The sequence below is a fragment of the Populus alba genome, chromosome 16 (genome assembly GCF_005239225.2).
Source record: "Populus alba chromosome 16, ASM523922v2, whole genome shotgun sequence".
Classification (NCBI taxonomy): domain Eukaryota; kingdom Viridiplantae; phylum Streptophyta; class Magnoliopsida; order Malpighiales; family Salicaceae; genus Populus; species Populus alba.
This window is the reverse complement of record NC_133299.1, coordinates 14,508,766-14,739,777: the sequence shown is the minus strand read 5'-3', so window position 1 is coordinate 14,739,777 and position 231,012 is coordinate 14,508,766. Positions and strand designations below refer to the sequence as shown.

General features: G+C 31.8%; 22 protein-coding genes and 2 non-coding genes across 37 annotated transcripts; 15 read left to right on the top strand and 9 right to left on the bottom strand.

Annotated features, from left to right (window-relative positions):
• Positions 1-1,651: 1,651 nt before the first annotated feature.
• On the bottom strand, positions 1,652-9,911 carry LOC118056112 (phosphatidylinositol N-acetylglucosaminyltransferase subunit A). 3 transcript variants are annotated; one of them, XM_073405278.1, is made up of 10 exons: positions 9,761-9,888; positions 9,606-9,675; positions 5,338-5,464; positions 4,623-5,195; positions 3,511-3,665; positions 2,665-2,755; positions 2,392-2,508; positions 2,195-2,298; positions 1,955-2,045; positions 1,652-1,844 (listed from the first exon to the last, which is right to left on the bottom strand). In XM_073405278.1, the coding sequence occupies exons 3-10, from the start codon at positions 5,452-5,454 to the stop codon at positions 1,746-1,748; spliced, it is 1,347 nt and encodes a 448-aa protein (XP_073261379.1). In that variant the 5' UTR covers positions 5,455-5,464; positions 9,606-9,675; positions 9,761-9,888; the 3' UTR covers positions 1,652-1,745. The 3 variants fall into 3 exon arrangements, with proteins under 3 accessions (XP_073261379.1, XP_034924122.1, XP_034924123.1); XM_035068231.2 differs by lacking the exon at positions 9,606-9,675 and having other exon boundaries at positions 9,761-9,911; XM_035068232.2 differs by lacking the exon at positions 9,606-9,675 and having other exon boundaries at positions 5,338-5,461; positions 9,761-9,907.
• A 163-nt stretch (positions 9,912-10,074) lies between these two features.
• On the top strand, positions 10,075-12,596 carry LOC118056113 (alpha-soluble NSF attachment protein). The gene is made up of 9 exons (XM_035068233.2): positions 10,075-10,447; positions 10,531-10,580; positions 10,666-10,738; positions 10,839-10,918; positions 11,159-11,310; positions 11,500-11,659; positions 11,760-11,807; positions 12,066-12,146; positions 12,317-12,596. Exons 1-9 carry the CDS (start codon positions 10,303-10,305, stop codon positions 12,392-12,394), a joined length of 867 nt encoding a protein of 288 aa, XP_034924124.1. The 5' UTR covers positions 10,075-10,302; the 3' UTR covers positions 12,395-12,596.
• Positions 12,597-16,670: 4,074 nt separating this feature from the next.
• On the top strand, positions 16,671-19,841 carry LOC118056123 (uncharacterized). The gene is made up of 2 exons (XM_035068242.2): positions 16,671-16,972; positions 17,690-19,841. The coding sequence occupies exon 2, from the start codon at positions 17,898-17,900 to the stop codon at positions 19,644-19,646; it is 1,749 nt and encodes a 582-aa protein (XP_034924133.1). The 5' UTR covers positions 16,671-16,972; positions 17,690-17,897; the 3' UTR covers positions 19,647-19,841.
• Positions 19,842-19,958: 117 nt separating this feature from the next.
• Positions 19,959-22,008, bottom strand: LOC118056119 (wound-induced protein 1). The gene has a single exon (XM_035068238.2). The coding sequence runs from the start codon at positions 21,771-21,773 to the stop codon at positions 21,288-21,290; it is 486 nt and encodes a 161-aa protein (XP_034924129.1). The 5' UTR covers positions 21,774-22,008; the 3' UTR covers positions 19,959-21,287.
• A 7,168-nt stretch (positions 22,009-29,176) lies between these two features.
• LOC118056118 (wound-induced protein 1) lies at positions 29,177-29,902 on the bottom strand. The gene has a single exon (XM_035068236.2). It carries the CDS (start codon positions 29,834-29,836, stop codon positions 29,348-29,350), a length of 489 nt encoding a protein of 162 aa, XP_034924127.1. The 5' UTR covers positions 29,837-29,902; the 3' UTR covers positions 29,177-29,347.
• A 4,994-nt stretch (positions 29,903-34,896) lies between these two features.
• On the bottom strand, positions 34,897-34,980 carry TRNAY-GUA (transfer RNA tyrosine (anticodon GUA)). The gene is given in 2 exon segments: positions 34,897-34,932; positions 34,944-34,980. It is a non-coding gene; the product is annotated as a tRNA-Tyr (tRNA).
• A 13,708-nt stretch (positions 34,981-48,688) lies between these two features.
• LOC118056132 (short-chain dehydrogenase reductase 2a) lies at positions 48,689-50,099 on the bottom strand. The gene is made up of 2 exons (XM_035068254.1): positions 49,760-50,099; positions 48,689-49,594 (listed from the first exon to the last, which is right to left on the bottom strand). Exons 1-2 carry the CDS (start codon positions 49,852-49,854, stop codon positions 48,772-48,774), a joined length of 918 nt encoding a protein of 305 aa, XP_034924145.1. The 5' UTR covers positions 49,855-50,099; the 3' UTR covers positions 48,689-48,771.
• A 20,050-nt stretch (positions 50,100-70,149) lies between these two features.
• On the top strand, positions 70,150-78,995 carry LOC118056147 (protein SCAR2). Its single transcript, XM_035068270.2, has 9 exons — positions 70,150-70,544; positions 71,550-71,713; positions 72,193-72,316; positions 72,400-72,526; positions 73,425-73,486; positions 73,593-77,883; positions 77,979-78,065; positions 78,170-78,283; positions 78,366-78,995. The coding sequence occupies exons 1-9, from the start codon at positions 70,390-70,392 to the stop codon at positions 78,417-78,419; spliced, it is 5,178 nt and encodes a 1,725-aa protein (XP_034924161.1). The 5' UTR covers positions 70,150-70,389; the 3' UTR covers positions 78,420-78,995.
• A 3,092-nt stretch (positions 78,996-82,087) lies between these two features.
• LOC118056146 (putative pentatricopeptide repeat-containing protein At3g08820) lies at positions 82,088-85,977 on the top strand. Of its 2 annotated transcripts, XM_035068269.1 has the most exons (3): positions 82,088-84,309; positions 85,242-85,338; positions 85,424-85,977. In XM_035068269.1, exon 1 carries the CDS (start codon positions 82,122-82,124, stop codon positions 84,168-84,170), a length of 2,049 nt encoding a protein of 682 aa, XP_034924160.1. In that variant the 5' UTR covers positions 82,088-82,121; the 3' UTR covers positions 84,171-84,309; positions 85,242-85,338; positions 85,424-85,977. The 2 variants fall into 2 exon arrangements, with proteins under 2 accessions (XP_034924160.1, XP_034924159.1); XM_035068268.2 differs by having other exon boundaries at positions 85,242-85,977.
• Positions 85,978-88,078: 2,101 nt separating this feature from the next.
• Positions 88,079-88,969, top strand: LOC118056145 (uncharacterized). The gene has a single exon (XM_035068267.2). It carries the CDS (start codon positions 88,222-88,224, stop codon positions 88,732-88,734), a length of 513 nt encoding a protein of 170 aa, XP_034924158.1. The 5' UTR covers positions 88,079-88,221; the 3' UTR covers positions 88,735-88,969.
• A 5,089-nt stretch (positions 88,970-94,058) lies between these two features.
• LOC118056144 (uncharacterized) lies at positions 94,059-97,166 on the top strand. 3 transcript variants are annotated; one of them, XR_012168107.1, is made up of 5 exons: positions 94,059-94,671; positions 94,823-94,892; positions 94,995-95,085; positions 95,402-95,466; positions 96,899-97,166. XR_012168107.1 is itself a non-coding variant. In XM_035068266.2 (4 exons), exons 1-3 carry the CDS (start codon positions 94,360-94,362, stop codon positions 95,048-95,050), a joined length of 438 nt encoding a protein of 145 aa, XP_034924157.1. In that variant the 5' UTR covers positions 94,059-94,359; the 3' UTR covers positions 95,051-95,085; positions 95,402-95,906. The 3 variants fall into 3 exon arrangements, 2 of the variants coding, with proteins under 2 accessions (XP_034924157.1, XP_034924155.1); XM_035068266.2 differs by lacking the exon at positions 96,899-97,166 and having other exon boundaries at positions 95,402-95,906; XM_035068264.2 differs by lacking the exon at positions 95,402-95,466 and having other exon boundaries at positions 94,060-94,671.
• Positions 97,167-104,340: 7,174 nt separating this feature from the next.
• Positions 104,341-109,508, top strand: LOC118056141 (solute carrier family 40 member 2-like). 2 transcript variants are annotated; one of them, XM_035068260.2, is made up of 9 exons: positions 104,341-104,494; positions 104,604-104,815; positions 105,302-105,452; positions 107,331-107,527; positions 107,636-108,118; positions 108,268-108,439; positions 108,529-108,666; positions 108,807-108,917; positions 109,052-109,508. In XM_035068260.2, exons 2-9 carry the CDS (start codon positions 104,691-104,693, stop codon positions 109,232-109,234), a joined length of 1,560 nt encoding a protein of 519 aa, XP_034924151.1. In that variant the 5' UTR covers positions 104,341-104,494; positions 104,604-104,690; the 3' UTR covers positions 109,235-109,508. The 2 variants fall into 2 exon arrangements, with proteins under 2 accessions (XP_034924151.1, XP_034924150.1); XM_035068259.2 differs by having other exon boundaries at positions 104,353-104,815.
• Positions 109,509-110,373: 865 nt separating this feature from the next.
• LOC118056143 (solute carrier family 40 member 2-like) lies at positions 110,374-115,077 on the top strand. Of its 3 annotated transcripts, XM_035068261.2 has the most exons (8): positions 110,374-110,705; positions 111,061-111,211; positions 111,640-111,836; positions 111,979-112,461; positions 113,616-113,787; positions 113,888-114,025; positions 114,172-114,282; positions 114,537-115,077. In XM_035068261.2, the coding sequence occupies exons 1-8, from the start codon at positions 110,578-110,580 to the stop codon at positions 114,696-114,698; spliced, it is 1,542 nt and encodes a 513-aa protein (XP_034924152.1). In that variant the 5' UTR covers positions 110,374-110,577; the 3' UTR covers positions 114,699-115,077. The 3 variants fall into 3 exon arrangements, with proteins under 3 accessions (XP_034924152.1, XP_034924153.1, XP_073261410.1); XM_035068262.2 differs by lacking the exon at positions 111,640-111,836; XM_073405309.1 differs by lacking the exons at positions 111,061-111,211; positions 111,640-111,836.
• Positions 115,078-122,544: 7,467 nt separating this feature from the next.
• On the top strand, positions 122,545-126,706 carry LOC118056140 (F-box/LRR-repeat protein 3). Its single transcript, XM_035068258.2, has 8 exons — positions 122,545-123,412; positions 123,802-123,927; positions 124,280-124,384; positions 124,483-124,876; positions 124,954-125,083; positions 125,190-125,484; positions 125,590-125,841; positions 126,314-126,706. Exons 1-8 carry the CDS (start codon positions 122,762-122,764, stop codon positions 126,365-126,367), a joined length of 2,007 nt encoding a protein of 668 aa, XP_034924149.1. The 5' UTR covers positions 122,545-122,761; the 3' UTR covers positions 126,368-126,706.
• A 7,108-nt stretch (positions 126,707-133,814) lies between these two features.
• Positions 133,815-136,421, top strand: LOC118056116 (probable WRKY transcription factor 33). Its single transcript, XM_035068234.2, has 5 exons — positions 133,815-134,164; positions 134,276-134,464; positions 134,742-135,355; positions 135,452-135,613; positions 135,723-136,421. Exons 1-5 carry the CDS (start codon positions 133,841-133,843, stop codon positions 136,171-136,173), a joined length of 1,740 nt encoding a protein of 579 aa, XP_034924125.1. The 5' UTR covers positions 133,815-133,840; the 3' UTR covers positions 136,174-136,421.
• A 170-nt stretch (positions 136,422-136,591) lies between these two features.
• On the bottom strand, positions 136,592-138,933 carry LOC118056117 (CASP-like protein 4B1). The gene is made up of 3 exons (XM_035068235.2): positions 138,561-138,933; positions 138,341-138,476; positions 136,592-137,210 (listed from the first exon to the last, which is right to left on the bottom strand). The coding sequence occupies exons 1-3, from the start codon at positions 138,815-138,817 to the stop codon at positions 137,019-137,021; spliced, it is 585 nt and encodes a 194-aa protein (XP_034924126.1). The 5' UTR covers positions 138,818-138,933; the 3' UTR covers positions 136,592-137,018.
• Positions 138,934-153,930: 14,997 nt separating this feature from the next.
• Positions 153,931-155,943, top strand: LOC118056122 (uncharacterized). The gene has a single exon (XM_035068241.2). The coding sequence runs from the start codon at positions 154,248-154,250 to the stop codon at positions 155,790-155,792; it is 1,545 nt and encodes a 514-aa protein (XP_034924132.1). The 5' UTR covers positions 153,931-154,247; the 3' UTR covers positions 155,793-155,943.
• A 6,221-nt stretch (positions 155,944-162,164) lies between these two features.
• Positions 162,165-165,010, top strand: LOC118056121 (probable protein phosphatase 2C 65). Its single transcript, XM_035068240.2, has 5 exons — positions 162,165-162,651; positions 163,155-163,520; positions 163,610-163,727; positions 163,809-164,032; positions 164,157-165,010. Exons 1-5 carry the CDS (start codon positions 162,439-162,441, stop codon positions 164,673-164,675), a joined length of 1,440 nt encoding a protein of 479 aa, XP_034924131.1. The 5' UTR covers positions 162,165-162,438; the 3' UTR covers positions 164,676-165,010.
• Positions 165,011-165,843: 833 nt separating this feature from the next.
• Positions 165,844-168,467, top strand: LOC118056157 (cation/H(+) antiporter 26). Its single transcript, XM_035068281.1, has 3 exons — positions 165,844-166,041; positions 166,187-167,185; positions 167,298-168,467. Exons 1-3 carry the CDS (start codon positions 165,844-165,846, stop codon positions 168,423-168,425), a joined length of 2,325 nt encoding a protein of 774 aa, XP_034924172.1. The 3' UTR covers positions 168,426-168,467.
• Positions 168,468-170,991: 2,524 nt separating this feature from the next.
• LOC118056156 (patellin-6) lies at positions 170,992-173,185 on the bottom strand. Its single transcript, XM_035068280.2, has 4 exons — positions 172,149-173,185; positions 171,914-172,038; positions 171,562-171,700; positions 170,992-171,433 (listed from the first exon to the last, which is right to left on the bottom strand). Exons 1-4 carry the CDS (start codon positions 172,893-172,895, stop codon positions 171,173-171,175), a joined length of 1,272 nt encoding a protein of 423 aa, XP_034924171.1. The 5' UTR covers positions 172,896-173,185; the 3' UTR covers positions 170,992-171,172.
• A 13,648-nt stretch (positions 173,186-186,833) lies between these two features.
• On the top strand, positions 186,834-192,411 carry LOC118056155 (uncharacterized). Of its 2 annotated transcripts, XM_035068278.2 has the most exons (11): positions 186,834-186,967; positions 187,470-187,635; positions 187,942-188,123; positions 188,244-188,816; positions 188,927-189,004; positions 189,852-190,176; positions 190,263-190,462; positions 190,765-190,841; positions 191,273-191,374; positions 191,718-191,904; positions 191,992-192,411. In XM_035068278.2, the coding sequence occupies exons 2-11, from the start codon at positions 187,494-187,496 to the stop codon at positions 192,079-192,081; spliced, it is 1,956 nt and encodes a 651-aa protein (XP_034924169.1). In that variant the 5' UTR covers positions 186,834-186,967; positions 187,470-187,493; the 3' UTR covers positions 192,082-192,411. The 2 variants fall into 2 exon arrangements, with proteins under 2 accessions (XP_034924169.1, XP_034924170.1); XM_035068279.2 differs by lacking the exons at positions 186,834-186,967; positions 187,470-187,635 and having other exon boundaries at positions 187,999-188,136.
• Positions 192,412-193,480: 1,069 nt separating this feature from the next.
• Positions 193,481-203,070, bottom strand: LOC118056154 (protein SIEL). Of its 4 annotated transcripts, none has more exons than XR_004688765.2 (9): positions 198,857-200,037; positions 198,631-198,711; positions 197,947-198,180; positions 197,402-197,593; positions 196,781-196,921; positions 196,480-196,569; positions 195,559-196,091; positions 193,951-195,476; positions 193,481-193,760 (listed from the first exon to the last, which is right to left on the bottom strand). XR_004688765.2 is itself a non-coding variant. In XM_035068277.2 (9 exons), the coding sequence occupies exons 2-9, from the start codon at positions 199,511-199,513 to the stop codon at positions 194,558-194,560; spliced, it is 2,847 nt and encodes a 948-aa protein (XP_034924168.1). In that variant the 5' UTR covers positions 199,514-199,654; positions 202,843-203,070; the 3' UTR covers positions 193,481-194,557. The 4 variants fall into 4 exon arrangements, 2 of the variants coding, with proteins under 2 accessions (XP_034924168.1, XP_073261383.1); XR_012168180.1 differs by having other exon boundaries at positions 193,995-195,476; XM_035068277.2 differs by adding an exon at positions 202,843-203,070 and having other exon boundaries at positions 193,481-195,476; positions 198,857-199,654.
• Positions 203,071-212,482: 9,412 nt separating this feature from the next.
• On the top strand, positions 212,483-215,996 carry LOC118056153 (uncharacterized). The gene is made up of 2 exons (XR_012168225.1): positions 212,483-213,191; positions 215,540-215,996. It is a non-coding gene; the product is annotated as an uncharacterized protein (transcript).
• Positions 215,997-216,676: 680 nt separating this feature from the next.
• On the bottom strand, positions 216,677-221,785 carry LOC118056152 (protein EIN6 ENHANCER-like). 2 transcript variants are annotated; one of them, XM_073405361.1, is made up of 4 exons: positions 221,654-221,785; positions 219,290-219,479; positions 218,747-218,814; positions 216,677-217,125 (listed from the first exon to the last, which is right to left on the bottom strand). In XM_073405361.1, the coding sequence occupies exons 2-4, from the start codon at positions 219,459-219,461 to the stop codon at positions 216,994-216,996; spliced, it is 372 nt and encodes a 123-aa protein (XP_073261462.1). In that variant the 5' UTR covers positions 219,462-219,479; positions 221,654-221,785; the 3' UTR covers positions 216,677-216,993. The 2 variants fall into 2 exon arrangements, with proteins under 2 accessions (XP_073261462.1, XP_034924165.1); XM_035068274.2 differs by lacking the exon at positions 221,654-221,785 and adding an exon at positions 219,692-219,933.
• Between the last annotated feature and the right edge of the window lie 9,227 nt (positions 221,786-231,012).

Genomic DNA, 231,012 nt, shown 5'->3' with positions numbered 1-231,012 from the left:
AATTGATGAGATTTTTCGACAGAAACTTGTGATAGAATATTTTTGTCAGTTCATCCATCAGCAAAAACTAACGTGTAATTTTCATGATGGACTCACTGATATATATTTCTTGATTTTTTAATTATCTTATTATGTCGGCAATTCCAATTAGTGATGAGAGTGTTTTCATCAGTAATTTCATTGGGATCTGCCGACTAATATTTTTCCAGTGATTAAAAGTTTTCATGAAGGATTTTAGAATCTGGATCAAGTGGGAACTAAAGATTGTAACATCCAGTCTATTTTGACCCGGGAGTTACAAAAGATTCAGCTAACTTTTAGTATAGTTCGTTTGACTTGGACTCACAAAATTAGAAAATCTGTATTCTTGAAACTGGATTCACGTGATGATCCAATATCCTGTATAAAAAGTTGAAATCCATGTAGCATGCTTGAACATATGTACAGCAATACAGTGCAGAATGTCGTGGTTCCATAGGAAAGTTGCAGCCTGCGCTTTGCTTATAGCCTATGTGATCTTATCAAGTTCTGTGTTAACAGAAGCAAGATTTTCTAAGTTCGAAGCCATTCAAGGTGCAAGTCTTTTAAAGTCTGGATTTCCTGCTCGTTCATATTGTTTTACTCCAATTGTTGATAAATTATTGCATGATGTTTTTATAAAAAATTTTTTTAATTGGAAATATATTAAAATAATATTTTTAAATTTTTTACATTAACATGTAAAAACATTAGAAAAAAAAAAATAATATTAATTTCATATTTTTTCAAATAAAAAAATTAAAAATATATTTTGAAAAGCCATTTATTTTCTTTTTCTATCATGTTATATGAATATCCATACACGAACCATGATATACACTTTTGTTTGAGTTTTAAAAATTTTTTTTTTATTTCATGTTTTATTTTATTTTATTTTATTCAAATTATTTTAATATACTAATATTAAAAATAAATTTTAAAAAATAGAAATATATTTTAAAATACAATCATTACTACTACACTATACAATATGACCATGCTCCTACTCCATCTACAAAGCATCCATTCCATGATGAACAGAAGTCTCGAGAGCTAGCTGAAGGTTACAAATACATTTGCATCATACGCAAGTTGATAACGCAGAAGTTGAGTGGTTGCAGCCAAAATGTATTTATTACGTATCTTTTTGTTTTGATTTTCCATTTTCTTTTCTTCCTTTTAATCATTCAGCATCCCAAGCAATCAGTGCAGTGGAGTGATGCATTCTTGCTTGTAACCTGTAAGTTGCAAGTATTCTTGGAGCTTACTAAAGAAAAAAAATTAAAATTTTTAAAAAATTTTTATATTTTTATATCATTTTAATATGTTAACAATATTAAAATAAATTTTTAAAAATAATAAAAAATATATAAATATTTCAAATAAAAAACAGCTTGCACTATAAAACAGGATAAAAGCCTACCTCTATATTTTTTCATCATTCCTGCAAATTTTGGCCTCTCTTGATGCCGAGTTCAAAGAAAAATTAATAGTTACCTCCATTTTTTTCAGCATACATTACAATTAATTGGAAATAGAACAACATACATGCAAACAAATTTTATAAGATTTAATTAATAACTAGCTAAATCAATATATGAAACAAAATGATCTGATATCAAAATTCATCTCAGGGATGAAATTATGGAAGGAAGAGGAATCCTCTGCTATGGAACCCAAAACCAATGGCCATCTCAATGAACCAAGAGGACTTTAAACCTACAATGTCACCCCAAATTTTGTTCCTGGTTGAAATTTGAGATTATTTCCTCATCTTGATGACGGGGTAAAGTAAATTCAGGCACCTCCTCAATCTCCTCTGTTGGCTGAAGAAAAATTCAAAACGTTGAAAAAAAAAAGAGGGGTGAATTAAAGAATAAAAGGTCAAATATTATGTGGAGAATTGAATTAGTCTATATGTAGGAACAGGTAGTACCTGCCATAGTTGCAGCAGACGCCATAGCAAGAAATCAATTATCATAACGAAGCAGAAAATCTTGCCTGCCCAACTACCACAAGAGAGGTACCTAATAAACAAGTAGTGTAGCCACCAAAGTTAAGAAAACACCAATCAACTCTATTTAGTATTTAGCGGGTTAAGAGCCACTACAACTTCACATTAAATTGATTTACAAACAGTTATTTAATCTCATTAGACAAAATCTCAGTTGCATACCGTGAGAGTCGTTCTAACAAATTTTGGTCGGGACATTTCAAAGCACGGTCATAAACAATCTCTGTTCGTTTTGCAACATCATGCCAATCATAGAGTTTCTTCATCTAGCATCAATTGCAGCACAGAGATTCAGCCATTGTGAATGGTTATTATGAAATTCTCAGGAAGACCAACGTTATCATGAATGGCTCACTCACACGATTATGCATCTGTTGCGGGTCAATATTTGGAAGTAGAGATATCGCCTTTCCGGTTGCTCTTACCATATCACTAGGATCAGGTTCTGCAAGTACAATCATGTCCTCTGGTAGAACCTAAACATCAAAATAAGTATCAAATTAGCTGTCTGTATGATTTGGGATTTCTAGAATTTCAATTCTGCAACATGTCTCTAGCAAGGTTCACATAAGACACAGAAGAATATGATATCATTTTAACTAGACAGAGAAGAAACCTCTCATGATACATGCCTCAGGTACACCTCCTACGCGTGTGCTGACTGTTAATAACCCACAACTAGCAGCCTCTAATATGGCTATGCAGAACGCCTCTGTCAAAGAACTGCCCAAAGAGTTAAAAAAAAATGAGACAATATTCAACAAAAACATAAATTTATCCTGAAGCAATGTCCAAAATACAATCTGATCTTTTTGGGTGTTCAGGAGCTCATTTTTTGTCTGCCAACCTTCAGTCTTTCTTAAACTTTATGATAGTTTTTAGATCCTTTTGCCAGGTTTTGTGTCATATTATTTATAATTGATTTTTGTGAAAGCAAAGTTTCTTGACAAAGTATGGAGCCACTTGCAGCATATATAAGAGAATCATCACCAAAAACTAGGCATGCACCTCTTGCTCATAAAACATATCAAATTGAAATGTTCCAGTTCATCAAATTTACAGAAGTGGTAACTCTGACTCTTGTTGAATAAGCCTTTGATTAATTGATGAAAATCAATTTAACGTAAAGGCCAGGAGGAAATGGTAAAAACAGGCACAGGGAAAAATTTTGCAAAAGAAGGGCTCCTGTCCAGGTAGAAGATCAGTCTTAAGTCAACATCTCTAACAATCCATCTAAAACAGCTAAAAATATAAGGCTTTTCACCTCTTTCCAAGCAAACAGTGATAAATCTACTTGTAATGATTAATTGCAATAATGTTACTAATAGATATATATAGCAGATCTCCACCAAATGCTCTGTTACTATTTGTATTTCCACTTCAGGGTTAATACATCCATGCCAAAGGAAGATTGTCGAGCTGCTATATTAAAATAATGACAAGAATGGTCTAACATTAGAATCCAGAGAACCTCTGACCTGTTTAGAAATATATGGCCAGAAATCAAGACAGAGCGTACATGAGCATGTGGTACAGAACCCAGCATTTCAACTCGATCTTGAAGAGAGTGTTTTTCCCTCATCTCTTCCAGCCTTACCCGTTTAGGTCCATCTCCTCCAACAATGAACCTGACCTTAATACATGCATATTCCAAATGACTTGACTAGAAGCAATTGAGATAAGTAAAATTCTGATTGCCTAAATACAGATCCTATTACCCACTGATGCTGTGTGTATATGAAGATTCCAAGATTATTTCCCAAAAAATAAAAGTTGGCCCAAGATTTAGTTGAATACAAGCTTCACGGGGGCCCATCCTAGTAATGCAGTCCCATAATGAATATCAACCGGCCAAAAGAAGGATAGGATAGAAATTTGTGCTGTGAAGCCTAATACCACGTGCAAGTTTGACATATTAATGGAAAGGAAAAGCAAGATGCCAAAATTAGGACGTGGTAATGCACTCATTGATGATTCTATCAAATTGAAACAAAGGGTCAAAAGTATAAGAAATGAAATAAAAAATTTCATGATCCTAGTATTCATGTTCGAATTTCAAGAAATGGCAGGAGAGCATTTTCAAGTAAATACATTCATTCTCAAAATTTCATGAAAGAAGATAAAAACTTTCATGATCATAATCTTCATGCTGGAATTTCAAGAAATGGCAGGAGAGCATTTGCATGTAAATGTGTTCATTCAAGAGGTCATGTACCTATATACTTAAGGGGAACTTGAAAAGGCTGCAAAAGAGTTATCTCAACCTTTCAAATTCAATATAATGAAAGGGCACATATATAATACCTGGTAAAAGAATTTCATAAAGAAAACTCATTCACCGGTATCACTTTCATGTTCTTACTTCTCTTTGGCCCATACATAAAAAGCCACTCTGACACAAGAGTAATCACATTTGGAGGAGTGGATGATGGAAAAAGAATTTAAACAGTGGAGGAAATCCCATAAAACGATGCCTACTTATGGTGGTTTGCAACATCTGTATATGACTCCATCTGATAATGTAATTCAAGTGCTGCATATGCATGGAGCATAAAAACAAGTAAATCTATGAATTATGGGTTCAGCTCACATTGGGATACAAACGGCAAATTTCTGGAATGACTTCAACAAGCAAGTCTGCGCCCTTTCGATAAACCAATCTACTTATCACAACAATAATAATTTCATCATTGCCAAGTCGCTCTGGGGCTGGCTTGAACATAGCAGTGTCCACAGCATTTGGTATCATGAAAACCTTTTCTGGTGGTAGACCTGACCGTAACACTGTGTTTTCCTTGCTTGTATGAGAAACACAAATGGCCTGGCTCACGTCTGCTAAAGTGAATTGCAACACCTTGTTCATGTGAATGCTTCCGATATCAGCAAAACCATAGAGTGAATGATCAGTAAATACAACTTTGTAACCCATGGTGCGTGCATGCATCAAAGCTTCATGACAAAGAGTTGAGAAGGCTTGATGTCCATGCACCAATGATATTTTTTCTCGAACAAGGATAGTCCTTACAATTGGAAGCGTCCCGTAAACAGTTGGCAAGGTGTTCTGCATAAGAAATGGTCTCCATGGTACATAGTAAACTTTAAGGCCACCAGTCATGTATCTCACCCCAGAGCGATTACCATAAGCATGAGTCATAACAACCACCTGAAAAATCATGTAATATAAATAAATAGCTTACGCAATCAACCACATCAACCACCAATCAGATGACATTCTCAAGTGGGCAACCACATTTTCAAGAAAAACACAAGTGATGATGATTTTAACAGCTTACAAGTAAACCTACCTTGTGACCAAGCTTTAGCAGGCATTGAGATAGATAATAAATATGGCTCTCAACACCACCAAAATTGGGAAAGAAAAAATCTGAAACCATCAGGATTCTGTGCTTCTGATCAGCCATCAATCACCTGCTGTAAAATATAAAATTCTATTTATCAGAATTACAATATTTATTCATGAGAAAAGCATTCAGAACTAACAATAGCAAAAAAGAAAATCATCACCAGCTAATACAGAGAAAGAGAGAGAGTTTGCTTTGGAGGAATGGGTGTGGATGGAGAGCTTCTCAGATGGTGTTGTTGGTCTTCAAGTGGGATCAAGGAAGATTGATGAGCTTGTGTATTGTATTGGGACAGAATAGTGGTCTGGTAGCAATGGTGACAAACAGATGTAGTAGTGGTTGAGAAATGGCATAAGGACGAGGTGGTATTAAGCAAAAAAGTGAAAAATTGATGTCCTCATGGCCATTTTGTGGGTTGTTGATGAGAGGAGATTTGTGGGTTTTAGAGTGAAGAGATTTTTATTACAAGGGAAGAGAGGAGAGTTGCAGAAATAGTGAGGGTGCAAGTAATAATAGGCTTTGTTTAGGGTTATATTTGTTAGTACATACCAATATCAGGTTTAGTGTCATCCAAGACCTTCCGGGTTATAGAAAAATAAATTTGGACTATAAATTTGATATATTGTAGGGGTGATCATTTTCATTTCAATTCAGTTTTGGACTAAGAAAACAACCAAACCAAAATTGTTCAAGGTTTGGAATCTAACCAAAAACTAGTTCAAACCAACCTGTTTCAATTTAGTTTGGTTTTTTTGTTTCAATCTGGTAAAACCTATTACACTTTAATTGGCTGGCTTTTGGGCAGATTTTTTACAATGGGCCTAAGTTATTTATACAATTTTTTGGGTTTTTCAAAGTTTCTTTTGGACTTTTTTTACAATGGCCCTGAGTTGTTTTTACCAAGGGCTTTTCAAGCCCGTAAATAATTCTACGGATTTTTACTTCAGTATATCTTCCATTCCCTTTTTCTATGAGCTTCCCAAATAGACTATAAAGCTGACTTGGCAGCTTAGGCAAAACCCTGAGATATACACAAGTGATCCAATTCATCCAAATTGATAACAGGATGTAGGAAAAATAAATGAAATCTGGAAAATTCCTCTGCCTAAAAGGATGGCAACAAAAGCTTCCATCCAACTCTATTGTCTAGTTTGATGAAAGAATAATCTAGAACCAACTACCACAATAAAAAACAGAATGGAGTTCTGACTGGCACCATCAAGTCATTTGCATATATAATTATCCAAAGAAAAAGGATGCACATTTCAGATATTCAAATTCCAATATGTCAATGATTTATGATCAATTCAATCAAACCTTGCTTGTATAAATCAGCATAGAAGCATATGAAATGTGCACTACTTTTTTTCAGACTTTTCTTACAAACTATGAAACTACAGCATAACAGCATATCCTAGCTCAAAAGCTTTCTTGTAAAGTATATATGAGTATAACAGTTCCCTGGACTGCATGCTATCATCAATTACTTTCCACACAAGTTTGTGCATCCAACTCTATAATTAATCCATTAAATTTTCCTTTTTTTTCTTAAAAAAAAAAAAAAACAGCTACCTAGCTCGGATGGAATTTCCTTGCCTAAGAATGTGAAAATTCCCATAATTGATAATTCACACACACCGACACACAAAAAAAATGCCCAAGAGAACAACATAGATCTTCACATACTCAAATGACCAGTGAAGCTCAGCAGCACAAAAGATTGAAAGGCAATGATCTTTTTCATAAACATCTTATAGAAAAATCGCATGGCAAAAACAACAACATTTTGCTGGCTACTGAAAACATAATAAAGAAATCAGATTCAATGTAAGACCAGAACCATTCATCAAGATGAGCTATTAGTTTAGCTATTACAATGATTTGAGGGCAAGTCAGCATCAACATCATAATATCAACTAGTTAGCTGTGCTAAATAACCTACTCCAGCTGCTAAATTTCTTATGCAAAAATGTTTTGTTTAACATGGCAGATTCAATGATTCTTGAGCAATGCAAGTATACGCAATTGTGAATTGATTATATATATTTATCTTTTTAAGGGTTTTGATTAGTCATCTAAATGGATTATGAATCTAATTAAAAGCTAAAAATAGATGCATGACATACCACGAGTTAATGAAACTAACCAACCTTACAGAAGAAACATACAGATAAGAGAGAGGCTGCACTGCTGTTGAGGGTTAGGGACGGTGGCTGCACACAAGAGAAGCAAGAGGCTGCAAGCCTGCAACTGCAATTGGGGAGGTGCTGGAGACCGAAGAGAGGGGCAATGAGAAGAGAGAAGAGAGAAGAGAGGTCACTGTTTTAAGGTTATTGCGTCTGTTAAGGGAGGGAGGGTGGCTGCGTTTAGGGTTTCAGTGGACTGCGTTTACGGTTGCTGGCTAGCTGCACGCGAGACTGCGAGAACAGAGAACAGAGACGGAGAGTGACGGTGGGCTGTGGGAGAGTTTGGCTTTTATAATTTATACTGGGTTTGTTTTTCTGTTCAATCAGTCCGGTTCACTTGGTTTCAGATCCCTGGAACCGAAATCCAACCAAAATTCTTATTCATTTTTTTAATCAGTTTTTTTTTTATCCTTGGTTGATTTCCTGGTTTTCTCATTTATCACCCATAATATATTATATTATAATTTTATTTTTTTTGTCAAATTCGAGTACTTGGTTAAGACTATGATTAAATTTTGAATTAATAGATAGGTTGAACATTCATGATTAATGATCAAATTTTGAATTAATTATCGTCGTATATTCAGGCTTTGCAAAACAATATCACCAAAAGCATTTTAATTAATGACATTATTCGTCTTGAAAATTTAATTAATCTAACAACGTTACTTAATTTATTTAGAAAACTACCCTAATTAGTCTAACTTGATAAGTTGACCCAAAAACTTGGATATAAAGATTAACTTAAAACGAGTTCCTAACTAAATTAAATAAGATATGTAGTTTTTAAATCCAACTCGAAAGCTGATCAAGGACAAGTCTCTAGGTCATATGGGTTATGGGTTAACCAAGGTTTTTTCACTAATTTGACTAATAAAAAAATATTATTTTGAAGATAAAATGATAAAAAAAAAATCAACTAATTTTGACCAGGTTTTTTTCTAGGTGATGATGGGTAATAAGTTAACCTGAGTTTTTTATGTATCACTAACTCAATTCTATTTTATTTTTATTGAAATCTAGCTTAATTTAAACTTGTATCGTAAATCAACTAGTCAAGATAAATTTTAAAATCAAGATAGAATATTAATTCAGCCTAATATATTTAGTATTTTCATTAACCTCATTAAACTTATTCAAATTTAAAAAAAAAATTATTTTAATAAAAATAATTGATAACACATTGATAAGATAATTCAATAATTCAATTTTTTTTTCCGAATTGATCTCAAATTAAATATAAAAACTATAAAAAATAATAGCTTAAACTGGCCAGTAGTTGACCCAGTAAAATAACCGGGTCACGGGTCTTGTGGGTCAACCCAAGTCAACCCAACTAAAAAACCATTTGTACTTCAAGGAGCTTTGGTTGTATTCTCTGAAGACAGCTACTAATGTAATGATTTAAGAATTAAAGTCCTTAATACTATTTAATTCACAAATCAATTCTTATAATCTACGGCAATAACAGACATAACAAAATTTGAGTATATATACACAGAACTGTTGGTTCATCATAACCAAAACACAAATAACTATCAATCATTTTATTCCCAGAACATTGAATTACTGTAATTTTCTAGAATCAATCAGAACATTAAAACTTCACAAAAATCGGTGTTTCACGCGCTAAGTTTGGAGATTAACAGACCAATTTAAATTGACTTCACAAATGGCAATGAAAATTAAGGATAGTTTGATCAAGTTCATCTTTTTCCATGCCTTTGCAGCAGAAGACAAATGCATGCCTTTGCAACTAAAGCGACAGGTATAGGAACTTGAACACAGTCTGATTATTGATTCTCAAGGTATATTGCTTTGCATGAGTAGACGCACAACAAACTAAGTTGTTCCATTAATTCACAATTTTCCTATCTAGTGGGAAGAGTCAAAGTTTATTATTTAGCTTTCAATTAAGTGAGTGTTAGTGAGCGTTTGTTCACTGAGACTCTGACTTAAACGCGAGTCTGTGACTGTCCTTTTTCTAATAAAGTATTGTCTCTTCAACGGCTAACCATGCCTTACCTTAAGGTGAGGGTGTGTGTGTTCGACCATGACGCTCAACTTGTTATGGCGAGCGAAACGAGAGCTAAAGCTTCAAAGCGATCAGAAAAGGCAAGAAAGATTTAAATGACCTGAACCAGACAGCATTTAAAATTAAAAGAATACATGGTTCTTACCTTGGCTTGAAAATTTCGTTAATTCTCCGCTTGTAGAAGATCTCTGATCTACCGAATCACCATTGAACGGCTTTGGCTTTCTTCTTCTACTCGACTGAAATTAGGGCTGAATACATTGTTCTTTCCTTTTGCAGTTAGTAAAGTTTATATATATATATGCCGGGTTTCACCCGGGCAACCGGGTCTTTCCAGTTTTTTCATTTTCAGGTCTTTCGTCTAACCCGGACCGGTCCAGCAAAACGAGTCCACCCGCCGGGCCAATCCGGGTTTAATGGCTTAAAGATACAGTCAAGAAATTGATACTGCGGAACTTATTTTAACAGGACCACGATACTTGAGGGGTAAGTCATACCTCGAAACAGAATTCCGTGGCATCGCCTTCATTGTTAAGTTTTAAAGCAAGATTGACTAATCCTTCACGCGCTATTTCGCCAACCAAACCATCTATCATCCTCTCGCTGTTTTCCTTTCTCAACACAAATAGAAGGGAAAAGGAGAAAATCAAAAGCAGAGATAGAAAACTGATAAAGAAGATCAAGGAAATGGGGGATCATATTAGAAGAGGAGAAGAATTCGAGAAAAAAGCAGATAAGAAAATCAACGGCTGGGCCTTACTGGGCTCTAAATACGAAGATGCTGCTGATTTGCTTACCCAATCCGCCAATCAATTTAAACTCGCCAAATCTTGTATAAATCCCACTTCCTTCCTCTTCTTTTTATTTCCTTTTTAATCCATTTTATAATAATAGTTTTTATTTTATTTTTTACAGGGGATAAAGCTGGGTCTGTTTTCATCAAGTTGTCTAATTGTCATTTAAAGGTATGATTATGATGTAATTTAATCACTGTTCCTTAATTGTAATTAGTGTTTGTGATGATAATCAGGTTAGTAATTGTTTTTACAGTTGGATAGCAGACATGAAGCTGCAACTGCTTATGTAGATGCTGCAAGCTGCTACAAGAAAACATCAACTAAAGGTGTTTGTTAAGATTTGATTTTTTAATTGATTATGACATTAAAATCCCATTATTTTGTAATTTAACAAGTCAATAATTTATGCGGTTGTTGTTCTTATAGGGGCTATCTCGTGCTATTTGCAAGCAGTGGATATTTATGTTGATATGGGAAGGTATAGCAATGCTGCAAAGTATTGCAAGGTACTATGATTTGTAGAAATGAATAATTTTTAGGAGTCATTTTCCTTGTTTATTTAGTGATTATGGGCTAATTTATTTTGATAATATAGGGATTTCGGTATTAATCTTGATGATTAAAAAATTATTGTTGCCCATATGCATCTGACATGTATTTGTAGTGTCTAGATAGCATTGAAGTGTAAGTTATGCAGTTGATATGGATAACTAATATCTTCAGACTTTTTTTTTTTCCTGATTCAGGAAATTGGTGAGTTGTATGAGCTCGAGCAAAACAGTGACAAGGCTATTCTGTACTTTGAAAAAGCTGCTGATTATTATGAATTTCAAGAATCAAACTCCCTTGCTAACAAGTGCAAGCTGAAAGTTGCAGAAATTTCTGCTCAACTTGAACAGTAAGTGAATTCAGTTAAATAATAAAGCTATTAAATTTTCTTGATAATATACCATTACACTCATGCAGTTGGGAGTCTTTAGTTGGTTTTACTTTGTTTTCTTTTCTCTAATCACAATCTTGTGGCTAGTGGGGACGGCATGATTTCTATCTTGTGGATGAATTAATTCTGTTTCACTTCGTTCTTCAGATATCAGAAAGCAATTCAGATATATGAAGATGTAGCACGACAGTCGCTCAACAATAACTTGTTAAAATATGGAGTACGAGGATATCTTCTGAATGCTGGGATTTGCCAACTCCGCAGAGGCGATGTTGTTGCCATAACCAATGCATTGGAGCAATATGAGGTTCAGTTGCTATAGACAATGGATATCTATTTTGCATGTGTATCTGTATCAACATGTCGTTTACTTTTCTGAATAAATAAAATATCAATTGGCTGTGCAGAATTTGGATCCAACATTTTCTAGAACTCGAGAATACAGATTTTTATCAGTAAGTGGATGCTTCTCAATTATCAGGCTTGCTATTTGTCATGCATTATATGTAATTGAGTTACCTTGTGCGGTATTAAGTTTATTTTTTCAGCATTTTGAGTTCATAGACATAATAGCGCACTGCTAATATGGTAAAGAAATTGGTTGAATGGAATGAAGATTATTAGGCAATAGGTTGCTGGTGAAATGGTGACCTTGATGTGTCATTTTGCAAGTGCTTTCTTCATGCTCATTGGTTTTTATTATAACTTTTCAGGATTTAGCTACTGCAATTGATGAGGAGGATGTTCCGAAGCTCACTTCCATTATCAAGGAATTTGATAGCATTTCCAAGCTGGTACATCTTTTTTTGGCGTTGAAGTTTAATTCTTGCAGTTTCTTTCTTTTGGAATCTGAAGTTTACTGAATCAGTTGCAACCGTAATTTGGCAAAGACTGCACTGATCTCAACATTACGTTTTGTAAACATTACGGAGTTAGCACTGACCTGGAATGTTATGTTATGTAGGATTCTTGGAAGGTCACACTACTGTTGAAAGTCAAGAATGCCCTGAAGTCCAGAGAACTAGAGGATGATTTGACCTGAAAATTCCAGTGATTTTCAATAATTCAAAATATTGCTCTCAGAGCTGTATATATTAAGAGCATAGCACTAGCTATAGCGTACATATTTATATGTATCTTTTTTCAGGTCCATTGCTTTGCACTTATACTGGAATAAATAAGCTTGCATTTTGTGTGAAAAATTGATAGGTATTAATGAAGGTTTGTCTTGATACCTTATTCAATTCATGTGTAAATTGCCTAATTCTTTAATCCTCATCAAGTAGAAGGGCATAAGCATCGGTCGAGTATATGTTTGGTTAATTATCACGTTATAATTTTTCATGAATTTTACTTAAAAATCTCTCTTAAAATCTTGATTAGAATCTGAATTATCAAGTGGTTCACGAGCAGTGAATTGGACCCTAACTCTGGGAAAGTTGTGGTAAGATTCTCTTCCTTGTGTTAGTTGAAGCAGTATGATAAGCACCCGTTGTTAGATGGTCCGGTCTGGGGATCTCAAACGTGTCCTCGTATGTTTGCATGAAAAACCAGCTCGAGCAAGATCAATTATTGGAGTTACAGTTGCTTATGATGTTCCCGGTTCTCGTAAGAAAGGCAAATTGTCACTAGATTATTTACCCTTGTTATGTTTCGTGGTGTCAGCTCGTGAGTTCTTTCTTTTGTTCTATTTTGCTTGCAATAATGGTTTATTCCAAACTGCTTCAAGGTTTTGTGACTTTCATCACACTTTTATGAGATTATTGTGAATTGTGGCGAGTTTTTTTTTTATTTTTATGGCCTATACTCTCTAGTAGTCAAGTGTTTGTGCTTAAAATTGAAGATTGCTTTCCGGGCCTGCCCCACGGATGTATTAGAAATGATTCCTTGGGATTGGTGTCAAGCTAAGCAAATTGCTTCTCTCCAAGAACAGAAGACTCTGTTGGCTGTAAGAGATACGGATCCGCCTGTCCAATAGATTTCTTTAGTGTTCGACTTTATCATGAAACAACTCGAAACATGGGTTTAGTTTGTTAATATTTTCAAAAAAAACTACTTGAATACATTTGATCTTGTTTACCGACAAATAATAGATTGATACCATCTTAAATTCTTCCAAAAATGCTCCTGTGTAGGAGTGTTTTACAAGATTTAGAAAACTAAGCTATAAATTAGAGTAACCTAACGAAGGACTGTGTTCTTGTAACATGTCACTGTTGGTGCAGGTGGAGTTTCAATTTCAAGGCAGCGTTGATGCGAGGCGAGAAGATGCTTCTTCCTACACAAAAGGTACAGCAGAAGTGTATGCATAACTATTAAACCCGGACAAATAGGCAGAATGAATAGGCAAATCCGTGATTTGAAACTTGACCTTAACCGATTTTAATTTGAACTGATATTAATTTGAGTTGATTTTAAAATTGACTTAACAACCCTAGATCACTCGGTTGATTTGTCAAACTAAGCTAGGTCAAAATCAAGAAATATTTTTTTATAAAAAAAACTGAAACAACTTTGTTTTGAAATGGAAAATGATAAATCATGTTGACCCGATGATTTGATAATTTGCAGGTTGAACCTTAATCTAGTAATTTAAATCCGGTCTGAGAATTATATTGATATACAATTTGTGGTGGTGTTTTATAACTTTACAATTAAGAAATTAATTTTATTCTCCCTTCCACCATCTTTTTGTTAAATGCATCCCAAAATATTATCGTAAACAAAAAAGAAAAAAAGAAAAAACAGGTGGGCTATTACATATATCATTATTCCCTTTAAATTGTCACCCATGTTTCTTGCCTAAAAAACACATGTAACTTGTATTTCCTGTATCCAGGAAGAAAAGATTCACTCGCATTTCATCCTCTCGAATTACTGAAATATAGCAATAAGCATCTTTATCTTTAAGCTGTGGCATTGGCAAGTAACTGGATAGATAAAGCTTACAACTGTGGCATTTCTATCTTGAAAAACATCTCTGGACATTTTCCTCATCATCTCTGTAAATCTCCTCTTGTGAGTATAGCTGTTAGGTTTGTGGCTGCTCACAGTTGTTTTCTCAAAGACAGGCAACATCATCGATCAGATCACCTAGCTCCTGCTCACATGTCATTACATGCAGCTCCAAGTTCAGGATTTGATGACGACTGGTGCACTCTAAACTCTAGACAAAGGTTAATTCAAGCAATTGTGCTTTTGTTGGTTTGGGAAAACTGTTCTTTTGAGGGGCCTGAGGCACTCTAATGCAAGTATTTGACTTTCTCCAAAGACAGCTCTTGTCTTAACGTAGAGAATGACGATCCTCACTCAGCCACCGCCAGCAGAACCAAAATTGGAGAGTTGTGCACTGAGGGATGTGGTCCAGCGGTGGAAGTCCCTTACACTCCATAAGTTCAAATTTTATTGTGTATGTTTGTTATTTTCGTGTTGCTTTATATGTTTATTAGCTTGCAGGATATTAAATAAGTTCTAGGAATTAGTTGTGGTGCGTGTAAACTAGATGGGACATTTTGATTTATAAAAAAAACAAAATTGAAGAGTTGCTACTGTCAATGGCAGCAACCTTCTAACGACAGATGGATCGACTTTCTAACGATAGCTCTTGTCTTACCAGTGAGGCTTGAGAACCTTAGCCTAAGCTGGGTTCCACAGACATGAGCCCATAAGCAACCATGAGTTCAACTTGAAAAATTTTCTCAGCCCGAAAAAAGGAACCTTGTCTGGAAGTTCCTGTAAGAAATTTCAGCATCATATCGGTCTAAAGTGCCTTCATGATAATTCCACGGTCTAATTTTGAATGGAGCACGAATTTTTTGCTGAAAAAATATGTAGATTTTTCTTGGTCTAATGATTCACGTAACATAATAAGTTTTCTTATTTAATTTTATTTTAATTTGACTGGATCAAGACATTTTTTTTTTTGCACCAAACCTATAATGGTTATGTGCTCCAAATTTTTTAACCCATTTCCAAGTAATTTTTAAGAGCTCTGGTAAAACACTCGATCCTGAGAAGAGAGCTAGGTTTAGGTTGCAACCCGATTCTGGGTGTCGGGCAACCCCAACATCTTTTTGTAGGTTTAGACATGCAACCCAAGCCCAACCACCAAATAATGTGTCTTAACCTATTTTTTAATTTTGAAAACATGTGTTTAGTTCTTTTTTCTTCCTTTTTTATTAATACTTGTATAAGAGATATCATTTCTCATTATTATTCATTAATGCTTATGTAAGAAATATTCTTCTTTATTAATACTTGTGTAAAAGATATGTTATCATTCATAAATATTTTCACGGTGAAATTAATCCCCAACCCTTTCATCCAAGAAAAAAATAAAATTCAAAAGTTATAAATATTCTTTAAACTACTAGGTAAAGAGCAAGTTTTTCTTCCATTAAAAAAATACAAATTCAACACAATAACAACCTAAATAGTAGTATTTAAAGCTCTTTCAATGTATTTATTTATTTTTCTATATAAAATTGCTGATTTTATCAACGGATGATCCTCAAACATCCTAAAAGAATACTTTTTGCATGTATCTATAGATATTTATTAAGAAAGTTTACCTTCACATTGGAGAAATGAACTATTTAAAAAGATATTTAACCAACTTATGATTCAATCACTAAAAAAACATTATTTATAAATACTTTTGATTTTAACACTTCATCAATAGTATAAAATAATTTTTTTTTATCAAATTACATGTTAATTAAAATTAAACCTTCTTATGGAATGATTTTAGAAATGCATCGATGTGGTGCATACAAGATATTTAAATTTTTTACAATACCAAGTTTAAATATGAACATAAAATTTAAAAATTAAATATATCTTATTATTAATTAATATTAAATCCCAATCAATTTTTAATTTTTTTATTTGGGTTTGACCAAGAGAGAGAGGAATTCTTTTTAAAAATGAATTTGTTAAAAGTTATGGAAAAATAACATAAGTTAAAAAAATATTTAAAAAACAATACCGTTTAAACAAAACCATATTTTTGAAAATTTATTTTGTATATAAGTGTTATTCCCAATTAACTCAACTCTTCTCTTAACAAAAATTCCTTTACAATCATAAACAAGAGGGACCTATTTAACTTAAAAATTATACTTTTGTCATCATATACCTGAATAATGTGGGTTAACTGATAATGTAGGATGGGAGACAAAAAGTTTGTTTTGTTAATGACCTAGTTGTGAATCAAAGAATAGTTTGGGGACTAAAGAATATTTACTTTTCCCAAAAAGCACACATACAAAATCAGAAAAGTATTTGAGGGCAACAACCTTTATGTCACCTCCAACCTTTTGACCACTTTCAAAAGGAAAAGTAATAGGGAATTGGGCTGTAAATTTTTGAATCTTCATGAGTTGCTGACAGCCTAAATTTTGAAAGAGAAGAAAAAGAACAAAGACAGCAAAAGAATACTGTGACTTATATTCTGACATCTGCTAGACCCTTGTACTGTTGTGTTCTTGGGATTGTTGTCAGGCCAGACTTGGTAAAGCTTTGGTCGTTTTCTTTTTTCTTTCTTTGGCCCTTCTTTTTCGTTAATGTTCAGGCAGCAAGGAAACACTTGGGAGGATCACCTTCCATGGGCAACCTTCAGGTACTGTTTAGCTTTAGCATTGCTATTTTTTTTTTTTTTCTATAAAATCATTTCATTCTTTAGTTTCCTTTCTGGGTTCGTCCTTAAACCTTTCTTATCACACTGAATTGTCTTTAAAGTTTTTTGGACTTCAATTTTTGTGTTTGTCAGGGAATTGTTTTAATGTGTTTGATGATTAGTCGCTAATTTTAGTGTTCGTGTGTTGTTTTCTTTCACATTATTAGTTGTCATGAGAAAGCTTATGGGTTCTAGCTTTTTGGTGGGATTTGAAAGAAATTCATAATATGATGATTGTTCAAGTTTATGGCTTTTAGGGTGTTTTGAAACTAACATAGAAACTGATTGCTGATGTGCTAAATCAGTTAACTCTCTCTCCATGGGTTTTGATAATGATTACGGGTATTGGATTAGAGAAGTCTTGTTTTGTAATCACTGATGTTAAAAATAAGCTCCCTGTGTTTATTTTTTCAGTGAGTTCTTTATTGGTAAGCAATTCAACTCAATGTGTCATTGTAGTGATTTTAGAAACTGAAATTTTTGGACAAGCTCGGCTTTTCGATTTCTATAGTCTCTTAAGGCTTTCATTTTCTTTAGATTTGATTAGAAGGCTCTAATTCTGCTTGTTGAGTAGAGGTGATATAGTTTTACTGTGATATTAGACAAGATATTTATTGTTATTGGCCTGGTTTGGAATCTGATTGGTCCTTTATTTTGTAGTTTGAATAGGTTTTGATGGTACTCTTGCAGCGCCAACATGATATGGGTTTTGAATTTTTTTTGTGATGAAAATTGCGAAGATGATGAGGTTTAGCATTCTGGTCTGTGGCATTTGGCATAGTGGTGTAGACAACATCCATTTGTAGGCTTGTGGATTCAAAGATATCAGATCCTGAGAAATTCAAGAAGAGTCTAGCTTTCTGGTAAAATGGTTTTAAATAGTAGTGGAGGGGGCGTGGCAGAATTTAAGGAAGAGCTGCCGACAAATCAGACTGAAAATGATCCTAGGGCTAGTAATGATAAGTACGCTGCTCTTGATGTTTCAACTTCGCGCAAGGGACTTCTGAGTGATGACAAACTGAGCGTGGGGAAACAAAATGCATTAAAAGCTATTCCGGGGAGGCTAAACATACTGAAATTTAGTTCCAATGGTGGTTTATCTTCTCCATCGACTAAATTCAAGCAGATGGCAGAGGAAAGAGATGAAATTTCACGTTCTGTACCTTCTTCCACTAGACAAGGTTATCGAGAACATTTTAACAGATTCACAACGCAGAAAATTGACTGGGAATCTTTATGGAGCATCTGCAGAAATTGGATCAAGAATCCCTTTAACATGGTGCTTTTTTTATGGATAAGTTGTGTCGCAGTCTCGGGAGCGATCCTTTTTCTTGTAATGACAGGAATGTTGGACGCTGCCCTACCAAAGAAATCACAGAGAGATGCATGGTTTGAAGTCAATAATCAAATCCTCAATGCTCTGTTTACTCTTATGTGTTTGTACCAACACCCAAAGCGATTCTACCACCTTGTACTTCTATGTAGGTGGAGGTCGAAGGACATAACCAAACTCAGAAAAATATACTGCAAAAATGGCACATATAAACCTCATGAATGGGCTCACATGATGGTAGTGGTTATGTTACTCCATTTGAATTGCTTTGCTCAGTATGCTTTATGTAGTCTTAATTTGGAATATAATAGATCTGAACGACCTGCTATAGGTGTTGGTATCTGCCTTTCTGTTGCCATTGCTGCTCCAGCAATGGCAGGTTTGTACACCATCATCAGCCCCCTTGGTAAGGAGTATGACTCTGAATTTGATGAGGAAGCCCAGAATCAAACTCTCACAAATAGTGCTAGCCATCTTAACCACCGCATGTCAATGGAGAAGAGATTCTCATTTGTATCAAGAGATGAACAGAGAATAGTTGAGTATGCACCCGAGTGGAGAGGGGGATTGTTTGACTTTCGGGACAACATCCGTACAGCTTACCTTTCTCTTTTCTGCAGTTTTTGTGTTTTTGGGTGGAATATGGAAAGACTTGGATTTGGAAACATGTATGTTCACATTGCCACTTTTCTCCTCTTCTGCACAGCTCCATTTTGGATTTTCAACTTGGCTGCCATCAACATTGACAATGAGACTGTCAGGGTGGCTCTTGGATTAACTGGTATCGTGCTCTGCTTGTTTGGTCTACTCTATGGTGGCTTCTGGAGGATCCAAATGAGAAAGAGATTCAATTTGCCAGAAAGTAACATATTTATTGGAAAACCAGACATTGCAGACTGCGCACAGTGGCTTTTTTGTTGTTGGTGCTCCCTTGCCCAAGAAGTTCGCACAGCTGACTTCTATGATATTGTCGAGGATAAGTTTTGCAGGAAACAAACAAATGAGAGTAACCACCCCACTCTCCCCTCCTTGCCCCGTGAAGATGGAATAGTTCAGTTCATGTCTAGCCCAACTTCATTTCATAACAGTCATAGACTGTTGGGGCTTGGGGCTAAGCGCTCTCCGAGTCCAAGCAGACTGTCAAGAGATCATTATAGTCCAGGCAGGCAGTTATCCAAGGTGGAGGAGGATTTTTCCATGAAAGATATGAACCCGCCAGCTTTGGCCTTGATACAAAAGGAAGTTACTGTTCAAAATATATTGAGGGAAAATAATCACCTTTAGCACTTCTGCAGAGAACAACCATGTGCTTTCGCTTTTGATTTAGAGATTTATGCGCAACATTGTGCCTAAGTTCCAAAGATTCATTTTTAAAGCATACTAATGCTACCTGATATGTTGTATTGTGTCTACCTCTATGAATCCGTTGTATTTTTTCTTAGCTAGCAACCGAAATCCATCACTTCAAGTATTAGATCTTGCATGCAGTTTGATTGCTCTCTTTGCTAACTTTTGGGCATTGTCTTCAGGTGCTTGACGATCGAAACCTACTGCTGAAAGCTCAATGAACTGCAGTAAGTGTGCTGGTTCATTGGTTTTCAAAACATATAGGATGTCATTATTTCTTTTGCTTCCATTTGAGTCCCCTCTCTCTCGCAAAAAAATTATATATCCTGGCTAAATGATCAAGAGATTTATTTTCGAATAATCCTCTATTCAGGGGTGGAAAAACTAATCACGACCCTCAAAGGCTGCTTACATTTTAAGATCGCAATCTGTTGCATAAATCCTGCAGTCATGAATCTTGGGATTGCTTATATACAGTTGCTTCAGCTGTTATTTTCTGCTTAACTTATTTTTAAAGCATGATTTGTGTTGTTCTATTGGAAGGCTGCTTCATGTATGGCTTGCGCTAAAGCCACCTAACTTGTAGCTTATTTCGTGAGTTCTTCGGATGTAGCATCAACTAAAACTCTACATTACAACAGACCAGTAGCTGGCATGGCAGCATTCCTAAAATTTTGATTGTTTTCCTTGAAATCTTTTTACGTCAACAAAATTCGAGTAGTTTTTTATTCTTCTTTAATTTCTCGTACGTTCCCGATTCCATCTTGAACTAGGCATTAGATTCTTATATGATTGTGCAAGACGTTTTACGAGCTGCACAAAACATTAACTGGATTCAGTGCTCCTCATGACAAGAAGGACCTTCTGCAACTCATATACCCTTGACCTTGAGCATAAATGCCACTACTCTCTACCATTCACATGCTTTTAGAGGTTACCTTCTACAGTAAGGAATAGGGATCGATACATCAACACAGAAATGAATTTTTACCATGCATGCAGGTAAATTGACTTGTTAATATCTTCTGATCTTTGATTGGATTCAATTATGGATAACAAAGGGTCCACTTTATAAGCAGGAATGACAAGGATTGAGCTTGAATATGTTAATTAATGCTGAAAATCTGTGCCTAAGAAGGTAGGGTGTCATTGTAGTATGACTGGACAGAAAAGGACGAGCAAATAGAATGGCCTATATATCGCAAATCATTGCATGTCTAATGCCTGAAATTAACTCCTTTGCATGGTGTTGGACCACTCCAGATACTACTGTACCAGGTCATATCTTATGTAATTTCTACATTATGATCAGACAACTTTTGAAGAGCTCAACAACCCGGTTTACCGGAAAATTCTTCCAGTAAGAAACTAGGTACCATGCTTGATTCCATATTATATATATATGGTACGAGTTCAGATATTTTTCAGAGGAGAATTTAAATTAAGACGAAAAAACTGATCAGCTAGCTTAAGCTAATTGGTACACTACACATGATTTTCAGTTTTCTTGTATTATTACTTGTAGGTCTATTTCCCTTTCAAGCAATAATGTCACAGTTGCTACAGAAGTACTATCCCCTAAATACCGAGAATAAGACCAGGCAATGAGCGGCTGAAAAGGTCTCTTGGGTGGCTCTGCCACAAGGTGTGGTTCTCATGTCTAATTTCCCAACCATGTGGGCTTATATCCTTCACGGTGAGCCATGTATTGAAGTACTCTCTGAATTGTGTGATCACACCATCTTTCAAGGTCCATACATGCACCCAGTAAACCTGTGCACCTTCCCAGCCCTCTGCAATCACACAATCACCGACGACCTCAATGCTTCTTGGCTCGAACTTGAACTTGGTGTGGCTGGACTCCCCGGTGAGTATTCTCATCATGTGTTGGCATTGTGGAGGTCCATGGAACCACCATTCTAGATCACTTGCTATGAGTTTGGCCACGGTCCCCATGTGACCATTTGATAATCCCTTATACAGTGCATCAACAATGCCCTTGTTTAGCATTTCTACTTCCGAAAAGGATTCCGGCATTGGGGATTCAGTGGCATTGGCAGACATGGTGTTGTATCCTGGATTTGAATTTAGTAAACTAAGAAGCAAGGCAGGTAATTAAAGAACTTAGAACTGAACCTGAGTGTTTTGGTGCATGGTATGTGGCTAAGTGGAACCTATTTATAGAAAAATTCTGGAGAGTGATGCACTGTGGGAGGGACCATGATTTCTGAGAACTAGTGGTGGACAATGGCTTCTTTTTATGACATGAGAGATCCATTGTTGAATGTTAGCTCAAAAGAATTAGATGTATTTAATGCCAATGAATTTTATGATCGCTAATTTTCAATAATTACAATTTAATGCCGTTCCGTGGACAAACGATGAGTTGTCTGCTAGTCATTGCCAGTACTACTGGCCTTGTGGCCACTTTGGCACCATATGCCTTCGTGTTGTAATCAGCTTTGCGCCATTTTCTTTCTTTATCAATCCTTTTCTCAGTATTAGAGAGCTCCAGATTCCTGATCAAGGTTTTTCTGGGAATGACTAATCTACGTAGGAAAGTTTTGTCACCTCATTTGCAGTTCCATGCAGAAAATTAGGGTAGATTATTTCTTGTTTGTTTCCTTGTTTTCTTGGATTAATCTTGAGCTAAGAAATGACTCTTCGAGTTTGGAATTTGGTTATTTTTCATGTATTTTGCGAAAAACATCTTTGATATTCAAGTTGTGATTTTCAATAATAGTTAAAGTTTGAACATCATAGATTTTTTTCGTAAAATACACATAAAAAAACAGCCAAATATCAAACTCAAATGACAAGATTAATCCAAGAAAACAAGGGCACAAATAAGAAATATTATACCCTAATTTTCTGCATGGAACTGCAAATTAATGAGATGACAAAACTTTTCTATGTAGATTAGTCTTAATTCCCAGAAAAACCTTGATCAGGAATTTGTCGTATTTTGCAAGTAGCATTTCTTGTTTCTATGTCCAGTATCATATATTACTTACAAAACTAAAACAAAAATAGTTTCGAAGAGAACAAATTGGACATGTTCGCATACGATCCCTTTTATATGCCTTTTTTTTTCTTCGAAATTAGACAAATAATTCCATCAAGTGATGAAATGGAGCTCTAGCAGTGGCAATATTGTTGCTGCAGAGTGCAGCCATTCAATACATAGAGTTCCATGAATACATGGAATTCTCCGAGGATCAAAGAAAAGAAAGTCTACACAACAAAACCTTAAGAATCACAAAAACAAATCTCTAATCATTGATTAGAAATGGGATTAAGAGAAGTGATGTCAATCGGAGAGATGTTGATGGTGGCTCCTCAAAAGTTGCTAGGCTGGAAGCATTCTTTGACTGTCTGACTCCTCCTCGCATCCTTTTCTGGAGGAACTGGCTCAAGGTAGCTAGCAAGTCGCTTTCCACGTGTGAGTAGTTTGAGATTAAATTATCCTTCAATTTAGCTCCTACTAGCTACTTGGCTAGTGATCCTTCGAGTAGTTTGAGATGTTGATTGCGGGCTAGCTATATATATATATATATATATATATATATATATATATATAGCCTTTTTGTGATGTATTTTCGTATATAAAAAATTTATAAGTATAAATTAAAATAAAATCAAATAAATTAAAAAATGTATATGTTAATAAAAAAATTATTACTAATAATTAAAAATAACAAGAATGCTAGGTTGAAATTAGCCATATAGGGACTCTTATTATTATTAGCAGCGACAACAACAACATTTTTTTACTAGAAAATTAAATCGAGCCCTCATTTATTGAAATTGGAGAAAAAAATCGTAGTGGAGCCTTAGCTAGCCACGCGAATCTCTAGCTCAAACCTAACAAGAAACCACACCAATTTTCTTCCTATTTATTAGTTTATAAAATAAAGAATTTAAAACTAAATAATCAATTAAGACAATGATCTACGTACCATGGCATTTAAGGATACCAGTTGGATCCAGCCAAGACCACCTCGTGTGCCTTCCTTCATGTGTGGCTTTGGACATTCTCCTACTTCAACTGCACACACACGTCCAAGATTGTTTCGAGTGTTCAATGAACTTAAACCCTACATGGATTCTCTCCCATCTTCGTTTGGTTTTTGAGTCAATGCATGTCAGATCCCTCGAGTCGTAGGGATGCATTTATGAGTCTAATCCTTTTGCTTCACCCTCCATTTCTCAGCCACTGAATCCATCGGAAGGTCCACATCACTCCATCACATGTCTTGTTATATATAATCTTGATTGGTTTCATGGTTCAATATGTATCTCATTGATCGAAAATGCCAAATTACAGTTCAAGGTTGATGAAAAGTCTGTCTACATTTTGGATCATTGGCATTAATTAAGCTGTAAATCTGTTAAAAAAAACACCCATTTACTATACATTTTAATGGTTCAATATCTTACGTGTCTTTTTTTTATATATAGTTTCCATGCAGTAATCAGCTGGGTTCATGTGGACCAAACTCTTTTAATTGGTTGGTATAATAGATCTTAAAATTATTGAGGTAGGTGGAGTGATTCGTATATTTAATGTGACTGGTTTGATCTATATGGAAATAATAATTCCCAAGTTTTATATTATTTTTACGGATAGCGTGCAACATGCTTAGAAATCTATTCTTAGTGCATATAAAATTTAAGTTATTTCATTATTGACACTATAACAAGGTAGATGTGAAATTTGCATGATTTATTGATAATGTAAATAATTATGGGCTCGAACATGAAATTATAAGAAAAACAAATCCTTGCATCCACCTCAACTAATCACACGAATCCTGAAGTTAACGACTATGTAAGTTTCTAGTGATGATCATATTAGCAACCACGGAGCTTGAATCTAAAACTACAGGAAAAGCAAATCTCTTAATCTCATGCTCTTATTATTAAACCACCTACTAGATGGTTCGCTAATACTTACTTTAATTTGACCAGTGATAGCCTTGGCTTATTGTTACCTTAATATTTTTTTTTTACACAGTTCGATGCTAAATTTTGGTTACACAGGTCTCCATCTATATCAAAAACCGATGGCCTTGGCGAATTAAGATATGGGCCAGAGGGTAATGGGTGCCAATTAATCCGATAGCAATTCCTCAGAAAAAGAATGGTAGAGGTCCCCTCGTTTCCTCTGGTGACTAGTCAAATTGGCTCCCCACACTCATATATGATCTTGAACCCACCATCATTAAATATGTAATGTTGATTGGTGATGATGGGACAAATCAACGAGTTTACAAAGAGAATTGTGCACCATTAGTCCGAATTTGATTTGATTTCTTGTAAGGTTTGGAGTTTAAAATAGTCACAAATTTATAAAATTTATTTTACACGTTTAATTTGGATTTAGAACATAAGAATACATTTTAATTGCATCATGTTAAATTAGAAACCTAGAAAGAGTTATATAAATCAGCTCTTACAAAAATAATAATGCACCTTTCAATATTCAGTAGAGTTATTTAAAGTTATTTGAATAAATATTTAATTAACCTATAATCCAACATCCAAAAAATTAAATACCTCCTGCTTTGACAACTTTGATGAATGAACTTTTTATTTCTTATCGATGGAAATTATTTAACAAGACAAGGAGAAAGGCATACTAAGGTAGCTTAGAAGTTACTCTTGTAGGACCATGTCTTCAGTTGTCTGAATTGGTCTTGAGACAGTGCTCCTGGGACACTTGCCTCTGTACATTAACCTCGGATTAGAACCAAGTTTTGCAGAGGAACAAGAACATTGTGCTCACTTTACGAAGCATACTGTAGCTTTGGGCTTTTAGACGCCATGGAAAAACCCCCTTAAGCTCTCATCGTGGCCAGGGAAGAACAAGGCAATCCATTCAAACAAGTTCAGAGTTTTAATACTTTTATTAATTCTCAAATTTACCGCTTTATATTTATATATATATCAAGTTCACTTATTTACTGCTGCTGTGTTTAACGCATTATTGTTGAAGAAATATTTTATTTATTTATTTGGTGTTGTTTTCATCAACAACAATGATTGACGCTGACCGTAACTCTCATGAGAGATTGCGTGCGCAGGAGAATGAACAAGTGATGAATCCATGGTGAAAGTGAGGGCAGCTACAATAATCATAGATATAAAATCAGCAGGGTGACCTTAGATCCAAAACCTTATTCAAGTTGAGTTATTATTTAAGCTGGCAACTGGTAAGATTTTGACTTGACAAAATCCATTTAACTCAGCCTATTTTTTAGAGATTTAGGTAATTTAATCAAACTTGGTTCAATCTCAATTGTATAAACTATAAGCCAAAAAATAAGTTCCGCTTTGGATGTATAAAAACTCAATATTCTCATTTAACTAGATCTACTATCTAGAAGTGAAGGAACTTGTATTTTTTTTAATTGTGGGTTGTGATTATTGTCATTTGGATTTTTAATACTTTAAGTTTTCTTTGTATTTTGTATATTTGAATTATATTTGTTAATTTAAACTTTTAAACTTTATAATTGTTGTTTTATTTTGAATTAATTAAAAATTATATTCAAATTAAGGTTAAAAGTGTTGGGTTTTCATAAACATATGCACATAGTGGAAACAATAAGTTAAAAAAATTTCAGGAGTTTTAAGAATCTTATTATACAAATCTAAAGTTGTTTAGGGTTTATACAAAAATTATCTGAATATCATATGTTCTTTTAAGTTTGAAATAATTTCTTTAAGCCTAAGTTATTGCAAACCATAAGTCATTCAAGTCATCAATATGACATTGATATTCAATATTAACTTCGTTATCAATGTCCTCATCTAGGACACAAGGATTCAAATTTTCAAAAACATATAACCTTTTTTTTCTTGTTTGGAAAAAAGAATTCATACTTTGATACCAGTTCAAAAAGTTTGATTCAATAAATTTGTTGGTATCATGTATGCTATATAGAGATATTTATTTTTACTCATGGTAATCTATCAACCTATTCATGTAAAGATAACAAGTATTTGTTTTGTACATAAATATTTAAAACCAAATTTATATAAGGTATTAATTATAATTTTATCTCATGTTGTTTTCCTCCAAATTAATAGCCCCAAGTATTAATTCATAAAATCTTGCTTTGATCTCCTAGTGTGATAGAATCTCATTTAATTTATATGATCTTAAGTAACTCAATAAATCAAAATAAATTAAATTAGATAGATAACATCTTTAAGTGACGACTCTCTCTAAAAATATCATATATGTTTCGCCTAACTATTACCTCTAATTTTATATGATCATAAGTAACTCATCTAAATCATATAAGTTAGTTAGTAATAATCAATTTTATAGCATTAAACATATTTGATTAATGGTAACCTTATGTAGCTCAACAAGTTATCCATGAATGAAACTCTAATTTTATCCATATAAAATCAGAAGGCAATAATAAATGCTCTCAACATATAAATAATATATTAATGAGGGCTTTGTAATCAATTTTAATTATGTCTCATTTCATGGCACAATTGATATATCATACATAATAATTACATCTTAACATACACTCATAGCATGACATTCTAATTAGATGATTATGGTTATATCTAAATTGACTTTCTCGAGTCATCAAAGAGAATTGGGTGGTCAAATTCTAAGTAGCTACTGTAAATATTCATAAATCATTTGCAAGTATCATGGTTGTATCATTCACCCTATAACACCCCATCCCATTAGCAAAATTTTGTCCTCTTTGACCCATGGACCTTATGGATTTGTTCTTGGCAACCACACATGTCTTCAAAACATGTCTTACTAGTCAAGGTGAGCATACTCATACAAGGCCCTTTCCCATGTCCTTACCCGCCGATATGAAATATTACAATCCACCCTTTTAAGAAGTCGGACGACCCCGTCAACACTACCAGACAACCAGTGAGTCCAGCTTTGATACCAATGTAACACCCCACCCCATTAGCAAGATATTGTCCGTTTTGGCCCATGAGTCTCACGGATTTGTTCTTGGCAGCCATATATGGTCCCAAAACACATCTTACTAGTCAAAGTGAGCATGCTTATATAAAATCTTCCCTCAAGTCTTCACCCGCTAATGTGAGATATTACACACCCTCATTCTTTATTCGTCTTGGATTATAAAATAATTTTCCTATCTAAATTCTTACATTTCTAAATTATATAATATTTACATAACTGAATAAGAAACCTCAAGTTACATTTGAGAGGAATTATATGAGAAAATAATTTTGTAGTTTTAGAAGAAAAATAGATAAAAGACATGACACAAAAGTCCTTTTTTAATATTTCACCCATTCAACCATAAAAATACAATTACATTGGTTTTTAATATACATAATCATTCATCATGAATAATAACATGTTAATATGCATAAAAACAATTGCATGCTTTAATTATAATTAATGGCTTTATGTGCAATTTAAGATAATATTTCTAACAATTAAAAATATTAAAATCAAATCCAATTTGATAATTTCTTTAACTTAATAAATTTTATTTAATATATATTTATTAAGAAAATTAATCATATTATAATTATTATTAATATCCTTAAATATTTTAGGATCATTTAATTAAAAATATATTTAGTTTAGAAAATAATTAAAACTTTCTGACTTAAAAACTATCTTTACTTTAGAAAAACTATTTTCTAAATATTATTTAATTAAATACTTTAATTAAATCATAATCCTATTAGGATATTACCAAATTAAAAAAAATTGAATTAAGCATTTTAATTCAATCTTAATCCAATTAAAAAAATTAACTTTTGGAATTCACCTTCGTTAAATTTTATTTTTTTAGCAAACATTCTTTTTAAGCAAGTCATCATTATCATCAATTCATTTTAAATTCAGCTCATTTACTCTCCTTATTTATTTTTTATTATAAAATTAAATGAAATTATTTTATTGAATTTAATAACATATGTGCCTCGAGTTAGAAATTTCTTTTATTCTTTAAAACACGTTAACAAAGTTTGAACATTATTTTTTAAAGTTACAAAAAAAATTAATATGGTCTGCGGTAAATCACGAGTCACCGATCTAAGTTAAGTGATAAAACAAAATATTATAAAAAGCTCAATTAACTGCAATATGGGTGTTGGTTCATCGGTTTTCAAAATATATAGACATCCAAATTCTTTAATTAACTGGGGTATCAACAATCAATGATTGTAGGTCTTAAGAGAAATCCATTAACTAGGATAAAGCTATTGTTTTTTTTTTAAAAAAAAAAAAAAAAAACTCTCCCCTTTCTCTCTAGCCACTCTCAATTAGATACTTTGGTGGAGTAGTGTCATGAATATCAATGGACCCAAATATCTCCAGCCACTTTATGGTCTACTGCCAGAAATGAAGTCTTGGACGACTCCAAGTATATCATCGACAACAACCCGGTTAACCGGATTACGGGCGTCTAGTTAGTTTTTTGGGTCCAAGCTTAAGAGTTCAACATCATGTAATTTCTTCAAAAGTTACACAGCAGAAAAACACAGTAGCATGACTAAACTAGTTGATACACTACAGGATTTCCATTTTTTACTTAGATTCTTAACTAGGTCCGTTTCTCTTTTAAGGCAATGTCCCATATGATACAGAAGCACACAAGCCCCTAAATTCCCAGAACAAGACCAGGCAATGAGCGGTTAAAGAGGTCTCTAGGGTGGCTCTGCCACAAGGTGTGGTTCTCAAGCCTAATTTTCCAACCATGTGAGCTAATATCTGTCACTGTGAGCCATGTATTGAAGTACTCTCTGAATTGTGTGATCACACCATCTTTCAAGGTCCATACATGGACCCAGTAAACTTGTGCACCCTCCCAGCCCTCCATGATCACACAATCACCAATGGCCTCTATGTTTCTAGGCTCGAACCTGAACTTGGTCTGGCTCGACTCCCCTGTGAGCATTCTCATCATGTGTTGGCATTTTGGAGGTCCATGGAACCACCATTCTAGGTCACTTGCAATGAATCTGGCCACCGTCTCCATCTCACCATTTGATAATCCCTTGTATAGTGCATCAACAATAGCCTTGTTCTGCATTTCTGCATTCAAATCGGATACCGGCTTGGCCAATACGACGGCGTCATTGGCAGACATTCTGATGTTTTTTTAAGGGAATATATTAGTAAACTAGAACTTGAATGTTTTGCTGCGTGATATGGCTATGGCACTTATTTATAACAAAATTTTGGAGACTGGCTATTTTTTATGACATGAGAGATCCAACGGTCAGTGTTAGCTCCAAAGAATAACTTGTATTGATTGCCGAAATGATATTTTGATCCAAACATATGAAGCTATCAATAATTACAAACTCAGTGCTTTTCTGGGGACAAACTATGTGTTTGGTGTATCATTAGAATCTTCACCAGATAAACACAAATTCCTAATCCTTAATCTTCTCAGAATGACTAATCTACCCTAGAAAAGCTTTGTCATGTCATTTCAAGTTACGTGCTAAAATCAGCATAGAACATATATTTTCTTGTTTGTTCCATTGTTTTTATATGAATCTTGTTCTAAGAAGTGACTCGCCCTAGTATGATATATTTGGTTATTTATGTGATTCTTTTTAATTTTATGCAGCGTCAAATGTAGTAGTGCATTTGAAAATATGGTGAGGTGTAGTTTAAACAATGTTTTATCATAAGTATAATTTTAAAATATTTATTTAATTAATATATATTATAGTTTTACATGAATTTCATGAAAATTCTATTTTAAAACCTTCATTAAAAAAATATAATTTGTAATTTTTTATAATTTATAATTTATAATTTTTTTAATATATATTTTTAAATTAAAATTGCATCACGACAAACAAAGAAAAGAGAAGGGTTATCTTAGATTTCGAAAAAATGAATATGAATTTTAATATCATCCCCTTGTCCCTTTTCATGCCATGCGGCTTTCTTCCCAATTGCATGGAAAAGACAGAGAGGTTAATTTCTGCTAATATTTCCCATGACTTGTGGAATTCTCTGTTAAAATAAATATTTAAAGAGTGTGATTATAGTTATTTTTTAAAAAAATATTTTATATTAAAATATATTAAAATAATATTTTTTTTATTTTTAAAAAATTATTTTTAAAATTAGTATATCAAAACAATTTAAAATACATAAAAAAATAATTTTTAATAAAAAAATTAAAATTTTAAAAAAACAAGAATGGTGCCAAAAAGTAAGGTAAAGAAGCAAAGATAGTGGCCCTCTCACCGTCTGAAAAGATAAAAGAAAGCACACGTTATATAATTATATAAAATAAAAGTACTCTTTTACAGTTGACAAATTTCTCATGAATTTATAATTTTAATGTTAATGCTCGATCCAAACCTCAAAGAAAAGAAAAGAGGGAGGGAGAAGCGTATTTCAATGTACATTTGTCGAAGAAGGCCTCGAGTAAACTTTAAAAATAAATTAATTTATTAGAATAATTTTTAAGTTAAAAAAAAAAAAAAAAACCGAAATGTAATGAAGACGGAAGCACAAATAAAAAAACAAGAGGAAATAAAAATAGAGCATTTAGTTTGGTTATCACACCAAGAATCTAAGTTGTAGTTTTATTTATGAAAATAAGTCAAATAAGTTATGTCTCCCTATAATGTTTACAAGTCATTAAATAGACTTTAGACGAACTTAACATGGAAACAAAATTATAATCCCTTAATAAAAAAAAACAAATAGAAAATCCAAAAATAACATAAAATCCAAAAAAATCAACAAAAATAATAAAATTAATTCAAACAATACAACAATATTTTCAGGATCTAATTTTAAGATCTTTCGTAACTTGGCCTTTTATAAAACTAACCTCGAGAATCTCATAAAAAAATTTGAGTTTAATTTAAAAATAAATAAAAAATTATTACTTTATAAAGCTATTTTATTGGTTTAGTATGAATATATCTCCTATTAAACTTAGCTTTGTTTCATTGATCCATGAATAATTTTTTAGATTATTTATATTATTCATTAATGAAAAATCTCTATCTAATCAAGTTAGATTCTCACATGAGTGCTTAGAACTTTTTTTTTTTACTGGTCGGACTCTATTAATAAGTTTTTACAAAATTTAATGGAGTAAGTTGCCATTTTAATTATAAAAACAATTCCACAATAAATAGTTGTGATTTTGGTGAAAAGCATGAGGTAACTAGCTTTATGTGTGTTTGGCTACCTAGTTTTGTTTTATCAATAATCCAAGGATTTTGCACAGAAAATTGTCTGATCCTAGTAAAAAAGAAGAAACCCACAACCAATAACATTAGTTAGGATTGGCAATTTAGATGGATATGGAGTCGAACATGACTTGAATGGATAGTTTTTTTTAATATAAATAATTACTTTATTCGATATAATAAATAAATAATCAGAATAAAACAATATTAAGTGGGTTGAAAAATAAAAAAAATGAGATATGAAACTTTAGTGATGATCCCATATACAACTTTGTGTTGTTTTGAGGCTCCGAATCCATAAACAACAGAATTATTTTTGCAGCAGCAACAGTAAACTTTATCAAGGTATAAATATTTGCTCTCTTTGGAATAAATATTTTGGTTCACGTCCCTTCTTCTTTCATTTTAGTCATTTTGAGTTACTTTGCTCCATGTTATAACATAGATTTTGATGTGAATTTAAATAATATAAGTTTTGGTCAAACCTAATATATATTATTTTTTGAACACCCAAACTCAATGTATAATTTTTTAATTGATAAATAATAAATAAAATAAAATAATTTATAAGTACTCTTTGACATTCCCAAATAACATTTATATAGCTATTCATTTTCTTTCTTGGAATCCCTGTCATCATTGCCGGACATCAAGATAAGATTATTTATTTTTATGTTTTAAAAATATTTTAAAATTTTAATTTAAAAATAAAAAAATATTAATTTAAAATAAAAAAAAATATTAAAAAATTATATTTTTTTTTACTTCAAATTAATATTTTTTTATGTTTTTTCAGATCATTTTAATGTGTTGATGTCAAAAATAATTTTTAAAAAATTATATATATATATATATATATTAATATATTTTTAAATAAAAAACATTTTAAAAAGTAATTATTACCGTACTTCTAAACACCTCTAATGAAAAAATCATGAATTAGACCTTGTATTTTTGAGCAACTAATAAGTTAATCTCTCTTGTTGAAAGACCTCAAATCTCATGAATTGTTGGTATACAACTTAGCTAAATCCTTAAAATCTCATAAAAAAATATATAATTTTGATTAACGTATAAATTAATTTGAATCTACTTTAATTTTTTAACTTGAAAAAAATAGTCGAAGATTTTCAAATAATTGAATTATGATCTCTGAAATTAAAGAGAATAACTTGTGAATTTTTAAGCAATATAGGGATGAAGCACAATATACAAACATGATAAATCACAAAGAGCAATGAGTTGTAGGGATATTTTTGTCAATTGCAGTGATGTTGATGGTGGCTGCTCAAAAGATGCCAGGCTGGACACATTTCTTGTCTGTTTTCTTGTCGTCCTTCTCTGGTGGAAGCGGCTCAAGGTAGCTTCCCAGTCGCTTTCCGGGGGCGCGTGATTTAAAATTCCTAAACTGCCCTCCTGCCACCCAATTATCCTACCTGAATTGCTCGAGACAGTCAATTGGAGGAGGAGAAGAAATTTCTGAAGAAAAAAAAATCGAAACCAAGAATAAAATAAAATAAAATTCTATAAATATTTTTCTATATCACCCAAGCATCCACGAATATTTAATTGAGGTGTTGGTCCACAATGGAAGCATAATTAAATTTGAAAATTATCATGGATTCCACCAAGGTAAAGCATGAATTCTAGGATTCATGACGTGCTTATTAAAAATAAATTTCATTCTATTACATGCTTATTTTCAGGCTGAGTGAAACTCTATAAATAATAAAAATATATTTCTAAGCCTATGCCTTTTTTTTTATTATTAAAAATCACAAACTGGTTAAAACATGCTAATAAAAATATATAAACTTAATTCAATAAAATATCCCAACTAATTGATAATTAAAGAGTAAAGACTTTTATATACAGGCGATCTAGTGCTATTTTCTTCACTTAAAAGATTAATTTATCTACAACTTAAAATTTAGATGATATATATTGATTAATTGTAATTATCTACTTTACAAGCAGCCCAAAATTCCATCAAAAAAGAATTTAATATAAAAAGCTTTTAGAGTCTATCTAACATTAGCTAATTTGGTGAAACATCAATATCAATCCACGGCTCCACGCTCAGATTATTGATGATCATGAAAATAAAATAGTATGATCTTGGAAAAAGAAAGGACTGCAATCAAAGTGGAACCCTCTCCTGCTACCTATGCAAGTCTCTAAGTGCTTCAAGCCTAACCACGCCGATTTCTTTTTATTAAATTTAGAAATTAAATAAAGAAGAGATCGACTAAATAAGTAAGAGACAATATATATATATATATAAATGCAGATCAGTTGGATCCAGTCAAAGATATATCCACTCGTGTGCATGGGATTTGGAAACTCTCCTAATGCAGTGTTCAATGAATTGAAACCCCACATGGATTCTAATATCCAATCGATCATCGTTAGATTTTGAGTCTTGCTGCTATCAGATTGAAAGATTTTTTTTTTATTTGAGGAAACTTTATTTTTAAAAAAATATATTTTGTAGGTTCAGGTAAACGAGTAAAATCCCGACTGTTTTAAATTTTTATAAAAAATACATGTTTTAACTCGAACTGGAGATCTACATAGATTGAAAGATGCATGACACTATTGACAGATTCCTTATGTTAGATTTGCACGTTCATGGCGATAATCCATTGTTATCTGACTGGACTTTAGAGGATCCTTGCTGTTCATGTCATGTGTTGTCTTGATTGGCTTCAAATTTCAATGTCCCATTCCTGGAAAATGACAAGCTACAACTCAGAATTTATTGCAAGTTCTCTGCATTTTGGATCCTTAATGTTAGGTTGTAAATTTGTGTCATTTTTTTCACATTTAATCAAAACCCATTTGGAAATTTAACAAAAAAAAATAAACAATGTGTGTGTTAATGGGGAATCATAAGATAAAATGAAGAGAAATCAAATCTGCGAAGATAATTGTGTTTTTTATGGGTGGAAAAGAACTTAAAAATAAAAATAAAAAATCCGACCTGCCGGATTCGAACCAGCGACCTAAGGATCACAGCAACAACTACAGTCCTCCGCTCTACCAACTGAGCTAAGGTCGGTTTGTTTAAATTATTCCGTAAAAACCTAATTTGTAGAGAAGTTTACAAGTGAGAGACCATAATATTACCCATCGGTTTGCCCGGGATACCAGGGACCAATAGCCAATGATGATATCTCTGTGAGTCGAAACTTATCCTTTGAGAATTAATTTTATTTGGGTAAGAACATCTTTAATTTTATCTGTAAGAAATCCTAGTATTATTCAAAGCCGCCATGCTACCATCTAAATTTAGATTCAGACAAAGCTTACTTTTTAACTAGTATACCAATTTGAATTGCCTACATAGTGTTATTAGAGCTTTATTTTTTTTGTATTTCAAAATTGTTTTTGAAAATATTTGAAATTTTTTATTTTTTTTGTTTTAAATTAATTTTTTTGTATTTTTAGATTTTTTTTCAAATATTATTTTAATATATTTCTAAATAAAAAATAAAATAAAGCAGTTACCACTAAAAATAAATAAATATGTAATGTGATAGTTATCTGGAACTTTGTACCATATACTGAATCGAGGAGCACAAATAGCCATGTTGCTCAAAACCAGGCTTTGGCCCAACATTCCTGTCCTAAACCCATGAAGAATAATCAGCCCATACAAGTTAACAGCATTAGGACCCCTGTAATTTTGATAATTTTAATATATTGATATTAAAAGTTTAAAAATATATAAAAAAATATTTTTATAAAAATTATATTCACCAAACATGTACTTAACCACGCTTTGGTTAAATGACGTCTCTTAACCAAAAAAGAAAAATATACGTTAAGGATTCTCTTAACCAATAAAAACAATGTACATAATCACTATTATACCTAAGGATTGAGGACAGATATCTAAAATTTACTCATTTCTTACTATTTTTGTAGCGACATTATACAAATTTAGTCACTAATCACTATTTATTTTTTTATTTTCTTAGTTGCTATAAACCCACCCGACTATTTATTTATGCGTTTTAAAAGCGATTTTAAAAAAAATTTAAAATTTTTTTATTTTTTTATTAACTTTAAATTAATGTGTTTTTAGTGTTTTCAAATCATTTTGATATGCTGATGTCAAAAAACAATTTTTTAAAAAATAAAAAAAATTATTGACATACATTTTAATACGAAAAATTATTTGAAAAGTAACCGTAATTATACTGTCAAACAAGTTCAGCCCAACTTTTTATCTAGTACAAGTACTTTATGTAAATTGATTGATTTTATGAATTTAAAAATAACCTGAATAACCCGTAAAATAGCCAAAATATTTTTATAAAAACACTATTCACCAAACATATACTTAACCATGCTTTAATTAAATGACGTCAATTAACCAATAAAAAACTATACGCTAAGGATTGAAGAAAGATATATAAAAGTAACTCATTTCTTGCAATTTTTAAAGCGACATTATACGAATTTAGTCATTAATCACTATTTTGTTAGTTGCTATAATGATTTGTTCGCAGCTTATTACATTATTGGATTTTGAAACATACAAGTTTTTTCAATCAATGGTATTATACCAAACATCGTTGAAGGACATCGGGCATTCTCTGACCTCACCAATGTTTTCATGTGGAGACACATTCACATGCATAGTGCAAATGTGTCAATTTATTCCACATAAAGACGCACTTAGAATTCTATCTTTGGTGTAGCAACGCATTCGCGTGGGCACGGCATGGTGCAAATGTGTCTAATTCCATAAAAAGACCCACTCAGGCATCAAGATTATAGCACCAGGCATGCTTTGATTTAGAAATTTTTACACTTAAGGACTTCTTTCAAGGTTTAACAGCCCAAGAAACGACTCTAGCTATAAACATCCTTATTCCAGAACTCGCAGATTAGAGCATGCCTCTACTTGATAACATATATAGGTTTAGTATAATCAGCTTAAACTTGCTAGCTAGCCAAAGTTCATCTCTCCCAAAAAACTTACTTAAGGGACTTGCCTCTCATCTTGATCTTCATTGTTTGGAAACGTCAACCATTCATCTGTAGATATTGAGGTAAGCTGGCCATGACTTGGTTCTTCAAACACTCGAGGATTACTGATCATTTCTGCTTCATCTTTAAGACATGGGGTATTTCTGTTACCATCCAAGGTCTTTAAGAACCCTAGCCACCAACTATACGAAGCAGCTTGATTTTCTCCCCACTCAAATTCTGTAATTTCCATTGGGGGTGGTGTTGTCAGAACTGTTGTTGTAGTGGTGGTAGACCAGACAGGCTCAGGAGTTGGCAAGGTATCCGTCAATGAATAGCAAAGGTGCTGAGAATTTCTAGCAAAACAAGACTTGTTATTAATGCCATAGCTACTGTAATTATTACCTAAGAAAATGGAAGGATCCCTTCTTGAAGCACCAGACGAGGATGAGGACGGGGATGAGGCTGATGATGATCTATGAAGGTGCAAAGCATGAGCAATCTCTCTTCTCGCTTCAGCCATGTTGATGACACGATCTTGGGTGCTAGTCTTTCTACCATGAGACCTCCTCCTCATGGGCCTTCTTGAAGGATCACTCTCTAGTGATGAACCCATATTGTCCATTGCTGTCTTCTAGCTAGCAAGATTGATCTCTCTTTCCCCTTCGCGCTTGGACAAAGTTAAAATTCCCTCGACTACTACTAGAGGAATGTGCTCCATGGGCCGGGGATATGACTGACAAATGTTCGGAGACTAAGATAAAAGCAGGTAGCTAGCTAGTAGATGTGCAAGTGGCAAGAGTTGGCAAAAAGTTGACCAAAAAAAAAGAAATTAAAAGGGATAAACTGAGCAAGATAGTAGAAGCATATGAGTTGACACGTATGGTGGAATCAATGGACACATCAAATCCTCTTTATGGAATTTAACTGCAAAGTCCTTGTCAATATAAATATGTGCTTACCCACCTTGTACTTTCTGCAGTAATTCTTTAAAGCTAGGGTTAAAGAGGTGAGCAAGGAAAGTCGAAGACGACGAAGGCAAAATGATCACAGCAGGACGCCACTACCAGGCGAGAGAGGGCGGTGGAGGAAGATGAAAATGCATGGCGTTTTTGCTTGGTTCATATAATTGATAGACGCACGTTGGATTTTGCAAGCTATATTTAATGGAAGAAGTCGCAGGACTTCCCTGAGATCCATTCCATTGGCTTTGAAAAATAAAATTGTATTCTATTCTTTTTAATTTGTTTTTCTGTAGTTTTTGAGATGGACTGTGGCAGTTTTAATGGAGGAATAATAGTAAAATCATTATTTTAAAAGTTTAAAAACTAACTAAAATATTATAATTATAAGACTCTCGACTCTATTTAAAATTTAACTTCCTGGGTTGACTCGCAGGTCAGCTAATCAACCAAAACTTTGATTTAAAAAAAAAAAACTTTGAAACAGCCATGTAAATCCAGTAATCTATGAGCTATAATATTTCCCTGGTTGATTATGGAGAAAACCAACTTTTTTATTAAATTAAATTAAATTAAATCTGTTCAAATAAAATAAAATATTATATTTTTTTATATGAATTAAAGTTATTAAAATAAATTAATAACTTACCAGGATAATCAGTCGGACTAAACTGGGTATTGTAGCAACAAAATATATTTCTAGTGTCGGTAATTCCACCATCCACGATTAAGATTACGCCCACTGTATGTGTACGTGGACGACAAAGAGCAGCCTCAGCTATACCATGGGCCTAAGAGTTGGGCCTTTTGGTTTGTTAGCCCACCAATAAAGTCCTCCATGTTTCTCGCAAGGGAAGTCCAAAGTTCATGAATCATTACGATTTACTTATCTATTAAAAGTACATTACCTGTGTTTTTGAAAAAACTTTAAAAAATAATCGTTGTTATTTACCACCGTCACACCTGGATCAAAATTTTTAAAATATTATAAAGAGTATAAAAATTATTTTGCAATGTTATCGGATACAAATGTAAGTTTTCAATTAAACGATATCAAAGCTAATTTGATGTTAATAATAATAGATTAATTTTATAAGTTTATGATTAACAATAAAAAATTTTTAAAATATTAAGTAAATTTCGCCAAATGTGTGTTTTTATTTAATTATATAATTAAAAATTTATTGGAAAACATGGTGAAGGCAAAAAATTTTAAAAAACTTCCCTAACAAGAACGGATTCACCATCAATTCCTTCTCATAATATCTCTCTCTCGAGAAACTAATTTTTTTGATTCCCCTCATAGGTTTCATGGATTAACTTTAAAAGAAAATGTAAAAAAGGATTAAAAAGAAAATAAATGAAAATAAGAGATCTTATTTACTGTTGAAGTTACAGCAAATGTGATATAATCCACAGTAACATCTACAGTATTTTCGCTAATTTTTAGAATTTAACTTGATTTTTATGTTTATTGAGCTAATCTAATTAAGAACTCATAATGATTTACTTGGTATAATGGATATTATTTATTTTTGTTTTGATGAAACAAATTTTTATGCTATAATAAATAATAATATTTAATAGTTTGTAACCTAAATATACTATAATTAATTATATCTTCAAGTAACCATAAAAATTGTCTATATAGGATGGCTAAAAGCTTCATTGCCCCAAACTATATCATGCTAGGCCTTGTTTGGGAAACAAAACCCTGCCCATGATCATGATCCTGAACTGTTGCCGCCCGTTTCTGTAATTTAAACATCAAATTATGCACCGTGCTTAATCGTCTGGCTTTGGCAAACATAGGCAAAGAAAAATTTTAAAAACAAAATTCAGAGATATATATATCTCACTTTATTATTCCATGCGCATGCAATGGATCATAATCCAATCCCATTTCCAGGTAATTGTAACTTTTTTTATTATTTTGCAAAATTACTGGTGCATCGACAAGAACTACGGCCAAAAAGGAGCCTCCAATTCCCAAGTAAATCAATGCTTATTATGAACCGAATCACTTCTATCTCCACCTTCAAAGATCTTGAGTTTTATTGCAGTTTTCTTCGTTTTCCTTCTTTCTTTTTTTGCCAGGCAGAAGCGAGTGTTGGGTACCATTCGAAGCACAAACATTCATGTCAAAACAGCTAGCAACTGAAAATCCAATTACCAAACAATCCAAATCTATAACAAGAAGAGGAAATCCTAGCATAAATGTCACAACCGATCAAGTTGCCAAGAAACCAGAAAGATTCAAGAAGAAAAGTACAGAAACCCGAGAAAAGGTTCGACCGAGTCTTTTGGAGCCTAGGACTCCGGTGGCTTCTTATTGGCTTGGTCAGATCAAATTGGCTGAATCAGTCGGCAAACATTTCGTTTCTGTTGCCTTTCTTTCGTCTTGCCTTCGATTCCAATGCTGAGGTTCGCAGTTATCCCCCATCATTTTCTTCTTCGAACTTCATTAATTTCTACTGCCTTGCTTGATTTTATTGTACTAAAATTTGAATAATGTTTATCTGTTAGCCCATAAGGAACCTTCGTGTTGAGCTGAAACGATACATGGGACGACATGGGTACTTGTCTTACGAGGCAGAGTGGAAAGAAGTCAGTCGCAGCTATGGAATTTTGAAGGAAGAAAGCAATGTAGGAGGTGAAAGTTTAGAACTTGGAAAAGGGAAGACAACTTGCTGATAAAGGGAGTGATCGAGGAACAAGAAGCTGTTTAAATTTGCAGGGACATCAACCTTAGCAATGCTTTGTTACATGACAAAAATTAATGCAGTCATAGTGTCCAGCTATATACTTCATGCATGTAGATGGCTGGATATAATTTTACACCTATTCTATGTTTTTTTTATTCAGTAATTTTCTTGTAATATATTTATTTTATTTTAATTTAATTTAATGGAGTGATTAATTCTTCAAAATGCTAGACCAAGAGCAAGAAGATGGGGACCTCACTGGCTCTTGAAGTGCCGTCCATTCGAGCCCCAGCAGCAGAGGTTTTGATGGTATCAAGGGAGGAAAAAACTGCAAGCCAAGAACCAACAGGTCAAGAGCTAAAAACGTTCAGCCCTGGCCTTATAAAAGAAAAGAAAAGAAAAAAAGAAACAGGGAGGATATGCAGTTTACATATATTTTTTTATTAAAAAAAAAATCCGATACTTATCCTTCTTTTTGGCATTCGTTAGCTTTTCCTGCAAGTAAGCACTTTCCAAGAAAACAAAGTTTTCACAAAACATACTCACCTTCATTTAGGAAACTTTCTTCAGCGTTGATCCTGATGTAGCCAATAAAACATTGCATATACATAGGTGCCACAAAAGTTATGTAATTTTTTAAATGTAGGTTGTGGTTGTTTTTTAAAGTATTTTTTTATTTAAAAATATATTAAAATAATATTTTTTTATTTTTTTTAAATTAGTATTTATACCAATGCATTAAAATAATCTAAAAATATCAAAAAATACTAATTTAAATAAAAAAATCAATTTTTTTCTAAAACACGTTTTTAAAATGCAAAAAACTTCTCACATAATTTGGGCTTTCCATGGTTTGTGGAAATGGGTATGGACTTAAAAATGCATGTGGGCTTTGTTGTTGCTTGGATGATGCTTAATTAAATCAATAAATGTATGCAAGAAAAAATATGTAGGGTAAATAGTTGTAGGAAAAATACTGAGTCTGTAAACATGTTTGTTTATCTGATGATCCAAAATATTTATAGATCTTAGTTATGTCAGCTCATCTCAAACATGAAGAATAATGTTACGTTTGATTAGTGAAAATATCGATACTCATTGTTGTAGTGTCTACCATTATTATTGGTTGAGTCATGGTGAATACTAGTGATATATTGGCAATAAATTGTCATTGGTCTTGAAAGAAATGTCTAAGTTTAATAAAAAAATGATTTATGTTTGCAATGTTAACCATTGGCTAAAATATCACGTTGCATAAACTTTGCACTTGCCAAGAAATTCGTAGAATATGTTAGTCATGAAAAACACTGTGTGCATCAGTGGTGCATGGTACCGTATTTTAATTTCTCAAAACTAATATTTAAAAGTATAGCAGTGAATTTTTTTCAAAGTATTTTTTTTATAGAAATTATTAAAATAATATTTTTTATTTTTAAAAAATATTTTTGATATTAATATATCAAAAAAAATTAATATAAAAAATAATTTTAAATAAAAAAATTAATTTGATGAAACAATTTTTGGAACCCCTTTAAACAAAAAGTATATTGAAACGTGCTTACGAAAAAAAAAAAAAAAAGTGTAAGGTGCATTTAGGCCGGACCGAGAATTCCTTGTGTACTGTCTGGGCATGTAGCCCAAACGGCAACAACAAATCTTGACATCTGGGCCATATGGCCTGAAAGGTTTTTTTATTAAAAAAAAAAAAAAAGTCATTTTAAGTGCACAGTCAACAAGAATGCTATGTTACATGTACATGTTTTTTATGCATAAAATTGTGTGATTTATAGTAATATTTGGTTCAAAGTATAATTGAGAAATTTTGAAATTTGTATCAACTCTTTTTGTCTCTAAGGGGTATAGCATGGTAGCAAAGGGCTTGAGATCTGCACAGTAGGTCTCGAGTTCGAGTCAAGACATGTATTTCTTGTAAGAGTCTGGAACAGCCAGGGTTTTACTCACTCATCTAGGCCCATAAAATACGCTTTTTGAAGAGTGGGGTTTCCTTGAATCCAAACAAAAAAAAAGTTTTCAAGGCCATCCAAAATTCAAATATTCAAGTAAATATGTGCATAAATTACTATTATAAAACAATCATCAACTAAAATATTCATTAGCTAAAAAATTGACTTCAAGTCTGAATAATTGGGTTTCATATAAAAAATTAAATAAATAGAATTTTGAATGATTCAATTAAAAACTCTAATTGATTTATGACCTATATTGACCCGATAAAAATTAATTAAAAAAATCCATCAATTTTTATAAAAATGATAATATTTTGATTTTAAAAAAAAAAGTAAAATTAAGGGATTAACTTTTTCAATCTTTGTCATGAATCAACTTCAATACCTGTTGTTAAAAATGCAATATTCAGTGGATCATTGCCTAAGATTTTATGAGACAATAAATAATTGGCTTATTTACTTCAATTTTTCAAAGGTAGTTGGTTGGCCTCGAATAGTTTGGTACGTTGGAATGCCTTTGGAGCCATACATAATTGACCAGTATTTCAGAATATATTCTTAGATCTCCGGGCCCCACACCCTGTCTCAAAACTTAATTATTCCAGGCCAGACTCGCCAGAGCTAGGCGCGTGGCCTAACAATTTAAAACCCATACGCTTCGGTAATGTTTAACTTTGACTACTTTTTTAAAAAAATTAGAGATGTTAGGAACCGACTTAAAAAAGGTGATTTGCATAATCCATTGAATTAACTTGTAGATTAATCACCTAAATCACTAAAAATGCTAGAACAGGCTACCAAAAAGGAAGCCGAAATCTTTAAGTACTTTTTAAAGTCTAAAGCCTCTTTCTATTAGGGATTTTGAGATTGTGACTATAATTAATTTTTAAAGTAATTTACATTTAAAAATATATTAAAATAATATTTTTTAAGTTTTAAAAAATTATTTTTAATTTTAAAATATTAAAATGATATGAAAACACCAAAAAAAATTAATTTCAAATAAAAAAAATTCATTTTTTTTAAAAATACTTTTAAAACATAAAAACAAATAGGGTATAAAAAAGGCTAAAGGTGATCTTTGTGTTAGAGCTATTTAAAAAATAAATTATTAAATTATTTTTTAAAAAAAAATTAATATGAAAATATAAAAATAAATTTTAAAAAATATTATTTTAATATATATTTTTTTAAAAAAACACCACTGCAAATTAAAAAAGCATAGGAGTAAAGGGAACTTGAGCTGTCTTTGACCGCCTATTCAAAGTCTCAAACTTGAGCTGATATTATATTAATTATAAATACTAACTAAAAAACCTTATTCACTGACAAATTTCATATACATCATGTAAATTATAATAAAGATTTTGGATTAACGTAAAGAACTTTATTTGTTATTATTATTAGCAATAATGAGGGTATGAAATTGAAAGATAAAATATATTAATTTTTTATTTATTATTTTGCAATCAACCTTATTTTTTTATATATGATAAAGGACCAATCAGGGTATCTTTCATTGAACAAGTAAATGATAATATGACCAAACCCCTCGCAGAAAGTCGGAGTATTATAACATAACGATAATGCTTGGTCTCCTCTTTCTTAAACTTGCTACTACATCCACCAAACAACTCTAGTTTTCATGCTACCCTCTTCAGAAAAATATTGACTTGAAGCTCTCTTCTTAATTTTTTTTCCAAGAAAAATCCAGTAAAATATTTTTATATTATATTAATTGCGTGTTTGATGTTATGTTGGAAGGTGGTTTTTAATTGTGTTTTTTTATTTAAAAACATATTAACATAAATTTTTTTATATTTTTTATTTTAAATATCAGCACATCAAAATCATTAAAAAAATAAATAATTTGATGTTTTTAGAGACAAGTACATTTTTAAAAGCACTCAAAAGCAAAAGTTAGCACCCCAACTCCCAGACATTCAAAATAAATTGAGATTCAATCAAAGAAAACAAACAATAAATGGTATGATATGATAGTAACCCTTTGACTCTTTTTTTCTCTTTAGAAATGATGTTATTTCATATCAATATTTTACTTCAACAAAGAATATTGTATTTAAATCAACAAAGAATATTGTATTTAGATTTTGTTTTAATCAATAATAGTTCATTCATCTGCACTCCTACACGGATTAAAAGATTGTGAAATCAAACATTAATTCAATACTGAAATGTTTTTTTAGACTACGATAACCTCATAAAAAATAAAACAAAACCAGTTATGAACCTTAATTCTCAATTAACATAATATCTAAGGATGAAAAAAATAATTAAATAAAATATCACACCAAACCTGTAAATCAGGACAACTTGGGTATACTCTAACAAACCCACGAATCATGATAACCTTATAAAAAGATAAAATAAACATAAATAAATTATGAAGCTAAATTCCCAACAATCTCAATATTAAAAGATAAAATCAACAAAAACAGATTAAAAATCATAACAAAAAATCATAAAGAAAAGGGGAAAAAAAAAACAAAACACTTGTAATTCATAGTGCAATGGGTGTGAGTAAACATTGGTTTCCTTACACCATTTAACTGTTGTTACTTTATAAAAGTTAATAACATGATTTTTCTCTAAAATATTTTTTTTAATAATATGAGAAAAAATAAACTATAAAAAAATACCCCGCCAGACTCATAAACTATAGTAACTTGGGTTACCTTGACAAACCTGCAAATCATATTAACCTCATAGAAAGACAAAATAAAAAGAAACAAATTGCAAAGCTGAATATTTAGCCATCACAGTATTAAAAAATAAAATTGACAAAAATAATTTTAAAAATTTATAACAAAAAAAAAGAAAAAGAAAAAAAACCATGTGTTCAAGCAATACAAAAGAGGGGGAAAAAGCCAACGCGGGGAAACATTGTAATAATTCATAGTGCTTTGCAAGGAAGTTTAATAAGATGATTTTTCTCTAAAATTATTTTTTAACTATATGAGAAAAAAAAATAGACTCTAAAAAAGCCAAGTTTAATTTAGAAGAAGAGGAAGAGGAAGAAGAAAGGCAGCCCATCAAACCCATATACCAAGGTAACATGTATTATCTTGACAAACTTGTAAACTATGATAATCTCATATAAAGAAAAAATAAAATGAAACAAATTACAAAGTTAGATTTTCAATTATCCCAATTTTAAAATATATATAAAAAAAAAAAGCAAAACATTGTTGATTACTATTCTAATCCACATTGCCGATAGGTGTGGGTGAACAATGGTTTCTCTACACCATTTAATTGTTTTTTATTTTATAAAGTTTAATAATATGGTTTTTCTCTAAAACTATATTTTTTTTAACTATATAAGAAAAAATAGACTATAAAAGCGTTAAGTTCAATAAAAAAAATTAGAAGAAAAAATCCAACCAAACTCATAAAACCAATACAACCTAGTTATTTTAACAAACCTACAAATCACACTAACTTTTTAGAAAGATAAAATAACAAGAAATAAATCACAAAGTTAAATTATGAGTCATTCTAATATTAAAAAATAAAATCAATAAAAATAATTTTAAAAAAACTATATAAAAAATCATCTTCAAGCCAAAAAAAAAAAAAAAAAAAAAAGAATTTTTTGCAATTTACAGTGCTTTCCCTGTATTAATTCCAAAAGAACATTTCATTGTCAAGCAAAGCATTTTTCATGCTATAAAATCATCGACGTATCTTGAGGCTTTAAAGTTAGTTGCTTTTCGTTGGCTTGAGCAGCCCTCGTTTTAGGTGACCTCGGCGAAACGCACTAGAAAAACGAGGAAGGTGGGAAATGTATCCTACTGGTTATTATTCAACGGTGCAATATTGCACATCACATCTCCAATTAGCTTGCTAGCAGTTTTGACCAAGCAAACATCTTTTGTAAAACCAAAGTTTATAAATATATTAGATTAGCATGTAAATATATTTAGTTATTTAATCTGGTCTGAGAGTTGATCTAGCTAAGAAGCCGAGTTTCAAGAAAATTTTAAAAACAGTATTTGAGGTTATAATATTAATTTTATATGGAAAAGTTTTAAAAAAAAATTATGGAAAAATAAGTTATTTATAGACATCCTACATGAAAAAGTTAAGAAATAATATGAATATGGACTGTCTATATAATTATCTCATATCAAAAAATTTTAAAGTATTTCATGTATATGTGAGTTGTATATAATTATCTCACATCAAAGGCTAAGAAACATTTTATGTGAATGAAGTCTATATATATAGTTATTCCATTTCAAAAAGTATATTGTGAATAATACTTTCACTGAGTAAGTTTCAGTAAAAATTTTGAGAGATCACAAACACTTCTATTTAAAACTTAATTTTCTTAGACATGACTTCTTAGAGAATATCTATTCACCGCACTAACTTTCTTTCTATATATGTAATCAGTAATGTAAACGTGAACAAAACCGACCAAATAACTTCTGATGTCAATTTTATAGAGTATAAGCAAGATAGCATAGATTATCATAAACAAATCAATGATTCACTTATTAAAAAATATAAATCAATAAGATATATGACTTGTATCAAATCGTCCAAATAGCATGAAAAGTAATTTTAGAAGATAAACTATAATTTTAAAACAAAGATATATGGCAAACTTTTAAAAATTAAACGAAAAGAAAAAAAAATCATAACATCCCAAAAGGTTATAGATTAAAGAATATAAAATTAAAATTAAATCTATATGTGAGAATATATCAAATTAACATAAAGATAAATAATAACTTAAATTTTAAAGATGCTAAAATCTCTTTCACAGTTAATCTATAAAATTATTTTTAAAATTATTATTTTTTCTTATAGGATTAATTAAACAAAATCTAATATATATATATATATATATATATAAAGAAAAAAGAGTAAAGCCTTGAGATTGTAAGACCAAAGTTTGTAAATATATTAGATTAGTGTGCAAATATGTTTAGTTTATCATAATAAGATTATAGTTCAAATATAATTAGTATGGATTGGTAGTTTATTATCACAAAGGCATGTTAAACAAAAGATGTTCTAGAAAAGACTAATATTTATACATGTTTAAATCTCTAAAGTCAAGACAAATAAGCTTAAATCAATTATGCTTATTGAAACAAGAATGGTACTTATTTGTTGATACATTTTAAAGTAATGAATCTTATTTTTGTTATTATCGATGATGAATTATTTATCCTTAAGGCTTTATTACTCATACCTTGTGTAACTTTGATGTATGCAATATGTTTTTCAAATTCCAACAACACTACCTTGATTTAAATGTACTTTTAAATCAAGATCTTTGAACTGAAGAATATAAAATTTAAATATCTCTCAACCAGTGGTGGAGGTAGGGCGCTGGTAGGGGCCTCGGCCCCTGCAAGGAAATTTTTCCCAGCTCCTCTCTTGTATAAAATAATTAAAATTTCAATCTTTTTAAAATAATTATTTTAATTTAGCCCTCATTAATTTTTTTTTCTTGCTCCGTCTCTACTCTCAACAATATAAATCTAAGCTCTAGATCTGGAATGAAAATTAAAGAATAAAAAAATGAAAATAATAATAATAAGGTGAGAAAGAGTAAAAAAAAATTTAAAAATAAAGTTTGAAGCTCTTATTTCACCATCTTCTTATAATGAATTTTAAAAAATAAAATATTAAAGAATGAATTTCTACTACTATCATAACTATTATAAACCAAAAATTAAATATAGAAAACCTGAGAATTCTTTGAGCTATAAAACAAAATTTCTTCCCAAATTTATTTATTTTAAAACAATCATATGGGATTTGATGATATCAATAAATATATATATTAATCATTGTCACGTAACAATCACATCACATCACCACAGTAGTTTCGAGTAGAAATCCCATATTTTTGTGTGAATGACGTTCAAGAAAAGAAGTCTTGAGATGAATTTGCTATGTTAGATGCTAGAGGTATATTCCATGCGAGGATGAAGGTAGGATGTAGCATTTGGGACAAAATACCTTTTATCAAATGTCGGAAAAAATATTATCGAAATTACAACAAAATTAAAAAAAAAAAATCAGTAAACATATATAATAATGATTAAAGTTGAAGTTGAAAAACTTGTAGCAATTACTCACTACATGTGTCGTTTTGAGTTAAAGTATCCAAATTTTTGAAAACTAATTAATTGATTGGATAGAAATTATACAACAAGGCTCTGTCAACCGATGAAGCTACAAGAGACAGAAAGAGTTACAAGCCAACACAATTTCTTGAAGTGGTAATTCCACCATCCACGACAAGATTATGACCACTGACATACTTGGATTCATCACTGGCTAGATAAAGTGCAGCCTCGGCTATATCTCTAGCCCTTAGAGTCGGACCTTTTAGGTTAGCCAGCCCTCTAACAAAGTCTTCCATCTTCTCCACCTCCCTCTCACCAGGCAATCCAAAGTTCAAGCAATCTTCCTCTTCATCGCCACTTCTCCACGCATTAACAAGCATAGATGTAGCCACCCCGAATGGAGAGATGCAATTGACTCGAATCCCATACCTGCCAAGCTCACATGCTGTGTTCTTTGTGAGCCCAACAATGGCATGCTTCGAAGCTGTATAGGCATGAGGACCAAGCCCTCCCATGACGCCAGCAACGCTGGCTGTGGAAATAATACACCCAACTCCTCTAGGAATCATCACTCTCGCCGCGTGCTTAATTCCTAGTGCCACACCTCTAACATTCACATGCATGACACGATCGAATTCTTCAACATCAAAATTGACAATGCTCTTGTTCTTCGATTGATTTCCAAGCACGCCAGCATTGTTGAAAAGAACATCCACCTTACCATGGTGAGAAACTGTGGACTTTATCAGGTTCTCCATGTCTTCTTCTAAGCTAACATCACAGTGAACAAAGGAAACTGAAGGGGCTAGTGAGTTTGCTAGCAAGGTTCCGAGAGTATCCTCAACATCAGCAATCACAACTTTGGCACCGTGTCTTGCAAAAAGCTTTACTGTTGCCTCTCCAATTCCTCGAGCACCACCTGTGACCACCGCTACTCTTCCCTCCAACCTGCATAAAAACAGCAAACAATTCAAGTAAGTTTCCTGTGTTTGCTCCCAATTCTCTTCTTCCTAGCTAGCTAGCCTTGAACAAATGCCTTGAATGGTTTTAGACATTCAACCTATAGAACATACAGGGACACAAATTAAGAACTTTGGGTAAAAGGGGAAATACCTTCCAGGAGAGCAAGGACTGTTTTCCGTCGACTTTTCCCTTCCCGCGGCATAAAAGCTTTGAAGGGTTTTCTCTTGCATCACTTGACAAGACATGATTTATCACGGTAGACAAACAGTATGCAAGAGGGAGAAAGGCAGAGGGAGAAAGACAGAGGCGGAGGCAGAGGCGGAGGGGGGAATAGATTAGTGTTGGTGAGAGTAAGAGGACGGACGGAGGTTTATATAAGAGGACGGATGCAATAAGGTTTTCGGGGTTTTAAGGCTTTCCCCATTTTAAGATGGATCTTGGAATTGGTGCTAGATTTTCATGCTTGTACTTCGTCTGAATGGATGGAAAATAGTTTTTTTTTTTTTTTTGAAAGACTCAATTATTTCATGTAAGTATTTTTCTAGAGTGTGATTGTTGTCGTTGTTTTAAAAATATTTAAAATATATTAATTTTAAATAAAAAAAATATTTTTTAAAAAAATGACCAATCTCATCTTAGTGGAAAATGTCTTTTTGAAAAGACTCAATTATTTTATGTAAGATTTTTCTTAGATTTTTTTTCAAGGAGCCATTTTCTACATATTATAGTTAGAAAATTTCTTCCTGTTTTTGACCACGCTCCATTATTTTAGACGTTGAAAAAAAAAATCAAGGTTGTATTCCGGATAATTATTTGAATATTCCAACATAATTATGTTAGTATCTGAAAAAAAAAAGACATGAAATTTAATATTATTCCAAATTCCCAATGTATTGGAAATTTGGAACATTATGATGAACAAACGGGGAACAAAAAAAAAAGAGATAATGATTGTTTTAATAAAATATCATTTTCCGCAATACTATTACTCATAAAGTGCCCTATTTTAGTAATTAAGATAAAAAAAAAAATACGCTGCCGTGAATATACCTTAGTCAAGCTACGGTTTGTTTTTGTAATTAATATTTTTTATGATTTTAATATATTAATATTAAAAATAAAAAATAATTATAATATATTTTCAAATAAAAAACATTATATATCAAATTATCACAAACATTTATTTAAAAAAAAAAAAAAAAACGTCTCGCTTTCCCGTATGATCCCACAGGATAAACTGCTTTAGAAAATGTTTTCAGAACACGTAATTGACCAGACTCTTCCAAAAAGTCTCGAGGATTCATGCTAGCTATAATTATGCTAAAATAGTCAATACCGGTTTGTTAAATTTTGGCATCCATGTGAGAGTGACATGTTTCCCGTTTTCATTATTTTAAAATTATAAAAAAATTATTTTATAAATAGAATTTTTTATATTTTTTTCTTTAATTAAACATTTTTTTTATCTCTTTTATATTTATTTATTTATCTTGAAATACTAACCAAATAAAAATACACTCATGGGTGGTGGCCGTATTTTCAATTACCATCTAAAATAAGCACTTGTTCTTTTGAGTTATTTTTTCTTTCTTAATTTATTAAAAAGGAAGACTCAAATCTCAAATCTTTTTAAAAAACAGAGACATGATGCCATTTAATTAATTTATTTATTTTAAAGTGACAAAAATAAAAAACTTTATTTATAAAAAGTGTTATTACAATCAACCAATTAAAAGGTATACATAAGACTACAATCAAACAATGATAAAAATAAATTATAATTTTCAATTATTCAAAATTATTTATTTTATCTTTTGATTTGATACTTGATTTCTTATATAATTAATGATTAGATTGATTGGATTTCAATCCAAAATATAAGATAATAAGGTATTGATTTGTTTCCTCAACATGCCTCTCAAACTTATAGAAATTTTAAATAAAAATTCTTATGAGTTTGATATCTATATTTAAAAATAATATTGAAATCTTGATAATTAGTTTGAAAAATGATATCAATAGACCAAGGCTATTCAAGCCAATAACAACCAAAGAAAAACAAATGTAATCCTTTATAGATCATAAAAAAATCCGAGTCAATACTCAAGTTTGTTCCTTGAAAAATATGGCATGAAGTTAATGCTTCATAAACAAGAGAAATGCCATAAAAAACATTAAAAAAATGGTCCTCAATTTGTGCATGATTCCAAGGGCAACAAAAAAACAAGCTAGTAAATTATTCGATTAGAGTTTAAATCACTTGATCAAATATAAGTTAATTGCAACACGATTTTCTTGTAAGGAATGTTTGGTGATGATGGAAAGAAAAAGAAAAAAAAACAAGGAATAAACAAAAAAAAAAAGAAGGAAATAAAGATTAAAAGAAACTAATGGCTAGTGGACACTAAAGGGAAATAATGTCGACAGTCTACAAGGCAAAAATTTAAAAAAAAACTTAATAAAGGAAGATCACTTACTCTGATACCATAAAAAAATAAAAATTGTATTGATAGGATACTAATTAAAAGATATTCATACGAAATATAACTAAATAATTATAGAAGTAAATTACAATTTTTAATTATTCAGAATCCTTGATTTCATCACTTGATTTTTATATATATAATTGGTGATTATATTGATTAGATTTAAATCCAAAATACATTGACTTGATTACTTTCTCAACTTAAAATTAATTCATGTATTATATTATATCTATGTAAATTACCCTTTCGATTTGTCATTCCAATTTTTTTATTTAAAGAAAACGCCCCTCATAATTAGCTTTGAGAAGCATGGTGGGCTAATAGAAGAGAATCTTGTGTGTTGAATTTTTGGTGTGGATCGACTAAAAAACTATATAAAATAAAATAAAAACAATAAAATTAGCTTTTATAGTTAGTTTTTATGCATAATTGAATTTTACCCAACCACAAAAGCTAAAAAAAACTCCCAAGGTGCTGGTGGTGTGGGTTAGATGAGCCTATCATTATTGGTAATTACATAACCAATCAAGCTTAAAAATAAAAGTCGTCCATAATCAAACTAAAATTTCATTTAAAAAAAAAATAATTATCAGATTTTTTATTTAAAATTTGAATTTTAGAAACTAAAATCTGAATCCAATCTTTAACATCATAATAACCTCTTTTTTATGCAAATAGGTTTAATATTATGGTGCACAGTGTTCTTCATTTTTAAAATTAATTAAAATAGTGATTTTTTCAGATTTTTTTTTATTTGTAATACTAACATATTAAAACCATAAAAAAAATATTAATTTAATTTTTTTTTCCAGCTAAACACATCCAAACAAAATCTTAAACACAAAAAACAAAAATAAAAGGTGTCTTAATAGCTGTGAATTTATACCTGGATGTCAAGTGCACATGAACCACAATCTCTTGCTTTGTTATTTTTCTAGAGATACTGTACAGTCTGGACTCTGGGGGCTTTAATAAATGTTCTATAGATTTGGTTCAAGTGGATTGGAAATCTCGTCCCACATGGACTAGCCAGGTGGATCCTTTTTCAACTACATTTAGATCCACGTCCAGATCCTGTTTCGATTTTTGACTTTCATAGCGTTTGGGATGAGTTTGAAATCAAGTTTTTTTTAATTTTAATTTTTTTATGTTTTGAATTTTTTTGATATAATGATATTAAAAATAATTTTAAAAAAATAAAAAAAAATATTATTTTAATATATTTTCAAATAAAAATTATTTTAAACTATACATACTAGTATATTTTTAAATATATTGTTAGTGAAAGGCAAGAGCATTAAGCTTTTTTGTTTGATTTTGTCATTATTTCAAGACAAAAGAGGCAAAGACAAGTGAAGCATAAAGAAGATGTTTTTCTGTACCTTCTATTTTGAGAATATAAAAGGTCTTTTTAAGATAGATGAAAACATAAAGAACATATCTCCTTTATCTTTTATTTTAAGAATATAAAAAGTTATTTTAAAACAGAAGAAACATATTATACTTTTTATTTTGAAAAAATAAAAAGTCATTCTAAGACTATCTCAAAAATAAATTTATTTATATTTTTATCTTATTCTCTCCTACAAGATATATTCCTTCTTCTTCTTCTTTTTTTATCATAAACACTAACAAAAAAATAAATATAACTTAAATATTCACATTGCTGTTTGTATTCACACAACAACATTATAGTTTTTAAAAATATAAAATAATATATTTTTTAAAAAAATTATATTTGATATCAGTATATCAAAATAATTTAAAAATAAAAAAAAAATATATTAAAATAAAAAAATTTAATTTTTTTTAAAACACTTTTAAAATACTAAAACAAACAAAATCAAGATGTCTCAAGAAGCAGCACTTGAGGTCTTGACCCAGCGGTTGAAGGGACTTGTTTCCTTCCTCTGCATCCTGGGTTCAAACCTCACCGTGCACGCATGTCACTTCCGCGGTGCCTTACATGCTCACTGGGTTTGCAGGATGCTCAGTGAGTCGTGGGATTAGTCGTGGTGCGCGCAAGCTAGCCCGGACACCTACGTAAATAAAATAATAATAAAAAAAAAGATGTCTCAAGAAGCATGCACAACATTTTATTTTACATATTTAATTTCCCTTGATTTCATGGCGAGAAAGATTTATTATTTCATATGTCAGAGCTGACCAAACAATTGGAAAGCTTAGGATCAATCTCCATGGAAGTGGATTTCTTGAGAGAAACAAGGCCGTGTAGTCTGTGTCCACTTGAGCATGAAAAATCTTCATCAACAGAGCTACACACACTCCTCCATCGCTCTCCGATACGGCGATACCTACCTTCTATATTTTTTACAGTTTCGTACGCTTCGTTTATTCAAACGAGAATCACATCAGATCCTCATGGAGATTGCATCTTGAGCAGGCCAATCTGGCAACAGGGAAGAGTAGACTTCACATCTGCTAGCCACGTGTGCCGCAGCAACTGGTCAAAATCAAGCAGCTGTGGTGCAAATCATTGGCTCTCGTCAAGACATGCAGGCTCCTCTGCATGTCTCCCCGCTAGCTTGCTGTCAAACATGGCGTCAAGAAACCTGTTCTAATTACATGTTGCAATAAAGAATACAGGTAGCTACACGTGAAGCCAGATTAATTGTATGTTAGACAGTACGGTAATACTTGTTTTTTAAATAATTTTTTAGTGTTGAAATATATATGAATAATATTTTTTATTTTTTTAAAAATATTTTTAATATTAGCACATTAAAACAATTCAAAACATATAAATCGTATTAAATTTGAGTAAAAATATAATTAATTAATTAAGCAGAGTGTGGAAGCAATCCTTGAGAGTGGAGCTTCCGCGGATAATTAATGGTAATTTGTAATCGCTTCTCCTGGATTGATGATCCTTGCTTGATTATGCTGTGAAGTAGATACTCAGAAGATCTTGAGCAACATCTAGAACAAGATACCCTTGTCTTGTTCTAGTGGCAACAACTAATTGACCTTAAAATACGTGATATTCTTGTGTTTTTAATTTAAATATGGTAGATTTAACTATTCCATTACATCATAAAATAAATAGCATTTATATAAAATATTTTTTATTATTCAATTAAACTATCTACAATTCCATCACATACGAAATCTATCCAACAAGGACTATAATTTTCTTGGTTTTTTAAGTGCGCAACAACATCAGATAAAATATTATCATAAATAAAATTAGGATTGCAATAAAATTCTGCTTACACTATCAAACGATCTCCTTCTAATTTTTGAAATAAAACACAATTAAAAATAAAAATAAAATTGAATTTTTTTTTAACTGGATTGAACCCGATTCAAAGCATTTAGCTTTGGACCAGACTCGATTTGGCTGGAACAATGGAGAGTGACTCCACTATTCAAACCCATTTTATATGGATCCCACACTAACAGTAAAGTTTGTTTTAGCATTATCAAATATGTTAAAATATACGGTTTGCTTAAAAATACAAGCTACCGCATAAACAAACGAGCACTAAACTAACGGGCCTCCATCGTTAATTTTATGGGAAAAAAATTATTAGATGAAATTTTAATATATAATTTATATTATTTTTTAATTTATTTTTTAAAATAAAAATATTTTAGATATTTTAGATTTAAAACAAGTGGAAATTCATATTAATTTGTGTTTAATTTTTATCAAATAAATAAAAATTATAATATTTAAACTCGTGATTATATAGTTATTAAGATTATGATATCAAGTTAAAAAATTATACCAATAATATATATTTATATTATTTTTCTAAATAATCTATGGATAAGGTGGAAATAAAGGATGTAGCTGGCCTAACTATTGGATTTTTTGGTACGTTAACTGCACATGGCATTGACAAAGTGGCTTTTGTTTCTGTTTTTAAAGGTATTTTTAACTTTAAAAAATATTTTAAATAATTTTTATGATTTTGATGTTTTTATATAAAAATAAAAATAAATTATTTTAATATATTTTTAAATAAAATATTATTTAAAAAAATCTTACACCACCCTTTTAAAATTCCTCAAAATAAATTTTAACTGCACATGGCATTGACAAAGTCTAAATGGTGGCTTTTGTTTCTGTTTTTTAAAGGTATTTTCAACTTTAAAAAATATTTTAATAATTTTTATGATTTTGATGTTTTTATATAAAAATAAAAAATATATTTTTAAATATATTTTTAAATAAAATATCATTTTAAAAAAATATCTTACACCAACCTCTTAAAATTCATCCAAGTAAATTTAAAATGTCTTCACAGCGGATCATTTGGATTTGAATACTGTAGACGGAAAGCTTGGGTGGTAGCCCATGACTTTCGACGAAACAATTTCTTTATATAATATTGGGGATTCCGTTGATGTTTAAATTAGGAAAAACATGGGAGAGATATAACTTTAAAAGCTTTGTGTTATATATTATAGAAATAGTAAATAAAGATGATAAATATGAAAAACATGAAAAGGGTTTTCTTTTTATGTTTTTTTCATATTTGTTTTTAAACCTATTTTTTAATTAAAAATATATTAAAATTTATTTTTAATATCAACAAATTAAATTTTAAAAATATTAAAAAATTAAATTTGTAAAAAACACAACTAATCGTAATCAAGGGTAAATAATGATAAACATGTGATGTAATAGTATATAGTTTTAGACCCGGCTTGGTTCAAGGTCTGAAATTCTAGGTTTTGACTGGGTTGTTTGAGTTAATTTTTTTAAAAAAAAATTAAAATGATATTATTTTAATAAAAATTTAAAAAATAAAAAAATTACAACTAAATTTTTAATCGAAATTTATCAAGTCATCAAAAGCAGGTGACACCAAATTTTTTTTTTTAATTTTTTGTTTTAATCAAGCCCCACTGCAGCCTTGGTTTTAAATAGCCCCTTGAGATAAATACCTTGTCATTTCAATCATCCCCAGAAGTCTAACGTAGCAACCAGCATTCACAGGCCCCACCCATAGCAAGATAGACACCCATCCAACCCAAGTGGCCTGCCTCGGAATCAGGTCAGGGTTGCCAAGGCGCGAGTCTTCATGGGAGAAACAGCCCCTGGTCCATTACGAAGCTACCAGATCGTTTGGATGGCGAGATTGCGCATGTTGGGTCTCTTAGATTTCCTTGAAAGTTGAGCCTCTCTCTCTGGGTTCAGGTATGGGATCACCTTGAAAGTTGAGCCTCTCTTTCTAGGTTCAGGAATGGGATTGCCTTATCCGAGCATGGGATACTTCGATTGGACTTGGATACCCGCGCGTCGGTGCGATTTTTTTTTATGTAAACAAAGCGATAGAATAAAAAAAAATGGCCAAAATTTATCCTCTGTCTGTAAAACATTATTGGGTAGGACTAAATTCGATTATATTGTAAGATGAATGCCAATTAAAATATTCAAAAATATTTAAAACATAAAAAAATAATAACCTCGGCAAATTGAGGATGGAACATGGCAGTGGATAAGTTGGCCCAAATTGGAAGGGTGATCTAAAACCATACATGTAAATTTAATTGGGCTCCAATTGGGCTCGTATCTACAATTGACCCATCAACTAATGAAAACCCAACTTTGATTGGGTTGGACCTATAGGTCTGAGCTTTGTACAATGTAACCTGAAAATTTTAGCGCAATGAGAGGATGCTTAGACCCGTTTATTTTTTTTATTTTAAAAATATTTTTTTGAGAAATTTTTTGTTTTTTATATTTTTATTTTAAATTAATTTGATGTATTGATATTAAAATTATTTTTAAAAAATATATATATTATTTTGATATATTTTTTTTAAAAAAATATTTTAAAAAAACAATCATTACTATAATTTTAAATACCTCCTTGTATGCAGAGTTGCAAATCCCTTTTTGAAATCCAGTCTTGTCTGGGTTTTACTTTGTATCATACTCTTTTTTACTAATATGAAATTGTTTTGAATTTTTCTAAGAAAAAACAATAAAACAGACGGCTTAACTTGTGACCGGAGTCTGAGTAAAAGATTAGTCTCGTGACTAGATATTATAACCACGTACACGAGAAGCCAACAGCACAATGCTCTAGATTTTTATTTACACGGTCTGACAGGTATTCTATTTGGATAGAGACTAGCATTGTTCCTTTTTTCTTTTTTCTTTTTTTCTTTTTCCTTTTTGTTTTTTTTCCATCATGTACCGTCACCATCACCTTCTCTGCCTGTTCCTTCAATGCCAACGTTGTTATGTATTTCCTAAATCATACATGTATATCCTCGTAAATATTCTTTCTTTATTTGTTGGAGCATGAAAGAAACTAATTTAGATTGACTGTGTTTATGAAATTATTGGAGTTTTTTTTTTAAAATATAGTTGTTGCTGTTTTAAAATATTTTTATTTAAATATATTTTAAAATAATATTTTTTTATTTCTTTTTATTGGAGCATGAAAGAAACTAATTTAGATTGATTGTGGATCTGAAATTATTAGGGGGTGCTTGGGAGTGCAACACTGTTTTTCAAAATATTTTTTATTTATTTATAGGAGTATGAAATATATGAAGATAATTTTGTACATCATTATATTAAAATAATTTGAAAATATAAAAAAAATATTAATTAAAAATAAATTAAAATTTTTTTAAAAAAAAATTAAACACACAAAAACAATAAAAAAAATATTTTACTGTGATCTCTTACCGTAATTTGAAATGTCTATTAATGCATTATGACTTGCTCGATGCCCTTGAAGTTCTTAGATTTTAGACCATTTACTTCGCTTTCATATCACCTGTCGTGTTGTTTGGTGTCGTCCTAGATGACCTATCGCTTACAAAAATCAAGTACTTTATGATATAATTAGATCGATTATATTTATTAGAATCGATCGATTACTTGTAAAATTCATTCATAATTCGGTGTCGTTTCCGTCAAATATTATGATATTTAATTGAATTATTTTTTAGAAAACATATATATCATAAATTTGAGTTTTTTCCAAAATTCTATTGTCATTGTAGAAAAGAGCATGGGTTTTGGATTTTTCCAAAGATGCTTGTATTAATTTGTACATGCTTTGTAGCCACAAACAGATAGCCTATAATATTTTTATTTTAATGCTTGTGCTTTTTTTTCACTTGTTTATTATTGTATTTTAAAAGTATTTTTAAAAAAATTAATTTTTTTACTTTAAAATATTTTTTTATTTTTTAAAATCATTTTAATATGCTAATATTAAAAATAGTTTTTTTAAAATAAAAATTATATTATTTTAATATATTTACAAATAAAAAATATTTTAAAAAAATAACTGCTATTATATTCTTAAACACTCTTTCCATCTATGCCCAACTTAAATTGGATCATTACACACGACTTGTCAATACAACTTATTATCCAAAAAAATTAATTCCTGATATTATGTCCCAAGATATAAATTACTATTCACTACAAAGGCATCGTTACAATTTTTATTCTGTGGTCATTTTATCTTGTCTTTGCTTTGTGAGTAAGTAATATTTTTATTATGATATAAATATCTTTTGAAGACTATATAAAATTATTTTGATAAAATTATTTTTTAATACATAATAAAATTACTAATATGATCATTGAATGAATAATCAAGTGGTAATTATATCTTTGCAGTGAATAGAAATCTATATCCTTGGACACAATATCGCTGGAGAATTAGTTTTATAGAACAATATAATTATTGTGTTGCCTTTATTATTTGAATTTTTTATCCTTTGTTCTAGGGGCTTAGTTGTAAATTTATCACGATTTGTTTGTTGTTATTATCTAGTTTTAAGGGCATTCTTGGTTTTGTATAAATAAAAAAAATTAAAAAAATTGTTAACACGTGCTTTTTTTTTTTCTTGGAGTGCGTGCTAGCCATGCAAAAGATTATATTAACCCTAAAATTTATTTATTTTATTCAACCTGTTTTTTTATTTGTAATTATTTTATTTTCACTAATTATTTATAATTAAATTTTATTTCTAATATCACCCATAGTAATTTTATTTTTTAATTTATTTTGAAATCTAGTTATCATTCTTTTAATTCTTATTTGTTTTGTTTTGAATCATATTATTGATTGTTTTTTTTTATTCCACCCATGGGCATTTATTTTTATATAATTTTCATGTCAAATTTGATCATAATTATTTTAATTGTAATTTTTTAATCATTTTAATAATGAATTTATTTTTTATAATTTTATCCATAAACATCTTATTTCATTTTATTTTTATGTTGAATTTAATTCCATTCTTTTTAATTGCTTTTTCTTTCATTGTTATTCATTAATTTATTTTTCTTAATTTCATCCCTTGAATTTTTTTGATTGAGAATCTTACTTCTTCTTTTTTTCCTGGGCCTGCCTTTAATATTGTCACTCCGGTCTCATGACTCGGGTAATAGATCTAAAGAATTATCCCGCATCCACTTTCATTTTTTAAGTATTTCGGAATATATTTTTTGTGGGTGCTTTTTTTAAATTTCTTATTTATAGGGTTGTTCTAATTTCATGTGCAAAATTATGTGTTTAATTTATTGAACCGGATTGATTATCGGGTTTGTTCAAGGTTTTTTTTGCTATCTCTGTTTTTTTTACAAGTTTTAAAAAATTTTATTTTTAAATTGGCTTGTAATAAACTTCTTAACATGACTCAAATCCAAAATCTCGCATGTTATAAGCTTTTAAGATTTAACCATATTTAGAATATCTATCTAGGTTTGCTTGGTTTTTTACATATGTTTTTAATTTCACCATTTGTAATTTTTTTAATATTTAATTTTTTTTATTCTTTTAATTGATATTTATTTTATCTGAGATTATGTTTTTCATTAGTTTGCATCCCCATATTTTTTAATCAAATTTTATCTTTTCTTTATTGCTTTTGTAAGTTTTTTTATTAATATATTTTCTATCAATCTCATTATTTAAAATTAAATTGGTTGAGAGATATGCTTTTTGATTGAATATCAATGAAAAATCTCACAAGATGCAACTTTTAGATGTTAGATCATGTTAACGAGGTTTGTCCTGTTTTTTTTTTTATATATATAAAATTGATATTTTCTTATTTTATTCCTTTTTTTTAAACCTTTGTTTTGTTTAATTCTCTTTTTTAAAAACTTTTCTTATTTTTCTTCATTTTCATTCTATTGGGTTAGCTCTCAATATTTTTTTATACTTCACACCTGTTATTTTTTAATCTATAAATAATCTATCATATTATAAATAATTTTTAATTTCATATATTATGATTTTTTTTAATCTTTTAGTCCTGATTCTTTTAATTGAATGCTTTTTTTTGATAATATTTTATTTCAAATTTCATTCTCGTTAGGTTTTTTCTTGTTTGATTTTAGCTCCATTTTTTTTTACTTTTTTTTGGTAATTTTTTTATTAAAAAAATTTTCACAAAATTTATTCTTAAAAATTAAATTAAATGATATTCACGTTTCTTAATTAAATTCTTGAGTTTATAATTTAACAAGTTGCAAGGATTTTAAATTATATTAGATTTAGAAGGTTGACTTCCTTAGTTTTTTGTTTTAAGCTCTTAATAATTTTTAAGGGAAATGCATTTTTAAAGGTCATTTAAAAGTAGAAGCTCCCACTTCTAGAAATTCACTAACTTGAACAAAATGTAAAGGCATAATTAGTAGTGTAGTCAGGTAGGAATTAGGGTAAACAGTTACTATCATTGATTGGATTGGATTGTACGATTAAATTATTCCACTGATTAAAAAAAAAAGATCTGATTTTGATATATTGCCTATCTCAAAATTACATGTTCCTTGCATGTTCAAAATGGATTGGAATGGATTGAACTGTACTCTAGTAGAATTAAAACCTTGGCAACATAAATTTATTTATGATACAGAAGCTTAGACATGTATAGACAAGTATAGACAAGTATAGGTAACTTATTGGTTGGAGTTATGAATTTTCCTGTCTTTTTTATTAACTATAAAATAAAAGATCCAGAATAAAAATTATAATTCTCATTTTAATTCATGGTATTGTGGAATTTATTTAAAATTTATTTAATTTATATTGGTAGATTCATTTGAAATCTAGTTCAAATAATGATTTATTTTGACACTAACTCAGTTAAATTATAATAATATAATAGTTTAACCCGTGATTTGATTAATCGAAATCAAACTTGACATGGTCAAAACTATAAAAACTAAAAATTGAAAACCTAAAATAATCATGGATAATATGACTAAAATTGATGATAATGAAAATTACTCTTCATCAAAAAAAGAAATAAATAATAAGAAGCAGAGGTTCATGATTTATAATGGAAATCATTTGGAAACATGGTTATACATGTATTTTTTAAAATTTTAATTTTTTTTTTAATAAAAATTAATATTTTATATATTTTTTGGATTATTTTGATGCATTAATTTTAAAAATAATTTTTTTAAAAATAAAAAAAAAACATATTAATGTATTTTAATATAAAAAAATATTTTTTAAAAACAACTATATCTACTCTCAAGAACAAGCCTTCAACTTCTACGTATTTTCAACCATGCCCCAGATAAACTCTTCATTAATGGATCGTTCGTTAAGCTAAGAAATGCAGACAATCTTGGCTTGCAGACGATCTTCTTTTTTTTCCTCCCTGCATTAATGAACACGCTGCTGCCCTCACGTACAGTTGTTGCAGTTGAGAGATCATTGGGAAATGGAAAAGGCATTGATTGCTACCGCCTCGAAAAGCATCCCACTGCCTCAGCCAAAGCTTTAAAGCAAAGATTACATGATTATATCCAATTCTAAGTACATGTAGGGCTTTCCATCCCCATTATTTTCGATTTTTCTTTTATGTAATAAGCATGGTATGGTTTGAAGCATTTAGGAGATGATGAATGGATTTTTTTTTTATATTAACATGATTTTATATTATTATGTTCTCACATATAAAAAGAGATATCTTGATCTGGAATGAAAAATAGAAGAACGTGAGAAAAACAATTCTCATTATATTGTAACTATAAAAAGAGATATTCTAGTGTATCTAGTGGCTTGTTAGAACTTACACTAAATAAACAATTAAAATTAGCTATTTTTCATTACATTGTAACCATAAAATAAATTAAAAAATTTTAGGACTCAAACCGCTTTGTTAATATGATGTTTAGAAACATAGTAATTATTGTTTTTTAATGTAATTTACGCTTGAAAATACATTAAAATAAAATTTTTTTATTTTTTAAAAATTATTAAAAATTATTTTTAATATCTGCATATCAAAGCAATCATAAAATATTAAAAAATTAATTTTAAATTAAAAAATTTAAATTTTTGATAAACACGATTTCAACCATATTCTCGAATGTTAAATGAAAGAAGCCATTGTGTGTGTGTATATAATTATTAGTGTGTTTGTTAATGCGATACATGATTTTAAAAAAAAAATAATTAAAATAATATTTTTTTTATAATTCTTTAATTTATGACATTAACACATTAAAATCATTGAAAAACAATTAAAAAAGTATCAGTTCACTTCCTCTTTAGTTGAAAAATAATTTTAAAAACACTTTAAAAATCAGCTCTCGCATTAGTAAATACAACTTAATAAAAATGAAATATAGCTTTAATTTTGATATTAAAAACTAGTTAAAAACGATATGAATATTAAAGGGGTTGCTATAATATTAGCATCAACAAATGTCAAAGCATGCCATGTAAATGTATATGAATTTAATAATCTGGTTCTCCAACTATATTTAAAAAAAAAGAAAAAAGATTTGAGGAAATTTAATCAATTTTTTTCTTCTAAATGTTAGTCCCGTAAATTAAATCTACAAAAATTAAGAAAGAGACAGTGCATCTTCAACCACATGCCAAGTCTTTAAGATCACTAAAATCAAGTCCAATAATAAGCTAACGAGCGTAGACGGTGTGCTGGCATGCTACTAACAGTTCTGTTAAATCCGAGACAACATGTCTCTATCTGGGAGGATAATTTATAGGATTATGTCGTAACAGATTACCTAACACTACATCATCTTGTACCTAGTTTTCATAGGTAGTTGGTGGTTGCCATGGGCCCAGCCCTTTCAGTTAGCCTAACCCTTTAATAAATAACGGTCCAAGATTTTCAACCTGGTGGGTAAATGGAGCCTTGATTTTCATGTGAATATGGCGTATTGTCAATGCCACGATGAAATAGTTGATTAACTGGGAAAGTAGTTTGGGAATTGCGTTTTAGATGATGTTTTTTTTTAATTATTTTAACATGCTAATGTGAAGAATATTTTTTTAAAATTAAAAATATATTTTATTTTAATGTATTTCTAAAAAAATAATTATTATTATCACATTTTTTAATATTTTCTATATGCAATTAGACCATTGAAAACAAATGTATTACAATGGAGGTCAAAGATTTGGTTACTGTCTCCATGGATAAGTGTCTATATCTCGAGTGATAACTTTTTTTTTTATTCAATTAAAAACGAAATCGATTTAATTTTGATGTGTAAAAATTGGGTAAAAAAGTGTAAAAACCCCACAAATCTAAGTTTGTGTATATACTTAAGTCAATTTATACCACTTATGAATGAATTCAGGACTGTAAGCATCTTTTACGAAGAAAGAAACGAAGGAAGGAAGGAAAACTAATCTTATGGTATGTGTCGGAAAGTTTAGAGTAATTAATAATTTTTTTATTTGTTTTTTTATATGATTTATTTTAAAAAAAGAAATATACAAAGTTGAAAAAAAAAACAAAATTCATAACCTACCAAAAATAATAAAAATATAAGGATTTCATATTTCATCCTCTGATATCTATTTATTTTACTTGTATCTATTTATATTTTAAAAAATAAATTGGAGAGTAACTGATAAATGAAGATACCATAGAATTTCTAGATATTTATCTAGTTTTCTCAATAATTTGAACCCCTTGACCTTTTTGATTATTTATTTTTAATTCCTCGTAGCTGGTTTCTTCAAGCATGAAAATAATTTAGAACTGAAAAGGATACTTAAGGAAAATAATTATATATAAAACTATAGATATCAAATACAAATAAATATAGAAGGATTGAATTAAACAGTAGAAGAAAAAACTTAATTTTGATTTGTAAACGTTGCTCAGATATACTTTAACCATTAAAAAAGACAATAATAAGAAGAGTTATTACCGGGCAAATAGCTTATGTTTTGGCTGTTCGGGAGTATATGTGTTATTATATTTTAAAGTATTTTTTATTTGAAAATGTATTAAAATAATTTTTTTTTATTTTTAAAGATTATTTTTTATATTTGTATATTAAAATGATTTGAAAATATAAAAAATATTAATTTATAACAAAAAAATTAAAAAAAAATAATGTTTTTTTTTAAATATTTTTAAAATAAAAAAAACAAACATGGCATCACGTGAGAACATGAGAAGAGAGGGTACGGAAATCAAAATCAAAATCAAAATAAAATACTTTAGAAGGGAAAAAGCTAGCTAGCTAGCTAGCTAGCAATCAATCAACCATGAAGAGAACATGGAGCATAAAAAGTGATTGACAAAACCGTCCCAAGTTCTTTCCTGTGTTAGGTTAGAAAAACCTATAAAGACAAAATTCCCGTGAAGCTTCCTTGTTATTTCTATTGTCTTTGCTTCGAAAAATAGCAATAGCCCCCAGTTTAATCTTTTGATCCAGTTTTTATAAAAATTATTTTTATATTATTTGAGGTTGTGATTATAATTTTTCAAAGTATTTTTTATATTGAAATATATTAAAATAATATATTTTTTAAAAAAATTAATTTTAACACTAACATATCAAAATAACTAAAAATTATAAAAAAAATAACAAAAAAATAAATTTAAACACAAGAAGTGTGTTTGTTTTTACTTCTGTTTTTGCGTATCCTATAAGTTACAATACTCCACAATAAAAAAACACATGAGCAAAAACAACAAATTAGGGGCCGTTTGGGATTGAGGTGTGACCTGCTTTTCGAAAAAATTCAAACTTTTTTTTTTTTTTTTTTTTTGCTAAAATTGAGTTCGGTTTGTACTTTCTGGATCGTTTTGATGTGCTGATATCAAAAATAATTTTTAAAAAATAAAAAAATATTATTGACATGCTTTTCGGCACGAAAAACATTAATGTCTTTGCTTTTGTATTTTGTATTTAGTGGTGGGCCCCACTAAAACAAACATACTTATCTTCTTTTCTTTGATTTTTTTTTTATTTTAAAAAAACATGCTTATTTGACATTGAATGCAAAATAGGAGAAATTTATGTTATTCCAAGAATAACTAATGACAATTACTCCAAAATAGGATATAGACATGGAGAAAAAAAAGAGAGTATAAAAAATCATTTTTTAATCTAAATGAAGATATTTTTATAATTTTTGGTGTATATATTTGTGTTGGTATTTCTTTTTTAAAATAGATCTATAAAATAACCAATGATATTTATTTAAAGAATAATATATATAATTTCTTATCAAAATAGCTAATTTTAGAAAAATCTCTATTATTTACAATCCATATTCCATTATCCCTTTTATCCGTAGCTGCAAACACAAGTACAGTTACAACTTTTTTTCTTTCAATGCAGCCCGAAAAAGCTTTTCATATTTTGTTTACCTCCCTATTCTTGCTATTTAATATGTATTTAGCTTCTATGACTCTATTTCATTTGCCAAAAATACAAATAAATAAATAAACAATAATTTCACTAGTTGTTTGTTAAAATTCAATAAAAAAATTTTCATATAAAAATTAATTCAACAGTACTCAAGCGTTATAAAAATATGTTTGGTGTTGTTATAGTGATTAATTTTTAAAATATTTTTTATTTTTTTTAAAATTTATTTTTAGTATTAGCACAATAAAACGATTTGAAAATATAAAAATATAATTTAAAATATAAAATTTTAAATTTATTCATATTAAAATTAAAAAACAAACTAACTCTAAAAAAAAAAAAACCTATACCCAAGCAGTAAGTAAAAACACATCTCGTATACTTTTCTATTTCAAAAACACAAAATCTTAATCTTAAATTATTCTAAAAAATAATTATATTTATATCTTCATTTCCCATCTTATAATTAAATATATTTAATATTTCTACCATCGTACTATGAAACACAAAACTCAAAGCAAAAGCAAACTCATACTCGGTAACTAGAATCGAAATCAAGTTTCAACGTCATCAACAGCGATTAGTAGATTACCAGACAACAAATCTTCTGGCTCTCGTGATGCTTTGGTGGGGCCCTTGCATCACCATTAATCCCCGCGGATTATCCCTCCATCGGGTTTCAAAATATTAATCATAAAATGCTATAAGCCTAGAATGACGCGGTTGCGTATAAGCAGTTTGGATTATTTTTTAAAATATTTTTTATTTAAAAATATATTAAATTAATATTATTTTATATTTTAAAAATTATTTTTTGATATATAAAAATAATTTATAAATATTAAAAAATATTAATTTAAAACATAAAAAATTTCAAAAATTTGAAAAAAATTTTAAAAACACTTAAATCTTGAAAAAAACAGGTTGCATTCTTCCGTGATGGCCGTTTCAGGCCATTTATAGGCTCCACTTGAAAGCTTAATTTAATACTGCCTTCTCTCTCTTCTCTCTCTCTTCTTTTAAAAAAATAATTGTTTATTTATTGATTAAATGTTTGTCACTAGACAAGCGTGTAATTACAGGGGTACCATGACAGTATGAGATCAAAATGCATTAATTTTTAAAACTTTTTACTGGGCCCAGGACAGAAGTCCTGATGAACAGTTTACGTTGTAAAATTGTATAATCCACGGTTGTTGTTTGAGAGATATAATTAATTAATTGCATGGTGCGTAAGGATTCACTTATTTTGCTTGAGAGATATAATCTACCGTGCTTTATAAAACAATAATTATTTTTAGTTTTATTTTTTTTTATTTTTAGATTATTTGAGTGTATTAATATCAAAAATAAATTTTAAAAAAATAAAAAAAATATTATTTTAATATATTTTAAAAAAACAATGAAAAACAACAGGTATCAAAATACTATATACCACAATCTTTTCTTTATATTTTAAGCTGATTTTGCTTAAAAATATTTTTATACTCCTTTTATATTAGTCATGATTTAAAAAAATATCATTTTTTTTTATTTTTTAAACCTGTTTTTTTATACATTAAATTATAATAAAATTTTATTTTAAAAAAGCTACAGTTTATAATTTTTTTAAATACTTAATTTTTTAAAATCATAAATGTAAAATAAATCATTAAGAAGTTGGAAATCATGTGTTAAAAAAAGGAGAAATTTTACTCTTTCAAGCTTTTCAATGCCGTGGTAATTTATTAATCAACTAGGTTGGCAGTTGACTGCCAATACTAAATTCACTTCTATTTAAATCTTAAATTAAATTATTTATATTTGAATCGATGCATTTTAATATGAAGAACAAACCTACGAGAGGCTTTTAAAAATAAAATTGTCAATTTGTATAAACAAACATTTGATATATTCAAGATTTAATAGCCACGCAGTACTAATTTAAAAGTCACTTGCGAGAGGCTTTTAAATTGTCAATTTGTATAAACAAACATGAATTGAATTTACATCCTCTTTTTTTTCTCTTTAAGAAGAAAATATTTATATCAAAAGGAAAAAAAATTATCCACTCTAACTACTTGAAGATAACAAGCAGTCATTCTCAAATTATTTGTAGAAAAACAAGAAATGGATTTAACTAAAATGTTATAACAAGAAAATATATTTTTTAAAAAAACGATGAATAAATCATGAGGATACAAGATATTATACATTTATTATACCATACAATATATAAAAAAACTATTAATAAAATTAATGAAAGGTAACAATATTCTTTTCATCAACTCAATAAAAACAAGTGATCAGAGTACAAATTATTTATGTCAAGGCCTGTTTGGAAGTGTGGTTGCGGTTATTTTTCAAAGTGTTTTTCATATCGAAATGTATCAAAATAATATTTTTTTTATTTTTTAAAAATTATTTTTTGAGATCAGTGCATTAAAACGCTCTAAAATATAAAAAAATTAATTAATTTTTAATAAAAAAAATTGAATTTTTAACACGTCCAAGGATGCCTTAATACTTTTGCCATGTCCCATGTTTACTTCTTTATTTTTCCAATTCCTCCCTTAAACTTTAATCCAAAAAACGTTATCATAATTAAACGAAAAGTCCTTCCATTTCTTTTTTTTTTTAATCATATCCATTGCTTGAATTTAAAGGCAATCAAGCCGATAATTTATGATTCCACTAAAAAAGGCGGATAATTTATGACTCATAGCTACACACCACATGATGATGATGATTAAATATTAGACGAGCCGAGATCACCACATGCACGTATAATCCGTGGAGTGAGAACCACTCGATCCCAACCGACCAAAGACAAATTAAATAATAAATTAATAAATACGGCTTCAAAATATCAAAACATGGCATGATCCAATACATCCCTCACACGATGCACGCCCTGTCTTAAGCTAAACGACACCACACACGAGGCGTCATTCAACCTCTTTTAGATCATTTTGTTTGATACATCGTGTATTATTTACTTTTATTTCATTTTTAAACTAAAAAATACTCTATATTTGATAATCATATTATTTTTATATTAGCATAAGCACATTCACTATTGTTTTTTTTTTAAATTATTTATGATTTTTTTAAATAGTATGTTAAGCTAATATTTTTTTTGTTTTTTTAGCCATATTCTTTGTATTAAACAAGTATTACTATGAAAACAAAATTTTTAAGCAAAATCTTTATATCAAAACAAGGCACAAGCAACAATTTTATTTTATCATTGAAGGGTAAAAGAATACCTTTTCTTAATTCGTAGTTTGTATTTGTATTTCAATGAGAAGGGAGGTGAAATTATATTTTATACACGGAAGAACCTGAAAAATATTATATTATACAGTATTAAAATGGAAATATATAAAAATATAAAACAAAAAAATTAAATAGAGAAAGATAGAACGTAATAAATATTACAAGGCGTTGATTTACACACTCACTCGGAAGTCTCTCCACGTCTTTTTCTACAGAGTTCAGAGTCTTCAGACGCATTCATTTTCTCTAACAAAAAAAATAAAAAATAAAAAATAAAATCCCTCTCCTCTCCCTCGTCCTCTTCCTCCTCTTCCTCGAGAAATGTAAGAGAGCGGAAAATCAAGCAACAGAGGCAGATACAGAGTGCAAAATCAGGGTTTATTTTGAGCAACTGGTAGCTCGAGATTATAGTCAAAATGCCGTTGACGAGATACCAGATAAGGAACGAGTATAGTTTAGCCGATCCAGAGCTGTACAAGGCTGCTGATAAAGATGATCCAGAAGCGCTTTTGGAAGGTGTCGCCATGGCTGGCCTCGTCGGCGTCTTGCGCCAGCTCGGTGACCTCGCCGAGTCAGTCTCTTTCTCTCGTTTTCTTTTGGCTTGAGCTTGACCTGTGTTTGTTTGTTGCGTGAAATGCTAGTTTGCTCGGGCATGAGTTTGAGTTGGAAAGCGTGTTTTTGGATTTTTGATTTTTTAGATTGGATTTATTTTTATATTTTTTTAACCTTTAGTTATGGAAATGCTGAATAAATCTCTCTTTTTCTAAATTTAGTAATTTGAGTTTTGTGCTGAATTGGAAATTTTAGTTAAGATTTTGAGCAAATTTGAAGAATTCTGCTGTTCGTTCTCATGGACTTATTTGTTAAAATTTAAAGCATTTTTTAACTGATAAAAACAATGAATTGTAGTTCAAAATGGTGGGGAAATAAATAGAGAAGAACAATGTCATTTCTAAAGAGCAGGTTATCCCAATGGAATAAATATGTATATATAGCTGAAACAATGGCATAGGCTGTAAGTTGATTAGCAATAATGCGCTGTTTGATCATGTGTTCGCATGAAAGTCTATTCTTAGAGGAAAATAGCGTTCTTTTCATTTCATAATCTAGAAAGCATGTTATAGCAGTTTTGGAAATTGTTTAATGTGTTAAATTTCACATTCGTTCGATTTTATGATTGGAGTTTATGGTGTTATGTTGTTACCTTTATGTTTCTTGAGACAGATAGTCGGTTTCTGTTACTCATGGTGTAATATGTTTGTGTTTGGTAATTGTTTAATTAAAGATGTTGTGATGTGGTGATCTTGGAACCATTAAAAGAATAAGCGCTTAAAGGAATTGACAAAATTAATCGTTCACATAATGGGGCACAATTTTGACCTGTCTAATCTTGAGATTTTTCTGGAGTGTTGTAGTTCATGCCATGCCCAGTAGTGTCAAAAGTAGTATCTGTTTATTTGGTCTCTATGGCTTAACTTTTGTCCATGTTGTTATAGTAATTTGCGACGTTTCCGCTCTCCATTGTAATTCCAACATGAGAAATGGTTTTGACGCCTTTTTTTCCTGGTTTTAAAAGGTTCGCTGCTGAGATATTTCATGGACTGCATGAAGAAGTAATGACAACTGCAGCAAGAGGCCATGGGCTGATGGCTCGTGTACAACAGCTCGAGGCAGAATTTCCTTCAATTGAGAAGGCATTTCTCTCCCAAACTAATCATTCACCATTCTTTTCCAGCTCAGGTTTGAAAACCATATGTTTTTTTAATTGTTTTATGATCTGTTGTGTCTGGTATTGGTCTTTTCACTAGTAGGATGGAAACATAACCCAGCTGTGTCTTTTCTTTCATTTAGTTTCGATGTTCTAAACCTTGCTAGGTAGCCTGCCTTATATAAAAAAAAAGGTTACTTGGTTTTCTTGTGAAATTTGTGAGAGTGATTTAGAAAGTAGGCAGAATGAGATAGAGTGCATTTATTGAAGAAACTTGGTGTGGTATTCTAAAAAGTAGGAACTAGGAAATATTTAATATCAGCAACATGTCGTTTCTGAGAAATCAAATACAGGTGCAATTATCCCTAGAAGGTTCTTTTATTTATTTTAGGAAACTGAGTGTGCCAATAAGTTTAGTAGTTCTCATTAAAGCATCTGTGTACTGTATGGATGATATTCTGATACGAGAACATCAGAGTTTTGGTTGTTTAAATGCTAAATTTTATTGCAGGTGTTGACTGGCATCCTAATTTGCAAATGGAGCAGAATCTAATTGCTCGTGGAGACTTACCTCGCTTTGTAATGGACTCTTATGAAGAATGCCGTGCTCCACCACAGTTATTCCTCTTGGACAAGTATGATTATCAGTATGCTTTGACTTTCTAATTACAATACCAAGGAAAAAAGGCAAATTTTATAATTGTGTCAATTCTGACAGGTTTGATGTTGCTGGGGCTGGGGCATGTTTGAAGCGTTATACTGATCCATCAGTCTTTAAAGTTGAAACAGCATCTTCTGGAATAGCAACTGTAGAGGTTCAGAGGGAGAAGAAAATTCGAAAAAAGGTAGGTAGTGAAACGATCATCACTATATAGGATCACAATATTGTTGGTGTCAAATGAAGGGATATTCTTGTGAATGTTCCCCAACATAGGATTCAACCAAAGTTTTTATTTGACCAAACAAACTAGTCTACCTGCTGCCTATCTTTCAAATAGTTTTCTTTGGCCTGCAGGGTGGCCTTGTTGTATAGAAGTGGTTGCAATCCTTCACAATTTTTGCATGTTTGCAGTTTAATTGGACTAGTGGAACTTAAATGCTGACCTTAGCTCACCGCATCATGTAGTTTTCTCGTAGCTTGATTGTCATGGAAAAGCTTTAGCTGTGATAAAATAATGAGCAGTCATCATTATAATACGGCACATAGAATATATCTGCTGTGTGGTGATTAACCCTTACAATCTTCTCATTCTTCATTTTCTTTTCCATTTGTTTAATTAAGAATAGGTTTCATTGAATCTTACTATTAACCCTGAATGCATGAGGTGTTAGAGAATGGTTCTTCTCAAACTGTGAATCTTAAAATGGTCATGTGTGAGCACAATGTCTTGAAAAACTTTATGAGTTCTTGAAGCCACATTCATATGAATAGTAGTTAGTGAATAATATGCATATATGGATTTGGATAACACTCAGTTCTTTGAATGTGTTTATCAGTAGAGTTGAGCACCAGGTGCTTCGCTTTTTTTAATCAATTTGTTTCAGTCTTAGAAAACAGTATTTCATATCTCAAGCCTGAAGGCTGAATGTTCTAGAAGCTTATTTTACTTTTCTAGCCTAGTTATTTTCTTTTTTCCAATCAGCACAGTAACTTGAATTTGCTCCCACTTTTTAGCATTGCATGATATGATCTTCATATGTGTTAATGCTTGGGATATAATTTGCCTCGTTATCTTTTTTCAGAAGAAAGGATCACGGTATAGAAATGGAGAAACTCCTGAAGTTGTACAAGCATCACACACCAAGTGAGGCCTTTGTGTTTTTTCCCCCCCATTAGATCCATGCTTTAGTTGCAAAAATCCCAAGCAAACATGGATGATTAATGAAGTAATCTGCTTTACTATTATGCAGATTGCATGACTTGTTGTTACAGGAACATTTTGAGAATGGTCATTCTGACCCTGCACGGCTAGTGAAATTGAAGAGAAGGCAGATAAATGAATCTCCATTTGATGTGAAACCTGGGAAAAGTTACATGGAGAAATTTGTGCTCACTCCTTCACCTGAGCGTAAACAAGTTTGTGAAGATTCTGTCACTCGATCACCTTTGAAATTTACATTGGATAATTCTAGTGAATCAGGCTATGAAATACATGAGGTCAGTGTGGTAAGTCCTGCAAAAAAGTCATTATATGGAGGGGAAAGCACATCTTCATCACCCAGTGAACAAGAGGCCATGCTTAAACCTGTTAAGGATGAGTTGGATGGGGAGGGTGTTGATGGTGGAATTATTAAGGTACTTGACCCAATTGTTGATCGTGGGATGGATGAATTGCCTCCAACTGTCTACAAGATGGCTATTGAAGAGGAATTATTAGTCGATGCTGATATAAAAAGAGAGGGCACTGTAGATGGGGATCATTCTGATGATATGGGAAGTGAAGTGGAAAACTACATGGATGCCCTTGCTACCATGGATTCTGAAATGGAAACAGACAATGAGTATAAAACTAAAAATGCTCTGGACTTCATCGATCTGAGGACACAAGGTGCAGATTCTGATGCAAATGAGGAGCAGCTGGATATTCAAGCCAATTCTTCAGATTCTCAATCTATTGGAAACTCTTCTCTGTCTGAGGGTGGGAACAGTTTGTTTAAGAAAGGAACTTCTAGCTTTTCTTACTCTGACACTCTCTGCAATTTGGTTGAGAATACAGCATCTGATGGTGAAGGAGCAGGTAAATGGTTCCCTTCTGCCACTTCTACTGAAAACCATGCAACAAATGTTACTGATCTGCCATCAGATCATCCATCTGTATATGCAGAGACTGGCATAACCGAATCCCATCACCTTGTAACATTCAATGATACAAGGGAAGACAAAATCCCTGATCCTGTTGAAGCTTCTTGTAGTTCTTGTCTTACAGATTCGAATCCTGTCTTCCTGCATTCAGTTCCTGTTGCACGTTCCATGGTAAGCCCCTTGTCAGGACCTGAATTAGACGAGGCATCCTCTGGCAGTACTGAACTTGGCTCCAAATCACTGCACTGTGAAAGAAATGGGTTATACCCGACTGATTCTTTCGTTGCTTTAACTGATATCCCTTCACAGATGGGGCATGATACTTCACTTCCAGATTCTTCTAAAAGTCATTCTATGGATGTGTTTGATCATGAAGATCCAGACATGTTAACTGATGCTGTTGTGCATGTGTCAAACATGTCAGATCTGGCTTCTGAAAAGAAAGTCAGTGATGATTCTGTGAATGAAGTGCTTCAAACAGATTGTGCAGCTGAACATTCAACTTTGACACCAGCAGAGGAGCAATTTCCTCACTCAGCTTTGCCTGTAGTGGAGTTGGATGCTGGTGTTCCATCTCTGCCTGATAACTCAAATGTTGTGAAGCCTGATGGTTTGGTTTCTAAAGCGGATGATGAAATTTTAACGAGGGAAGGTAGCGCAGAAATTTCAACACCAGTGGTGGATACTTTAGAGTCTGAGTGCATTAACGAACATCAATTCTCTGATGTAACAGTAGATGCTTCACAAGAGGAACTTGACTCAACAAAATTAAGACTCCCATGTTCTGAAGAGAATGTGAAACTTGAAGAACTTTCTGAGGGTCCAGATGCTGAGGAAAAGAATGCTTCCACGAAGAAAGTGGATATTACAAGAGGAGATGCTACTTATTTCAAACATGAATCATGTAGTTCAGATAAACCAACTCCTGAAGATCATGTAAATTTGGCTGATGATGTAACTGAAACTGTTCAAGCAGAAGACATGGCTTTATCAACTACTGCTACAAGTGGTTTAGATGCTGAGGGAAAGAATGCATTCACGAAGAAAGTGGATATTACAAGAGGAGATGGTACTTCTTTCGAACATGAATCATGTAGTTCAGATAAACCAACTCCTGAAGATCATGTAAATTTGGCTGATGATGTAACGGAAACTGTTAAAGCAGAAGACATGGCTGTATCAACTGCTGCTACAAGTGGTGTAGATGCTGAGGAAAAGAATGCATTCACGAAGAAGGTGGATATTACAAGAGGAGATGCGACTTCTTTCGAAGATGAATCATGTTCAGATAAACCAACTCCTGAAGATCATGTAAATTTGGCTGATGATGTAACTGAAACTGTTCAAGCAGAAGACATGGCTGTATCAACTGCTGCTACAAGTGGTGTAGATGCTGAGGACAAGAATGCATTCACGAAGAAGGTGGATATTACAAGAGGAGATGCTACTTCTTTCGAAGATGAATCATGTTCAGATAAACCAACTCCTGAAGATCATGTAAATTTGGCTGATGATGTAACTGAAACTGTTCAAGCAGAAGACATGGCTTTATCAACTGCTGCTACAAGTGGTGTAGATGCTGAGGACAAGAATGCATTCACGAAGAAGGTGGATATTACAAGAGGAGATGCTACTTCTTTCGAAGATGAATCATGTTCAGATAAACCAACTCCTGAAGATCATGTAAATTTGGCTGATGATGTAACTGAAACTGTTAAACCAGAAGATATGGCTGTATCAACTGCCGCTACAAGTGGTGTGAACAATGAAGATGTCAGCAATGTGATCTGTCCATCTTCAGAGTTAGTTTGTTCCCCACCTAGGAATTCTACGGAGATGGTAGAATCTCTTTCAATCTCCGAGGATCCAAATCAGACTACTTTGAACCTTGATGAGGTAACTTCTGCCAAATGTCTGTCAGAATCACAGGTAAAGATGGAAGTGACTTCTACAGATTGGGATTCTAATTCATACAAACCAGTTTCTGAAGACTATCAAAATCAAGAGGTAATTGAAGTTCATAACCCTTCTTCGGAAGTGAGCAACCAGGAGTCTGAATCTAAAGATAACCATCAGAGTCATTGTGGGGAGGTTGGTGACAATACTGTTTGTTCGCCTGTCAGTTATCCACCAGAGTCAGGAAATGGTTTAGAACAGTCAATTGAGGTGCAAGCTGATCAAATTAGTGCAGAGTCCATGCATGCAGACGATGCAAGTTCTTTGTTGAGTAGTCAAACTTCATCTGCTGGCTACCTTTTAGGGCCAGGAATTCCTCTGGATCACACATCAGAATTGCAATCTGATCAACTAGACAGGAGATGCTTGAAGTCAGGCGAAGCAAGTTCTAGATCAGCAGATGTTCAGTCAGAACAGATACAGAATCTGCATAACATAACCGAGGAAAGATGCCCTGACCCTTCCAGTTTGAAAGATCTCTCCAGTCAAGAGTTTCTACTGCAATCAGCCTGTCAGGGACGTAATGTTACTGATCAAGCAACAAATCCATTTGATTCTGCTTTTCCTAGCTTTGGTGTACTTCCTGTTCCTGAGACAAGGCAGGTCAATCCAGAGGCAATGCCACCATTGCCACCTCTACCTCCTATGCAGTGGAGGTTGGGGAAAATTCAACCTGGTCCGCTTGATGCAGACAGAGACATGATGGATCATAGTCAACGCACTTCTCAACCAATTGAAACATTTATTGTTGATCAGAAGGTCCAGTTTGATTTCCCAGCATTAGATAGAGAGATTGTGCATCCTTCAAACCCATTTTTGTCTCTCCCTGTTGAAGACAGTCAGAGGTCTCAACACTTGACAACAGAGTTAATGGGAAATTCCTTGCTGCCAACTCCACTCTTGTCAGAAATGCCAACCATTGACAATGATGCACAATATCAACAGGATGACCTCCTGTCAGACAGAACACAGTCTGTGAACTCATCTTTGGCTTTATCAGAAATGCCTGATGAGAGGCATGAGCATGGTTTCCTTCAACTAGGAGGAGAATCCAGGCAATTTAGTTCCAATCCATTCTCACTAGAGCCGGGCATAAACGATACAGCTGCTGTAAATGATCCAATGCCTACACAGGGACTCCCAATCCGTCTATTTAACCAATCAGCACCCGAAACAGGATTGGAGGTGAAATTTCCCGGACAGAGTTCACAAAATGCAGAAGGGGAACAAGGGAATTCTTCTGGTAAATCTGCAGTACCACTAAATACAGAAGAAGAGCAGCATCACCATGATTTTGTAGCTTCACATGGACTGCCAATATGGCCGCCAACTACATTAGGGATGACACCACCAACCTATGAAGTTGGAAAGACAAATGGAAAGAAGATTCCTCGCCCTCGAAATCCTCTCATTGATGCTGTTGCTGCTCTTGATAAAAGCAAGGTAATGGTTATCTGTGGTTTCTTCTTTGCATTCAGTTTTTATGATGTCTTATGCTGTCTAGTCCCTTCTTTGTGATGATTTGAACCCTTTTGCAGTTGAGAAAGGTGGCTGAACGAGTTCGACCACAGCTGGGACCCAAGCTAGAAGAAAGAGATTCACTGCTGGAACAGATACGAACCAAGGTTCCATCCTGCATTTTCTTTTTATTTATTTTTTCCTCTCTTGGTGGCATTACCCCCTTCGTGTTGAGGACTGATGTTTGTTTTCTCTCCCCTTTTCACTCTAGTCCTTTAACTTGAAGCCCGCAACCGTGACAAGGCCTAGCATGCAGGGTGTTCAGGGTCCAAAAACCAACTTGAAGGTTGCTGCCATCTTAGAAAAAGCAAATGCAATTCGCCAGGTCTGTCTGTCTCTGTCTCTCTCACTATTGTGTGTGATTGTGTACATGAATATAATAATTATGATGTCTACTTTTGAAATAGGCATTGACTGGAAGCGATGACGATGATGATTCAGACAGCTGGAGTGATTCTTAATCAAAACTCTTGCCTACATCATGTAAAGGTTGCAGGAGATATTGCCTCGAGATTCTTCAGAGATGTTATTTCCTCTCCCTTAAAGTAAATATCAAACATCTAAAATTTTTGGTATTCTTTTGCTCTCTGCACTACATCTTGTATAAATACTCTTTTTTCCCCCTCCCGCTCATGTCTTCATCCCCTACATATATTCAACAAAGATGCACTTGCCAGTATGCTGCTCTCTGCATCCTTAGAATTCCAGTGTCGAGGTGAAATGATTCAAATTGACTGTGCGGGTCAGCGTGTAAGCGCCCTACCCAAAGAATTGTATTGTTCTTTCTCAAAGTATATTAGCAGGTGTAAATTGTTGGAGTCGCATAATTTGTGATGTGCAAGGAACATCATGAAATTTTGCAACCTTGTATGTGTTGTCATGATACGTAGTTTCTGCCATACATTGCTGTTTGTTTCTGGCTTAGGAACGATTCCTTGATGGTTTGGGTGATTCTTTATTGTAATTATCTCTGAATTGGCACGATTATTTTGTCTACTTACGATTGAATATATTATATTGCAGCCAAAAGTTGGATATGCCTGATCGCATGTATGAGCGCATTAGATTTATCTTGACACTTGATCTGGCCTTGATTTTTGTATGCGTGCTGGTGACTGCTACTAGCATACCTAGAACTATTGAAGCTTGTATGCCAGACGATTTATTTTTTGGCCAATCCATTTTCAACAATTGCATTTCACAACATAAGATTACAAGCTTCCACTTCTTAGCAGAATGCGTTTCTGATAAATTCACACCATGGTAAGGTTCAAAATATGTGATGAAAGAAAGACTAATAGTTCTCATCTAAATTTTAATTAGTGACAGAACCACATCTAACTAGTGTACCGTGTTTATTTTGTGCATTGCAAAGCTTTTCATACTTATCACAGAAAATTATGATTCAAATGGTAAAACTCAACATTGATGTGTTCAAAGTAGTTCTTAGTATAATTATTAAACCTAATTGTACCTGCCTGGTCGACCTAGTTACTTGCCTATCTGAAGCTTGTTCTTGCCTGAAACAAGTTTTCCTTCCAACCAGGATGGATGTTGATCTGATCGGTTAAAATCAGATAACAGATTAACTTAAATTAACTAAATTTGGATGAGATTTAATCAGGTCTAATTTGTTTTTGTTCAAAACAACTATGATTTAAAAAATCATTGAAACCATGTTTTTTTTAGTTGACTCGGGTCTTAGATCAGGTATTTTACCTGACCAATTTTAATAGACTTAATAAAACTCGAGATACTTGTAATTACAAGCTCAAACTCCTTATTAATCAAACAAGCTTCTCCTTATTAATAAAAACGAACCGATGATTGAGCTTTGTTTAAACTGATGAGGTTAATGATGCAAATATTATCTGACCATCTGTGTAGAACAAGTTTAATACGGGTGCATCATGGGACCTAGCCACTGATATCTTGGCTCCAAAAGAAAGTCAGAAAGAAACTCAAATGCAAGGTCCTTTATAGAGAAAAATGAAAGGATCCATTTTAAAACTAGTATGAAACACTGTGATAAGAAGAAGATGAAAGGAACCATTTTACATAATCACTAGTATGAAACACAGTTCGATCGATTTATAGAGAAAATGCATGAATAATATGTTGTGGTAACAGAGAATAGTGTTAATTTAGCACCAAAAAAAGAGACGGTTGATTGCAAATTGGTGGGCTTAGGCACAAATGGAGAGGCTGTTATGTCTCCTTGTTGTTTCGGCCTGACCCAAAGTTTTTTAGGGCCCATCAGTATCATATCTTAATATGTCCGTTTTGAATTCGCGGGGAGATTGATGAATCTTTTTGTTTATATATATATAGAATAATAATAATAATAATAATAATTTGATCTATTTAAAATACAATTAAGGATTTTTTTTGTTTTGTGAAAAATACTTTTTATAATTTTGAATAATTACTTTGCTTGATGAATAATGAATAGAGTTTAAATATTATCAAATTTGACACAAACCTAACTTGAAATATATTTTTGTATTATATATATATATATATATATTTTAATACAATATAATATATGTATCTTAATATTGACACAACACACATATGTATATTATTTTATTTTTTATTAAATAATAAATAATAGTCATATAATGGATGTTCATATGAATACTTAAAACTCTATGGACAAGGTGAGGATATTTAAACCTCTTACTTAATAATGAATAGGGTATAAATATAAAAAAAATTCAACTTCTAAATGCCCATTACCATCATTTAGCCTTATATTTTAAATTTGATAACCACTAAATCCAATCTTAATACAACATTTTTTATTCGATATCAATGCTAACATATCAAGTTTAGATTCAAAAAGAAATTCATAAAAAAAATAAAAAATACTAGATTTTAATATATATGATTTATTTAAAATCCAAGATTTGTAAAGATCATTCCCAAAATATTTCAAGTTAAAATTGTGTTTGTTAAACTAATTGACTTTGAAAAATATTTGAGTTACTAGATCATCCTGCAAATTACCAAGTTAACATGATTTAATAATTTTAGTTAAAATAATATTGTTTAATTTTTTTAAAATTTTTTTTGGAGTTAACTCAATCATGTTTGAATAAGGTCAATCAAGTCATTATAACCCATTTGAGTCAATCAAGTTTCATAAGATCAATGTATTTTTTTTCAACTTGAAAACCGACCCGAGTAATATCTTAGGGTAAGGGATTTCTTTGTTAACCTATCAACCAACTGAGCTGGATTTAATAACTATGGTTAGAATCCAAGAATAAATCCATGTAATAGTCATTTTTATTTTTTTATCAAAGCATATTTCGAACAAAAGCCTATAAAGTAAAAAAACTAACACTTAGGAAGTCAATTTTAGAAACTTCATGACCCAAGTAACAAACATGGATAACTTTGAAAGGTTCATTCATTTTCTTTTATGCTTGGGTTGCTTTTATGGATGAGAGAATCACAAAAAATGAATTTTTTTGATCTTTTTCTTTTTTCTTTTCTTCTTCTTCTTTTGTTTTTTTTTTCTCTGAATCACAACATTGATTTCTTCGATTATTTAACATTTGTTCTTCAATTTTTTTGTTGTGTTCCTCCAAAACCTTTACCATATTGTTTTAATTGTTTCTTGAACACAAGTTATCTTTTTTTACCCTTGAAAATGACTCTATACCAATTATTAAGGATATTTCTTTAATAACAAAGAAACTTTAAGAAGTATAGAAAGTAGGATAGAAATAAAAGTGAATGAGAAGAAAAAGAACCAGATGGAAAAGAGAAGAATGGAGAAAGAAGAGAATATGCATTCCTTAACTTTTAAGCTTTATTTTTTTAGTACAAAAGTTTTTTTCTTGTGTGACTACTTAGTAAAATCTTATTTACCTACCAAGGTAATGTTTAAAATTGTGTGGTATATATTATTTTTTAAAATATTATTTATTTAAAAATATATTAAAATAATTTAATTTATTTTATTTTTAAAATTTATTTTTGATATTATATCTAAAATTATTTTAAAAATAGTATTTTAAAATATAGTTTTTTCAAAAACACTGTTTAACTGGAAAAATAAACACAGTATAACTAAATAACACCTGCTTTATCGATTACCAACACATGTTTTATACTTTTATTAACTAATTCATTCATGTGTATAACAACGAAGTATGTCTTCCTTAATCGTCACAAAATCAGCAGGCATCAGGAACCGCCTCATTCAAGGATTCAGCTCTCTCAAACACCTAAAACACATCCACGCAGCACTTCTCCGTCTCGGCCTCGATGAAGACACTTACCTCCTTAACAAGGTCTTACGTTTCAGCTTCAACTTTGGCAACACGAACTATTCCTTTCGCATATTAGATCAAACGAAAGAACCCAACATTTTCCTTTTCAATACAATGATTCGTGGCTTAGTTTTGAACGATTGTTTTCAAGAATCCATTGAGATTTACCACTCTATGAGGAAAGAAGGGCTTTCTCCTGATAGTTTTACTTTCCCTTTTGTCTTGAAAGCGTGCGCGAGGGTTTTGGATTCTGAGTCGGGTGTCAAGATGCATAGCCTTGTGGTGAAAGCGGGTTGTGAAGCGGATACGTTCGTTAAGATAAGTTTGATTAATTTGTATATGAAATGTGGGTTTATAGATAATGCATTTAAGGTGTTTGATGATATTCCTGAGAAGAATTTTGCGTCGTGGACGGCGACAATAAGTGGGTATGTTGGTGTTGGGAAATGTAAGGAGGCGATTGATATGTTTCGTAGGTTGTTGAAGATGGATTTGAGGCCGGATAGTTTTAGTCTTGTTGAAGTTTTGTCTGCTTGCAAGCGAACTGGGGATTTGAGAAGTGGGGAGTGGATTGATGAGTATATAACGGAGAATGGCATGGTGAGGAATGTGTTTGTGGCTACTGCTTTGGTGGATTTTTATGGCAAATGTGGAAACATGGAGAGAGCGCGTAGCGTCTTTGATGGGATGCTGGAGAAGAATATTGTTTCTTGGAGTTCTATGATTCAGGGTTATGCTTCTAATGGGTTGCCTAAAGAAGCTTTAGACCTCTTTTTTAAAATGTTGAATGAGGGTTTGAAACCTGATTGTTATGCTATGGTGGGAGTTCTTTGTTCTTGTGCGAGGTTAGGGGCGCTAGAATTAGGGGACTGGGCTAGCAATTTGATCAATGGAAATGAGTTTTTGGATAATTCTGTCTTGGGTACGGCATTGATTGACATGTATGCAAAATGTGGGAGAATGGATAGAGCCTGGGAAGTTTTTAGGGGGATGAGGAAGAAAGATAGAGTAGTTTGGAATGCAGCTATATCAGGTCTTGCCATGAGCGGACATGTGAAAGATGCATTAGGGCTTTTTGGCCAAATGGAGAAGTCTGGGATCAAGCCAGACAGGAACACTTTTGTCGGCTTACTTTGTGCTTGTACTCATGCTGGTCTAGTTGAAGAGGGTCGTCGATATTTCAATAGTATGGAGTGTGTTTTTACCTTGACTCCAGAAATTGAACACTATGGATGCATGGTGGATCTTCTTGGTCGTGCAGGTTGCTTAGATGAAGCTCATCAGCTTATCAAAAGTATGCCAATGGAAGCCAATGCTATTGTTTGGGGAGCATTGCTGGGTGGATGCAGGCTGCATAGAGACACCCAATTGGTGGAACTCGTGCTGAAAAAACTCATAGCATTAGAACCGTGGCACTCAGGTAATTATGTTCTTTTGTCAAATATATATGCAGCAAGTCACAAATGGGAAGATGCAGCAAAGATTAGGTCAATCATGAGTGAGAGGGGGGTTAAGAAAATACCAGGGTATAGTTGGATTGAAGTGGATGGAGTTTTTCATCAATTCCTTGTGGGGGATACGTCCCATCCCTTATCAGAGAAGATATATGCAAAACTTGGTGAATTGGCCAAGGACTTAAAAGCAGCAGGTTATGTTCCCACGACAGATCATGTGCTGTTTGACATAGAAGAAGAAGAGAAGGAGCATTTCATTGGTTGTCACAGCGAGAAGCTGGCTGTTGCCTTTGGTTTGATAAGCACAGCTCCAAATGACAAAATTCTTGTTGTGAAAAACCTTCGTGTTTGTGGTGATTGTCATGAGGCAATAAAGCACATTTCTAGAATTGCAGGTAGAGAGATAATTGTGAGAGATAACAATCGATTCCATTGCTTTACTGATGGTTTGTGTTCGTGTAAAGATTATTGGTGAAAACTGTTTGAGGTAATGTTTTCACTGGGGCATGTTTGACGTGTTATACTGATCCACCATTCTTCAGAGATAAAACAACATCTGCTGGAATAGAAATCAGTACAAGCTCAGAGGGAGAAGAAACTTCCGAAAAGCAAAGGTATGTATAGGATCAAAATTCTTGAGTGTATCATATAAAAAGAGAGTTTTATGAATCTCACCAATGTAGGATTCATCCAAGGATTTTATTTGAGCAAAACACCAGTCTGGCTGCTGTCTATCTCTCAATTTTTTTAGGTTTGGCCTGCAAGGAATCCTCTTGGTGGCAAGTTAGGCCACTTTTAAAGCTTTCTGTATGCATGCATGCAAATGTAAAAAATATCATAAATTCATATGAATTAAGAGCATAGAACTTTATTTATTAAACAATTAAATTTAAAATTATTGAGTTCAAAAAATTAAGAATAAAAACTTGAAATCATATAGATATATGAAAATATCAGGGGAATATTCTCAGATTTTGCTAATAAAAATAAGAAATGCCTAATAGTGAAAAGGAATGTAGTAATGAAAAAAAAACCTTAAAACAAGGAAATAAAAATAATAATAACAGAAAGATGGTGAATGGGTGGGTTGTTTTTATTAAATAATGGCACTTTTGAAGTTTTAAGAGTTTCTAATGGTGAAAAAAGGATGCAAGCAAGAACTTCTTTTCATTTTTGGGACATCCTCTTGGTACGTGACATTCTTCTTTGAAAGAGAACCTCACCGAAGCTTGCTAACGAGTTGCATTTTATGAGGCAATGCCTGTACTCGAGCATTTACTGGTAGTCTGGTACAGGCATTACCTCATAAACTAGAGATGAAAAGTTATGAATCATGTCCGCAATATTATGTCAATTGAGTGAATTATTTTTGCTGCATTTTCTGTCATTTTACATCTGGGAAATGTGTTCTTATATCAAGTTTGTTACCTCTGTGATGCTTAATTTGATGCACAATGTTAGAGGTTTATAAGCAGTTAATCGGTGATGATAGTGAAACTGTGTCTTGATGAGTAGCTCAACAGTTTTTGACATTTTTTTATGGCAGGACCAAAGCAGCAAGGCAATCATGCCAATTACATGCAATTGGTTTGGATTTTTGCTTCAAAATCCCCAGTTTGATGCCACACATGATTGAAAGCCAGGTAATGGTGTTTTGCAGGGTCCTGTTCTTCGGCTGGTTTTTCTGATGTCTTAGGCTGCAAAATCCTTTCTTTGCAACATTTTTAGTCCCTTTGCAAGTGAGAAAGGTAATTGAATCCTGAATGAGTTCGACCCCAGACCGGACCAAATTTAGCAGCAAGAAATTCACTGCCAGAATAGATATCAACTGAGATTGGATCTCCTCCTGCTTTTCCTCTATGTGCTTTATTTGCCACTCCATTTCTTGATTCGTTTCTGTTCTCTCATTTTGGCATTGCATATCTATTGTTCCGGGGACTTTTTTTCTTATTTATCCGTATAGCTCGTTTACTTGAAGCCTGCAGCAGCAACAAGGCCAAGCATTTGGGGTTTTCAGGACCCAAAAATCAACCTGAAGATTGCTGCCATCTTGGGAAAAGCAAATGCAGTTCACCTGGTCTCTCTATTTATGTGTGGGCAAGCACTAGTATGATTTTCAATTTTGAAATAGCCCTTGGCTGGAAGTGACAAAGATGACAGGGTAGGGTGATTGTTGAGGAAAACTTGTTCAAGTTGGTGTTCATTTCAGTGAAAATGCTTCAAAGATGCTATGTTCTCCCTTGAACAGCTTAATAACTACAAATCTTGGCGTTCTTTTGCTCTCCACTGTCTAGACTTGAATCTCTTTCTTCTGGTTTTGTCATTGATGAGTGCAGAAATTTTATTGATTAAAAAACGAAGAAAAATACCTGCTACAGCTGACACAAACAACCGACATAATTCTAATTGGAGCAAAAATCGTTAAATAAATGAGTCAGAAATAGGATAAAGATGAAGAGTCTCGATGTTACTTTATCAGGGTCCATGCTTCCTACTATTAGATGGCTACTCTCTCAAGCTTTCTGCAAAACTTATGTTCTGAGGATTCTATAATTCACTGAGTCAATCTTTGTCACAGTGGCTGATTTGCTACAGTCCCATCATTGGTTCCTTCCCTTCATGATACAGACATAAGCACAATTAGCAACAAGCCAACAAGCATAAAAAGACAGAATTCGACGAAATAGGTTATCACACAAAAAACAAAGTTGCAGAAAGTCTGATTTTTACAATCTATTTAACTTTAAATAGGATAGAAAATCAACCTTACATGCTAATAAAATAAGAATCCTAAATTCAAAAGGAAGAAAAACACACAAAAAAAAGAGAGAATTATATAAAATCCAGAAAAATCAAGAAAAAATAACAAGAGTGACTCAAATAATATCTTTGAGGTCAAATTTGATGGTGTTTTGGAGTTTGTTTGATTATAGCCAACTATGTTTTTCAAAGAATTGAGTTCCATGAATCTTTTGAAAAACTTCGAATCTGATTTAAAGCTCTTTAAGCGTGAAGTTAAAAAAGAGAGGCAAAAAACAAGAGAGGATTGAAAATTATGGCTTTTTAATGCTATTTTATTAGTCTGGTGTGATTTAGCCTCCTACTGAACTTAGTTCTATTCATCTAGTCTTTAAATATATCTATCAGTTCATCTGCATGATCCATTGCGTTTTAGTGACCCCATCTAAAACCAAGTTAAATCCCTTCCCAGACTGTCCAGAACTTTTATTTTCTACTAGTCTAGCTACATGACTTCATTTATAATAACATAGTTTTAAAACACAATTTAGACTTTATTTATAATAGCATAGTTTTAAAACTCAATTTAAAAAATTAAAAAATCAAATGGTGTTATTTTGAAAATAAAAATAAAAGTAAAAAGTCAAAAAAATTAATAATTGAGTCAAGTCCGAGTCGGTGGAATGGAATAAAGTTGGGTTTTGATTGGGTCAGGTGAATTATTTTTGTCAATTTGAATATTTCTAAACAGTCAATCAATAATTAAAATTGATAAATTTTTATTTTAAATTAATACTTTTTTATTAAAATAATATTATTTTAATCTAGACACGTAAGGGATATAGCTCAAAGTTAAATCTTAAAACTATGCTTCCTTCGCCTAATAATACAAGACACTCTCTCGCATCCGCCCACCGATTGCCTTCACCTCTCATCCACATCCACTTATGACGTATCCAATGACGAGGTGAAATAGAAATACTTCAACACTCTGGCTCAGTCAACCCTCCCCACCAGGTCCTACCATTCATCGAGTTTATGGCCACCTTTCACTCTCATTTTCAACAATTTCTTTTATAATTTAAAAAAATTATTTTTAAAATTAACCTATAAAATAATTTAAAAATATTAAAATTATATTAATTTAAATAGCAGAAAAAACATAAAAAATATTTTAAAAATTTTTTTAAAATATAAAAATATGATGGAAAGTACAGGTAGGATTATTCTTTCTTCCGTAATGGAAACAATTCTAGCTCTGGCCAAAATAGAGACAAAATCAGCATTCTAGAAAATGGCCAAAATAGAGAACAAATGCATGTTTTTATTTATTTATTTATTTAAATAGATGTCCGAATCAATTTACACATACCATAATTAATTCTACATCCTACTGAATATCCTGCAAACCACACATGTACTAGAACAAAAAGGAAATAAGTTCTTTTTACCTAGGTCTTCCAATGTAAAATAGAGACAAAATCAGCATTCTAGAAAATGGCCAAAATAGAGAACAAATGCGTGTTTTTGTTCTTACTCGCTGCTGACCGACCTCTCTCTCACGTCACAACTCCCGTCAACAAACACCATATTACTCTTCTTTTACACTCTTTTGACCGTCCACTCTGCTACATTACTCCCACCCCTCCTTCCACTCTTCTTCTCTCTATATATATACCCTCCGCTGTTCTCCAATGTCCTAAAACATCAACCAGATCAAAGAAACAGTGTTGAAGACAATCCTGCTAGCTGATATTCAATTCAAACTTGAAACCCTACAGAAAAACATGGGAAACTACACTTCTTGTTGTGTTGTTTTTACCTGCTCAAGAAAAGTACCCAAGACTGCAAAACTTATGGATTCTCAGGGGAACTTGAGGCAGGTAAGTCTCCCAGTGAAAGCTGCAGAGCTTATGCTTGAAGAACCTGGCCATGCAATTTGTCCATTGCATGAGCTCAAGCAAAGGAGTCGTGTAGTAGCCATGCGAGCTGATGATGAGCTTTTGCCGGGAAAGGTATACTTGTTAGTTACTTTAAGTAAGGTAAACTGTAAGATTTCTGCGTCGGAGGTGGCAATCATGGAGTCTAGTATTGCTGCTTGTGCGAAAAGGTCGAGCAAGAAGAGAAATGGTGCCAAGGTTTTGCCTGCTATGGCTGTGGAGATGAGGGAGTTGGAGGAGGGATCAGAGGGCGAGGTTAACGTTTTAGAAGGAAATGATCTTACGACCTCTACCAGTTGCCGGTTAGTGAATTATAGGCCGTGGACTCCGGCGTTGGAACCGATATCGGAGGATTTTTGATCGGAGAAGGATATTTTTTTTCTCTTAAATTGTCCAGATCACTGTTTTTAACCGGGCAGGTTAATTCATGACCTTCTCGTTCTGGGCTTTGTTTTTTTATATATATAAAAAAAAAATAGACATCAAGATAAACCTAAATCAAATTGAGATGTAATGATAGGGCTACTCAATGAGAAATTAGGTGTGCATATGGTTAACTAACAAGTAGGATTAAAGAATTCAATTGATTTGTTAATTTATTACTCCTGTGTAAATTTTTTTTTTCTGGTGTCAATTGTGAGATGATTGATTGTCATTATGCTAAATAGATGGCCTTCATTATGCCATATGCTAGTCTAACTTCTTCTTTTTTTTTTATCACATAAAAAGAGTATTAAAGTGATGCAAACATTTCCATACAAGTAAAAATAATCAAGAATTCGGGGTGATTGAATTAATTAAGTTTAATAAACTTTTATAATTTTAATAGTATAAAAAAAAAGAGCAATTATAATAAAGAAACTAACAAAAAACTAGCAAAGAAAAAAAGGTAAAAAAAAAAATGATTTGAACCCATCCATGTTAATATGTCAAATTTAAAATTTGGTCGTAATATCGAGGTAATCCTATTAAAATCAAATTAAAATAAATTAATAAAACTCAATTATCAAACAACACATTGTTGAAGGTTAAAATAAAAAATTTAAATAAAAGCAATGAAAAAAAAGATTTGAGTTAACATGTTAATCTCACGACTATGTGCATTGGATTGGAATAACCAAGAAAAAAGAAAAAAAAAAAAAAAAAAAAAATAATTCATAATAAATTAAACATTGAAGGATGAGATTAAAAAAAAATCAAATTTAACAAAAAAATTTTAAAAAAAAAACTGAAGTCAACTCATATTAATATACCAAACTTATGACCCTAGTCATGAACTAGATATTAACACCATAGAAGGCAAAACCCCAAAAATTAACAAAGTAAATATTCAATCACAAAAATACTAGGGTATGAAATTGGCAAAAAAAGACAATAAAAAAAGATTCTAAAACAAAAGAAATAGAAAAAAAAAGGATCAAATTTGATATAAATATAAATCAAAATCAAATATTAATGGATGAAATTTAAGGAAAAAACAATTATGAAAAGAATAAATAATAAATAAATATCAATTAAAAAAACAAGGACCGAATTTGATTTAAGAATTAAATAAAACCAAATGACAATAGATGAAATTTAAAAAAGAATAATTTAAAAAGATAAAAAAAAAAAAAGTAATAACTTGTGTTAATACTCGAAACCTGTAACACCGATTATGAGCTCAGGGTTGACCCTATAGAAGACAAACCCTAAAGAAATAACAAAGTGAAACTCTCAACTACAAACTACAAGGGATGAAATTGAAAAGAAAAATACAATAAAAAAGAATCTAAAACAAAATAAATAGCAATAAAAAGAAAAGAAACCAAATTTGATATAAAAAATCAAAATCAAATATTGAGAGATGAAATTAAAAACCAAAGTCAATTATAAAAAATGATAAAAAAATAGCAATTAAAAAAATAAAGATTAAATTTGATATAAAAATTAATGAAAGCAAATTATAAGGGATCAAATTGAACAAAAAAAATAAAAAAAAAAAAAAAAATAACAATCAAAATAATAAGAATCAAATTATATACATTAAATAAATGAAAGGGAAATTATGTATCTTGTCAAGGAGAAGAGAGAGAAAATGGGAGGAAGAAAAAAAATATCTACTAAAGCCACATTACTAGCCTGTTGATTACATACACCCTGCCACTAGTAAGATCTTGGTATGTCGTTTTTAAACCTACCCTAAAAGGTGGTGTTTAATTGCTGAATAAGCTTGCACTCGTCACCTGAAGGGCATGATCTCTTTCTTGTTGTTGTATATGCCAGGCACTTGTTCTTTTAAATTATATTTTATATATGTTGAAAGAACTATATGCTTCTTAGCCTATTTGATAATTAAAGAAAAACTATAATGAAATGATGAAAACATCTCTGGATAGAAGTTTAAGAAAATAAAATTTTAAGGATAGTTAAATAATTATACTGTGCAAAAAAAATGAAAAGTAAAAATAAAAAACATGCCTTGCCTAAGTTACATTTTATTTATTTATTTTAAGGGTAGATTAATAACTTCATTGTACAACAAATCTATAAAATGACTGATTTAAAATATAAATATTCTAAAATTAAGTTTAACTAACATTTAGTTAACGTGCCAAAATCTAGGTAAATTTTATTAATTAAATCAAATGTCAATTTATAATCACATAAATGGAGATCTTTTTCATTCACACACAAATAAAAGAAAATAATATATTCTATAAATAGATGGTGAGTAAAACAAATCATATCTCTTTCTCTCGTAACAAAACGAAAATGATTGAGAGATGGTGATTAAAATCTAAATTTAAAATAAGATATTGGAGAAAATTATTAAAGATGATATTTGCTGAATTGCCAAAAATTAATATTAATAGATAAATTTGTAAAAATGGGTGATTTTTAGGTGGCATAAAGAAATTAAAAATCTAATTTAATTTATAAAGAAGATGTATAACATAAAAGAATTCTGAATTTGTAATTTGAATTTTTTTATTAATATGTAATTATAAATTAGAATATAAATGATGTTATTCATTTAGTATTACTTTTCAAAAATTAGCTTCAATAATAACTTTTGAACAAATAGTAAAAAACTCGCATCTCAAGTGTCAACATACATGTAACTAGTTAAAAAAAAAATAGCACATTTATCATGCTATTATATAGTTTTGGAATATAAAAAATAGATTATAATAAAATAATTAAAAAAAACTTTCTCATAATTATACAACTGATTTTCATTGTTTTACTGTTTAGGATAAGGACAACAATCACTAATACTCATAGAATAAATTAATAAAAGATAATGGCTCGCATGCGTATCCTAACCAGCTGGTTTGGATAAACAAATTATGTCATAGTATTATCAAATCTTAAGAGAGTGCGCAACTGTAAGCAACAATCACTTCTTTTCTAATATTAAAATCCAAAAATCGGCATAAATATATTGTTATTAAATTAAGCCTCGATTTGTGGGTTCAACACAATTATAAATATAATTTTTAAACTTGGTCTGATCCCATATTTGAATTCCAAATTTTAATCGGGGTGCCTGTAATTTTTTTTTAAAAATTAAAATGATGTTTAGTAAAAAAAATAAAAATTAACGAGTTGCAACCGGGTTTTTGATAAAATAACCCTAATTTTTTTTTCTTTATTTTTTTTTAAACTCGGCTTGGTTTTAGCCCCAGGTCGGTGGGGTTCCAAGTTGGCCAAATCCCAAGTCAGACCAAAATTTCAAAATTATAAATGGTAAGCAATAATCACTCTCTCCTTTTTTTTATTCTTTTCTTTTTAATTCAAACCCTTTATTTTATAACATTTGAAGTCCAAAAATATTCGTGCAAGTCTTGAATTAAAAAAAAAAAAGGGTAAGTAGTTGTTGCACAACACTTGATTTATAATTAAATTTTGAATTTTTAAATTATTGTTGTAAAATATTTATGTTAGATAGGTTGAGAACTTGATTTAATAATTTATCAGATATTAAACTTAAATATCTATAACTTGTTAAATCCTTATCTTATCTTATATTATGAATTATATTGAGTTTTTATCCGTACATAGTTGAGTTAATCTTATCTTATTTACTAAGTTCATTGAATATGATTTGTTGAGTTGAATTTTTGTTTTGCATGTGACACATGTAATTTTATAGTTGCATATGAGCTATGTAACTTTTTAAATTAAGCTATTTTTTAATATAAGTTTTTAACTCTGATATTTTTCTAATTTTGACATTTTTTCTACTTTCTATAAAAAACCTCTAACGATTTACTTTAAATTAAATTAAATTAAATAAGAGTCAAAACCTATTTTATTTTTTTTTTAAAAAAATCTTGAAATAATATTATTTTAAATTAATCTAAGTCAATATTCCTAGCATGTAACTCAAATAATGACATTATATTTAATAATTTTGTTTAAAAATCAAAACAAGAAAACTAAAATTTATTTTTCTAGAGTGTAACATCAATTAATTCAACACATTTTCTCTTCTTTTCTTGGCTTCTCATACAAACTCACAACCAGAAAGATTGCATTTAATTTATTGGGCAGCCACAAATATTATCTTAGCCATTAGCTCAGCTGATTTGGACAGCAATTTTTACAGCCACGACCACAAGTGGTGCCAGAAAAAAAAGGTTGTCCTCTCCTCGGTACAAGCACCTTCTCCATGCTGGGTAAGAGCTTGGGTTCAAATCGGGTCACTGCAATTTTATATTGGTGACTCACACTTGTGTTACTTCATTTACAACTTTAATATGTAGTATTTTAAATTAGTATATTAAAACAATGTAAAAATAAAAAATAAATAATTTGAAGATAAAAAAACAATTTTTTTTAAAGTACAATCCACTCACAAGCATATCTATTTAAGTATAAAAATAATTATTTGAGTATTTTCAGAGCTATTGAAGATTTATATGATCGTTAATTTTAGGATCCGTGAAATTAGTCTGAGTGCGTGTAAATTTACCCGAATATCTATTTTAATAAAAAAAATAAAAAAATAATTATTAATTGAGCTTGTCTTGTTTAGAGTTTAGAATAATTTGTCATGGTTAATTAAATCTAGTTTTGATACTTGGGTTGATTCATTAACCAAGTAATTTGGAGCTTGATAGGAGTTGGACTGTATTTTGAATTATTTGTTTGTTGACCAAACTAAATATTAATGATTCGACGAGTTAATGTATAATTTAGTTGACTTATGCTCTAACATGAATAAAAATAAAAAATTAAAAAAATCAATATAATTTTAAATAAAATTAATCAAATCAAAATAATGGGTAAATTATTGATTAACTCAATGTCCACCAGTCTAATAGTGATATATCCATATAATTTAGATCTTGTTTGTTTTTGTGTTTTAAAAATATTTTTTAAAAGATTTAATTTAATTTTTTTTATTTTAAATTAATATTTTTTAATATTTTCAGATTATTTTGATGTGCTGATATTAAAAATAATTTTTAATATATAAAATAAATATTATTTTAATATATTTTTAAATAAAACACATTTTAAAAAATAATCAAAATAACCTTTTATCTATATATTTTTTTTGGAGAAAAAAAAAAAAAAAAGGAAGAAGAAGGAAACAAACAAGGTACAAGTGGCCCTTGAATTAACGTGTCTTGAGTTTTTAACAAAACTAAAATCAGACACAAACCACTAGAGGACATCCTTCTAGCCCACAAATTCTTTAAATAACACAAAGCTTTGAAACCTAAACGCCACCGTTTTTCTCTTTCTTGTCTCCTTTACTCCTCTCCTCTCTGTATGTAGCCAGCTTTTGCCGTCTCACTCTCCTTTGTTTATGCTCCCTCCCTCATTCTCAACCCTCTTTTAAAAGCACACAAAAATGGCCTAAAAGCAAAACCCAAATAGAAAAGATTAGTGTTTTAGGCCTAGAAAGGCACAAAGTTTCCATCTTTCATGTTTTGCTTTGGTGTGTGTGTGTAGATATCTATAAAGATTCTTGGGGTCTTCAATTCTTTTATGGGAAAAGCGCTTTCTAATATATCCAAGCAGCTGGTTCATCATCACTCAAAAAAACAAGCAAAAACCACATCGATAATTAAACAGTTCGAGAAGATGGAAAACAGTTCTGGTTTAGACAAGAGCAGCAGCAACAACGGTACTGGTAACAGCAACAACACACGTGTGCCTTTGTCAGATGTTGTGTCTGATTGTATTAAGAGGTGGTTTAAAGACACACTCAAGGAAGCCAAAGCAGGAGATATCAATATGCAAGTCTTGGTTAGTCAAATGTATTATAGTGGTTATGGAGTCCCTAAAGATGAACAAAAGGTATGCTCTTTTTTTTTTAAAAAAAATCTTTTTATGGTTTGGTGTTGCTTTTGTTTATGATTTGATGAATTGGAGTTGTTGGGGTTTTGTGTTGGGTTATTGATGATGAATTTGAGAGTGTTTATTTTGTGTTTGTTTGTTGGGATTGTAGGGAAGAATTTGGATGACAAGAGCATCAAGGACTAGGTCTTGGGTTTGGAAGGTTTCTAATAAGCAACCAGGTTTGGTTATGATCTGTGTTGTCATTTATTTTTCATCAAATATTAGTATGGCTATCAGGGTCATTACTGATATTGCTTCCTTGGTTTATCGTTCTTTGTTAGGGTATAATGCAAGTGATTCGGATTCGGATTCGGATGAATTGAAGGGTGATTCTTAATTAGACCAAGAATTGGGTTTCAAAACAATTGAAAGGTGAGCTTGTGTCCTGGTTGTTCTTGACCATTTTGTCTGTTTAAGTTGTATTTGTTATATTTTCTGTGCTCTATTTTGTGTAGAAATAGATTCCAAGAGTGTCTTGAGTACTTCACATGTTTTCTTGAGTCTGGTTTTATGGAAATTCATCACTAGTCATGCAAGTGGCTTTATTTGGGGCAGCAAGGGATTCTGACTGTATTTTGAAGTCATTTGCTTGTTAAGTTAATGATAATGAATTTGATTGTGATTACATGATAACAAGTCTGTCATCTGCCTTGACTTTTGAGACAAATTTGGTGTATTTCTTTATCAGATTCTCAGGACTAAGAAGAATTCACCTCTCCTTCTTTGGGTCATCTGAATACTAGACAAGCTGAAGTATATATAATAGTTCATCTCTCTCTTTTGTGCTCAAATATTCCCAGGCTGGATGACCAGCCTATCCAGCCTTAGATGCTAATGGATGGGGTATGAAATCTGACAGATGCCTGATAGGAGAGTGTCACTACAAATATTCCCCTAGAACTTGTTTAGCGTTTGAGTTGGGGAGCATCTTTGAACATGGAATATTAGGCTGAGTATCCAGCCTATCAGGGAAATAAACAACAGCTCCCCCCCCTTTCTTCCTTGGCTCTGGATTCCTGTTTTGTTTCAAAGTGTTTGCGCAGTCAATTTTCAATTATACTACATTGTGTGATCCAGACTAATTTATTTCCTTGTCCATCTAAACAAAAGTATTATTTGTATTATATGTTTTCCACATTCTTATACAATACTTTTAATAGCGGTAATGTGAATTCCATTTACAATTTATTTCATTAGTATCTCTAGTTCCCTTTCTGCTAGTTATTTTGTTGCATAAATTCGCTTTTCTTTATTCTGGAGCTCTTGCATTGTTTTTTCCACTATTTTCATCCTGCTGTTTTGTTCACTCAACCCCTCTTCCCTGCATAATTTAGCAAATTTCTGATCTCTGTCGGGTATTTTTATCTCAGAGCTCTGTAGCTGTAGAGTAGTAAATTAGGATTTGTGAGGATGTTGTTTCTTATAACTGTCCTGGTTTAAAAATTAAAAAATGAACTTCGTAGCATTTGTCTTTTTACCTGATCATTGCTCTTCTATTTCCATGCTCTAAGGTTTTTCATAAACTTTTTTTACCCTAAAACCACTGTCAAGAGCATTCTATTTGGCAAGACTATCCCTCTTCCCTTCTACATCAGAAAATACACAGGGAAATCGCTTCCATTGTGACTGAATTTAGATGTCATACAGACTCTATAGGTTGTAGGATTTTGTACATCCATAGATCTCCAATAGCATTGTGGATTAGCTAGCAAAAGGACACAATGTTTTTCTTGTGCACTATGAATTTGGTTTTCAGGTTATCCTCAAAAATTCGAGGAACTTTTGTATGTTGATGCTTGTTCTCATGAATGAAATATTCTCTCATTTTTTTTTTTTTTTTAAAATGCAACACAGAAAGACAGAAAAATTGAACGAATGCATTTGTGTAAAGTCACAAGATACCGACACTGCGAGGACTGTCTTCTAGAAACCTTTCTCGGGGGAGAAAATGGGTAGATGTAATAAAGCAATTCCATGATTATATCTGGATGTTGCCTTTGTCAATTTTAAAGCATCAATCTTTGCTGGAATTATGATCTATCTGATTTTTGTGCGGCTAAGCCAGTCCTTCTGACATAATTGCATCACCTTTGTGCCAGTTTTCATGCCCATTTATCTGAACCATCTCGTATGATTGGAAGCACTTCTTTATTGGCTTTAATCTCTTCCTTTACTGTATTTGTAGGGATGTTGTTCCCGATCTTCACCAGCTTTCATGTGCTTGTAACAACTCTATCCTCTTTTACCCCTTCCCCTCGTTTGGTTTTCTGTCCCCCCTGGATGTATTTTTGCATTTATACTGTTTGTTACCATAAAAAACTTGGTAATTGTAATTTCGCTACTTCACAGGCAAGAGGCCTTTGCCAGTTGAGTTCATGTAAACGCAAAAATGCTGACCTTTTGGTTTCACAATTTCTTAAAACCAGTGAAATATGATTTTGCTTTTCTTATAATTCATTGGGAAGCTCACTGGGTCTTGAACTAGACAGCAGCAGCTCAGCAAGGGGAACCCTTTCTTTTTCTCATCTCGTTCTAGGTGTCAGCTGAATTTGATCTCAGGTCGTTTTGGATACTGCTAACTTGTAATTCTTCTACCATGGGATGATCACTTTCATACTGAATAATATTGGAAGTTCTAAATGGACCAGAAAAGTAACAGTCATGTTCTATTCTTGAGTTGAATTTCTTGCCTCCAATTTTCTGCTTACTCCAAAGTTCAAAATCCACACTTTGTAGCACCTGTCAACCCTACAACCTTTCAGAATAGAAAATGCAGACAGACTGATTGGCACCCAGAAAGAATTAAAAGGACTGTGAATATGGAGAAGCACGATGCTCTAATGATCATCCTTCAATCCGAAGCAAGATACTCTAATGATCATCCTTTCATTCCAAACCTTGCCTATGCTTCTCCTTTTGCAGCAGCAAGCCAGCAATAGCCTTTCTTCCAGGAATGGGCTGGGTATCTTTGACTGTCACAACTTATCTTGGTTAAGACATTGTAATAGGTGCCTTCATGTTCGTTGATGGGATATCAGGTGGAAGCTCAGAGGTCCTTTCGCTTTTGAAGGGAAGGAAAAGAAGGTGCAATATCAAAGCAAAGTGACCGAATCCAAGAAATTCACAGTTTTCTGACAATCGGCCTCAAATGGTTGTTTGATGGTCACGTACTATTTGGTTTATCATTCCAAAATGCTCAGCAAGGATGGTGTGAGTATATTTGTCAGTGTGTGGTAATGATTGATTTTTAAATAATCTTTCAAAATGTATATTAATGATGTTTTTTTATTTTTTAAAAATTATTTTTAACATTAACATATTAAAATGATCCAAAACATATAAATTGTATTAAATTTTAGAAAAATAAAAAAAAATGAATTTTTATGGGAATATAATTTGTATCATGTGCTTCCTAACGCTTTCAAAATAGTTTGATACAATATCTAATGACAGGAAAGAAAAAAACATAATTAGTTATGCAAATAAAATGTAAACTCAATTTAGATTGAGTTTTGTCTTTTTCTTTTTTTCTTTTATTTTATTTTAGGTAACAACTATTGTTATAAGACTAGATTTGTATCGGCATGATTCAAATCTCGGGTTATGGATATATCGAGTTGATTTATTAGTTAGGGGATCAATCCAAGCTATGATTTTTTTTTTTTAAAAAAAAGACCTTAAAACGACTTTGTTCAAGCTTTTGCCATGTCCTTGAAACAATGTGGCCTAATAGTTCTTGAGTCTATGAGTTAGCCCAGAAATTTGGTCGAGTTTTATAACAAAAGTAACAACTACCAAAAACATCATGGATCAAAATTAGACTCATGAATCCCAAATCCAAAGCGAGCCTTTCTAATTCGCAACTAGATTTAAGAAAAAAAGGGGGCAAATTATAATCCTAAGATTAATTTTCACAATGATGGAAAATTGGGATGCGTAAGATAATCATGAGCCATATAGGCTTGAGAGAAAATATATTCTAATTTTATAGTTTATTATTGACATATACTAAAAAGTTGTAGTATTTTACTGTTGCAGTGAACAGTAAAATATCAAGGTTTTTTTTTCATTTTAGTTCTCAAAACTTTTGAAGTTTTTTTTTTTAATTTTAATTTTATCTTTGAACATTGAGTTTATTGAGTATTGGAATTCATAATTTATTTTTATTTGTTTTCTATGAAGTTATCTCATTCTCATAACTTAAGTTGCGAGTTTTGCGGGTTCAGCTATATTGACGTAAATCATTTTTGTTATTCTTTTTTTTTTATCTCAACTTTATCCTTCAACATTGAATTTAGTGAGAATTGGATTTCATAATTATTATTTGATTTACTTTCTACGAGGTTATCATATTCTCATAACTCGAGTCGTGAGTTTTGCGGGTTAGCTAGGTTGATTCAAGTTTTTTTTTTTTTATAATTGCATTTTTTTTTTCAATCTCATCCTTCAACATTGGGTTGATTGAGAATTATATATAATTTTGCTTTATTTTATTTCTTTGGAGTTATTCTGGTCTCCTAACTCAAACTTGACAAGTTAACCCAAGTTGACTTGGGTCATATTTTTTTTGTTTTTTTTTCAATTTAATTATTTAAAATTGGGTTGATTGGAAATTGAGTTTCATATTTTTTTTTTGGTTTTTTATAGGGTTATCATGGTTTTATGACCTAGATCGCGGGTTAGGTTGGGTGACTCGAGTTTTTTTTTCCCCGCTGTTTTTTAGTTGATTTGTTTTCAATCTAATCCTTCAATATTGAGTTGATTGAGAATTAAACTTTACAATTTATTTTGGTTTATGTTTTATGAGGTTATCTCAATATCATGATTAGAGTTAGGTGTTTGATCGGTTGACTCAAGTGTTTCTTATGTTACTTTTTAATTGATTTTTTTTTTTAATTTCATTCTTTAATATTGTATTGATTGAGAATTGATATTTCTAATTTGTTTCAATTTGATTTCTATAAGATTATTCTAGTTTTAAGAACCAGATTTAACAGGTTTATTCGAGTTAACTTAATTTATTTTTTTAAATAATTTTAGTGGTTAGAAACCTTCGGCTAGATTTTTTAGCAATCAAAGTTTGCCAAAACATTATTACAGTAGACTACGCATGCGTCGTCTATTATGTGTCATTCATTATGAATTTTCTTACATCATTGCCCACTCAATGCTAAGGGTGCAAACGTGTGGGTTTGGGCTAGGCCCAAACATGCCTAGTATAGGTCAACTCACGCCTGCCTTTTTCTTTTTTGAAGTCATGAGTATGAAACCTTCCTTTTACATTATGGTAAATTTTTGCTTAAAAAACATATGCTAGCAATAAAATAAAGTTTTATAAAAAAACAAGTTAATAAGGATATGAGAGTTTTGCATAAATAAATTTTTTTACTCCTTGACTTAAATTATTGAGATTCTTGAGAATTTATATTTAAATTATCTTATAGTTCAATTAAAGAAATGTTTTTAATAAAAAGGTTTTTTTTTTGTTAAAACCAAAAAGAGTATAAATAAGGAATGAGTAATTTACTTAAGAAATGCATTTTCTCTTCTAAGATCTGAATCAATTAAATTTCTATAAATATTTATTTTAATTATAATATAATTAAATAAAATTAACTTTCACACGTCATCGCGTGGACCTAAAAACTAATGGCTACTAGACAAAACACAATATGAAGTTAATGACATACACAATATGATAATCAACCTGTTTTGATTCAATCCAAATTTAAGCTATTGTATACAAGTAATCTAGGTAGGTTATTGGCGGGGGATTTTTTTATTTTTTATTTTTTTTTCTCTTATCCCCTTAAAATTATATTTAACTATCTTTATTGACAGAATTTCAATTTTATTTTTTATTCTTTTGATTTTTCATTTTTTTTGATTTTACCCATTTTATAAATTATTTTTTCAATTTCATTCTTCAATTTTAATTTACCATATATTATTTTTTCTAGTTTGGTTTTCATTTTTTTGATTATTTTTTGGGCGTTTTGTTTTTTAATTTCACCCTTCAATAATTTTTTTTAATTTTTATATATCAAACTTGATCCTCATTCTTTTGATTGATTTTTAGTTTTTTTGTTCAATTTATTTTGCTTTTCAATTTCACCTTTCACTCAAAAATAAAATTTATTTTGTATTTTAGTTTTAATCCTTATTTTTTTCAATTGTTTTTTTTTTTTGGATCATTTTATGTAATATATATATTGTTTTTCAAATTAACCTTTAACATTTAATTGGTTAAGAATTGAGTTTTGTGGTTTTTTAAGATAGGATACATCCAGTCTAATACTCCAGATTATGAGTTTGAAAAGTTAACACGAGCTGACATTGTTTTTTTTTTTTTTACTTATTTTTTTTTAGCTTTTTTTTATGTTTTCCTTTTTACTGGTTTATCTTACTCTTATAACATGGAGTGTGATTTTGTAGTTAACTAGGTTTGGCTTACCTCTTATTCTCCAAGTTATATTCTTGTCATGATAATTTGGATTGACTCAAGCTATTATTTTTGTTTTTTTAACCTAATTTTATCCTCATGTAGTTAATGAGTTGAGAATTGAGTTACATTATTTGTTGTCATTTACAAAAATATTTATTTCTCATGTCATTTTTATCATCTTATTTTTTAATCTGGTCCATTTGCTATCCTTATCTATTTTCTTTATTATCTGATTAAAATAAAACTAATTTATTTGATATAGTTCAGCCTATAACTAAAATTACAATTATTTTTTTCTTTAAAAAATGTATTTGCAGTACCTAAATATTATTTTTCATGAAAAAAAGTCTAAGTTGCGTAACATGGGTACAAATTTAGTTACAAAACAACTAAAAGGGCTCAAGTATTTATTGTGCATTGTTTTCAAATTATATTTATTTTGTATTGTTTGGGTTTTAAATTATTTCACGATTGAATAATTTACTTTGTTATTTTTCTGTGATTGCCCTCCAATAGGGTATTTTTTTATTGATTTTTTTTAAAATTTATTATTTGATATTTGGTTATTAAGCCCCTAGTTTCATTGTTTGTTATAATTTTTTTTTTTGTTGATTTATCCCGGTCTCGTATCCCGGGTTAATAGGTTAGTTAAGTTAACCATGATTGCCTCAAATTTGTTTTCCTTATTTTTTTTTATGAAATTGATTGTTTTTATAATTTCATACTTTGACGTTAAATTATTGGTCTTTAAGCTATGTGATTTTTTCACATTTTTTTTTATGTTGAGTTATCTCGAGTACGTGTTAGTCAAGTTAACCCGAGTTAGCTTATATTTTCTAATTCAATGTTTTTCTTATTTAACTTTAGTCTCTTTTTAGGTTATTTTTTTTTAAAGTCTTTTTTTTTTTTATCTCAATCTCATGTCACGAGTAGCAAGTGAGTCGAATTAACCCAGGCTGACTCGATTTTTTCCCTCAATTTGTTTATGATTTTTTTTTTAATTTCATCGTTTTGCATTAAATTATTTGCCCTTGAACTTTGTTATTTTTTTGCTTCTCTTTTTTTTTTTTTATTTATTTATTTCAAGAGCGGGTTAGTCAAGCTAACTTGGGTCAACTTGCATTTTTTTTTCGCATTGTTTTTTATTTAACTCGAGTCTTTTTTTTTAGGTCCTTCTTTTAGAATTATTTTTTTTTTATCCTAATCTCATGTCGTGGGTGGCGGGTTAGCCGAGTTAACTTAGGTTGACTCAGATTATTTTTCCTCAATTTTTTATGATCTTTTTTTGTTTCAATTTCATTATTTTACATTAAATTATTTTCTTTTTTTTTGAGCTTTGTCATTTTTTCAATATCCTTTCTATTTGGTTATTTAGAAAGTAGGTTGTGAGTTCATCAAGTTACCCTGAGTTAGGTTAGGATTTTTTTCTTTAGCGTTATATTTTTTGATTTTTTTTTCACCTTTAATATTAATTAGGTTGTTAGGCCTTGAACTTTATAATTTTTTATTTTTATTTTTTTATATACAGGTTTTTTTAGTTTCATATCCTGAGTTCTATTTTAATTAATTTAACTTAAGTTATCTCAAATTATAATATATTTTTTTACATTGAAAAATAAGCTTAGCCGGAACTGCGATGAATCGCTTGCCCACTATCTAGTTTTATAACTATTTAGAAAAGGATCTTTCAGTAGACTTGTGACCAAGCTGCAAGACACCCAGCTTAATATTTAAAAGAGTTAGTTTTTCAAAGTCAAAGACCAATTTATTATTATTATTTCTAGCATCCATATTATAAATTTTAAAAAAATACTAACAACCCCTTATATTATCCCAAGAAAAAGAGTGACAAAAGACCCTTTCTTTTTATACTGATATCAACCGCCTACTTATTTTGTTGTATTAGCACCTGCTACACGAAACTACAATTTTAATCAGATCTAAGATTAGCTCCCTTAGATCTGAGATTAGCTTCCTTAATAATCATAATAAAAAAAAGAAAAAAAGTCTGCCTCAAAAGGGCATGTTTCTACGCTATGATTGTCATATTATCTTGAAAGTCAAATAACGTGGCGTTTTCACTTTAATTCTAGATATAAATTACTGTGTGAATTATGATAATAAAATTTTCTAGTGTGTAATTAAAAGAATTATGAGGGGTATTTTAGTATTGTCACATTGTATTGTCTATTTTTTATTTAAAAAGCTATCGGTGTGTGTTTTACACGTCTTAGCGAGCGAGCGGCGCCTTCACCATTAAGGAGGCGCGTGAGACGTCTCTTGGTGGTCAAATCTGGTCATTCCTCGTCTAGATAGATACGCGAACATGTCCTCTTTCACATGGTGCGGCGTATGTAGATATATTATAGTTGGATTGCTTTCAGTGATTGATTGTTTGTGGTTTTTCTTTCTTTTCTATTCTCCTACAACTAAAGTGGACAATTATTATCTGTTTGTTTGTTGTTTTTTTTTTTTTTTTGATTAACGTGGGTGTCCGGGCCAGCTTACGCGCACCTCGACTAATCCCACGGGCCCTGGAGTTAACGACCATGTAAGCCTCCAGTGGCCATCATATGAGCAACCTAGGGTTTGAACCTGAGACCACAGAGGGAGCAAACCTCTTGATCCCAAGCTTTCGCCACCAGGCCACCACCTAGATGGTTCTGTTTGTTTGTTGTTTGCTTGGGTATGACAATGGTTGTTAGACCCAAGCATCTTGGGTATGGCAAGCACACCAGACCCAAGCTACTTGAGTCTGGACACCACGCAAGACTTAGTCTTTGGGTCTGACAACCATGTTTGGTGTTAGACTCGGGTAGAGGCTGACAAAAATGTATGATGGCAAACCAAGGTGTATGGGTCTGGTATGGTTGCCAGAAAAAGACGCCGGTTTGACATGGTTGCCAGAACTAGACGCGGGTCTGTTAACGTTTTCAAATTCAGGTGCGGGTCTGCCAAGGTTATTAGATTTGACATGACTACCAAATCCAATTGATTTAGATCTGAAATGGCAACTAGGTTCAAAAAATTTAAAATAATTTTTATATTTTTAATATTTATTTATATTCATAAAAAAATAATATTGATTCATTGTAGAGCACGGTCAGTATAATAATTTGATCCTGATGGCCCATTTGGTTGGTTCTACAAATTACTGGTCCTACACAGGACAGTCACCTAAACTATTATTTTTCAACAGCAAGTCAGCCATATCCTAGTGCAGGTGTCTAGTGACCTGGGACTGCATCTCTAACCATTTTTCACCACATCACCCTCGTTGATATTATCATATTTGTGACATCCAAACCAATACTTTCGAATTCGAACTAAGATTGAGTAAGATTTGGGCTAATAGTTTTTAATGTCTAGAACTAGTCATCATATCATGAATCATGCAAGCCATCATTAGTTTATTACCTTAATCCACTCCTTGATGGTCAACCAGGTTAATTAGCACTGTCAGGGTTTAAGGGATTCAGAACTTAGGAGGCGGTTTGATTTGAAGAAGCTGAAGTAAACGTAAGGAGAAAAGATGGTGGGAGAGTCAGTTCTTGATCAACAACAGCAAGAACCATCTTCTTCCGAAGATTCTTCTTTGCCCACATCTCTTATCAGAAAATTGTACGTTGGCCACTTCTTAGCACGATGGGATGCCAGGTTCTCTCTCTACCCCCGCAGTTTATATTGCAGATCTCTTTCTCTAGTTGCTGGTTTTTTTGTGCGTGTAAATTTGGCAGATTTTTCTATTTTTATCTTTTGTATATTCTGAGATTGGTTTTGAGGTTGAAGAGTTGTTGCTCATCAGTGAAAGTTGTGTTATTTCCTCCATGAAGTCAAAAGATGACCAGATTATGTTTCTATTATATATCTAATTTCTTTCTTCTTCTTCTTCTTTCTTTTCCTGAAGATTCAATAATCTGTTCTAGTGACTTGTTTAGAGGCCATTTTCCCCAAAGACTGGATGATAGATTAGACAATTAACTGAGTCAAACTCGTGCCTAGGAAAGAACTGTGAGAAAAGAAATTGCAGTCTCTTTAGCAGGATTGAGATATAACTCTCTCTTCATCTTCCTTCTCTGAATTTTTCCAATTTTCAGGATATAACGGGGTTTCATTTTTTGAATTGTTTGTTTGTATCTGCAGAATGTGGGAATTCTCTGTGGGTTTATACATGATCACTCTTTGGCCAGACTCCTTAATCCTTCCTGCTATTTATGGTGCAATTGAATCTGCTTCTACTGCATTTTTCGGTCCCCTCATTGGACAATGGGTGGAGAAGTTGACTTACCTTAAGGTTTGCTCAAGAATTGCTACTTTGAAGCTATGCTTTATTGAAATCACAAAAGTCAATTCTACAAGAAAAAAAGAAAAGATGAAGTTTTAGAAAGCGTATAAATTCCCTTTCTTTTTTGTTTGCAATATCATATTGAAGAAATTTCAAAAGATCCTTTACAAAATGATCACGTTTCTAGACATTTTGTACTAAAACTGCAAATATTCTTCGAAGTTCATCATGGTTTGTGACTCAGTTGTAAAAACTTCAAATTAAACTTAGGCTTTTTCACGGTTGGTGCAATAGGCCTTGGAGATATATATTTTTTTTGAAGTTAGGCTAGGCCAATTACTCACGATCTCCTACAAAACAACTATTTTAGATCCAAGAAACCCTTTAATGCGCAAGTTAGCAAACATGTACGAAAAAACAACATATAATAATATTAAAAAATGAGAAAGTAACCCTTTAATGCACTTGAGGTCTTAACTCAGCGGTTGAAGGGACTTGTTCCCTTCCTCTGCATCCTGGGTTCAAATCTCACCGTGCATACCTGTCACCCCCGCGGTACCTTACATGCTCACTGGGTTTGCAGGATGTTCAGTGAGCCGTGGGATTAGTCGTGATGCGCGCAAGCTGGCCTGGACACCCATATAAATAAAAAAAAATAAAAATGAGAGAGTAGACGAATATACAATGTGATTATTGTGTGTGGTTCTGTATTGTTATGCACCTAGTGAACTTAGATATCTATATATCTTAGATCATGTGAAATTGCCTCTTGAAAAGTGAAGTCACATAGAGTAATGGAGAATAATTACATTCACCACGTAGATATCCTGTAAAACAAGTTATTCGTATAAATATTATAATGTCAATTTGTGTAACAAGGCTTTCAAGTAGGCGATGTACTTATAAAATAAAAAATCAAGTGAGTGCTGTGTAAAATGGAGAATACTAGTAAATGGTTACAACAATATAAGTATGCGTAAATATTGTTTGGACTTTGGAGTGCCAATATTTTTTTCTATTTTTTTTCCTTCACTTATCTCTCCCCGAGTGTGGCCTTCTTTGAGCTTCGTTGGTCTAAATTAAAGAGTTGTTAAAAGAATCAAGAACTGAAATAGAAAAAAAAAAGAAAAAAAAAAGTATGTAATACATGCGTTAGTGCATGGATGAAGCCGTTGTCTTGAGGCGGCATTGTGCAATCTCTGATGACGGCTTTCCTTGGTGTCTTTAGCTTCATCTCCTTAAAGGGAATCTAATTGGTCTAGAGTGTGCATCTTTCGAAGATTCGGTGGAGCTCCTGTGTCGTGTTTTGCTTTTGTTTCTTCTTCTTTTTGAACTCCTTTCTCCTTGGTTTTAACTAGTTTTTTCTTCTCTTTTTTTCCACACAACACTCGAGAGAGATAGGCTTGTTGGGTCAATTAAGCTTTTGATTTTTTTCCAGCTAGTTGTGCCGAATCCCAACCAGTGCCCTTTCTCTTTCCTCCTTCTCTTTCTTTTCCTTGTTTTTCCCACTTGTTCAGCTAAGCTTTTGGCCCTATAAGACCTCCGGTTGGTCTTTGCAACTCAGTTCGAAATGCACAGAACATTACAAGAATCCAGTGAAAAGTTGTAAAATGTTTAAAATTGTGGTGTTTTTTTATTTAAAAATTTATTAAAATAATTTTTTCAAAAAAAATTATTTTTGATATCAACATATTATAACAATCTAAAAATATAAAAAAAATTACACCAGTATAATCACAGGTGCCTTTCACCATCTTCTGAAATGCCTCAAGAATTTATGCTGTGTTCATCTCGAGAAGCAAAAATACGATGAATAAGCTTTGATGGATGTTTTTATGTGGCTGGCTTTCAAGCATGTGCATTTGCTCAGTGGACATTTACTGGCAGGTTCTTCGAATTTGGTTGGTGACCCAGAATCTCTCCTTTATAATAGCTGGATGCACAGTAATTGCGTTACTGTTCTATCCAGACTTGAAGTCGACAAATTTCACAGCATTCATCTTACTTGTGATGTTAACCAACCTCTCTGGAGCTGTTGGGGTGCTTTCCACTCTTGCCGGCACCATCTTAATAGAAAGAGAATGGTAATTAGAGGATCACGTTTGTACTTTGAAGAGAGAGTAATATTATTTCCAGTGGAGCAGTAGTTTTACATTTTCTAATGTGATGATAGTTTTTTTTTCAAAATGCAGGGTGGTGGTGATATCAGAAGGCCATCCACCTGGTGTTCTAACGAGGATTAATTCGATTATTAGACGAATTGATTTAACCTGCAAGCTTCTTGCTCCTGTTGTTAGTGGCTTCATCATGAGCTTTGTATCAGTTAAAGCCTCTGCTATAACTCTAGCAATCTGGAACACTATAGCAGTGTGGCTAGAATACTGGCTTTTCACATCTGTACATACTGGCATTCCAGCTTTAGCTGAAAGCAGCCAAAGGAGGATTTCACGACTTTCAAGAAGTGATATGGAAGAGATCACGTCTATTTCTCCAGAAAGAGAGGGCTTGATTTCTCCAGGAGGCGAAAACTCGGTTTCGGTGGATCTGGGACGGAGAAGGAGATTAACTCAGAGCTTTTCAAAGGTTCCTTTTGTCGGTGCTTGGCTTGTGTATTTACAGCAAGATGTTCTGCTCCCTGGTGTAGCTCTGGCCTTGTTATATTTCACAGTGCTTAGGTAATGCCCCGCTTATGATTTTGTGTTTATGACTAATAACTGAACAGCATCAGAGACTGTGGCTACTGCCATGAGATACTGACCCGAGACAGTTTTTTCCTGTTTGCTCCATTATCTCATATGATTTGGGTTTTGCTACATTCTTCCAGCTTTGGCACCTTGATGACAGCTGCCTTGGAATGGGAAGGTATACCTGCATATGTGATCGGAATAGCCCGTGGAATAAGCGCTCTGATCGGAATAGCCGCGACGGTTGTGTACCCGATCTTACAATCTCGTATTTCAACTCTCAGAACAGGACTCTGGTCAATCTGGTCTCAGGTACATTTCTTAGTAATTAAGATCATCTGAAAGTAATTCTGTCTACTAATCACTGCCCCCCCCCTCCTTATTCTGTGCATTGCAACCAGTGGGCCTGCCTTCTAGTGTGCATTGCTTCAATATGGGTCCAAAATCATCTTTTATCAGCATACATGCTGATGGCCGGAGTAGCTATCTCTAGGCTTGGCTTATGGATGTTTGACCTGTCTGTAATCCAACAAATGCAGGTGAGAAAACCTATCATGCTAAAAGAACAATGAATTCTATTGGTGTTTTCCCAGATCACCTCTTTTTATGCCTGCTGATCAAGTTCATCGTGCCTTAAAGAAGGCATACTAATCAACTCTTTTCTTTTTCGCCGGCACAGGATCAAGTTCCTGAGCCCGATCGTCTGGTTGTGGGAGGTGTTCAGAATTCTCTTCAGTCTTTTTTGGACTTGTTGGGTTATGTTATGGGCATAATCATCTCCAACCCTCCGGTAATCATCCTTGGATCATACATCTTTCAAGCATTAAACTTTCCCGTTTCACCGGATATTTGAATCAGATTTCTCATCTTCCTTCCTGATTTCATACTTTGATGTATATTAACCTAACCTCCATTGTTGTTCAGGATTTCTGGGAGTTGATCATATTGTCCTTTTCAGCAGCAACAGTTGCTGCATTGCTTTACAGCATACATCTATATCGAGTTAGAAAGCACCTTTTTCACTTTGAGAAGCTGTTCATGTTGATGAAATGGGAGATCATGTCACCTTCGCATCAAAATTTACTGGAACCAAATATTCCCAGGTAGGGTTCATCCCTACAGCCTGCCGCTCCGACGCCAAGTTGCTGAGATTCCTCAGAGATTAGGCCCCGTATTAACTATCATATACGATGGTGTTCAGGGCGGGGAAATTATCCTCCTTTTGTTGCCAGGAACAGCAGGGCAATTTATTAAATTTTGAGCAGTGGAAAATGAATAAATAATAGGAGGACACCAGAGAATATTGTGGTTCGACCATGGTGATCTACTGTCATAAATCTATAATAATGATTAATAAATAAAGAAAAATTCAATTTATATATATTAGGACCTCACCGATCCTTTTTTATTGTTTATCTGTGAAGAATTTTCACGGGATAGCTTACATGTCAAACGAGACTAAGTTTTTATTTTAGCAATTGCCAATTATGCGGAGTTCTTATAATTTTATCAGTAATTATCCTTTTCTTTCTAAAAATTTTGTGATTTTTTTTTTATTTTTGAGAAAAAATTTAATTTATATTCTTTTAATCATATATAAAAAAATAAAAAAATCAAATTTAAATATTTTAAATTTTAAATTGAAGAAAATAATTTTATTTGACTTTTATATAATTACATTAATGAACCAAACACGTTAAAATTATATTAATATTATTTCTTTAAATAATCATATTTATTGAGCTTAGGATAAAAATCTACAAGGAGCATCTAAAATTCATCTTACCAAACATTCTTTAAAGTGATTTTTTAGACATAATTAATAAAATTGGGCTAGTTGAATAGAGTAATCCTGAAAAGTCAGGATTTAAAGCTAACTATGATTGAATTTCTAATTAAAATAAAATAAAATGAAATATTAATTTTTTAAATAAAAACTATTAATTCAATTTTCTAATAACTTATGTGTTTTTTCATAAAATATTTTAAAATATAGTAGCATTACTTTTTAAAATATTTTTCGTTTAAAAATATATTAAAATAATATATTTTTATTTTTTTAAAATTATTTTTAACCTAATACATTAAAATAACATAAAAATATTAAAATAAAAAATTAAAGCAAAAAAATAATTTTTTTAAAGTAATACTTTTAAAACATAAAAAAAGTAATTACTCGTTGAAAAAAAGGAAAAAGTTCTATATGGTTCCACGGCATCTGTCCTTGTCTGCACTGCCAATCCACTAACCATCGTTAAATGGTTAACAACAATCTAAAAATCTTCTCCATGCATGGCCCGCAAAGCATCGCACTGTCCACGCCTTTGCCATTAACACAGTTAGTTAGCACCATAATCATGGCTAAAAGATTCAATGCTAGCCCTAGGAGGTTTGAAGGCGAGTGGATTTAGTGAAAAAAAGAAGAAAAGAAACTGAAATAAAAGAAGAGGATGGTGATAGAGCCACGTCTTGATCAACCGCAACAACAAGAATCTTCTTCTTCCAAGGACTCTCCTTTGCCTACATCCCTTATCAGAATTTTGTATATTGGCCACTTTTTAGCAAGATGGGATGCCAGGTTTTATCGCAATTCCCTCGGAATATTTATCTTTTATCCCGTAGTTGCTCGCTATAGCTCTCTATTGTGTGTATTGGTCTGTGGTTGTGTGTAAAATTGTGACTTTTCCCTTGTATTTTCTCAACTAAGATTTTCTTGATGAGGGAAAAGGATGACAGAATTAAGATTCTTTCATTTGTTTGTCTGTTTTTTCCCTTGAAGACCAAATTGGTGACCTAATTCAGTGATCTGCCATCTTTCGCATGGACTGGATGATTAGAGAATTAATTGATTGACACTTGTGACTTGGCATGTATAACTGTGAGAAACGAATGAGGGTTTCTTTTCATTTGAATTGCTTGTTTGTTATCTGCAGAATGTGGGAATTCTCTGTTGGTTTATACATGATCACTCTTTGGCCGGATTCTTTAATCCTTCCCGCTATTTATGGTGCCATTGAATGTGCTTCTACTGCATTGTTTGGTCCCATCATCGGACAATGGGTGCAGAGGTCGACATATTTCAAGGTTTGGTCATGCCTTGTTAATAATGCCCATCCTAATGGAGAAAAGACAAATTGTGCTCTATAAAATGTTCACATTTCTAGATATCCGGTTCTGAAATTGCGAATTTACTCAAAGTTTCTGGTAGTCTTAACCTCATACAATAGTACCAGGATTCGAATCATGGTTGCTTCATCACGACCCTTGGACAGGTTGGATGAACCATGTTCTTTTTATCGAATTTAATTGCTTTCAACATCAGTTCCTGTCTCCTCTGATGGTAAAATCGGGGATGCCTTTCAAGTAATCACCTTCTGAAATGCCCTCAATCAACTCATGCTGTGTTCTTCTGTATGACAAAACAAGAAAATATAACAAATAAACATTACAAAGCGCCTGATGTTGTTGCCTTTTCATACATGTATATTCTCTCAGAGAACATTTATTGGCAGGTTCTCCGAATTTGGTTGGTGACCCAGAATTTTTCCTTTATAATAGCTGGATGCACGGTAATTACATTACTGTTCTCTCCGGCATTGAAGTCGACAAATTTCACAGCATTTTTTTTGCTTGTGATATTAACCAACGTCTTTGGAGCTATTGGTGTGCTTTCCACTCTTGCCGGTACCATCTTAATAGAAAGAGAATGGTAATTTGGTGAATTGCATTTATACTATGAAGAGAGAGTAATATTAGTGAATGGACTGCCGTTAGTCTATTGAAGTTGCGATCAAAATTTGTCTTGTGAGTTTACGTTTTCTAATTTGATGATACTTCTTTTCAAAATGCAGGGTTGTGTTGATATCAGAAGGCCAAACGCCTGATGTACTACCAAAGATCAACTCAACTATTAGACGAATTGATTTAACCTGCAAGCTTCTTGCTCCTGTTATCAGTGGCTTCATAATGAGCTTCATATCAGTTAAAGCCTCTGCTATGACTTTAGCAACCTGGAATACTGTCGCAGTGTGGCTGGAATATTGGCTTTTCACATCTGTATATACTGGCATTCCAGCTTTAGCTGAAAGCAGCCAAAGGAGGATTTCGCGACTTTCACCAAGTGATACGGTAGAGATGGCATCTACTTCTGCAGAAAGAGTAGGCTTGATTTCTCAAAGCGATGAAATTTCAGTTTCAGTGGAAATTGGATGGAGAAGGAGATTAACTGATTGGTTTTCAAAAAACCCTTTTGTTGGTGCTTGGAGTGTGTATTCTCAGCAAGATGTTGTGCTCCCTGGAGTAGCTCTGGCTTTGTTATACTTCACAGTCCTCAGGTGATAGTCTGCTTGTGGTTTTGTTTATGATTCATAAGTGAACAGCATCTCAACCTACTTCCATAATTTGTTTGGATGGTCTTCTTTCCTTTATTTCTTGGCAATTCACTAGTCCTCTATGATGAAAATAATAATAATAATAATAATAATTACATTGAGTCTCCTCAAGTTTGATAAAAAAAATTCTGTCTCTGTATTTTAAAAATTGACTTTGTTATTATTTTCCATTTCATAATTAAAAAGCCCTCGTAGATTGAATATTATAACTTTGTTATCATAGTAAAAACCCAGAAAACTTTGATGAACAATGAACCAGCAAAAAGAAGCTTCATGCAAAGAAGAGGAAACCCCAGTTCAAGAAAGGTGTCCAGACTTGAGTCTTGAACTCATAATTAGCCTTCCTAAACCCAGCCTGATCATCACCAGCCATTCAAAACTGAAGGAAGTACAAGTCTTTGTTTTGCTTGCAGTTTAGGGCTACAAAACAGCAAGGATTGCAGTTGCAATGCCATTGTGGGTACTATTGGAAGCAGTAGTAGTTCTAGCACCAAAACTGTTTATGATTTCTTAGGGATGAAAAGTGGTGTTTTGGATTATAGAAGTTTGGAGATGAAATAATCAAAGATATCTGGAGCTAATTAATGTTGATGCTGTAGTGATTTTTGCAGGGAAACGAAGGAGGATTCCACTCTCCAGAGAGAGCAAAGAAACTGAAATAGTAGATCAGGTTGAGAAATCTAAAACCGTTGGGTTCGTTTTTAAAGTTTCAAAACATCACGAGGATGAGAGTTGGGGAAAGGAGGCATTTCTGTTAATGGGTTTTGGATGCATAATAATAGGTTCTGTCATGATTTTGGTTTTTGAACAGAAGAACATGTCATGAGAAAATAAAAAATGGATATCAAAAGTGGATCTTGTATCATATCTTTTGCTTATCACTTGAAACCAGACATTTTCTCATCAAATGCTTTTTGATTTGGGTTTTTTTTTTCAAATCATTTTATATAGTTTGAAATTTTAGTTTGATTTATAATATAAAGTGTAATTTATCTTTATCTTTTGCTTATCATATCTTTTGCTTTCCACTTTATCTCATTATGGATCTGGCTTTGGTTCCTAACTGGTAAAAGTTCTTAATGGCTATACTGTTCCAGCTTTGGCACCTTGATGACAGCTACTTTGGAATGGAAAGGTATACCTGCATTTGTGATTGGAATAGCTCGTGGAATAAGTGCAATAATTGGCATAGCTGCAACAGTTTTGTACCCAATTTTACAATCTCATGCCTCAACTCTCAGACCAGGATTGTGGGCAATCTGGTCTCAGGTGATACTTAGCTGTCATTTTCTCCATTAACACATTTCTTGGTGGAATCCATCCTGATTTCCACCTTTAAAAATATCCCCATTATGTGCATTTCAAGCAGTGGACCTGCCTTCTTGTATGTGTTGCTTCAATATTGGTCCAAAATCATCTCTTATCGGCATCCATGCTGATGGCTGGAGTAGCAACATCTCGGCTGGGTTTATGGATGTTTGACTTATCTGTAAGTCAACAAATGCAGGTTAGAAAAACCATCATGCTAAAATAATGCTTGGTTCTGTTTCAATGTTCTTCACCTTTTCTGTTTCAACTCTTTTTTTGTGCCTTGCTCAAGTTACTAATTTCATGAAAAATAATCGTTCTGTTAACCTTATTCTGGTGGCACAGGATCAAGTTCCTGAATCTGATCGGTGTGTTGTTGGAGGTGTTCAAAACTCTCTCCAATCTACTATGGACATGTTGGGTTATATCATGGGCATGATCATCTCCAACCCTCAGGTAAAATCATCCTTGGACCATGTCTTGAGCCAACACTTTAACATGACTCAGCGCTTTTTATAGGATAGGTACTTGTACATGTAATTAATAACACAGACTCATAATATACATGTAACTAGTCACACACTCTCATAAACTTATCCTTTTGCAATTATCTGTTTCACCGGACATTTGAACTAGAATTACATTTTCCTTCCAGGTTTCCATGATTTACAGCTTTACTCACACAGTTTACCACTTGCTTTGTCATCCAGGATTTCTGGGAGTTGATTCTGTTGTCCTTTTCGGCAGTAACATTTGCTGCATTGCTCTATAGCATACATCTTTATCGAGTTCGGAAACACCTCTTTCACTTTGAGAAATTGTTCGTGTTGCTAGAATGGGCAATCAGATCATCACCTGAAGATTTACTGTGATCAGATCTTCCTAGGTAGGGTTTAATGATTGATACCTACAGCCAGTCAATTACCAGCCTGCTGCTCCGCCACTAAGCTGCTAAAGATCAACAGAAGATTAGGCCTCATAGATTTCAATTCTCACTCTCACTTTATGACCACTCAAAACGCTTTAACTCGGGGAACTGGGGCACTTTTTTGTTGCCTAGAACAGCAGGGCAATTTTGTTGCTAGCATCTTTCTGCTATTAGACTATCAATAAATGAGGCATTCCAATCAAGCTCTATGTGGCCCGTGTTATGTAAGCCAAAGTTAGGTCATGTACAGTCCCAATCCTTCAAGAATTTCTATAACATGATGGAACTTATTCTTTGAAAAGAACATCAGCACTTTTCCTGTATTTGTAAAGCAATTTTCAACTTGAACTTTAGGAAAACATCATATCCTGTCATGTACTCCTGTTGGAAAAACGGAAAGTAATCATTCTCTCAGCCAAATTCTTTTCATTGAGGATACTCCCAGGGAATATCTACGTATTTTCTTGATTCCATTAAACTTTTAAAGTGATTTCTTGAAAGCATTTTGACTTCTTGCTCTTGGACATCAAACGAATGTTAGGTCATGAGCTATATAGAAAGTTAGAAACCACGATGGTAACTTTGCCTTAGTGCTTGATTGTGTAATAAGTGATTCAAGCTCATCCACCTTTAATTGGAGAGGCATCAAAAGTGATTGACCGCAGTGGAGGGGCACTGGCCTGATTCTTCCTGGTTAGGTCAAGCTGACTTAAATGTCACCTGCACCGAATGGAAAGCCGGCAACGATGCCGACAGGTTTATTAAACTATCTTATATATATGAGGCTGAGCCTGTTTTGAACTATAAAGATATAAATAAATGAAGATCCATTTGCTTTCCCTTTCCATTTACTGATTTACCTGGGATGCTTTTAGAGGCGTGCCTGCCAATAAACCTCCTTGTCAACTCAATATCCATGTAGGGATTCTAGGGAAGGTTGCTTCAGCTTGATGCAAAATTAATTCCAAGGATGGAGGTTGTACCACACCCGTGCTCAAACAGTTCTAACTCGAACCTTCACTGAAAAAACCTACACTGGCCTTACGTGAAGGGTCGTGTTTTTTAAGGTTTAGTTTTTAACTGAACTTAATGCTTAACTAGGAAACAAATGTTTGTTCATCTGTTTTTCTTACAGCTACTGGCCCGTATCTTACAGCTTGATTTAATTAGTTGCTGCACACAAACTAAGGGAGGTGACAGAGGAAAGAGATAAGAGAAGAATGGTTGTCGAAGTCTCGTCGTAATTTTGTCGTCTACAAACGTTGCCCTATGGTAGAACCCTTCACGAGATGATTCCAACAACACTAAAAAACATCAGTGCTCGGATGAAGCGCATGCACCATCTTAACATGGCAGTTTACTAACTTGCTAGTGTGTGTTGCATATGCAAGATAATTTATTTTACCCTCATTCTTTTGTGCCTTTTAAATCTAGTCCTAGACTTCAGACAATTATTTTTATTTGGTCACCAAATCTTTGATACCTCTTTAATTTTGTTTTGAACTTGAGCATACTCGAGGTTAATTAAGGTCCAATTAAGCGTCAGTTAGGGAGTAATTAAGGGATGAGAGAAAAAAAAAAGATGTATTGCCCAACCACGCTATCTTATTGTGGTTGTGTGCGTAACTTTGGTTGTGAATTTCATGAGTTAATTCAAGTTGATTGGAGTCGATGCAATATGATATATGCCTTTTAATTTCATCCTTAATTATTTTATAATTTTTCAGTTTGATCATATATTTCATCCAATTCGAAGTCAATTATAGCCCAACGAAGAAGAAAAAAAAGGGAAGGAAAAAAAAAAGAAAAATTGTTTAACTGAGTTAACTCATTGTGGTAATGTCCCTTACTCAGCTTATAAATTTTACGGATTAACCCTTATTAATATGTTATATCGTTATCTTTTCATTTCCCTCCCTAAACATTTTTTATTTATGTAATCCTTGGACAATTTGTTGTCTTGCATTTAAGTCTGATAGGGTTAGGCAAAGGTTAAAAAAAAATAACAAATAGAAATAAAAAAATTTAAAGCTAAATTATCATTTGAATAAGGAGACAGGTTCGCCTCAGCCCGGCAGGTTAAACAAGGCACACCAACTCTATTTTGCATTTATTGATACATGTAATGATCTATTAATTTTACTTGGCACACCTTTGCATTTTAGATTTTTTATTGTACAAAAAAGAAGAAGAAGAAGACGACTAGTAGACTAGCCTTCATATTGGACATTGATGTGTGATGGGTATGTCTATGTGTCCATTTTAATTATTATATATATATAAAAAAAAAAAAAAAACAACAACAACAGACAGAAGAATAAGGGGTAGCTTCATGCAAATTGAACTTTTGAAGAAACACAGAGAGCTGCTAATAAGAAATTAAGAGCTCCGTAGTTCCCGATTGCCGTACTCTTTTGGAGGCCTGTGAATATGATTGTTCGGAGGTGGATGACCGGAAAGATTGACCATTTCCATCCGTACATTTTTCTCCCCGTGATTTGGTCATAGGCTACGTGATTTTTGACTTTTAGAAATCACAGAGACCGAGGTCGTGGAAGGGCTGAGAGCACCACCGCAAATAGCTTGCAACGATTCCGCACCATGTATTGTCAGTGGAAAGAATTGTTAAACAAATAAAAAGAAGAAGAGGAAGAGAAATGGAGAATTAATTAAAATAATTGTCAATGTGAAGAATCATTCATCTAAGAACAAAGAAATGTAAATAGATCGCATTTGGAGCAGCCTTCATTGACTCTCTCCTGTTCTAGTGTTTTTCAAGTCCAATGGCACATGGTTTGCCACCCAAATCATCATGTCTCGAGATGGTATTTGGAAATGTATTAATAATTAATTTTTAAAATATTTTTTTATTAAAATAGTTGAGATTTATGGGATCGAGCATAATTTTCTCTCTTTATTGATATTTATTTCTTTTATGCCATGCAAGTATTGGTCATCTATTTATTCTTTTTTCAAAATACATTCGTATACCAATAGCTGTATTACTCTACTCTAGGGATGGATTTTGGAAAGCTAATCGCAATTATTTTATGCACTTAAATACTAACCTTATGTGTTAATTATGCTTGGTAAACTTAATTCAATTTAACAAGTTAATTTAAAAATATTCATGATCGAGAAAACATACTGATCCATTTAAATTTAATTGTTTTGACAAGCCAATTTAGTTAAACAAAGTTGGGTCAATACTAATGAATTTTTTTAGAAAAAGAAACATTATTATAATAAAAAAATAATTCATCTATTAAATCAAAAATTAATTTAACAACTCAATATTTCAATTTTCTTCCGGATCTAACAATATTATTAATAGATGACATCACAAATGATTTGTACAATCAATGAGCATCTATAGCATCTAAGCCAATGATAAGTTCATGGAGGCAATTGCAAGTTGCAAGGCATGAAATATTTCTGAAAGTAGGTTAGTGGGCGGGGCAAATAGCGTGATAAAGTTATTTTTTAAGATATTTTTTAATTTAAAATATATTAATATGATATTTTTTATTTTTTAAAAATTATTTTTAATATAAAAAATTCAAAATCTTAAAAAAAATAATCTTAAAAAAAAAAGCTTTGGAAATACCGCTTGGAGTGCAGTATAAAACGGCATCGTAATAAAAAGAAGAAACAATGGAAAGAAAGGTCAACAGATATGCTCCAGTACAAAACACGGACTACAAGACATAATTAATACTCCCCGCGTAGGAACCGTGTGCACTCGGAGGCCCTCTTGCATTAATTCTTTAATTCTTATACAAATCTATCTAATAATCTTACAATAAAAAAAAAAATATGCTCTAAGATAGATAGAACCCACGTACAAAAAGGTTGTTCAACTTTACCTTTGGTAAGCATATTCCCTTAATTAATTTTTTAGACCATGATGGCTCAACAACTCTTCTAATTTCATCTATTTGCGGAATTTAATTCACAAATTAATAATAATAAAACTATGGTTTACATTTTGATTAACATGCTTGCAAGTAACTTATTATTTCTTAAATAAATATATTGAAGAGGTTGATTCTAAAATCTTGTAGTAACTGGGTTAATCATTTTGTAAGTGAAGTATACGGCAAGAACATTGTTTTATTAATAAGAAGTATGCAACAAGATACGAGGGTGTTTGGGAGTGTGGTAGCGGTTATTTTTCAAATAGTTTTTTATGCTGAAAAGCATGCCAATAATATTTTTTTTATTTTTTTAAAAATCATTTTTGATATCAGCACATCAAAACGATTCAAAAAGTACAAACCGCACTCAATTTTAGTAAAAAATAAAAAAATTTAAAATTTTCCAAAAAACAGGTTCAACCTCAATGCCAAACAAACATATAATATATCTTAGAAACAATCAATTATATATGCTCCCCAATTACCAGATAAGTAGCCCCTTTAAAAAAATGACAGATATTTTATTTTATTTTTTTAAAATTCAAAAAATAAAACTTGTATCCAACTTAAGATTTTTTTTTTTTGGGGGGGTTCATTTTCATACTAGTAGAACATAAAATTTGATTTCAATTAAAAAAATGTATATACTTTTTAATATCTCACCGATTCTTTTAACTAGAAATCTTTATTATTGAGGTCGTCGTCCAACGTAAAATCTTTACTTTTAAAAGTAATTTTTCTTTGTTTTTTCTTAACAAAAGAAGCATGTAATTTGATATATATTAAACTTGCACGGACAAATATTAATTTATATTTGATAATAAAATTAATAATATTTTGATATTATATTAAAAAATCATTTTAACTTGAAAAAATCATATTACTCTATAATAATCACTAAAACAGCAAGAAAAACACCTTCACCAGCTAAATGAAAAGCAGGAAAAAAGAAAACAGAATAAAATCTCATAGATTGAAGAACACATGCATGATAGCTCTACCAGCTAAATAAAAACAGGGAAAAAGAAAACAGAATAAAATCTCATGGATTGAAGAACACATGATAGCTCTAAGCTAGGGTTTCAATCTCTCCCTTTCCCTTTTCTCTTGGGTCTTTGGATACCATTCTTCTCCATATATCACGCGTTGAAATCAAATCATGCTAGTACACGACTCCGTTTTGAAGGACACATTCAGTACCCTTGTCTTCTCTATTGTCCAAGGGTGTGGGGACATATGCCTTGTCTTTATAAAAAAATGGGACCCACTATAGCAAGATCAAGAGTTTTGGAGGGCAAAAATGGCACAAATTTGAGGCAATTTCATGGGAGATAGGACCCTCCATGAGGCAAAACCTCCCTGATGCGATATTTGGAATTTTTTTCTCAACTCTACCTTGCTAGCTATTATCATGCAGTTCGTATCTGAGTGAGGTGGGAACTATATATGGAAGAAGTCCATTTTATAAGTACGGCAATCTCTTTGCCTTGTTGTTAGTGTATAAAATAGCATCTTCTACTTTTGCTTTTAATTTTTTAAATTAGCTTTTTTTTTTAATATAAAGTATAAAACATTCCCGTATTTATGTGTCAATAACATGTCAGAGTATTCTACGTGATTTTTTTTTTATTAATACTTTTTTTTATATAATCATATGATATGATGAGTCTTATATATATATATATTGTTTTACTTGGAATTCAAATTTTTGGGAAGATGCAAATAGACACAAGGACCCTCCACGAGTTATAGCCTTCCTAGCTAAATACTTGAACATTTTCTTGAGCCTATCTTCCTCGAGGTACAAACCGTTCTTATCTAAGGCAGGTACTATCTAACTCAATTCTATAAGTACGGGATTTTATTTTCATGTTGTTGTTGCATAGAATTATCTTTTTTTTTTTAATAAATAATTTAACAAAAAAAAACCCGGATGATTGATGCTTTTCTATGACACCATGGAATGAAATAAACCATAAATATCTTACATTGTGTGCAAATAAATCACAAATTGATGTTCAAGTCCTATATATATATATATCTTTTATCCTTGGATTAGACCAAATAAATAAAGAAGAAAGCATAAAATATGATGATATCCGATAAGACTATTTGAATTTGAAAATTCAAAGTTTTTTTTTTTATTTTAGTAATTTGAGCTTCTGGCAACAGCAGGGATATATATTTGCACAAGTTAATATGATATTTTTTTTGTTCAAAAAATATTTTTGAAATTTTGAAAAATTTTATTTTAAATTATTTTTTTATAATTTTAGATTATTAATAATAAATTTTTAAAAATAAAAAAATATTATTTTAATAATTTTCAAATTTAAATAACTTTTAAAACACCGACTAAACAAAACACTCAACACTTAAAATAATATTAGTATGAATAAATAAATGATGAGAAAATAAAGAAGGTACAAGGCTGCACTTGAATCTGTCCTTCCTCACATAGTTCTCCACCGAATGAGATGGTCTTCCTTCGCGATAAGACAACGACATCTATATTGACAAAGATGCCCTCGTCCTTCTCGTCCTTCGCCGTACGGTTCCTTCCTTTCTCTTTTTAAAATACATAAATACCCCTACTTTAGAAATACGCTATCTCCTTTCTTTTTCCTCTCAATTGAGCTTTATTTTAAACATTAAAAGTAGAATTAAAATTTGATTTGATGAAAAAAATATTTTCTATAAAAGTGAGACGGATTGTGGGATCTAAATCATTTATTATCTTGTTTTTATTAAATTCAATTTGATTTAATAAATTAATCTGACGACTTGTTAACTTAACACTCGATTCAAACTAGATTTTAAATTAAATCAAATAAAACCTGACTTAATCAAACTTGGTTGTTTTGCGACTTAATCATCCTGATTAAAAATTAATTTTATTTTAAAAAAATTCAAAATAATTTTTTTTTTTTTTTTAAAAAGAATATTAAAATGATATCATTTAGATTGATCCATATTAAAGAGGAGATAAACATTCAATTCATGACCTAGTCTTTGATCAAGTTACAGGTCAAACCAAGTTTAATGACTTTTTTAAAAATTTATCACACATGATATTGATTTGTCTCATACAGGTTCTTGATTAAAAATTAATTTGTTACTATTTTAAATTTTAAAAATTTAAATATTTTACTAGAGTATTTTGTTAAAAAAATATAAATCAGGTTAAGAGATTTAAAATAAAATAAAATTAGGCAAACTATAAAATATGTAATTATTAAGGATTTTCAAAACTTTTCACCAACCAATACTCTCAAATGAAGATTTAATTCTTTTATTTCATGTTCAAGTTTATTAAGCTCACATCACATGGTTTATTTAGTTTTTTCTTCTTTTTTTTACTCCTTTAAATCTATGTGATTATTATAGAATTTAATTATGAGTATCTAGTTTTTCCTATCTCAATTACCATACACTCACAATTTAATTTAAGCAAAATTATTATTTTATTCGTAACAAATACTATCCCAAAAATTTTTAAATAAAAAGAAATTAATATAATAATGATTAGTTTATTAAAACAATTTTAGCATTGGAAATTCAAAAATGCAAAAAAAAAATAAAAATTGAGAGAGAATTATAAGATATCATTTTGAGGTTGGATTGAATTGGTTTTTTATTAAATTTTAATTTTTTTATTAAAATTTTTTATATTTTTTAATCATTTTGAAGTGATAATATTAAATATAAATTTTAAAAATATTATTTTAATATATTTTCTAATATAAAATATTAAAAAAAAAACTTCAGCGAGACAAAGAATGAATAAGGATAAATTGGTCCTTTGAGATGAGAGCAAACAGAATAAAGTTCTTCTTTAAGAAAGCCCCACAAGGGCAATACCGTAATCAGAACATATCCATCTTCCTCATTTGACACTCCCTCTTCAACTACCTAAAGCAGACCACCATTTCTTTTTTATCCTTCTGTAACGGTTACTTCTCAGCCTCCAAAAACCTCCCTCACCTGTATAAAACACCACTACTTCTCCTCCCTCTCCTCTAAGAATCCCACAACCAAACCAAACCCGAAGACCCCACCTTTTTTCTTTACCTTCTGAATCTCTCTAACCATGAAGAGACAGAAGACCTTAGAAACCAACGCCAACAACAGCAACCTGTTTGATCTCTTGTCTGAAGAGATAGTTTTTTCAATCTTAGACTTCATTGACACAAACCCTTTAGACAGAAAGTCTTTTTCTTTAGTTTGCAAGTCATTTTACATTACAGAATCAAAACACCGCAAAAATCTTAAGCCTTTAAGACAAGAACTCCTTCCAAGAGTCCTTAACAGATACCCACTTGTAAACCATCTTGATCTTTCTTTATGTCCACGTATAAATGACAATTCTTTGAATGTAATATCAAACACCTGCAAAGATTCACTGAATTCTATTGATCTCTCAAGGTCAAGGTTCTTTTCTTATAATGGGTTGATGAGTTTGGCTTTGAATTGTAAGAATTTGGTGAGTATTGACTTGTCTAATGCCACTGAGTTGAGAGATGCTGCGGCGGCTGCGGTGGCGGAAGCTAAGAATTTGGAGAGGTTGTGGTTGGGGAGGTGTAAGTTGATTACTGATATGGGAATTGGATGCATTGCTGTTGGTTGCAAGAAGTTGAGGTTGATTAGCTTGAAGTGGTGTATAGGTGTTAGTGATTTAGGTGTTGGTTTAATTGCTGTTAAGTGCAAGGAGATTAGAAGTTTGGATCTTTCTTTCTTGCCAGTAAGTTAATTACTCTTGGTTTAATGTTAATTAGTTTCTTTGTGTTTTTGTTTCATTTTTCTAATTGTTTTACATGTGAATGGATTTATTTTGTTGCTGTAGTAAGTCATGAATTAAGTTAGTTTAAGTTAATTTGTTTGTTGGATCCATCAAGTTAGGATCTTTCTCTTTTTCTTTCATATTTTTTTTTATCACTTTTGTGTTGTGTTTTAAGATGTTGATCATAGTTATGGTGTGAATAAATTCTGGAAATATTATTCCTACATGTTTATGTTTCCATTTAAGAAACGTTGGGTTCTAATGAATTAGATTAGCTGACATGAAGGTTTGCGAAGTCTGCGATTTCATCTATTTGATCATACTCACGTTATTGTTTTCCTGCTGTGCAGATTACAAATAAATGCTTACCGTCCATTTTGAAACTACAACATCTTGAAGATATAGTTCTAGAAGGATGTTTTGGTATAGATGATGATAGCCTTGCTGCTCTCAAACATGGCTGCAAGTCCATGAAGGTATATTGATTAGCGAAGCATTAATCTTATAATACGACCAGACTTCTGATATATCGTACCTAATATAATACAATATGTCTGCTAAACCTCTGTAATCAAAATATTTGTAAGGATTGGGTTATGACAGATGAGAAGGATACTTAATCAAGTTCTTCTTGCATATTTTGTTTGTGGCTATTTTTATGGCATGGAATGTCATCAAGCATGTTCTGTTTAATTAAGTTAACAATATGTTCTTTATATATAACCGTAAAATATACACTACGATTGGTTTTCAACTGAATGAAAGTCCACTTCAGTTGCATGCCGAAGTAATCTGTTTGACAAATTACCTTAACTCTTCCTTTCGCAGGCACTCGATATATCAAGTTGTCAGCACATCAGTCATGTTGGCCTTTCTTCCTTAATAAGTGGCGCTGGAAGCCTACAGCAACTCACCCTGTCATATGGCTGTCCTGTAATTTTTTTTTACTCTGTTCTTTTTGTAATATGTGAGTCTTTTTTTTTTATTTCTCTGATCTCTGTGCTTACAATTTCTTGATGGCATTGATTCAGGTCACCCTAGCTCTGGCTGATAGTTTGAAAAGGCTTTCCATGTTGCAATCTGTCAAGTTAGATGGTTGTGCAGTTACCTCTGCTGGACTGACAGCCATTGGCAACTGGTGCATATCACTAAGTGAGCTGAGCCTGAGTAAATGTTTAGGAGTGACAGATGAAGGTCTCTCTTCTCTTGTAACAAAGCACAAAGACTTGAAGAAGCTAGATATAACATGCTGTCGGAAGATAACTGATGTTTCTATCGCCTACATCACAAATTCATGCACCAATCTCACTTCCCTGAGAATGGAGTCGTGTACCTTAGTTCCAAGTGAAGCATTTGTCTTGATTGGACAGCAGTGTCAGTTTCTAGAAGAGCTTGATTTAACAGATAATGAGATTGATGATGAAGGTTTCTCCTTTCACCTACACTCTGCAGTGAAGAAATGCTTGTATAGATTAGCATACTTACGCTCATTTTATTTGCAGGTCTGAAGTCCATTTCTAGATGTTCTAAACTCTCCAGCTTAAAATTAGGAATTTGCCTAAACATAAGTGACAAGGGGCTTTCACATGTTGGCATGAAGTGCTCAAAACTTACTGAGCTTGATTTGTACAGGTATTTAGTTGCAATCCCTGAATTGGTTCTAGTCAATGGAATTTAAGTAATTGAAATAACAATAATCAGTAATTTATGATGAACTGATTGGAGTTGCTTTATTCAGGTCTGCTGGAATAACAGATTTGGGCATTCTAGCAATTTCTCGAGGTTGCCCTGGGCTTGAGATGATCAATATGTCATATTGTATTGACATTACTGATAGTTCCTTAATATCACTTTCAAAATGCTCAAGGTTAAACACATTCGAAAGTCGAGGGTGCCCTCTTATCACATCTCTAGGTCTTGCAGCCATTGCTGTGGGGTGCAAGCAGCTCATTAAGCTAGACATAAAGAAGTGTCACAACATTGGTGATGCTGCAATGCTTCCACTTGCACACTTCTCTCAGAACCTCAGACAGGTATTCTCCCTCTGGCAGTCTGGCCTATATTATCTCCCTTGTTTGCCAAAACAACACCTTGAGAACAGTACTGATAGTGGTGGTTGTGGTATGGTCTTTTTGCAGATTACTTTATCATATAGCTCAGTTTCTGATGTGGGGCTCTTGGCCCTTGCCAGCATCAGCTGCCTGCAAAGCATGACGGTCCTGCACTTGAAGGGCTTGACTCCAAGTGGATTGGCAGCTGCCTTGTTGGCATGTGGAGGCTTAACAAAAGTGAAGCTCCATTTGTCTTTTAAATCATTGCTTCCACTGCCTCTTTTTGAACATTTGGAAGCACGTGGTTGTGTGTTTGAGTGGAGAGATAAAGAGTTTCAGGTATGTCCTTGATTTATGATGAGCTGGCGCAATATTTCCTAAAACTATCTGATTAGCTTAATATAAAGATATTATCTGCCATGGCCACAAAATTATGGATATGTACCTTGATGGTATTATTATAGTATGACTGTTGGTACATCTGTGTGCGTTCTATCGTGTGTGTGCGTTCTGTCTGGAGACAGAATATTTGTGCACATCCATGCTTTCTTCTGAAGCATCAAAAGAAATAGCAGTCGGACCACAATATACTTTTTAAAGATTTTTGATTCCCAAAGCTGTAAAGTTCTGATATTCATTTGTTTCCATCAACAGCAGTTTTTAAAATTAGATGGATTTAGCTCAATTAACATATAGATTTGTCCCTTTGTGGTAAATTACACAGAATATATCGATAATTGGGTCTTCCTCTGAACACTTATCCAGCTACTGAAAATTTTGATGATTAATGTTATGTTTTTATGATTGACAGGCTGAATTAGATCCGAAGTGTTACAAGTTACAGTGGGAAGATATAGCTCAATAGAGATTGAGAGTTGTGTTCTCTGGGGAGGATAAGTTCTCTTGCCAGCAAATGTAGAATCTCAGCTGAGAAGGCGTAGTTCATACTTCGTAAAGAAAGTAGGAATCAAGTTGAGAAGGCGGCAATGTGTCATACTTCATGTAGCAAATAGGAATTCTGCGCTCATGTTCAAGTTTTGATGCAGCTAGTAATCATGTTTAGCCTTCCTTCCTTAATTGTATTATACAAGACAAGGTATAATCATGATGGCCTAATGGTCTGTTAGCTGGATAGCTTGGAAGCAAGCAGTGACTTTGTAGCGTGTAGACATGGAACCAAAAAAATAAAAGCAATGTTCCTCAATTCTTCTGTTACTTTAATTTTTGTATGGAAGCTCACATGACAGGTTCATTTTGTGATCTTCGTCATCGACAAGAGAACAATCTCCTCTTGTATATCAAAATATATGAAGACCACATGTTCATAGACCATAGTTTGGACATCCAGAAGAGGTGACGATTCTTGGCCCATCTATACTTCGCAATCTCCAATTAGGCTTCAGCATGGCTCATATAGGTATGCATGGACCTTGGACCTAGGTTGTCTAGTTTGGTATTGTGATAATATTTGTGGTTGTGATTTGAAAAAAAAATTGTTTGATAAAAAACACTTTTAATTGAGGTTGGTTGTTTGGTTTAGTGGTTGTTTGGTTAAAACTATGGTTGAAATTAAAATTGAGATTAAAAAAAAACAGTTTCGTGTGTTTAGTAATTGTTTAGGAATTCCAAAAAATTATGAAATTTGTTTTTTTTTCTATTTTTCGTTCAATAATTTCTTTAAATGTTTTTAGATTTTTTTCTTGTGTTAATGTCAATCATAATTTTTTAAAAAAAAAAAATCTTAGAAGATATATCTCAAAGCGAAAAAACACTTTGATCTGCCATTGCTATCATAATCCCAAACAATTCAAGTTTGTCAAATTGATATTATAAAATAACTAAAATAGACATATTAATATTGATGATTTTTAATTGAAATATTGCAAATTTAACTATATTAATTACATTTCAAATAAAAACACTTTATATAAAGTATTTTTTTTTATTGTCAATAGCCTCAAGAAAAATACGTGTATTGTGGGCATTGTCTTTCCATCCTGCCCACACAAACGTGAACTACATGTCAAAACTACAAGTAGTCATTATATTTTGAGTCGGTGCACCTTTTCTTCCGATAAATTAGTTGATTTGCAAGCTCACACATGTGTTCCATCAATTGCACCAACATAATTCTACATGAAAACCATTGACATTATAAACTCATTAATTATGAACATGCAAAAAATTTATCCAAATTTCACATTGCCAACATTAACAAACATTTGTCTGACCTTGAAATGAGGCATATATCTTGGATTCGTTGTAATTTCTCAAGGAGTGCTTGTAAAATTCGGGTCATATGGTTTTATGACATCTAATACAAACAAACATACTACTGCTAAGACTTCTTTTATACATCTACTTATAGTTTCACCCGAATATTGAAATCGCTCTTGAACCTCTCTATTCGATACTCCGAGTGCTATTATATATAGAAATATAGCCACTTTTTCAATTACACTCATCATTCTCGAAGGTTTTAACCCATACCTTATTTCTAAATCACTGCACAGGCTCAACAAAGTTGATGTGTCCTGATTAGTACTTAAAATGTATTTTTATCAAGGTTTTATATTATTATTTTGCACTTGATGTATTAATAACTCCTTAACTAAAGTATGTTTTATAATAACATACCTAATAATATAAGATACATTTAATTTATGGTAAATATTCATCTTAAATACAGGCCTATCACATAAATGAAAGGATTCATTGATGAGTTTAAGTATTGAAATTGAAAGGACAAAGAGATGGCCAAACTTAGAAAATAGATGTTGGTGCAGTCCAAACTAGAACACTGTTTGGTAATTGGGTCATATCTCGAATTTTAGATGTTCAAATGACCTCAATTTTTTGGAAAAATTCGGTAAGACATAGGCCTACAACTTTCATGCGGAGTCCAAGATTTAAAAAGGTCGTTTTCAAGTCCAAAATATAGCAACAACGGAAAAGTTCAAATCTGTCCTGCAGCCCAGACACTATTCAATGTTGAACCCATATCTCGAGTTCTAGACGTTTAAATTACCTTAATTTTTTTTCCTAAAAAGATAAGACAATTTCCTATAACTTTCATGAGTACATGTGGTTCCAGTTCTGATGTTAGCAATGACGTTTTATTTAGACAAGAAGATAAGGATTTTCACCAAGTCAAGAGTTGGCCACCCACTCAACAATTAGTCATTAAATCAATAGTTCTAAATTTTGGCCTATAAAAGGAGGCATTTGCCATGTATTTAGGAGCTTGGTTGTTCAGATCAAAAACTTGCTCTTGCTCTCTCTCTTTATATTTTTTTGTAATTCTTAAGTTTTGCTTTCATTAATATTTTGTTTATGCTTTTCATTTCATTTCCTTTACTTAGTTAACTTGTATCTTATTTATGTTTTTATTTTGTTTATTTATGTTTCTCTTCTTCATTATGTTTAGCTAAGTTTATTATGTCAAGGTGAAATGGTTACACTAATGATGTAAGGATAAGTATGGTGTAAACTCAACATAGACCTTAATGTTTAATATTAACATGTCTTATCTTTTTATTTTACTTTAATACCTTGCTTGTTAAATGGTTAGTATAGACTTGTGTTGTATACTTGGTATAACAAATGCTTGGCACAACAAATGCTTGGCACTCTCATAGCTCAATCGTTTGGTATTACCTACACATATGCTATGAAAGGAACTTGATTTGTTGTTAATATAAGTTAGCATCATGAATTCCTGACAATATTTAAAATTTTAGTGTTACTTAAATACGATAATTAATATAATCATGTTAACAATTTATAATGAGCTATTAATGACAAATCATCCGATTGGAATCTCCTTTGTGTATGATTTCCAGTTGAATAATAAAAAGTTTATACTATACTTGTTTGAAATACCATTAGTAGATCCACTAACCTTGACATTTGTTTTTATAATTGTTTAATCCTTGCGTTAATCTTTCATCTCAAAGTTCTCATCAACTTCTTCTTTATTATTATTATTATTATTATTATTATTATTATTATTATTATTGTTATTGTTATTACTATTATTGTTATTACTATTGTTGTTGTTGTTGTCGTCGTCTATAATTTATACAATTAACTTCCCTATAGTTCGACCTCGGTCTTGCCGAGTTATATATTGTTTCGACACTCCTGCACTTGGAATAAGATATCAATCTTTTGATCGTGTCATGTCTATTCTAAACATGTTCACACATCATTTTCGATGTCTTTGTAAAACTTCAATTAACTAACACATGCCCGTGTTGTACGAAATCATACACGATTTTTTATACATATAATTAATATAATACATGTGTATTGCCCTAGCTATGCGCACAACTAACTTTTTTCATATCAAATTCTCGCCTCCAAAATGATTCATCATCCTCATCACTATCATTGTCGTTATCTGTTGTCGTCGTCGTCGTCGTCATCATTTGCCCTATCATCAGCATCCCCGCCTGAGCCACCATTGTCATAATTACCACGACAGTTAATGTGATCAACAACATGCTCCATTATGTTTTCATAGTCATCATCCAGATCTTCATTGAATATTGCATTAAAAGGCGCATTGTTCATATGTATACTGCTAAATAGATAAACAAATGAATACTGTTAAACACTATCTTTTAAAAATATATTTTTTGGATAGTATTTTTAATGATAATTTTTTTTTATTCGTTTAAAGCAATTGCAAAAATGAGAAAAATACCTTTTCAACAGATCTACATGATCAACAACATGGAATCGCATCTCGAGTAGAAAAAATAAAGGAAAATTAGTTCCACAGCAGAGGAGAGAAGATGATCGGAGGAGACAGATCTTCAATTTTCTTCAAATAGGGTCTTGAGTAAATTATTCATATTATTGTAAAATTTACTTTACAATTAATTAAATGATTTTCTGAATTTATTGGATAATTCCGGTTAAAAGAATTTTTAAAAAAAAAAGCTGGATAGGATTATTTGGTCTAAATTAAACATTTTTGAAAGCTTATCCTTCTCAGTAACTGATTTTTTTTTATGTTTATATGCATGATTTCTTCATGTTATAAAATTTTTTTTGTAAAACATTATATTCTTTATATTCATATGGATATGAAGAAATGCAATGCACTTATGTCATGAAGTTTAAAGTATTTTTACAAATAAGATACATTCAATAATATAAATATGTTTCTTTTTGAGAAATCGATGATGAGACTCAGAATCTAAGATTTCAAACCAAGAGTGCGTTTGTAATATATTATACAAAAATATTTTTATTTATTTATTCTTTATAATTCTAAAAAACATCTAATAATTTTAATCATTATCATTATTACTACCTCCATGACCTCTTTAATCCACTTATCATTATATAATATATATATATATATATATATATATATATATATAATATATATATATATATATATATTTTTTTTTTTTTATTTACGTGGATGTCCGGGCCAGTTTGCGTGTACCACGACTAATCTCAAGGCTCACTGAACATCCTGCAAACCCAGCGAGCATGTAAGGCACCGCAGGGGTGACAGGCGTGCACGGTGAGGTTTGAATCCAGGATGCAGAGGAAGGAAACAAATCCCTTCAACCGCTGGGACAAAACCTCAAGTGCCACTTATCATTACATTTTTCACATCACATGTAAATGCCTGAAAACTAAATCTTCGTTTATATCGTTTTGAACCACTTAGATAAGGTTGTTTTGCGACAAAATATATCATATGGCCATCGAAGGGTCAATTTCTATGATGACGAAAGGGCTCGGTGCTAGCTAAGATTTAGCGTGCAATTTGCGTCTTAGATATGAACACAGATTGGTATTATTTTTTTTTTGTTTGTTTGATAAATATTACTGTGTTGTCACAGGAAACATGACCAGGTCCCCCCACTCAACGAGTCAGAGCTTCACTCCGAGGAACAATACTGCTTGAAAAGTCAACAAAACTGCCATGCATGGTAACCTTCCCATATGAGAGGTCACTGTGCATGGCCATTGTTGTCGCCTCTCCATTCTCTGGCTGGCTGGCTGTTCCATGCTGTAATCGGTGGATGGGTGGTTGGCAAACGGAGGAAAAAAGGGTTCCAAACATGTCAATCAAGTCCACCGGGAGACGAACCCAGGTGCTGGCCACCACCGCATCATGGAACCTTCCTGCTTTGGTGCTGGTGGATTTATTTAGAAATGTAGTTGTATTTGTTTTTTAAAATATTTTTTATTTAGAAAAATATTAAAATAATATTTTTTTTATTTTTAAAAAATTATTTTTGATATCAATATATCAAAATAAACTAAAAATACTAAAAAAATTATTAATTTGAAATAAAAAATTAAAAATATTTTTAAAATGTAAAAATAATCAGAAAAAATTTATAATAAATTTATAGAGGCTCAAATTTTCTATAAATTTATAGGGAACATTATCTACTTTTAAGTCAGTTAATTAAAGCTTAGTTTCTCAAAAATAATTAATTGGCCTTACAGTGTCAGAAATAATTAGATAGTCTCTTGACTAATATTGATCGTCTTTAACTTAGTTTTTTTCTCTCTCTCAAAAATCCCTCCTTTTGTAGACAAGTCTCCTCATTTTACCTTATTCTTTTTTATTTACTCTGTTTTTCAAGATGCAAAAAGAAAAAGGAGCACTAAAGGACTCAATTATAAACAAATATAAAAATATCGAGATTAAATATATATATAGTTTCTAAGTACAAGGACTAAATTATAATGTATTATATTATACCATTCCATGCACGCAGCAGGTCAAAGGAGAAATGGTCAGACTTGATGCCTCAACAGTGAATATCGGCCAGCTCACAGCTTCACTGGCTTTGGAGAGTAAATTATTATTTGAAGGTTCTTTTCTTCGTGGGGAAAAAGTTTTGAAGTTCTTTAGTCCATACTATTAATTTATTCGTGACATGCATGAAGAAAATTAAGCTTCAAATAAATTATTATTGTTAGGGGAAAAAATTAAATATAAAAAATTAATTTAATCACAATAACTAGCTAGATCAATAAAATTTATTAATTACTAAAAAACTATCATTAAATATTATAATTTTAAAATCAAGATTGAGTTTTTAGACTTGAGAATTGAGTGTGTTGAGTGAAATTAGTTCTAGTTTTTGAGATAATGAGAAATTAAGTCGTGATTCCAAGTCTTAACATAATTTTTAAACAAATTTAAAGTAAATTTTAGCATGATTTTATGTTTTTTTATATATCATTTTACGAGATTATAACTAACAATTAAGATAATTAAATCATTAATGTTTGTAATAATTGAAATTTACGTGATTTATTAATTGAAATTATACTGAATAATGACAGTTTACTTGTTTTTCTCTAATTGTCTATATATTAACTCATAGTAATTTAAAAGAAAATATGGCAATGCCATGTTTACTTAAGAGGGTTAGTTTTGTTCTAAATAAACTTGGTGGATTTTCACGATATATATATATATATATATATATATATATATATATATATATATATATAATATATATATATATATATATATATATGATACTAAGGATAAGTAAACATGGAAGCATGATCCATATGTTCCTAATATTTGACAACTCATCCTAATATTTAGGTTTTAAATCTCTTTCCCAAATCAATACTCAACACCATTTCATCTTATTTATTTACATATACAGTAAGCTCTATAAATTAATACTATTAAAATCATGAAAATTAATTAATTAGTTATTTAAAATTTAAAAATTAAATCAATACCGAATAAAAATATTATTTAATTAAGGTTATTAATGTTTCAATGTTAGAATACAAAAATAAAAATAAAAATAAAAAGAAAGAGAATTACTTTGCTAGATTTATTTTTTTGACAAATCATACCTTGCAATTCCCACATACCCTGATCATACCCACTCCTTAGATTTGTAGCTTGCTGAAATATCATAAAATAAAATTCAGGAGATTTATGTTAATTCCAAATTGGAATAGCACCAAGAAAAAAACATTTCCTGCAAAAGGTTCCCTTCTAAACCATCCAAAGCATGGATCATAGAGCTATAGATTGAGCAAATCAGAGGCAAGACAGATGGCTAACCATGGAGCCTCCCCTCGGCTAGTGATTGATCACTGATGAAGCTGAGTTGTTAAGCCGCCATTTTCGAAATGGGACAAGTCCAGTCAAAGCTTGTGGCTTTGACCAAAAAACATTTTCCACAGTCAAACTTTGCTTAGCTTCTCAGAAGAAGCATAGAGAGAGACCTCCGTGCTTCAAACCTCACGAAAAACATAAGCATCCAACCCTTTATATATTCTCTTGCAAAACTCATTAACCTCTCTAAGACTTTCAAACTTCATGGCATCCTCGGCTTCTGCGAGCATATCAAATTCTATGAATTCTCCATCTAACTTTTCTTTCTCGACCCAGTTCATGACTTCTTCTTCCTCTCCTTCTTCTTTTACTAATCTTCTTTCTGGTAATAACAAAGACATGGACAACCTTAGCTGGGGACTTTATGACCATGGAACGAGTGACAGATTTGGTATTGAAATCCCAAACTATAAGTCATTTCAACCCTTGTCTCCTCCCCCGGTTTCTCCTTCTTCTTACTTTGCCATTCCTCCTGGTTTAAGCCCAACTGAGCTCTTGGACTCGCCTGTGCTTTTCCCTACTTCTAATGTAAGTTCATGGACTGAGTCGTGCTTGTATGGACATGGTTTTTTATGGTGATAAATGGGTTTGCTTTCTTTGTTTTTTTTTTAGTTTCTTATTTGTGTCATGTTTTTTCAGGGGCTTGCATCTCCTACAACTGGGGCTTTTGCTGGTCAAACCTTCAACTGGAGGGGTAATTCTAATGACAATCAGCAAGGTGTTAGTGGAGAAGAGAAAAACTACAGTGATTTCTCTTTCCCAACCCAGACAAGGCCTCCTGCAATTTCATCGTCCTTCTTTCAATCTTCTTCAAACAGTGTTACAGTGGTACTTTTCTTTCCATAACATTTTACTACAGTTTTATATTGTCAAGAGCTTGGAGCTTTTGAAAAGTCACTGTTCACCATTTGACCCTTTTAATTTTCGTTGATAATTTATGATGCAATTGTAAAATTCGAGATAACTATACTGATTTTGTAACAAATAAATGGAAAAACTGGACTGGTTTTTGTAAAATTCACATCGCTTTTTAGGATCCTGGGAAATTGTAGTCTAGTTCAAGTCTAGAATTGTTTCCATAACCTGCTGTGGTTCCACTTGACAGGAGAAATCCCTGAAAAGGAAACAAGAAGAATGGAACTTTGACCAATTAAAGCAAACTGACTTTTCATCAGATCAGAAAACAGGAGTAAAATCAGAATTTGCACCAGAGCAGAGTTTCTCCTCGGAGTTGGTGCCACTCCAAGCTAACATGAAAAGTGTTAACACTGCTGCTCAACCAAGTTTCAACCAATTCAATCAATCAGCTCATTATATGAGAGAGAATAAAAAGTCTGATGATGGATACAACTGGAGAAAATATGGACAAAAGCAAGTGAAAGGGAGTGAGAATCCTAGGAGTTATTACAAGTGCACATATCCGAATTGCCCGACAAAGAAAAAGGTGGAGAGATCTTTGGATGGACAGATTACTGAAATAGTTTATAAAGGAAGTCACAACCATCCCAAGCTTCAATCCAGCAGAAGATCATCCTCTCAATTAGTTCAGCCTTCTGGAGGTGCCAGCTCAGAAATCTCTGATCAATCAGTAGCACCAGTAGAGTCTAGCATGATGCAGGAGGACTCTTCGATTTCGCTTGGGGAGGATGAATTTGACCAAAGTTCATCAATGAATTCAGGAGAAGAGGACAATGCAAATGAACCCGATGCCAAAAGATGGTAAGCCAAGACAAGATCGTCTCTCATGGCCTTACCCATGTTTTTGTACTGAAATTGCATGAGCTTAATTAAACATGTTCTTTTGTGATTTTGCAGGCAAGGACAGAACGAAAACGAGAGTATTTTAGGTGCTGGGAGCAGGACTGTTAGAGAACCTAGAATTGTGGTTCAAACAACAAGTGACATTGACATACTTGATGATGGCTATAGGTGGCGAAAATATGGGCAGAAAGTCGTCAAGGGAAATCCGAATCCAAGGTAATTAGCGATTTCCCTTCATCATAATTCTGGCCTAAAAGGATCATTGTTGTCATTGAAGGTGGTTATCCGCTTGGTTTCTTAATAGTCACAATCTTGTGATTTGCAGGAGCTACTACAAATGCACATCTGTTGGTTGTCCTGTGAGGAAACATGTAGAGCGAGCATCACAGGATTTGAGAGCTGTGATTACAACTTATGAAGGAAAACACAACCATGATGTTCCAGCCGCCCGCGGCAGCGGCTACATGAACAAAGCTCCATCCATTACTAACATTACTGCCAATGCACCGATCCCTATAAGGCCTTCCGTCATGGCCAATCATTCTAACCAGACAAGTTATCCAAACTCCCTTCACGGCACAAGATCATTACCAGCATCAGGAATTCAAGCACCATTTACCCTCGAAATGTTACAGAGTCAAGGGAGTTTTGAATACTCAAGTTTTGGAAAGCAGAATGGCACCTACATGAACCAAACACAATACTCCGAGGGTGTCTTCCCTAGAGCCAAGGAAGAGCCAAAGAATGACTCATTTTTTGATCCCTTCCTTAACTAAAAATCACTTAACACTTGGAAAAGATAGGATCAGAAAAAACATTTTCAATTAGATATGTCTGTGTTGTTGTATATTGTTATACATCTGGTGCAATTTTTTAATTTGTTTTTGGGGCCATTTGAAACTCAAGAGACAAGGCCTCCATGAATCAATGTTTAAGGTTACTTAGAAGAAAGCGAAATGTTAATTTTTTGTATGCAGTCATATTTGACCATGGACTGAATAAGACTTTGGAAGTTTCTTTGCTACTGCATTATCCTCTCCCCCCTTTTCTTCTCCGAAGCCCTGTAAATCTTTGGTCCAATTCTTTCTTCACTTGCTATAATTGTGGAATTGTTCCCGTGATAATTAATATTGTGGAATTGTTCCTGTGATAATTAATCAGTAATTTTTCATTTGGTAATGATGGGAGAAGGACTTGAAAACAAGAAATGCCATTTTCTTTATACATCTATGCCAGAACAGAACCATGAACGCTGATCCAAAAATAATACGTACTAAGGAAAATTTGACAGATTCCTCTCTCGTTTTGAATACAATTCAATGCCAAATTACAGTCAAAGCAAGGGCTTTCTATTCAACACGGAAATTTGTTTACAGTAAATTAAGTAGATGACAGATGAAACAATCAACAGATACAAAGAATCACACACCAGAAGTAGAGTCACTGTTGTGCTGCTCATAACCCGAGAGCAAGGGCGTCGTGCTAGGAGAGTTGCTCCACGCAGTTGTTGATGAACCAGAGTCACCCCAATTGTCGTGTAGGTCCATATCCTAACCAACCATTTTAATGTCCCGTTTGGTTACAAGACAGCAACTACTTAGACTCACCGAAAGACAGGAATTTAAATGTAAGATTGAGTTGATAGTTTATATCCTGAAATAAGAGCTGATAATGCCAATGATATGAACGCGAAGAACCCCATGCTAATGGCTGCTGCTGAGGAATCAGTAAATATGTTATCCGCTCCTTCTCTCATCCTGTTTGTCAAGGGAACTGCTGTAGAAGCTGAAGATACCAACAGGTAGGCCACAATCTGCAAATTCAGGAACAAGGAAAGGAAAGTTGTAACAATCTAAAACCTTCACACAAAATGCACCAACAAATCAAAGCCAGTTGCCAAAAGAAAAGGTCTACACCAAACCTACTAGCTAGGTTATGCTCTCAGATTCACCGACTTGTTGGGTCAAAGGAATCAAGTTCCCCTTATTGGTGGCAGTAGAGTGATGTTTTATCACCTAGCTTAATTGACAGGATACAAAGTAGGTTAAACTACATGGAGTTGCAGTTTCCAGTTCAGGATACAACAGATTGAGAAGTTTCTCCCCTGTCAGATGAAATAGAGCCTCCTCTACACAACCAATAATTAGATCTTACCGGGTCGAATGTTGGTCCCTCCATCCATGCGCACACCAATGAATATCTTTGAAGGAGGTGCAAAAGGCTTAAAAAAGGGCAGGGATCGATCTATAACAGATGAATAACTGGAGGGTTTGATACAATTCAGATTGGAAACTTCTCCAAAGTTATAATCAAATAATTTGATAGTGTAATGAAAATCAATGAAAAGTGACACTATTTTCCTCTCAACAAAATCATCCCTGTCCATCAGGTGTTACCACTTGCTGCAGAAAGAGTTGAGGACTTGCAAATGCATCTATAATTTCAAAGTTGGATATAAGAAACAAATTAATCCATACATTACAAATAATGTTCTAGATGTAGAAAAATCTAGGTAATAAGACAACTGCGATAAACTAAACGTCGACAACATATGGAAAATCCTTCCTTGGTTTGACTGCAGAGCTTGTTAGAAAATAGTAGTTAATGACAAATTTCCTCTAATTTCCTCGAGTTTGGTTAAACATTGTTGTCAGCTTCAAAGAAAAAAAAATGTATTCTTAATAATTGAATATTTATGAATACATGCAAAACACCCCCGGTCACAAGGCCTAGATACAGAAACATTGGCTGTCAAGGATACTGGTAGAATGGAACTTGGGGTATGTCTGCCCCTACTTCAGAAAATTCAACAAATCTTAACCATCAATCAAATTAAACCCATTAAAGTCCAAATCAAAGATCAAATTCCAATACTTAACCATTTCTTAGAAACTAAAAAATCACAGAAATGTATTGCAACAAAAAGGACTTAGAGAGTCAAACCTGATCCCCAAAGAAATCAACCATGGCAGAAGTCCTCTTTTCTAACATTTGTTTCCCCGTCGAAAGCTCTTGAACATGTCTTAACACTTGCCCGGCCGTATAAAAAGTCGAAAGTATTGCTATTGCCAGTAAATACCTATAATTCATCACAATAAAATCAATAAAAAATATTAAATGACTCCCAAATTAAAACCCCAATTCCAGTTCCATTGTTAATTACCTGTACTCTTCATATTTATCAAAATCTTTCCAATCTCCATGTTTGTTACTGGCCATGATGATAAAAGCAAGCAAAGAAAATAAAAAAGCCAATCCTCTCAATGCTAATGACCCTCTCTTTAACATGTCCTCTCTTCTCCATCTCCTTGTAATCGGCGCCACACCAAGCCCAGTTCCTGTCTCCGCCGCCGGTGTTGTATTGTCAGTCGCCGGCGATTCTAAGTCCTTCTTCGGTGGTGTATGCTCTGAATTTGACATCTTCAGCTTAATGTCTTAAATTTCAAGAAAACAGAACAACGTGAAAATAAGAACCAATATTTTATTAAGACAAGCAGGGAAGGAGTTCATCTCGGGGGGTTTTTGCACAGTACGCGTTTAGTGTAGTGCCGATGCTTGTTTACTAGTTAGTTAGCAAATAGAAGCTGGACACGTGTTACATGAATATGATTTTGATGGCGTGGCGGGGAAGCTATTGGATGAAAGAGAACAGGAGATTCACGTGGAATGTAGTGGGAACTTGGAGATGGTAACTAACAACGGTAGATACGGTCCAGCGAAGCAAAAGGCTGTCCAAGCCAAAAGTGGGAGAAAAAACTATGGATGCGGCAGAAAGGATGTTCTTTTCTTAGCTTGACTTTTTTTTTTCCCGGTAAATATCAAAATAAATTATGCGTTTTTATTGATAGGATGCTTCATTTGAAATGCAAATTAGAAAAAAAAAATTAAGAAATTGAATACTATATTGATGAAATCAATATCTTTATAATATATTAAAATTATAGTTGTTAAATTCAATTATACCGGTTAATTTTTAATGTAAAAAACTTGTGTTAAACATCTAATTCATACTGAATTTAAAATTGAATTGAAAAAATATATTTATTCAATAAAACTCTGATAATTTAATTAGTTTTTTAATAATTTGGTTGATCTAGTTAAATCCAATCTAAATTTAACCAAATTATTACCAAGAATTTTAAAAAATAAAATAATATCTTTTAATAAAAATAATTGACCTGATGATTTCAATAATTTAATAACTTAGGCTTTTTTTAAGTTAGTCCCGAGCCAGATCTCATAACTAAAACTTAGAATGACACTTTGTGTTTGCCTTTGTGTACCCTCCTGGGTTGGTGAAATGAACTTATAAAGTTAAAAAAAAAAATTAATGTAGGTGTCCGGACCAGCTTGCGTGTATCTTGACTAATCCCACGAGTTCTAAAATTAACAACCATATAAGTCTCTAGTATCCCTGAGGTTTGTGGGACTCAAACTGAAAATCTCTAGGGAGCAAACATAAAACCTAATCAGTTAAGCTATACCTCTCATGATTAAACTTACAAAGTTATTTGTATGGCTTTGGTTAGACCATAGTCCGGACAAAACAAGGGTGGTTATATATTAGTTCTTGGAGAAACTATAAATTAGTCCCCCATCTATACAAGGGATTTAAATTAATGTTGTTCTTCATCCAAAGCAATTAATAAAAAGTTGTGAAATCAACTGAAGAAGTTTTGTTAATTGCCTACGAGGAAGAACAATGATTATTGTTAGTGATGAGGTTGATGGAGAATCCTAGGAAATCAATATCTTTTCAAGGTTCATCGATGGAATATTGGGATTTTAAGGAAGAGGGCTATGAAATTGAGATTGTTGAAATTGGACTCCATGGTTTTCTTTTGTAGGATCTTCAATACTTAAATTGGTGAATATTTGAGAACGCGGTTAAAATTGTGTTTTTTAAAATTTTAAATTTTTTTATTAAAAATAAATTTTTTATATTTTTAGATTTGATATATTGATTTCAAAAAATAATTTTAAAGAACTAAAAAATATCATTTTGATATATTTGTAAACAAAAAAACACTTTAAATTATTATCATTACTATAATCCCAAACAGATTTAGGTGTAGGAGGAAAGAAATCTTTGAGATTGTGTAGTGTATGATTGGATATAAGATATAAAAGATTATAAAAAGTAAAAATATATATATATATATATATATATATATATGTTGGCTTTTTGATGATTTATGAGAGTTTATATATTCATGATTCACTTCTATTTGCACGGAGCATAAATGGCAAATATTAGAATAGATTATGCAGTCTATTAAATAGTAATTATATGAGATAATAATTCTTGATAGTGCATGATTATACTATTGAGTATGAAAATAGATTTCTTAGTGGATTAGATTCTAGTATGATATTTGGTTTTATGAGTTTATGGATAGTAATTATGATAACATTAATTATTATCAGCATGTTAGGTATTATAGTAATGATTATTTTTTAAAAAATAATTATTTAAAAATAAATCAAAATAATTTTTTATTTTTGATACCAATACATTAACATAATTTTAAAAAAAAATGATGAAATATCTAAAATAAACCTAAAATAAGCAGATCCATGTTGGATTTGGGCATGGTTTGCTCAAACCCAACTAGAAGGAAAAGGTCAACTAGAACCATGTCCCATGCAATGCGACCTATAATGGTGGGATACCTAAACCCAATCCTTGATCCAATTCTTATTTCGGGATACCTGTAAAATGATAAATTTAGGCAACTGCTTCTTGTAAACTTCGGAAAGTCAACTAAATCGATGTGGCTTTTTTTTTAATGAATTCATAAAATAAAATAAAATAAAAACACGGTATTTATAATGGAAATAAAGTGAGTTTATACAGAAGATCTACGTAATCTTTTCTTAATCAATTTTCATTAAGTACATGGATATTAAAAAAAAAAAAAAAAAACTATGTAAATTATTTATGTTATATTAGACTAAAAAAGGTCATCTTCCTGGAATCCTTACGTAGTTTAACTGATAATCCTTATCATAAGCTTTTTGTTTGTCTGATATTAACATTTCTTAGCACGTGACTGGCATCGATTAATTGACTAGTATAAGAATGTCTAAAGCCCCGCCCTGCCCTGCTGCCCCCTCCTTCCACTCCATCTCAAACGCCACGATAACATAGGATGTCGTTTTCGGCGGTGTTTTTTAAAGTTTTTTTATTTAATAATATGTTAAATTTTATTTTTAACATTATACAATAAAAAAATTAAGAATAATTCATAATTAATTTTTTTAAAAAATAACTTTTTTATATAAAAAAAAAAAAAACAGGTTATCATCAAAATTCCTCCGAGCCTCGAAGATGCAACACCCTACTCTTGTAGCGTCCGCCACAAGGAAAAAGGAAGGCTTGGCCTTTGGCGGAGAAGTAGAGAGCTTTTCGACTTATTAAAGAAAAGTCTCCTGGTTACTTCCCGCGTCAGCAAAGATATCTTAACAATTTTGTGCCTACCCCCCTTGGCGCGTGCTAGATACTAACTAACTATAAACACTAGTTGATGAAGGGATTTTACTATAACTTTTTTTATAAAAATATTATTTATTAAAATATTGCTTCTTCTTTTTTCTATTAACTTTTTTTTAATATTTTTTTTGTGAGTTATCATATGGATCGTGACCTTGTGGGTTTGAAGAGTTAACCCGATTAATTAAAGTTTTTTTAATTAATTTTTTTTTCAATTACATCCTTTAATACTGGGTTGAATGAAAATTAAACTTCATGATTTATTTTATTTATTTTATATTATGTTATTTTGACATCATTACCCGGGAATAATGTTTAATAGGTTAATCCGAGTTCACTCATATTGTTTTTTGTGTCCTTTTTTAATTATTATTTTTTTTAATTTCATCATTTAACACTGAGTCAGTTGATAATTGAGTTTCATAATCTATTTTGATTTTTTTTTATATGGTGATATCTTGATCCCACAATTAAGGTCACATGTTTAGGTATAATTAACTCTGGTTAAATTAAATTATTTTTTTATTATATTTTTAAGAGAGTATCTCTTTCTATTGACTTGGGTCACGAGTCCTTTAATATTGGCTTTTTTTTTCCGTTAAACTTCATGATTTGTTTTGATTTGCTCTCTATAAAGTTATCTTAGTCTCATGATCAAAGTCGTGGATTCGGTAAGTTAACATAAGTTAAATCAAGTCTTTTTTTTATTTTTTTTCTATTAGGTTATCTCGGTCCAATAAATCAGGTCATGAGTTTGACAGATTGACTCGATTTGTTTTTTATATTGTTCTAATTGATTTTGTTTTCAATCTCATCCTTCAATATTAGACTGATTAAGGATTGAAATCCATAATTTGTTTCAATCTATTTCCCATAAGATTATCTCGGTCATGTAACCTGGATCATAAGTTTAGCAGGTTAACTCAGATCGACTTTTTAAGTCTTTTTTTTAATTAATTTTTTTTCATTTTCATATTTGAACATTGGGTTGATTAAAAATTAGATTTCATAATTTATTTTAATTTATTTTCTATAGAGTTATCTTGAAATTATTTTAGTTAAATTATGTTTTTAATGTTATATGGGTTGTTTTTGGACTCGCAAAGTTAACCAGATTATATTAGATCAGTTCTCATATAATTAAAATTATTTTTCCTTATTAGAAAAAAAAAATTAACAATATCTAAATTTTTCTTACATTCAAAAAAAATTTAATTCGATCCAAGCATAGGTAATCAACTTCATTTCTGTAAAAAGCAAAGGAGAAATACCTCTTGATATATAGAAACCCATCATTCGCATGTCAAAAAAGGCCCATGGGGCTGAGATTATGTACCGAGCTATTCACTAGCCCAAAAGCCTTTGTAACCATCCAAGTTTTAATGTATATCTTTCTAATGTGTTTGCTCCCTCAGCACTATAAATAGGATGGATGAGTAGTTATCATATTCGATTTATTTTATATATTTTTATTTCATTGCGAGAGCAACAGGACGAGGTTGTTTTTGGGTTGTCTTTTATCACTTATATGATAACAATTTTCTTTTAATCATTAGGTTAAAAAAAAAAACATTTATCTGATCCAAAATTTCAAAGCCCATCTAATTCTCATACTAACTTAATCATTAGGGTTGTTCACGTTCCTGGTGGCCCTAAGTTTAAATTAGATGGGCTGCAAGGCCCGGCCCCTAAAAAAAAATCTCCAGTCTCTTCGAACAATCTATAGTTTTGGCCCTAAGACTAGAAAAGTTATATTTTATCCCTCTTGGAAAGATTTTCTTAATTTGCCCCCCTAACTAAATTTACTGGCTATGCTCCAAAAGAGTATATTTATTTATTTATTATAAGAATTATTGGTTATATATTTAGCATCGTAAAAAAAAAAACTCGGAGAATAAATATAAATATAGTGAAAACCTCTCTTATTAATAAGACATGTGGAAATGAAAACTATAGTTTTTTTAATACAAGATGAGTGAGTCCATTTGTACATTATTATATGGTTAGAGAATTAAATATGATGGCGTGAAAGGCTGGACATCTCATTCAAATTTCCCCATAAAGAAACTACAAAAATTAATTTTTTTTGTCCCAAATTCAAAAAAAAAAAAAAACTCTATTTATATTTAAGAGGGCAAGTGTAGGCAAGTCCTGGCCAGATACGACTAGCCATCTCAAGAAGACCCACTTGAGGGCCATGCTGGGCTGATTGGGCCAACTTTGCCATTTATGGTTCCCATTTTTCATTTCACCATTTTGAATTGCCGGTCAAAATTTATTTATTTTTTTAAAATTATTTTTTATATATAATTTTTAAAATCATTTTAATATATTAGTGTAAAAAATAAATATTAAAAAATATAAAAAATATTATTTTAATATATTTTTAAATCATCTTTCAAAACATTCCCGGCCGGTTCGACACATCCGTCTCTCTCAGGTGACAAACATCCCACTACTCTATCATGGAGACACTTCACTAAAGGCGACGGCCACATGCATATGCTTCTTTGCTATCCTGTCGAGGGCTGCTGGCTCATCATTGCCTTGACGAGGGTCCCTTCTTTTTTGTTTGTTCTGATATTTGGCCATTCAAGCCATCTCATCCGATCTTGAAAAAGGAATGGTGGTTATATACAGGCGAAATAACAGCGACAGCAGCAGGTGCTCATCTGAGGACGGTGCCAACGGAGCCTCCACTCCTCCGTGGCTTGGCGGCACTCGTCGAGCTTTAAACCTTCTCTATTCCTTGACATGCCATTTTATAGATAAGGTTAAATCCTTCAACCACTTCAAGAAATCTCTCATTGTCATATACGATTGAATCTGGAGGATTGGTTTTGGATGGTAGTCCTGTTTGGGATAATAATAACTGTTTTATTTAAAGTTATTTTTATTTAAAAATATATTAAAATAATATATTTTTTATTTTTAAAATTATTTTTAAGATTAATATATTACAACAATTTAAAAAATATAAAAATATTAGTAATTTTTTTAAAAAAAATTCGAGGGAACACGATTTGCACCGTGTTTCCTGTCAAAGAACCATCTCAATTTCAATAGCAGATAAGATCTTAGGATTTGATTTATATTATTTCTCTAACACATCCCCTTAAAGTGAAAGTTCTTTGCGCTTGAAATTTGCACAGGCCCACATTACATTGTGTTTAATTTTTATCAAATAAATGAGAATGATAAATTCAAACTCATGACCGTTTAGTTATCAAAACTCTAATACCATATCATAAAAATCATCTCAACCCAATAACTTAAATTATTAAATAAAATTTTAAAATATAATTTATATTATTCTTTAATATTTCCCAAACAAACCAATATCATGCTAGAAGTGGAATCTAGCATTGTGTTTTGATAACGTCCTTAAACTTTTTGGTTGGAGAGATGAGTACGGAAAAAAAATAAATCTAAATGAATCATTATGAAGATGACAAATCCCTTATATATCAATTATTATTAATTTTTTTATTTGAAACAGTAGCGTAAAGGCTTTACTTCATTTACACGGCGAAGATAATGGTTAAAATTAGACTTTTGTGAAAGGAGGATGGCACTTTAGATTATTGTAATTGTGCAATATTATGAGCATTTATAATTGCATGGGTCCATGTCCAATAATTTAAATATCTTTAAGAAAAGATTATTTCCCTGGCCAGTATTCTCAAAACTCTTTTATTCTGATTCTTGATACTTTGTTATCATGGCCAACCACTGTTTTGGTGTTATCCAAAATGCCCCACCATCCCATCGGAATATAATGAATGATATGTTTATTTGCTATTTGGATTTTCCTGTTTGTTTTTGTGTAAGTATTTTTTAAAAAAATTAAAATTTTTTATTATTTAAATTAATTTTTTTTGTTTTTTTAAATTATTTTGATGTACTAATGTCAAAAATATTTTTTTAAAAATAAATAAAAAATATTATCACACTCCCAAACATTATGACATATAAAAAAATGTGTGTGTATATGTTATTTATTTTTTGTGCAATGTTGATAAAACTATTAGTTTTTACATAAACTATAATAGTGTTTGGTAATTTTAGTAGCAATTTTTTTTAAAACTGTTTTTTGTTTAGAAATGCATTAAAATAATTTTTTTTATTTTTTTAAATTTATTTTTAACATCAGCACATTAAAAAAATTTAAAAATACCAAAAAAATTAATTTAAAACCAAAAAAATTCAAAAACATAATTTGAACATAAAAACAACCACCACTTATTATTATGCTGAATACACTGCTAATGATTTTGTAAAACACTTTTAAATGTTTTAAAGTATTTAGCTTTTGAACCTTAATATGAGATTTGTTAGTTTAATTTAGAAAAAAAAATTTGTACAACATTTGTTTTCTTCCCAAATTTTTTCTTAGTTCATATTTCATATAAAAAATATTAAATTTTAATTTTCATGATTAAATAATAATATTTTTGAAAAATAAACTATATAATGTATGGACAATCTGTTAGGTTTTTAGAAAAATATAAAAAGAAAACTATAAAAATAACCGATGTAAAAATAAGGAAAATTGAAATAATAAGATGAATACAATTTAATATACTCTATATGTTTGAAAGTGTGGTTGTGATTATGCTTTTCAAATTATTTTTTGTATCGAAAATACATTAAAATGATGTTTTTTTTTGTTTTTTTTAAAAATTATTTTTAAGATCAGTGCATCAAAATAATCCAAAACATATAAAAATTAATTTTTCACAAAAAAAATTAAATTTAATAAGAACATGGGTTGACCTATATTTTGTAACTTTAAAGAGATAAAATAGAAATATCATTTTTTTTCTCTTTCTATTTCTTCCTCTTTATTCATCGAGCTTTTTCATCCTTTCTATTTTTGCTATTTTCTTTTTCAACTTCTTCAATGTGAATTATCTTTTTGCTTCCTTGTAAAAAATATTTCAATATGTTTCTTTATGTGGTCTTCCTTGTAAATTTCTGTGGATTTTTTCTTTAAAAAAAAAAAATGTTTACATTTTCACGCTTTATTGTTGGTGAATGAATTTTTCGAATATACTTTTAATTTTTTAGGATATATTTTTCAGATAGATGTAATTTAGTTTTATATTTTTATAAAAATACATTAAAGAAATCTCTTCCCGGTGCTGTATATAACTCGGTAATTAAATAACATCACGACAAATGTTTTCACTTTTTCATCTAACTCTCACAAAATTTATATTTAGTTTTAAATTTTAAATTGGCAAAAATCTTTAATTTCCAAGACACTGGCACATTAATCATGCAGGTACAGTTTATTTACCCATTTTAAAAGTGTATTTGTTTTAAAAATTTATTAAATTAATAATTTTTTGATTTTAATATACTAATATTAAAAAAATATATATACATCAAAAAACAATTTTAGTACATTTTCAATCCAAAAAACTATTTTTAAAAAATATTATGTACCACAATATCAAATATATACTAAATTACTTTAGAATATTAAATGCAACAATTTAACCGACAATAATTATAAGTGTGATCATGAAACCGAGTAAGAAATGCCTCCCCTGAGATAATTAGCAAGCACCATTTCAGCATGTAAAAATTTATTAAACCTAGTTTATTTTAATATTTAAGTTATTGGTTGAGTGGGTTAACCTAAGTTAAATTAAAATTAATCTAAAATGGTATGATTTTAAGATATTTAAAAAAATAAAAATATATTTTTTAAAAAAAAAAAAATAAATTTTGATGAAATCTAGATCATAGATTAGTCAATTCAATAACTCAAATTGAATTTAATTTAAAACCTAAAATGGATTAGGTTCTGAATTAGAGTCACCGGAAGACTAGCTATGACTGACGGGTTTTATAGTTGTGGACAAAAAAAAAGGGTCGTTGGGCTGTGTGTAAAAACGAAAAAACCACAGCCAATAAGGCCGTTGAATCCGGCAGCAGTTATTGCGCAATCTCACCGAATGACCTTTTGCTTTTCGTTTCCTTGATTTTGGAACTTTCTCGCGTGCCTCTGCCACGTCTCTCCACACTTCTGTAGCCATTTTATTATTTATATTTGTATTATCCACGTGGCACACAAAATATATACATTACGAATCATCACTATTTCCTCTAAAAAATGTCACTCAAAATATAGTAACATTTTTGTAGAGATAAACTCATATTAGATTTTAGAATCATAGTTATCATATCCGATTCAGGGTTGACTTAATTAAAAAATTGGGTTTTAAGTTACATGGATTGACTCAAATCAATCCGGAAAAAATTTTTAAAAAAAAATATTTGAAATTTTAATATTTCATATGAAAAAATTAAAAAATAATACATGTGAATATAGGCTATAAATGTTATAAATAATAAAATTTTAAAAAAAAAAATTTTTTTATCTATATTGAAAAGATACTATGTTAGTATATTATTCTTTTTAAGTTGAAGTATTCAAACAAAAAAAATTTTTTATCCCACATTGAAAAAAATATAATTTTTTTGTGAATATAAAATATATATACTAAAAGGGTTTTAAATTTCACATTGAAAAAATAATTTTTTTCTTGTGAACATAAAGTATATATACTAAAGGGTTTTAAATCTTATATTGAAAAAATAAAATATTTTTTTAGTATTTATATAGTAAACTTTGAAAAGGGTTAGTAACCGACTATAAATATATTCTATAAAAATGGTTTTTGGCTAGGAGAAAAAAACACATTGAAAAAAAAAAGGTCTCAATTAGGTTTTATTGAGTCGCCTGAATCAAGGGATCAACCAAGTTTTACCAGTTTTTGCTTATACCGGTCTTTTGCCTTATTCAGACTAGTTCAGCTATCAAGTCGACCAGGTCCCAAGTCGATCAACCTCGTTGGTTTGGGTTTAATAACTATGATTAGAAAGTGGTAAATAGGGTTGTTTAAAAACATCAGCTCGTATGTAATATTTATGTTATTTGACTCGATCCAATTCATCAAAGTCAAATAACATAGATATTATAAACAATAATGAGTTAAAAAACATAATAAATAAATATCATAGGTCAAGTAGTGGGTCATGATTTTTAAAACTTAATCAACCCAACTCGACCTGAATACCTTATACTTTTTTTTTTCTTTATATTTGATAATTCATGGATTCAACATTTATTTTTATTTTATTTATAAATATTTCAACCCCAAAGTTCTTGTTAGTGGGCTTCTTATATATTTCTTTAACATAACAAAAAATATCTTGTATTTTTAGGGGGAGTGGGTAATTAAAATTTAATGGTAAGTGTAAAGTATAAAAATTAGACCTAACATTAAGGGATGACAAAGATATTTATAGTCCATTTTGTACGTTTGTCTCTAAACACAAACCATTAAAATTAGCAGTATAAGCTTAATCCATAGATATATATAATATCCACAAAAAAATTATCAAATTTAATATATTATATCTACTTCGGGTTCAAAAAAAATTAAATAAGTCATATTTATAATTTATAAAATATCATAAATTTAATTGAATATAATTATAAGATCAAACTCAACAAAACTCACGAACATTCCTAGTGATAATAGGTGACTTAAGCTTTAGAGCCTTTTCTTTTTTACATTCCATTTTTTTATTGGTGTTATAAAAGTGTTCGAAGACATCAAAAGGTGTTAACAATTAGATTAACTAGCACCCGCACATTCAAAAAGTTTATGTTGCTATTTGAGTAATTAGTGATAGTTAAAGATAATGTAAAGAAAAAAGGAGAGAAAATTAAAAAAATATATATTTAATTTAATTACTAACATGATACAAACTCTTAATATATAAAAAATAGATCTAACATTGAGAGTGTTCCTGAACTTATATACCTAATAATATAATTTTATTTCTAAACATGTGCCTATGAAAACTAGCAATATATGCTTAACCTATAGGTATATATAATATTCATAAAAAATTTAATTTAATACGACATGTTCGGCTGTTAAAAAATATTAAATGAAATAAATTTATAATTTATGAAATATTATAAATTTAAATTAAATATAATTATAAATCTAAAAGATACCTTTATTTTTGACAGCGACAGCCGATGCCAATATTTTCCGTCACGAGAAGTCACCTAATAACGGTACTTCTTTGACATTTTATTTCGCTGTGTTATTTTGTCCAAAAGGGGAAAGGACAATAACGGCTAGTGCAGCTTTTGGTCGCCCAGCAAATGAAGCAGACGTTTCTTTATTGGCTGAGGATGATGAGCTCGTGGGTTTACAGCCTGATCCGGTAAAACTTGCCGTCGTTACCGATGGTGCTACCGGTATTTCTCGGAACGGCTAATTATATTATATTATATTACATTATAGTGGCCCCACTTTATATTAATGCAACCTATTATTATTATTATTATTATTTTTTTCTTTGAGAGATTTAATGCACCTTAATTTAATTATTGGCTAGTAATAACTATAATACTAATTTGTGAATGTAAAGTACTAGTTTTATGTAACTTTTGATTATTGTTTCATAACAGAATAGAAAAGACACGGTTGTTAAGACAAAGTACATGCCGTTTAAGAAAAAAAAATCTTTTCAAAATTATCTCTATTATTATTATTATATATATTAATCAAATATCTTTTTATATTTTTTGTGTATATCTTTTTTTATCAAAAAATATTAATTAAACACAACTTTTATGTTCAACTTATGTAATAATTGATGAATTTATCTATTATTTACAACGTTATTATATATTTTGATATAACATGTTAACTTATTACTTATTACAAGGATGTTTGATATTGAATATTTTTCATTTAAAAGATATTAAACTATTTTTTTATTAATACATTAAAATAATCAAAAAAACTTTAAAAAATTAATTTAATGTTTTTTCAAGCAAAACATGACTTAATTAATTATTAAAATAAGATATGTCACATGACTTAATTGATTATTAATTGCTTGTGGTGTTACATTTTAAAAAAATCGTAGAGCTTTGGCTTTAAGAGGTCGAGAGTATTCACTAAGGATAGAAAAATAAAAATAAAAAGAAAAGAAAATCCTCAACCCTTTATCAGTGAGCCAACCAAATACAAAGAATCCCTTGTATTATATTTGGTTACTATCGCGAATAGAAATAACAATTATAGAATGAAAGATATTAAAATATATTTAGTTGAGAATATAAAAATAAAGATATAAAATAAATCTGTTTCCATAATTATTTTAGAATAAATTCTTTATTTTATTTTAAAATTAAAAATATAAAAAAATATATTTCTCTCTATCTTTTCTATCTTGAAATAAAGAGGGTCATTTAATGTCACAACTATATACCTTTCATCCATATTAATATAAAAACATTAAGAAAGTAAAATAAAATAAAATAAAAATTATAAAATTGTACATAAATTAAGGGATTAGTACTCTACAAGTAGATCTCATTTTAAAATAATGGTCTGTGTATTTGACATTTGTGCAAAAACAAAAATGCATCAGCAAGATATTGTAACCCGATGAGATATAACATCGTTTCATTAGACATTAGACCAATAAAATGATTTTTTTTATTTTTTTTTTAAAAAATAAATTAATAAAGCTTGTAATTGGGTGTAAAATTATCTCTTTTAGGGGTTCATTGGATAATACAAATATAATTGGGGATAAATTGATTCATACATGTTTTTTAGCATATAAAAATAACTCTATTGCTTTTAAAAATAAAAAAAATATATAACTTTTGTCTAGCATTATTTTGTCTTTTCAATATTATTTGTATAGTAAAATTACAATGATATCCTTAAAAGAAAAAAATTGCACATGTGGGTTTTTTGTCTTTTTATTTTTTAAATACTGAAGTGATAGAATTGCCTTTAAGATAATAATAATAATAAAGAAAAATATAAGGTTGGTTTCCGGGGCATTTTAATCTTTTCATTATTTTTTTTTTTTTGAACTTTTAGGCTGACTTATGGGCTCTTCGATAATTAAAAAAAATATTATATAAAAAAAATGTTCACATATATACAACTTGTGCTTTTTGGACAATGCATGTAAAGCGATTAGATTGCTAAAATCAGTTATCCACAACAATGTTGGGAGCAGCACATTGTTTCTTTTTGTATTGGCGGGGCACATACTTACGAAAAAGATGTTGGTGAGCTCAAGTAAAAATCTTTCTCTCTCTTTCTTTTTTTTCTTTTTTCTAATCTAGAAATTCACATTAGTCCTTCCAAAAATCTATTGTGTCCTCTAGTTGTGTTTCTATCAATTTAACTCTCATTATTTTGTTTACTATATTATTTTGCTTTTAATGTTATCTAAAGTTTAAATTTGTTTTTAATTTTATACATGGACATTTTATTTCATTTAATTTTGATCAAATTTAGTTTTTATTCTTTTGATTGCTCTTTTTTTGTGTTTTATCATTTTTCTTGATTTATTTGTTTTTCAATTTTATCCCTCGTCATTTTATTTCATTTAATTTTTATACAAATTTTGTCATCATTCTTTTGATTGTTATTTTCTTGATTTTCTTACTTTTATCCCTTAACATCTTATTTCGTTTAGTTTTTTATTCAATTTTAGTTTTCATTGTTTTGATTGCTATTTTTTTAAAATTTCAATTTAGACTATAATTATTTTCTTTCATTTACTTTTTATACCAAATTTGATTTTTATTGTTTTGATTACTATTTATTTTGTTTTATGTTTTTATTCTAGCATTTTTTATTTTACTTTGGTCTTCTTTTCCAGGTCATTTTACTAACAATCTAATATTTATATCTTAATCTCACATCATAGATGGACAAATTATTCAAATGGACTCTTGTTAACTTGGGTTTTTTCTTTGATATTATTTTTTTAATTGTTTTTTTGTTTCATATATTAGATTTTTGAGATTTGAACTTTGTAATTTTTTTCACTTTCTTACTGTAGATTATCTCAATCTCATATCACATATCAAATGTTAGTCAAGTTAACCCAAATTTACTCTAGTTATCATCATTTGGACATTATTTTTTTACGAGTTAAAAATTGACGCGACCTAAGATGTAGTGCGAACCACCTATTTAGTTTAGGGCTTGTTTAATATTGTGATTTAACTGTGTTTTTAAAAAATCTTGAATTCTTCTTAGCTTCAAATTAATTGTTTTCTGTATTTTTTATACTATTTTGATATAAAAAAATTTAAAATAAAAAATATTATTTTAAAAATTTAAAAATAAAAAATATTTTAAAAATCAATCTCTAATTTATCTGACAGCCGATAGCAAAGGGTGCTGAACATCTTCCCAATTGAATACCTCAGCTATAGTAGTTGGAAAATAATTGGCGAGAGAAAATGAAAATAGGAAAGGATTAGAAACAGAGTGGTGTTAGGTTAGCCTGACCAAAAAGAGATTCTTTTTAAAATTAACACATTTTTAAAAAAATAGCAAATAAATCCTTTTTTGAAAAATAACATAATTCGGTGAAAATTATAAGTGAAAAAGGCAACATTTTTAAAAATACAATGAAAATGAAGTGGCATAAATTTCAAAGAAAAAACAGAAAAAAGAGAAAGAAAAGAAAAGAATAAATGAGACCTGAAGGCTCACCAAGACCGGGTAACGACATTCGACTTTAAATAATTAAGTAAGTGATTAACTTCCGTTTGTAATAATTAGATTAATTAAATCACAACTAACTCAGCATAAACACAGGAAGAAAAGAAGTCGTTGTTCATCAATCATCACAGTTTTTAGGGTTCTGTTTAGAGTTTGTGAGCTGTTTTTTAAAATATATTAAAATAATATTTTTTAAAAAATTTTTAAAAATTATTTTTAATACTATATATTAAAAAAATTAAAAAAAATTAATTTAAAATAAAAAATTTAATAAAAAACCGATTTAACCGCAGTTCATGGTACTAATCCAAACAGACATGTGACCATCAAGCATTTAGGCTCCACGCAGTGGCAATATCGATATTGCAGCAAAATCCAATGTCAAATGAAATCCAATCACCACCTTACTTTCCACGGAACTCTAACCGCTTACAGTGCGCGTATTATTTATTTTTACCGGCTATGCCGGTCACCACACCGCGTCCCTCCGCTTCCATCTCCTTCCCCAAAATCCAAACCCTCTCTCCAAGCTCCATGGCTTAACAGAATCAAATCCTCTCAGAAATCTGAAAATGTCTTCCCGTTTTACACCTCATTTTTCACCTTATTTCCTAATCTCTACCTCTATCTCTCCAAGAAAAACCCTAATTGGCGCCAACCACACCTCCGCTCGCTTCTGCTCTCGCTAAAAACAGAAAAGAAAAACCACTCACTCCCTTTCAGATTTTTTTTTTCTTTTATTTTTTTCCTTAAGTTTTTAGTAATCATCATGGAGCCAACCGGAGGGAAGCCAACCTTCTTGAGAAACATTCTAGTGAAGGTGTTGTTATTCGGCGTCTTAATCATAATCGTCCGATTCGCTTACATTGTTACAACTACCGGAGAATCATGCAATCTCGGAGACTTCTGTTTCTTACCTGATAATTTCAATTTTGTCATCGCCGGCACCGGAACCGGTGTCTCCACCTCGAACAAGGCGGTGGAATCCACCTCAGCGGGCACCTCACAGTCGGATCTTTACAGGAGTAAAGACTGGATCAAGGCCGTCCATTTCTACTCTGATGTCTTTCATGATCTAGTCTCCGACGGTTATATGTCGGCGATCTCGAAGACTTTGTGCGTGGAAACGCCGAGAGGAGATGATGTTCTAGCTTTGAAAGAAATCGGTATTTTGGACTCGATTGGAATTTACAAAAAAGCATCAAAGCCCTTGGTGATTTCGTCGAAGGAGAATAGGTTACCGTTCGATGAGAATACTTTTGACTTTATATTCTCCGGTGGGGACCGGTTGGATAAGACTGCACAGCGACCGTTGGATTTAACGGTGTCGGAAATCCAACGGACATTGAAACCCGAAGGTTTTTTTGTGGCTCACGTGAGTGCTAAAGATACGTATAGTTTTAATTCGTTTCTAGATTTATTTAATTCTTGCAAATTAATAAAGTCACGTGAAATTGAAGGTTATGATTCATTGATGCCTCTTATTAGAGAAATTGTGTTGCAAAAGAAAGTAGGAAGTGAAATTGTTAGCAAAGATTCTGATGGCAATTCACGGAATTCGTGCTCTGTTCCTGGGTATAAAAGGGATTTGGTACGCAATGCGGAGGCGTTGATAATGGAGGAGCCATTGAAGCCGTGGATTACCTTGAAAAGGAATATAATGAATATTAAGTATTTGACGGCGATGGCGGATATTAGTTTTAAGAGTAGGTATGTGTATGTTGATGTTGGAGCCAGGAGTTATGGGTCTAGTATAGGGAGCTGGTTTAAGAAGCAGTATCCGAAACAGAACAGGACGTTTGATGTGTATGCGATTGAGGCGGATAAGGCATTTTATGAGGAGTATAGAGTGAAAAAAGGGATTACATTGTTGCCGTATGCGGCATGGGTGAGGAATGAGACGTTGAGGTTTGAGATTAATCATGATCCGGGCAAGGAAGTTAAGGAGAAAGCGCGAGGGATGGGGAGAATTCAGCCAGTGAAATCATCGTTGTCGTCTAGTAGTTTTAATGGAGAAGTGAATGAGATTGAAGGGTTTGATTTTGCAGAGTGGCTGAAGAGTACGGTGACGGAGAAGGATTTTGTGGTGATGAAGATGGATGTTGAAGGGACTGAGTTTGATTTGATACCAAGGTTGTTTGAGACGGGAGCCATTTGTTTGATTGATGAAATCTTTCTTGAATGTCATTATAATAGGTGGCAAAGATGTTGTCCTGGACAGAGGAGTTCCAAGTATGAGAAAACATATGGGCAGTGCTTGGACCTGTTTACATCTCTTAGAGATAGAGGAGTTCTTGTTCATCAGTGGTGGTGATTGGGAACAATCATACTCATCTTGTTGTAACGTCTAGGGAAAGTGCTCTAGGAGTTTAATCTTTTTTATATTTCCAGTGGTTCCTTTGTATGCAAATTTTCTTTTCTTGTAAGAATTGCAGATGCAAATGAAAGTCTCACTACTTTTTTCACTCCATTTTTAAAATTTTAATGAGGTTTTGATTTCTGTCCACCTTTGAGATTCAATCTCTTGTCCAAAATCGCAGTATTTTTATTTACTGATTTCATTTTTGTGTCATTGAGAGCTTTTGACGTGTCAATAAAAATGGTAAGCCTCGGATATTAGAATGCTTATCTTCAATCTATAAGTGTGTTATTAACAAATCCAAGCTTGTTTTTCTATGGACTAGAGTTTACCATGGCCCTGATAAAGAAAAGGGCAGCTTCTCTTGGTGATTCAGTGCTGTGCCATTTTGATAAATTCAAACCTTGGGAAGTCGCAATGTGCTCTAGGACCTTCCACTTTTGGAATCTTTTCCCCCGGTTGGTCTGTATGATTGCATTCTAGTTTGCTTGCCATCTGGGGGACATAACCGCATTGCTGCCTGTTGAGCACTGTTGTAAGATTCTAAAGCTAAGAACTGATTATTTTAGTGCCATTGTGCCAATTTACTTTTATGCAAGTGTGTTTCCCCCTTTGAAGTGTCAAAACCATGGTCTAGTCAATTATTCAATGTAGTAGATATTGAATTGATCCCAGTAAAATTATAATGAGATTTTTGTTTCTGTTTACTCTTGATCGAGACCATTTTGAAAGCTTGGGTCTATCACGTAATACATTGCTGTCGATGGTTTGATATGTTCACAGAATCACGGTATAGGAATCAGAGATTGATTTCAAATTTGAGGCATGGTTGTGCTTATCTTTGACCCTGTTAATATAAGTTTTTAGAAGCCTTTGCTATTAACTATATGGTATTATACAAATCCAATCTACATATTCTATGGAGTAGAGCGTGCATTCTTCTCTGTAAAGAATTAGGATTTGATCTCATTGTGCTCCTGCTGAGTTCCATGTTAATCACTAGACTTTCTAGATCACCTTGAATCTTTCTTGCTGTGGTTCTGCCTCTTGTATTTTCTTTTTATCAACACAAGTAACTGCATTCCACCATCGAAGTAGAGGTTTGGGACATGCATTTTTTAGCACCCTAACAAAAATTTACCTTTTAGCACCAATTAGTCTTTTGTGATTAGAAATAGATCACATGTGTATAAGCAGAATCACTTGATTAGAAATTATCCTTTCTTCGTACTTCATTTATATTGTCTTGAGTGTGGTTCTTTTTGTGCGTTGAGGACATTGGTCAAAATGAGCTTGCAGTCTAAACTCTAACTAGATATGATTGAAGCTATTTTGATTCCCATTCACTGTCTGTGTCAAATATCGTGCTTTCAGTTTTCTTTAATGCATTGCACGATGCAATTCTAGGAGAAGTTAATTGATCCTCTACCATGCACTGTGCAACGCAATCCAATATATTTCAATTAAAATACATGTTCTTATGATTGGTTTCTTCAATATATTTAATTTTATTCATTCTTACCATTACAATCTTTCATGCAGAAAGAAAATTCTAACAATTCTGAATAAATAAAATAAAATAAAAAACTACTTTCTTCAAATTTCTCAAAACAGCTCGTGCAGGAAGGAATTTCTTCTTGAGTATAGATCTCAGTAAAAAATTGTTCTTCATCATGAATGTCTTTTTGTGCGAGCCTTCTTGTAACAAACTTGATAAATTAAGTTGATAATAACAATTTTATTGAATTAAAAGAAATTGACATCAAAGACATAATTGAACAAAAAAAAATAAAAAATAATTTTTAAGCATATTCAAGATTGCTCGGGTGTTCATAAGAGCATATTTGAGATTGTTCAATTCTCCCATGACTTATTAGAAAGTCCTTTTAAGTTTTTCCATGATTTCTCCATGACCTAGAATTCTACTTAAATAGAAGAGAAAACAAGACTATTACAATTCTCAGTATTGGTCTTTAACACAATGTTTTGTATGGGTCAGTTTTATATGGGTCATACCATCATAAATACCTAACACTATATTTTTATGTGAGTCATTTCATTATTGATCTCACCACCAAGATTTCCAACATCAACTAATTCAGACGAAAACAATACATTGGTTTTAGTTCCAGGACATCTTTTTCTCAAGGAGAAACCTTCTTATCCATTTATACACAAATATATTTTTTTTTGCGATATCTTTCAGCTATAATTATTCAATAATGCACAATAACTAACCATTAAAAATCATTCGGCTTTAATATATATTCCTAACGACCTCCAACCAAAATCACAAGGAATCTTTGGGCTCATGTAAATAAGAGCAAAGAATAATAATGTTTGTTACAAGTCAAAATCATCAAAGATCAAGAACATCATAACTATGAGGAGACTTTTAAAATATTTAATTTTATTAATCCATGTTTCACTTGCTAAAATGTTATTACAATCTTCTATATAGAATTTTTTTTTTTTTAAAAAAAACCATAGTAATTCTGAATAAAAAAAAATAAAATAAGAAAACTACTCTCTTTAAATATATATATATAAAAAGAACTAGAAAAACATGGTGATGCAAAATAGAAAGACAAAAACAACAAAACATAAGATTAACTAAAAATATTTATTTTTCTAAAATGTTGATGCATTAGGATCATATACTTATAATTGATTACATACTCCATCTTGAACTTGCAAAGATAAGAGCTAGAATACACTAGGTAATATTTATATATTAAACTTGATTTGACCCAACAAGTTGATCTAGAAATCGTGATTTAGAGTTGACTCAAATTGTAAATTTGAATTAAAAAAAATAATAGCAATATTCAAACTTGATAAACTAATAATTTAATTGACCTGATTAAATTTAACTCAGTTATCATGATAAATTATTTTTAAAAAAATGAAACCAAATAATTTTGATGGGAAAAAAAAATTAACCTAAATTAACTTCGCAACCCTATAATTTGGATTCTTTTTTAGCCAATTTGGTTTCCTTTTTAGGTTAGATCTGAGCTAGCTTTGATATCCCTTCATAGAAAGGAAATTTTACCTCCTTTCACGTAAATAATGAGGATTCTAAAAAATAAACACAAATGAAGATTTCATATAGTGTACAAAGTTAATTTGATTCACTTGGAAAATCAAGATGAACAGGATAACAAGGTTCTTAAAATAACAATCTGTCCTAGAGATTAATTATGCAAGATGGCAACAACAAGTTACAAAGTTCAGTTCAGTTCACTCTCCATGGGAGCCCATCTATCGATCATATGGAACCTGAGCGGCTTCTTGTGTCTCAACTGCATAAAGAAAACACAAGTTTTTCTCAGAACAAATTGAACAACAACACTAGTTGAAAACAAAACAGAAACAGTAAAAATTAAACAAAAAATACTACTAGGAAGGAGATTGCCTGGTTACTATATGGCCACCTTTCTTCTTCCTGCAGTTAACAGCCTTAGCAGGCAGACGAGCAAAACATCTAGCAACCAAAAATGAAAGGACAGACGAACCAGGATTTAACATAAAGTAAAGAGAGATCAAGGAAAATAGGGCATACTCGCCGCAGATCATCTTGTATGCAACATATTTACGGGCCAGCTATGTTCTTGATGCATGCTCCTTTACCTCCTCCTCTCAGCCTCATCACCAAATGAATTGTAGATTCTAAACAAAATAATGAAACAAATCCCAACAAGTCAATCATCTTTTCATTTGATACCAAAACCCAGAAGCCAAGCTTAACAATCAAAGCAAAAACTATACCCCAGCAGACATAAGGCAAAACATTATTCATATTTCATGTATAAAAGCATATTCAATATTTCAAGCTCGGGATTACAATCAAGCAAGTGATCACCTGGTTTTTTTAGATTTGGGGGAATGATTATAAATCCTAAGCCTTAATTATTTCCCATTCTAGCTAATTTAGCAGCACCCCAATTCTAAACTAAAACTGATAACTAATATGAAATACTATGTAAACAATGGAAAAACACTGAACAGAAAGATTAAAGAACAAAATGCAAATGGAGAAGAAGACATACCTTTCTGGATGCTGTAATCAGCCAAGTTCCTTCCATCTCCAGTTGCTTGCCAGCAAAAATGAACCTCTGCTGGTCTGGTGGAATGCCTAGTACCCAGCACAAATCGCCATGTTTGATCACATATAAAGTATTTGATTTTTTTTTTTTGAGCTGAAACTTGAAACTTTCAAGCACAGACTATCAAAAGAAAGAGATCAGAAAAGGGTTTCACCTTCCCTGTCTTGATTCTTGGCCTTGACATCAGAAAAAACCCTAACGCTCGATGTGTTGCCTTCGGACACCATCAGCATCGTCAAAACTAAGATTGAAACGAAAGGAGGAGTCCCATTAGACCGGCAACGCCTAATCTTCGCAGGCAAGCTTCTTGAAGACAACGAAACCCTAGCCGACTACAAAATACAGAAGGAGTGCAGTACACTCCATCTCATGCTTAGGCTTCGAGGGGGTGCTAAGAAGAAGACATACAACACACCAAAGAAGGTCAAGCACGAGAAAGAGAAGGAGAATCTTGCTGTCTTGAAATTTTATAAGGTGAGTGATGAGAGTGGCAACGTGCATGGAGAGGCTGAGGAAGGAGTGCATGAACGTTTATGGCCAACCACTTAGATAGGCGTTCTTGTGGTAATTTGGGGTTTAGTTTTGTTTATGATCAAGAGAGTGGAGGTGTTGTTTGTAGAAGATGGTGGAGGAACTGAAATCATACGAAAGAAGAAGAAAAATATTCTTGCACAGGATAAATTCGTGGCTTAATTTGGTTTTCCATAAATAATAATTCGAGTTTTTTATCCGAAATCTTAACTTCTATACATTGCTTGTGAATTTTGTTTCTTAATGCAATTATATGATTTCTGAAATATATCTCAGGATCATCAGTTGATAAAGATCATAATATTTTGTAAGAATTGTGGCTTATGGCATCACATGGTAAAGAATTTGGTTGATTTCTTGGTAAGAGAGAAAGATTATACAGCAACTTACCAAGTTTAACATTGATAGTTTTAACACTTTAAACACAGAAAAGAGAGAAGAGATCAGGAGCAACTCTGCTGTAGAATACCATAAAACACAGAGAGAGAGATAGAACTAACAGCACCATGCATCAAAATGGAATTAGGCAGCCAAGCTGATAAACCTGGCACGCCTTCTTTATCCAGTAAAAGCAGCAGCATAGAGTCTAACTCCAACATCTGTCAAGAGTCCTGCTTCCTTACTAAGGGCTCATACTAGACAAACCCTATCTGTCTGATATCTCAGCTGATTAGTAGATATAACTAAGCAATCGTATAGAGAAACCTCATCATTCTGTTGCACCATACATATATATAGATTTAATCTTCTTCCCTGGCTGTTGCAGACGCTTAAGTCCATGTTTAAAAAAAAAATACAAGTCAAAATGAAATAAATATAAGGAAGGACATCTCAAACCTAATTTTTCTTAGTCTTTTTCTTTTCTTTTTGGTAACTAAGGGGAGGTGGTGTTTTTGTTGAATGAAAAATGAAATAATAAATATTTATCCATTTAATCTCATTTTAGTCAATATGTCAGCGGAAAAAAAAATCTCTTGAATTTTAAATATTTTGGAAAAATAAATAAAAAGAAAAAAAACCATAAAAAATAAACAAAGTGTCAGCGGTATTTTAACCCCACTATTTTATAAAATTTCCACTTAAGTTTCTCACAGTTTAGAATTCTCAATATTAGTCCTGTGTAGTTTCCAAAAAAGAAAAAAGAAAATCAATGCAGCGCTTGACCATTATATAGCTAATAGCCAACAAAACCTAACGACAAAAATGTGATAATTAATATCATTAAAATTATTAAAAAAATAAAAAAAAAAACCCGAAATTCAGTCAGTCATCAGCTTCTATTAACTACAATCAAGAGACATATTGTAACATTATTTTTTAAAGCGCTTATGAGATCAAACGTAGAAATTTAGTGTGTGTTTTGTAATTGTAATATACTTAAAAATATATTAAAATAATTTTATTTTTATTAAAAAATTATTTTTTATATTGTTCTATCAAAATCATTAAAAAACACCTAAAAAATTTAATTTAATATGTTTTTAGAAAAATACTTTGAAAAGTAGAAGTTCGTTGTAGCAGTGTCAAACAAGCACTTAACTATAGAGATCAAAGTGAAATTTCTGTAAATCTGTAAGGACTAAAAAAGTTAACTTTAGAAGCAACAAACGAGGAAAAAGCCGCATTCTATTCTTAATAAGTCCAGACTAAAATGTGGTTTGTCTTCTGAGGCGTCTCCTACAAAAGACAATGTCCCATGATTGGCTCTGCAGGCATTTTTAATTACTGTTTCTGTCTAAAATCCAAATAAAAATGTTGTGTTGTAGATGAATATCACCTTCAGTACTTTTTCTCCCTTGTCCCTTCCTAATTCTAGCCTCCGGGGTCCATGAAAAATCTCATCTTCGTTCGTTTTCCTTCTTGTTTTTCAAGAAAAAACTGTGGTTATTGATTGGGTTAATTTGGTGGTTATGCTTTGGCGTTTTTCATTCTTTTGCTAGACATTTCTAGTTCCTCAAAGAATGGGAGCCTGTTGCAGTAAGGAACCATATTCTGACGGGGTGGTAGAGGATGCTATGAAAGAGAAAGAACTAGAGGAGGAGGAGGAGGAGGGTGATGTAATTGTTGGAGATTATGGAGCCCGCATGAGGTTCTATGGAGCTTCAAAATATACATCAATGTACACCCAACAAGGAAGGAAAGGGATCAATCAGGATGCCATGACTGTTTGGGAGGTGATAGAAAATGATATGCACATCATTCATTGTTTTTTTTTTTTTCCCTTATCAACTTATCATCTTTTCTCTTATGATCTATCCATAACCTCTCATTATGTTTTGGTAGTTACCATATTTCTTGGCTTTTGATTTATTTTCCCTTTTGTGATTGTAGTTTTAATTAATTTTCCTATATATTGAAAATTTTCGATTAATTGCTGCATTCATTGCTAGCTATTTGGTGATCTGAAATGAATTGCTCTGACTTGAGTAAAATTCGTGAAAAATTTATAGGTTTATAATTAGCATCATTCTCAGCATTGCAGGGCTATGAACAGAAGAAGTTTTTATATCAGTTAAGCTAATTTGAGGTTTAAAACTGAGAAAGAGATACCATGCCTCATCTTCATTTATGCTCCAATTAGATGCAGTATGTTTGCGCTATATACCTACATCGTTCTTTTGAATGGTAGAACGTGAACAATCTTGTGTATTCGACTAAACTTTGAAGCTTGATTCAGGAATTTACAGGTGATAAAGATATGCTTTTCTGTGGAGTGTTTGATGGTCATGGTCCCTATGGTCACAAAGTTGCACGCCATATACGTGACATTTTACCCTCAAGGCTCTCCAGAGAAATCAAAACATCACAGAATAATAGCTTCAAAAGTAGAGATGCTGATGGAAAAGGAGATAATAGGGATGAGTTCAATAAAAACAAAGGTGGCAAGGATGGTCTTGACGATGATGATAGCAGCAGTCTGCTGTTATCTTCATGGGAGGCTACCTTCACCAAGTCCTTTAAGGAAATGGATGAAGAACTTAGCCTTGATGCCAGCATTGATAGCTTCTGCAGTGGTACTACTGCTGTAACTATAGTTAAGGAGGTATTATTACACTCCATTAAGTAAATACATTGTCAATGGATAGACATTTTTATGTTGTGTGTTTCTGACATCGTCTTTCTAATCTTCAGGGAAACAAGCTGATAATTGCCAACCTGGGAGATTCTCGTGCTGTTCTTTGTTCTAAGGGCCCAAAAAATCAACTCATTCCCATCCAATTGACTGTTGATCTGAAACCGAATATTGCAGGTGGGTGTTTTCTTAGTATCGTTTCAATTCATGGCAAGAATCATGAAGTCTAACAAATCTTCTTTTGATTCATACTCTCAGGTGAAGCTGAAAGAATCAAGAACTCTAAAGGCAGAGTTTTTGCATTGGAAAAAGAACCAGAATTGTTCAGAATATGGATGCCTGATGAAGATTGTCCTGGTCTAGCCATGGCAAGGGCCTTCGGAGATTTCTGCTTGAAAGATTATGGCCTCATTTCAACTCCGGAAGTTTCTTATAGAAGGGTTACTGATAAGGACGAGTTTGTGGTTCTGGCAACTGATGGGGTAAGAGCAACAAACAAACAAATATTTTTAAATGTAATCGAAGTGTCTTATAAAACTTATCGATTAATCTGCTAGTGTCAAGAATGGGCCTTCTGGACTTTGAGGATTTTTGTTGTATTTACAGGTGTGGGATGTGTTAACAAACTATGAGGTCATAAAGATTGTTGCTTCTGCAAGGAAGCGATCCATGGCTGCTAAATTGGTAGTAAAGCATGCTGCTCGTGCATGGAGAAGTAAATTTCCTGGCGGCAAGGTTGATGACAGTGCGGTTATATGCTTGTTTCTGAAGAATCGGACTTTGTTAACCAGATCCTTCTCTGAAGTGACCCAACTCAGTGTAAATCATTCCGAGCTTGAAGGCTACTCTGACGTGAGTCTGGCCAAATTCGAAACCTATTCTGAGGTGAGCCGGGCTAGTCACAATCACTCAGAGATTGCAGCAGTTCCTGACAGGTTTAGATCCAAGAAACAAGAGGGAAGCTCTGAAAATGCCAACACTGATCTTAACTTAGAGGAGTATGTGTTTCCTCATTTCAGATTACAAAAAGTTAATTCATCCGGAAAGTTCCCTCGACTTCGCAAAGTTTTGAGTCGACGAAAATCAACCAGAGCTTACAAAGGTGTTGAAACTGTTGAAGTTTGATGACAATCTTCTCTGTCCGAGACCTTGTAATGAGGTTCTACTGAAGTGGTCTGCACCTCAGGGAATTTTTATGCCTCATTTGTACAAATATAGGAAGCTAAGGACCATGTTGGGTGCTCCCCTTTTCGCATGAAATTATCCCTTGATGTAATTGTTAACTAGAAATATTGATAGATAAATGGTCATTGGAAGCACACTTCATTATTTGGGGACTGATTATAATTTTTTTTGGATGTAAGAAGAACAAGAAGAAAACTGATGATCTGATTTTGGCAAACTCCATCTGTTGGTATATTATTTGAGCTAATCTCTTCTTCCTTGATGAGGGATGGGGAGAAGGCAAGTGTATCTGTCTCCGTACTCTTCTGACAAGTTCCTTCAATATCAGTTACCAATCAATTCAGATCCTATAAGAGTCTTGATTCCTTCCATACATCTTTCATTTTAATAATCAATCTTATATAAAGACCACTGTATGAGGCATGCATCAAACAGTTGAATGCTTTAAGATTCTTGAGACAGGATTCGCTCTGCGACTCGGATCCATCACCTTTATACATATGGATCTCCTCTTGTTTGCATTTTCTCCGAGCATGAAAACCATAACCAATCAATCACATATGTTTTTTTTTCGAGCCAGAGCCACACGTATTGCCAGAGAGCCAGAGCAGGATAACCTTTACCGTCAAACAAAAAAGAAATATTCTCTCAATGTCGAGACCACATAAATCTGAAAAGACCATTCTGTTAAAGTGAGGAAATTTTACTAACGTGCTTCCTGTCCAAGTTCTTGAGCATTGATCTCGGCTTCATTTTTGGTTAGGGTATGCACATTGCAGGCCACACATTACCAGTCAAAGATCTAGTGAGCTCAAATAGTGCACATATATTTGACAGCATTCCACGTTTCTCTCCCATTCTTGTTCAAGAACAATATCCACCCCCCCCCCCTATATTGACCTGCTAATATGCTATCCACTCTCCATTAAAAAAAAAAAAAAAAACTTCTCTCTCACTAAATATTTTTGTTCTTGTATATTTCCTGTTTCCTGCTCGCACTAGCACATATCCTTGATTTTATATTAATTTTATATATGACCTCTTGCTTTAGCTGCGATTTCAGAGTCTTTTGGTTCCCTCTTGATCTAAAAAGTACTGAAAACAAAGGATGAGTCAAAATTCTACCACAGAATTAGTTTGCGAGGCATTTGAGGCGCATAAGAAGATACGTTTTAAGCATGAAGATGAAAATCACTTCAGTTTCTCACCTGTGCTTGTGCAGATTGGTTTAGTTACTCTTTTAAAAACATTTTTTCAGTTCCTTCTCGTGCCTTTCGGACAGCAGCGTTTTGTTTCGGAAATCCTGGTAATTAAATCCTCACCTTGTTACTCATTGACGTACTATTGATTGAGTTTATGACAAATAATTTAACTTGATGCCATGATGTTTCGATCAATGTTTTTGTTCTTCCTGTTCAGCTGAGATGATAATGGTTTTTTCATGCTTCCAGGGTGGAATTGCCATAAGCCCTTCATTTCTTGGACATATAGAACGAATTAATAGATATTTGTTTGCACCAAAGAGTATGATGATTCTTGATACCTTTGAAGTGTTTGGTCTCGTATTCATTCTTTTCCTGCTTAGCTTACGGCTGGATATAACCGTCGTGAAGAAATGTGGGAAACTTGCAGTTGTTATAGGCCTTGCTTCTTTTGTGGTTCCGACGGTGATAACAACACTAATGGCTTCGTATCTAAGAGGATTTTTTAAACTGGAGCTTCACGAGGAGGTCCATGTCATGGCTGTTATTACATCAATAACTTCCTTCCATGTTGTTTTTTCCATCCTCGAAGATCTCAAGCTCCTCAATTCAGAACTAGGTCGCCTTGCTCTCTCTTCTTCAATGGTCAGTGGATTGTTCAGCTCGAGTTTTATAGTATTTTTTGCTTATTTGAAGGAAGCCTCGAGGCTTGGTTCAAAGAAAGGTATACTATTAGCGCAGATAACCAGAATCCCCACTGTTATGATCATTGTTTTCGCTTTCCGACCTATGATGTGGTGGATGGTAAGACGAACCCCTGAAGGACAGCCTCTGAAGCAGTCCTATATTTTGATTATCAGTACTATGGTTCTTTTCTGTGGTTTTTTGGGGGAAATCAACGGACATCATTTTCTTTTTGGACCTGCGGTCTTAGGCTTAGCTACCCCTGATAATCCGCATCTGAATTCTTGCTTGATGGAGAAGATTGGTACCTTTGTCAATTCATTTCTAGTGCCATGTTTCCTTGTAGATGTTGGCAGGGGAATCAATTTGTTCCATGCCACATTCAAACATGTTGCATTTGCGCTAATGCTCATCTTCATATCTACCTTGACCAAACTTTCTGCCATTATAGCCACTTCACTCTATTACAAGATGCCATTTCGGGATGCTCTCTCGCTCGGTCTCATCTTGAACTGCAAAGGTTTCGTCGATACACTATTATACAACGCTGCAAATAAGTTCGTGGTACCTTTTTCAACTTGACTGTGCATAACTGTGAGCATGAAATCTATTAGCTTCCAGATTTTGTTAATTAATCAAGAGAGCTAACGGACTAAAACCTCTGAACAATGTGCAGGGGCTAAAAACTGAGTTTTTTAGCATCCTGGTTGTCACAGCAATGCTGCAATCGGTGTTTGTTACCCTGTTAGTGAGACTTCTCTATGACCCTTCAAGAAGATATATAGCCTACAAACCACGCACAATCCAGAACACCGGACTCCGTTCTGAGCTACAAATCGTTGCCTGTCTCCATCAACAAGATGATGTCCGCTCCATTATCAATGTTCTTGAAGCAACCAATCCAACCAGGGCAAGCCCCATAGCGGTTAATGTTTTGAACCTTAAAAAGTTGATTGAAGGCACCTTGCCGCTTTTCATATCGCACAGTTTGAACAATATTTCATCTGCTGAGAAAATCGACATTGTCAGCAACGCCTTCTATCAATTTGAGCAGCAAAAACAAGGTCTTGTTACTGTGCAATGCTTCACATCCTTCGCACCTTATGCTACAATGCACGACGACGTTTGCACTATGGTACTAGAGAAGAGTGCCTCCTTGGTGATCGTTCCTTTTCAACGCTATGATAGCCCTTCAATGAGGGCAGTCAACAGGAACATACTCGTGAAGGCTCCATGTTCTGTCGCTCTCCTTGTTAACCGTGGGAATTTGGATCGATATATTTTATCAGGTCGACTCACAATGAAGGTCTGTGTGGTTTTCATAGGAGGGGCTGATGATCGTGAGACGCTAGCATACGCTCAACGCATGTCCGGGCATCCCAACATCAGGCTGACAGTGCTCAGATTAGTCTCCGTGGACCATACTCTTACTGATTTGATAGAGAAAAGACGCAACTCGAACATGATCAATGAATTCAGGCTCAACAATAACGACTGCCCGCGTGTTTCATACAAGGAAGAGATGGTTAAACATGGAAATGACACCGTTCGGTTGCTGGGAGCCATGTGCAACGATTTTGATCTCATTATGGTGGGAAGAAGACATGATCCTGATTCTACACAGTTAATTGGACTTTCAGAGTGGGGTGAGATTGATCAGGATTTGGGTGTAATCGGAGACATTATGGCATCTAAAGACTTTGAGTGCAAGGCATCCATATTGGTGGTGCAACAACAAGCTTCGGTGGTGGTAGAGATGATTCAAAACCAAAAGTACATATCCATTTATAATTCTGATAGATAGATCTAGTTCAACTAATGTTATTCGAACTAATGTTACCAGCTGTCCTCGTTGATATATATGAAAGAACTTTTAGTAAAAGTTACTGTGCTGATTTGGCTCCAGAGATTAATTTGAATTAACTTTCAAACATGAAAATAATGTTTTGATTTTTTAAAAAATAATTTAAAAGTTTCATCGGATTGTCAGTTGACTCGTCGGATTAACCGAATAAACCCAAATCTATTCTAGATTCATCTCTTTCAAGACTCGGTTTTAATAACTGCCCCAGTGTTGATTCTTTATTGGAGTCTTGCAAAGCATTTAAGTTTTTTGAAAATTGTTCGAAGGGTAGGATTTTTTAAGTTCTTTATTTAGACATTTGTAATCAAAACTTGATAGGACAGACTTCAATGAACTTTTTTTTCTTTTTTTTCTTTTGACACCACCTCACCTTCTCGAGAAAAGGAGGCAGGCGAGCTATGTAGAAATGCAGCCTAGAATCTAAGGATGTCAAGGGTGTATTCTCGACTTGTTGCCCATCGAAAACCTCCTTGATGTAGAAAATGATGGTGAAAATCTCTCAAGTCACGTCAGAGGGTCAATTAGTGACATGGGCCTGAAGGGATCATTCAACCGAAATGGGAATGGCTATGGCTTGATTTCAATTATCGTGCCCTAGCTAGGCAGAGAGTGCTATGCTAGTTTTACTAGTTGAGGGCTTACATCAACATACCATACAGCACCGAAAAGGCATTGAAAAAAGCTACAAAAGATCACCGTAACAGAGGACATCATGTCTATTTCAAAGAACCAACGGACATAAGATTAATGTCATCATGAGGGCAGCACGCAGATATTGAAAATTAGGCTCCACGCTCTCACTTTATCTACCTGCCCCCTGCAAACATTGAAGCTCACGACCCGTGATCCGTAGCTCCTTCCATGCTTGCAGATGGAGATCTCTTCACAAGATCCCCCATTTTGTTCTTCAAGTCTTCACACGAATCCATTGGGGTTACCCCAAGTGGTTTTCTTCCCCCTTTTTCCTAATAGAAAATTCTAAAAACCAAAGCCACAGTCAAAAGAAGAAGCTATAAAATGAACTTTCACACATTAATTCTAACTCTTTTTTAGTTTTTACAGCCTGGGTCACAGATAACATCCCCAAATCGCCATTTAGTTGCCAAGTTAATATTTGAGAACAGAAAGGTATATATATATATATATATATATATATATATAGAAAGAATAATCTTACGTATACCCAATGATCGAGCAAATTCCAATCCTGTGATCGATGCCCACAGCTCCGCTTTAGCTGAAAAGCGAACACCGTGTTAATGGCAGATCCCTTGATCCATGATCCCAAATTACTCCTCCTGCCCCTGCAAATCCCGGGTTGCCTTTGCTGCAACCATCGACATTTAATTTCACCAATTCCATGGTGGTTTTGTCATCCTACCATTGCGACATGCTTTCTGTTCGATTTCGGTTCCTCCCCAGATTGAGTAGAGATGTGAAAATCAATTGCCATGCGTTTAATTGCTTTCAGAGAATTGGGATTTACTCCATCTGTCTCCCCAGATACCTTTTGGTTTCTATCTCATGTGTATCCTGGCGAGTGACTTCTGGGAGATAGATCTTTATTTCATATTTTACAGAGCCAAGATTTAAAAACCAATTATATATGAAATTCAATATAAAAAATAAAAGTTTTTTGATTAACAAAATGATTTTCCTATATAATTGTATAAAAATCAAAAGCTACCCTTCTCTATATCTTTAAATGTTTGAGAGTACAATTCATTATCTTCAAATCTTGTTTGAGAGTACAAATGCGTGATTAAAACATGCTTTGCTTAAAAAAATATTACGTTAATATTTTTTTATATTTTTTAAAATGTTAATGCAAGGAGAAAAACTGAAAAATTTATTTTAATAATTTATCATACACGTGCCACATACACACATCCCTAGAAGCAAGCAAACTTCAAACTTTGTAAAGTCCGGTATAAATGGGCGTGTTTGGAATTATTATAGGAAGGATGCGTTTGGAATTTGATAGCATTTAAAATATTTTTTATTTAGAAATATATTAGAATAAAAAAGTCTATTTTTTAAAAATTAGTTTTAATATTATAAAAATAAACTTATTATAAGCAATAATATTAAAAAAATTAAAAGAATACTCAACAATTTCCAAAACACCCCCAATATCTTGCTTTCTTCTTGGAAAAGCATAACAGCACCCAGATAATAAGCCAAAAGCGTGGATAAAGCAAAATTGCAACCATTTTAACCAATCCTTCTAATTTTTTAAGGATAAACAGAGCTCAACTGCAACAAAATCCAATACTTGCCGCAGTAGACAAAAAGGCAATCCTTCAGTCTTTCTCCCTTTAGATTACCACCAGCAAGCTGTGGTTTCTTCTTTAGGAGGACTCCAAGTCTTTTGCCACACAAAGCAAAAGGCCCGTCCTCCTCTGTCAAAAAAACCCATTTGAGTATTTGACACTCCTAAACGCAAGCAGCTGGCCGAAAGAATTTTTGGGCAGAATTCTGGACCAGTACTCGCCGGAGTACAGGCGAAGGTAATTTGCTTTTGATTTTTCACATTATGAGAGCTACTACAAAATACCATCATTTTTATACATGAAATATTAGCGGCGCTATCAACTAGGCTAAAACAGTTCAGACCCCATTAATTAAACCTCTCAAATAACAATATAAAGAACAAAATACTCTGAGAAATCTCAAGTTATTAGAGATTAGGCAATGGCGGATTTGCGAACAAAGTATCGATATGCTGCTACCTTCTTTTTCCTGGAGAAGGTGTTGTCCACTGAGAGCACCATTTTGCCAGCTTCTCTTGACGTATATGAATTGCGAATTGCTTCTTCTGATGGTGCAATCTTCCTTGCCTTCTCCACCGCAATGGTGTAGCTTCCTGCGGCGTTGGGCACAAACTCAGCACTGTACTCCAAGTCCCAGCCCCCAACCCCTATGTCCCATGTTATTGTTGCACCAGCCTGTATTTGATCACCCAAAAGGGACACGGTAATTACAACAAAACCCAACATTTTAATTCAAACAAATTAAAAACCTTTTAACAAAATTCACAAATAAAAAAGAGAAGAAAAAAAAAAAGAAATTGAACCTCAATTCCTTCAATCTGAATGTTCACTTTCTCTCCTCCCTTGACAGTAAACTCGGAGGCTGGCTTGGGAGGGCCATTCAGATCACTGGGTCTACTCAGTCCTCCATACTGAACTGGAACATCCTCGGGCCTAATAAATCTTGTGACACCACAAAAGACCCCGTTAGATAACATACTCAGATCAGGGAGATAAAAAGGGCAAAAACAAAACAAAAAACTAAAGCAGATTAGAAAAGGCGAGGAGCAGAGATTCGGGATCTCATAACTGGGGCTCCATCAAAACAAAACAAATAAACAAAAAATGGTAAAGCAAACAGGCAGATGATAAAATACAAGAACTCAAAAGACTAACTTGTAAAGTGTTTCTGCAACATTTCCTTCCTTGGAGATCACAAACTTGCTCTTAGTTCGCTGAGTCAAGAAGGGACTGAACACGGAGTACAGCATGCTGAAGTACCACGGCACATTGATGAAAATCTAGCCCCAACCCAAAAAAACCAAGTTAAAATTAAATCTCAATACATGATCAAATTATTGAACATGAAGAAGAAATTGTAAACTATCAAGAAAAAGGTGTTATTTATTACCTTACGCGCAACCATTTCAGGGTAATTATCTTGAAACAAGGACAGGATCTGATTAGAAGCAACTCTAAGCTCCCTTTTAGGCATGTCTTTAAGATCAGTAACTTGGATAATGGAGTTAACACCTCCAGGCTTAAAATGCAAAAGTCTAATCCCTCTTTCAAGAACCTGAACTCTCCACCTTAAGAACTTCTTTAGCTTCTCTTCATCACCGAAAATCCTCTCATACATTTCTTTATCTTTAAAAACCCCGTAAGCATTGTAACAAACTGGATGACCTTCTCTGTCATAACCATGCATGTAAGCGACAACACCTTCAAGTTCTTTAAACCCCAAATCCTCTTCCACTATATCATCAGCCCCGAACTCTTTTCTCCAAGACAGACACTTTTCTAACATGTTAAGTGAATCTTGAACTCTAAAATCTCTAGCTCTCAAAAACTTGAGCAAAATCACATCAGCTTTTTCATCATTGCTTAAAAGAGGAATACCCCACATGGAACATTCACTAGTAGCGTCAGACCCATAAGACACTGAAAGTTTGTCTCTTAGTTCTTGAAGGGCCTTCTTCTCTGAATTTTTTAGGTGGGAAATGAAGTAAGTGTCTTCTTTGAAAGAAGGAGTACGTAAAGCAGCTGCTTCCATCAAAGAAGTAACAAAGCTTTTCTTGTATGGTTTTGGCGAGGCTTCAGATACTGAATAGTCTTGGTGAGGTGTTTGTTGAAGTGAAATAGGTGATGAAGCATCCATTTCGAACGGGACCCAGGTGGAATCTCCTTGCAAAGATTGGAAATTTAGTGGTGCGGTTGATGTATGTTTAGAGGGGCTAACGAAAGTTATGATTGATTATCTAGGAAAGCAGAGCAGGGGTTTGGCAAGGAGTGGGTTGCAAGGGAGGAGAAAAGAACAGGGATGGCTAGCTCCTGTCACTGAGGGAGTGAGAGAAGGGTACGAGTGTGAAAATTTGCAGAGAGAAAACCGTGTATAGAGAGTTGAGCCGCGATTTTGGTTTGAACTTTCAAAAGGAGCTTATAAAAAAGAGAAAAATCAACAAGAGTGAGAATTGAGAAAAGGTAATTTTGAATTGAGCTGGGGAGTGAGGTCACGAGCTGGCTGTGGGTAAAGCCGTAAAGCACTGACAAAAACAAAATATTTTATGGCATGTCCTGAACTCTTTTTTTATATAGAATAAGGAAGCTTTTTTTTATTATTTTTTTAACCAAAAATCTTTGATTATTTTTTATTTTTTATTTTCATTTAATGGTTCTCTTTGTCAATAAAGGTTTATCATTTCGAATAGCTTTCATGTAAGAATTAGAGTTTTATCATTAAATTAACACTCTTTTCACTTATTAAAAATAATCTTGACTTTAATAAATTTCAAGATAATTATTAAATATAAGATTTTAAATGGTATATATCATCAAATATATAAAATTATAACATTTTATGATACATGTATATACATAGACCATAATTATCCTTTGCTTTGAGGCATGAATCTTAAAGTTTAGAATTTTTTTCAATTTAAATTTTAAATTTTTGAGTTTTCATAATAATCTAGTATTTTATCCCTAAAGAATTGTGACATCGTATTCTTCATATTTCTAAGTTTCCTCATCTTTAAATCCATCTAAATAGTTCTTCATTTGACATTAATTGTAATTCTATACATGTTGAGTTTACATTCATTATTTATTTTGAAGAAACAAATATTTAATTAAAATAAAAATTATATTAATAAAACTTTACAATTATTATCTTGAAATAAATACCTAACAAGCAACTAAATCCCAAGGGATCCTCCCATAATTTCTACTTAAATTTAAGAAATGTTTGTTTTGATGGTTTAACTTGTTTTTTAAAATATATTTTACTTGATAAAAATAAATTAATGTTTTTTTTGATAATTTTAATTTATTAATATATATTTAAAAAAAAACTTTGAATTTCATTAGGAACAAGGGATAATAATTCCAATCTCTGAAAACGAATAATAAATAAATAAATATAATTGTCTTTCTAATTAATGTAGGGGATGGTCATTCAGGAAATGACCAGAAACTAATAATAAATAAATAAATAGAATTAAGCCGAGTCAAAGCCATGAAAAAGAAGCCGTAGATTTGAGAAACGAAGGGGTGGTGGTGGCTTGCAGGGGAGGCGATAATAATTGAGGGTACACAGAACTGGGCACGGGGTCTCTGCAGATATGGTCCACCTCACTCCGGTAACCCTGAAAATTGTATTTTTTCTTACAAGTGTGGACCCACCTTCTCTTCTCCTCTCACACGCCACCCAAGCTCGAATCTCGGGCGGCGACAGTACTTTCTCTTGACTACTCTCCACCAGCAAAAGAAAAGACATCGTCTAAAGCACAGAGAGACATCTATAACAGTGGGGCAAAAAGACAACGTGGAAAGTGGGGTTTGATAAGATCATCTTTTTGGTTGCTAATTACCAGCGTAAATCTTAAGTTAACCATGATTAAGGTGGTTTAGGCGGTAGTGGTTTCTGGTCGGGTGGTCCTGTTTGCCAAGTACTCGTCTGGTACGCATCAGTGAGCTTCACACATTGCTTCTCTTTGTTCTTGTCTTTTCTTCATGGACCTTTCTGCTTTATTAAGGATGTTAATTATGAACATGTTTACGCAAATGAAAATACACAAATTAAAGACATAATTGATAAAAAAGGTGTTGTTTTCACACAAGAAGTATAGTTTTGCTTGTGTGGTTAAAAAATCAATTTAATCTAAAAATTTAAATTGTTAGGTAAGATTTTAAAATATAATTTATATTATTTTTTAACACATTTATTCATGTAAAAATTTATTAAGTTTAAAATTTGCACATACTCATGTTACCTTGTACTTAATTTCTATCAAATAAATATAAATAGTGAAATTTGAACTCATAACCGCTTAATCATCAAGATTTTAATATCATATTAAAGAACTAATTCAATTTCAAAAATTAAAATTATTAAATGAGGTTCCAATATATAATCTATATTATTTTCTAACACGTGTTATCGAATAATTATTTTAAATGACCCGAAACTAACATTTTCAAAGTAGAAAGTCAAAATCCTAAAATAAAAAGAAAATTGTAACATAAAATTTAAGATTCAGCTAAAAATCTAAAAAGAAATTCAAAATAACAAAATTGAGACAAACAATAATTTTTAAGCTCAGAGCTCGATTTGTCACAGCAAGCTTACTTTTTTGTAGAATTTAGCTTATAGAATCATCTGGGTGAAATTTGAAATTTAAGTATGATTCAAAAGTTCAATAAAAAATAAAATATAAGATTTTTTTATTAGAATGTTTGTTTACCTGGCGCAAACAATAATCAATAAACAAATCTACCGAGCTTTCTGATCATTTACCAGTGTCATATCCATGTTTAAATATTTAAAACTATCATATTTTATGAACTCAGTAAAATGTAATGCTCGAGAGACATTTATGATGATAAAGAATTTAATGTAATTTAGCTTCAGGTTTACGGAAAGAATTTTGAAGCAATTTTGACTAGAGTCTTACTTTTGAAAGTGAGAGCATTGAGAGCAATTTAGTATCCTTTATTTTTTCAGAGGAAGGAATTAGTATGGATACATTTTTAAAATGTATTTTTATTTGAAAATATTTTAAAATAAAATTTTTTATTTTTTAAAAGTTATTTTTAATATCGATATATCAAAAAAATATAAAAATATAAAAAAACTGACAGCCCTTAATCAACCTTATTAAGTGGTTAGCATAGTAGTAAGCTTTACCTAATGATGATATTAGGTTTTCGTGGAGAATCGTAGAAATAGCTTACAATTTACATCCCTTAATTAATAATATAAGAAAAGATAAATATTCACATTTTTTTTATTAGGAAAGATAAATATTCCAAACAAATTTTGAATAAGAAAATAAACATCACGACAATGAGTAAGCATTATTTGGAACTGTCAAGGGATAGGGCAACTCTTGACAGTCAGAGTTCTTCAAGAGCTCTTCAGAAAATACAGCCCATCGATCTTATTAGGGTTTGCTCCTAATGAGGCTGGGTACGGTGGCTTCCGCCGATGGTGGCTTGTTGTTAACGAAAGCAGCTTATACAGGGCGATGTGGTAGGCTGACGAGTTCTCGATCGGAGGCAAAATCTATTTTTGAGCAAAACTAAATATTGCATAAAAATTTGGAGTTGAAGGTGTTGGCCTGCGTAGAACTTCTTCCGAATATGTTTAAGGACTGGATTGAAAGTCTCGGATTCAAGTAGAAATTTATATGCTTTTAGTATAATAATAATCATGTTCCTTACGAGATAGGTCGGGAACATGCTCACATTAGGTATATAAAATGTTATTTTAGATTTTTCTTTATTTTTCCTGAATATTTTTTAATTTTGATTTTTTTTTATTTCCCTAGTTATTTTAATTTTTTTATTTATTTTCAAACTTTAGATCGGTTTAATACCTATTTAAGGAATTACAACTTATTTTTAAAGGGGTTCTAGTTCTCCAGACAAGTTCCGAACTTTTTTCTCCTTGTGTGAGAACAAGTATAGCTTTTAGGGCTCTTCTCTCAAGCCCTTTTTTCTGGTTTTTTTTCCTATCCTAATTTACTTATTTCAAGCTATATTAAAAATTTGATATTATAACATAGGGAAGTATAGCTTAATTAATTAGGTTTTATATTTATTTTTTAAAAATCATCTATTTGAGTTTCACAAACATTAATTTCAAAACTTATAAAATTAGTTGAGATATATACAAACTAGATCAAAGACTCGTGTTAATAATTTTTTTTTTTTTTTTAAATAATATTCTCATATGTGAGACCTCCCTCATTGATTGGACAGCTCTTGGCAACCTGAAAATTAATTGTGATGTTTCAATAAAAGCTATTGCGCTGGCAGGGATTGAAATTGCATGTAGAAATAAGATTGGAGAGTGTGGTTGATGGTCCATTGACATAAAAATTTGAAAAATAATATTAATTTGTTTATATTTTTAAATTATTTTAATGTATTGATATAAAAAATATTTTTAAAAATTAAAAAATAATATTTTAATATATCTTTAAATAAAAAATAGTTTAACAAGTTACAAGTAATCTCAATTAATTCTAATTACCATTGCTCTAAGGTTACAGAATGCAGTTTTTTTTGTCGGATGAATAGGAAGGCAAATCAAGCTGCGAATTGGCTAGCTAGAGCGTCTAGGCTCTCTCTTTGCCCGATGAATTGGACTTGTATTCACCCCCTTGGCCTCAAGCGGATTCCTGTATCTGATTTCTCCAATTAATGTTATAGTCAATAAAAAAAATAAAATTAAGAAAGACTTTGCATTCATCCACATCCATGCAAATTTAAAGTTACTTATAAGCAATTAATTAGATAGATGATTCCCGTATTCTCTTTAAAAAGGTATTTAAAAATATAATATATATTATATTTTTAAATATTTTTAACTTCAAAATATATCAAAATAATATATTTTTTAAAAAAATATTTTTAATATCAACATATCAAAATAATCTAATCAAATTAATTATAAAGAATTAAATTGAATTTTTAGCTATGATTAATCTCTTACTTACAAAGTTTAACTAACTTGTTTTGATAATCTATAGGGATTTAATTATAATTAACTCTAAAATATTTTCGAATTCTCTATAACCACAATAATTAGTTGTTGTGTGTGGTGTTTGTTTTAATTTTTGATTTATTTTTTTGGTTGGATGGAAGGTTGGATTACTTACATGATGGGTATAAATCTTAAACAAGTACAAAGAAACTGATGGTTATAAGATGGAATCTTATTAAGCACAATGACGAACACAACATACATTAACCAGAGACATGTTTCATGTGGTTAAGTTTTTTCCTTGCTGTACTGCGTAGAAAAAATGGCATCACTCAAGCAAGACAAAGCACGGTTGAGGAAACATCATTTTCAGACCAATTTCCTTAAGAAATATATTGACGCCATGTGTGTGAGAATGATTGGCCAACCCTGTGTCATGTCAACCTCTTTCTGTCGGGGATCACCGTGACGGCAGAAAATTGCATGATTCATTTCCGGTGGACAACGAGCTGGTTCGGGATGCCATTTTCCTGCAATTTTTAGTTATCAGCAGCCTGCCATAGCAGTCAACTCTGTGTTTTTTTTTTTTTAAGAAAAAAAACAGCAGTCAATTTTTTTTGGTTCCCCAGCTAGCTACGGTAATTTTTTTTAAAAAAATTAAGTATTTATTTAACGATAGTTTTTATAATTATAATTTTTTTAAAACATAAAAATAATTTTAGTTAAGATTTTAATAAGAATCATCTAATTAAAAATATAGAGTAAAATAAATAAAAATAAATCTCTATAAATAAAGAGCATAATGTTTAAAATATGATTATGTATAGAGTCTAGTGTAAAAAACAGAAACTATTTTACTAAGGCAGTGTTTGGTGCTGCGTTTGCACCTATGTTTTGCCTAAATTAAATTTTTTTTGGTTAAAATTGAGTTTGGTTTGTACTTTTTGGATCGTTTTGATGTGCTGATGTTAAAAATGATTTTTAAAAAATAAAAAAAATCATTGGCATGCTTTTCGGTACGAAAAGTTATTTGAAAAGCAACCGCTACCACACTGCCAAACACGCTCTAAATAAATGATTTTTTTTAAAAAAATATAAAAGTTAATACAAAACAAAATAAATAATGATTCAAATTGCTCATTTAGAATAGAGGATGAACTCGCTTTTTATTAAAATTTGAATTTATATTTTTTTTTAAATTAATATATATATTTTTTTAATTATTTTAATGTGATGATATTAAAAATAAAAAATATATTTTGATATATTTTAAAAATTAATTTTTATCACATTCTCGCATGCTATAAAGAAGGAAGGGAAACCCTAGGCCCCACGGTGGGGAAGCATGGAGGAGGTTCAGAGGAATTTTTGGGGATTTGACGAGTAAGTGTGTGCGATTAGGCAACAACTTTGAACCCACTAATAATTTTACCCACCGAAGGTCTTACCTCTTTTTGCTCTCAAATTCAAAATGCTAAGCTATTAGGGCTAAAAGAGCCTATGAGGGTATAAAGTACATGCTCATTTTGGCACCTTTCATCATTATTTCGAATACTCATGCATTCGTATGGTTTCTTCCCATCTAATTCACCATCTCCCATCATCAAATAGTATTACTAGCACTGTATTTTATGATAGGATCATGGGAAGCCTTATCCATAATTGTTTGTTTTTGCTGTTTAAATTATTTTTTATTTAAAAAATATTAAATTAATTTTTTTAGAAGTTTTTTAATAATTTTAATACATTAATGTTAAAAAAATTAAATTAAAATAATTATTTTAATATATTTTCAATTAAAAAATATTTTTATAAAATCATTGTGCACTGCATTACCAAGCACGCACTTAATCCCTAGAGCATTGCATTAGAAAAAAATTATCAATTTGGGTCGTTTGGAACGTGGTGTAAACTGTGGATTTATCAAAATTTAAAAAAAATTGTTAAAAATTATTTTTTTATGTTTTTATATTGTTTTGATATTTTGATCTCAAAAAATAACTTTTAAAAACTAAAAAAAACTATTATTTTAATGTATTTTTAAGTGAAAAACACTTTAAATCGTAACTGCTACGTGCTACAATCCCAAACAGCCCTAATCTCTAATACTTGGATAATTTTTAACTGGGTCTTTGTATCCATTTATATTAGCAATTGTGTAAATTTTGCCAAAACCGTGCTGTTTTGTTGCATAAAAGACAGACGCAGGTTAAATGAAAAAGTATCAGCAGATACCGACAGAACGACCTGATAGAGAAATGCCAAAGAGTAAAGGGCCAAATTGATTAGATATACGTTTTTTGTGACAATATTAAGAATTTGGTACTGATTTAGCGACAAAATTAAGGTTTCTTCCATTAAAATCTCAACGTTCTCGAATTTTAATCGTTGAAAACTACTAAAAATTGTAGTATCTGTGGCTCGATGGAAACTGTCAAGATGCAATTTTAATTGCTTGCTCGCTGTTCCATCATAATTTTGCCCAGAAAAGAAGGCTCAAGTCTGGAAGCCAATCCATAAAGGGCATCTATTCGAAGTACAAGGATCGGATAGAGGCAGCAAAACCATGGGAACACGAGAAAAGTTGTGTTAAATGTAAATAAATCACACCGATTCTCTTTTACTTTACTGCTTTGAATCGTATTTAGCTTTTGACTTGTGCACAAACCTCACATGATTATAAATTCCCTTTAATCATCCGTCTCCAAAAAGGTTTCTAGAGTCCTATTTTTTTTATTTTTTTTATTCTAGCCGGAGAAAACTACCCCAAATTAAGCATATCATCTTTTTATCTTGTTGGGTTTGAGAGTGAAGTTTTCTTTATTTTATTCTTGTAGGTAGTAGTAATTTAAAAGAGTAGCTGGTGTTGTGTTTTAAAGGATTTTTTATTTAGAAATATATTAAATTTTTTTATATCTATACATTAAAATAATTAAAAAATATTTTTAAAAAAAATACAATTCACCGCACCATCAAATATGCTCTTTGTATAGTTAGAAATCAACCACAAAAACCAAATATTCTTGAGGCTTTGCTATCCCTTCTCTTTTTTTTTTTTTTGTGTTAGTAGAAAAATTTTAATAATCAAATTTAAAAACAACTCAACTAGTTAAATTCTAAATTTATTTTTTAAAAATTATTAATTTAAGTATCGTAAACCTTAAGATCATTAGAACATACATAATCATTGATTTTAGGGTCTTCGAGGTATGTGAAATTGATCTAGATATCCACAATCACCAAAAAAAAAAAAATCTCGTTATTTTCCCAATGAATCATAGGTTGTGGTCCTTTTAATCTCCCTTTCTTCTCTAATTCACATTGAATGAATTTAGATCTAGATCCTGTGGATCCATCTATTTTTTTTTTTTTTGTCTGTTAATATTCTCTCTATCAGTATACTAGCTTTATCTATCTAATTGTTGGATTTTATGTCTTTCGAAATAAGAATTTGATAATTACATCTTATGATCTTGAGAAAAATATGATAGAGAGAAGAGATCTTTCATCCTTAGTGCTCGATAATGTAGCCCATTCCTCCATTGATTTATGACAAAGTAAGTTTTTTTTTAGTACGTGAAAATAATAATTGTAAGATTTTCTAGATAGAAAGCATCCAAAGTTTAAATTTCAATGTAGCCATAGAAATGAGCCACGTCTGTGTGCTCTGCATTGCGTGCAAACAGATCCAAGTACAACCCTCTTAATGAATCCAAAATCTTCATCTTTTTTTCTCAAGATTTTATACTGTTTCGAGGAAAATCAAGTGTCTCGGAGATGAAATGATCGTGTGGGTTCCTAGGGTGAAAAATCTTTTACCACAGATGAGATTCTGTCTCTTCCTCTATAAGTTTCTGTATGAAGTGATGGATGAAGTACAAACAGCTAAAATAACCAAATTATTTGTCGAAAAGAAAAGGATTAAAGAATTATAGAAGAAAAGGCCAAATGGAACCGCAAAAAGTTGCAACTAAAAAGAGATTTATGTGCTGGATGAACATGAAAAAGAAGAAAGAACATCTCATCTTAATCGCATAAAATCAAGACAAATTCTGCTCCAAGTTGTTATTATTATTTTAATATAATATGGTAGTAGTTATTTTTTAAAATAATTTTTGTTTATAAATATATTAAAATAATAATTTTTTATTTTTAAACATTTATTTTTAATATTATTATATGAAAATAATCTAAGAATATTAAAAAAATTTTGAAATAAAAAAATATTTTTTCTTAGAAATATTTTTTAAAACAAAAAAAAGGTTATTTTAACATGTTGTGTTTGTGTCTTTCACCACTTTTTATGCCCCGTGTCCCCACCACGAAGACTAGACCCAAAAAGAAATATAAAGGAATACAGCTCATGGAAGAGCAGAAATGTCACCATTCACTCGTACAATGAAATGAAATGTTTGATTTTATGTTTTATAAATATTTTTTAAAAAATTTAACATTTTTTATTTTTTATTAATTTTAAATTAATATATTTTTAATGTTTTTAAATTATTTTAATATGCTAATATCTAAAATAAATTTTTTTAAAAATAAAAAATATTATTAACATATATCTTAACATAAAAAATTATTTAAAAAATAATCACAATTATTTTCCCCCCTCTTTTAAATATTGAATTCTGATTGGTAGTACAAAAAGAAAAAAACAAGAGCTCAGCCCTAACAGACTGCCTGAGCCTCTTGAACTGCTATTATTTTGGCCTCTACCCAGTCCTCCGAGCAGACTTTTCTCGAGCTCAATGGACTCTCTCCTGTTCTTTAGTCTAAGCACTCGATCCAAAACTAGGCATCTTCACCACCACCTTGGAACCAAGTCCTCCATGGAAATTCCCAGGAAGTCCTGTGGCTAGAAGACACTCTAATGCATGGTTGCTACCTCCATGAAAATCAATAAGATGCCCCATCTCCTATCTTTATATAATAACCATATGCAAGTGTGGTTGTGGTTACTTTTCATGTCAAAATATATTAAAATGATATTTTTTTCATTTTAAAAAAATTGTTTTTAAAATCAGTGTATTAAAGCGGTCCAAAACATACAAAAAAAATTAAATTTTGATGCAACGCGGTGCAGACACCCTCGTAACATGGATTGTTAGTACAAATGTTTTTCTTGCTGATAACTATCACCTGTTGACCTATTTTCCCATATAGCGCAAACCATTTCGCCAATGGCCCATAAGTAATAACTTTTTTCATTAATGACACAACAACTAACAACTTATATTTTCAGGTTACTTGTAAGGAAAAATTAATTATTCTCTTCATCAATACTTGTACTTTCCACGAGATAAATTCATGTGATCGAAGTGTTTATATACCCTAAATCATCAAGTAAATATAAGTTCATTCAAGAGATGACAAAGAGGAGAACTCAAGTTCATACAAGAGGAACACATACTCCTTGCATTTCTCATTTTCTTTCTCTTTCCTACACATTATTTCTCTTATTTTGATTGTAAAATTGTTTTTCAAGAGAGTATGTAACAACCAAGTTCAGTCACCTCGTCAACTTATCAAGTAGCGGTCAAGTCTAACCGTTTCACAAGTTTATCAACTAGTGGTCAAATTCCAATTATTCTAGCAAGCTTATTAACTAATTGTTGAAAGATCAAGATCAAAATTCAAAGTTTTCCTAGTATCATCATTGATAATTTTAAATCAATAAGAAATTAACACATACAAAGTATACACACACCATCATGGCTAGCCTATATTTGTCCATCGCTCATGTTATCTCAACCAACATAATTATAAGAAGGCTTGATTTACTTCACATCAAACAAAGTGATAGCCAATTCTATAGGGCAATATTTGACTCCCCATGTGCTATCTATTAATTATGGATTGAGAAATTGGTAACCTAAACAGTAATCAGCAGAAGGGCATCATGGGACCCTTTTTTTTCTTTCTGATTTTTAGAACTTTCATACTTTAGTCAACAGACAAGATTAGCTAGTCTTCAAGCTTTGAGTGATGGAACCAAGTAATTGGGTGTTCATCAAGTATGTAAGTACTTATGAATATAATAGTAGTTGATGATTCTTGTTTTTTTTTTTTTAAAAAAAAACATTAATTTAATATATTTTTCCATTAAAAAATATTTTTATAAAGTATCGTGTACCATAATACTAAGAATCTATTTGATTTTTGCATTTCAGAATAACTCTTTTTTAAAAAATAATTTTTTTATTTGCTTCAAATTAATTTTTTTTGATGTTTTCAAATCGTTTTAATGTATCAGTGTTGAAAATAAAATTTTTAAAAAATAAATATTATTTCAATATATTTATAAATAAAAAATACTTTAAAAAATACCTATTATCACAATATCAAAATCTAAATAAGTTAGCCACTACTCTTCTAGACGATTTGAATACCTATGAGTTTGTTTAGCGAGTGATTGCAATATTGTTTTTTTAAATAACTTTTCATATTAAAATGCATGATAATGATGTTTTTTTATTTTTTTAAAAATTATTTTTGATACAAGCATATTAAAATAATTTTAAAAACACTAAAAATATATTAATTTAAAGTTAATAAAAAATTAATTTTTTTTAAAATTTTATAAAAATACTTTTAAAATATAGAAACAATAATCACGACTCTTCTTCTTCTTCTTCTTCTTCTTCTTCTTCTATTTTTTTACTAGGAAGAAAGGAAACAATAAGAGACAGTAGAATGTCCCATCATCAATTGGCAATTAAATTGAACAGGACACCAACAGTGCTGTGCACTGCCAAGAACCAAAGGAACGACTGTGCAACACCGATTCCTCTCTCATGATTTCCCCTGAAATTAACTAAAAGCTAGACTTTTGTGTTAAAAATCCAGTTGACATTTATGACAACGAACAAAAGCATGAAAAATGGTCATGGGGTTTTGAATCCAAGATCAACCATTATCATGAAACGGAGAAAAAATAATAATAATAATAATCAAAATCCGTACTGGTTCAAATCTGGAATAGAACTTCACTAGAAAAAGTTTGTGACATGTCTGGTGTGAAAGCATCCCTGAAAAACATGGCCGATTTTGATTCCTGTTCATTGGATTTTCTACTCTGCTTTTTTCTTACATCAAATGAACATTACAGGATGCATAGGTGCAATAATTCGAGCCACTAGCGTGTGTTAGGTTAATTGATAGATATTACGGGTTTTGCATAATTCTCGTTATGATTATTTTCTTTAAATTTTCATTAAAAGAAAATATAATTTATAGTTTTTTTTTCTTTTTGCTTCCTTTTCACACCTAAAACATGCATATACGGACTATTTGGCAAAGCTAAAATCGAAGGATTCGAGATGCCTTCCATTAGTAGTAAGCAAAAAAACTAAAAATTTAATTAAAATAAGAAAAACTAGAAAAAAAAAAAAAAAAAAATCAAATTATAAAAAAAACTGATTAAAATTAAAAAAACCGACCGGTTTTGTTTTATAAATCTGAAACTGAAAAAACAAAATCGAATCCAAACAAAAAAAAACCAAGCCAAAGCTAGGCCGAACTGAAAATCAAGTCAAACCAGAAAAAACCGAGCTAAACTGAAAAAACCAAGCAAAACCAATTTGAACCGATTTTGTTCTAAAAAACCGAACTGAAATTGTTCAGTTCAAACCGGTTTCGTTTTTTAAAATAAAATTCCGGTTTTGTTATTTTTTTTTATAAAAACCGAATCGAACCGAAAATAACCACCCTTACCTTCCACCAAGAATTTGACATTTTTATTTTTGTGTTTTTTAAAAAATTTAATTTAATTTAATTTTTTTTACTTTAAATTATTATTTTTTTAGAATTTTTAGATGTGTTCATGTTAATTTATATATATATATATATATATTATTTTAATTTACTTTAAATAAAAAAAAATTCAACACCCAATACAACACCGAATACCCTCTAAATTACCTTCTTCAAGCTTATCATACTGGTATTTGATTCTTCAGAGCTAGCTAGTTTGTCTCTCCTCCATTGTTCCAAAAAAACAAAAAACCCTAAAAGCACAGAACCACTGCAAAATCAAACACACACCACAAGTTTTGCACATCACTGGCATGGACCTTGTTAGCCTGAACCAGCCTAGATGGAAGAGGTGCAGGTGGCATCCGAATGGCTAGGTTTTAGATTACCTCTTTGGGTAATAAGTCACTTATTGGATGCAGCTGTCGGGCTACAACCTATAGGTCTCTTGATCCTAGACCCAGCCCATATGGATTTGGCTGCATCCTCTTTCAAGTTTCAAGCATTAAAGATGAAGCCAGCACTTATGGGACAATTTGAATTTATAATTGTGAAAGAGGAGATATTTTGAATGTCACTTCATTTGCAAATTTCTGTTGATGATAGATTCCCAGACTTTTGCATGTAGTGGTTGAGATGAGCTTCAATTCTGCGGTACTGATTGGGATTGCCGTGACAGTTTTTTTTTTTTTTTTTATTTTAAAATATATTAAAATAATACATTTTTTATTTTTTTTTAATTTAGTTTTTATATCTACATATCAAAATAATTTAAAATTATAAAAAATTAATTTAAAATAAAAAATATTTCAAAAACACTTTTTAAATATAAAAACAAATACACTCTGCAAACTTGGAGAATGTAATGACTTTTTTTTAAAGATTTTTATATTTGGGTAATATAGATATAAAGAGGTGTGGTTGATTTTTAAAGTTTTTTTTTTAATAAAATATATTAAAATAATATTTTGATTTTAAATTTTTTAAAATTTAATTTTAGTACCAACGATTGAAAAATATAAATAAATAATTTGAAATGAAAAAAGTTTAATATATATATTTTTTTAAATACAGCAATGACAAACACCATCTAAATTTTATATATTGTACTCATACAGGCTTGAAGAAAAAAAAAAACGCATGAAAGCTATGGGCCTCTGAAGAGAGAGAAAAAAATGGATCCACAGTCTACTATGAACCGAGTGATTAACTGTATAGCAGCAGCATCAAGTCGAGACTTCACACTCGTCTCAGCCCTTTGAGGAAAGGCACAGACTCGCGACCCAACAGCCCAATCTTGGCTAGCGGTGAATATAAACGTGTATGATCTTTATATTCATCCGATGTGGGATACTGCATAGGGACGAAAGCCTTGCTTTGTTCCAGAGAGAGAGAGAGAGAGAGAGAGAGAGAGTTTCCCTTTCCTTTAAAGTTTAACCTCTCTTCACTTGCTCACTCTCTGACCCTAACCCACTCCCTCAACAGTACGATTCTCTCTTCTCTCTCTCTTTTCTCTGTATCTAACAATATGAACCGATTTTGATTTTTTTTTTTTGAATATTTTGGCATTGGCATCGAAATATTTTTTGAGAGAATTTGGAATTTATTAGGGTTTTAATACATTTATTTCTCTGGACAGATTGTGCCTTTCTTCATTCCTACTCTGTTTAATTTACTTTAGTTATTTTATTTTTAAATTCATAAAAAATAATAATGTGTTTTTTTTAGGAGTTTGTGATTAAATTTGTGTGTGACTAACATGTAGTCTACCACGTGTTCGATTTTATGCCTCACAAACGTTTTCTTTTCTTCAATGCTTAATGTCTTTTGTCATGAGAAATGATTGATCACAAGCCTTGAATTGGACTTGGAGAAGGCGTGAAATTAATGTTTTGTTCTTTGTATTTAACACTATTTTTTTTGCTTTTTGGGAAACTTGGAGGGGTCTTTGAGGTTGACCATTAATGTTGTGATTGATGGTAGCAGGGAGGAAAGCACAGGCATTATTCGATGGAAAAAGGTGGGCGGGTGCCAAGTAACCTGGCGATTGACAATATGTATGCTAGAAATTTGAAGAAGAGTCAGCTTGGAGGTGTAATATTTGTTTGTACGAACAATACGATAAGAGAGTGCTTATCCAAACAACTCTTTGGTCAGTTCTCTGCATTTGTTTGATTACCTTGTTTGTTTTATAGTACCTCTTGGATGTTCTTATTACTATTTGGTAAGATCATGTTTTAGTGATGTAACTGGTAATGAATTCATGCACGTCGAATTCACTATGTGATTCTGGTGTTTATCTTGGCCCCTATGCTCATAAATAGTGAAGCATCGGAGGAGAACAATGAGCATTATTATAAAATATAATATTTATTGAGAAGCATGTTAAATGGTGGTAGATTATCAGGCTCACATTTGTATCCCAGGCATCATAAAATTTTTCTTTCAATTTGAACAGGTTTACCGGGTCAGCATTTTTCTTATGTAAAGAATATTGATCCCGGCCTGCCTCTCTTCCTATTCAACTATAGTGACAGGAAACTTTATGGGATATATGAGGCTGCTAGCTCTGGCCAAATGAACATAAACCCGTATGGCTGGACCAGTGATGGTGCACAACGAACACTATATCCTTCCCAGGTATTAAATGAAGGTTTGTCTTAAATACTCTGATTTTTTTAGTCATTAAGGTTATATGGAGAACACTTTGCATTATAATCAAGAATACTGTTCTTCTGAAATTATGGTTTGGTCAACAAGGTTCAAATTCACGTGCGGCTGCAATGTCAACCACTGCGTGAAGAACAGTTTAAACCGATCATTGCAGATAACTACTACAATCTTAATCATTTCTGGTTTGAGCTTGACCATGTTCAAACCAGTAAGCTGATGTCCTTATTAGCATCTTTACCTGTTTCCCCTGGAACCTCTGTACTGCCACAGAAGATAGAGAAGTGGAGAAACATAATCCAACCTGGTCCCTTATCTAAATCAAGAGAGGAAGATGAGGGAGACAACTTGCCTGCTTCAGAAATTGACCACACTGATAATTCAAGTACAAAATCAGATTCTGCACACATTGCTTCTTCAGATGTAGATAATCAACCAGTGAAAGATCAGTTGGGTGTGACAGCAGTGGAACAAGAAGAGAAAAGGCTAATATTCAAGAAGCTGCAAGAATTGGCTCTCAGATCTGAAACTCAAGCCTCTTCTTTGAGGGATGGCACAGAAGATATGCACTTGGAGGAGAAGGCTTCTGCAGAGGAGCAGATGGGTTCAGAGGAAAAGAATGATGTCAATCCTTGTACCTTTTGTCAATCTACCATTGCTCAGGTGGAGTTTTTCTGTTATTTATTCATCGTAATCGTGTCATGGATGACAACATTTTATTCAATGATATTCATTTCTCTCTCTTGCTGTTTTTGTTCTGTCTATATTTGTAGTTGGCTAAAGGGATGGAAGAGCTTAAGGCTTTTAGAACAGAACAAACTCTGAAGATGGGTTATTTAGAACAGAAGCTGGTATTGTTTAAGTGCCTCGAGACTTCTGTTTTTGTAGTTGCTATGTTCTAGAAGTTGAAATGCCTTTTTTTATTTAACTTCAGGCAGATTGAAGTTTTCCATGCCAATTGGTAAGTAATTGGACATCCTGTGGGATTGAACTGGCTACAATATTTTTGTTGAGTGATTGAAGGGACTGGTCTTTAACTGGTAATGGCCTTTGTTATTTGTAGGAAAAAAATTTACTTTGCAATTCCGTAACTATTGTATATAACTATATTAGGTGGATTGATGTTTGGCAAAGAATTCTAGGGAAAAAAAGGTTGATATGAAATTGAATATTTCCATAGAGGCTAAACTAGAAATGCTGAAGTTAGAGGCAATTTGGTATTGCTGGTTAGAGAAAAAGAGACCCACTGCAATCGATTACATGCACCTAAATAACTATTTGTACATTAAAAAAAATTTGTACAAGAGTAGATTAGAAATTGGATACATCATTTTATTCTAGTTTCCTGGAGGAGGGCTTCAGCTTGGCAGATGATATACCCAAGACAATTCCATGTACTGTTTTTCTATAATTAGAGTCCTTGAACTGATCAAAGATTTGAACATGTGGCATGTTTGTCTCATTTCTACTTTACTTTATGGACTTCATCATAGATTTGCATCTGTTTCTGCGATGTTAAATATTCAAATTTAGGTCTCTATGATATTTTCCCCAGCCATAAACTCTGCATCTCATCCTTAGAAAATCTGCTATAGCTTATGGCACAATGTTCATGGATACCAGTCCATGCTTGTATTTGTCCCTTTACATTTATATGCTGTTTATTTTTTATGAATGGCTTTCTGGATGGCATTTCAGGTTGAGGCTGAAGAACAAATTCAACAGTTGCAAGATCGGTGTATGATGTTGGAATCCATGTCTAATCCTTCCAAGGCAGACATTAATGAAACAGTCAATAATTTGTTTGAGGAAGAGCAATTGGATCCTACTGATGCCATCCATCTGATGGGGGGATATGATGGTGAATCGTGGTTGTCGACTTTCAGTTTATATTTTCCCTCTCAAGATGTAGTGAAATCTTTGAGGCCAATGAGCTCTGTTCGGTCGTATGCTTCAGTTGTACAGTTTCATGAAGAGCTTTATGTATTTGGTGGTGGGAATGGCCAGTTGTGGTATGACACGGGTATGAGCTCTCTTACTGTTTCTTAATTTTTTTTTTTTACTAAAACTTGTTTATTTCTTAACATTTTTTTTTCATGTCATATGAAGTTGAATCATACAATCCAGCAAATGATCAATGGACCCCTCGCCCATCGTTGACCGGGAAGAAAGGGAGTTTGGCTGGGGCTACTTTAAATGACAAAATATTTGCCATGGGTGGTGGAAATGGGGTTGAATGCTTTGCAGATGTTGAAATGCTTGTTTTAGATATTGGAAAGTGGATCCCAACAAGGTCGATGCTACAGAAGGTAGATGTCACTGCTTGTCTTGCTTTATATTTTCCTTTGGTGGATCTTCTTGGATTTATTTGAAGTTCCAAAGGTTTTAGAACCTGGCAATTATACCCTTAGTCAAGGATGAAGTTTGTGATAGCAGGTTCATTTGCTTGTGATTTCCCATGTGCCTCTTACATAGTTGTATTTAGTTTTTCTCTTTTTGGCTTTTCCTTTCAAGTCTGCTTTTCATGACCTCGAGTAACTCTTTCATTGGATTTGATATGTTTGGATAACTTGATTAAAGGCTGTTCTACTGTTTCCTTGTTTTGTTCCAGCGATTTGCTCTTGCAGCTGTGGAACTCAATGGTGTACTTTATGCAACTGGTGGATTTGATGGGAGTGATTATTCAAAGTATTGTAACATGCCATTCCTTTTTGTTTCATCACTAGTCTTATGTTCTATGCTAGCAACTTTGCTCAAATTTATGAAGCATGTAATACTTGCATGAATACCTGCAAACACACATGCAAGCGAGCACATTTATGTGCATAAATGATTGAGATGAGATTGAGGATATGGGAGTTGAGGATGTCTGCTGTTTCTGACAATAGTTTCCCAAGTTAATACTCACATAGAGATGGAGCCTGCTTGAAGTTTAATTTTTTTGCTTTGTAGTTCCTTTTCAACTATATAATCTTGCCACAGGAGCCTGTAGTTTACAGATTTTTTACTCTGTCTTGAAGGGAAACTGTGGGTGTTTAATCTGCTAGGAGCATATTGGAAATTGGCCCTTCACATTAAAAAAATCCATTATAATGGCTGACTACCTTTTATTCTTTCAGGACTGCTGAAAGATTTGATCCCAGAGAACATTCTTGGAGCAGAACTGCAAGCATGAATGCAAAGAGGGGCTGCCATTCATTGGTTGTTTTGAATGAAAAACTGTAAGTTTTCATTTCTTAATATGTTAAAGGCAGCAGTTTGTGTAATATATTAATGAGCTTGCAAATAGTAGTCCTACCCAAATTAAAAATTTGGTGTTTAAATATATTGAGTTTCATCATCCCAGCAGAGAAGTAATCCTCCTTAATTAGGCCGCAGAGAAGAGACTTGAATTTTCAATAATTAGAGATGTAAAATAATGGTTGCACCATTCCAGCTGCTTTTAGGCTGCTATTTTCTCATTGGTTTGAATTATGCTACTTGATGAATTTCACTATCTGTGGTTTTTTAGTATCTGCTTCAGGATGCATGCATGCTGTTAATTATGGAAAATTCCCTTTTTAGATATGCTTTGGGTGGTTATGATGGAAGCACAATGGTTTCAACCACAGAAATATTTGATCCTCGTCTTGACTCGTGGATCCCTGGGGAACCCATGAACAAGCCTAGAGGCTATGCCGCCGCCGCCGCCATTAAGGAATCGATATATGTTGTTGGAGGGCTGGAATCTGATGAGAACATGATAGATACCGTATGCTACCTTCTGCAAATATCTCCACGTTACCTTCCACATTACTGTCTTTTCACATATTTATTTTAACCCCCTACGAAATGGCAGGTTGAACATTTCAAGCAGGGTCAGGGATGGCAAGAAAAGAAGTCCAGGGCCATCAAGAAAAGATGCTTTTTGTCTGCTATTGCTTTGTAAATCATGGAAATGCTTGATAATCTTTTTGAGAGCTAGGAAATTGGTATGATGATTGGCCGTTAGAAGCCAAAAGTGTTTTGTTTTTTCTTAGATCAGGACGTGGGATGCAAGCTACAGGCAGTATAGAATTTGTTCAAGTATGTAAAAAACAGTAATCCCGTCATCAAATAGATCATCAAGGGAAATACCACAAACAATGGCTGTTGCCTTGGTCACTATCTGAACTTTTTGTGCTTGATCTTGAATTCTGTTTGCAAAGATGGGATCGTGACTGCAGTTCTCCTTGCATCAGTTTGTTGATATGAATCGATGATCCTTCAATCTTCTTTTTTTGCTAGATGTTAGAATTGAATTAGAAGGGAATCCCCCCCCCCTCCCTCTCTCTAATAATCATATTTTGTTCTTAACAGAAGAACATGTCACATGAGTTTTACCACACTAACTAATTGCAATCTTTTTTTTTTTATTATTATTTTTGTGCAAACCTCATAGGATCGAGTTTTACACCAGTGCATTTAACAGTGATTCTTGAATTGAAACAGTGGTGAACCTCTGATTAAACAGGACAGGTCCACGGATTTGACCAGGCCAGGCTTAAAAGAATCTTTCAGGTCCATGCAGTGGTGAAGGATAATGAGAGAAGGTCAAAAGGCTCGTCAAGGAAAACAAAAAGGGTGCAAGAATTTTAGTTTTTTTAACAAAGCCAACAACAATCCATGCTACAAGTGAGATTAATGATGTTGATACAAGCAGGAGGAAATTTCCTCCATTTTGACCTCACCATTGGCTGCGCAATGGTTATGGTTAGTCTCCTCATCTGCGAGGACATGGAAAATCTTCTACTATGATTCAGACTCCCATCATTTCACAGGTTAACACAAGTTTTACGGCCGCCATCATACGATGTATAAGCAATTGATTGTATCCTTAACAAGTTACTCGCATATGATTTTGATTTTCAACCGTGGAATCACTTGATTCAACCAGCTTTTTAGAATATTTTTTTGTATAAAAAATATCAAATTAATACATTTCATATGCTTTTCAATGATCTTAATATATTGATGTCAAAAATAAATAAAAAATTTATATTAAAAAAATCATTTCAATATATTTTTTATAAAAAAAAAACCTTACACTACATTACCAAACACATGAATCTAATAAGAGAACTAGAAACAAATTTGACATTAAATTCTTATTTGTTTTTGTGTTTTAAAAGTATTTTTAAAAAAAATTATTTTTTTTTATTTTTTTATTTTAAATTAATATATATATTTTTTATTTTTAAATATTTTGATATCAAAAATATTTTTTTAAAAAAATATTATTTTAATACATTTCCAAATAAAAAACATTTTAAAAAATAAACACATCCATAATTCCAAAAAGACCACCATTACAAACTGCAATTGTTCATACATTAAAGACCAATGAAGGTTCATTAACATCAGCATAGCAGATGTCACTGAAGTATTAACATCAAAACCAGCAAATTTCAAGAAAATACACGGAATGAACATAAAAAACAACTGTAAATCTGCAACGATATCACCAGAGGAATTCAGGCACTGAATTAACTTAATTTTGTGGGGCTCTTTGTTCTTGTTGATACTTAAAATTAAATCTATCTGGAGCCTACTGTATTTAATCGACCTCTGAGTTCCGATTTCAAGGACCTGTCAAATGATTCAAACTTTAAGAAGTTAGAGGCAAATGCGATTAGGAGCTAAAAATGTAACAATTGCTTTCAACATTAGTACATGGCTGGTTCCTTTCTTTAGCTGTAATACTCATTTACAAAAGTATGTGTACAGCATGAGCATAATTTCAAAAAACAAAATGGTTATAACAAGACAGAATATGTACCTTAGAAAAAAGAAATTCAGAATTTTGAGGGCCTGAAAGCATACCATTAAGAATATGAGTACTATCAGCAATATCCAGAATCTTCCAGGGTTTACAGCATACCTCTTTCATCCATGAAAAGACCTTCAACAACTTTATCCCAAGTAACGCAACTAGCAAATTTAATAAGGAAACAGCAATAAAGACAGAAAGGCTTAAGGTTTAAAAGTGTCCAACACATAACTTTCATAAGCCAACCCAGCATTGGAGATCAGCAGGCACCAGCGCATGATCCACAGGGAAAACCATCCACTTCGGTAAATTTACATGCATAGTTTTGGAAGTGTAGCAGTAGTCAGAGCATTTACAAATCAACCAAGAGGGGAAAATCGACATCAAGATAATCTGATGTGAAGAAAAACGAGCAAGTTCTCCACACTATCCTTGTTCATGCATACTTATCACAAGAATATCTAGACCATTTTCTCATATATAAGAGTCAGGTTCGTACCATCACAATGATTATGAGATAAAAACAAGGTCTATGATAAACTGATGAATCTAGCTTCCAGCAAACAGAGGACAAATGCAATGAGGATCTGTGACATATGAAATATCAAAAAGCCATTCAGTCCCTCCGAACCAAGCACAAATGAACTTCTTTTTCCTGGCAAAGATGAACCAATTCGCGTTTTGGACCTCCACAGTGTTTCACTAGGTGACAATCCTCAAGAACACATTCCATGCCTATACTAATCCATGATGAGAATGAACGAGCTTTTGGAGTTCTGTAAAAGGGTGCCATAAATGTAAATTTCTTGACCTCATTGCAGCCTCCTAATATGTTCAAATCTAAGAAGACAAATTGAGTTGACTCCTGACTCATTCTTATTGTAAGCCACAACCTATTCTCACTACCGACATTGTATAAAGTAATATCCAGAGGTATAGCCACAGGTAGTCCAGAGACAAAAGGAAGAGGATTTTCAGAATCATTACCAGGAACATCCAGTTCTGCATTTATATGCCTTACCCTTGAGCATAAACTAAACTGCTTAAGGGTGAAGAAATCAACTAAGTTTGTAATCTGGAAGAGACTGCTTGAGATGCCAGCTTTAGAAGACTCAATCTCATGCACTGTTTTCTTAGCGTCCATTAAAATATTGGATGGTTCAATGGTTCCTTTATCATTGAGAATCTCTATATGTGAAATTACAGCGGACAATTTTTTCATTGTAGTAGGAGAGCAGCAGATTTCAACTTTGGATAACCTTAACATACAAGCCACAACTATAAGCTCCAACACATACAACCCCTCTTCCTTGGAAAACCCTATATATCTATACCTCAGTTCTCTGAGCCTCACGTCTAGTTTCCCAAATAGATATTCCAGTCCTCCTGTTTCATCGGACCTTATCTTCCAGACAACATGCTCCCATATCTTAGCAAACAGTTTCATTACCTGGAGGTATTGCAACGTAAATGCCAATATACCAGCAGATTCAAGCGATGCAGAGGTTAACATTGCCAATTCTCTCTTGCAATCCCTGCACGAGCAAAAAATTAGTATAAAAAATTACAGGGGCATTAAATACAGCAAGGAAAATTTACATATAATTAGAGTACAACCTCAGAGCTCTCACTGCTACATTGGTGCACCTTGATTGTACCAAAAGCCAGGCATCTCTGACCCTTGCAAGGATAAGGTTCACAGATTTCATGACTTCATCAAGCTCGTCTGCCTGGCATTCTACAATTGAAGTTGCTAAATCCTCTAATTCACATGATATCACAGGCTGAACTTTGGAAGTTCCATTGCCAGTTTGTAGCATGGGCACCCCAACAGGACTATTGACATCCTTTCTGCTATGAGTTAAAACAGCATCATCAACAACTGGCAATAATGACGACTCCTCCACTTCTGTGCCATGATTGGAGGATCTACTGCACTGAGACAAATATGCCAAAAGTGTATCTTGGTCTACAACTTCTCTCAAAGCAGAAGAGATCCTCCCTAGCAAGGTTACTGCATAAGAAAATAATCGAGGTGGAATATTTTGACCATTCTGATTTTGTGAGAGTGGAGCTGAGATGGCAAGTACAAGAAACGCGGCTACTCTTGCACTATCCAAGACCAATTTTCCCTCCAAAACTGGCTCTATCTGGATTCAAAGAAAGTGAACAATAAATCTCTATAAAGCAGATACTATTATGAAAACATAATAATGTAGAGTAGTATCCATTGATGAAAACAAAATGATTTTAGATATTGGATAATTATTAACAGAGATACAAGGGGAAGAAGAAGAAGAAAACGAGTCAACTCAACTAAGAATTCTTCGTCTTCTTCTTCTTCTTCTATTTAAAGTTGCAAGTGGTCATATGTGTTGCATTGACAGCAAAACAAAGAGAAGAACAGGCATTGCCATGAACATGAAAAAAAATAAACCATGGGTTATGGAAAAAAATACCCTATATACCATAGAAATTCAATTATGGGGACTGATAAGTGCGTGATCAAGAATGTATAGTCCAATTAATCATGCTAACCTCTTGAGAAACTTCCTTGACAACGTGAGCAGCAAAGTTCCCATGGCTTCGACCCATAAAAAACAAAACAGAGAAGACATCAGCTTCATCCTAGAAGAAAGGAAATTTCCAAAACGTTAAATTAAACAAACAGATCAAGAATCACATTTTCATATTCAGAGATGCGTAAGATTTTTTTTCTTTGAAGGATATCTCACAAGATTGCTTGTTTCTTTCTTTCCCCCCAAACCTCTTGTGGTTGGAAGGGATTGAGGTAGAGAGGATTGTAACAAACAGAAAAGTATAGTGAGGAACAGCTAACCTTTGTAAATCTCTCCAAGTTCTGAAGGAGGCCATGAACAGATGATCTAAATAATTTCAAATCAGACAGCTTCACCAATTTAAAAATTTTTCTTGCGATTGATCTTATTAGATCACAGTTATCAAGTAGAGAGCCCAGAAACTGCAAAATCAAGCAACACTTGCATTATAGGCAACTACAATTGTGATTAAAAAAATCTGTGCAAGTCATAGCATTCAAAGATATATAATTGGTTTGAAAAATAAACCAAAAATAATATAAAGTGAAACGTAGTGTGATATAGGAGGGAAAAAAAAAAAAGAGGAGCAAATCCCAAAGCTAATGATTTGTGTGTAATACATACATGCATGCATGCACATATATGTAAACAAGCTAACACACATGTGCGTGCTGTGGGAGGAGGGTGAATCATGGGCATGCTGTGTGAGAGAGAGATGTAAAGGAGTTTTTTGGGAGCCTACCAAAGAAATGTCACAAATGAACATTTAAACAGCCAGTATCACCATGTCACAAGAAAGACTTCTTATCTTCATCAAAGTGGACTGAAGGTATCGAGCATCTAAATATTCTACCAAATGCAATATTTATTCGGGATTTGTAAATAAGGACTGAAAAACTTACCATGTGCATGTGTATCTCTTGCACATGCAGACACTCAAAGGTTGCCATGTGATGCAGTGTTTCTAAAGCTTCTAACCTTACAGCCATTGAATCATCATTCAACATGTCCATCAACAAGCTTAAGGACTGACGAGCAAACTCAGCATAGAGGATAGTGTGAATGCGCAAAGAGTTGCAAGCAGATTTTCGCACCTTCAAGCAAGCACAAAGTGTCATAATCATAGTAGTCAGGTATTTGGGAAACACATGGGCTGCTGACATTAAATATGATATAAAAAAGGGGTCCATTATGGTAAACTCCACAATATTTTTAAATCCAAACCATCTTCTACACCTATACATGCATGAATAGAGAGAACATATGAAGGATCCAATCAGTTTTAAAAGTATATCGCTTTTGCAAGGACAATTGTTGTGAACCATAAATAATAACTATTCGATCCAGAAAAAGAAAAAGAAAAGAAAAGGGTATTAATCTCTCAAAGATGTATCATATTATGCACAACTATAAGATTCAGTGCAACAAAATGTTCCACCCAAGTTACCTCATGGAATTCATCCTCAAGCCCATGCACAAAAGCTCCAGCATAACTAGATGCCAAAATCTCAAACCTTTCTGCTGCACACTGACCATGAGAGTTCTTCTCTTTCATGATTGCTAGGACTTTTTTTGATATAGTTTGCAATAAAATGTCCTCAGACACCAACTTTATCTTGCCAAGAGCATTAAAAGCTTCCACCCTGACCTCCACACTCATGTCTCTTACCATAGAACAGAGCTGCGAGCACATTCATAATATATTTTAGAGTGGATAAAAAATTACTATTAATTATTCATAGACACAAATTGATGCCTTTGCAGTCAAAACAGGCAGCAGGAGTATTCACATTTATGAAAAAAGCAGTTCACACCCTAACAAGAAAAATTGTTAGTGTAAATTACATAAAACTCTTAAATTAAGCTCAGGTTTCCATGTTGCATCCTGTATTTTCATAACATCTATTTCAGCAGCATTAAAATCTGCTATCATATAGGTGATTATTTTAACCCCACATTGTACATTGGTTTAAAATTCTTTTTCACTGAAAAATTCATTAGACCCTACATTTAAATAAACCCAACAAAGCAATTAAACCAAAAATTTCTGTACAGGTTATGCAAGCATCCATCAACTTCCCAAAAATCCTCGGAAGAAAAACAGGCAGCACAACAATGTTGATAAAAATACCTGCACAAATACTTGATTTGACCAATCTATTTTATCATTCTCTTCCTTTGCTGCTATAAGCATTGGCCCCCATTCACTTACCTGCATTCACAGCAGTAAAAAAAAAATTCCGAATATTCACAACAATAAATTAGTTAAATCTTATGTGATTATTTTTTTACCATGCTTTAATTAAACACGGTCAATCCGGAAAAAAAAAAATTAAAGGATCGGTTTTCTTTTTTACCACGCGGATTGCAGCAGAGCGTACTGAATGCTCATTGTCTTGTAGAAGCTCAACAGCACGAAAATAACAACCTTCAATCACACTGACATCTTCAAAAACATTGCCACTTTTGCACAACCCTAGCAATCCATCCAAAGAAGCCTTCCTCACATATGGGTAAGGATCTTTCGTAAACCCTAAAAACACAGTAAACAGCACGTGCATCCCTATGCCTAACCTCTCTCCATTTCTGAGCAGCCGCAATCGAGCGGAAGTTGAAGTGGCAGCAAAACACAGGGACATAAATAAATGATCATCGATTTTGTTGTGATCAGAATTGGCAATCGAAGCGAGTGAAGTGAGTGACTCGGTGGCAATTTGAATTGATTCTGTAAAGAGAAGTGAGCTGGAGTGGATTGAGTTGAGGATTTGAGAGGAGAGGTGAGTGCGGTGTGAAGCAAGGTCAGTGAGGAGTTTGAGGATGTGGTGGTGAGTTGTGAGTGAGTTGGTACCCAGTTTGAGCGAGCGAGTTAGGGTTTCAAGGATTGAATAGATTGTGGAATCGGAGGTGTTAGGGTTGATTATTAGAGAGCGAAGAGAAGCTAGGGCTTGTAGAGAGAGAGTATTATTGTTGTCGTTGAGAGATTTCAGGCATGTGCGAAGCAATTGGTGCTCCATTGAAGAGCAGCGAGCGTGGTTCTTTTGGACTGGGGGAGCAGAAGATGAAGAGAGATGAAAGCACACTGTTTTGTTGAGTGATTCAAATTTGTGTCCAGAGGCAATAAGTTGACAGTAAGATCCGGTATAGCACCTTGCAAGCTACAATTTATGAGACTTCTACCATGTCAAAGAGGATTTCAAATTAAAAAAACAGGAAACATCAGCACTTTTTTTATGTATATTTATGCAACAAAAGTTGTCATTTGATTCATGTTTTTATATAAACACAAAAGCAAAGCCCTTAAGCATCCCAATCACAGGAGTAAAACATGAGTTCATGAATATAAATTATAAATCCAGGAGCAAATCTTTAGAAAGCCTGCAGAGATTGTTTCACACTTTCTCAATCAAGGGAAACATCACGTGTGGATCACAAGAATAAGTAGACAGTAGAACAACCAACGAGGCTGCAATCAAGGGAAACATTGTGTATGAATCGCAAAAAACACACACCAATTGCTACAGAAGCACAAAGGGTACTAGAGAGTCAAGGGCGTTAAAAATATTTTTTTTACATGGCAGGGATATATAATATAAACTAGGATAGTAAATTTAAATTGTAAAACCTTCAAATCATAAATAAAATGTTTTAACTAATTATATATTGATAATTCTAATTAAGTTGTAATTAACAACATAATACAATTAAAATAAAAGTAAAATAAATAAAAGAAAAGTCCAAACACCTTAAAATACATAGTTTAAATAAAAATTCATATATGGTTTAAATAACTTAAAAATACAAAATAATAAAATTATGTTCTTAGAATTTTATTAATTAAAAAATAAAACCAACCTTGTCTAAAACAAACAATCTGTTGATATGCTATGTAAACTAAAACCAGTTTCATTGCCTTTATCTTTTTTGTTATTCCTAAAATATTTATCAAAATCATTACAATCTAAAGGATTATTACTGCTACTACAAGTACCAATACTGACATTGTGAACATTAATGTTATTACCAGTACCAACACCAACACCAACACCAACACCAATATTGTAATTAAAATCTCAAACATTTACTTCACATTGCAATTCAATAAGATACTAGATAAAAATCATGTGTAGACCCATCAACATCTTTTTTTTTTTTTTTTTTTTTTTCACATTGATTCCTCTACTTTTTGGATAGATCGACTCACTTACTTCGTCATTTACAAGAAACGAGTTCCTTCAAATTTTAGTAGGCCATTTAACATTAATTACTTCAAGAGTCAAGCATGCTAATTTACTACTTTTAATCTATATATCTGCCAGTTAAAACAGAGAAATATGCCAATTGATATGCTAATAATTTATATAAGGAACTTTTAAGAATGAATAGGTATTTTTATTTTATAGAAATGAAATCTACAAATAGCTTATATCATTAAAAAAATTATAATAATTATAGTTAAAATTAAGCTCTTGATTATCAGATTACACAAGTTTTATAAGATATAAATTTAGAACCATGAATATGCTAAGATACAAAGCATTCTTTCTAAAGCTAGCCATTAGCATCATAATTGCATTCATACCGAGTTGCTACAGCTCCTTTGTAGTGTGTTCTGTTAGCTGGATTTCTCTTTCAAATACATAATTAATTGGAGGATAATTGTCACTATCTAATAATTTGTTCTTGCAAGTTTCCTGTGGGATCAATGGTAATCACATTGTCTTAATCAAAATTTTCTTGTCTATTGAGTTTACAGGCTTCAAGTTCTAATTATTGGTGCATTGGTTTCCCAATGATGATCCAAAATAAGGGACATTTACATGCATATTGCAATATTTACGTGAGCAATATAGAATATTAATCAAAGAATTAACTCAAGCTGGACCTTATGTGTATAAAATATTTAAAGAACCTGAAACTTAAATTCCCAACCATATAAATAAATCTCCATTGAACCCTTAAAGGGTTTATGTCTGGATGTTTAAAGAATTATTAATTAAGACTAGCCATGGCAACCCTACTCCATAAAGTTTTGTTAGCATATTTATTCATTTTCCACTCGACCTCGCTTGCCACTGTATGGTGCGGTTGCTTTTCAGACTGGTGACCACCAAAAATCACCATATATTTCATCTACTCTTCAACATCTAACTGTCTCCAAACATAGATGGAAACTAGCAGCCATGCCCTCTTATAATGGAAGCCATTACCAGATTTATGTTCATTGAGCTGAACCAGTCTGTCATGGCACATTTGAGGACTTCCTGATCCCAATGGCTGCAAGGGCCCTCACAGAGAGCAAATCAGTAGCCTAATGTCATTTCAAACTCCCTCACAGAGAGTCAATAGAAAGCAAAGTGGCGCCATTGTTAACAGGTGGCGAGCATAAAGCTAGGGAGAAAATGATAGGAATGTAAAACCAAACCCATTTAATTTGCTAATACAGAAGGAGAATGAGACAATGTTATAAGTTATAACAAGAAGTTTAAGAAAACTAACTTGATTCATGTCAAAACAGAGAACACAGAACAAGGAGAGAGGCAAACGAAGCAAAGAAAAAAAAAAGGGTGCTTTAAGAGAGAGGGAGAGAGAGTGGAATTGTGGAAGGAAGCATGGGCTGGTGCTATGGTTGAGAAAAGGCAAAAGGGAGTTAATTAATTTTATACTTCTATCAAACTTTAAAATCGGTCTAAGTTAACCGAGTTTGACCGAGTTTATCAAGTCTAATTCGATTTCATTAATTTTTAAGTTTTTAGTTTGATTTTATATATTAGATACATGTTGATTCCTAAAATCATACAAATTGAGGTGAAAGGATTCTCAATTAATTTTGCACGATAGATAAATGTACAATTCAAGACGCCAGGAAAGGGTTCTAAATTCAGTTCTCAATGTTGCACCAAACAATGATGTACAAATTGATGTTGCCATGGACAATGGAAAGAACTTAACCATCTCGGTCACGTAACTTCTTTAGTACAAGAAGAGGTGTTTTTAATAAAAAGTTCTAAGTTTCCCTACCATGAACTCTACTAGCCTGTAGTTGAAAGACTACTTATTTACAAGCCCCACCAAACAAAAACCATGAATCTGATTGTGTTTCTACTTCAATAAAAAATGATTTGGGAAATTGTTAGAGGGTTGCTTGGCTGAAACTAAGCAATGGCATGACAAGATTGAAGCAACCAATATATAAGCAAATTGTAAGATTTTTGTGGCGGAGATGGATTATAAGTTGATAACCCAACGATAAGTTTTTTGTTTTTAATATAGAAAGAAATAATAAACATCAAATTTAAAAGTGTAATCGTTGAGTAGTAGAAGAGAAGAGAGTTGAGTAGAGTACCTCCAAAAAAAAAGCTAGTGATTGTGCCTCGCTGCCAAATGAAAGCCGCCGCCACACCGCCAACCAGCCAAGTCCGGCCACTAAACCACCCAGCCCGAACACCCTAACGCCAAGCCCAGCCACTAAACCACCTGAACACCATGACCTAGACCACCACCACCTCGTAGCTCAAGTACCCAACCCAAACAGCTCCAACACAGCAGCAGTCGTGAAACAGCCTCTGTGGATGCTTTGCAGACACCATCGTATAGAATTATAATGATAGATCCTTAAACCCAAAAGCATAAGTATGTTTTAGTCCCTATAGTTTATAATTTCAGAAACAAGTGCTTAAAGACCAAAAGCATAAGTATAGTTTAGTCCCTATATATTAGTATCACAAACAAGTGCATAACTAGACACCGATCGAGTAGATTCCTTAAACCAAAACACATAAGTATATTTTAGTCCCCAAAGTTTATAGTTTCATAAACAAGTTCTTAAATAGACGAAAAAGTGAAAAAAAAAAAACAAAAACAAAAACTAATATTCTTATTTCCAATTTTCCTTTCTAACCTTTAAGAAATTACATAAATAAATTATAAGGACAGCATATATGAAGGAAATGTACATTGACCAAAAACGTGATTGAAGGGCTTGAATGTTGCAAGGGATAAGCAAGATTAATAAGAGGTAATTTTTCAAATTTGAATTTTGAGTGAGGGATTTATTTTTCCACATGAATTAGAATAATGTGCAATGTATAATCTTAAAATTGTTTGAAAAAAAATATTTAGTTTTGATTGATGCATAGTTTAGTTATATGATATTTTAAATTTTTAAACCAAAAAAATTGAAAATTGTTATAAATAAACAGTATTTAATTTAATATTTTTTATCCACTTATTGTCACCTATTCATAAATTATTAACGATTTAAAGCAAGATATATATATATTTTTAATACATTACTAGCTAGTTGCTTCCTCTTGTGTTGACTTGCATTGCATGGACAATTAAATATTTACATAAAAGGAAATTTGTTGAAATATTGAGATTTCATTTTTTCTCGTCCAATATTAATTTTCATTCTGCATTAATTTTCACTTTAAAACTTAAGAAAAAGTTATTCTGATAATTATACAAACCTTTTTTTTTTGTTATAAATATTGAAGGGTAAATTACAATAATTTCATTGAAGTACCATAAGACTATTAAAATTTTTTATAAAAGTTTGAAGATTTGAGAACCTTCCTTTTATACCAAAAATGTAATGAATTACTAATTAGAAAAGATGGTTAAATAAAAAAAAATTACACAAATAATATTAAAAAAGAAACTTAGAACAAAATGGACAAAGCTAAATAATAACACTAATATTATTCACGTGCTAAGAAATTACCACCCCGTATTTTATATAATGATTTCTCTAATTTCATACTTTTTATTTTAGAGAACCTTTTTTTAATCATAATTAAAGGCATTTTAGATACAAATGAGTTTCCTTTTGTAACATTTTCTTCAACATTGAAAGGGTTTTTATTTATTTATCAAATTCTAAGAATCTTCAACTTTCTACATAATTTTAAAATACCTTCAAATAATATTAAGTTAAACATCAATACTGGATATAATTATATGTTTTTTAGTATGATAAAAAAAAAAGTGATGTTAAAATAGATACTCATTAAATAATTAGCTCGTGTGTTGTTGCGGGTCGATTTACAAATAATTTAAATCGTTATAATAATAACATAGTAGTGAAAGTTAGATTTGTAAACATTATACTAGACCTAAGCAAACTTGGATCAGGTAACCATGCCAGACCCACATAAAATTTATTAGCTTTGTCAACAATGCTTGACTCAATGTGCTTTGGTCTGGCCACAATGTTTGACCCAAAGTTTAGTTGGGTCAGGTATGAATGTCTAACCTAAGTTGTTGTTGTTGTTAGTAGTGTTGTTATTGTTATTGTTATTATTATTAGTATGATTATTATTATTTTTGGTATTATTTTATTATTATTGTTGTTGTTGTTATTAGAATTATCAAAGTAATCTTAAGTTAGACATGTTGTCAAACCCAAGCACCTAAACATATTGGGTCTAGCAATCATGCCAGACCCAAAGTGTTGTTGGGTCTAGCAAAATACCTAACCCAAGTTTAGATGGGTCATACATGGATGTCATATATTAGATTTAATATTGTTGTTGTTGTTATTATTGTTATTATTAAAGTAAGCATGGTCAGATATGTTTCAAACCCAAATAAATTTGAATATGATAAGGTTGCCAAGCTTAAATAATCACTTAAATACTTACTTGGGTTGGATAAAATTGTCAAATACAAAATATACAAGTCTAGTATTTATGTTTAGCATAGCCATCCAGGCTATAAGATATGACATTGCTATAAGATACTTTTAATATTATCTTTATGTTTTAAAAAGAAAATAATATTAACCGCTTGGACAAGGAAAAAATTACTACTCAAATTTAATTAGTGTGCACTACCCAGTCACGCACGCTCACCATGTGCTGATACACAAATAAAGTTTTTACTAATATTTGGCAATTGATTACTTAGCAGTTCAACTCTCATAAAAAGTAAAATATATATGGCGCGCTAAGATATTGGATATTGTAGAATATTTTCATTTTATTTTGTCTGTTTATTTTAATTTCAATTACAGGATATCTAAATGAAGTAATAAAATATCACCAACTTAAAAACACCATAAAAACCCATTATCATTCTTATTAAATAGTTATTATATTAATTTTCAATCACTTAATGTTTAGTAATGTGGTGTATGTTATTTTTACAAAAATATTTTTTTATTTTTTATATTAACATATTAAAATAACTAAGAAACACTTAAAAAGCATTAATTTAATACTTTTTTTTCATGTGAAAATAAGTTTGAAAAGCGGGTTTAACTACATTACTAAAAAGAGCTTTATTTAGTGCAATTACTTTTTTAAATGAATGAGTTTTCTTGTTCCTAGTAATCACATATAATCAATGATAATTTCAAGTATTTGTAATTGTATTGGAGAATGACAAATAAGACAATTTTGGATTTGATTGGTTAAAGATGAAAACAAAGCGTAGGTAAATAAATTTTAAAAATAATTGTGAAGAGATTCTAATTCAAATTGCGGAGTGAATTAATTTCGTACGAGTTAAAAATATTTAAGAGATATCTTCATATAAATCAAGAAATCAATATTTATAAATAAAATACAAAAATAGAGCATTTTTATCCTAATATCAATTAATTAAAGATGAAAAGGAGAGTAATCAAATAATCTAATGAACAAAAAATTGTAGAGAAAATAAATCTAAAGAGAACTGAAGAAATGACTCTAGAAAAGAGTTTCGAGATCCAAGGTGGATGAAATATAAATTTATTTTTCAAACTAATATAGTTAAAAAAATAATTTTTATTCTAGAACAAATATAATAGTCGCCCATGTATAGCACGCAGCAAACGCTAGACCACTTGTTGAGCGTGTACATAGTGCATGTAGCTAGCATCTGCGCAACAACTCATACTAATTCATGCATCATCAATTCATCATGTCTAGCAAATTAATTCATCCTCTCAAAAGTCATGTTTCATATTTTATAAAGAAACGAAAGCTATGAAATGAACAAAAACAATTTAATGCCCATTAAAAAAGGCGACATTGCATTAAAAGACAAGGAGGGAGAGAGGACAAAAAAGGAAAAAAGAAAAAAAGAAAAAAAGAAAAAAATGAGGTGTTATAAATATAGTGTAGTTCCGATGATGATATTTTCATTACTTTTAAAAAAATATTAATAAGATAAATTTATATATATTATGAAAAGCTAAGTTTGAATCGATGCCAACAAGTATGTTATGTTATCTTTAAATGATATACATAACTCATTATAAATTTTAAAATTAGCTTTTTATAATGTTTATGAATTTGTTTTATTAATAGTTGTTTAATGATACTAAAAGAGTTATAATCGAAGCTTTGTTTTGTCAACAACACATCATTTTTTTTTATTTTCTTTCCTCTCTTGTCCTTATTATTTTATGTCATGTCATTTCATGTTTTTCTAATGACAATTGTATTATTTTTGTTCATTTTATAGCTATCAATAATTTGCATGATTTGAGCTGCACAAATATTAAATGCGCAACACACCTAGTTGTGCATGTGTTTTATATGTGTATTAACCATGAATTATTTTTCAAATCAATAAGTTACTTATATACGTGACTTATCACCAGCTTTAAAGTTGATTTTTTTATAATATTTATAAATTTATTTTATTAATATTTATTTGATAGTACTAAGAGTGTTACCATTGAAATTTTGTTTTGTCTTTGACACATTATTTTTTTTCCTCTCTTATCCTTGTCATTTTATGTCATGTCATGTTTTTCTAATGACAATTGTATTATTTTTGTTCATTTTATAGCCATTGATAATTTGCATGATTTGACCTACGCTAATGTTACATGCGCAACACACCTAGCTGTGCAAGTGCTGTGCAAGTGCATTAACTATAAATTATTTTTCAAATCAATAGGTGACTAGCTTAAGCCCATAAGGCTTTTATACATGCGTGGCTGCATGTAGCACATGCGCTCCTCGCCCATGTAATAAGGTTGTGCTTATGCACTTGAGGTCGTAGTCCGTATTTATAAAATTATTCGATTGATTATAATTAGTAGTTTTAAATTACTTCTATTTCTAATTTATAAAATTTATAAATAGAATATGATATAAATAGTAATCATGGATATAATACTAATTAAGTTTTTTCTAAGCGGAGCCTGGATACTTTATTTTATTGGTCCAAACAAACTAACCATAAATTATTCTAATTGATAATATTAATCTAAATACCTCCAAAGCATAGATCTAATTGCATTTTATTGCCATTACCAGCAAAAAATGATTTTTTTTTTGTATTTAGGTTTAATTTTTTTTAATATATATCTATCATCTTTGTGATGTCTTTTTTATTTATAAGATTTACATGATATTTAATGGATATAAAAATTAGTCGTGATATGTATAAACTGATTCGTACATTTTGAGTATATATATATATAAAACTTTTAGTACTCCTTTTCCACGCGATTCACATTTTGTGAATGATGGGTTGATATTGGGATGGAGTTTGGACCAAACGCAGTTGCTGTCCATTGAGAGCAGCAAGAAATCATGGGTTCGGTGGAATCACAGTCCACCATTTTTGTGGAGGATAAAGTGCTCTAAGAAAGTGACTTGGTAGCTGAATTGAGTAGTGCTGACATCTTTTATACTTGGCTATCCAGTCTGAGCACCAACAAGAGAGTTTGGGACATGGCTGCACTGTAACTTGATATTTTTTTTAATGAAAAACGCAATTTGTACCGCATTTTCAAATCTATTCCATAAACATGAATGTTATAAATTGGAGTACAATATAAATGATTTATGTATCTAATATAATAAAGAAGAGATCTGGTTTGCCCAATTAACCAAACTTTTAGGATAGAGAAAAAAAAAATTAGAATCACAAACGCTTGATATTGATTTCGTCCCGCTCATTGGACACTTTTTAGCTTTTCTTTCTATTATTCATTAGAACCACAAACACTAGATATTGATTTCTCCCACTCACTCATCAGACACTTTTTAGCTTTTTTTTTTTTTTATTATTATTTTAAGGTGTTTGAAAGTATGGAAATAGTTGTTTTTTAAAATACTATTTACTCAAAAAATATATTAAAATAATATTTTTTATTTTTAAAAAATTATTTTTAATATTAACATATCAAAATAATTTTAAAATATATAATAATGATTTAAAAAAATTCAAAATTTATCAACACCGTTTAAAAACGTAATACCAAAAGAAAGTATAGTGAGAATCTCGGGCCCAAATAGCTCCATCACGCATCGCGACAAACTTCGAAAGTGCTTGCTCTCCAAATTTGAAGCATGCAAAGACCTACTAGGTTAAAAATAATAATAATAAAAAATTTAAGAGCAACTTCAAGGCTTCAAGCGTTGAAAAAGAGAAAAAAAATCGAAGCAACCTCGTGTCGTGGTTACATACCTGGCAGCCAGCAGAAGCCGCCGCTGTCCCTGTGGCATGGCGGCTCCGGGGACCATAAAACCAAGTGGATCTAGAATTGTTCCCTGTTATACTCCATATCACGGGTCCTCAACCACTTGCCAGATTATTGCAGGCAGTTCTTTATTGAAATAATCCGCCTCATTTGTATTTATGCATTAAATTCTGTTCACATTAGGATTTCAGTGCATTTAAGTTATTAATCTAGGATCGATCCTAGGAATAGACCTAAGGAACCGGAGTGTCGACCAGGTTATTTTTAACCATTTTTAATATTGATTTAGGTTAAGATCATGCTCCACAATACAATCTAGCTCAAGTTTATTTAATGAGATTTTTACCTAAAATTATATTATTTTAATTTTTTAATTTTTTGTCCAATTATTTTGTATTGATCTAGCAACCCGAGCTCCTAGCCGAGTTAGACCCGGCCGAATCCGACAGCTATATTAAAAATACTAAGCTTGTTCTGGGCTCCAGGCTATAATAGACGATGGCGAACCATAAGGAGAGAGAAACAAACAAACTCTTAAAAGACTAATTGTTGTGTATTGTTTGTCCTTTTGACCCGATAATGGCATTTTTTTCTAATGAGTGCAGAGATCTTGCTTGATCCAACAATGAACATTTTGATCTTAGCTCGGTGGACGAATCTGAAAAAGTCGCAACGCTTTTAAGGCTCGATAGTTTTGAAAGATAGATTACAGTAACTTTCGAGATCTTGTGAGCATACAAGCTAAAGCTATTTAGGGTGTATTTATTTTATTTTTATTGGTTGAAGTTGTGGTTAGGTATAATTTATTTATACATAAAACTCAATAATAAAAAATTAATTTTTTTATTTTTTATAATTTTTTTAATGAATACTACATCCAAACCTCAATCTCCAGCTTTAATATTCTACTTCTAAAACTATGCTGATTAATTTTATTTTATTCACTAAAGATTTACTAGATATTAGCATCTAATTTTGAAACAGAAAAGAGATTAATAATAATAATAAATCACTTAATAATAATAATAAAAAGAAAGAAAGAAAGATGGAGGCGGTGTTTTATGAGGATAATTTCCCATCCCCCCCCCCTTTTTTTTTGGTGGTTTATTAATAAATTCTAAAACACGGGAGCTTGAAAAACTCAATAAAAATGAGAAATTCCGCACCTTAAACATGATGTTACTCTCTTTCTTTTAATTTATTATTATTATTTTTGGGTTTATGATTTTAAGGTTTCTTGATAGAACAAGGTCTGCTAATAAAAATGAAAAATCTTCTTTTTATTTGTTATATATTTTCAACTTTTGATTTTGTTTTCAATTTTGTGAGTAGAGGCTTCACAATAAGAAAGGCACATGCCTGTTTATGGGAGATATCACCAACAGTTTAAAATTACATATATTTAATTGAAAAGAAAAATAATTGAATTACAAAAAAAATCATATAGAAAATAAAAATAGAAAACTATAGCAATGATTTGTTGGAAATACGTATTATTTGTAAAAGGATGATAGAAAACAACTTATCTAGTTTGCACAAGCAAAGATTTGTTGGAAATACTTATTATTTTAACTATAGCAATGAGTTAATATGGAAGTTGTATTTATAATTTTCAACTAACAATATAATTATTTTCAAGGGGATTGTAAAATAAAAGTTATTTAGTCTAAAAATTCAGTTCGAGTCTCATTACTAATTTTGTAAAGAGGTGTCACGTCTACATGCATTAGTCACATTTTTTAAAAAGTATTTTAGTTTTTGATCCCGACATAAATACAATGAGATGTCCTCTACATTTGTGATGTTCCCTTCATATATATGTTGGGCGTCAAAGATGCAATGTTATTAACACACCGATTGATGTGCTTGTTTAAAAAACAAATCGTTATGTGAAAGTGATTTTTATGAAAAATAGATTTTAAAAAAATAAATTTGTTTTTTGACATTTTATAGTATTATAAAAAATAAATCAGAGAATATTTTTTTATATTTGGCTATGCTATATAAAATGAGTTGAAAAATATTTTTTTTTCAAGTTTATTAAAAGAATAGAGACTAAATCAGATAAATGAAAAAAACTGTATAAGGATGTAATTGAATTGTTTTTTAATTTTATAAAATATTTTAAAAAATAAATAACAATTTAAAAAATAGAAACTAGATATGATAAATAAAAAAAATTAAAAGAGAATGAAATTAATTTTTTTTAGTTTCATAAATTATTTTAAATAAAATAAATAGTAATAGAAAAATAAAAACTAAATCTAAAGAAAAAAAATCTATATATACACTAATTGTTTTTACTGAAACATTTATCATGATATTCATTTTTATATTCTTTCTTCTATCTTCCTATATAATGGGACTTTCGCTTCGTGGTTGCTTCTTAAATCTTTTTATTTTCTTGATATAAACCAAAAAGTAGGGCTAAGCTTATCAAAATTTTCTTTCCAAATTCACTAATTGAGGACATTCAATTATTAGATTTATTGGATTCAGAAGTGAGATCCTATTTAATATATATGAGACTTTGACTTTCTAAAATCTTAATCATCGGAAATGCACTCATTTCTTTCTTTTTTGCCAAAATAATATCTATATCATTATTAAAAAAAAAAATAAAAATGAAATGGCTTCTTCATGTCAACCACCCGAAGTTAATCCAATAAAACATCAAAAACATATATTCATAGATATTAAAAAAAATATCGATATTATTATAAAATAAATCTTGATGCAAAACCTTATTAAAAATCTTGAAACAATAACCATTATATATATCCGCAAGAAGAGCATGAAACAAAATAAAAAAGAAATAAATTAAACCCAAAACTAAATAAAATGACACAAAAATAGACGTTAGATTTAGAAGTGCGACCACACTAATTATATCTATTATTAAACATGTTGAAAATTTGTTTCATTAATATGATTTAATTAAATCAATTAATTATAAGTGAATGGAAAATTAATCTTAAATAACATTTAGTTTTTCTGGACCTCATTCTTGATTTATGTTAGATAATTAAATATTGATAATGATGATAACTAATTCTTATTAATTCTTTAATTTTTAAAATTCACTATAAAAAAGAAAGGAGTGAATAAAGAGTTTTTATCAAGTATTTTTTTTATTTTAAATTTAAATAGTGTTATTTTTATTATTAATATGCATGCAAAGATTTTGAATATATCAAGTTTGAATATATGCTTAATATACATGTTAATATTCTTTTTATTATATTTACATTGAAAGCATGTATGTCTTGAATTTTATTTTGCATTTTGTTATAAATTTTAAATTTATGCATTCTAGGCTTATCTTAAATAATCTTTTATGTGTTATAATTTTAAAAGGAACTAATGCTGTCAATACTCTAGAACAAGTAATTTTGTGTTTTATAGAAATAGTAAGGTTTCTTTTTTAAAATAAACGAAGAGAATATAAATATAATCTCTTAAATATTTGAATCTTAGAATAAGAGATTTTGATGTTATTATAAAAACCAAGCATAAGTATAAATGATTACTTTTTTTAGGTTTATTTTGAAACGACAGATAGATGATAAAAGAGAAAATTGAATTCGAGACCTCCTAAAATTAATAAGAATATTATAATGGGCTAAATTATATCAACTGGGAGGGGAAAAAAAAAAAAAAAACCCAATACTGTGGTGGGTGGAAGCAACCTCAAAGTCCGATTTGTTTGATTTAAAAGGTTGGAATCGTTCAAGTTTTTGATCAGAGACTAATCACACAATAACATCAAAATAAGTCTAATTCTCCAATACATAAACTGTACTTAGACTTGATCCTGTAACTTGATCAATCTTGTACAGCACAACTTTTTTGCCTTCTGGCGTGGTCCAGGTCCTGCCATCCTCCTGCATATATCCTTGCCAATCCAGCTCGAGCTTTGTGCTTCCAGACAGTGAAATAAGGGCAGGGGCAAGTGTGGGATTTCTTGATTTTGAAACTCTTCCTTCCTCAGTTATATAAGGAGGGTTTAAGCCTCAGATTTTGAAGCAACAAGTGTGGATTTCCAGGTCCCTGATCTTTTTGGTGACAGAACTTTTCTCTCACGCATATTTGTTCTCTTACAACGAAGAAGAAGAAGCAAGAACTGGGCTGAGACACAAAGATCAGATTCAGATAAGATGCCTTGCCTTTATATCTCCACCAATGTCAACCTCGACGACGTTGATAAGGATCCCATCTTTTCCGAGGCCACAAAAGCTGTTGCTTCCATCATCGGAAGACCTGAACATGTAAACACTCTCTATCCCTTCATCTCTCTTTTCCTTCAATTTCTTCTGCTTGTTCATGTTCGAATTCTGTGGCCTCCAAATGCATGCCTTGTTCCCTTTGGTATGTCGGCCTGCAGCCCAGTTTGTGTGTTGATTTCCTTTAATGGTGACCCTTAAAGGTGAAAGAAGGATCGGTTGCTTAATTGTTTTTAATGTTAGTATTTTAAGGAGGCCACTTTCTCCAATGGAAAGTTAAATAATCTGATACCTTCCAATAAGGATCGCGTTCCCTTTACCCTCCCTAACCCATTCGACCCAACTTGCAAAGATAGTTTCGGATTTGATTTTCGATTTCTGGGGCATTTTTTTGAAGTTGAATCCAAGTTTTTTTTTTGGGTAATGCCGAGGAGCCATGGCCATTTTATCTTGTTTTCCGTTAATTTTTCCCAGATGAAGGAAGGGTTAACCACCTGACGTACAGAAAACCAACCTTCTTTCCTTTCTTTAAAATTAAAAAAAAGGCAACTTGGCTAAGAAGTGAGCAGTGCCGGTCAAGATTTGGCAAGAATCTTGCGTGGTCCTTCTAGGTTACAGATTCGGCCAAGCCAAACACCCTGTCATAAATTTGATCAAATATACCTCCCCTCCTTCAGTTAACGGTGATTCCATCCAACTTGGTTATGAATTGAATGGCTAGATGAATGCCACATGCTGTAAGGGGATTGGATGGAGAACCTTAAACTGCCTTTAACATGAACTTTAGGGGTTAATTTAACCAGATTTAAAGCACATGATCTAGTTAAATACATGCGAAAAGTAAAGGGACCACCAATGATTTTTAGCCGTCTAGAGCGAAGGAGACACAGTCAATCCATTTAACAAACACCCACACGCATGCACCTGGCCGACGGACAAAAATGGATGCTTGAGAGATCATAGGATAAGAACTGATGAACTCGGGCACTACGAGAGAAGTAAGCCGTCACCTAACCACATCGTTTTGTCTTCGAGTAATAATTGCAAGTTGTTTCCTCAGCATTATTGGACTTATTGTTGCTTTGCTGTAACTTCTCTGAGTGGACACAGCAAGAAAAAGGTCTCCTTAGTGGGCTGAGGGTCAAAGGACATTTTGGCATCAATGGCTGTAGCTGTCGACATTACAGGCACTCGAGTGTATTGTAGCTGTAATAGTATATTATTGTTTGTTTTTGTATTTTAAATTAACATGATTTTAGTATTTTTTAAATTATTTTAATATACTAATATCAAAAATAATTTTTAAAAAAATAAAAAATTATTAATATATATTTTGATATAAAAAATTATTTAAAAAATAATCATAAATACTTGGTGGGTAAAGTGGCCATGTCGAGAACTTGTTTGGCTTCACGGCTGGGTATGTATGTGAAAAATGTTGAAGCGAGAAAGCAAATGTGAACGGACAAATGAATGACTGTCCACTCTCCAGCATGACGACAAGAAGCTCCGAAGTAGTTAAAATGGGTAAATTTTTTAACATATGATGTCACTCTCACACCTACGACTTGCATCAATCCAACCTAGTTTTTTTTATCGAAAATTATAAGCCACCTACGACTCCTTGTCGTGCTGCTAGAACTGCTTCAAAAATTATTTTTTTTTCCTGAGATAAATTCCTTGGTATAACTCGGAATGCAGGGACATATGCAAAACATATTTAGTTATATAAAAATATATTGAAATATTTGTTGTTTTTCTTTAAAGTCTAAGCTCGAAAAAACTCCCACCCAACTTTCAACTCTTGAACGTGACGGGTTGCTTAATTTTTGCTACAAAAAGAATAGAAGAGCTTTACCTAAATGGAAGATAAGGATGCACCTTAGGCTTAGCTTGGATGTTGATAGGATTTATATACTTTTATATTATCGTACAATATTGAAGTTTCTTTAAAAAACGTAAATAATAAATTTCTCATGAATATACTCGTGATGTGCGGGCCTGGCTAAAAGTGGTCCTAGAGTATCGCCATTGTCAAAGAAAAGTCTAGAGCGTGGAGGATTTTACTGCCTATTGAGCTACGTGCTCGTTCATTAGCAAAAAGAGTGCTTATTGGCTGCACAGAAGATGACATATGCCACAGAAGTCATGATAGCTCCTCCACAATGACATCATTCGACAAGAATTATTGGAAGCATGCAAATTCTTCGCATGCTATACAGGAAAGGAATAGCAGGTGTTGTCTGCGAGCGTGTATCTTGTGGAAGATACTTTGAACGATGCAGCCGCCGGCTAATTTGATCAAATCTTGCGTGTCTAGGCAAAATCTAAAACGTTCATCACGTTAACCAGTTGTTTTCTTTTAATTTTTATGTTCTTGAATATCTATGCAGCTTGTGATGGTCATACTTAAAGGAACCTTGGGCATATCATTCAATGGAAACAAAGAACCAGCTGCGTACGCAGAGATAGTGTCGATGGGTGGGATTACCAAACAAGTCAAGAGGAATCTGATCGCTACCCTTGGCACTATTCTCGAGGCTAAGTTATCCATCCCCAGGGCACGATTCTTCCTCAAAGTTTATGATACAACAGCTGCTGGCAACTGCTCCAAGTTGTAACTTCTGAGAGGATGATGACCATAGAGTTTCATCCTAACTATCTGGGTTTTCAATTTCTGTTTTGTTTTATGTCTGCTTATTTTTAAATTGTCGGAGGTCATCCTGTCAGGAAAAAAGAAAAGCAAAAAAAGATTAAAATGTTCAAGAAGACCTACTTGAATGTGATCATGCACTATTGAATTTCCACTAAATTGAAGCAAATAAAAAAGGGCATTGTAAGTTAGGGTTCTTTCTTAGCTATGTGATGATGACCTGTGTTTGGCACAAGGCACGATGGTATTTTCAAATCATCAAATGATCAGTCCGGCATGGGACATGGTGTTCGATGGTACTGCATAGCTTAGTCACTGATACTGTACTGTCATAAATTTATCACCACACACAAATTCCCACCGAAAGCAATATCATTGGGGATAGATTTGGTGCATCATCTTGAATAAAGAAACAGTGCCATCACAATTTACATTTAATTCAATCAATAACACAATTTAGTGAAGGAAAAAATGTATTCGTGCAGCTACCTTTACGGCTTACTTACGTTGAGCTCATCCTCAACAAAAGGACGTGTTTTTACCAGCCATGTCAACTAAATTCATTTTCAGAGCATGGAAACTTAAGGTTTGTAACGCCAACAGTTGGAATTTTGGAAGCTTTGGTGTTTTCGTTTATAGATCGAGGCAGCTCTGCCTTTGCCCAAAATCACTAAAGATACTAGGTGATTCTATCGATGGATGTACTTTATTTGAACAGCGTTAACCAAACAAAAGGAGGGTCACTGTATAAACTCAACCAACAAAACCGAGAGATGTTGGCAATGATGTAATTCAAGTGGAAAAACATAGAAATGTTGGGAGCAAGGGTGGAGATGATTTCATAGGCAATTGCACTAGTTTTTAATGCCATGCACAATTCAAGAACCTATCAACTGCATGATATAGCAAGCCTGCCAAACGGCCAATATCCATAAATGATCCAGTTACCTAAGCTACAGACAATGGTTGGTTTACATCAAATCAGCTCGAGCGAAAAGGAGAGAGGGGAGATATTCCGACAAATTCCAAAACATAGTTCGGTGCAATTAATCATGTTTACTCTCACCACAGTACAGATCACAAATAACAATAAATATGCATCTCTTCGAGCTAAACTATTTAATAGCTCGACCCTATCTCATGCAGAAACAGAAACAGGAGCAGGCTGGCATTGTCAAGGCGAATTCTTGCAAGTTATTTCAGAGTAACGGCTGCATTTCTCAATGCAAGATACCTTTGCACATGCTCATTTGGGAGTGATCTCACGAGTTTGAAGACATCAGTATTTGCATAACGGAGGTTGGTCCTTGGATCATGGTAAGGTGCCTGCAGAAGAATTCGCTATGTGTAAGAGGGTCTGTAAAGAGATTGGTATACTATTCCATATTGTTTCAGATAGCATTCAAGATAGTAGCAGTTAATCATTGCATGTTCAATCTGTATTTGATGGGATGAATGGAATTTATAACATAAGGTGTCTAAGTGTCAAGCTACTCAAGAACAGAGGATAGCTAGGCTCTTTACTTTTCAATTTCGTATACCAACATAAACATTTAACAAGGTCAGCACGATCTTGAACGCCATGCTCAATCCTGAACAATCTAAACTTCAGCACCATGGCTTCTTCCAGCTAAACAAACGCAGACATATTAGGAATCTAGTTGTAGGACATCCCAGGGCACCTTCAAAGATGCGTACCAGGACATCCCAGGGCACATTTGCTTCATCAAAGTTGCAAGATTACATGTTAAATCTGGTCAAACAAATCTATCTTAGAATTTTTCCCCAACCACTAACTTCCAGTTTTCACATTTCTAACAAGCAATAGAGTACTCCGATGTAATTCATCCTCAGAATATTGCTACAAATATGATGTGACATGTAATAACATAATAAAGAACATTGCCAAGCAGGAAACAGGAACCAGTTCTTAGTCTGAGTTATGCAATTGTTGGAACTCTACCTCCATCCTCAATTTCATCAAGACAATAAGCTTGTACGGATGTAAACAAGCTCAAGCTCAACCAAATTATAAGTGATGAGCTCAAAAACTAAGAGACAGAGTAGCTCAACTGACTAACAGAGTAGCTCAACCAAATTATGGCAATGCATAATATGAAGAATGATGGACAGCTCATAATAATCTTCTCACTCTAAGAGAAAGTTGATGAGGTACTTAGACGATGCAAATTGATCGGAAAGCCTCCTTCAAGTTAAAGGATTATATTTAGGTTAGATGAAGCCAAACAAATCTAGCCTTCAATTGTTTTTTCTCAACCAATAGTTTGTAGTGTCCAAATTTGAACTGGCAATAGGACAACCAAGTTATTTATCCACAGCAACCAATAAGTTCATGATATTCAAAACCAAAAAAAGATTCACCATGCAACTAACAAAAAAAAAAGCCATGGCCAATGAAGTCAAGTAAAAGAAACCAGTGCTCGATTTAATTCTGGAATTTTTGAAACTTTAATCCTCAATTCCACTGAACAAGCTAAAGAACATTTGAAACTTTAATCCTACTCCTCAATGACAGCAGGTGTATCTTAGCTGAATAGCAGGCGAGGAATAAAATGCAGATTATCATTAACAGCTGATGATTCTCTCTCAATTTGAGACCCCCAAATATTCAACAAGCAAGGTTTTGACGCACAAAGTAAGTAGCTCTTCCTCCCGACACTCAAAATAAAAAGGACTTCAGAAGGATATGAATCAACTGATGAAAATAACCAGTGATGACACTCAAAGATATTTCTAAATTTACCAGACATTTCTAAATTTCAATCCATTAAAATTTAAATCTAATGCCAGTGATTGACTCATTCATTCATGATCTGATTTATATGACATTTTCAAGTTGGCCACATTATTCGCAAATGAGCTAGAAATAATGATGAATTTCATCTGCCAGTTCAAGCACCAAACACATCTCAACAGAAACACGCACCTCGAATCCTGTAATATCGCATATTCTCAAAGGTGGGTGCATGGAGGGTGGTGACTCAAGATTAACATCTGCAAGAGGGGGGAAAAACAGCAAAGGTAATTTAACCTCTTATCAAGCCTAACATAATATCAAATTTATCAATACAAAAAACTAAAACCTTAAAAAAGAAAAACAAAAAAACAACCATCTGCAGAAACATGTTAAAAAATCCAACTTAAACCATGCAATTTATTTGTTGAACAACGGGCAGAACACAAGAATCCTCTATAAAACACCTCGGCGCTACCATTGTACAAAATAATCACCATTACATTTTCCCTTCAAATTTCACCTTTTGTGGGCCCAGGAACTCACAAACACTGAAACAATGGAATGCTAATGCAATAAATAATGGCTTCCCTTTCTTCATCCAAGAAAATTACCAAAGGATAACTTTTTCAGCTATATATCAAACAAATCACAACCAGACTTCAAATTAAAGTAAGAAAAGAAAAAAAGAGAAGCTAGGAAATGGCGGAGGTTGTTCTTAAATGAGGAGCTTACAGTTGGGTTCATCTGGAGGGCAATTCTGATAATTTTCAGCCTGAAGAATCTGCTTAAGGTGTTTCCAACGGCCTCTTGGTTGTCCCTTTGGGTATTTCTCATATATCTGTATCCTCTTGAAACTGAAGTGTGTTGGCAACACCAGCTCTGCATTTATCAACTCTGCTTCCATCTTCTTCCTCTTCTATATCTAAAAAGCAAAAATACCACTCAATTCAATGATTTATCCCTTATAGATCGAATTTAAAAGAATGGAAACTAGATAAAAAAGAGTAAAAATTTAAAGAAAAGAAACATAATCTAAGATTATAAATGTAAAAAATTGAAAAAGAGTATAATAGCAACTAAAAAAAAAAACAGGAATTTCATCCGAAACCCAACAAAAAGAAAGGGCAAACGAACCTCTCAGTTCAGAATCCCCTGTTGCTCGAACTGGGCACAACAGTAAACGGACAAATAATCTCCCCTTTATAGTTTCATATAAAATCTCAATTTAGTAACCGACTATGAACTGATCTTCGATTAGATCCCAAACTATCAATGTTTTCAATTAGGTCCCTAATGCATCAGGAAAGTGTCGAATTTTGCTTAAAGCAGGGTTATTTTTTTACACAACGAGTTAGATTTCCAAGCCAGATCTCTTGAGTTCCACCTTTTCTTAATTTTAATTTTAAATACCTGAGTTTTCGTTTAAAAATATTTAATATATAGTGAAAGGGCTACAAAATTAAGCCCAAATAACAGGAGTAAAAGAAAGCCCAACCAGGCAGCAAAGAAAGAATAAAAAAAGAGGGCCCGACAGGGCAGCAAAGAAGAAAGGAAAAGAAGAAGATAGATGACCCAATCGGGTAGAAAAAGAAAAAAAGAAATGAAGGAAAAGAAAAGGCCCAACCGGAGAAGAGAAGGGCATTGTCAAGGAGTATAACCTGGGCTCAAAACCAAGCCCAACATCTTTGTGTTAATGGTGTTGACGCGTGTTTGATTATTTCCTTTTTTTTTTTTTTTAATTACTGTTAATTTAATTCTTACCATTTTAATTATAGCTTGAACATGTGACTTTTCTCAACCCAACCTTACAGAGTATTTCCTCGTTTGATTTTACTCTAACTAATGTAATTTTGCTTAGAATCCTCGATCGATCGTAATTCGCAAAGAGAACTTTAACACAAAGATGAGTGTGTATTTCATGTAGGAGATTTGTATATATTCTATTTAAATCATGTGAAGCGCTGAAAGACCCTCAATATTTGAGCTAATTTTATTATTTTCATTTTTATTTTTGAATTTTTAGCTTTATTTTAGATTTTATATTGTTGTCTTTCGATTTAGGATTCTAACTCTTATACGTTGCAAATGCTAGTTTCTAACCTATTTAAAAAGCTGCATATCATAGAAAAAAATTTTCATAAATAAAATATAATTTTGGTAACAATTCTCTGTCTTTCTTTGCTTGACATGATCTTCTTGTGTATTGGCTCTGGTCTAAGTCAAAATCGCCATGCTTTCCTGCTTTTTTTTTTTTTTGGTGTAAACGAGTAATTGGCAAACCCGCAACGAGCATAGAAAATCTTGCCCTAACAACAATCAAGGGTAGTCAATCATGTCCTTTCCATAGGTTAATATTTCTTGTTTTATTAAAAACCTTGAAAGATCCTCAATTTTTATTTTTATTTTTGAATTTTTAGCTTTATCTCAGATCGATTTTATGTTGTCTTTCTTGTTTGATATAGGATTCTAACTCTTATAAAAAACAGGGATAGTTGATCTCGATATGAACAAGAAATCTCAATCCTTTTAAGATAAGATCTTCAAAATAAAAAAGCACATACAAGATGTTCATGAAATTAAGCCCTAAATATATATACAAAGGAAAATCTGGGGTTTTTTCTTAGATTTTGTTACCTAAAATATTATTCTTTATATTTATCTTGAGGATCTTATTTTTCATCACCCATCTGGGATTGCCTCGTCTGAAAAACTCTCTTTCTCAAAATTGAATAGATATTCTTATAGCATGCTTTAATATCCCATTGAATTATTTTTAACTCCTAAGCTTCTCTACCACTTCCATAAAGAATTATTGAAGCGATAACAAAAAGAAATTTGTTTCTTCAGTTTAATTTGGCAATGAATGCAACATTACTATGAAAATCCCTTCATCATATTATTTTTAGATCAATTGATTAATGATAATATTTTTACATTTATCCCATTCAATACAGTGTTATTATGGAAATCCCCAAGGAAATTAGTTGATGGAAATCGATTTTTTTTTTCATTCTTCACAAAAGAAACTCTATAACTATCCATTATTCACTCTATAACCTTTCTGTTTAAAGTCTTCAACCCATCTCCCACGTTTACCTTAATCAATCATTGTCTCTGTAACAGCTATTAGCCATTAGAATGATGAGATGATTGCAGTGGTAATATTAGATATCTTCCGAGCATGTTAAACGCTCAAACCAACTTGGCTGACAGACCACATCACAAGTTTGTGTGACATCTTGCGATGGAATTTAATGAAGATGGAGACTGCTAATATCAATAATAATATATAAAAAAATCAGAAGAATGATTTAGCCATCAACTAAGGGCTGTTTGGTAACTACCATTTCCTCCACCTCTTATAAATAATTGATACAGAAAAACCAAAATAGAAGGTTGGTAAGCTGCTTTCCTTTATTATTATTATTATTATTATTATTGTATTGGCAGCAATAACAATAGTAGCTGAGAGAGTATTTTGTTAGCACCAAAAACAGAGGAAGACTTTTTATGGAGAGAGGGAGAGAGAGAAGACGTGTGAATATCATGAACTCAACATCATTCTACACGTGAGTTTTGAGTCTCGTACGTGCAGTCCGGTTCAAGTGAATCCATGAATTGTGAAAGCAAAACCAAATTGTTACTTTTTTTTTTTAATCAGAAATGGCATGACCACTCAACTAAGGGCTATTTCCTTACTAATATTTCCTTTGCCCTTTATAAATAGTGGATAGAGAAAAACCGATATGGAAGGTCGGTGAGCGCTTTCCTTTTTTTATTAGCTATAGAAATAGTTATTAAACCCGTTTAAGTATTGATCCAGCTAAAAAATCAGGTCTTGAGTCACTTGGGTTGATCTAGATCAATTCAAGAAAATTAAAAAAAATAGTTAAGATTTTAATATTTCACATAAAAAAATTAAAAAACAATTCATATGGATATAAACTATATATGTTGTAAATAATAAAATTTAAAAGATTATTTTAAAAAGTTTTTTTAACCCCATATTGAAAAGATACTATCTTCTTCTTTTAAGTTGAAATATTTAAACAAAAAAAGTTTCTTATCTTACATTGAAAAAACACAACTTTTTTCTTGTGAACATAAAATATATATACTAATGGTCTTTCAATCGTATATTGAAAAAAATAAAACTTTCTCTAGTATTTATATAATAAACTTTAATATGAACTAATAACCAACAAAAAAAAAAAAGTTATATGCTAGCACGCATAAGGTTGGGCCGAGCAAAAAAAAAACTCTAATTACCCCTCCTCTCATGCAAGGCAACACCTACCTTTTGACCTTAGTATTTTTTTTTTTAACCTTAAAATTAAACTACCATTTTAGATGCTTTGTCTAGGGAGCACCCACCTAAAAAAAATATGTGAAGATAGGGGTTTGTACATTAATTTTCTGTCTTGTTAGGTAAAGAAAATTAGTTTATTTTTGGGAGCCCCCACCCATGAATTTTTTTTTCTTGTTTTAGATAAATATGTTAGTTTTGGTATTTGTAAATTATTTACTTTGTCTTTGGAACAATCACCCAAGAGAATAATTTGTTCCACCTTTTAACAAATAGGTATTTGAAAAATTATTTTCTTGTTTATAAAAAAGGACGAGTATCTATCAAGTTACAACGGGTCACGTGGGTCCTTGATTGACCTGAAGGGCTGCTCGAGTTTCCTTGGGCCAAATGCAACCCTGATTTTCTTCTTCATCAGATCTGACCAAGGCCCTGAGTTGCTCGAGTCCTAGGTCAACCCACCGAGCTAGGCTTCATAACTATGGATGTTGTAACCCAATTTTGGACACTTTTTGCTTTTTTTAATTCAATGATAAGGGGGTTAAAATCTAAAATTAATAGACTAGGGGTTTGAATGCAAAGATTCGGAAACTTCAAGGACTAGATTGGAAATAACCATTTCCAACCCCAAAATAGCGTCATTTCAATCAGGCGTAGTTCTTCATCTTCATCTTCAAGCACAGAAAGCTCGCCTGCAAAGAAGGAAAGGAACATGTGAAACACCAGCATCATAGTCCTATCCAAATAATAAAGGATAAATAAAAAGAAAATGGCATAGAAAAAAGTCTTCTTCAAATTCATTTTTTTTGTAAAATTATTCATTGACGCTAGAGTCAAGAATATCGTAATTTTTTTGGTTTATGCAATATTTACCAATGCTTGAGTTGGAGATATTTATATAAATTGTTCACTAACGTTAGAGTTAGGAACATTATAGGAAGAATAAAAAGGGAGAAAAAGAAAAAAAAGAGAACATATTTTTAGCAATTTTAGACAAAACCAATAATATAGCTTGTCTCAGGTAGGACACTTAAGGGGTGATAACATCTTTCTTTTCACATAACCAGTCTCATACCATCAGAATCTCTGTTGACGAGTTAGGGTTCCTAGTGACTATAATAAAAATAGGTATAGGTAGCGACTCCTTGAACTTGGACCTTTTCTCCTAAAAGAACAAGACGCCATATATCTATTTATTTTTCCAATCAAGATTAATTTTTAATTGTCGCCGCGATGTCCGGTTGTGACAATGGATATAATTGATCAAATCATGAAAAAAAACATTAAATAAAATATGGATTTTTCATGGCTGCATCATGGCTAGGCTAATGAAGTGACTAAGCTAGTCTCTAGCTGATGTACTTTGTAATAACCCAATTTTGGATTCTCTAAAATTAATCAGTCGTCGCGATGTCTGAGTGTGACAATGAATATAATTGATCAAATCATGAAAAAAACATCAAATAAAATATGGATTTTTCATGGCTGCATCATGGCTAGGCTAATGAAGTGACTGAGCTAGTCTTTAGCTAATGGACTTTGTAATAACCCAATTTTAGATTCTCTAAAATTTTCTTGTATGTTATTTTATTTCTATTTTTATTCAAAAAAATCCAAAAAAAATTAAGAGAAATTTTAAAAATAAAAAATATATTTTTCTCGAGTCAACCGCTTTTTTGCCATAAAAAACGAGTTCACTTGGTCAATACGAGTCAAACCATGTCGACAAGGAAAAAATATGAGTTTCAAGCCATTTCAGATCAAACCTGTTATTTTTTATGAAAATCGATCCCATTAGGCAATACATGTCAAATTATGTCAACCGGGGTAAAAAATGAGTTTCAGGCCGTTTTGGGTCAAAACTGTCATTTTCTGTCAAAACCATGTCATCGGGTCAATATGAGTCAAACCATGTCAACCAGGATAAAAAAAATAATTTTCAAGTCATTTTAGGTCAAAACTGTTATTTTTGATCCAAACCAGGTCCACCGGGTTGATACTGATTGGAAAATATTTTTCGGTGTTTGAAATTAATTTTTCGATAATCAAAATTGATTTTTAACTGTTGAAATGAACTTTTTCTAATACTGATTTGAGTTTTTAGTTTTACCCATATATATATATGTATATATATATATATAATAAAACAAAAATTAATAATACAATTTTTTTTTTTAATGGAGCAGTTGTTGCAAGTGAAAATTTTCTTCAAGACAACTCCGTCTCTCTTGTCATGTTTCTTGGACATAAATGCCGTGTCTCATGTGCAATGGCTTCCACCGAAAAGTTTGCATAAAAAGAAGAAGAAAATTAATACGAACGTTAATAACTCAAAGATATTGTTGATGTTTCTTTTAGTTTTTCTTTGCACTAGTAAGATATTGATTTTTTTAAAACATTTCAAAAAATACCAAATATATCCTAATTGTTAGATCTAATAGTATTAGTTCTGAACCCTTGATTGGATATAATCTAATATGCTTACCACACTAGATTAAAACGTAAATCCATCCCAGCCCTTAAAAAAAACTATCCTTTGATCTTATCTTACCATGTCACTTCTAATGCATCTTATCACACCGATGCAAGTATCTATCAATCAATAATGTCAGATCAATTTTTAGATCAAGTGAATTGTAGCTGAAGGATTAATTCAAAAGTGATCAGCAGTCCACAAGCTCCAGGTGCACCAGATTACCATGCTCGCATCCTCACTTTAGCAAACCTTATGGACTCTCTCTCCTTTCACCAACAATTCTCTCTTTCTTTAGATCTCCCAACTTTGATCACCTCAAGTTGCCAAACAACCACAAAAAGACTTATCTTCTCCTCGCGAGCAAACCCCAACTGGTTTTGTCACACGCCTTAACTGAAGGCAATTCAAATGATGAAAACGAAGGGCAGACAAGAACAGGAACGTTGGGGATTTAAATCAAATATCAGAGCGGGAAGGCACTAACGACTAAACACACCGTTTTAGTTATTTTCTGAAATATTGTTAGAAGACACGTATAAATAGTAATATTTCCTTTATGTAATGTTTCCTTTACATCCGGAACAACCAAATTGTGTGTTATATAAGTGGTTAAAACAGAATAGAAAACACGATGAGAAATTGTAATGCAAGAAACGTATGAAGAAATATTCGGGTGAATCATTTCTGGTTTCTATACAGTTTCTATTCCTTTTCACATATTAATTCCTCCATTCACTATCTTCTAGATTACAGCCTTCATAAATTACCACTCGTAGACTAAGAATCGCAACAGGGGAAGTTCATTCGATTTCACTCCATTTCACCCATAACAGGTTTTCATAGATTTTGCTGCCTAATATTTTCAAAAAAAGGTTGTGACATCTTCGACCACTTGAAGCTTCAAACAATCAATTCTCTTTCATCAACCATCATCATCATTATTGGAATCCTCTCGTTGAGATGCACCAGAATCTACCCCTTTTGGCTTGGAATATCGCTGAAAATTCCCCCTCCAACAATGGCTGCATGTGAGCTGTTACACGTGCCACTATCGATATTTTCATCATTTTTAGTGAAGTTCAAGGGTTTTTCAATCCTTTTCCTATATAGTGGCACTCATGTAATTTTAGGGATTTTTATGATATTTTTTTTTTATACATATATCTATATTGTTTTGTATTTTGACTTGAAATAAATATAAAGAAGAATGATGATGCAGGTCTAACACCCAATTTATCTTGTCATCATGCGCAGGTACAAAGCCCAATTCTCAAATATGACTTATTTTTAGCAATTCCGACATAATCTTCCTTTCCTTTTCAGGAATAAATGTTATTCATCGACACATTTTTTTTTTAAAGGACCAATGTTAAATTTTTTTAAAAAAATATGGAATATGTCAATTTTTTTTTTTGCAACTTAGACTTATAACTCTCCTTTTAAGGGTTAAATATCAACGTTTCAACGAGTCTTATAATTTTAAGGAATGATGTTATTTTTTAGCGAGACTTCTATTTTCAAGGACCGGCGTTAACCTAAAAAAATAATAATTTAATAAGCTCAAAATATTATAGCATTTGAATAAAATAAAAAAAAATACAAGTAAGGGTAACCTTTCATTTGAAAGGATGATTTAAAGGTGATGTCTACCTTCTTTTAATCATAACTAACCTAATATTTAAATCTTTGAGATCAGTATCTAATTTATGATTTTTAGCTCCCTTAATTTACTAGTCTAATAAAATCTTCATTTTATCAATTATTTTTTTGTTAATAGAAAACATTGGAGTGACTGAGCAATGCCGTGTATCGATAGACTTAACGGGAGGCTGGACGTTCATCTAAAAAAAACTGGAGAGCCTCCAAGTGTAAGAGAAGTGTAATATGTATGAAAGAAAATGCACAATGAGAGATGTATGAAGATGAAGAGTTTATGGCCTCGGCCTAAAATGGCAGAGTAGCATATTATTGACGACTTTTATTACGTAACTAGCATATTATTGATGACTTTCAAAAGCTAAGTTGAGCTTTGGCCAATGATGAAATTTGGATTTTTCCTTGTAACTTGATATATTCATACACTCAGTACTCGAATGTTTTTCATAGAGAAGGAGGCGTATCATGAAGAAATTTTTGGGCTAACATTAGCTAGCCATGGTGGCTTTATTGATTATTGTGTCATATCATAATTGTTGTGCTATGAATGCTAATGGTTAAAATATTAGTGATGACACTACTTAAAAATTGATAGATACAAATGAAAATACTGAGGGAATATATCCATCGGTACATTTCGGATGGATTTTACTGACGGATATATTCCCTTGGTATATACCAAGGGTATTATAGTAAAAAAAAAAATTAAAACAATGCAAAAAAACAATAACATGTCATTTTTACCAACGAAATTACCGACAGAATTTTATTCCGTCAATAAACTATGAACATTGTTCATCGTGTCAATTACAAAGGGAATCATCAATGAAAAATTTTGTTGGTATTTTTCAAAGAGCTTTGGAACTGTTTACTTCCCAATTATACTGTTAATTACTGTTCTTTAAAACAAAATCACAGACAGATTGAAAAGTCGTTAGTGTTATTTGACGGTTTTTTTTAAAAATTTCAATTAAATTAAAAATTTAAATTATATATTATAGACAGAATCACTAACAGACTAGAAAGTCGTCAATGATATTTGCGGTTTCTGAAATTTTTTTATTAAATTAAAAATTGAAATTAAATATTATAGACGGAATCACTAACGAAATGATTTAAAATATTAATATTTAATTATCTTTCAGTAAAATCGTCTATAAAACGCCTCAATAAAAAGTCTGGAATCCTTAATTTCACAACAGACGGGATTCCTTTGTTCTTCTTCGTCTTCTTCTTCCCCATATGTACAAAACATCAATATCCATTTCTTCTCTTCTTTTCTCTCTTCAACTCCTTCTCTTCTCCTCCATGCTCAAGTATGTATTCTTCTCCTTTCTTCTCAGTTTTTTTAATTAATATACTTTAAGAATTTTTTTTCTTTTCTTAGCTTCACTTGCAACCACATTAAGGTAAAATTTTCCTTTTTCCTTTTTTTTTTCACTATATTTGTTATTTTATTTTATTTTTAATTGTTTTTGTTCTTAATAATTGTATGAATATTATTGTAGGATTTTTTTTTCATATGAGATTAATTTTTAGTTGATTTATTTATAGGATTTTTAAATTTATTGCAATCGCAACTTAATTTTTTATATGAATGTTTTTAGTTGAATTTATTTTTTCATGTTATTTATTTGTTGCAAATTTGTTTGAGTTGATTTTCTTCTTCTTTTTTCCAAGAGTTTTGAGTATAATAGAGTTTTGATTTATATTAATTTAATTATTTTATAGTTTTGTAAAATGGATTTTTTAAAATTTTTAAATAATTACCGACCGAATTACATATGATATTTTTCCGAGGAAAATACCGTCGGAATGACGTGGGTAATTTTTTTTGCGTGTTTTTCTATCAGTAAATCCATCGGTAATAATTTTTTTTTTATTACAAACGGACTTATTAACGGACAAAAAATTTCCGATGAAAGATTCACCGACAAAGCATTTTCATCGGTGATTTTGTTAATTAATTAATTACCAATGAAATGATAATACAAATAGTGATGAAAAATTTCACCAATAAATATAAAGATTATGGTTTTGTGAGGAGTGTTATTGTTATAAAAAGTGGTGTCAACTATGCATAGTAAAAATTATGTATGCATAGAAAAATTGTGTCCATGAAAAGTTTGCGCACACAAATCCTAAAAAACTGAAAAAATACATGGAAAGGTGTATTGGGACTGGATTGAACAAACTGACTCGCTGTTAGAGTTGAAAATTCCAGCCATAGAAAGAATTTGTTTTTTTTTAAAGAACATTTATGTGTATCATCAATAACAATAGTAGCAAAGACTATTTATGTGCACTCCTTGTTTACTTCTCCATTAGACTAATATTAATAATAATAAATTTCTTATTTAAAAATTAAAACTTTTACTCACTAAGAAAAGGAAATTCATACACTACTCTGAGATTTTTAAAATTAAAACCTTTTACTCGTTAAACAAAAAATAATATCAAAATATTTTTGGTAAAAATATCAATAACAATAATAATAGTTTAGAAAACAAAAATTAAAACCTCTTACTTACTTAAGTTTATTTACTATTCTCATTTAATTTTTTTTTTGACAACTTTTAAAAATATCTTCAATAAAAATGAGAAACATTTGTTTTTATTAAAATGATGTGTTTCTTTCAATGACTATAAGACATAAACCTGCTACACTACAATACCATAATAGAACAATCACTCATTACAATAATTAAATTAAAATTAAATTAAAAAATCTTAAAGATGAGGGATTTTTACTGTTGATTTGGATTGTGCATTGTGGCTTTTGAGTAATTTTATTGTGGATAGTAAATTGTTTTTTTGTTCTTGTTTTACACCATCATAAAAAAACAAACCTCATTTAAATTTATCCTTTTATATTGCGTTGGCTTGGAATTAGACCTTATAATTCTATCTTTCTTTGCTTGACCTGATCTTCTTGTGTACTGGCATTGGTCTACGTCAAAATCGCCATGCTTTCCTGCTAATTTTTTGTGTAGAAAATCACACCTTAACAGCATAGAAAATCTCGCCTTAACAACAATCAGGGGAGTCGCACCCTTTTCACAGGTTCTTGCTTTATTAAAAGCCCTGAAAGACCCTCAATATTTGAGCTAATTTCATTACTTTTATTGTTATTTTTGAATTTTTAGCTTTATGTCAGATCGATTTTATGTTGTCTTTCTTGTTTGATTTAGGATTCTAACTCTTATTAAAAAACAGGGACAATTGATCTGGATATGAATAAGAAATTTTAATTTTTGTAAAATAAAATCCTCTAGAGAAAAAAGCATATACAAGATGTTCATGATGTTAAACCCTAAATATATACACAAAGAAAAATCTGCGGATTTTTCTTAGATTTTGTTACCTAGAATATTATTCTTTCTATTTATCTCTTGAGGATCTTATTTTTCATCACCCATCTGGGATTGCCTCGTTTGAAAAACTCTTTTTTCTCAAAATTGAATAGATATTCTTATAGCATGCTTTAATATCCCATTTAATTATTTTTTACTCCTCAGCTTCTCTACCACTTCCATAAAGAATTATTAAAGCGATAAAAAAAGAAATTAATTTGTTTCTTCAGTTTAATTTGGCAATGAATGCAACATTACTATGAAAATCCCTTCACCATATTATTTTTAGATCAATTGATTAATGTTAATAATTTACATTTATCCCATTCAATACAGTGTTATTATGGAAATCCCCAAGGAAATTAGTTGATGGAAATCGATTTTTTTTTTATTCTTCACAAAAGAAACTCTATAACTATCCATTATTCACTCTATAACCTTTCTGTTTAAAGTCTTCAACCCATCTCCCACGTTTACCTTAATCAATCATTGTCTCTGTAACAGCTATTAGCCATTGGAATGATGAGATGATTGCCGTGGTAATATTAGATATCTTCCGAGCATGTTAAACGCTCAAGCCAACTTGGCTGACAGACCACATCACAAGTTTGTGTGACATCTTGCGATGGAATTTAATGAAGATGGAGACTGCTAATATCAATAA

What these genes read in the sequence shown, in the direction of transcription:
- LOC118056112 (XM_035068231.2), bottom strand. Translation starts at nt 5,454, where the DNA reads ATGGCTGATCAGAAGCACAGAATCCTGATGGTTTCAGATTTTTTCTTT. An exon ending in GGCCATATATTTCTAAACAG is followed by an intron (nt 2,756 to 3,510) that starts GTCAGAGGTTCT and finishes CTCTTTGGGCAG; the next exon opens with TTCTTTGACAGAGGCGTTCT. An exon ending in CGCAACAGATGCATAATCGT is followed by an intron (nt 2,299 to 2,391) that starts GTGAGTGAGCCA and finishes AATTGATGCTAG; the next exon opens with ATGAAGAAACTCTATGATTG.
- LOC118056113 (XM_035068233.2), top strand. Translation starts at nt 10,303, where the DNA reads ATGGGGGATCATATTAGAAGAGGAGAAGAATTCGAGAAAAAAGCAGAT. An exon ending in CAAGAAAACATCAACTAAAG is followed by an intron (nt 10,739 to 10,838) that starts GTGTTTGTTAAG and finishes TTGTTCTTATAG; the next exon opens with GGGCTATCTCGTGCTATTTG. An exon ending in ATTTCTGCTCAACTTGAACA is followed by an intron (nt 11,311 to 11,499) that starts GTAAGTGAATTC and finishes TTCGTTCTTCAG; the next exon opens with ATATCAGAAAGCAATTCAGA.
- LOC118056123 (XM_035068242.2), top strand. Translation starts at nt 17,898, where the DNA reads ATGGTTTTAAATAGTAGTGGAGGGGGCGTGGCAGAATTTAAGGAAGAG.
- LOC118056119 (XM_035068238.2), bottom strand. Translation starts at nt 21,773, where the DNA reads ATGTCTGCCAATGCCACTGAATCCCCAATGCCGGAATCCTTTTCGGAA.
- LOC118056118 (XM_035068236.2), bottom strand. Translation starts at nt 29,836, where the DNA reads ATGTCTGCCAATGACGCCGTCGTATTGGCCAAGCCGGTATCCGATTTG.
- LOC118056132 (XM_035068254.1), bottom strand. Translation starts at nt 49,854, where the DNA reads ATGTCTTGTCAAGTGATGCAAGAGAAAACCCTTCAAAGCTTTTATGCC. An exon ending in AGTCCTTGCTCTCCTGGAAG is followed by an intron (nt 49,595 to 49,759) that starts GTATTTCCCCTT and finishes GTTTTTATGCAG; the next exon opens with GTTGGAGGGAAGAGTAGCGG.
- LOC118056147 (XM_035068270.2), top strand. Translation starts at nt 70,390, where the DNA reads ATGCCGTTGACGAGATACCAGATAAGGAACGAGTATAGTTTAGCCGAT. An exon ending in CAGCTCGGTGACCTCGCCGA is followed by an intron (nt 70,545 to 71,549) that starts GTCAGTCTCTTT and finishes TGGTTTTAAAAG; the next exon opens with GTTCGCTGCTGAGATATTTC. An exon ending in ACCATTCTTTTCCAGCTCAG is followed by an intron (nt 71,714 to 72,192) that starts GTTTGAAAACCA and finishes ATTTTATTGCAG; the next exon opens with GTGTTGACTGGCATCCTAAT.
- LOC118056146 (XM_035068269.1), top strand. Translation starts at nt 82,122, where the DNA reads ATGTCTTCCTTAATCGTCACAAAATCAGCAGGCATCAGGAACCGCCTC.
- LOC118056145 (XM_035068267.2), top strand. Translation starts at nt 88,222, where the DNA reads ATGGGAAACTACACTTCTTGTTGTGTTGTTTTTACCTGCTCAAGAAAA.
- LOC118056144 (XM_035068264.2), top strand. Translation starts at nt 94,360, where the DNA reads ATGGGAAAAGCGCTTTCTAATATATCCAAGCAGCTGGTTCATCATCAC. An exon ending in TCCCTAAAGATGAACAAAAG is followed by an intron (nt 94,672 to 94,822) that starts GTATGCTCTTTT and finishes TTGGGATTGTAG; the next exon opens with GGAAGAATTTGGATGACAAG. An exon ending in GGTTTCTAATAAGCAACCAG is followed by an intron (nt 94,893 to 94,994) that starts GTTTGGTTATGA and finishes GTTCTTTGTTAG; the next exon opens with GGTATAATGCAAGTGATTCG.
- LOC118056141 (XM_035068260.2), top strand. Translation starts at nt 104,691, where the DNA reads ATGGTGGGAGAGTCAGTTCTTGATCAACAACAGCAAGAACCATCTTCT. An exon ending in AGAAGTTGACTTACCTTAAG is followed by an intron (nt 105,453 to 107,330) that starts GTTTGCTCAAGA and finishes ATTTACTGGCAG; the next exon opens with GTTCTTCGAATTTGGTTGGT. An exon ending in TTATATTTCACAGTGCTTAG is followed by an intron (nt 108,119 to 108,267) that starts GTAATGCCCCGC and finishes ACATTCTTCCAG; the next exon opens with CTTTGGCACCTTGATGACAG.
- LOC118056143 (XM_035068261.2), top strand. Translation starts at nt 110,578, where the DNA reads ATGGTGATAGAGCCACGTCTTGATCAACCGCAACAACAAGAATCTTCT. An exon ending in TTATACTTCACAGTCCTCAG is followed by an intron (nt 112,462 to 113,615) that starts GTGATAGTCTGC and finishes ATACTGTTCCAG; the next exon opens with CTTTGGCACCTTGATGACAG. An exon ending in TGTGGGCAATCTGGTCTCAG is followed by an intron (nt 113,788 to 113,887) that starts GTGATACTTAGC and finishes CATTTCAAGCAG; the next exon opens with TGGACCTGCCTTCTTGTATG.
- LOC118056140 (XM_035068258.2), top strand. Translation starts at nt 122,762, where the DNA reads ATGAAGAGACAGAAGACCTTAGAAACCAACGCCAACAACAGCAACCTG. An exon ending in TAATGAGATTGATGATGAAG is followed by an intron (nt 124,877 to 124,953) that starts GTTTCTCCTTTC and finishes TTTTATTTGCAG; the next exon opens with GTCTGAAGTCCATTTCTAGA. An exon ending in GGAGAGATAAAGAGTTTCAG is followed by an intron (nt 125,842 to 126,313) that starts GTATGTCCTTGA and finishes TATGATTGACAG; the next exon opens with GCTGAATTAGATCCGAAGTG.
- LOC118056116 (XM_035068234.2), top strand. Translation starts at nt 133,841, where the DNA reads ATGGCATCCTCGGCTTCTGCGAGCATATCAAATTCTATGAATTCTCCA. An exon ending in CTTCAAACAGTGTTACAGTG is followed by an intron (nt 134,465 to 134,741) that starts GTACTTTTCTTT and finishes TCCACTTGACAG; the next exon opens with GAGAAATCCCTGAAAAGGAA. An exon ending in AAGGGAAATCCGAATCCAAG is followed by an intron (nt 135,614 to 135,722) that starts GTAATTAGCGAT and finishes TGTGATTTGCAG; the next exon opens with GAGCTACTACAAATGCACAT.
- LOC118056117 (XM_035068235.2), bottom strand. Translation starts at nt 138,817, where the DNA reads ATGTCAAATTCAGAGCATACACCACCGAAGAAGGACTTAGAATCGCCG. An exon ending in GATAAATATGAAGAGTACAG is followed by an intron (nt 138,477 to 138,560) that starts GTAATTAACAAT and finishes GATGAATTATAG; the next exon opens with GTATTTACTGGCAATAGCAA. An exon ending in TTGATTTCTTTGGGGATCAG is followed by an intron (nt 137,211 to 138,340) that starts GTTTGACTCTCT and finishes CTGAATTTGCAG; the next exon opens with ATTGTGGCCTACCTGTTGGT.
- LOC118056122 (XM_035068241.2), top strand. Translation starts at nt 154,248, where the DNA reads ATGGAGCCAACCGGAGGGAAGCCAACCTTCTTGAGAAACATTCTAGTG.
- LOC118056121 (XM_035068240.2), top strand. Translation starts at nt 162,439, where the DNA reads ATGGGAGCCTGTTGCAGTAAGGAACCATATTCTGACGGGGTGGTAGAG. An exon ending in ATGCCATGACTGTTTGGGAG is followed by an intron (nt 162,652 to 163,154) that starts GTGATAGAAAAT and finishes AGCTTGATTCAG; the next exon opens with GAATTTACAGGTGATAAAGA. An exon ending in CTGTAACTATAGTTAAGGAG is followed by an intron (nt 163,521 to 163,609) that starts GTATTATTACAC and finishes TCTAATCTTCAG; the next exon opens with GGAAACAAGCTGATAATTGC.
- LOC118056157 (XM_035068281.1), top strand. Translation starts at nt 165,844, where the DNA reads ATGAGTCAAAATTCTACCACAGAATTAGTTTGCGAGGCATTTGAGGCG. An exon ending in GTTTTGTTTCGGAAATCCTG is followed by an intron (nt 166,042 to 166,186) that starts GTAATTAAATCC and finishes TCATGCTTCCAG; the next exon opens with GGTGGAATTGCCATAAGCCC. An exon ending in ACGCTGCAAATAAGTTCGTG is followed by an intron (nt 167,186 to 167,297) that starts GTACCTTTTTCA and finishes AACAATGTGCAG; the next exon opens with GGGCTAAAAACTGAGTTTTT.
- LOC118056156 (XM_035068280.2), bottom strand. Translation starts at nt 172,895, where the DNA reads ATGGATGCTTCATCACCTATTTCACTTCAACAAACACCTCACCAAGAC. An exon ending in CTGAAATGGTTGCGCGTAAG is followed by an intron (nt 172,039 to 172,148) that starts GTAATAAATAAC and finishes GGTTGGGGCTAG; the next exon opens with ATTTTCATCAATGTGCCGTG. An exon ending in TTCAGATTGAAGGAATTGAG is followed by an intron (nt 171,434 to 171,561) that starts GTTCAATTTCTT and finishes GATCAAATACAG; the next exon opens with GCTGGTGCAACAATAACATG.
- LOC118056155 (XM_035068278.2), top strand. Translation starts at nt 187,494, where the DNA reads ATGGAAAAAGGTGGGCGGGTGCCAAGTAACCTGGCGATTGACAATATG. An exon ending in GAACACTATATCCTTCCCAG is followed by an intron (nt 188,124 to 188,243) that starts GTATTAAATGAA and finishes TTGGTCAACAAG; the next exon opens with GTTCAAATTCACGTGCGGCT. An exon ending in GTCAATCTACCATTGCTCAG is followed by an intron (nt 188,817 to 188,926) that starts GTGGAGTTTTTC and finishes CTATATTTGTAG; the next exon opens with TTGGCTAAAGGGATGGAAGA.
- LOC118056154 (XM_035068277.2), bottom strand. Translation starts at nt 199,513, where the DNA reads ATGGAGCACCAATTGCTTCGCACATGCCTGAAATCTCTCAACGACAAC. An exon ending in ACTTGGAGAGATTTACAAAG is followed by an intron (nt 196,570 to 196,780) that starts GTTAGCTGTTCC and finishes CCTTTCTTCTAG; the next exon opens with GATGAAGCTGATGTCTTCTC. An exon ending in TCAAGGAAGTTTCTCAAGAG is followed by an intron (nt 196,092 to 196,479) that starts GTTAGCATGATT and finishes CTTTGAATCCAG; the next exon opens with ATAGAGCCAGTTTTGGAGGG.
- LOC118056152 (XM_073405361.1), bottom strand. Translation starts at nt 219,461, where the DNA reads ATGGAAGCAGAGTTGATAAATGCAGAGCTGGTGTTGCCAACACACTTC. An exon ending in CCCTCCAGATGAACCCAACT is followed by an intron (nt 218,815 to 219,289) that starts GTAAGCTCCTCA and finishes CCCCTCTTGCAG; the next exon opens with ATGTTAATCTTGAGTCACCA. An exon ending in GCGATATTACAGGATTCGAG is followed by an intron (nt 217,126 to 218,746) that starts GTGCGTGTTTCT and finishes ATTCTTCTGCAG; the next exon opens with GCACCTTACCATGATCCAAG.